We start from the raw sequence: 281,313 nt of genomic DNA on the forward strand, positions 1-281,313 counted from the left end.
TCCCAGAGGTGTCCCTTGAGGATGAAGAGCTAAGGCAATAAACTATCTAGGCATTTCCATTGTATTTATTCATATTGCAGTAATCCCTAAAGGCCCAGCCCCATCACATTAGGTGCTGGATAAACATGGGACATGCCTGTTCATGGCACTGGAATGCACACATGCCTCACAAATGCTTCTAGATTTACATGCTCAGCCCCCGGTGTGCTTCTGTAAAGCATTAGCCCCATTTTACTGACGAGCAGCCAAGACATAGACTGCAGGTCAGAGGGGAAGTTTAGGTTGGATATTAAGAAAAACTATTTCTCCAGGAGGAGGTGAAGCACTGGAATGCGTTCCCGAGAGAGGTGGTGGAATCTCCATCCCTAGAGGTTTTTAAGTCCTGGCTTGACAAGCTCCTGGCTGGGATGATTTAGTTGGGGTTGATCCTGTTTTGGGCAGGAGGCTGGACTAAATGACCTCCTGAGGTCCCTCCCAGCCCTGGGATTCCATGATTTGTTTAATGGTAGGTAGTTGAAGAGGTAGGGAGTTGACTAGTGAGATTCTGAACTGTTCTTAACTCCCACTGGACTTGGGGGGCCACTAGCTGTATCTGCTAGAAAAGGTGTTTATTTTGTTCTGCTGATAGAGGCAGCTGAAAACCCATTTCTAGTCCTGGCTCTGCGCATACATGTGGCAGAACAGTTGCTAGGCTTTTCAGGAGCACATTAAATTGTCTGACGTCTCTTGCAGCAGGCATGATCTAGAGATGGGCCATCTCCACTAGCGCAGTGCAATCACCTCTGCTCTCCGTTCAGGTTGGTGGCCTCAGCACCCTCTCCCTCACTGTCTAGGATGAGACATTTATGAGAACCAGACTCTCTGGGCACATCTTCTTCCTAAGCTTCTGGGCCAGAATTTTAAACAGAAGGTGTAGATTTTTCCCCAAGTTGGGGGGGTAACTTTGTGCACTCACTCAGAGTTGCTTTGGGAGACTCTGATTCCCGCTGCGTGCAGTGCTCAGCACTTTTTCCCAGAGGGGGTCCCTTTGAAACTGCCCGTGATGGGCCCTGGAAACACAAGCCCTCCCAGAACAACTACTCACCTGCCCGAGCAGCCCAATTGCCTGAGCTCCCCTGAAATCTTGGGCAGCCGAGGCTGTGCAGCACTTCACATGATTTCAGGACTGTAACTTTCCACAAAATGACGGGTTTTGACACCCTGGAGTCAGCTCTCCAATTTCTAGGGATGGAGATTCCACCACCTCTCTAGGTAACACATTCCAGTGCTTCACCACCCTCCTGGGGAAAGCGTTTTTCCTAATATCAAAACTAAACTTCCCCTCTGACTCCCGCGCTATGTCTTGGCTGCTAGTCAGTAAAACCAGGGTTATGTTTTATGGTGGCACACTGGGGGTTGAACATGTACATCTAGAAGCATTTGTAAGGCATGTGTACACTACAGTGCCATGAACAGGCATGTCCCACAGGGCTGGATTACCAATGCCCCCTCATCCTGCACTCCCATTGTGACCTGGCTACACTGTTGAATCTTCATATCTGTAGAATGGGCTGAGCTGTTATGAAAATCCAGCATATGTCTCGACAGCAGATGGGCTCTTTTTGCAAACCAGGCCCTACCTGGGAAGCTTCACTGATGGGTTGAAAAGTCAGATTGCGCTTCACCTTGTAACAGCTCACATGGTTGCCTCCCACCCTCTGCTCCTCTGGGCAGGGGGGTTTCCTCTCTGTGGCTGAAGTACAGGGAGTGTCAGTTGTGGAGCTTCAAGTCCCAACTCAATGGGAGCATAACCAGACTCAGAGCAACAAAACAAACCCCGGAGAGCTGAAAATCGCAGCTGCAAATAACAGAGAAACAATGAGAAGTCCTGCGGCACCTTGGAGACGAACAGATTTTTTGGAGCTTTCATGAGCAAAGAGTAAGATGCATCTGATGAAGCGGGTCTTTGCCCACGAAAGCTCATGCTCCAAAAAATCTGTTAGTCTATACAGCACCACAGGACTTCTCATTGTTTCTGCAGATATAGACTAACACGGCGACCTCTCTGATAAATAAAAGGGCCTCACTTTGTGCTTTAGAGGGACCATGGAGAGGGAATGTGCAGGCTCTGGGACAGTCAGGTCCCTCCCAACAGTGAAGCCTCTGGATCAAGGAATTTTACTGTGCTACCTCCAACTGGTCCCACTGTGGGAGGCTGCCATTTTCATCCTGACTGGTAGATAAAAATTAAGGGCTTCCAAAAGGTGGAGGAGTTTTATCTGGTTGAAAGTATGTCATTGCTCGGAGATAGTCAAGAAACAAAGTCAGCTGAACACTTATATGAGAAGGCAAATGGTACACAGAGCAGGGTGCCCAGAGCATGGGGTGAAGCCTGTTGATCACTTTACAGAACAAATCCATTGATAAATACACCTTATGCATTCTGCAGCTGCTTCGCCACCACTTCAGCCCATGAGCTACGAGATGGGGTGTGATGGCCAGTCCCTTGATTTAACGACTAACTGATGGCTCCCACAGTAGCACCCTCAGTTCCCACCAGACGTTTGAAACGTTGAAGCTGCTTGCAAGCTAGAACTCCTGAGCTTCAGCCAGAGCTAGGTGTGTGCGGGACTCTGATGGACACATCTTCCCCGTAAGTTTGAGCATCCTTCACTTTCTTCAACACTCTGCCTGTTTTTGTCCTGTTGTGCCACTGGTTGATATACTTGTAGGAAACTGACCATCCCCTGTTCTCACCCTCCTCCTCCCGCTACCAGTTTTCATGCCAGGGAAATCCATGTGTTTGCCACAGTAGGTCCATGGTGGGCTCTAATTGGTGCATCCTCATGGAGGTTTGTGGCCCTATGTTGATGTCCAGCAGCTGAAAATGGGGCCCTTTGTGTGTGTGTCCATCTCCCACCCTTTTTCCTCATGAGCCTGTTCAGGTCAAGGAAGGTGGGGTTCTTATGTATTTTGCATCCAGGCTTCTGCTGCAGTGCTAACTTAGCCAGGATGGCTCAGCTCAGCAGGAATGTTGGCATTCCAGCCAAGAGCTCATGAGAATAAACCTGCCTGGGTGTGGCTATCGCTCTGTAGCATCACACATCATGGAGTCATCACTTTGGGCAGCATTAAACAATCTAATCTGTTCTTCCTTGCCTTGGCTTTACCCCGCTGGCTGCTGGCCAGCTCAGCCCTGCGGGCAATCGCATCCACATCACTGCTGGGGAATCATCTCTTGGAAGATACAAACTGGCTTGTGATTGGCCTGACCTTCCTCCCAAAGCACAAATCAACTCTCCAGGGGACTCCTCCAAGAGGTTGGCTGGTGCGTTGCTGTGTCGCTCGGGAAACTTGGGTCCAATTTCTGGCTTTGCTGGTCCCCCTGCACAAGGGACTTCCCTGCCCTGCTGCTTTCCCGTGTGGGGCTAATTCTTTTCTCCACTGTGAGGTGTAGGCCTGGAAAGTGCTCTGTTGAGAGTCAGATAACCTTTAAATTTCTGGGTAATCATTGGCTTGCTGGTGTTATCTTCTGCTTGAGGCCAATAAGAAGCATTCCTGTCCCACAACAGAAGAACTTTGGGACAAGAGGGTTTCCCCAAAGAAGAAAGCAACAAGATATGCAAACCAAGAATGCGTCCAGCTGAGCTCCGCACAATGACACCCCAGGCTGGCCTGGGTTTTTGGGACGGAACTGCCGTCACTGGATCTCACAGCAGCAACCTCTGCTGAGGCACCATGTGACTTAGCCCAGGGGTACCGGCATGTTTTGAAAAGCTTTGAGCTCATTCGCAAAGGTCTAGCCCCGGTCCTCAGGGGCAGTGCAGGGGAAAGCAAAGATTGACACTCCATGGACACAGCCTGCAGTAGGTTTGGCTTTGCAAAAATTTGGGTGTAATTTTTTTTTCCCGCACCTTCCTTGTACTTTGGAGTCCTCCTGCACACTCAGTGCAGAGTGGGTGCAGCGTGCTGCTGTTCTGACCTGGCGGCGTTATAACTAGCTTTGCACAAGCGGAAGTGACTCCACAAGATGCAAAGGCAGTAGAGGAGTCAGGCCTCTCGATTTTTCCTGCTGAGACTCATTATCCATGTGCCAATGTTTTGTGGCAAAATAGGCCTGTTGAGCTGACTGATGAGCATGATATGCTGTGGTCTTCGCTGGGGAATGACAGTAAGCCATCTCCTGCCGGCTGCTGACAGAGGCTGGGGCTTGTCACCGCTTTCTCTGCTCCTGATGACTTCAGGCTGCTCTCATGCCTGAACTGCAGAGGGGGCTCCCCTTTTTTCAGCTGCTGTGTCACCAGCTATGGGGAGTGTTGTGATCTGTGACATCTGTCTTCAAGCCCTAGCTCCTGGGATCCTGTGAGTTCTGAGAAGCTCAGCTTTCAGTTCTTAAAAAATGCAGAGCAAAAGTTGACCCAAATTCACCCTTAGACGCTCAACCCTTCAGTGAAAAGAACCCCAAACTCACTGGGGTTTTCAAATAAAATCTCCTGACTTTTAAGCCAGGTGACAAGTCTCGGAGGGGGAGCCGAGTCAGTCTGTACCTTCAAAAACACCAAGTTCTGCGGCACCTTATAGACTAACAGATACTTTGGAGCATAAGCTTTCATGGGCAAAGACAGTCATGCCTGACAAAGTGGGTCTTTGCCCATGGAAGCTTTTGCTCCAAAATATCTGTTAGTCTACAAGGTGCCACGGGACTCTTGTTGTTTAAGCCAGATGAGTGTGTTGGTTTTCTTTGAACACGGGCAGGGGGAGGGATTTGATCACAAAATACAGTAGCAGAACCAGCTATAGAACCGTTTCCTGATCCAGCTTTATTTGCACAAGTTGCCTGTCCATAGAGTCCAGGAAATTCACACTAACGCAATACAGCCCAGTGGCAGTGGTAGGGATTGTAGCAATGTCTGATGTGTCAAGTGGGAGGGTGCCTGGGAATAATAATTGCAACTTTCACGCCACTGTGTGCTGGTCTGTTCTGTACAGACTGCAAAGCCAGATGTTCAGCTGGTGTAATTGACTTCAGGGTAGTAGCGCCCGGTTACACCTGCTGAGGGTCTGGTGGTTTGTATGGGGAGTCAGGTCAGGTTGAGGTGCTCTGGACCGGCACTCTCTCATCCAGCAACATCCATAATCTGGCATGATTTTAGTTGGATGGGTGCTGATTTATGGGTGTGGCCAAGTTTCCTGCGGTCCCATAAACTTAATTTCCAGCCACCAGTCCTGGCTCTGATGTTCTATTCAGTTATTTACCTGTAATTTACCCCTAAATGTCTTCGAAGAGCCCAGTAAACAGTGGAAGTGTTGGTGACACCACGAGGCAATATTGGTCCAGCAAATTCTCTCATTCTGCACTGGTCGGGTACCAGCCTGATGAGGTTCAACCTGTGTATGGATCCACATCCTTTGTGCACACCTTTTGTGTGAGCACACATGGTTAGTGTATGCACTGTGTGTTGGGGCTGGGGCGGGGGGGTGCAGATCGATATCTACCAAGTGTCCACAATCTGTATGCGCCAGGCTTGACTGCACCTGCAGTCTCGTGTGCACTGTGATTGGGTTTGTGTGTAAACACATGTTCTGCATTCTTCCCCTGCTTGGCTGCTTTGTCAAGCACTTAGGAAACTCATTTAAAGCTCAAGGAACTCTTGTCCAGATCAGAACTCCTTTCAATCTCGTCTGGTTTGGGGCTGGGAGTCTGATCTGTAACAGGTGCTCAAGAGGCTGTTTACCGCTAGCAAGGCTGCTAATAAGCCGCACGGCTAATCCAATTAGGCACCTCAATCGCTCTCACCTCCACTGCCCTGATGGCTTTCCCCTCACCTTCGCCAGTGACAGCTGACCATCATGACAGGGATGTGCTCTGCTGGGTGTTTAAGTCTCCCCCGTCAGTTTCCTAGTCCAGGTCGGCCTGCAGGAATTTGCCACTCTCACCTGGGCTCTCCCAAAGAAAGCTGACACATCTGCTAAGCCTAGCCAGATCTGTTGCCTAACATCTACATTTGTCAGCAAGTTTTCTTTTAAATGGCCGCACCATTCCTGCTCCCATTGCAAACAGGACTTCAGCCTGTAAGGGTAGAGCCCTGCAAATTCCCAGCTATCCGCTTTACATCCACAGGTCTCTGCATCTGCGGGCATGGACAGCCACGGCTCGTTTTCGTGCATACGAGTACCTAGCACCCTGCAAATTTGTGGATTTCCGTGGCCCATTTTTTGGGCCTACAGATGCAGACACAACATTTATAACCACACAGGGGTCTAATTTGGGAACCTGGTTAGTTCCCTGAGCCTTGGATCCCAAGAGCGATGATGGGTTCACGGCTCTAGCTAACTCTGGTGTCAAGTCCCAAAGGGCAGCACAGAAGACTCCAGCAACTGGGCTGAGTGAGCAGGTGCAGGTGGGGCTGCCAGACCCACATATTTCAGCCATCAGGAACGGTAATGTACAGAAGCCTGTGGGGGGCGGGGGGGGAGGGGTACTTCCATCTCCCTGGACCCTCAATAGCAGATTTAAGGGTGGCAGTCCTGAAACAAAGACATTTCAAAAATCAAATAGAGAGAGAAAAATCTCTGAGCTGCAATTTATTTGCAAATTTGACTCCATTAACCAAGGATTATACAGAGCCTGGGAGTGGCTCACAGCTTACAAAGGCAGCTTCTCTGCCCTGGGTGAACAACAAGAAGTCTTGTGGCACCTTATAGACTCACAGATATTTTGGAGCATCTGATGAAACGGGTCTTTGCCCATGAAAGCTCATGCTCCAAAATATCTGTGAGTCTATAAGGTGCCACAGGACTTCTTGCTGTTCTCGAAGATCCAGACAACCATGGCCACCTCTCTGATACTTGTCCCAGATAAGTTTTCCAAAAAAGCTGGCAATCCTAGCTGAGAGAGTCTTAAGCCTCGGTGCAGGGGGCATTTTGGGGTTTAAGCTGGGGGGCAGAGGGGTGCATTTTTCTCAGGGGAGCCCCTCCTCTCACCGCTGCATCCCTACCCTCCCCAGTTTTGAATTGCTTTGGGGCACAAGATCTTCCTGAATTGTCCAGTTGGGTCTCCCCCACTCTTGAAAAGGTTGGGAACGGCCGGGCTAGACCATTGCCGATAGGCAGTTGAGTGGGGCTCAGAATGGGGGTGCTAGACAAAGGATCTGCACCCCCAGGGCATGTCTGGAGACCCTCAGCAGGGGCAAGGCCTCAACTCAGTTCAAACCCTGGAGCCCTTTGGTGTCCGTGGAGCCCAGTGAGGTGGGCACCACAGACAGCAGGTGGGGGGGGCTGAGACAGAGGTGGGGGCTCTGTGTGTAGCTGTTTCCTTTGTGTATTAACTTACACCAATTTGCTTTCCTACTGGGGGTTCTGACCAATGGTCCCTCTAGTTGTTTCCATCCATGTGCGGAATAATGTATTCTCTGTGCGGATGTGTACTACCAAAACCGAGCTGTGGGCACTCTGCTAATCACTGGGACAGAATTTGATGCTCTCCTGAGTGGCTGCACAAGTGGGGTAACCACAGCTAGTTTGTACTTCCTGGGGCTAAAAGCAAAGCCTGAGGGGTTCACCCTGAGGTGCAGGGGGGTCAAGGATAAGGTTACAGGCTCCCTGCCCAGGGCTAAAGCTCTTGGGCTTCAGCTTTGGCTCCATGTCCCAAGAAGTGGGGCTGAAGCTTCAATGCCCCCGCCCAACTGGGGCCATACTATGGATTTTATTGTCAGAAGAGGCTTGCAATGCAGTGACATTGGAGACCTTGTATATGCAGGCAAATCCATCCCTACCCATATGCAGAGTATGCAGCTGCATAAGGTACCCAAAAATTTGGGCCACCTCTGGGTCTTAATGGCCGGCCAGCCTCCTCTTTTTCTCCCCATTCTGTGGTTCTGCTTCCATGGAAGAGGATCTAATGCGTCTGGTTTTATTGCATGCAAGGATACTGAGGGAATCAGCAGACGTCATTGCAGAGCCATTGGCTATCATCTTTGAAAACTTGCAGAGATCAGGAGAGGTCTCAGATAATCAGAAAGGCAAACGTAGTGCTCATCTTTAAAACCAGAAAGAAGGACAATCCAGGGAACTATAGACCAGTCCACCTCACCTCAGTCCCTGAAAAAAAAATCATGGAGGGGACCTCAAGGAATCCATTCTGAAGCACTTGGAAGAGGGGAAAGTGCTCAAGAGTAGTCAACATGGAGTCACCAAGGGCAAGTCGTGCCTGACCAATCTGATTAGCGTCTATGATGAGGTAGCAGGGTCTGTGGACATGGGGACGTCAATGGATGTGATATACCCTGGCTTTAGCAAACTTTTGATACAGTCCCACGGCTTTCTCGCCCAGAAGTTAAGGAAGGATGGATCAGCTAAGTGGACTATAAGCTAGATAGAAAGCTGTCTAGACAGTTGGGCCCAACAGTTAGCGGTCAATGACTCAATGTCTGGTTGGCAGTCGGTTTCAAGTGGAGTGCCCCCAAGGATCAGTTCTAGGGCCAGTACTTCTCAATGTTCTTACTAATGACCGGGCCGAGGGGATGGATTGCATCCTCAGCAAATTTGCAGATGACAAACTGCAGGGTAGGGATAGGGTCCAGAGTGGCCTAGATAAATTGGACAATTGGGCCCAAAGAAAGCTGTTGTGGTTCAACGAGGACAAGTGCAGAGTCCTGCACTTGGGAAGGAAGAATCCCAAGCATTGTTACAGGCTGGGAGTCTGACTGGCTAAGTAGCAGTGCAACAGAAAAGGACCTGGGGATTACAGTGGAGGAGGATGGAAACGAGTCAGCAGTGTGCCCTTGTAGACAAGAAGACTAGTGGCATATTCAGGTGCATTAGGAGGAGCATTTCGAGCAGCTCTCTTTTATTCAGCATTGGTGAGGCCAAATCTGGAGTATTGTGTCCCATTCTGCTCCCCCCAACCCCATACAGAAAGGATGTGGATGTATTGGAGCAGGTTCAGCAGATGGCATTGAAAATTATTCAGGGGCTGGTGCACTTGATTTATGAGGAGAGGCTGAGGGATTTGGGCTTATTTAGTTTGCAGATGATAAGGCTGAGGGGTGGTTTGATAGCAGCCTTCAATTTCCTGAAGGTGACTCTAAAGAGAGAGGCTGTTCTCAGTAGTGATGGATGGCAGAATAAGGAGCAATGGTCTGAAGTTACAGAGGGGGAGGTGCAGGTTGGTTATCAGACAAAACTATTTCCCCAGGAGGCTGGTGGATCACTGGAATGCGTTACCCAGAGAGGTGGTGGAATCTCCATCCCTAGAGGTTTTTAAGTCCCGGCTTGACACAGTCTTGGCTGGGATGATTTAGTGGGGGTTGACCCTGCTTTGGGCAGGTGACTGGACTAGATGACCTCCTGAGGTCCCTTCCAGCACTGGGATTCTAGGATTCTATGATTTAGCTATGGAAAAAAATGCCAGATCTGCTAGCAGAACATTGGACATGGGAAACAGCCATTTGAGCGGCCGCCATTCAACAGGCATGTGCCAATCCCAAGGCTAGGCTGTTGGGTTCTGAATTTATGATGCTAGTTGACAGGCCCTTACTTTAAAATTTGCTTTAAATATTTCATTAGTGTGTTGTTGAAACCTATAAAAATTGTCTCCTTCTCCCCACCCGCCTTCGGGCAGAAAGGCACCACTTTATAGTGCGTAGGGCCCCACAAATTCAAAGGACAGCCCTGCTGTGCACATACTTCCAGCACATACCTACATTCACCTCCTCGGTAACGCCTGCGAAAGGCCTGTAATTGACTGTTACAGTGGTAATTACATGGCTATCCTGCAAAGTACAGTTGCGCTGGTCCTGATGTAATAGTACCACATTCGGCTACATTGCTGTGACTCACCAGACCGGCTGAGCTGTGCTGGCCTAACTGTGTCGAAGCAGGTCACTGACCTGCAGGAAGTTTGCATTGGCTTAGCTTTGCGTTAACTGGTACAAACTTGCCAGCTCCTATCGCTTACAATGGGGGGTGAGAAAAGCGAAGCCCTGCAGCCCCGAACAAAACTGATTCGTGGTCAGTGCAAACAGCTCTAGGTCCAACTGTCACTGAAATACAGTGGGTAATGTGAACTTCTAAAGGGCAGCCCCCCTGCCACCTCCTCCACCCACGGCTCTTTGTGGTTTCCATGTGGTGCTGTCCCCACCTTCAGCCCAGCTTGCTTTTCATTCACCCTGCTGCTAAGGGTCACCTTTGTCTCCTTTGTTCTGGCACCATCTGGCACCCTTCCCAACAATGGCATCCTCGGTGCCTACTCAGGGCAACTGCATGGCCAGAGGCGTGGCTGAAAGGGGCTGCAAGCTGTCAGAGTAAGGTATGGTGCTCTCTGATGGTCTTATTCCTATGTAAATTTCACGCTCTGGGCAGCTGGAGGGCATCACTGAGTAAATTGTATTGGCCCAGGAGAGATCCGCTGGCCGCCTGTTAGCCATGCAGAGGCCTCGAACCAAGGCTGGAGCCGGCAGAGAGCAAAACGGCTGCGTTTCTAACTTGCGATGAGATCAGATGTCCTGCCCCACTCGTGGCGTTACGCTGCAGCAGACAGGTTCCCATGCTCCAGCCACCTCAGGCTAATTACCCTTCCGCTCCCTGCAGGACAGTCGTTGCTTTCACTAGGGCCCAACTGGCAATGAAGCCTCACCAGCTTTTACATCATCGGCTCTCACCTGAGCGTTCCTTTCAGGGGCTCAGGTCTGGACAAGCCGCTGGTGCGGCTGAGTCAGATGAGCGAGGCAGGAGCTCGTGCCGAAAGATGCCAACACTAACAATTTCTTATCATAACACATCAGCGCTTTCCTCATTCCTTCCTCAGCTCAGCGATTGAGACAGGTTTAATTTCCACAGGGGCCTGTTCCTAACAGCCGCACCAGAGCTGCCGAAACACAAAGACGTCCCGCTGTAGGAGTCTGTGGTGCAGCACACAGAGATAATAGCTTTTTCTGCAACTGTCTGACTCATGCACTGCCTTGATGAAACGATTAGCACAAGAACAAACAGTACATGGGGTGAGAACTGGCTGATCACAAGACAAAGCTTTCCCTGGGATATAGTCATGGTGTTGTGGGGGGCGGGGCGGGGGGGGTGCGTTCCCCAGGGATTGGACCTTTATCGTCTATTCACCGCCAATCAGGAAGTAAATATAACAGCACCGATCCTGGCGCTTTTCAGACAAAACTGCTTGTTAATGGAGTCAAATGCAAAGCTTTCTCCTGAGGGCATCTGGACCAAAAAATTAAAATGCTGCCAATTGTATTTCTCAAATAACTCTGGTGGTACCAGCATGGCAGTGACCACTCCCCAGGCCTACGACACAAACTCAGCAGTGAGGCTGCATCCAACCCTGGCCCAGCACAAGGACCGGGCCTGCCCCAGAGACACCCCAGGGCCCTGCCCCGCCATGCCAGGTGTGGACAGGCCAGCTCAGCAAGGCAGGATCCAAGTAAGAAAGGGAGTCAGAGAGTGTGTGTGTGTGTGTGTGTGTTTTGGGGGGGGGGGGAACCAGGTGTGGGTTGTGCAGGTTCCGTATGGAGCAATCTGGGTGTGGGTGGCTTAGTGGTGGGGTCTGGGTGTGGCTGGACTAGGGCTTGTTTGGGGGTTCAGGATGCAACTGTAATGGGACTGTGCAGAGGGTCCCAGTGAAGGTGGATGGGGCTAGTGGTTGGGTGGGGGGGGCAGATTCTTGTGTGCAGCTCGGCAGAGTGGGGATCCAGGTGTGGGTGGTGCATCAGGGTGGTACGGAGGAGTGGGGCTGTGTGGGGTGGGGAGGGAGGTAAGACCTGGTGGGAGGGTCTGGCTATGAGATAGTCTGGAGGCACAGCGGTTGGGTGGATGCATGATCCCTTCCCTTGAAGCTGAGGAACTGCTGGAGAGCCGGGGGGGGGGGGGGGCGCAGCGGGGAATTGGCGGAATCTGTAACAGTGGAAACACACGGTGGCCCCTGTGGGTGCTCTGCTACTCGGTTGGCGGCCCTGAATCCCTTCACCCCTGTGCTCAGCTTACAGAGAACACTGGTCCCAGCCAGGACTCGCAGATCCCTGTTCAAGAACAGCTGCATTTGCTGGTCATTGCTGGCGTAAACCTATTCGTTAGGAACAAGGCATGATGGGGCCTTCTGAAGGCAATAATTGCACCAAGAACGTGGTAGGAACCAACTCGCTGAAACTGAGCTCCAGGCTGGTCTTGTTTCAGAGCTCTGACTGCAGGGGGAGCTGCTGGTGCTCAGCAGGCCTGGAATTTTGGCCATTAAAACTAGATAAGGTACCACGTGCCCAAAGGGTGGGTGCAGCTTGCGCCTGGAACGGGAAAGGAGAGTTACCAGCAGTGTCTAGTTCGCCCCAGTTGGGGAAATGAGGCTTCCATAAAAGCTGTGCAAAAGCAGTTTCAGAAACTTCACCTTTGAGCTGTCATAGTGTTCGCCACTTACAGCCCACCACTCATGGAAGGTGGTATCTATCCCACAGCATGGACGTCCGTCCTATCCACCCTTCAAGGTGCACCAGCATGGCCCAGAGAAGGGCAAAGGATGGCACTGGGACTGCACTGCAACTGGTGTCGCTGGAGGCAAGCTCTTCCCCTACTAATCCCTATACAAACACTTGCATCTATGGCCCAAAAACGTGTTCAAGCAGGTCCACTGTGTCCTGTCCTATGTCTCTGCTGGTAACCCTCGCTGATGCTTCATGAAGGAGGATACAGATGAGCTGGGTGGATGGATTTAAATCAAGGCGCAATAAAGCATTCAATTTAAATGACATCACTAAAAAAGTTAAGACTGAGGGTGTGTCTGCACAGCAGCTTTCTTCTGAAATAAACTATTCCGGAAGAGCTGTTTCAAAATAAGGCTGCTACATGCAAAAAATGCATTTCAGAATACATCATCTAACCTCACAGCGCCTGTATCAAAATAGAGCCATAGGAAGCACTATGGCTTACTTCAAAATAGGTGCTGTGCCTTGTGAAATGAGGTTCACCCGTTTCGAAATAAGACAGCCGCTCTTTCAAATGTATTTTGAAATAGCAGTTGCATCGTGTAGATGCTAGATTAGTTATTTCAAAGTAACGGCTGTGTAGTCCTACCCTGACTGTGCTTGGAGTGCATTTTATTTTGGAGTAATCCCTATGGAACGCACTGGTACATCTGTTTTTGGGGGAAACAAGTAGAGAATGGGGTTCCCTGGGGAAAACTGAGTTATGCTGAAGTAAAATAGGGAACATACTTATGGCACCACCACTATGGTCCGTGGCAAGGATGTTCCAAAATAAGGAGCACGTGTAATGTAAGAGAAGCCAAGAAAATTGCACTCAGTAGAACCTGGCAACTTTAGAGTTCTCTTACTGCAGCATTCTGCATTGTACACTGGAGCAACGGACTGTAAGCCTAGTTAACTAATTAAACAAGCCATGAGGCTTAGCTAAGCGGAACTATTTCTCCTCCCAACGGCCAACACAGCAAACAGCTTGGGAACTTACTTGTTAAATCACACTCATATTAAAAGGCACAGAGAGCTTCTTGAAGTGTGATGCATTGCAGAGTGAATGATGTAAGTGACCAACCAGTTGATCCACTCAGCCATATCCACATCTTCATCCCCATCATTCTCTCCCTACAAGCCGTTTTCCGTAGGACGAGATCCTTGCAGCGAGGTCCTGTGTCTGCTTCGTGCACTGCTTACACTCGGCACCTTTTCCTTATTTTACCCAGGGAATGAATTTCTTCAAAATATTCCCAGTTAGGTTTTGTCTTACACCCAGAAGCCATGATGATTTTTCTGTGGTAAAAATGTGGGGAATAGAAAGCTGTGTATGTGCTGCCTAACGTCTTCTCTTTTGCTTTCTGGTTCATGCCACTGTCCCTTCCTATCCGTAGTCTGTCTTTAAGACAATGTTATAACTAACTCCTCTGCTGTGCTTGGCCAAGGTCCAGCACAGAACAAACCCAGTCCTATCCGGCTTGTTTTATTTTGCATATGTTACTTTTTAGTCTGCTGAGAAAGAAACTGAAAGCCCAGAACTTTCAAGAAGCAAGAGCTAGTAGCTAGGCTGGACGAGAGCCATTTTCATGAGCCTATAAATGCACGTGTAGAGGTTATTTTTAAATTAGAAATATATTTGTAGGAGGGTGAGAGGGAGGCCAGGCAGGGCAGGGGTTAAATAAGGCCTGTTGGCCCAATCAGCCCCACCGGGGTTCATCTGCAGCCAGTGTCAGGCCTGGAGGGCTATAAAGGGAAGGAAACCAGTCCAGTTTGGGGCTGACCAGCCAAGAGGCAGGAGGCCCCAAGCCAGAGATGCCACCCAGTTGGCTGCCGGAGGGCACAGCCCAGGGCCCTCCCCCAGGCACTGAGGGGAGTGAGGAGCTTCCCCCCAGGAACCCCTCTCCCACCAGAGGGGGAACTAGCTTCTTGGGGCCATGCCCCAAACTTACCCATAGACTCTTGGGTGGGGCTGAAGACCCACCCAACAGGCCCTGGCCAGGGGGCCTACCCACTAGGCCACCCGGTCCCAGGGCAAACCGCTCACAATATTGCTGATGAAAAATCCCCAAAAAAACCAAACTTAAATAAAAACTTCTTTTTTTAAATCCTCGCTGCAGAAGAGCACACACTGGGGCAGAAGAGTTCCTTCCCAACTGCTGCAGCATAAAATTTCAAAACATAAAATATAGGACCAGACAGGAGCTCTGGGAGTCACTGGGCACAGCCTATCACCATCTAGTGACCCTTATTGTAGCATCCTACTTGGAAATCTGTGGAGACCTTATCTTAAAACTAGTTAGCTTGGCTGCCTCCAGTATTCAGAGGGGGAGGTAGTTCTGGAGCCTCACTCCTCTGATGGCTAGAAGGTGCCTTCTCACCCCTAGCCTAATTCTGTGTCTGGCCTGTTGCCATCTTATGCCAGTTGTGTCCTTGATCTTAAATAGCTTTTCTCCCTTGCTGGGGTTTACCACGCCCCCCCATGCCTGGAGGGAAGAATCAGACCCTCTCTCAGTGCCCAGTTTGTTAGGCTAAACCAGCCACGCTGTCTCCAGGCCCCTCTCCTAAGGTCAATTCTCAATTCTCCTGATACCCAGCCAGCCTCTTCCTGCACCTGGCCCAGTGACTTCATCTTTCTTCACTGCAGGGACCCCACATTGTGGACAAGCATCCAGACAAGGAGGTCCAGCCTGTGTCAAACAGGTGTTTTACTCTTCAGTAGGTTCTTTGGCAGGGCCAGCCAAACCACCCCTCTCCGAACAGAACAGTCCAAAGCCCTTTCAACCATTTTTATTGGGTTTCAGATTTTTCCAGTGAAGCAAATACAGAGAGTGCAGCAAAAAACAACTGATATTAGCCTTGCACGTTTCTACAGCTAGACCAGAGAGCAAATGATGGGTCAGATACAGAGACAGATGATGATCTGACATGTCCCTTTACTATGGTTTCACAACACACCCAGCAAAGCACACTTTCACCGCCCCCCATTATCTCAGTTCAACCTAAATGATGGGATTTATTTACATGACTAACATCCTATGGAAATATCGAGCCCCAATAGCTTTGCCTCCTCCAGTCAGTGGCAGGGACAGGATTGGTGCTGGGCATATTCCTTCCCTGGTAACTTTATCCCTTTCCCACCCACCTGCAAAAAATGAGCACACGCTATGTACAGCAGGCCTGCGGGGAGGGGTGCGAAACCAATTCTGACATTGAAACACCAACAAATAAAAAAACCTTGGCTCAACATATACTTAGAAGAATGGGGGAGATTAGAGTGTCAGTGGACGGCACGGTTAAAGAGATGCCTTTAAGAATGAGTGTCTTTCTAAACTGCCCCTAGGGCAAGGGGAATTTGTTTCGTGTGTGTGTGTGTGTGTGTGTGTGTGTGTGTGTGTGTGTGTGTGTGTGTGTGTGTGTGTGTGTGTGTGTGTGTGTGTAACCAAGTAACAAGGGGGACATATCATCTCTGCATGTGACCCGCCATGCCATAGCAGATTAATGTGTGATTCAGTAACTATTCACACACTAAAGGGATATTGGCTCTGAAGTTATTTGTCGGCCGTAGATAAAACTTGCTTCTAAGACAAAGTATTTATTGCAGACCTGTCTCTGGCCCTTTGAGTTTACTAAGGGGATGTCTACATTTACTGGGTCAAAGGGTTGATCCCCTGGAGTTTGATTTCACGCATCTAGTAAAGACGCAGGAAATCGATCTCTCTGGGGTCGGCAGTCGAGCGAGCCCCTGTACTCCTGCTCTCACATGGGGTAAGGGAGGTCGACAGGAGAAATGCTCCCGTCGACCTCCCTCAGTGAGGCCCGACCTTACAGTTGACTGCAGAGACGTCAATTCTAGCCATGCAACCGCTGGTGCTAGAACTGCGTATCGGCAGTCGACTGTAAGGTCTAGTGTAGACCAAGCTAATTACTAGCACCATTGTAAAGCACCCAGTTACAGCAATTTATGCCTTAACTGAGGTTTTATACTAGATTCAGCCACTCTTCAATAGACACCAGTAGTGTCTGTCAAATAAAGACACAGCATGTCAATTAAAGGCCTCGGTAGGCCCTTGATACATTTAACAGGGCTGTTCCACTGAACTCTATAACTATGGACACTCAGCTCTGGATTTCAGAAGAGCGCTCACTGTCTCCAGGTGTCAGTCCATGCATAAACAACAAGCGCACAACTGCTCTGATAATGCTCCTACCCACAGTCGTAGCCTGCAAAAAGGCACACAATGCACCGCAAAACCAAATAACTCTCATGCACAAGCACAATCTTGATGTTCTCCTACGTGTATTTTGAACCACATAAAAGGAGCTGCTGCACATGTGAAAAGTAGGATGGCGTCATGTCCCTGAGCCAAGTTCCCTATGATTTTGTGCAGTGTGCAAAGCCCAGAAAACCACCTCAGGGAGGCTTTGGTCTCGGTCTGTTTTCCTTGGCTGACACCCTTGCAGAAACAGCTCAGAAACAAACGTGTGGGGGAAATAAAGAGATGGTGCTCTTCAAGGTGCAAAGGGTTACAAACACCTTGCGCGCAGGGCTCCCGCTAATCTTTTCCATCCGGGGTGGAATAAATTTTGTTATGTGCACCAAGGCATGTGTGGCTGGGCACCACCAACAGAAACACAGGCTGCCGGCTGTGGGCACTCTGCTCCTCATCTGGGATGCACAGGAATCTCTCCTGGGTGGCTGCCCATGTGCTCAGCTTATGGAGAACACTGGCTGTGCACCCCAAGTGAAAAAACCAGCTAACAGCTTCCACTCTCCCGTTGCTTTCTGCCTTTGTTCCCCAGCTGGAGTGGCCCCGCTCCACTCTACTCCAAAAGGGTGTAAATTCTGCCCCTTTGCTCATGCTCCAACAGTGAGTTAAACACCTAGGGACTCCGATGGCCATCACACCTGCAGTAGCAGCAGTGGTGGCCAGGAGCCCTGGCCCCTTTGGAATTGCTGGGTCCCACTGCCCCTCATGCCTCCCTCACTCTCCCCCAGTCGGTGGGCTTGATATATACGGTGGCCATAGCAGGACCAACCTAAACTCAATGAGCAAGACCTCAGCTGTCGTAAACTGACAAAACTCCATTGACGATAATGGGGCTATGCAGACTTACCCCAGCTGAGGAGCACACACTGTACTTTGGCCTCCAAACCAAACACTTGCATTAGTTTCCTTCTCTCACTCACTTCAGGATTTCTTCCCAGGACCTCCACCAAGCCTTAGAATTTGGAGAATGACTTGCTCGGGCTACACAATGGAGCAATGTGTAGGACAAATGGCACGGACAGGGCTTGCGCGAACGTGATCCGTTCACATCAGTGATCCCACCTCCCTCCCTTTTCCTCCCAAATTCATGTCTTCTCTCAAGGAGACAGGAGCTAGTTTGGACTTTTTTAAAAGAGCGAGACAGAGCCATCAGTTTCACCCTTGTTAATGTCACAGAAGAAACTGATAAGACATTCAGGGCTTTCCTACCACAAACAGGACGACTCAGATAGATAAAACGATTCCAGAATGTCCTTCTCTAAACAGCTCTCTTTATCTACTCAAATACTAATATTTTCTATTGGTTTCTACCAACAGTGATAAAACAGCTGGGTTTTTTTCTTTGCCTTTTACCCCCATTTAGTTTGCACAGTATCCCAGGAAAAAAAAGCCAACTCGTCAATCTGAGCCAGGCATTGCCACTTACAGAATTAGAAGGAAAGAAATGGCAGTATTTAGTAAGACACGCATCTTTTACGTTTGCTGTGGTGTCTCAAACAGTTTGGCTACATCTACACTACAGCGACCTTTCGAAAGAAGACCTTCTGGAAAATATCTTCCGGAAGATCTTTCGAAAGAGTGTGTCTACAGACAAAAGCCGATCAAAAGAGCAATCTGCTCTTTTGGAAGGACAGGTCAGGGACTGAAAAATCCAGCACATGAGGACTGCCTCTTTCAGAAAAAAAGGGCCCACGGAGCATCTACATGCATTTTCTTTCGAAAGAAGGGGCTCTTCCTGAAATGGGAGTGGACGAGCGCTTTCCAAAGGAGCACCACGTTACTTCGATTTAATTTCAAAAGAAGGCTTTTGGGCATGGATATTTCAGCAGAGCCCCTTCTTTCGAAACATATTTCAAAAAGAACGTGCTAGTGTAGATGTGGCCTTTGTGGCCCCAGCAACTTCTATTCTCTAAGCTATTTGCGACTAACGTACATTAACATACCACTTGTTAGACTATTTCCCGAGGCCCTGCTTACAGCAATAGGTTTTTGAGGTTTAGAAACTATGTAGCCTACAAGAGAAAATACCAAACACTTAATATGAAAGCTAATTGGGCAAGGTGTTGAAAACAGAAAGAAGCCCAAGCCCACCAAATTTAGCAATAACCCACCATATAAACCATTATCATTTCTATGTGTCTGCAGTGGCTATCTACAATGGAAGAAGCAGAGCGCATATAGTTAATGTTTGGTGCAGTTGTCGTTACTGCATATAAAACACACAAGTACGGTGAGCTTGTCAAAGGTGCCCAAAGGGGTTAAGGTACCCAACTCCCATAAGCTTTCAGTGAAAATTGGGGGATTAACAATTTTAGGCATCCCTGGAAAAATCCCACGCTCTCTGTGTGTGTGTAACAAACACTAGCTGAAAAAAGAGTTCTTGCTGTCAGGAAGCTTTAAACTCACAAAAAGCAGATGCTTTAAAATATCTGGATCAACCACAAAAAATTGCATACTAGGTTTGCTTTACAGTTGGAAATGAATCTATAAACACTGTATATCTGTAAAATGTCCGAACTAATCCCTGGTGGAGGATTAAGTCATTCCAGACGCGAACCAGCGACAAACTCTGCAAAGGAAATACAAACAAAGCACCCCAGTTAATCATTTCAAATGCTTTTTTTTTCATGTTCAGAAATGCCATTGCCATTTGACTCTGTTCTGGGGCCCATATTGTTATCAATGACCTGGATGAGGGGTTGGATTGCACCCTCAGCAAATCTGCAGATGACAGTAAGCTAAGGGGACGGGTAGATACACTGGAGGGTAGGGACAGGGTCCAGAGTGACCCAGACAAATCAGAGAATTGGGCCAAAAGAAATCTGATGAGGTTCAGTAATGACAAGTGCAGACTCCTGCACTAGGGACAGAAGAATCCCAAAGACTGTTACAGGCTGGGGACCAACTGCCTAAGCAGCAGTGCAGCAGAAAAGGACCTGGGGATTAGAGTGGATGAGAGGCTGGATATGAATCAACAGTGTGGCCTTCTAGCCAAGAAGGCTAATGGCATATTGGGGTGCATTACAAAGAGCATTTCCAGCAGGTCTAAAGAAGTTATTATTCCCCTCTATTTGGCACTGATGAGTCCACATCTGGAGTATTGTGTCCAGTTCTGGGACCCCCAGTATAGAAAGGGTATGGATACATAGGAGTGGGTTCAGCGGATGGTAACAAAAATGATTGGTGGGGTGGAGCACATGATCTACGAGGAGAAGCCGAGGTTTTTGAGCTTATTTAGTTTGCAGAAGAGAAGAGTGAGAGGCGATTTAGTAGCAGCCTTCAGCTTCCTTAATGGGGGCTCTAAAGAGGCTGGAGAGAGGCTGTTCTCAGTGGTGACAGATGGCAGAACAAGGAGCAATGGTCTCAACTTACAGTGGGGGAGGTGTAGATTAGATATTAGGAAAAACTGTTACATCAGGAGGGTGGTGAAGCACTGGAATGAGTTGCCGAGAGAGGTGGTGAAATCTCCATCCCTAGAGGTTTTTAAGTCCCAGCTTGACAAGGTCCTGGCTGGGATGACTTAGTGGGGTGTTGATCCTGCTTGAAGCAGGGGGCTGGACTAGATGACCTCCTGAGGTCCCTTCCAGCCCCAGGATTCTATGATTCTCTGACTTCACAATTCCCACATCCACGCCGTGAGCTCTTCTCCCCTCCCTGAATCTGTGCCAGAGTCACAACAATCTGTCAAGGATTCTAAGTGGTGATGGTTAAGCTGTTCATGACAGCTGAAACAATGAGAAATCCCATGGCATCTTATGGACTAAGATATTTTGGAGCTTAAGCTTTCATGGGCAAAGACCCACTTAGGCTCCAAAATATATTTTAGTGTGTAAGGTGCCACAGGTCTTCTCGTCTTTGCGGATCCCTCTGATACTCATCACAGATGAAAAATCTGGGGCTCACAGGTGTTTAACCATTTGAGGACTGAACAGAATAGTCTCAAAGGGCACAGCCGGTGGTGTGCACACAAACCATGCTTTGAGGGAAATGACCACCACACCACCGGGACACGCATGTCACAGCTCACCTGACCAAATACTGAAGCAATGAATTTCAGTGAGTCCATGAAAATACTGGTTGGCCTTGAAGTCTTAGCCTTGGCTTCCCTATCTGGGACATGCAGACCCTAGAACACCTCTTTGCTATCTCCCTGGGCTTTTCTGAGGACTAATGAGGCACATAAAGTGCCTAGAAAAGGAGTTGGCAACCAGAAGAGCAAGAAGAACCATTTTTTTCAAAGTCAGTAAAAACATCTCAATAATTCAAGAGCCGCAACGCATGTGAATACGAAACAGTCCTTAATAAACAATGTCAAATTGTACTTTGTGTAACCCCTGTACTAAGAACAGCACACGCACCATGATTTGTAATGCGATGCATGTTTGCTGAAGGACATTTCCAAACTTTTTACATACTCTGCTTCCTTACACTTTAGATTTTTGTGTTTGTGAGACTATCCGCCTGCCTTTCACTCCTATCTACTTCAGTTATGCCAATTTTACTCCATGTTTAATTTCAGTTTTCTTTTTTAAAATGTGAATACCACAACCTTCCTTTTTCTATCCAAAATCAAGACTTTAATAGCCACATGATCAAAACACAGATACAGTATTATATCCCACAATGCACCGCACATATTAAAGGACGAAGTTATCCAGCATCATGTGATCACATATTGTTTGTTATTTAGATAGGAGTTGTTCGTTGTTGGGCTTTTCGACATTCACTATTTATCAAAAATTATCAGGAGGGGTTTTTTTTTGTTTTTTTTTTGTTTTTTTTTTTTTTTAACTTGCAATTATAGCGTTGGGAGCCAGAAAGAAATCCTTAAAGAGCTGCATGCAGCTTCAGAACTGCACGTTGCAGACCCCTGGCCGAGAAGATGTTAAGTGCCATATTATGTTTGGGAATCATTTCATAATAATCACAAGGTCTGATTAATGTGAGTCGTGGTTCAAGAACTGACATGTTCTTGGAGACAGCTGAGTCAGGCCCTATGTGATGATAATCACACAACAGCTGAGGCTTAACAGCTGTTCATATTGGATCTTGGAAAAAAAATGGTCAAAACCACTAAAGGTCTGCCCTGGTTGTAGAGAGGAGGGTTCATGGCCACTTCACAGGCTCTGGTCAGTGGGGAGACCATGTACAAACACAGAGAAGGTACAGCCTCTGCCCTGCTAACTCATCTTTACAGCTGTTACACTGTGTAAGTCTAAAGGAAATGGCCTCCCTATATCTTAGGTCAATGGATTTCATTCGAAACAGCTAGCACTGATGAATGGAGTCTCTCCTTCCCCATGAAAACTTTTGACTGTTCATTGAAAAACTGGAAATTTTTAGTGGCCTAAAACAAAGGTTTTGGCCGACGAGTTTTTTTGCTGGATAGTCAAGTTTCTTTTAAAAGGCATTTTAGTGAAGAATTTCACTGACTATCCTCCTCCCCCAGCAAGTCCCTGGTGAAACAGAGTTTTTGCGGAAAATTTGCAATGGGCCTTCACAACAGCCTCATGTGCTTACCAAATTTAAGCCAGCAGGGCAGCACTAACATGACATCACACTGACATTGGCATCAAGGCACCACCTTGTTTGTCTTTGAACACCGTGTTTTTTCCACCAGTGACCATCCCCTTCTCACCTGCAGGATGAACTTGTGCTGACGGTCTTGTCTTAAAATCTGGATGACAGGGTCCTGAGAGCGTTCCCAGCGAAGTGTCCCAACATGTTCTTATCAAATCCTTGCTGCAGAATGAGAGGTGGAAATTTACTGGAATGCATTCAACGCGTGGAAGTTGCCAGTCAAAAATACCTGATGTCATCACTCATGAGACAAATTCGTCTGTCCTGTTTCAAAGATCAACATGCAGCATGTTGGCTGCATGCACTGAGTCCTTGGCAGAAGCATGTTAACATGTGGAATCTGAACAAAGTCATATTTATTGGCAAAACGAGTCTCTCCTGCATTGTCTCCCCTCTTTAGACAGCAGAGCCTCAACCCACCTAGCTGAGGAAATATCAATGCCTACATTGGAAAGACAGCGAGGACCGTGTACACACAATGCACATTCGTGCAAGGACCACGTGTAACTCAGTCTTGTCATACCAGAGGTGGTGTTAGTCTAAAGCAGGGCTGTGGAAAGGTTAAAAATGGGGGGAGAGGGAAACCTCCCACCATCAGACTTTGTGTGGTTCCAATTTTGAGACATTGTCCTTCTCCTCAGTCAATGTTTTACTCCCCATGGTTGCTCTTGGCCTTCCATGGTATGGGGAGAAGCCATGCTGGAGCACGGAAGCTAATTCTGACTCTGCAGGTTTGGGAGAGGAGAGGGACCTGACAAATGCTGGCCATTTCCCTGGCAGGTCTATTCCGTCTCTGAAGTATGAGAGGGAACCCCACGGCAGGTCTATGGCCAAAGGAGGAACCATTGTTGGGCGCTCTAGCAACCACATCTCTAGCCACAAGGAACAGGAACTCCATGGTGCTTTTCACCAGCGTATCTGCATCTACATGGGCCTCAGTGGACTTATTTACACCAGTTTAAAGGAGAAGCGTATGAAGCCCATATGTAGGTGGGCAGTTCTGAGGCAGACAGCTGCAACATTAACCTCAGTGGGGGTGAATCCAGCTGGCTGCTGCTCTCTAGTAACACTGAGCTTCCTCACCTGTTTGAGGACATTCTGGAGCTCCCTGTGTGACCACAGATCAGCCAGTAGGAGGCGAGCGGCTTCAGCTGCTCTTGGACAGGAGCTGGAAGAACCAAAGAAATCCAGTTAAGAGTCAGAACTAGCCGATAGCCAGCTACCCACGTTCCCCCCCAGCCGGCTGTGAATCAGCCCCTCCATTTGCAGAGCGCTGGCCAGCCACCAGAGATCATTCCGCTACACCCTTGAAAACGTCATCTGGTTATGTGAAGGGGCAAATGCCAAGGAGAGGGAGGGATTTCTGGGATGGTCCCGGGGTGTGTCGTTTGGAGGAATGCAATGAAGCTGAGCTAACAAGACACTGCAAACACTGCAGGGAAAAGGCTCAAGCCCCACTGTGGGTCTCATTTCGATCACTCAATAATGCAAAATAAAGAACAACCCTGCAGTGCTTAGCAGGCACAGCTGAAATGTGATTGAAAGGCAGTAACGATACTAATGCCACCCCCAAACTCCTTACTTAGCAAAAATTAATATGCATTTGCCCAAGTAACAACTTTGCAAAGGTGACTCCGACCTTCAGGAGTTTGCTGCTGATCTTCCTCTGATTTTGGGACACTTCAGACCCAGGACTGGAGCCGTAAATTGCGGCCGCTGATTGCTAAAATGGACTTCATATAAACCCTGCCCACTCCAGACTCTCAGAGCACTATGACCCAGGGCAGGCTGTGCAGAGGCTGGCTCCTCCCTAGCCAAAACCTGGACAATGAGGTTCTGGGAAGCAAAGTGCATAGGGCCTGGCCAGCTCTTGGTGTAATGCAGCAGGGTCATGTGCGATGGACATGTGGTCACGCAATCAGCAGCAGCAGAGGCTGGTCACACTATTAAGTTGACCGCCCCCTGGTAAAAACAAACTGACCCCTCCAAACACTTTAAAACAGGCATGAAAATGGATGCCTCATTCTGCTGAGAGAGGCAGTAAGTTAATACAAGGGCTGATGTACAAAGTAGGTGCATGGAGTTTGGACTCAAACTCATCTGGCCTCTGAAAAGCTAAAGGCTCTATGCAGTTAAATCTCCAGAGGAATGCTGCAAACTGGTAGCAAGATTCAGGGTGTGAGCCAATTCCCAGTGAGTCTTTCTATTAACTAATGGAAAGCTGCAGTGGTCCTTATTTCTCAGAGATCGCATGAGATGCAACATGCAGAACTCTGTGTAGGGCTGATAGCTGACCATTTCCAACGACCGCTTGATTTAGGCAAACTAGACAATTTGCAAACCTCTTCTCAGGTTGGGTCCCCCCCGCCCCACTACCACCATTTATGCAAAAACGTCCAGCAGGACGCGGGACTCATCAGGGAAATTCAGGACGGTTCCACCATTGTGGGATGCCTGGGAACCCTAATGCAAGGAAGTCAGCGATTTTTCAGTCCTAGTGGTTGTGATGCTTCTGCATTTTTATGTCTGATTTGGAGCGTAAGTCATTTTCCAGTGAGGGGAAACATGGGGGATGTGAGACAAACTAGCCCCTTGAAAGCGGGGCAGGTGTCAGGTGCTCTGTAATACAGTGGAAGGGGAAACCCCCTGGCATTGTAGAGCTCTCGGTTCACACCATCCCTGGCTTGCAAGAAGGGATCTGAACAGGCACAACCCTGAGGCTTTCATCTTGAGGATGTTCCACTTTAATTATCTGTTAATTGGGGCAAGGCCAGGCTCAGGTGCAGGAAGCTCTCTATAGGGTCACAGCATTTGCCTGGGATACTAGGAAGCTGGGTCGGAATCCCTGCTTGGCAGGCAAAGACAGTGCATTCGAACAGGGAGCTCTCACAGTCGTTCCCCTTTACTCAGCTATGAACTGGAGCCCCAAAACTTGGGATCATCAAGTCTAGCAGCTGGGCTGCTGCTTAGGCAGTGGGGGAGTTGTGGTTGTCCTGGTTCAAATCTCACCTCTGCCCCTTGAGAAGGGACTGGGCCAGGGACACCCCATCTTCCAGGTGACCTAAGGGCGGGGGAAACTTAAACTTCCTGTTTAAGTCCCCCCTCCTTCTCTTGAGCCGGACCTTCTGGGAAAGGGAGGGGGCTTACCTCTGGTAGGAGGGGGAAGGTCTGTCTCTTCCAGTCCCTTTGCAGATGGAGGTTGGAACTGGGGTCTCCTAGTCTGGGAGTTGCCAGAGTCAAGCTTGCCTGAGCTTGAGCGGCTAGCCCAGGCTGTGGACTGTGCCACAACCACAATGCTAGCTTTAGCAGCTCCAGCAGAGCTCGTCAGAGTCTGCCTAGCCATGTAGGAAACCCCACCTCCTCGACTCCTGTGCAACCCCTCCTGCCGCCCACACATATAGGGGTCCCCGAGGAGAAGGTAGCACTCTCTGTTGGTCACCACAAGAGGGTGCCTGAGATTCTGCAGTGATCTCCCGTTGCAAGTATCAAAGGCTTCAGATGAGCAACGCTCTCAAGCTGCGGTGGGGGAGGTCTAGGTTGGATACGTCACCAGGAGGGTGGTGAAGCACTGGAATGCGTTACTGAGAGAGGCGGTGGAAGCTCCATCCCTAGAGGTTTTTAAGTCCTGGTTTGACAAAGACTTGGCGGGGATGACTTAGTTGGGGTTGATCCTGCTTGAAGCAGGGGACTGGACTCAATGACCTCCTGAGGTCCCTTCCAGCCCAGGGTTCTAGGATTCTCAGCCCCTGCAGCATGTCAGTACCTGGTGACCACTGACTCTTTAATGGTGGTCACTGAACAGCACTGCATCAAGGATGCAGTTGGTCCCATCCCAATCGGCACACGCACGGCCAGCTGCGCAATCCCTTAAGGGGCTTGTACACGGCCCCTCCAGCCTCCTCCTCACTACCACTCACCCATTTCGGCACAGGTTCACTACATTACTGAGCATGCTGCTTGTCAAGTAGGGCTTGGCCATCTGCGGGTTGGACATGACTAGGTTCCGCATGGTGTAGCAAGCGGAGGACATGATCTCTCCTAAGTTGCTGCCGTTTGCAGACTGGAAGGCCAGGAGACGAGACACATCGGGAAGCACCTGAGGAGCTAATAAGGAGGAAGGTTCCAATTAGGACTGAAATAAAAGCAAAGGTAGATCAATGAGATGACCTGAGTAAGAACCGCTCACCATAAGGGCTGTAGAGTCAGGCCCTACGTGATGATAATCACACAACAGTTGCTACTACAGAGAGCTCAAAGGTCACGTCCAGCTCACTGGGAGTTTGCACCTAAATACATCTGAGGGAGAGATGCCGACTCCGAGGATGCCCCTTGGGGAAAACAAGTGGGTGGAGAGCACCCACGGGCACCAAGCTTGCTCCCTGCACCTCTTGTGCACCAGCGATCCCTCCTCCTCCCCTCCAGCACTTCTGGAGCACCACAAACAGCTGCTCTGCAGCATTCCAGCTCCAGGAAGGAAAGGGAGGCGCTCAGGAGAGGGAGCAGGAAAGAGGCAGGGAGGAGGTGATGGACTAGATGACCTCCCGAGGTCCCTTCCAGCCCTATGATTCTGTGAGGTCTGTGGGGAAAGAGAGAAGCTGGGGATGGGACCTGAAGCTTGGGAGGGCTTGAGAAGTTGGCACCTACGATTTCAGGATCTGATCCTACTTCCTCTAAAGAGTCACGTGAACATGTCTTGGTGTCACAGGCGGGGAGGTTTGGGGAAACCATTTACATCGCCCCAAGGAGCCAAGTCCAACCCAACCAGGAAGAACACTCCCTCGCAGCAAAAGGCCCAGGGAGACCAGCTCATCTGTCCTATCCGTGAAACAGGCCATGGATCAAGTGAGGGGCTCACAAATGGGGTGAGATAGCATCTGTTACCCAAACTGCACACGACTTCGCAAGGTGTCAGCTGAGGTTTCTGTATGGTGGCTGCGGCCCAGGACCAACAGCATCTCTTGGGCAGTATCCCAGCGGTTGGGTGGGATCATCAGCACTGTGGTGTAGAGAATCTATGCCCGGGGGCAATGCTTGGCGGAGGTCAGCTGATCGGTTTTCAACAGAAGATGGGCTTGTGGAAGCTGGGGAGATGCAAGACAGACCCTAGGAGACAGCCGTCGGGGAAGCTCCTTACCCATGGTTTTGTGGAGAATAGGATGCCGGGACATGTTGCTCAGCAAGGAAGCTCCAGAACGGACAACGTCACTGTTACTGGACTGGAGGAGCCGTGCTATACGAGGCAAACCCTTTTCCTTTAAGCCAATCAGCTGGCTCATTGCATTGGACATCTAGAGAACAAATCAGAGTTTGTCAATGAACAGTAACCCCTGCAGGACAGGTGTATTCTATAGGGTATTTCTGGGTATACACACTCGAGAGAGGTGGGTAAGTATAGCTAGGTAATAAAACAACCATCAGTATAATCTTTCTGTAGCCATGTGGGTTCAAATCCTCAAAAGGTCTGTAGGTGCCTAAATCCTATTTATTTCAACGAGAATTAGGGGCCTAAATACCTCTGAGGAGCTCGGTCTCTTCTATGCCTCCCTCTCCGTCCATGAACAGCTTGCACAATCAGGGCCTTAGCCCTTTATCTTGGGGGCTGGGGATTCAGTTCTTGCCTCAGCTTAACTCCTGTGAGCATGAATTGAAGGTCCTCTCCTGCCACCAATGTTCCCTTAAATATTTTCCATCCATGTGCGGAATAAATGTTATGTGCGCCAAACCACGTGCAGATGTGCACCACCAGCAGAACACATGTGGCCGGGGGAACTCACCAATCATCTGGATGGCATTTAACTCTCTCCTGGGCAGCCCCCCGCCCTCAAGCACACAGCTTACAGGGAACACTGGGCACCAAGCTTGCTCCCTGCACCTCTCATGCACCAGCGATCCCTGGGCTGGGGTTGGGGGGAACAGACCACTTCTTGTACAGCTCAATGATACTTTTAAAAAGCAACCGGCCGTGTTTACACAGGTGAATCCATTGGTTTGACATGCCCAGTAGCTCTGAAAATCAGAGCATTCAGCTAGGTGCTTACCCAGGAGCCTTATTTTTTGAATTTTTGGCCTGAGACACCAACACTGAACAAGTAGCTGTTTGCAGCTGCATTGTGCCTTCCAACAGGGGCATGCGGTCTCAGCAGAGGAGTTTTTCCCCTGCTGTACTGGTACCACTAGCACATTCTACTAGGCTGAGATGACGCACAGTTTGGTTGTCCTCATGGAGGGCAGAGCAGACAAGTGCTGCGTGACCCATTGGGCCTAACAGGATTGGTGTAAATGCCCCAGGACAAATGAGGAGAGAACAGACCCACTAATCTGCAATCAAAATGGCAAAAGCATTCCATTCTGCAAACTCCCCACATGCAGAGTTCTGTCGTCTTCAAGGGCAGTTCTGTCCGAGGAGAACTTGTAGGAAGGGCATTGCAAATTTGCTTTGTGAGTTCGTCCCTTGTAACACTCAACTCTTTGCAATCCACATTTGTTGCACAAAGATTTTCCCATGAAAAGAAAATGACATATTTCCATGTAATTTATGTGCTGCTTTTGTTTTGCACTGCACAATTCATCTCACGGCAAACCTGTAGTGCTATAGGAAATGGGGGCGAGAGGGGAACGGAGACCAATATAAAGAAAAAATGCTGGAAATCTGAGTCGAAAGGAATACAGCTCTAACACACATGGCATTGTAACAGAGACGGAGCCGTGCTAGTCTATACCCTATCAAAACAAAAAGCAGTCGAGTAGCACTTTAAAAAGACTAGCAAAATAATTTATTAGGTGATGAGCTTTCGTGGGACAGACCCAAGAAGTGGGCCTGTCCCACGAAAGCTCACATAATAAATTATTTTGCTAGTCTTTAAAGTGCTACTCGACTGCTTTTTGTTTTGACATGGCATTGTGTGTCCCAGATTTCAGGCAAAAGAATCAGCCTGATGAGGCGAAGTTGATTAATGTCATACAAATGCCACATGTTAACAAATCTCTAGAGACTTGAATCTTCATGAAAGAAAATCTACATAAGGTGATTGTTCTTGCAGTTATAAGAGAGGTGGCCATGTTAGTCTGTACCTTCGAGAACAGCAAGAAGTCCTGTGGCACCTTGTAGGCTGACAGATATTTTGGAGCATAAGCTTTCGTGGTCAAAGATCCGCTTCATCATGCATCTTCATGATGCTTCATGCTTCAGATGCATGATGAAGCGGGTCTTTGTCCACGAAAGCTTATGCTCCAAAATATCTGTTAGTCTCTAAGGTGCCACAGGACTTCTTGTTCTTGCAATAGAATGCCGAATGCATAACAAAGTTCAGCATTCCATTCCATCGCCCCCTTTAAGGTCTACATTCCCGCCATTTACAAAACGCCACCTTCCTGAGACAGTAACTCACTTCACTAATGTCCCTTTTCTTTGGCTGACAACTGTTTTTCCTAAACTACATAACCAAGCCCAGTGTGAGCCTGCGATTTTCAATGGTGTCTAAAGGAAGTTGGCACTCAGCTCTAAAGGAAGGTGGAAATTCATTTGGGGAAGGATTCTGAAAACTGGCTTTATTTCAAATCGGAACGGAACCTGAAAGCTTGGAAATTTTCAGTGAAGGAATATTCTGAGGAAAAAAAAAAAAGTTTCAAGGTGATGGGAATGTTCATTTCACCAAAATCATGTTTTCACTATGTTGACTTTTAAAAATAATTAGGACAAGGTAAGTGGTTTTTTAAACTAAAAAAGTAATTTCAAAATGAAAAATCAAAATGTTTTGTTTAAAAAAAAAAAAAAAAAAATCAAGCCCTGATGTTTCGACATCATGGAGGAAAACTACAAAAATACAGGTCTGCTGAAGTTCTGGTGAAATCAATCTGAAGTCATGAATCACTTTTGTTAAGGCAGACCTGCATATGCCAATGGCAAATGTTTCCATTCAAATTTCCTAAACCAGCTCTGCCCAACTCCCAGTGCGAGTCAAATTCCCTACATGTTTTTTTGAGGATCCACCTCACTGACAAGGGGATAATTTCCCATAATTGGAAAGAACTCATAGCTTTCCATGCCCAAAGACTGAACTAATCAAGGCTGGCAGTTTGGAGTCCCCCTTTCACCAGTGAGACATGCAGCAGAAGACCTCCCCTGTGTCATCATCAGGTGACTTTGAAGTGAGAAGCCATAACATCCTTGAAGGTGTACAGGGTGTTTCCCTTGCAATGGAAGTTGGGCAGAGCTAGAACACTCGGTGTGTAATATGTATTCATTGATCTACCTAGCCATCCCTCTTTCATTAGAATCAACCAAGTTTAGGCAAGAACAAGCCCAGATAGGGGATGGACATCATGATTATTTTGCACACACACAGACAGTGCCTTAGGCCCAGTCCTTCCTATCCTGCCACACAGACCTCAAAAAGGCAACACCGACAGGGTAGTTCTACTGGGTGGAGGCCATAAAAAGTGTTTGCCGTGCAACTGTGTCCATCCTTGCTAGTGTAGAGGAAGATCTGAGGTGCAACCCTAGCCAGGGGAGTGTTGAGGTTGGGTCCTCCTTGCACACACTGTGTCAGGTGTATGCAATGGCATTAGAGTTTTAATGCTGCAGTAGAAGCTGGCAAACATTTCTACTGGTGTTCTGCAGGTTGGAAGAGGAGTATTTCCCCTTGCAGAGGGCATGGGTGCATGTGTTACACACGTGTGCCAACCCCCAACGAGTTCTGCAAGAGGAAAGACACGCACACACACAGCATGCTCACCAGCCCTCTGCTCGCAGTGAGGTTCTGCAAAGCCCCAGCACAGGCCTCCAGGGTGGCATCTTTCTTGCTCTTGTCCATCAGGTTCAGATATGTGCGGATGGCATCCGAATGGTAGAGCCAGCTGGGTCCTCTGGGTTTGTACTCCTCCTCGGGAAGGGGCAAACCATACTCATCGTTCTAAGGGACAGTAAGAGAGCAACAGCTAAGAGGCTCGTGTTTTCTACATGAATCACGCTTCATTATCTCTTGGGTTGCTTGGGTGGTCACATACAAATGTCTGCATGCATCCATGCACCTTGCACGTACAGGAGACACATCTTGTGTGGCCTGGCATAGGATGCCAACCTCTCAGCTCTCCCAGGTGCACCAGATGGAGACTATGTGACTTTAAGGTAGCTCTTCCTACCATCTTTCTGGCCCTGATAAAGCAGGGCCAGCTCTTCACTCAAACCCAGTGACTGGCTGAGTCAATGGTGCGTTTGCAAGCACTCAGAAGGAGGAGCGTGTCTTACCTCCAGCTTCCCGCTCCTGCTGTTGAAGCAGCCCGTGAGGGTCTTGTCCGTATAGGCGTTCCTGGCCATGTGGTTGAGCTGGGTGTATTTATTGGGCACCTCGGCATCCAGGCGGTAGGACAGATTGTGCAGGATACAGATACAGTTCTCCACAGACTGCAATCACCCCCAAACAAAACACAACAGCTTTACACTCTGACAGGAACATGAGACAGTATACATATTGTAGCATCTTTAGTGACAGTGAATGATATGTTGCAATGTAAGGCAGATAAACCTGGTGCCTGAACATAAATAAAATACTATACACCAAACTCTGAGGTTCTTATTCTGATTTTACTTACGGCTTGTCTACATGGGGACAGTCCAGAAAGTTAATCTGAATTAATGTTTGAAGTGAATTAGTTAAACCACATTAAATTCCTGTGTGGACACGCTTATTTGGAATTAGAGTGGTGCTACTCTGACTTAGTCTAATTCACTTCCAATTCATTTCTAAATCAGGGCCAGGTTTTCAAACGCGCTCAGCACCCTGCATCTACCATTGTGACACCTGGGCCAGAATGTTCGAAGAACTCTGCACCCATTTGCGTACTAAAAACTAAATACCTGGACTTTCAGAGAAGCTGTGGACGTTAAGTGCTCAGTGTGTACCCACATGGCTGCATGGGTCACTCCCAATGGACAGTGATTTTGAATATACACCAGTCACTGCTCATTCGGCCATAGCTGCATTGTATTATAACCCAAGCTAGCTTTGATCTAGCTCAGCCAAAGCTAGCTACAACTGCTGCAACCACACCTCCTGACTGCAAAGCAGATGGGCCATTTCTCTGGAAGGAGGCTCCTGAGATATTTACAGAGTTAGTTTCGTATTTGCGTTATGGCTAAAACATTTAAATTATTACGACAAACAGAAATGGGGGCTAAGATTTTGGCTGTGGCTACTAAGGAGCAAGGCCTGATGAGCTGTGTACGTGCAGGAGGTTCATGTGTCTGGTACCTTATCATCAGGCCGGTTGGCAGCCACACAGTTCTGGGTGTAAGTCATGACAGCGTCAATGAGCCCAGGGTAGTTTCTCATGGTGTGACGTCCAGCATCTGCAGAACTCAGGTTTCTGAAAGAAGACAGTTTATAAAATGTAGGGCAATGAAGCAAGACAGACAAGCAGCTCCATCTGCTGGCTATTTTCCATCAGTCGTTGAGCTCCATGCAGAATTCTGTTTGAATTCAACCCTCTTGCGAGCATTGCCTTGAGATGGTGAAATTCACCCCTAAGCAGAGGGCCAGAATAAGGCCAATGCATCACTTAAGTCCCATTTAAACTCTGATGGCTAAAGTAGGACCTAGATGGTGGATAAGCCTTGAAGTGTTCCACTCCAGAGGAGTAAATTTCATCCATGCAGGTTTTCCTTTTAAGCTAAGTCCAGAAGGAAGTTCCCTTAGCAAGAACAACACTACTGGTTTGATATTTTTTGAGAGACAATGGATTTACAGTAGGGGACGCAGCATATCTGCTCAGAGTTCTTTCCAGAGGCAGGGATGAACGAATCTCTCGAGATGGCTGCAGCAAACCAGGCGCATACTTTCAACAGCTGTGGGTCAGTGTAGCAAAATGCACCCCTCCGGAGCTACTCCAGTGTACACAAGTGAGCATCTGACCCTGACATCTTGGCCGTTACACAGGTTCTTGTAGAAACATTTGCATGGAACATGGTGCCACAGTTCAGGGCAACTGGATCACGTTTCTCCAGGTAGTCCACCCAAAGGTCTCCACTCTAGGCTCACATCACCTTGGCCTTCACTGATCTTGGGTAGAAATGTGTGCCGCTCTCCCTCCTGGCTGGGATTTACCCAGACTGCACAGCTCCCTACCCACACTGCGAATTCCTTACCAAGTCAGAGTGTGCCTGAAGAACCTGTTATGCCTTTTCCCCAAAGGCTAGAAACAAATTTCCCAGTTACCACACAGCTCTTTCTAAGCAAGCACGTTTATTCTTAAGGTAAAAGCATTACAAAGAAAACATATTATAGACTGAACCTCTCTAGTCCGGCACCCTCAGGACCTGACTGGTGCTGAAAGAGAGACTTTGCCATACCATGAGGGGCCAATGCTGTCTGGCAGCATTACCAACACTCCCACTGCTTCTCGGCTCTTAGAAGACGTTTAGAGGTAAATTACAGCCAAACACCAGCACAGAACACTGAGAGCCAGGGCTGATAGCTATAAAAAGATGGCATGGAACCAGGGGGAAACTTGGCCATACCCATCATAAGGGGGCATCCAGCTAACTGAACTCATGCTGCACGACAGATGTTGCTGGACAAGAAAGTGCCCGACTAGAGAGGTTCAACCTCCCTCTCACCAGAGGAGGGATAGCTCAGTGATTTGAACACGGGCCTGCTAAACCCAGGATTGTAAGTTCCATCCTTGAGGGGGGCCAATTTAGGTATCTAGGGCAAATAGACTGGGCAAAAAAAGATTAAACGACTGTAGCAACATGACCTATGAGGGATTTGGGCTTATTTAGTTTACAGAAGAGAAGACTGAGGGGTGATTTAATAGCAGCCTTCAACTTCCTGAAGGGGAGCTCTGAAGAGGAGGGTGAGAAACTGTTCTCAGGGGTGTCAGCAGAACAGGGAGCAATGATCTGAAGCTAAAAAGGGAGAGGACTAGGTTGAATATTAGGAAAAACTACGTCCCCAGGAGGGTGGTGAAGCACTGGTGGTGGATTCTCCATCCCTAGAGGTTTTTAACTCCCAGCTTGACAAGGTCCTGGCTGGGATGATTTAGTTGGGGTTCATCCTGCTGGAAGCAGGGGGCTGGACTAGATGACCTGAGGTCCCTTCCAGCCCTAGGATTCGAACCTGTAACAAAATTCAACGCCCCCCACCCATCCCTCTAGTCCTCCTTTTTAAGTTTGGGCCTCTGATTTTGTCCTCATATGATAGGGGACCATCAACAGCAGCGGACAAAGGGCCTTTCTTCAAGGCAAAGCTTCAAGAGGTACATTGTTTAAGAGAGTCCTGAAGCTCCCAACCCTTCCCAGGGCAGCCAGGAGTCATAGAATCACAGAACACTAGAATTGGAAGGAACATCAAGAGGTCATGACGTCCAGTCCCCTGCCCTCATAGCAAGACAAAGCGCCATCTAGGTCATCCCTGACAGATGCCTATCCAATCTGCTCTTAACTATCTCCAGTGATGGAGATGCCACAGCTTCCCTCAGCAACATATTCTAGTGTTTTACCACCCATAGAGACACTGCAATTTATCTCAGAACAATACAAACTCTTAAAATACTTAAAACTGAATTCACTAAGGTTTAGTTTGACCCAATAAGGCTTGTCCAGAATACTGCAGGGATCTGCCATCTCTCTCAACAGGGACATCACGTTCTTTTTTAAACACGGAAAACTTAGATGCAGGTGATTTTCTCACTGCGCTATACTCTTGAATCTCCATATCAAGTGTCAGTTACGGCAGCAGAGTTTGAGCAGGAGCATGAAACGATCCTGTTTTAATGCACTGGAGGTGAAAAATAGCTCACAGACATCTGCCAGCCAGAAACTCTTAAGAAACCTTGGCAATTAGGTTTTTTTCAATGAACAGATTCCCCTGTCCTCATTATTCCAGACCCACTTTAGGCCCAAACTTGGCATTACCTCAATGGCATTGCTAGGCATTATGGTCACAAGAAATGGCAAACCACTGCTGAAGTCTGAGCCTGTCTTGGTTTAAGTTCATGAGATGGCTATTTTTGCCTATCTCCCAATTCTGACATTTCTCCATTCACATGTATCTGCGCATTTGAGCCCCAGTGAATTTAGAGGGACCGAAGAGATGAGAGCTATGTTTGCCGCACTGGGAAAAGTCTCCTCTGCAAGAGGGGTGGAGGCAGTAACGCGCTGTCCTTCAGAAGTGAGCCCCACCCCAGAGCGCTGAGACCCCAGGGGCTGATGATGACAGGAAGAGAATTGTGCAGTCCCCACTGCAGTCCACTTAGCCAGTTTCACAAGTGAAGGCAGTTTCCCTTAGCTAGCGCGTCTGGTGAGGGTGCGGCCCATTGCTACACTCCCTAAGGCAGAGACTCAATTCATTAAAGTGCCTAATTATACAGCTTTTTCATCTCCCCACTGAGTTGTTCCCAGCGCAGTGGGGGGCCTGGAGGCTGGCAGAAGAAATTGCAAGTCAGGACGAAGCTCTCCATGCTAAGGAGTTCTCTGGCTTTTCCAAGAAGGAAAACCCTTCCGTGCCTATGCACAAGTTTTCACTTCAGTACCGACACTGGGGCGAGCCAACACCCAGTGTCTAAGTGGAAGGAAAGGATTCAAAATAATGAAGAGAATCAGCTGGAATTTGTTAACAAGAGAGAGTTGTTCGTCCTGGGTTGAAAGATTAACTTTTCATCAACCAATCGAAAATGTAAAAAACCCAGCTGAAACCTGAAAAGTTTTGGCTCCAAAGCACCGTCTTCACCCCTCACCTCAAATTCCTTCTTCTGCCTGATTTTTTTCAGGTTTTGAAGGAGAAAAAAAATTTTCAAGGCTACCAGATGCTCTCTGAGGAAAAAAAAATTGTTTTATCATATCCCAAATTTTCTGCTGAAAGACTAATTCCAATTTCAGCAGAAAATGTTCATTTTGCTCAAGTCACCTTGAAACCTTTCTGAACAGACTGAAAGAATTTCACTTGTATTATTTTTAAATCATGAATTGTGTGGAGAAAGTGCATAGCCAAGTGTTATTTACCCATCCATATAATGCAAGAAGCAGGGTCACCCAATGAAATTAACAGACAGCACGTTTAAAACGAACAGAGACACAGTCAACCTGTGGAACTCACTGCCAGGGTTTGTTGTGAAGGACAAACAAACAGCAGGGTTCGAAAGAGAATTAGATAAAAGGATGGAGGATAGGCCAACCAATGGCTATTAGCCAAGATACTCTGGGAGGTAACTCTGTACTCTGGGAGCACCTAACCTGCCAGAAGCTGGGAATAAGCAATGGAGGGTGGATCATTTGATAATTGTCCTGTTCAGTTCATTCCCCATGAAACATCTGGCACTGACCACTGTCGGAAGGCAGTGATGCTGGGTGGGCTAGTGCACCTTTGGTCTGAGCCAGCGTGGGTACTCCTCTATCATTAAGAGCATCGGAACAGCCATACTGGGTCAGACCAAAGATCCATCCAGCCCACTAGCCTGTCTGCCGACAGTGGCCAGTGCCAGGTGCCCCAGAGGGAGTGAACTGAACAGGTAACGATCAAGTGATCTCTCTCCTGCCATCCATCTCCAGCTTCTGACAAACAGAGGCCAGGGACACTACTCCTTACCCATCCTGGCTAATTGCCATTAACAGACCTCACCTCCATGAATTTATCTAGAAAAAATATTATGGAACTGGAAGGAATCTTCAGAGGTCATTGAGTCCGGTCCCCTGAACTCACATCAAGACCTATCACCATCCTTGACAATTTTCTTAACCTGCCACCCAAATGGATTTGCCCCAGAGCTCTAAATGGCCCCCTCAAGGATTGAACTCACAACACTGGAGTTGGCAGGTCAATACTCTCTCCCCCAATAGCTATGGTTATGATGGATAATATCAATGTTTGTTTTTAAGAATTTTATCAGAGTTGCAATATATTTCGAGTGATCAGACAATTAACTACAGTAGATGTTGAGATTCAAAAAATTAAAGGGTTATAACTATTAAAACAAACTGTCAACATCACACGTCAAACTCCGCAAAGTACATACCCTGAAATCAAACTCTAGTAAGTTCTCAAGGAGGCATTTTTCTTATTTTGCCCTTCCATAAATTGAGATGATCATCAATTAAAATTTTTTCATCTGTTTGGGCACGTACGGTGAAATCAACATTTACTGACATCTGCCAGTACAAAGATAACCCTTCCAAGTCCATTCATGAAGGAATACTTGGAGGAGGGAGGTATTTTCAGGTAGCATCGCAAATCTCACTTTTGTATCTAACTGGCAGCTGTGCAGATACAGCACTGATGTCCCTGATCTCTTTTAGAAACATCAACACAAGGGGCCCATTTTAAGCATAGGAGGTTGTTGGTTGACCCACCTCAAACAGCCGGTTGCATTGAAGAATACCTCAGGGTCAATAATTTCTCTTGTCCTACTACTGACACCATCGGACCACCCCGAGAAAGGGATGATTACACAATCTGTCAAGACAGGGAGGGCTTCGTGTATCAAATCTTCTTTCAGTTCATCCGTGGAAGACAGGTTCCACAGCAGCCCTAGGAAGAAAATGCAGGACAAAGTTTAGCTTAAGGTCTTGATGCAGAAAAGGCCTGAATCTCCTGTCACTAGCAACGGGACTAGGGAGTAACTCCCAGAAAGTTACATCCATGCAAAACTGGTGTAAAGAGACAAGGATTTAAAACATTCAAGATAACCTTCTGGTTTGGAGCGAGATCTGGTCCAACCGCTCCATCCGATTCCAGCTCTAACTGAAAAGGGAGCTTCCTCTGAAACCAACCCCAATTTGCTACTCTCTGACCAATCTGTACAGTTCGAAGTGCACAGCTGAAGCCAAGCTTTCCAGTGGGGACTCAGAATGTCACCTCTTCTACCTAGTCAGAGTTATCTTGAGAAGGGTCTTTCCTGAGTCAAGTTCTTCCATAATGCATTGTGCTTGGTCTCCATCCTTTCCAGGTTCAAAAATGTTCCCTGCCTCCTATTTAACTGTGCGCGCTCCAACCACCATGGGACTTGGAGATATTCCCAACTCCAGTTTCAGAGTATTTACCATTAAATGGAGACAGCAAAGGTTCCACACAGGCCTGGGACTGAGGCCCTCTATCACAGTACAGAAGGGAGTCACACAGATCCTATTTCCGTATATTATTCAGTCTGGGGTAGGGAGGTGAGTAAACCATCTGTCCAATGCTCAAATACAATACAGTCAAATACAGCTCAGACTGACTGGCTGGCAACATGTGAACGTGAGTCCAGCAGAACCTAACTCTTCAGGAAAAGTCTAGGAAACTTGATGAGCTACACAATATTCCCCCAAATCTCAGCTCCTGCCAAACCAGAAGGGGGAACTAGTGCCCGAGGATGGGAACCCTCCCCTGAAGAATGTGTTGGACTCAGCTCTTAGATGATCACGTGTAAGCCTGGACAGCTCAAAAGCCCTCCATGGTCATAACTGTGGAGGTGGAATCATAGAGCGGGAAGGGACCTCAGGAGGTCATCTAGTCCAGCCCCCTGCTTCAAGCAGGATCAATCCCAACTAAATCATCCCACCCAGAACCTTGTCAAGCTGGGACTTAAAAATCTTGAGGGATGGAGATTCCACCACCTCTCTCAGTAATACATTCCAGGCTTCACCTCCCACCTGGTGAAGTAGTTTTTCCTAATATCCAACCTACTCCTCTCTCTCTGTAACTTCAGACCATTGCTCCTTGTTCTGCTATCTGACACCACTGAGAATAGCCTCTCTCCATCCTCTTTAGAGCTCCCCTTCAGGAAGTTGAAGCCTCTATTAAATCACCCCTCAGTCTTCTCTTCTGCAAACTAAACAAGCCCAAATCCCTCAGCCTCTCCTCATAGGTCTTGTGTTCCAGCCCCTTAATCATTTTTGTTGCCCTTTGCTGAACCTGCTCCAGCACATCCACATCCTTTTTGTACTGGGGGGCCCAAAACTGGACACAGTGTTCCAGATGTGGCCTCACCAGTGCCGAATAGAAGGGAACAACCACCTCTCTAGATCTGCTTGAAATGCTCCCCAATACGCCATTGGCCTTCTTGGCTACAAGGGCACAATTTTTACTTATATCCAGCATTTCATCCACAATAATCCCTAGATCCCTCTCTGCTGTACTGCTGCTGAGCCAGGTAACACTGGTGGATGGGTGTCCTCTCTAAATCTCAGACCCAAGAATCCCCGCTACAGGGCACAAGATCCATGAAGCCGATCAACTGGACAATCCGGGGGCCTGATCCTGGCCTGTCTCGCACTTTATGTTATTTGCTCCTGCGGAAAAGGAGTGTGAAGTGTGATCCCAGGCTGGTAGCGTTGGGCTTTGCACAGGTGTGTGTGGCAACACAAGGTATGAGGGAGATGAGACAGGCCCCAACGTCCAAAAGCCACTTCCCCGGGTGTTATGAGTCAGTGCGGCAGTCAGTGGAGCTAGCTTGTTACCCCAGCTTGGGATCTCTCGTTTCCTTGCACGTACCCGTCAGCTGTTTCTGTACTTCAGTGTTCTGGGTTGTCCTCAGCAGGCTCACGCACTCCCTGATCCCATTCTGCCGTCGGGTTTCTAACTTGTTGGCAGGATTTCTGAAGACCAGGTTTCTAAGGGCCCCAGCTGCAGCCTGCTGGACGTTTTGGTTTGGGCTGCGGAGGAGTCCAATGAGCTTGGCAATGCCATCCAGCCGGTGGACCTGTGAGAGGGGAAGTCCGACAAGGATCAGCATCCCTGCAAAGCTCAGCTACGTGCTCTGGGGTAGTACGAGCCCCGGGGACCAAACACAGGAAGACAGCACAGGGTGTACTCACTGGAACAGGAGATACCCAGAACACTTGTTCTGTTCGCTGCTTGTGGGGCACCTGGCATTGGCCACGGTCAGAAAACAGGATACTGGTCTAAATGGACTTTGGTTTGATCTAGTATGGCCGTTCTTATGAATGAATCTGTTGGCTTGGGGGGAAATGCCTTGGTAATTGGAATCTTCACTTGATGAACCTTGGGGCATATTTTCAGAAAGCGCTGAGCAGGCCTGCCGATGGGGAGAGGGGCAAAAAGGGGGCAGCTGCTCCTGGGCTTGGCAATTCAAAGGGGCCTTGGCTGCTGGTACTGCAGCAGTGGCTGCGGCCTGAGTGCCAGGCCCTTTAAATTGCCAGCAGAGGATGCTTCACGCGTCTGTGATGGTGGTGGGGGTGGGGGCAGTAATGTAGTCCAGGGGGTACTGAGGGCTGGCTGCCCCCAGCCCCTCCCTTTCTGCCCAAGGCCCTGCTCCTTCCAGGGGCATAGAGCCAGCCCCCTCGTGCCCCACTCAAACCTTTCCTAGGGGCTCATGGAAGCTACCAGCCCCTCTGCAGCCGAGCATCCCCAACTCCAGCTGAAGGCAAAGAAAGATAACGGCATCTGGAACTGCTTAAAATCAGGTCCCAGAAGTCTCAAGTGGACCATCTCAAATGCAGGCACCCAGAACCAGGGCCCACCCAGAACAATGCAGTCATGAAGCAGTTAGCTTACCTCTTGCTTGGCAGATTCATCCTGGAAGCAGGTGTGCTGGAGGTAGTATGCCCCCATGGCCTGAGATTTCTCATCCGAGGAGCACAGGAGCTGTACGGCCTTCTGGATGGACATTGACCCACCGTCCATCTCATCATTACATATTCTAAACCAAAGAGTGAAAAGAAACTGATCATTCACTAGGTGGTCACCGCAAGGCACTTTGGGGCCAGATGACTTCTCTGAAAGATGCCACTGGCCTCAAATAGGCAACAGCCCCTCAGCCTACTTTGGACAGATGTTATGAGGCTGTTTATTTAGACAGATCTATGACTATTGCGATATGGTCCATGCAAAGAAAGGGGCAACCACCAGGAATCCAAGAAACCTGATGGGCTAAGCATTTAGGTCATGACTCAGCTTTTACCCAATCCTTACTCCCCAGTGACATCCATAATAATGGGGATGATGTAGTTTGTTTTGTCGGTTTCAGAATCAGAAGGTAGCACACAAAAAAAATACCTATGGCCGTACACATCTACTTTAAGAAGCAGAGTGCTAAATCATGGGCTTGTTTGAAGGAAGGCAACTGTTTTTTCTGGCCGTTATTATCCGAAAAATAGCCCAGCGAGGGTTTTTTTTTAAACTGAGTGACAGACAGCAACAGCGGAATGATTGCAGATATCTGTAGAGTGAGTTATAAAAAAGTACAGACTGGGGGCATGTGTATGAGGGAAGACTGGAAAGCTCGGGGAATAAGCACACCTAGATCTTTGAAAATGCATCTCTTTGGTCTGGAAACAAAGGGCCTGATTAGCTGCTGCTTTGCACCTATGCAGAGTGGATACAAAGAGCTCCCAATTCACGGTGCTAATGACAACATGAGATGTAATGCAAGGGAAAAAAAAAAAATCAAGCACTATCAGTCCAATCTGGTACTGAGCGTCCAGGGAGATTGAAGTGTTTCCCCACGGGCTTCTGTACATTACCGTTCCTGATGTCTGATTTCTGTCCATTCATTCTTTTACGTAGAGAAATGGTCATAATCAAAAATAAATGGACAGAAATCAGACATCAGGAACGGTAATGTACAGAAGCCCATGGGGGAACACTTCAATCTCCCTGGACGCTCAGTGGCAGATTTAAGGCGACAGTCCTGAAACAAAGAAATTTCAAAAATCAGATGGAGAGAGAAATCTCTGAGCTGCAATTTATTTGCAAATTTGACTCCATTAACCAAGGATTAAACAGAGACTGGGAGTGGCTCACAGCTTACAAAGAGCTTCTCTGCCCTGGGTGTTAAGATCTCCCCATTAGACTCTGACAATGGCTCATATCCCCCTGTCTGATCTGACTTGTGTTTTCCTCTTTTGATACCTACTATTGATACTGGGCCATTTCCACCTTGCTGAATAGACCTTGTCAGATCTGGCCCTCCCTTTTTCTAGGACCCCATTCTTTAAATACCCCTCTGAAACCCGCCCCCCAACTCATGCATCTGACGAAGCAGGTCTTTGTCCATGAAAGCTTATGCTCCAAAATATCTGTTAGTTTATAAGGTGCCACAAGACTTCTTGTTGTTCTCGAAGCTATGGACTAACATGGCCACCTCTGATACTTGTCATCATAAAATATCCAGGTGATTTGGTGCAACAAAGCATCCAAGACTTCAGCTTCTGCCATATGTTTTCCCCTGCCTGGACTCCTCTTGAGACAAGTCGGGGTTTACTGTTGACTTTGATGAGGTCACAGTTAGACTCTCGGGTCTTTGGAAACTGGATGTTTTTTGGTTTCTCTCTGGTTAATGACAACAAGATTGAGTTGATTGAGTAGATTCCAAAAGAGAATTATATCTTTCCTATGGAATTTTTAAATTAACACATGAGATTCTATTTAGAACTATGGTCCTCTATTAAATTTGATTAAACAATTCACGGTCAGTCAGTCTCTATTACATCATGTAGGTGGTCAGGTATAACTCCTAAGGGAAAACCCAAGGGTTGCATTGCTCCTACGTCCTACAAGACTTCCCCAGTAAGGAGAGCCCCTCTTGCTGAGGTGTCGTTATTAAACCAGGTAGGAGGATGTGTAGAGTCATAAAATAGGGGAGGGGAAGGTTGAGTTGGAATCTTTGCAAACTCAGAAGACGTTTGGTTTGGGTCATGTGCTGATGGTGGGTCAGGATGGTATAGGTGCTCAGAGGAAAGAACAGTGGTTGCTGTCAGGCAAGAGGGCTTGGGGGCCCCTCAGATTAACTCCTCCTCTTCCCCCCCAGCCTGTGCCGGGGCCCCCACCAATCAGCTCCTCTCTCCCCTCCCAGCATCTCCTGCTCATTGCAATCAGCTGGTCAGCAGAGTGCAGGAGGTGCTGGAGGAGAGGGGCCAGTGGGAAGGTGGGATGTGCCCAAGGGAGGGGGCAGGGTTGGATCAGGAAGTGAGGTGGGGCCTTGGGGAAAGGAGGGGCAGGGGTGGAGCAGAGTGGGGTGTCAAGTACCCCCAGAAAAGAGAAAGTTGGTGCCTGCCCAAGTGTTGTTTTATTTGAACCTTTCTGGTCATCTCCACCAGGCTGACAATAAGAAGAGCTCTCTCCACACACAGACCAGGCCCACCATGAGCTGCAAAAGGGGACGTTTCTCCCGCCACCTTATCCGTGCTGACGGGTCAAGGGAAGTTCTATCTCCAGTGATCAGTCCCCCTGCAGCCGTTCAGCTGAGAACACCAGCCCATGACCGCCGGCTCGGAGGGTGGCACTCAGCACGGTGTCCAGTTCTCAAAGCAGGGGCCATTTTTACAGGAGCCAGAGCTCCTCACCTGGGTCAGTTTTTCCAAGGACAATGTCCCCACACAGGCATTTCCACAGAGGGACAAACCCATCCCCTACCAGATCCAGAGAGGAAAATCTCTGCAAGTAGGTCCCGTTACACCATGGAAAGGGGTCAGAAACCAGAACTGTCTCCTCAAATGGGGCAGCCCAGAGAATTCATCCAAGGGAATAATTCCACAGTCTGGTTAACTTCTACAACAAAAGCAACTAATGGAAACTTTCCTTCTTTGTCACGGAGGATGCCGGGGCCCAGGGGACAAAGGGGACAAAGCCATGGTCCGTCTATTACGAACATTAAAGGGAGAATAGCAGCCACAAGCCCATTTATTCCTAATGTGTGACCCAAACCCCCTTGCACTCAGCACCTTTCCACAACCACTAGCACTTCAACGCCCGCCCAGAAGAGATTCAGGTGTTGCTCAGCAGCTTAAGAGAGTGCATAGAGCCACCCGCACCAGGCAGCATGTTTTTCTATCGATGGTGTACACGCGCCTTGGTGCACACAATAAAATTTATTCCACCCCAGACGAAAACAATTAGAGGGAACCCTGACCACTAGGCACTGAAATATGGCTCAGTGTGTTGTAGCTCAGCTGACATCAGGGAAGAACAACTTAAGGCTTGGCTACACATCTGCAGGGTGACCACACCTCCCTATCACAAATACAGGACAGGGAGACATGGGGGCGGAGGGCGGCTCCTCCCAGTTCCACTGAGCCACAGGGAGCTGGGAAGCAGGTGGCAGCTGCCGGTGCTCCTCTCGGCTTCCCTGAGGCCTGGGGAGCTGGAAAGAGGACGGCACCCACTCCCAGGCCCCACCTAACCTTAATTTTGCAGGGCCCATGCTGGCTCCCACTGGTGTGCCTCTAGTCTGTCTCCCACGCATCCCCAGAAGTAGCTGCAGCAGGCGACACTCCACTGGCTTTATCGGCGCTCGCTCAACGAGGTGCGGAGCTCTTACTTGTAAGAATCACTTGTATTGCCGTGGTTACGGCTTGCAGCTCCTCCAGCCCTTCGGGCACAATTCCCACAGGCCAGGCTAGCGTGGCACAGCTCTGACCGTGTCACCAGGATGTCTTGTGTTAGCCACACAGACACAGTGATGAACTCATTGGCCTTTGCACGGCACTTTGGCAAGGCAACGAGTCCAGAGGATCCCAGGCAAGTCAATAGCTTTGCTGCCATTCCAAAGCCCCCAGTCTGATACTGCTGGCCCTTTTCTTTGGCTTCTCACAGATTTTTAGTTTGCCTCTGCCAGTTATTCCCTATCTAACTTCCGCTCGGGCCCCACCACCTGTCGCACCTGAGGTGACAGAGCACGTACGCTTTACCAACGGGGGAAAAACGCTCACCCCATGCCGCTGCCACCGAAAGCCCCCTTCACAGCCACACGTTTTAAGTTGCATGCAGCAGATGTATCTTAGCCTCTTACTATTCAGTTATAGGCAGAAGTGAGGGTAAAGCAAACTTGTCAACCACGTCTTGAAAGAAGATCTTAGCACACAGCTGGATTATGGCCGGCACTGTTCCAGCAGTCCTCATGCTAAGGAGGGTCCACAGGGACCAGAACTCACCTATTCCTCCTTGCAGAGAACACTCCACTGTGAAGGCTTGAATCAGGGACCACTGACCTAATTTGGTAGGGTCTGAATCTGGGACCTGAAGTGCTAAAAGCAGGAGAGCCTGCGCTTAAGGCGCAACTACCTTAGCTAGGGTTTGTAATGGTTTCTTGTTCTCTTGTGTACCGCCTAGAGAGGGACAAAAAGCCCACTCGCTCCTACATACAGCAAGCCCTTCTCTAATTGCTCGTGGCATTCAGTTTGGATCTGGCGGCCCTGGAGTGGGGGAAGTTTGCCCTTAACGTCGCAGAGTCACTCCAGACCATTTAGCCAAGGGGGTGGCAATGAGTGTGAGTGAATGCTGGCTCTGGATGACACACTGTATGGTGAACAAGAAGTCTTGTGGCACCTTATAGACTAACAGATATTTTGGAGCATCAGCTTTCGGGGGCAAAGACCCACTTCATCAGATTCCTGTTCTCAGCCCTGGGGCATGGTGGATCTCATTGAGTCTCAGGGCTCAGAGAATGCCTTTTATGCATCTGATGAAGTGGGTCTTTGCCCACGAAAGCTGATGCTCCAAAATATCTGTTAGTCTACGAGGTGCCACAAGACTTCTTGTTGTTCTCGAAGCTACAGACTAACACGGTCACCTCTCTGATACACTGTATGATATGACTGGAAGGGGAACTGACTGCGAAGAGCTCCAGGTTAGGGATATGCAAATGACACTACTTGGAAGCTAATCAGCTGCAGAAGGCATTAGAATAGCCGTAAAAGGCATTCTCTGAGCCCTGAGACTCAATGAGATCCACCATGCCCCAGGGCTGAGAACAGGAATATCACGCTTTACGCCCAGGTGAGGGAGAAAGGAGCTAAGCAAAGAGATGTCTGCAGTGAGTTAAATGGGCCGAAAGTGTCTGAGTCTGGCTGACAGCTGTTAGTAATAAACCGTCTGTCTAGGACCTGGTCAGTGGGCGTGGAGAGGGAGGGAAATCTGCACAGCTCTTCTCGGGGGATAATTCTCAACTCAAACCAGGTGCTACAAGCGGAACAACTTCACAATCTGAGTAAGTTCTGCAAGGGGTCAGCGCTCCACAGGGAACAAGTTCTAGGAGATGGGAGAAAACCTGCAACCAGGTTTTGTTTTACCAGAACAATTCCACAAACCAAACCTTCAGGGACAACACTCTGCCACTTAGCCAGAGAGGGAAGGGGAACGATTTCCAGCCAGGGCCAGTTTTATCTGAGCAGAGTCCTTCCCATACAGAATGTACTGCACAACAGAGAGGTTACTTCTAGAAGGGAAAGACTTGTCTCCTACAGAACTCATTCCACGAGGGGAGAAAACACACCAGCAAGAATAGTTCTAGAAGTACAATAATGCCTTGGCCAGATCCAGTTCTCCACAAGGCACTACTCAGTGCAACTAGCTTTACAATTCTAATGCACTTAGCCACGCCAAGGAGGTCAAGGGACAGTATCTTCCATCTTCTCTGGCCAAGAGACACTGGGCTTGTTGTTCTATTTTAATCCAACTCCCACCCCATTCTTCCTTTTACTTCCTATTATTTCTCCTCCTCCTCCTTTTCCTTCCTGTGTATCATCTGCCTGTCCCCACCGAGGTAGCTTTAGAATTACTGAGGAAAAGCCAAGGTGAAAGGATGGGTTTATACTTTCCAAGCTGGACCTATTACAGAGTAAGACCTCTCCAACCTCAGCCAGTTCTTCTGGGGGGTGATGCAACAGGTAGAAACAGAACCAGATGGACTATGGGGATCATTCAAAACAAGACCAGCTGTACAGTAGCAGCAATTCTCTGTCCAGGAATGATTTTATAGGAAGGATAGCACTTACATCAGGACCAGTTCTACAAGGGGGTCCGTTCCTGACTGTTCAGTTCTCCAAAAGAGAAAACAACCCAATAAAGGTCAATCTAGTAGTGATACAATGTCTGTATCACTAATGTGGATTGGTTCTCAACCGGGAAAAGTCAAACAAGGCCAGTATTGCAGTGTGGAAAACCCCCAAACCAGGACTATCTCCAGAGAGGACCATCAGTCCAGAGACTCTCCTAATAGAAAACCCAGTTACAAAAGAAGATAATTGCACAGAAGCTGTTCTCCAGAGGAGGCAATACCTCAAGCCCTCTCAGTTCTATAGTGAGGAATGGACTGATCCCCAACAGAACCACTTCTTCAATGGCATAACCACGTCCAGTTGCTCAAGGGAGACCACTTGACAAGCAAGACCAGAGTTTCATTGCAGACACCTTATTCTCTGACACCAAACTCTCCTAGTATGAGGAAAACACCCTACACAGTCCCTGTTCTGCAAGGTGGAAACTCCTTCTTAAGAACCATGAGTCCACGGGGGACAAAACCATAACCAGGGCAAGTTTTTCAACAATAGCCATTACCCAGCCAAATCTAGTTCCTCAAAGATAACAGCTCTCAATGATTGGGACAGATGCCCAAGAAACGTCTGTATTTACAAAAGAACAAAACACTGTCAATGTTGCTAAGGGACAAAATTTTCCCACTAAATTTCCTTCTAGAACCAACAGCACCCTACCCTGAAGCACCTCTGCAGAAATGGCATGTCCCTGGTGAGAACACATTCTGCAAAATGTATCAAGCACCTGGGTGACAACCAAACCTAAGTTAATAACAACCCCCATCAGAACTAGATTTCTGCCCAGCCTCCAGGCAGGACTAGCTTTTCAAAGGGAGCAACCCCCTAATTCGATTTACATGGAAGATGTGCCCCTCAAACTCAACTCTTGCTAGACAGAGCAACTTTTACAAGAGAGACCTAGTAAAAACTCCTAGAGACCCCAAACTAAACTACAGGTTGAACCTCTCTTGTCCGGCACCTTTGGGACCTGACTGATGCTGAACGAGAGAATTTGCTGGACCATGGAAGGTCAATATTGTCTAGACCAGTACCAATGCCGACTGGGTTCTTAGAAGACTTTTCGGGGTCAATTACAGCTAAATAGCAGCATAGAACATTGAGGGACAGGACTGGTGGCTATAAACAAACTTTACTGGCCCATGGGAAACTTGGCTACACCCATGGGGGGAGGTGTCCAGCTAACTAAAACCATGCTGGATTAGGGATGTTGCTGGCCAGTAGAGATCTGAATTAGAGGGGTTCAACCTGTAGCTTGACAGTGGAGGACAAACCGCCCCGGGCAAACATCAGTTCTAAACTGAATAAACCTCCATCCAGAACCAGTTCTACCAGGGTGACACCTTCCCAGCCAGGTCTAGTGCTTCTAGTGCTTCCCAGCTCAGAACCAGTTCTGCAGGGTGAGCCACACCCCAAGCTGGGAGGGTGATACTAAGGGGACCACTCCCTAACCAGGGGACGTTTGACACTGGAAAGCAACTCTGACTCAAGAGCAGTTCTCCCAGGAGTGTAAATCGTCAGAAAACCAAACATATTCTTCAAGGAATCAGATCATTTCATAACTACAAGTAACTCTACATATGGGAAAATGTCTTTTGTTAGAGAAACAGGGACCCTCCCGGGACCAGTTACTTAAAGACAACATCCCCCTTATGCAGAAAACATCTTCATTGTTGCAACTGTTGTATTTCTTCACTCTACAGCCACTCAGCTGTTGGCCTTAACTCCTTGATCAGAAATTCCTGGAGTGAATTGCTTCAGTTTTGTAAATATTAGACAGGCACCTGTGTTAAGTCTATCTACAAAAGTAACGAGGAGTCTTTTAGACCTTTAAACAGTGTTGAAATTTCCACTCCATGCATCTGACAAAGTGGGTTTTTGTCCATGAAAGCTTATGCCCAAATAAATCTGTCAGGCTGTCTAGACTATTGTTGCTATTTCAGGACACAAATGTGTCCCGGTATAACAACTGCGGGAGTTTTCACCCAATTTTGAGTGCGGTATTCTGTTTCTATTACCCCCTCGTCATGACAGGAGTAGAGAAAACCTCGAAATAGCTGTTTATTGTGAACCTCGGTGCCGTTTGGAGGGCACTAAGTTTGAAACAAAGTAACTCAAAATAATTTACACGATTTGCATTGAACAAATTGCATAAATTATTCTGAGTTCGAGCTACTGTCTAAACGTAGTCTTTAGGGTGCTGCAGGACGCCTCGTTATTTACGTAAATGTCAGCTTTCCATCCCAAAGCAATTACATCGTGTTCTGAGCAAGGGGCCATTCAGCCACAGGGAAAGCCACGGCTAAATCGAGTAAGGTTTTTGAACTGTAAATATAAGAACTAGAGGACACCAAATGAAATTAATGGGTAGCAGGTTCAAAACTAATAAAAGAAAGTTTTTCTTCACACAGCGCACAGTCAACCTGTGGAACTCCTTGCCAGAGGACGCTGTGAAGGCCAGGACTCTAACAGAGTTTAAAAAAGAGCTCGATAAATATTTGGAGGTTAGGTCGATAGATGGCTATTAGCAAGGGGTAAGGTATGGTGCCTTTTGTTGAAGGCGGGAGATGGATGGCAGGAGACAAATCGGTTGATCGTTGTCTTCGGTTCAGCTCCTCTGGGGCACCAGGCATTGGCTACTGTCGGCAGACAGGATACTGGGCTAGATGGACCTTTGGTCTGACCCAGTATGGCCGTTCTTATGTAAATATGGTGAAGGCTGTACATGCATAATACAGACTGATTATGAGCATTGATAAAATGAAGACAATGGTATTTGGAGACAAGGAAATAGGAAGGAAGATCATTAGGGAGGGGATTCAACTAGAAAACAGAGAAGGTTACGTATCTGGGGAGCAACATAACGTATGACTGAGAATGTAAGAAAGAAACAGCGACTAGAATAGTGAGAGCAAGAGCGAGTTTAAAAGTGATGGATAAGATCTGGAAAAGCAAAGTGATTAGCTGAGGAATGAAGCAGGGCGTCTTGAAAAACATGTGTGTTAGCAGCATGTTGTACAGATGTGAGACGGGTGATAATGAAAGATTCGAAGAGAAGGACATTGGGCTTTCGAGACGGAGTTGCTACAGAAAGATCCTGAGAATAGGATGGATGCAGAAGGTCACCAGCGAGGAATTACACAGGAAGATACAGCTGAAAGGGAACCTACTGCAGACAGTTACACAACAGAAGTTACAGCTATTTGGTCATATCTCCAGAATGAACAACGAATTAAAAGTCAGACCCTGGTATTTGGCATAATGGACGGTTCGAGGAGCAGAGCCCGAGCCCATGGAGAATGGATAGATGATATAGCAGATTGGTGCGGAGCTGGTCTACAGAAACTAAGCCACTCCGCACTGGGCAGGGGAAGATGGAAGGAAACAGCGACGGAGGCATCGGACGCCAACGGGCGCTGAGCCCATGGTTATTAATGGTGGTGATGATGATGATGAATGCATCAATGAGCCAGCCTCCATTTTCATGGCATCTCAGACCTTGCTAAACACCTGTGGACAATTTTCAACAAGGAAGTGTGTAAAGTCGTGTCAAAATTCAAAGGTGATCAAGGGGCGTGAACTGGCCCTACAAATGAGAAATGGACCTTTCACAACCTCTGCTCATGATCTCAGGCTGAGTTAGGCGATCGCTATTTTTATTGTAACGATGAGTTAATTGCATGCAGTGAGGCAGCACCGAGGAGCCGCTACTCATAAATCAGGACCCTATTGTGCTAGGGGCTGTACAAACAGAAATGTCTGGTAAGACGGGGCAGGTTTGAGCCATTGCTCAGAGCTTCACCTCCTGAGGCCAAGAGAGGCTCACCAATCTCTTCATGCCGATGCTTAGGACATGAAGGAGCTCTGCTTCTCTTTCTGTACTTTCTGCACTGTACTTCTGTGCTTTCTGCACTAGTAAGCGAGCACCTGCTGGGATTGCACCTGGTTACAGGGAGGGATTGAGCAGAGTAGAACATATCACGGCACACTTTGGGACCAGATTTTAAAAGTCTTTCACTCTGTCCTCTTTGCGGGGAGCTCCCAGAGGAACTAAATCCCAAAGCCCTTACTGAGTGTCTGACCATCCTTACTCAGGCGAGCCTGCTGCAGAAATCTGCCAGTGCTGTCTGAGCAAAGACTTGGGTCAGGGGTACAGCGAGAATTCTGCACCAGCGTTCTGCACTCGGGCAGCTGCTCAGGACAGTCAGCTGCCACCCAACTGATTGGCAGAGCACCCACAGTGGGTAGCCTGTGTGTCTATTGGCGGTGCACATCCACACAGGCCTGGGTGTATATAAAATTTATTCTGCCCATGGATGGAAAACATTAGCAGGAACATTGCCGACACCTGTCGGGCACAGACCCTCAGGAAGGACCCCAGAGTCCGGCTATTTGGACACTGGCCCCGCAGTATGCAAAATGGTACTTTTGTGGCAGGGAAATGAGCGCCAAGACCAAGTGGGCCAACGAGCAGGAGAGACACTAAGCCTCAGTCCTGGCCAGGGCTGCTGTTTCTGCAGAGTCTAATCTCTAGACTAATCCCAAGCTCACGGGCACACAGGAACTCACCTGGAGCTGGACATAGAGTGGACGTACAGCCCGTCTTGCCTGCCGCTTGCCACGGGCTGGGCGTACAATACATCCGGCTTGTTGCCCGAAGGGCAGGAGAGGTTGCGTGACGGGAGCGGTCTCCTCGTGGTCCCATGGTGGGTGCTGCAGCTGCTGTACATGCTCTGGCGGTTCAGGGTGGCCTTGTGCACTCCCCGGCTTCCCAGCTGGCTTCTCCGGAGCGTGTCCCGAGGAGCTTCGCAGCACAGGTCAGGCTCGCTCCGGCTGTTCTTGAGGCAGTAGTTGGTGCTGGGGCTGGTGGGGCTGCAGATAGGTTTGCTGTGGTGCCGGCTGCCCCAGCCCTCCATCTGACTGTAAGAGCTGAAGCGTCGGTTGTCTGTCTCTCTTTTAAGGGTCCCGTTGTACATCTGAAGGGGGGAGAGAGGAACAGGAAACAAAATAATTAAAAGAGGCTTGAAGGGACTCCCAGAAGCTCCCCAACCAGGGCCAAATTCTGATGGGCACCAGGCTGGGTTTTAATGAGTGCTCTGGCCACACCACCCACTGACTGCACCAGCAGCTGTTCATAGCACTTCGATGGCCCCCAGTGCCCCGTAGCTGAGCACCATAACCTCAGCCATCTAATTCCTGGCAAGTAGAGCAGTGCTAATATCCCAATTGTACAGCTAGAAAATGGAGGCCCGAGACTAAGCGACTCACCAGGGAGTCTGGGGCAAAGCAGGGCATTAAAGCCCCATCTCCTCGGCACCTGATGGATAGAAAGCTGGCTTGAAGGTCGGACCCAACGGGTAGTGGTCAATGGCTCAATATCTGGATGGTGGTCGGTTTCAAGCGGAGTGCCGCAAGGCTCGGTTCTGGGTCTGTTCAATATCTTTATTAATGACCTGGATGAGGGACTGGGTTGCACCCTCAACAAGTTTGCAGATGACACAAAACTAGGGGGAGAGGTAGATACTTTGGATGGTAGAGAGAGAATCCAGAGGGACCTGGATAAATTGGAGGACTGGGCCAAAAGAAAGCTGATGTGGTTCAATAAGGAGAAGTGTAGAGTCCTGCACCGTGGGCGGAAGAATCCCAAACATTGTTATAGGCTGGGGACCAACTGGCTCAGCAGCAGTATGATGGGAAGGGACGTAGGGGTTATGGCAGATGTAAGGCTGGATATGAGTAAACAGTGTGCCCTTGTAGCCAAGAACGCTAACGGCATAGTAAATGCACTAGGAGGAGCATTTCGAGCAGCTCTAGAAAAGTGGTTGTTCTCCTCTATTCAGCACTGGTGAGGCCACATCTGGAATAGTGTGTCCAGTTTTGGGCCCCCCAGTATGAAAAGGATGTGGATGTGCTGGAGCAGGTTTAGCAGAAAGCAACAAAAATGATTAAGGAGCTGGAGCACAAGACCTATGAGGATAAGCTGAGGAATTTGGGCTTGTTTAGTTTACAGAAGAGAAGACTTAGGGGTGATTTGATAGCAGCCTTCAACTTCCTGAGGGGAGCTCTAAAGAGGAGGTTGAGAAACTGTTCTCAGTGGTGTCAGATGGCAGAACAAGGAGCAGTGGTCTGAAGTTGAAGGAGGAGAGGTGTAGGTTAGAACTAGGAAAAATTAGGAAAAACTACTTCACCAAGAGGGTGGTGAAGCACTGGAATGTGTTACCTAGAGAGGTGGTGGATTCTCCATTCCTCAAGGTTTTTAAGTCCTGGTTTGACAAGGTCCTGGCTGGGATGACTTAGTGGGGGTTGATCCTGCTTGAAGCAGGGGGCTGGACTAGATGACCTCCTGAGGTCCCTTCCAGCCCTAGAACTCTGTGAATTTATTGGTCAGCCCCAGGGAGAGGACCTGGCGAATGATGGACCATTCTCGTGGGCCCCTGTGAGCTCCCCCTATGAATTCTGGGAAAGGATAAGACACAGCACCTTTCAAATGAGGGTTTCCTTGGAAGTCCAAGGCTCACATCCAATGTCCATGGCCACCTGTTAGCTCAGCTGCACATACTCACCTTATGACCTACATTTAGCTGCAGAGTGGATTTGTTAAGAGAATCATAGAATTAGAATCCCAGGGCTGGAAGGGACCTCAGGAGGTCATCTAGTCCAGACCCCTGCCCAAAGCAGGACCAACCCAACTAAATCATCCCAGCCAGGACCTTGTCAAGCCAGGACTTAAAAATCTCTAGGGATGGAGATTCCACCACCTCTCTGGGTAGAGATTCCTCTGCTTTGACCTGTGCTCTCCCTGAACATAAGGCCAGATCCATAGTCAGTGGGAATCTTTCCACTCACTTCCAAGGACTTTGCATCCATCCCATCCTGGACATTGTAACTCTCAGATAACAACAAGGGCTGTGCCCCTGGAAAGGGTCTCGAACGGGAGCAGCCAGGCCCCCAGCAGCATCTGCACTCATGGGCTGGCTTTGGTAATGAGCTTCTCACCACCCAGCAGCTGTTTTCCCCAGGAGTTTCCCAACTCTCCTGCCTCGCCCAGAGGGGATCTGCGCTGACTTGCCGATGAGGGCTCATTGTCTGCCAGAGAAGAGCATTCCCCAAAAAAGGCAATAATCTGGAATTGGCCCTTGCAAGAACGGCAGGCAGCAAAGAGCGGCGATAGCTCAACAGCGACCGCTCTAAAATGCGGGAGGGCACCACTCCCCCACAATCCACAGTGCACACACACGCACCCCCTCCCACGCTTCCCCTCCCCACATCTGTGCTCCTGGCAGACACCCGACGGGAGCACGCTGAAGAGGAAAACAGAAGCTTCACCTAAATAATACGCTGAGTCCTTTAATGGGAACATAATAGGTAGCTGAACAGCTGCAGTAAAAGCCCCGGAGGCTCAACACCCCTGCCAAACTGCTGACAACTCCTCAAAACAATCCTGTCAGAGTCAAGCCCCACGTTGACTCATAAAAGGAAGCCACAGCAGGGGGTGGGGCACTCTGTCTTAACAACCTCCTGCTTCTTTATTCCACCCAGTCCCATAGTACCCTTCGGATGATCACAGGTGGCTGAGAGAGACTCACCCCCGCCGCCGATTAGCTGTCAGAGCTCTGCCCCACTCTAACGACAGCCTCTTCCTTCCTAACAACGAGTAGCCATTGATGGTAACCAGGCTGCTGGAGAGGGTTCCACCTTAAAATATGATGCATGGGTTTCAAACAATACCGAGATGGCTCTGGTCAAAGGCCCCCCTCCGAGGTGCACTGGTGGCATTTGCCACTGGCCACAGCAAAGCGTGGACAGGGGTACTTTTGCCACTACTGCTTGATGGAAGGTGTCACATGGCGGTTGCTCAGCAAGGCTCTCTGGTGCAGTACTTCTGGCTGAAGCTGTTACCAGAGTCCATCTTTCAGGTCACCTGCCTCCCTGATGTGCACAGCACCTTCCTCCCTGCACAGAGCTCTCCTCTGGTGGCGAGCGTTGTGGGCTGGCCTTCAAGCCCACAGAAGGTTTGCTGTTTGTTTGAAGGCAAGGACAGAAGTAGCCCACCAGCAATTCACCAGCGTGAATTCAAGCTTCGGCTGATGCGCAGGTGCAAGAGGCGGGGACCACCTGTGCAAGCAGCTGGCTCAGACCCCCAGAGTAGCTCTAAATCTAGGCCAGGCCCATCAACAGCAATTCAGGGCTCCAGGGGTTACCCCAACTCCCTCAGCCAGAAGCCCCACTTCCTGCCCAGAAAGCCCAAATCACACCTCTCCCTCCTTGTCCCACAAGAGAAGCCCTGGGCCAGGCCAGGTTGGTCCCCCACCTGCTGGGATGAGCCCACGGCAGCCACACTGAGCCTCCTCTCCCTTCCCCAGACCCAACCTGCCTGCAGCAGCATCTCCTGGTTGCATCACCTGCCCAATGCAGGTTCTGCAGCCCAGTAACCGCCCCACCCCCCGAGAACCTGCCTGGCTCATGCAAAATCATCTTTCAATCAAGAGATGCTTTTTAGCAGAGTTACAGTGGCAATGGCTGGTGCCCCAGGGCCCTTTTTAATTGCCTGGGATCCAGGGCAATTGTCCTCTTTGCCTGCCATGTTGGTGGCCTGGTCTCAGCCCTGTAATCTGTCCCTGCTGAACTGGTAAGAGGCCTGTATGGAATCATACGATCATGTGCCTCCACCCTTCCCTAGCTCCTACCACTCCTGCTCCCTGGAAGGCCCCACTGCCAGTTGGCAGGCTCACTATACCCAGTATTCAAACACTGACTGAGGAATGAACACATCGGTCAGAAGAATCACAGTCCCCTCCTAACAGCTCTGGCTCCCCGAGAAGTTCCTGAGCTTGTCGATCCCGCCTTTGATCTGCTCTAACAACCAACGTGAGAAGGTTCTCTCGCCTGCGTGCCATCGGTCAACTCAGGCTGCAGGGACCGAGGATGCATTGCCCCAGCTTGGCCACACAGTGACATCCTACAAGGGTCTCTCCTCCTCCCCTCTCAGGATGAGCACAGAGGCTCCAGAATGCCTCCTTCTCTCTCAGAGTAGAGCTGGGAATTAGAGCTGATTGGCACTTCCTAACCATGTGAAACATCCTCTGCTATCACACTGAGCTGGGCCAGATAGCCCAAGATCGATCCCTGGGTCAGATCCCTCTCATTTCCACTGGCACATACAGAATGAACTCCGGACCTGCCATTGGTTGGGCTGAGCAAAGAATTTCTTGTTCGGTTTGGTCAGCATAGCCTAGAACCAGATAGGACATTCAGAGGCCATCGAGTCCAGCTCCAGCAAGACCTATCACCACCCCTGACCAATTTTTTTTTAAAGAAAACTAACCTACCCCAGATCCTTGAAAGGCCCCCTCAGGGATTGTATTCCCAACCTTGGGGTTACAAGGCCAATGCCTGAACCACTGAGCCAGCCCCCAAAAGCAACAGAACTGAAAAAAAAAAAAATCTAAAATCTGTTTGTTTCATTCAACACAAAAGTGTTTTCTCCCCTCTCCTCATTTTGCTTTTTGGTGGTTTGCTGTTGTTTTAGTCTTGGTTTGTTTCAGACCCAGCTAGCTAAACTTCTAAGTGAAATGTCCTTTAGCAAGGAAAAAGTTGAAAAAGAGTTCGTTTAAAAAAAGTCAACCCGAAACATTTTGACTTTTTCCATGTTCTCCCCAGACAAAACGATCCGCTGAAGTAATCCACAGTCATGAACAGTTTCAGGGGAACCAAAGCTAGATTTTTTTTTCCAAAATGTTCATCTGAAAATATTGGGCTGCTGTTTGAGTAGGCTTCAGAGCAGTCTGGATCTCGGTCTGCATTAAACAGTTGTTATAAATGCGTAGCTAAGCGCAGCATCACCACTTGCTTCACCACCTATACCAGTTTCCCAATCATAACTAAGAGAAGAGCAAAGAACATCTGTGAATGACAACAGGAGATATACAGCTTAATGAACATTAATGAACATGCAGGAAGTCCCCAAGGAATCCGACACAAGCAAGGCAAAGGTGTGGGCTGGGGGAACACACAGCAAGACACAGTGCTAATTAAAATTACCCTTGTTATCCTTTATCATGTGGTACTTCTTGGTTGGGAATTCCACTGGGTTGTATGGTAATGAAAGAACATGTGAACGCACACACGTTGAATCAGACAGAGGGCACAGGTCACCAAAGCATTTGTCTGAATCATTTTCCCCACTCCTCTGAAGTGTACCTAATTCGATCACTTAGTTAACTCCATGGGCTCATCTTCACTACACTTGGGATCGACCCACTGGCCATCGATCTACTGCATCTGCTTAGACGTGATAAAGTGACCTCTGAGCATTGTCTTGCGGAGGCCAGTACTCCACCAGGATGAGAAGAGCAGCCGCTTTGAAGGGAGAGCAGCCCCCAACCCCAACCTTACTGCACGCAAGGTGCCACGGTGAACGCGTCGACTTCAGCCACCCCACTTGCGTAGTTAAAGTCACATGGATTGGATAGATGGCAACGGGGAGGGGGGTTTAGAGAAGACAAGGACTCAGTGTGGACTTGGTGTCCTAGCTACAGTGCTCTCCACATAATCTCTCTCTTGCTCCATCCACCCAAGATGATTGTATCTCGTAAGCACCAAAGGGAGCTCTGAGTAATGGCGTTCCCCACTCTGCTCCACCTCGGGCAGTAACTGAAGGCTGCCCGTGGGATCTTGGGAGGAGAGAAGCAGCCTGCTGAAAGGGATTTAGGATGCTTGGTTGTCCATCTGGACGAAGAGGAGCCAACTCTGGAGCAAGAGGGAGATGTGGTAAAGCCATTCATGCACTCAAGTTCCCTTCTCCACTTTACAAAAAACTTGTCATTTTTCCTCTTCTCATTACCTGCATGGATGCGTATCACCTGGATGAAGCCAGAAGAGATAGCACTTATTATGAGGAACAAGCTCATGTGAGGATCAAGAAAGTGGAATAAGTCACTACTTCCTTCACACCTCCCCTAGACCCCCAACTCCATAATCCTAGGAACTGAACTTCTCCAAAGTTGGTGTGTGTTTATTCAGTGTTTTAGTTCCCCCATGGGTCTAGTTTACATTTAAGAGCAGAGAGCAGTGCTGGAAAAGCCCAGAAATTGCACCTGAAAATGAGAAATGAGGCAGGAAATCCTGCCTCATTCTGCACTGCAACTTTTGCAAAGTTCCATACAAAAGCACAACCAGAGACCTCCCACCGATTGTTCACTGGGAGACTTTCTGCTCTTCCTACAGTAGCTCCGCACGGCCCTGTCCTTCCCTGAGCAGCCTGGCTTCACCAGTGAGCCTCTAGCAGCCAAGCAGACAGCTTGTTTGCGTTACTACCTGAATGCACAGCTCTCAAAAGCTGAGGTCCTCCTAGTCTCACTCACTTGGTAGAAGCTATTCATACCCAGCTAGGGCCTTGAGTTTAAGTTTGCAATTTGCATCATCCCTGTAAAATGAGTGTGGAAATCTGTATCCATAGTGGCCACTGAGACATGCAAAAATACAACAAGGAAAGGGGCTGAGAAGCAATGGCAGAGTTGTGAAGGCAAGATGGCAAGAATCACAACTTCCCTGATCAGCCCAGGAGCCTAAATGCCTTTCCTTCAGGAACAGTAAAATCCACCTGTCTAAATTAACAAGCAGGTCTAGAGCATGCTCCTCAGCCCACAAATGCAAAGCTCTTTGGGACCATTAATTAAGCCACATAACACCCCCAGTGAATATGTACCATTATCCCCATTATTCAGATGGGGAAACTGAGTCACAGAGTGTCACACAGTCATTATTATTAAGATTAACAACACTTCATGGTGCTTTCATACATGGAGAACAAGACACAAAGCTAAGAGCGGAGGAGTTGTCGTTCTTTCGCCAACAGGGAACTGAGACACCGATCAGCAAGGCAACTTGTTCAGGGCTGCACAGCAGGCCAGCATCAGAAGCAGGCCCTGGTCTTCCAAATAGCTTTTTGGTTCCAAGACCCCACTGCACCCGGGGGACTGGGTGTTCTTGAGTTCTTCAATGAGGAACGCAATTGTTTTATTACCCAGATCGGGTTTTTATTTTTAACCCATCACCAGCTTGTTTATTTCTAGAGCTGCAGACAGCGAAAAGGAAACGATCCGTATAAACATGTCAAGACCGCGTCTCTCCCAGGCTGGAGGGAAAAGCTAAGGCAATGAAATATGACAGCGTCCCACCCTAAGTGATGGGTGGAGAACACCCTTGTGAAACGGAGTGGCTGCTGCCTGTTGAACAGCATAGCAAGAGCAACACTTGCAAAAGCAGCAAAGCTATATTGTTCCTCCAGAGACGCTCATCCCCTCCCATCCGCTGCTGGAAGCCGCTTCTCTTTCGCAAGCTGCGAGAAGCTAGATCTAGTTCTGCGTCAGTCCAGCTTACACCGAACAGAGAAGCAAATGCCACATGTGCGGCCGTGGCTCTGGACGGATGGGTCACAACCAAGAGGCTGTTTTCTTTAATAACTACGCCTCAAACATCTTTGTCCCCTCCACAGATGTTTCAGTAGCAACAAATCATGAGGCGGATCCTGAAATCCTAGTTCAGGCAAAACTCCTGTTGAAATTAGCAGGATTTTTGCCTGAGGAGAGAGTGCAGGATTGGAGATAAGAAGGTCATAGTCCATGGTCAGCTAAGGCCGTTCTGCACTGCAGCTGGAGAGAGCTGGTGGAGAACTCAGCCTGAGCAGGGGAACAAGGCTGGAAAAAAGCTGGTAGCCAGAGCTCTGCTACTCCTGCACTAGCTGCTCCCATCTAGCTAATGAGTTCGAGGTCTCAGTGGAACTTCTAGTGGAGACAGGTCACAAAAGTACACTTACTCATTAGCGTACCAGCAGGCACTAATTTACGTCTCCAGCAGACAGACCAAATAGTGTCAGTGGGCCATGGACACCGACTTACGGTTTGAAGGCCAGCTGACTGTCTCGTTGGCAGAGAAGGAGCACTTGGCTGCTGGGTATGCACCATTCAGCGATACACAGAGCACTCTCGTCTCTAGAGCTGCCAGACCACCACCTCGCTTTCCCTGCAACATTCCTTAAACCAGCTTGTACGTCAGGTGGAGCACAGGTCATCCTCAAGTCTCCTCCGCTTCACTCTGTCTCGAGACAAAAAACTTCTAGCTGAGCCCAGGAGCACCCCAGTTGTTGCCCTCCACTCTCAGTAGGTCTTCTCCACGTTGTCCAAGGTCTTCCTCTTCTGCGTTTTCCTTGAGGGTTCCATGTGAGAGCTTGGTGGACGCTGCTGGACGATGGTTTTCTGAGCGTGTGGCCCAGCCAGCCCCACTTCCTTCTCTTGATTTGAACGTCTCCCTGCAACATTAACCTTAAAGAAAAACTCAGGGGGCAGAGCAACACCGGCAGAGTGCAGAAACAACAGGGCTAAAAGAGACTTCTGCTCAGCTGGTTACATCAGGCTTCTATTCCTGGTGCGTCCTTCCCCTTTCAGAATCCTCCAGGTTAGATGCTGGTACACTGACCCAGTTCAGCGCTGTGGCTTCCATGTGGCTGAACCTCTTACTATCAATAGGTCCACGGTCACCAAGATGGGGCGATGGTGGCAACCTCAAGGTTCAGGATTGACATGCAAGCTCCGCGCAGGTGTGCTGAATGCCTGCAAGGGCCTCTCAAGGTTCTTGACGCATGACTCAGTCCCCCACCCGCCCCGGCGTGGCGCGCCTCTGTGGCGCCATCAGCAAAATGAGATGGCACCACTCACCACGCCCGTGGTGTGACGTGCAGATGGAGCCACATTCACCTGACCATGGGTCCTCAGTCCATCAGAAGAAATTGACATACGGCTATTGTACCACAGATCACCATCTGGGATGCAGCCCGGGACGCTAGCCTCTACCAAGGGCATCTCACAGGAGGACAAGGTTCTGATGCACTCTCTTGTGCTGCAGACCACCCTATTCCACACGTAGTCCAGCCAGTTTCAGCGGTGCTAAGTGCAGGTACTATGCAGCAGGTGTGAGGCTATCAAAATCTGCTCTTTACTAGTAAGTGATTGGCACCACTGCTGGGGCGGGGGGAGACCTGAGCTCCCACACTTAGCTGTGGTTCATCATGCAGTAAAATCAAATGCAAGGGAATATCAAGGAGCGACAACGTAGATTCTGCAGGTAAAGAAATCAATAACAAACCATGGGTGAACCAGCAGCTTCATGGACTTCCTAAATAACCAGTGAGAACACCAAGACCACCTTCCTACACGAACAATATTTTGAGTGCAAGTTTTTCAGGGAAGGGACCGTATTTTGCTGTACAGTAGGAGGAGGATTTCCTTTAGTACTTTTCACACACTGGTGACAGACAATTGAGGTTTGCATGGATTATAATGAGTCACTGTCCCAACAGTTTTTCTGGATTCGGTGCAAAACTGGAAGTGATGTCATGTCTTTCATCACTGCCCAGCCAGCTCAAAAGACCTTCAAGACATCATCCCAACTATCATTCCAATCAAGGCACCATGAAACGAGTTAAGCAAAGTGCTCCTCAAAAACAAAACTAGCTCCTTGATTGTCACTTTTTCCATTTCGTATTGAGTCTCAAACGAACTTGAAGACAGAGGCTGAAGTTAGCTGAAACCAGGGGGTATTGGTCGAGGTCCTTGACGAGGTCCTGGCTGGGATGACTTAGTGGGGGTTGATCCTGCTTGAAGCAGGGGGCTGGACTAGATGACCTCCTGAGGTCCCTTCCAGCCCTGGGATTCTATGAGGGATGGCAGTGTTTGCATTCCTTTACTACTTCTAGGGAACATGCAGTATGGGGAAAGGTGTTGCCCCAGCAGGATGCAGTGTGCAGCTTCATGGATCTGAGCAGGGTTAGACTTGAGGTTACATTTTCAAGGTCACCAGTATGACCACAGACTCAGCGCCATCTTCAGAAGTGACTGAGGTACTCAGGGCCCCTCACTGAAAGCCTGTTGGACTCCTGCAGTTTGGGAGCTTGTTTGGGAACTGGCTCATAACTGAAGAAGAGACCTTTAGGGAACAGGCCAGTGCACCCCAGGTCCAGAGCGAAGTCCTGCCCAGCTGCAAAACTAGGGGGTGCTGCACTGTTGCTGCCACTCTCTTTGGAGGAGATGTCTTCTCACCCATCCTTTTCCAAGAGGACATGCGTTAGCCTCCATGTCAGACATCACGGGTCATCTAACTCAGGATACAGCACGTTACCGATTGGACTACTGAAAGAGCTGTCGTAGCAGGACCGAAGCAGCAGGCTGATGATCTACTGCACCTGCTCCTAGGCCTGGTGGTTGATGTGATCGTATGCTCTAAGCTAGCGTGTTAGGACACAGCTACACTACAGATGTGGTGGGGCCACATCTGGAATGTTGCATCCAGTTTTGGGCCCCCGGTATAAAAAGGATGTGGATGTGCTGGAGCAGGTTCAGCAGAGGGCAACACAAATGATTAAGGGGCTGGAGCTCATGACCTATGAGGAGAGGCTGAGGGATTTGGGCTTGTTTAGTTTACAGAAGAGAAGACTGAGGGGTGATTTAATAGCAGCCTTCAACTTCCTGGAGGGGAGCTCTAAAGAGGATGGAGAGAGGCTGTGCTCAGTGGTGACCAACAGCAGAACAAGGAGCAATGGTCTGAAGTTACAGAGTGGGAGGTGCAGGTTGGCTATTAGGAAAAACTCTCCCCCAAGGAGGGTGGTGAAGCACTGGAATGCGTTACCGAGAGAGTTGGTGGAATCTCCATCCCTACAGGTTTTTAAGTCCCAGCTTGACAGAGTCCTGGCTGGATCACAAGCACAGCACATGCATAAGGTCTGGAGCTGGGAAGCTGCCTCTGTCTGTGACCGTTCTGGCTTGCACTGTCTGCCATAGCATGGTGCTTCTGCAGGCAGGACGCACGACAAAGCAGAGCCCCAGAATTACAGCCACTGCCATGGAACAACCAGGGCCTGGAAAGGCGTTCTGCAAACAGGCCTGTAAAAGAGCTCCACCCACAAAGCTCCTAGGAGCCTCATGTTCTGTAGGACCACAACTGGTTGCATTAGGCAGTGGCCAGAGACAGCTGTGTAACCCCCTTCTGAGCCTGTACTATGCGCTTTCCCCTTCTGCCTCATTCCTTGTCTGACTGCAGCATCACCTCCCTACTTTATACAACACGTTGCCGTGCGTAGCCTCCAATCCGCCTGTTCTAGCCTCCCCTTCATTACAAGAGACTGAACATGCCCCAATGATTATCTTCACCATGAGTAATAGATAAGATATTTCTAGTGTGTGTGTGTGAGTGAGTAATAGATGAGCTATTTCCAGTGTGTGTGTGTGTGTGTGCGCGCGTACACAAAAGGGAACAATTCCAGCTGAAATGCTGTGGAGGGAAGGAGGAGCTGGGCAGAGGGGAAAGGGAAGGTAAAAAAAAAATAAAAAAAAAAAATCAGGCAGTGAAGGAGGAGAGAGAAACAGCTTTGGATCAGGAGCTCCCTTGTGACTAGAGAGGAGGGTTGCAATACTTGGGCCTAATCCTGATGGTTGGGCTTGGTGTGGAGGTGGCTGGAGGTGGTTAGTGGCCTGTGAGGTTCAGAAGGTTGGATAAGACGACCAGGTGTTTCCTCCTGGGCCTTAGACTCCATGACCTCGATCCCTAAGTCCTAACTCTAATCCGCTCTGATTTGGGGGCAGGTTTGAGTTTGGATTTGAACTGGGAGCTGGTTGCTGGTTCCTGCTCATCCCCTTCCTTGGTGCATATAAGTCAGATACACACAGACTGCCCACAGCTCGTATGACCCCAGCAGTCATGATGGCCAGGGCTTTTGCTGCTCAGCTGGTGCTGGTTAAAGAATACGAAGAATGATTAACAAAGCAAACCACAGCAGATTCAAACTAGCATCTAAACTGTGATCAGCCTTCGGCTGTCACCCGCCACCAAGGACACAACATTGATAGCAAACATGGTGGAAGCTAAAGAAGGAGCAAGAACAAACCGAAATGAGGGAAGATCTAAGCCCACAGGCTGCCAACCACCACCCCAAGGTGTTTCCACACTATGGCCCATGGATGGGAATTCCACTGTGCTTTGTAGGGTACTGAATATATCACACTGGTTATGCTGCATTCAGTGCCATTGGCTTTGCTAACTAGATGCAACATTTCCTCCACAGACAGACAGGTGGGGCAACAGCCCAGGTGAGATTTTCCCATCTATTGGCTGCTCCACACTCCTGCCACTGAATCTTTCCCTTATGTGCAGAGACGAGCATGATGCAAAATAGTAGATCCAGTGTCAGAAGCAAGGTAGCTTGAATCTACCCAAATGAGCTGGATGCAGGGATGGACTGCACCCTCAGCAAGTTCACAGAGGACACTACACTAGGGGGAGAGGTAGACACATGGCAGAGGGAGGGGGTATGAATAGGGCCCAGAGTGACCTACACAAATTGGATTAATCCAAAAGAAATCTGATGCAGTTCAGCAAGGACAAGTGCAGATGGAAGAATCCCAAGCATTGTGACAGGCCAGGGACCGACTGCTTAAGCAGCAGTTCTGCAGAAAAGGATCTGGGGATTTCAGTGGATCAGAAGCTGGGTACAAGGAAATAGCGTCCCCTTGCAGCCAAGGCGGCTAAAGGTGTATTGGGGTGCCTTAGAAGGATCCTTGCCAGCTGATTGAGAGAAATGATTATTTGCTTTTATTCAGCACTGATGAGATCACACCTGGAGTACTGTGTTCTATTTTAGGGCCTCCATTTCAAAAAGGATGAGGACAACTTGGAGAGAGTCCTATGGAGGGCAATGAAAATGATTAGTGGTCTGGGGCACATGACCTATGGAGAGGCTGAGGAATTTGGGCTTATTTAGTTTGCAGAACAGAGGAGTGAGGGGCAATTTGATAGTAGCCTTCAACTTCCTGACAGGGGGTTCCAACAAGGATGGAGCCAGGCTATTCTCAGCGACGACAGAATGAGGAGCAATAGTCTCAAGTTGCAGCATGAGACGTCTAAGTTGGATATCAGGAAAACCTCTTTCACTAGGAGAACAGTGAACCACTGGGGGTAGTTTCCTAAGGAGACAGTAGAATCTCCATCCTTAGAGGTTTTTAAGTCCTGGCTTGACGAGGTCCTGGCTGGGACCGTGTGGTTGGGACTGGTCATGCTCTGAGCAGGGGACTGGACTAGATGACCTTCTGAGGCCTCTTCCAGACCTAATTGTTTATGATTCTGTGGCCTAAAACCATCCACATGGAAGCACGGAAAAGTTATGACCTAGGCCATGGATTGTAGAGATCCAAGCTTGTTCTGCTGCCCAAACAAATTTGCTGCTCCACTTTTGGGGAAAAGGAAAACCTCCTCCTCCCACCACCTAAGGAAATCTGGAGGTTGTCGATGTCCATTGTACTCTTGTCTCTGTAGGAAAATTAGCTTCTCCCATCGAGCAGCCCTCCATTCCTATGCACTCTCATGCTGACAGCTGCTCTCTGCACACCCCAACAGCACGGAACAGATAAAAGAAGACCTTACCGGATACCCCCAGCTGCTGTTTCCTGTCTGGGTTTTGGCATAATAACTGCCCCGGGAAGTCCCGTAGTTGAAGCCATCAGCCAAACTATCGTACATGGAGCCTGCAAGCAGAACAACAACAACATTAGGCATAGAAAGTCAAACCCCAAGCGGCTGACATGTGGGAGATGGAGTCCTTTGTTTTCTGATGGGTCAGAGTCTTCTCCATTGGCCACCAGAGAAGAGCGATCAGAAATGGGGTGGGGGAGAGGGGTACCCTCTCTTCATGGACCTGGCTGTATAAAGCTAAAAGCCCTTTTTGAGTAGTTACTGGGAAAGTAATAAGGGACAGCAGATCTGCAGTGGGAGGGATGGCTCAGTGGTTTGAGCATTGGCCTGCTAAACCCAGGGGTTGGGAGCACAATCCTTGAGGAGGCCATTTAGGGATTGGGGCAAGTAGATGTCAGGGGATGGTGCTTGGTCCTGCCAAGAGGGCAAGGGACTGGACTAGATGACCTCCCAAGGTCCCTTCCAGCTCTAGGAGGTGTGTGTTATCTCATGGGACCAGATTCTCTCACCTCTTCTTGTGTTGGATAGCACCTTGCTCCAGGACCAGTCCCACAAATTTCAGCTACTCATTGGGACTCAAAGTGACAGAGAGTCTAGCCCTTAGCTAATGGTGGTGGAAATGGAGTTTCAAGGTTCGGTTCTGTCCTCATCCAAATCTCACAGCTCATGAAGAAACCGTGCAGGTTTTCTAATCAGCAACCAGCGTAACCCAGCCTAGAACATGCACTTCTCAACAGCCTACAGCTGGCCAGCCCTGCTGTGTAAAACCTCTTCCCATCCACCTCCCGTTGGCACATTCTGGTAACGGAAGTGTTCCTTCACTTCTCCAATTACCCTGTTCTTCCACAAGCCCAAAACAGATTTACAGGAGGTCACACTGACCATTAAAAACAAAGATCTGAAGAAGTATTAACTATCCTCTAAGCTGGGCAGCCACAGACACCTTTGACAGCACAGTACGCCACTTAATAAGATCTATGTTTTTGAAAATGCCCATTAATTTTGGGTACCTAAGATGAGACTTTGGAAGCCTGGTTTAGGGAAACGTAAAGCACCAATGGGGTCAAGGTATGGAATTCCCCTGGAGTTCTAGGTACTCAACACCTCTGAAAAGTCAAGTCCAAAGCATCTTCTTCTGAGCACCCAAGTTATTGGGCACTTTTGAAAATTTAGCCTCTTACTCTGGGTACAGAAGGTCACAAATTTGGAACTTCCATTCAACAGCAACTCTGGAAATAATTTGTTCAGTTTCAGAAAGAAAAAGGCAGAATTTCAAAATCTCCTGCAGATGGGAAACCTGAAAAAAAATTTTTGAAATAATCGAACACACTTCATTTTGAAAATTCCAGAAGAAAAATGGACCCTGGAAGCCCAAGTTCTGCAGTCGCTAGCCCAGCCATGGCTGACAGTGCTTCTAGACTCTCCGCCAGCCTGACCCACAGGAAGCCAGAATCCAAAAATCCCTGAAGCAGGGAGCCTGGAAGCCCTGATGTCCCAGCCCAGGCCAGACTACACAGCTGGCTGCCCCAGAGTGGCAGACCCTGGATGGCTGTGGCCTAGCAAACCACCTGATGAGCCAGCAGGAAACCTGCCATATTTCTGATCAAAACCTGCCTCAACTTCTTCCAAAGTTCAGTGAGATCCACATATTTCCATGCAATATTTTAGGTTCTACAAAGAAATATTTTTGATGAAGCCCTGCTTCATTAGAAATTCCTCACCAGCTCTCTCGCTCTCATGTCTTTAACTGTTTGGTGTGCCAGCTCCGAGATGCTGATCTTAAACTCCGAGGCTGAGCCCTGCAGTCATTCACACTATGTACTGCCACTTAATATTGGCTCTTTACAATAGACCTCGTTTATTACTCCATCTTAGAAACCAGCACCTCTCATGCCAATCAGCCACTTGGCTTCAGCTCTTGCATTGTCTCCAAAAGGCTTTTTGCTAGAATTATGCATTAATTATGTATTAATAATAGAAATTGAGATTACACCCACCTGCTCATCTTCAAAGGGCCTTCCAGCCACTAACGCCAAGCTCTTCCAAGGCATTTAGGCTCCTATCTTCTAACTCATTAATAACGCCCACACAGGGTGATGAAAGAACACGGCACAGGTGAGCACTGCAGTCTAACCAGCATCTAGAGACTGGTACAGGCCAAGTGTCATGTAGGCCAGAGCACTAGCATGGATGATTTGGTCATCCTAGAATGGAGCAGCATGCCACGGGGGCAGAGATGCTGATTCAGCAGAGGCAGGAGAGATCACCCAGAATGGGCATTGGCAGGGGTACTTCCCCCCGACCTCTCTGTGCCAACATCCAGACAGAGGATTTTACTGTCCCTTCAACTCGGGAGGTTTGGAGAGTACTTTGCCGAGAACCAATTCTTAATTTGTTCATTAATTAATTAATCTGGTAATTGAGAGGGATTGACAGTTCTGTGCCCCGCCATCCCTGGGCCTGGCAGTTCAGAGCCCAACACCTCCGGACCTGGTGGTTCTGAGTCCTGGCACCTCTGGGCCTGGCGTTTCCAAGTCCCAGCATCTCTGGGCCTGGCAGTTCTGAGCCTCAGCACCTCTGGACTTACCATATCAGTCATGAACATAAAAAACCGCTCAAGCCCCAGCACCTAATTACTTGAGGCCTGGCACCTCTTTCACTATGAACCTGCTAACTTCTCTATAACCCTCCTCATTTCATCCTTCTTCAGTTTCTAACAATTTTCCCTTACAGGCTGTGCTGGCAAAGGGCGTGGACAGACATGAAGGCACAGGTGTATGGCAAACTCTCCTGGCTACAGTTCGGGTACCTCCCCACCCGATGAACTCCCAACACGATTCCCCATGTTGACTTCAATCAGGCAGGCGGATGCATTACTGCTGGGGTGGGGAAAGGAGTAGGGGGGAGCTGTTAAACCATCCGTTTAACCCATCTGATTCTCCAGCAAAGTCGGCCCTCAGGACAGATCCCTGGGCCCCAGTTGTATTTGTCTGCTTCTCACATGCAATACCATCCAGCGTGGGGCTTCTACGCCTTCCTCCCTCACCTGCCTCCCATAGAGTTCAACAACAGCAGCCCTTTAAGTAAAAGGACTGCACAGTGCAGCAAAAATAAGCCAACTTGCAGCATTGCAGGCTGGGAACTTGCTGTTTTACTCCACTTCAACACAAGGGCCAGAAGAAAACTCCATTAACTGCAAGTAAGGGAGAGGCAGAGCGTGGTTCCATTCCCTTATTGCTCTGTGCAACCATATCACAGCTATGTCACTGCACGCTCCTGACTACAGGAAGGGTTTGGTGCTCAGAACAGGTCACAGGCTTATCTGACCTTCGCTGTTTGGGGGGCAATTTTCTCCCCTCCTTTTTCATAAGGAAACTCCCGTTTGCAAGACCATTTCTTTCCCTTGCTGAGCATCACCCCCAAGCTATTTGTGACTGATGCTCGTCGACGCACCGAGTGCTAAATGCTCATGGAATCAGGCCACCAGCCAGCAGAGTTGCAAGGTCGCCGACCAATGGTCTTGGTGTTTCGTTGTACTGCCCCCGTCTGCCAGCGATACGGAGTTTGTGAGATCCTTGGGGCAGGGACTACACTTCTGTTCTCTGTTTGTACAGCACCTGCACAAGGAGGTCTTGGACTAGCCTCTGGTGGTACAAATGATAACCCCCGGATGTGTGTCGGTGCTTTCCTGCTGTTGCTTCATTACCAGGGGTTGAAGTCTCAAGGAATTTTGCAGCATGGACAGTTTGCTAGTGACACCCCACCCCCCCTCCGAGATTTCATGATTGGCTTTGCTGCTGAGAATTCCTGCTGCAAATACAGCCCCAAGCGTGCTGTGGGTTTTAATGCCTGGGGTGCAAAACTGGCACTCTCTACTGACCTGGACTTGTGGCCTTCGGCTGGTAGAAGTGGAGGGGAAATTCAGCCTTCATGCAAGATTCATTTTGGGGGAGAAAGGGAGGATCAGCGTAAAACATCAGCTTCATATCGTCCTGTCCTACTTAAGCAGCTGATGCTTTGGTTTAGCATGAGCAGTGACTTTGTACTGGCGATCAGCTGGCCGGAGAGAAGGAGAAAAGTGAGTCTCCCGTAATCTGCCCTTCCAAGAGGAAGCGGCTGGTGTGCCCACCAGGTCTGGAGCTGATGGCCAACATCTCCTGGCACGTGGCATGGCGAAGGGTAGAAAAAGGAGAAAGAGGAGCATTTGTGGCTTTCTAGCTGCTGGGAAAGATCCTGCACTGGTCACCAGAAGTATTACAACCAAATGGTTCAGTGTGTACCGAACACCATGTGCTTTAGTCCGGCCGTTTATTGGATCTTTTGAATGCACACCCTTGGACTACGGCAGAGTCTGTGGAAGTCAGAGGGTTCCTTGTGGCAGGGCAAGGCAAGACATGAAGGACCACAGCTTGAGTAAATGCACATGAGCAGAAAACATGGAACCATTTGTATGGGGCAGGGGCACCGGGAGCCACTAAACCAAACTGCAAGCCCAGCACTGATGGAAACACTTCTGCAGCGGGTCGACAATCTCTACCGTAAATAGTGGGGTTGCACCAGAGAGGAATTGGCCAGCCTGTTCAGACAGACAAGACTGGAATTTAGAAGGTTTCCCCAGCTGGTACTGTATGTCCAATTCGGGATTTCTCTGCAACTGATGCAAGTAACATTAAGGCTGTATAGCCTTGGTCTACGGTAGGCAGATAAGTCAGTTGTAGATATGCAGTTCTAGCTATGGCAACTACATAGCCAGAATTGACTTATCTGCAAGTGACTTACCTGGCCATCTTCACAGAGGGAGGTGGACAGGAGTGTTTCTCCCATCAACTTCTCTTACTCCTTGCAATAGCAGGAGTACAGGGTCAACTGCTGACCCCGATAGATCAATTTTGCACCTCCCTACCAATGGAGCAGGCTTGTCTTCTGGGTAATGCAGACATGGCCTTAGCTGCTGCACTGAAGTCAACAAGAACTACACTGATTTCTTTAGAAATAACTTCTATGTCATGAAGGAAGCATGTCTTTAGGGTCTGCTCCTGCAAGCCGTATGTCCTGCTGGCACGGCCATCTGTGAAACTCCCATGTAAGTAAGGGCAGTCGCAGTGAGGAAGAGTTGCAGGAATGCCCTCGTCAGCAGAAGTTAATCAGCTTCCTAACCGGCAGCCTCACTTTCAGCAGGGCTAAAAGGACTGATGTAGCGATAGAGAGGGAGATAAGCTATGTCCATGGAACAGGTTTGCCGTTCTCTTTGCATTTTTTTCCCCCGGAAAATCTCATCCATGCAGTAAAGATAAACTATTTAAAAAATGCAAAGGGATACCACAAGCATGAACCATGACTACCCAGTAAAGAGCTAACAACCCATACCGCAGCAAGGGAAGGAGTGCCCAGAATGGAGAAGATAGCAGCACAAGAAGCAGCGGCTGGAAATTCAGCCACTCAACCAGACAAATTCAAATGAGAAATCAGGAGGGTGATTAGCCGCTGGAACAAACTCCCAATGGGTAGCAATGCGTTTTCTACCTCTCAAAGTCCTGGTCTCTCTCTCCCTCTCTCGGCCAAACACAAGTCACTGGGCTAAGAGAAAAGCTAATGGGATGAAATGTTAGGGCCCAGATACAGCTTAAAAAAAAAAATCAACATATATTTATTCTAACAGCTCTGGAGCACACAAAGTTCTCTATCTGGCCGCAACAGACACAGGCCTGGGGAAGTGGCAGAATAAATGTCCCACACACACGACCCCAGCAGTGGCAGCTGTAGGGACTTGTCCCACAATGACAGGGCAGACCAGTCTCCGGGGCTTGCTCATTCACTGGCCTGTCCATACAGAAGGTCACTGAGTCACTCTTACGGCGCTCCTGACAAAGACAGCCGCTCACTCAGAATCAACCCGATCTGGGGTGACTCCACTGACTGACTGTGTGTTCCTGGGTCTTGAAAAATCCCACACGAATCCAATGCCTTTTAAGTGACTTTGCTTTGAGATTCCAGCCCGACCTCGTGCTCTGGGAAGACACCTGCAAAGATTTCTGCCTCTGGTTGAGATGTTGGTGCTTTGCATCAGTAACTGGCAAAGTTATCTCAGCCCCGGCTTCTGTCTCCAGATCTACCATCAGCCTGATTTGTCTGCTATTCCCTGAGGCCCCAAGACCACAAAGCCTTAATCAATGAAAGTGAGAAGCGCTCGGAACAGATTTACACATGGCCAAGTCTTCTAGTATCCTCCGTGATTAGCACCTGCGGTGCCCCTCTACCCCCCAAAGCTTGCGTCTGCTCTCTTCACAGATTCACACGCTACCCTCCTGGCAGAGGGGATTCTATACACAAACTCCTCCACGGAGCTGCTCCGGCTCCCATGTAGGCATGCAAAAGGAATAGTCTGATGGGGCTTAGGAAGCCAGATGGAGCCCTACAAACATCCAGGCCTCTGCCAGAAAGTCCACCGTGCTGCTCGGCTTTTTCCTGGAAGCCAGCCTTATGTTCAGCTAAGCACTGCTGTAAGGTAGCACGTTTGAGAGACATGCACCAATTTTACCCCTCTCCCATTTGAGTGCACCTTGGCAGATTAGCAATGAGGCTCTCAGGAGCTTGCAAAGCCAGTCCAGAACCTCAAGAGTTGAGCTGAGGCCACTGCATGTCTCATTCAGTGTCTGCCACTCATCCTGACGCACTCATCACAAGTGGGCATCTCCCCAGGACTTGTCCCAGCTTTGCCGCTGTTACAGCAGGAGTGCAATCCAGACAGCAAGGCTGCTGTCAATCACAAGCACAGCTGGGACCGGAGTAACACAGCTGATGACCGAGGTAGGCGGCCCAATCTCAGAGCCTTTCCTGGCATGCAGATGGGAAGCGGGGGGCGGGAGGGGGCTTTGCTCTGAAAGGCTGGCGGGGGGTTGTGTGTGTGTTGTTTTAACTCCACTACTGGAGAAATTTCTACAGTTCCCCAAAACAAGAACAATGAAGCAAAAGCTCTCCACAGAAAGGCCAGCCCTGGGGTTACAGCTCTGCCTCAGGCTCGAGAGCTCTTCAGTTCTTTTCTCATCTCTGCCACAGACTTTCTAGGTAACCATGGCCGAGTGACTTTGCCTCTCGACGCTCTCGCACCCCAGCTGTACCATGCAGGCAATGCTGCTGACCTGCTTTTCAACAAGGACCGGGGCAGGGGACAGGTTCATCAAGTGCTTTGATCTCAGGTGCGAGGTTAGAGCAACGAGCAGGGGGAGAAAGGGGATTCCTGCTCTCTTCCCTCGCCTCCGAAGTGCTAACAAAGGGACAGAGCAGCGCTCGCTAGAGCAAACGAGCCTTGTGCGCAGAATGTCCCCTGTGAGTCATGGGGGCTGGCTCTCTGCCAGTCTGAGCACCCCTCAGCCGCCATGCTGTGCCCTGCTCAAAGCCAGCACAGCTGGCTGGCTGCATGGAGTCTGCCATGGACGTCACGAAAAACCACGTTTGGGGCGGCTTCTGGGCGGGGTTCCTAAGCCTAGACTTGAGGGGGAGGGAGCCACCCAAAGGGCTCAAAGCTGTGAGCCCAGATAGTAGCCGGCTGCAAACGATCCAATCTGCAGGAAACGCACCAAGCAAAGCTGAGAAAATACATCCCCGGCTGGGAATCAATACTCTAGTTAGAGTCAGGAAAGAAAACAGTGACTAATACAGTACACCTTCCATCTGACTTTCTCAAAGCACATCACAAACAGGCATCCAATATGCCTCAAAGCATCCCTGCGCAAAGGGTATGATCCCTACTCTGCAGGTGGGGAAACTGAGGCCCGGAGGCGTCACTTGGTCAAAATCACACAGCAGCAGCAGAGGGAGGAACCGAACCCAGATGACCTGACTCCTAGTCCTGTGCTAGCCCTTCTAGAGACAGTAAGGCTTCCTGCCACTTCTGCCTGGGCAGAGAAATCCAAGCACGAGATTCCCAGGAAACCAGATGGCTTGTCTCTTACAGACAAAACCCAAGAGATCCAGGGAGTCTCACTTACAAAGACTGCAAATACACAACCCCCGTGGTTTCTGAGTTAGCCCAGGGAGGGGGAACGCGCTGGCTGGGATTTTACCTCGGTTGGAGTGACCGACGCTCGACTGTGAGGCTTTTTGCTTCTGCCGTTTCACCGTCATCATCACCTGCTCTTGGACTCGCTGGTTTCCCGTGCCCCTAGTTCTCAGCTTGTGATCCGAGGGCAAGGCCAGCGTCGAATTGGCCTGGTCTTGGAAACACTCATAAGCCAGGGCTGTTTTCAGCGGAGAGTGAAGCATGGTTGCAGAGAGAGTGAAGGGAGTGGAACTTTACTTGACAGCACTTCAGAAAACACAACAGTCAAAATTCTTGAGCTAGGCTTAAACTTCAAGGATCCCTCCTTGCCATACGTCCTTCTGCAGCTGGCTCCTCTGCGCTCCTTTTCCAGGCTCCTCCGGCTGGCGTGTGAGCAGGCACGCCCTCCGTCAGACTGGATATACAGCCCGCTGCCTGCACACACCCACTCGGAGAGCACAGCGCTCTCTGCTCAGGTGCTGCAGGGCAGCCAGGTTAATTGCTGATTTTGATGCGATGGTGCTTTTTAAACTCATTGCATACATGCACCAGGCAGCAGAGAAGCAAAAGCAGGTGTCCAGACAGAAAACTCTTCTCTCCTCTCCAGAGATCAGTGGTTGGGCCCTTCCTCACATGGCCTGCCCCCTCCCTTCTTTGCTTTGGGTTCTTTTCCTTTCCCTCCCATGAACTGGAGTTGCATTCAGGGCCAGCACCAACAGCCGAAGTGGCGGGTGGCTTCTCGTGGGCATGTCTACACTGCATTGTAAACCCAGGTCTGCTCAAGCAGCCGCACTGAAGGGTTTCAGTGGTTGGCCCTGGGTCTCACAGCTGTGCTCCTGTGTCTGAGCTCTGCAAAATGACCAGGCCTTGCAGCAGAGCCCCAGCAGGACTCAGGCACTCACCTGCCCCCACAGCAGGGTCCGGGGACTCAAGCCCAAAGGCGCTCCTGATCAGAGTCGGAAAGATTTCTGCAAGGACGGAAGCAGGGTCTGAGCTGCCTGGGCTGAGGGCACAGCACCGTCCTACCCGATAGGCCGAGAGAGAATTTCAGTCCTGGTGTATGCTCACAGGACATGGGGGTGGGGGGCGTGGGAGGGAAGAACTAGGACTCAAGGAGCTGGGCTCAGGTCCTGCGTGACCCTTGGCAAGTCACTTGCTCTCTGCCTCATCTCCCCTCTTGTAACAACTCCTCCATTGTCCACTTAGCCTGCACGCTTAGGAGGGCAGGGAACGCCTCTCTTGATGTGTGTGTACAGCCCCTAGCACAATGAGGCACTCTGCTCAGTTAGAACCTCTGGATTCGGTTCTGGTGCTGCTCATGTGATGCTCGTGAAGCTCAGCACGGCAGCAACGTGGGAACCCTTGCCAAAGAGAGACCCCTCGAGCATCAGAACTGGTCCTCATTTTGCTCTTTAGTCCATGCAGCTGAAAGGAAAATGGGACCCACGCCTGGATGGGGCCCTGGCATGGATCCTCAAAGGTCTGCAGAAGCCGAACTCCCACTAAAATCAATGTTAAACCCTTGAGGACGTGGGCTCCACATCCACTCGGACATGAGAAAGGCCTACACTCACTAAGAAAAACCACTGCAGGTACAAGTTGAACCTCTCTCCTCCAGCACCCTCGGGAGCTGGCTGGTACCAGATGAGAAAATTTGCTGGAGAACAGGTCAGTATTGTCTAAGCACATTACCAACACTTCCCCTGCTTACTGGGCTCTTAGAAGACGTTTGGCATAAATCACAGCTCAATAACAGCACAGAACACTGAGGGCCAGGACTGGTGGCTGGAAACAAACTTTATGGAACCGCGGGAAACTTGGCCACCCCCAGGATAAGTGGTTGTCCAGCTAAAATCCTGCCCATTTATGGAGTCTGCCGGACAAGAGAGTTCCGGATTAGAGAGGATCAACCCGTACCAGCGACATGTGCGCTACACGCCAAGAAGCTCAGCTGGTCAGAAAATTCCAGGAAAGTCCTGGGGGAGGGAGGACCTGACTTATTAAAAACATTAAAAAGTTCTCCCCCAAACTGCCAAAGCTGCTCCAAGCACAGAAGTTCTGCTAGCTAACTGAATCTTCCACTGTTTGGAAAACGCTATTTGCTGCCACTAACAACCTGAGTGGTACAGCACTCCCGCGAGTGATGCGAGCGTTGTGTTCCCACGCACCCTTGCATAACTCGAATTTCGCGTGAGTCGGGGGGAGCAGCTTTTTCCCAGAGGAACACACGTTCTGCAGCCGGGGAGGCAGCAGGAGCACCTGGAGCTCCTGTTGAAAGGTGAGTCCTGGGTTGGGGGGCAGTTGGGGAGGGTTAAGCCTGGCGGTAGGCTGCAGCTGTGGGAGGGGGTAAGGGGTTAAGTCTGGGGTGGGTTAGGGTTACAGGGGGCAGGGGGTGGAGTTAAGCTGGAGCTGCGTGTGGGGAGGGAGGGGTGAGCCAGAGCTGTGCGGTGGGGGTGTGAACCAGGGAGGCAGGGGTGGTGGGGGGGTGGCTTGAACCAGGATGGGGTGTGTTGAACTGGGGCCGTGGGGAGTGTTGGTGGGTCGAACGGGGGCCACGCAGGGCCAGGAGGTTGAGCCAGGACCAGGTGGAGCAGGAGTTTGAGTTGTACTTCGCTCACATCAATGCAACTGAAGCGCAACTCAAAATTGCACGTTCCCATACGCCTGGTTACAGACACGGTTACGTTTAGGGCCCTTTTTCTACAAATGTCTTTAAAAGCATGCGGAGTAGATAAGGCCTAGATTCTCTGTGCAAAAAATACCTTATTCTGGCATCGTGGGGGCAGACTTCATCCTACAATGAGTTTAAAACCTGGACGTTACTTAGCATGGACTGTCTCATAGTCACATGCACTGCAGCTCTTGAGGTTTTGATTTTGGAACCAAATTTGAAAAACCGGCTCTTCTCGCTATTTTGGTTGCAGACCCGAGCCAGACGGAGCGGCAGGGCCATGCATGGTCCCAGGGCCTGCAGAGAAAAGACAGCTGCATGATCAGAGCTGGGATAAAGGGAGACGAGAATTGGATCTGAATGGGGCAGAATGGGCTGAACTCTGCGGGGAGCTCAGGATGGACTTGCCAGGCACTGTGCATCAGAATTGCAGAGAATATTGGCAGAGCCGTAGGTGGAAAAGGGAACAGGACGTGGACATGCAGGCCTGGATCGGGGGACATTGCTTAACTAGATCAAGGAAGATTTCATGCCTACCCCATGACTTTCCCTCTAGTGCTACATCCATCTGGGAGCCTCCCCATCCAGCTGCAGAGTGGAAGTGAAACAGGCTGGGCCTGTGTTCCTGGGCTGCCCACTGAGAGGTGACAATCAGCGACAGGTAATGTTGCAATTACTGATGAAAAGCTGCCGCCGTCGGAGAGCTTCCCTAGAATACAACGCGCTGCCCTGGCAAACCCCCAGTCCTTGTGAAAGGCAGGCGTAGCACTGTCTGCACTCGTCACAGGGAGGAAACAATCAACGTTCCTCAGATCAGCCAGGTCTTACTCATTTGCTGCAGCGTAAGACAGACAGACCTCAGCCTTGTTTCGTAACCTCAGCAAAACCACGACCGGGGGCCGCTGAATGGAAACAGGGAAGATTGCAAAAAAACTCTGGACCTGACTCAGATGGGATCCCCTATGCTCAGGGAGCATCTAGTCAGAAGGTGGGTTTAAAGAATCTTACTAGCAAAAGGCCATCACAATCCCGTAGCATCTTAAACAAAGGTGCCTCCTGGGCAGGTCTGGCCAGCGGTAGAGGTCCCAGTGTCACTGTGACACGAGACACAACGGTGAAGGTGTGAAGGGTCTACCCGCTTCCGCGCAGCCCTGGCACAGTCAGGGTGTGAATCCATGCAGCTCTCGCCCTGGGTTGCCACTCATTTCTCAAAGGCAGTGAAAGGAGCAGACAGTGAACTAAGAGCTTAGGATGTGAGCAATGGAAGCCTGAAGAGTGAAAAGCCTCTGCTGGCCAGCTCCCAGCGAGGTGCCTGACACCCCTGGGTTTTGTCCGACACAGAGCCGAACGCGATGATGCCATGAGTCACCGCTCCACACCCCACAGGCTGAGGGAGACACACCTTGCGCATCTGGCCTCTTCAAAGCATTTTTGTGCCGAGGTCCTGGGACGCCTGCCAATAGCAATCAGCGGCTCGCTGGAGCGGGATTGCTCCCAGAACGCTGCAGACCTCGCTGTTGGGACTTGTCAAGCGCGCCCGCGCGGACAGCAGCCCCAGAGCTCACTCTCGGGTACCTCCCGGCAAAGGGACACGTGGCCAAGGGCCCAGCCCTCCGCCAGGTTCCCAGCCTCAACTCCTCAGCCCCCCCGCGAGTGACGCAATGTTTCACGAAGGGCCCTTTCCTCCCTGGCAGGATGGCGACAGGCTGCTGCCAGCCTGTGGCGCCTGGCGCAGCTGAAGCGCCTGGCTGGCCTTGCAGCAGAGCGCAGCTAAGGCGAGAGTTTGTTCTCACTGCGCCAAGCCAGCCATTCCCAAACAATGTGCCACAGGCCCTGCTTCCATCAGGGCAGATGGGCTCAGCCCTGCCTGCTGGCTGTGCTAGCCACAGACATACCAGAGCACACAAGCGCATAGCCTTCGAATAGCCCTGCGACACTGGGGGGCACAGGGAGCATCTGGGACAGCCTCCCCGACATGGCTTCTGCGTCCATTGAGCCTCCTCGAACCCCCAGCCTGTCCACAAGGCCAAAGGAGCCAGCTGCTGCATCCTCCCTTCCTGACGACTTCAGCAGGGCCGGGCCAGTTCCTCTGTCCTCTGAGCTGCCACTACCACAACTGGGAGGAGGCGCCGCAGGGTAAACCCTCCTTGGCCCTGCAGCCTGCTTGGGCAAATGTGACAGATGTTACATGGCACACCTGGAGCAGGGCCCAGCGTGAGGGATTCAGCAGAGAGACCCAGTCCCTGCCCAGGGAGCTCACATGCCAAACAGACAAGACAGGGAGAAACGTTTAATCCCCATTTTGCAGCTGGAGAGGCAGGGCCCAGGAAGGTTAAGCATCACGGCCGAGGTCACGTAAAAGGCAAGAGTATTGCCAGCAGAACTAGGGAAGTGATTATTCCCCTCTATTCAGCACTGGTGAGGCCGCATCTGAAGTACCGTGTCTAGTTCTGGATCCTCCAGTACAGAAAGAGGTTGGACGCACTGGAGAGGGGCCAGTGGAAGGTGACAAAAAATGAGTGGGGCTGGAGCACGTGATCTATGAGGAGAGGCTGAAGGATTTGGGCTGATTTAGTTTGTAGAAGAGAAGAGTGAGGGGCGATTTGATAGCAGCCTTCAACTTCCTGAAGGGGGGGCTCTAAAGAGGATGGAGAGAGGCTGCTCTCAGTGGTGACAGACGGCAGAACAAGGAACAATGGTCCCAAGATGCAGTGAGAGGAGTGTAGGTTGGATATTAGGAAAAACTCTTTCCCCAGGAGGGTGGTGAAGCACTGGAATGTGTTACCGAGAGAGGTGGTGGAATCTCCATCCCTAAAGGTTTTTAAGTCCCAGCTTGACAAAGTCCTGGGTGGGATGATTTAGGTTGGGGTTAGTCCGGCTTTGGGCAGGGAGCTGGACTTGATGACCTCCTGAGGTCCCTTCTAGCCCTAGGATTCTACGGTCTAATAGCAGACTAGGGAACTGAACCAAGGTCATCTGAGTCCCAGGTTAGCCACAAGGCAAGTCCCTCCATCTGACACTCTATTTACAAGCACAAGAAGAAATCGTGTGGCACCTTATAGACTAATGGGCATTTTGAAGCATAAGCTTTTGTGGGCAAAGACCCACGTCATCAGGACTTTCTGTTGTTCTTGAAGATACAGACTAACACAGCTACCTCTTTGATACTTGTATTCACCAGCTACACAAACCGGGGCCCCTTCCTGTGCTCCGAGGTTTTGCAAAGCTTACCTTAGTTTTCACAAAACTCCCATTGGGAACCAAATATAAATGTTCTGCCAGGAGTCCCTCTGCGAGCCTGAGACAAAAAGTGACCTTTAACGTCTGTCGAGCAGGGTGTCCTGCTGGCTACAAGCAGTCAACAAGCTACACCAGGTGTCTATTGCTCCTCTGAGCAATGGAGCAGCACCTCTGCTCTCTCCCTCCCCAGTCAGATGGGGAAAGGGGGTCCACTGCCTTCCCAAGGCCTGGGATGGGATGAAGGCTGAAGCAAAGAAATCGTTTAGTTTTTCTGCAATGGCATTATCTTCCTTGATTGCACCTTGTGTGTCTCTATCGTCCAAGGGCCCCACTGCTTTTTTAGCGGGCTTCCTGCTTCTAATGTACTTAAACATTTTACTATTGTTTTTTGAATTCATGGCTAACTGTTCCTCAAAATCTTCTTTGGCTTTTCTTATTACATTTTATTTGGCAGTGTTTATGTTCCTTTCTATTTTGATCAGTAGGATTTGACTTCCACTTTTTAAAAGATGCCTTTTTACCTCTCACTGCCTCTTTCACGTGGTTGTTAAGCCATGGTGGCTCTTTTTTAGGTCTCTCGCTGTGTTTTTTAATTTGGGGTATACATTTAAGTTGGGCCTCTAATATGGTATCTTTGAAAAGTTTCCATGCAGCTTGCACAGATTTTACTCTAGTTACTCTACCTTTTAATTTCTGCTTAACTAACCTCCTCATTTGTGTAATTCCCCTTTTTGAAATTAAGTCCCAGAGTGTTGGACTGTTGCGGTGTTCTTCCCAACACAGGAATATTAAATATTATTCTGTTATGGTCACTATTTCCAAGCGGTCCTGTAATAGTTACCTCTTGGACCAGACCCTGTGTTCCACTCAGTACTAAATCAAGAATTGCCTCTCCCCTTGTGGGTTCCTGTACCAGCTGCTCCAAGAAGCAGTCATTTAAGGCATCAAGAAGTTTTCTCTCTGAACCCCTTCCTGAGGTGACATGGGATAACTGAAATCCCCCGTTATTAGTGAGTTTTTTATTTTGATAGCCTCTCTAATCTCCCTTAGCATTTCAGCATCACTATACTGTCCTGGTCAGGTGGTCGATAATATATCCCTAGTGCTATATTCCCATCAGAGGAAGGAACTGCTATCCATAGTGATTCTTTGGAACATTTTGATTCATTTAGGATTTATTTCATTTGATTCTATATTATCTTTCACCTACAGTACCCCTCCCCCACCCATTCGACCCATTCTGTCCTTCTGATATATTTTATATCCCAGTATGATAGTGTCCCACTGATTGTCCTTATTCCACCAGGTTTCCGTGATGCCTATTATGTCAATCTCCTCCTTTGATATGAGGTTCTCTAATTCACCCATCTTATGAGACAGACTTCTAGGATTTGTGTAAAAGCAGTTTAAAAAATACCACTGTTCATATGCCTGCCCTTCCCTGACGTCTTGGATTCTTTTACATGTGTTTTTTTTCTCATCTGATCTGGCCCATACTCTATCATCTCCCTTCTTCTCTTTCTGACTGAATTCTAGAGAATTTCTATCAATGGAGTCTCGCCTAAGAGAAGTCTCCGTCCGATCCACGTGCTTCTCCGCACCAATTGGCTTTCCCCCATCTCTTAGTTTAAACACTGCTCTATGACCTTTTTAATGTTTCATGCCAGCAGCCTGGATCCACCTTGGTTTAGGTGGAGCCCATCATTCCTGTATAGGCTACCCCTACCCCAAAAGTGTCCCCAGCTCCTAATAAATCTAAACCCTTCTTCCCTGCACCATAGTCTCATCCACGCATTGAGACTCTGAAGTTCTGCCTGCCTATCTGGCCCTGCACGTGGAACTGGAAGCATTTCTGACAATGCCACCATAGAGGTCCTGGATTTCAGTCTCCTTCCTAGCAACCTAAATTTGGCCTCCAGGACATCTCTCCTACCCTTCCCTATGTCATTGGTACCTACATGTACCACGACCACCGGCTCCTCCCCAGCACTGCATATAAGTCTGTCTAGATGCCTCAAAAGATCCGCAACCTTCGCACCAGGCAGGCAAGTCACCATACGGTTTTCCCGGTCATCACAAACCCAACTATCTATATTTCTAATGATCGAATCACCCACTACTAACAGCTGCCTCTTCCTAACAACTGGCGTTCCCTCCCCCAGAGAGGTATCCTCGGCATGAGAGGATACCATAGCACCCTCTGGAAGGAGGGTCCCAACTATGGGATGGTTTCCCTCTGCCCCCTGCTCTCCTTCCCTGAGCCTTTCATCCTCCTTAACAGCATCGGGGCTGTCAGATTGGAGGTGGGACAGCCCTACTACGTCCTGGAAAGCCTCATCAACATAGCTCTCTGCCTCCCTTAGCTCCTCCAGTTCAGCCACCCTGGTCTCCAAAGCCCGCACTCGGTTTCTGAGGGCCAGGAGCTCCTTGCATCAAGCGCACACATAAGCCACCCGCCCACAGGGTAGGTAATCATACATATTACACTCGACGCAATAAACAGGATAGTCCCCGCTCTGCTGCTGGTCTTCTGCCTCCATTTCCTCCTCCGATTTAATTTAATTCTATATGGGGTTCTTAAGTAAAAGTTTCAGATGGGGATGTTATAAAAGATTTAAGGACATTAGAAGTAACTAGCTCCCTCTAAGCTCCGCCTCTAAACTCCCCTCTCAAAACTCCCACGTGTTAGCAGTCGGCCAGGTCGCTTGCCAGCAGGGTTTAAAAGGCTCTGGCCTTCCTGACAGCCCCGCCCTCTGGCTACAGCTCAGCCAATCAGCACAAAGGTTTAGATTTCAAACCTAATCAAGGCTCACAGCTTCCAACTGCCAGCCTGAGCACACAGCCTTTCAAACAGACAGCTCAGCACTTCAAACAAACAGACAAACACAAGCCCAGAACCCCCAAACACCCACACACTCTAGACAGCCACTTACCTGAATGTGCTGTAGTTTGCCCCCTCCTTCACCAGGAAAGCCCCTCTCAAAACTCCCGCCTGTTTGCAAGAGACCAAATATGCTAATGAGGTGCCTATGTAAATTCCTGGTGCCTCACTAGCATATGGTCATGTAATTTGGAGTCCAGAAGATTTTCGGGAAGAAGGGGCCTCCAGAATACCCGCATGGGGGCTGCGCTTCTAAACGCTGTTTTCCGGAAAACAGAACGCATAGAAACAGCCTCTCTCTTTTCTGTCTTCTGTTATATATATCTATAGCAACATTTTTTCATCTGTTTTGATAGAAAATTGAGTTTTGGCTTGACCAAAGTTTTAAGAACAGGGTCTGCCTTCCACAACACAGCTCCGCTTTTTGGCAAAAACAAAACAAAACCGACCACCCCATCTAGAACAGTTTGATTTAGAAATGCAGCCGCAGTGCTGCCTGGGAGGTGAAATTTGGAGTTTTGTATGCTGCGTGGTGGGACTTCCCCAGCCAGACTACAGGTACCACGATACAATATAATTGGAGATACACATCTCCTAGAACTGGAAGGGACCCTCAGGAGGTCATCTAGTCCAATCCCCTGCCCTCTTGGTAGGGCCAAGCACCCTCCCTGACATCTATTTTCCCCACTCCCTAAATGGCGGCCTGGAGGATTGAACTCACAACCCTGGGTTTAGTGGGCCAATGCTCATGCACCATCACTTCTCAGCAGGGATGAAGTATGGGACGTGCAGCTCCAGCAGACACCCCAGGCTCTGGAGGAGGAGGAGCGCATGAGCCACTTTAACCATAGCTCTCCTGAACCACTGTGGCAGCACTTCTAAACAAAAATTTCAGTCAGAAGTTCTCCGGTTTTAATTTTTTAGCCAAAAAAAATATATATATTTTCCAGGGGGAGATGATGTTTTCTGACCACAGCTTTTAGCCGACAAGTTTTTCGTGTCAGCAGCTGTCCGTGTACTGGACACATAATATCAACACCCGCTGCCTGTCTCCTGTTCTCCTTCTCTGGTTGTAACTAGAAATGCCAGTTTGCTTCTCAGTGCCAGTCCTGGGCAGCCCAGAGAGCGGACACAGGAGCTCAGCTGCAAGTCACAAAATGCTGCTATTTTATTGGTGTGCCTGCAGCACTGTGGCTAGACCTGAAGAAGATCCCACTGCACGTGCGGAGAGATACGGCACATCCCAGAGACGTTCCCGCAGAAAGTACATTTTGTTCTTGCACTCTGCAAGGCTGCCAGATGTAAACAGGCATGACAGAGTCAACGGGGCAGCTCCCAAGTAAACCAGGACTGCATTTGATTCTGTGGTTTTATGGAACCTCAGTATACTTGCAGCAACTCAGAAAGGGAGGGGAGAGATGTTATGTATGCTTTCGCAACACATATCCCATTAGGACACAATTTGGCAAAGGGATGCAACGGGGGTGCAATTTTTGAAGCAATAATCCAACAAGGGCTGATGCCCAGCATGTGCTTAGGTTAGGAGCTCCAGGCACACACTGCACTTAATGCACGTGGATGCAAATGCTTGTGGCTGAGCTCCAGGCCGCATGTGGGTCAGCTAGATACTGGTGACGTCTCAAAGGTACAGGCCCAGCTACTCCACTCCTGGGTGCAACTCAGTATACCATCATAGAATCCTAGGGCTGGAAGGGACCTCAGGAGGTGATCTAGTCCAGCCCCCTGCTTCAAGCAGGATCAACCCCCACTAAGTCATCCCAGCCAGGACCATGTCCAGCCGAGACTTAAAAACTTCTAGGGATGGAGAATCCACCACCTCTCTAGGCAACACATTCCAGTGCTTCACCTCCCTCCTGCGGAAGTAGTTTTTCCTAATATCTAACTTGCACCTCCCGCTCTGTAACTTCAGACCATGGCTCCTTGTTCTGCCATCTGACACCACTGAGAACAGTTTCTCTCCATCCTCTTTAGAGCTCCCCTTCAGGAAGTTGAAGGCTGCTATTAAATCACCCCTCAGTCTTCTCTTCTGTAAACCAAACAAGCCCAAATCCCTCAGCCTATCCTCATGGGTCAGGTGCTCCATCCCTTAATCATTTTTGTTGCCCTCTGCTGAGCCTGCTCCAGCACATCCACATCCTTTTTACACTGGGGGGCCCAAAACTGGACACAATATTCCAGATGTGGCCTCACCAGTGCCGAACAGTGCTACATAGTCTAAGCCAGTGTTTCTCAACCTTATTTTATAAAGTACTCCTTTTTCAGAAACAAAATTGTAAGAATCCCCAGACTTCTCTGGCCTACCCCTAAGGGTATGCCTATCACTGGCTGAGAAATACGGTCCTACGGTAAGCTCAGGTCTTGAAACAAGTGCCAGTCAACCTTTGCAGATTACCGTACCCTTTTCAGGAGTCAGATGTGTCTTGCATCCCACCAAGTTACACCTCACTTAAAAACTACTTACTGACAAAAATATCCCAGAAGACGACTACTGAAAACTTGCTTTCTACCATCTGACTATCGAACACACGAACTGGAAGAGAAATATTGTACTTGCATTTCAGTGTAAGGCATATAAAGCAGTAGAAGCAAGTCATTGTCTGAATGAACTGTGCAATTTCACTAACTTAACTAGTGCTTTTCATGCAGCCAGTTGTAAAACTAGGTAAATATCTAGATGTGCTGATGTAGCCCCGGAAGACCTCAGTGTACCCCCAAGGCTACACCTATCCCTGGTTCAGAAATGCAGGTCTAGGACAGGGGTGCACAAAGTGGGAGGCAGGCCCCCTTGGGGCTGGGGGGTGACATTTCATAAGGGGGGCACAGACTGATCGGAGGGCGGGTCTCAGACTCATCCATCTCATTAAAAATGTTGAAATATGTTACTATTTATATGTCTGTGTATTTACTAGGGTTTACTTTCTGCAGACTTATTATCTTACTCGTAACAAAAGGGTTGCTCCTTTTTCATAGGAACATAACCAAAGTTTCTGTTGGTTTGGATTACATTAGACAGATTTGGGGCGGGGGGGGTGACGGAGAGCTACTAATTGCAGGGACAAAAAGTGGGGCCCAGTGGAAAAAAAAAACACTTGGCTCACTTCTGGTTTAGGCAGCAGAAGGGGTCTCAGGGGTTAACCTCCCTTGCAGCAGTTTATCTTTGTTATTGTGAGTTCCATCTCCAAAATATCTTAAAATTTGATCAATTTAAAACATCAGCAAACACAATTATCACCTATGTGTTGTTGCTGGGTTTGATAACATACTTCTGTTTTGTGAGAACGCCATTGCAGTTAAATAGTATTTAGAATATTGTTGCTTTATCGTAAAAAAATGATGGATTTAGATGGGCTTTGCGTTTGACACTGATCAGCCCCTGCCTCTGCCACGTTACCTTTATCATTCGTATTTTCTTTCCAGGTGTGTTGTATTTATATTTTGTGATTAGGAACAAGAGAATATTTGCGAGCCACAGTTGGAGTGGGGGTTACAGCCACCAGTCCTGGCTCTCAGAGTTCGGTGCTGTTATTTAGCTGTAATTTACCTTCGTCGTTTGAATGCTAAAACCAAGACGCTTGAGAGGCTCATCCTTGAAGCCCTTTTTGCTGACGACTGTGCACTTATGGCACACAAGGAATCTGATCTCCAGCTCATTGTCAACAAGTTTACTGAAGACACTCACCTCTTTGGTTTGACCATCAGCCTAGGAAAGACCGAGGTACTGTTTCAACCTGCTCCAGGATCCGCTGCTCACCTTGCTTCAATCTCTGTTGAAGGAACAGAGTTAAAAACAAACAATAGAGGAGTTCAACTATCTTGGCAGTGTGATAGACAATGATGGCTCCCTTGACAAAGAAATCAACGCCAGGATCTGCCAGGCCAACCAGGCACTAGGACGTCTGAGAGCACGAGTGTTGAATCAGCACAATATCCGACAGTCGGGTAAACTGAAAGTATACAAGGCTGTAGTCCTGACCAGTCTCCTGTATGGCTGTGAAACCTGGACCTTGTGCAGAAAACATGTGGAACTGCTGGAGGCTTCCACACACACAGCCTGAGGTCACTATGGCACATTCGATGGCAGGACAGAGTTACGAACCTGCAAGTCCTGGCCAGAGCAGGAACCACGAGCACTGAAGTCATGATTCTGAAAGCCCAGCTTCGCTGGACAGGGCATGTCATACAAATGGAGGAGTCAAGAATCCCTATGCAACTCCTCTACGGTGAGCTCTCCCAGGGCAAAAGGAATCGAGGTAGGCCTCGCAAGAGGTATAAAGACTGCGTGAAGGCCAACATTGCTCATGCCAGATTAAGGCCAGAGCAGCATGCAGAAGACCAAACAGGCTGGCGTGCTCTCGTACGACACGCCTATGACAACTTCAAAGAGCAGCGACACATACGCCTCGTTGATGCTCGCGAGAGGAGGAAAACAACAGCAGCCACCGCACTGACAGAGCCAGGACAATTCCCTTGCCCCTGCTATGAACGCCCATGCTGCTCAAGGGTGGACTCCTCAGCTACATGCGAGTCCACAACCAATGAGCCTGTGCAAGCTCAAGACGTCATTGTCAGACACGACAGACCACCAAGACCCCCAAAATGTCTTCTGAAAGCCCAGGAAGCGGTGGAAGGGTTGGTAATGCTGCTAGACAATATTGACTTCCCATAGTCTGGCAAAGTCCCTTGTCTGACCCGTCAGCTCCAGAGTGTGTCAGATTAGAGAGCTTCCACAAGTATTAGCTTCACTTTTCCCCAAATGTCTCTGCAGTGCATGAGCCAGAGCTGTCAGGACAGAGGGCAGGGATGGTGAGAGTCCAGCCACAGGAATTAACCCAGCCCTTCTGAGGGATACAGCTGAGCAGGCTGGCCTACTGGCTTAGCCTGCACGGTGCTTCATGGGAAGCAGGGGTACCCTGAAAGGTGGCCAAAGCTGTACTACTGGGCTATTTTCTGAACGCCAGGCAATACCAGAATCCAGGGCGAGCGCCTGCTCTTGCGAGACTTCCTGGCCACAGCAGCACTGGCTAAATGGAACCTCCCTCCCACTGGTTGACCTTTCTGAAGGACTCCTACAGTGAGCCCTGAGCATGAGACACACAGTAACCCAAACCCACCCTCACGTGGTGGGTAAGTGGCTTCACAGACAGAGGCTCCAGCATGGGACACTCCTGCTAGTCTAAAGTAGCCCAAGCTCTGAACAACCCCAGGGGTCTGTGCTGGGACCAGCCCCAGTCAACATATTTATAAATGATCTGGAAAAAGGGATAAACAGTGAGGTGGCAAAATTTGCAGATGACACAAAACTACTCCAAATACTTAAGTCCCAAGCAGACTGCGAAGAGCTACAAAAGGGTCTTAATAAATTGGGTGATTGGGCAACAAAATGGCAGATGAAATTCAATGTTGGTAAATGCAAAGTAATGCACTTTGGAAAATATAATCCCAACTATATATGTAAAATGATGAGGTCTGACTTAGTCGTTACCATTCAAGAAAGATCTTGGAGTCATTGTGGATAGTTCTCTGAAGACATCCACTCTGTGCAGCAGAAGAAAAAGCTAACAAAATGTTGGGAATCCTTAAGAAAGGAATAGATAATAGGACAAAAATGTCATATTACCTTTATGTGAATCCATGGTACATCCACATCTGGAATACTGCGTACAGATGTGGGCGCCCCATCTCAAAGATCTATTGGAATTGGAAAAGGTTCAGAAAAGGGCAACAAAAATGATTTGGGGTATGGAGCATCTGCCATAGGAGGAGAGATTGATAAGACTGGGACTTTTTAGCTCAGAGAAAAAGACGATTAAGGGGGGATATGATGGAGGTCTATAAAATCATGACTGGTGTGGACAAAATAAATAAGGAATTGTTACTTACTCCTTCTCACAAGAAATAGGAGTTGCCAAATGAAATGAACAGGCAGCAGGTTTAAAACAAACAATAGGAATTTTTTTTTTCCACACGACACCCAGTTAACCTGTGGAACTCCTGGCTGGAGAATGCTGCAAAGGCCAGGACTTGAGTAGAGTTTAAAAAAGAACTAGATAAATTTCTGGGGGATAGGTCCACCAATGGCGGTCAGCCAGGATGGGTGTGGACGGCGTCCCTAGCCTGTTTGCAAGAAGCTGGAAATGGGCGACAGGGAATGGATCGCTTCATGATTCCCTGGTCTGTTCATTCCCTGTGGGGCACCTGGCATTGGCCACTGTTGGAAGACAGGACACTGGGCTTGATGGGCCTATGGGCGGACCCAGTGTGGCTGTTCTTATATTAACCCTGCGCTTCCATGCAGAAGAGTCCAACATTCTGCAAGAAACCTTCTTGCACCGGAACTGTGAGCACCTTCTTGTGGATTCAAGAGACAGGGACAACTCAGTTTCCCCTTGGAGCAGCAGGGGACAACCACAGCCTGACCTCCCTTCCCTGTACTCAGTGGGAAGAGAGCTTCTCCATGAACAATCATCCCTGCTCCTGTGTTGCTCACACCCTACAGATTATGCAAATCTCTCTGCATTACCCAGAGCTGAGCTCCCTTGGCAGGAGACAGCAGCGGAGCTGAGCTTGCGTGGTGCTTGCATCCTGTGGTTTGATCAGCACAGCTTGTCATGCTGAGCTTGCATTGTGCACGGAGTTGTGCAACCGGCCGTGCTACTTCCCAGGTGCCTGGCGTTTGCCAAGCAAGGGGTCTCCCCTACATGGGTAATTGTCAGAGCTGGGCTTCTCTGATGGCTGGAAGTTGCCGTGGGATCAGTCTCAGGCTACCCTGCACCTTAATCACAAAACTGAGCTGCTCACAGGTCAAGAGGTAACCGTACCACCACTGTGCAGCTGTCCCGAGCATCCGTCAGCTCCAACTCTCCCGGCTGCTGGAGGATTCGGTGCAATGCAACCTATGTTTTGCTGCACGTTAAGGGGGCTTTCAATGCAGAGCCTTTGTATCTCATGCATCACGTTCTCTCATGGCATTCTTAGACGGGGAACACCGCACCCTTCTCTCACAGGTGCCCGGGCCCAGGAACCTAACTATTCCCGGATCCATGCCCTTCCTGCTTTCTGAACCCAGGCGCCCAGCTGTGGGATTTGTTTTGTTGGATGCAGAATAGGAAAGCCACCCTCCCGGCTCCCACAAAGGTCCATCCTTCCATTACAGATGGCTTTGTCCCATGCTGATGCTAAGACAGTGAGTTGGTGCAGCTCTCAGGCGTTATTAGCTAAGCCGTGTGAAAGCAGCTCCGAGAGCATTGCCCTATCTGTGTCAACACGTTTTGTCCTGCTCTGAGCTGCCCATAAATTAGGCTGGGCTGTTGGCTTTGGTCTCCTGGCTGTGCCATCGGCAAGAACAAAGGCTGCCAGTCACCCTGTGGAAGCAGCCAGGAATGAAGCAGCAGCAGGTTCTCTGATGGGTGGCCACCTCAGCCCAAGCAAGGTAGCAAGTGCTACTGAGAGCCAGGACTGAAATCTGAGCAGCAGGATGGAAGGGATGATGAAGTAGGACCAGCCCTCTGAAGCAGGGCAGCTAGGGCAGGACAATGGCAATAGGATGGAAGCATTTGAATAGGAGAGTGCCTGAGATGGGAGGGACAGGCCAGGAGGTCCTTCATTGCCCAGGAGACACCAGTCTCCAGCTCTCGCCCCTTGGTGCCTCAGGCAAAGCCACCCGCGTGGTTTCGGATGGTACCAGGCCCTTCATGTTTTATAAAAGTCACGCCCTTTATTAAACAGGCCGAGGCAGCGACGCCCCACAGCTGGGAACCAGGCAGCCAGGCACGCAGCCCTGGGACTGGAATTCACACCCTCCATTTAGACAGGGCTTTGCGCAGAACATGACTATTTCTGGGGCCTTCAGGCAGAGCTCCTCTCTTCCCCAGGACACCCAGACCTGCGCTCAGAGCCACGCGTACCAGCGCTGTGCAGTGGCGGAGGGGGCCGGTAGAGCCTGATTTATAACACAGTGAGGTCTGGCAGCGAAAGAGGCTAGCCCAAATCCACCAAAATGGGGAGGCAACTCTTCTCCTTTGCCTGGGGGACAGGCATATAGCCAGCAGGAGCTACAGGAGGGGAGTTTGGGCTTCTTCGGGGTACACCGGTAACATCTAACTCTCCAAGCCCAGGTCCCACCAGCAAAATGCTAAGGCTTGTCTGTGCACCAGGCCCTTGCAAGGGGAAGGGGACTCTCAGCCTCTGAGGCCATGCTGCAACCACCTGGGCAAGGGGCAGGAGCTGGTGGCTAAGGAGATGGTGCTGGTTTATTCCCGCTTCTCCCAGGAAGAGACCAGACTGAGGAGCTGCAAGAACAGGTACAGCTCCTGTCCAGGAAGCGGTTCCAACAGTGTCTCTCACACAACCAGCATTAGACTCAGGAACTGGGGCTGTGGCTCATACATTGATCCATTACTGTGGTCGAGGAGAGGACACGCTTGGGCTACGAGCAGCTCCAACTTCACTAGCCAGGCACAGAAGAAAGTGAGGTCGTAACCCTCTGCTGAGACACCCCTCACTTGAACTATGGTCCCGTCCCTCACTTCTCACAGGGAGAAGAAAATCAGCCCCTCGAGTGCACCATTGCACAAACAAAAGTCCTTCAGCCAGATAGCTTGGTGAGCCTGCAGGTTGGGATGTCCTCCAATTTGACATGGACCCAAATGAATCAACACAGCACCAGAGGCCCTTTGCGAGTTCCACTTGACAGCTCTCATCCAGGCTCCCTTCTCTGCAGCCCAGTGCAGAGGCTGAGGGCCCGACGACAGATCTCGCTCCCAGCTCCACTGAAAAGCAGGCCCAGGGCCTGCTGGCGAGCGTGACTGTTTAACACTCATGGCAGAGGAGCGGCCTACATAGCTCCATCCACCAAGCAAATGCCAGTGAGGCAGCCATGGCCAAGCGCAAAGCCCTTCCAGAGGACAGGGGCAGCAGGAAGGTTGATTTGAGGAGGTGTCTCCTCCTTTTGGAAGGGGTGGGACAGTGCTTCCATTTCTCAAGGCAGCAGGGCTTATTCTGAAAAGCTAAAAGCGCACCTGCTGCCTCGGTCACAGCTGAGGGAAGGGGCCAAGTTTGCAAAATACAAATGCAGGCTAGCCTTGCTAGCTGGCAGTCAGCAGCCGGTGGCGTTCGGGAGCAGATGGAGCAATAGGAGTTGAAGAGGACAGAGCCCTGCAGAGCCACAGATGGCCAAGGACCATTTTCGTGGCTAGGATACAGATACAAATTTTGTACCTGTGTGGCGCTCTAAAAAAGTGGCTCAGGGTGGCGCCGCAGCTGGACAGTTATTTGAGAAGAGAAGCCGTTTGTTGGCTCTACGATGGGTGTTACAAACACTAAGCTCATCTTTGCACAACTGGTATATGTTGGTAGAACAGAAGCACAACTATGGGCTCAGTAAGGAAGCCACATGGAATCACAGAACACTAAACCTGGAAGGGACCTTGCAAGGTCATCAAGACCAGTCCCCTGTCCTCATGGCAGGACCAAGCACCATCTAGACCGTCCCCAACGGGTGTCATCTAACCTGCTCTTAAATATCTCCAATGATGGAGATTCCACAACCTCCCTAGGCAATTTATTCCAGTGTTTGACCACCCTGACAGTTAGGAACTTTTTCCTAATGTCCACGCCATTAAGAATCCTTCTGTGCTACAACTGCATGAGGCCTGAGTCAAGAGAGAAAGTTGCAAAGATTTAGTCCTTCAAGCAATACTTCCCTGTAAAAGCAGGACCACCTGCACTAAAGGCGACACCATTTCTGGTAGAGACGAAGCCAAGGGCAAGCCCAAACTAGAAGCTGGTTTAGAAAGAGAGGAATTGGATGTCCACAGAGCAGCAGTCCTAAGGCACAGGACGTTAATACAGACAAATGAACAGCCCCTCCATCAGCCCAAGTTACAGAGGAGAGTAACTTTTTTTTCTTGCATCTGTACCTGCCTTTTTATGTCCACACCAGTATATCTAATGAAGTGGGTTTTACCCACAAAAGCTCAGGCCCTAATAAACCCACTCGTCTCTAGGGTGCTACCCGACACCTCATCATTTTGTCCGTATTCAGTTAGTGATGTTCATTTGTTTGGAACGTAAAATGGAAACGGACCCACATCCACTAGCTATAGCAAACGCAGAGACATTTCACTTCTGAGTGAACCACTGCCTCTAAGCATCAAACTCTGCACCAAAACTAACAGCAGCTGCCCTGGTTAACGATGGAACTGAGGTTAAACTGCTGGGCTCGGCGGCAGCGTAAGCACTGGGATCAGATAAACCCTGGTGGAGAGGGTTTTGCTTGCACCTGTAAGTTAGTTTTTATTGACAGAGGCTAAATGGAAACGGGATGCGATCCAAAAATCGGCATCTCCACACCCAGGCTGGCACCAGAGCCACACCCGGTTAGTTACACGGGTGCAGCCCAGCCCTAGGAGAGCCAGGTTCGAAAGCCACACCAGGCTTAACGAACAAAAAGGCAGGAATGCCAAGAGTGGGGACCTGCTCAGAGCTTCAGCAAAGAGCTTCACCGGGCTCAACAGCACGAGAGAAACAAGGGCTCTGGTGAGACTTGGACACTGGAAGCAGAACCAGCTCACCCCCTCTGAGGGAATGTTAAGGTGGATTCCATGTTCCCTAGGAAGAGGGAAACTCCCTGTTAGACTCAAGCAGGCCATGGGAAGGAAGCCAAGGAGGGTGACCATAGCCCTGGAGGGCCCCAAGCAGAGGGGTGGTGCTCAGGGAAGGATGGAGGGTTTGAATACCGTCCTCCCTGCTCTGACGGTTTCCCCCACACCCATCCCACAGAGCAGCCAACATGGCCTCCAGTTCAGAGGGTGTCTCACTTCACACTGAGCCCCTGCAGCCCTCAGCCATTGCAGGGGGAGCCCTTCCGCTTTGCACGAAGCTAGGCGAGCCCACACCCGGGCAGAAAACCGGTTTAGAGTCATGCGTGCTGGGGCCCCAGCCAAACACTGCACTGCCAACAGAACCACCCTGCGGAGGTTTAGGTGCTTGCCCATGTGCAGGCCTGAACGAAGGAGAGCAGCTCCTTCGCCTGCGGAGAGTCAGACAGCAGCAGGTTCTGCCCGGACCGGGGAAAGGCCGGAGCTCTTTCAGGCACATGGAAGCAACCGAACCTCCCCCGTTGTTCCCCGCCCGACTCTGGAGCCATCATCTATTCTGCCCAGAATCCCACTCCCACCCCACTTCCTGAGGACCTCAGGCGCTGCCAATGCGCCCATCCGGGGAGGGCTGAACACCCGGTCAGCACAGCTCCCTGGGGCGGGACGCAGTAGCAGCCAGTGCTCTAGGGGGACACGGTTCCACAGGGCCCAGGCTCCCACATCCCCTTTCCAGAAGGCGATTCACTCTCAGCGGATGAGTCCGCTCCCCCAGAGCGGAACATGGCTCCCACGGTTCCTTTCGCTGCTCTCCACCAGCCTGAAGATCCGTTTTACCATTCTTCCCGTCCCTCCCCCTCAACCCACGCCATGCACCTTTCCGCGCACCAGCCCCTTTGCTGCCGCCAGCAAACTGGCCAGCCAGGGACGGTGGCAGCCTGTCACCGCAGTTCGGATGATGGGTTTAGAGTCCGACAGGCCACCTTAGGCATTATGGGATGGCACCTGCCACACGGCCCAGCTGGGGCACCAGGCTTTGGCGATGCTCAAAGAACTAGCCCTAGAGATGGTTGCTGGAAAATAAGCTCCCACACAGAAAGTTTTGATGTTTTTCCACCGAAAACAGGCCCAACGCCCAAAATATTTTGGCAGAAAAAAAATGCTGCCTCGTTCGCCCTCTCTCTTGTAAATTTCACGCCTGCAATTTACCAGTGTGCATCGTGGGAAACATACCCAAGCCGTCTATAGGCGAGAATGAGAACAGACACCTGAACTAAAGCTCCCATGAGGCAAGGCAGCACCATCTCCAATTCACAGCGTTCAGTCTGCAGGATCAACAAGAAGTCCTGTGGCACCTTACAGGCCACCAGATATTTTGGAGCATGAGCTTACGTGGGCAAAGACCTGCTTCATCAGATGCACAAGTGGGGGGTTCCAGAGGAGGTGTTAACTATAGGGGCTTATGAAAAGGAGGGAGTCCCAGTCAAGAGAAGGGCCAGAGTTGATACCCAAGTAGCATCAACTGCAGGTAGCCACCACACCAGTGCACAAAAAAATCTGACAAGTGGGACTATGGGGCGAGAGGGAATTGCACTATTTGAACACACCTGCCATCTCCTGGGTGGACCCACAACCTGCTTTGCAGACCCCTGAGCCTGCTCATTTGAAATCTCCCAAGCACCTGGCTGAAGGGTGGGGAGAGAAGGTGAGTACCTGCAGAGGTCAGCAGGCTGAACAAGCCATTAGTAGCCCCACAACCCCAGCCTTGCTTTGAGGGAGTTTCACACATTGAAATAAAACCAATCTCTTCTGCAGAATCCGACACGCAAGCCGGCACAGCTGGAGCAGCCCGAGGGCATGGGTGTTTCCCATGGTGACGACAGAGGCCAGCAGGCTTAGCCCACCTTGCAACACAACTGGAAAGCTTAGCATGACCAGCCAGCTCTTCTTATGCTCAGAATGGGACAAGCAACAGAACGAGCAGCCCACTCTGCCATCCAGGTAAGCTCGCACCGTGCCAAGAGAAACCGGCTCAGCCAAGACATTTCAACTGCCAGCACATGCACAAACACCTGAAAGGGAGTTCCACATCTTTGGTATTACGCCTGCATCCAGCAATTAGCACCTGCCTGGCATAAGTCTGAACACTTCTAAGATGCAAAACCCTGAGCAGAACCATGAACAGGCAGCAGGGAGAGCATGAGACCATTTCTCCTGCTGCTACTGGAAATAACAAAACCCCCAGAGACACGGCAGGCCCAGCTTTCCAGCCACAGGCTCGGCTTCAGCCTCTATTAGTCCTGTGGTAAACCGCTGTGCGTGTGTGTAAGCCGCACGTCTGCAGAGGCAGAGGGCCTGGATGTGCCCACGCAACAGCTGCACATCTCTGGTGGGTTCAGTCGAGGTGTTCTGAGATATTGCCAGTTGTGCTTCCCAGGCTCTTCTGCAAGGCCTGGGCCTGTTCAGCCTGTCCCTGCATGGGACACACAGCTCCCAAGAAAGGGGCTATTAACTGAGATCCCATCTACAAAGGCTCCTTGCAATTACTTTAAAGCAAACCAAAGCAAACCACGGTCGTGTCCGTGCAAAGCAGATGTCACCGACATCCAGTAACCCCAGTTCTCCCACCCCAGCTGCTTCTTCCAAGGGGTGCTCCACAGCTGGTCACCTAGGCACACAGCATCCAAGAGACCATCACGCTGGACAGGCTCTGGTTGCCCAAGCTGGCAATGTGTATTTTGAAGCCAGAGTCCGTGACGTCCACAGCTCTCACCGAGATGCCCACAGAACCGTGAGCGCTCAGCCCCACCAGCCCCAGCATAATCGCAGGCTGGGTTGGGACACGGTGCGGGAAGCTGACCTCATGCACGCGTGGCCACCTGCAGGCGTTCTCAGTCCCACAGTGGGTCTGTACTTCTCCTGAGAGACCTGGCAAGGAGAAAGAAAGGGAGCAAAAGGTTAAATTCCCTTCCCTTTCCGTGGAGGGCATCAAGTCGGTCATCCCACCGACCCAACAGGTTGTATCTCCTCCTCCATCACCACGAGAGGTAACCCCTAACTGCAGAGGCAGAGACGGATAGCTCAGGAACCCAGCTACTTATGCCACCATGGCTGTACAGAGTCCTGGGGGACGGCATAGCTGAGCTGTGTGGTCCTGTAGCTTTAAATTCCTGCCTTTCTGTGAAAGGAATTTCTACTAGTCAATGGAATTCCCCTGCAGGCGGGAGAGGAACAAACAGGACCGTACTGGGCGCGCTGCATGGGATGTAGGCGTTGCAAAGCTCAGGGCATCTTGTTCTCTAGGGACTGGTCAGAGCCCTCCAGAGTATCCCAGCAAGCCCAGAGCACCAAGACCCACATGGCAGAGATCTACCAGGCGACTGCAGAGGTGGAGGTTGTTTAGCCAGGAGAAGCACCACCAAGGGCCCAGTGGGGACAGCCCCGAGCAGAGATGCTGTGTCCCAGCCCCAGAGCAAGGCCACGCTTAGCACACCACAAGGCAAGGGACCTGCTAGCACTAGATATGAATGGCAGCTTCTCCAGGAAAAGCAATCAGTGCTGTGCTAATTAGAGAGGCTCCTAATTAATGTGAAGTGACACCTGGGCCCACTCTCACTGACCAATGTTCCATGGCACCAGGGAACCACACCTAGAGGGATGAGGGAGAGAGGCCAGGCCAGGCCAGGGGAAGAGAACCCAAAGAACCGACCCAGGGAACGGGAGAGAACTCTGAGGAGCCCACACCAATACAAATCTACAACCGGCAGGACTGGAGTCACAAGCTCTGGTGGGGTAGAAGGGAGCTCAACCCAGAGCCCCAGTCATAGGCACCACAGCCACCTTCCAGCCACTCTGGTGCAACGGGGAGTCCCCAGAGAGCCTGCGGTTAGGGTCTAATCTCCTTCCCTTGCTGGATGCCTGGGAAAGGAGCATTCAGCCCCATGGGGGGGGACAGGGGCAGGCAGATGAACCACGTCCAGCTCTCCTCAGGAGGTGAAAGGGCCCTTGAGGGCTCAGGAGGACAGAGACCACATTCTGCTCCCCTGACACACCCACCTTTGAACAGGAGAAAACACTTGCACAGAGCTGCCCAAAGGCTCTGGGCTACAGAGAGGGGCACTTCCCCTCTACAGAGCCCTCCTGCCACCAGGTACCTGGGGAAGCCCTGCAGGACTCAAAGGTCTCTCCTCCCGTCCCAGGGCTCCCAGCCACAGAGATCAGTTTGGCTTTTGTAAAGAACCCCCGGGCGGTCTTCCATGCAACGATTTGGCTCTCGCAGTCCCACAGCGCCTCCCAGTGGGTATCACCGGGTAACAAAATTCAGCACTACATTCATGGTGAAGCACTAGAATGCGTTGCCTAGAGAGGTGGTGGAATCTCCATCCCTAGAGGTTTTTAAGTCCCGGCTGGACATGGTCCTGGCTGGGATGACTTAGTGGGGGTTGATCCTGCTTGAAGCAGGGGGCTGGACTGGAAGACCTCCTGAGGTCCCTTCCAGCCCTGGGATTTGTATTGAGAAGATGGAACCATCAGAGACAGAGACCATCCCCTGCCTCACCCGAATACGCTGTCCCAGAGCCTGGAACATTGTTATCTCCATTATCTAGATGCAGCTGCTGCCCTACTGATATCAAGGCCTATCCCTCTGGAGTAAGCGCGCTCAGCCAGGGCTGCCCAGCAGCAGGGGGTTTGAAGAGTAGCTCCACAAACATTTCCTGTTAGCTGTTTGAACAGTGCACTGCTCTGAAATTCCCCGGGGAGCCCTTTGTTCTCTTATCAAGCTATCAGCTAACTAGGAGCCTGATGGACCTCCTAGCCCCATCATCACCTGTCACCAGTTCTCCTTCCCAAAGGATGGACGCCTCCCAGGATGACCCCACTGGCCACTGTGCCTCCACACCAGCTCAGGCTGCCTTCTGGCCTCCAGAAACACCAGACGTCTAGTTCCTTTCTTGCCCCTCAGGCCAGTCCTACCCAGGGGCCTCTCTCCCCAAGTCAGGCCAGAGGTATACTCGGCTTCCTCCCGCCACCACCACACTGAGTGTTCCCTGGAGTTCCCTGCTGAGGACTGAAGCAGCAGCAGTCGGCCCGTGCTCCCACTCGGGAGGGTGATAGGAGGACACAGAGAAGCCACTGCTGGATGGGCACGCAGGGAGGCAGCAGGAGGAACTGGACTGAACATCTCAGAGCCCCCATGCTAGCGAGGAGCCACTCCACACATGCGTTTTGAGGGTAGGGGGTGAGTTTCTGGTTAAACAGAGCCGGGGCAGGGACAGCCAGAGGGGCCTGCTGGGCTGGCCTCCAAACTCAAAGTCAACTAGAGCGCTGCAATAAGTGCGTTCAACAAGTGCCTCAGCCACTTAAGTCACTGAAGGCTGCACACAGTCAAGTCACCTAAGGCCGGACGAGAAGAGACCCGCCAGGCGGGTTCCACCTCAAGTCCCCAAGAAGCATGCGGGGGGGGGGGCGCATGGGCCCACCTGACAGGCAAGCAGTTCACGCGGGAGGGTGGCTCATTTCCCCTCCTGGAGCATGCGGGTGGGGTGGGACCCACCGGCTGAACTACTGGGTATGGGGCTGTTGCTCTCACATTGCTGCACACCGGCTCCCAGGCTGCTCTCCAAACTGGCCACACCAAGCTTCAGACCCTGCAGCTGCTGCTCCACAGCGGCCGAGAGCTGCGTGTTCAGATGGGCCGTGCCCCGCTCCACCTGAGGAGAGAGGAAATCCAGGGCGTGAGATGGACCCTCTGCTCTATAACTGTCTTCCTCAGAGAGCAGGGCGTGACCAAGAGTCACGTCACGCGCCGTGACCTCACTTTGGGGTGGGAGCTCCCACAGCTTCCCAACACCTGGCAGGGGGCTGCCACGCAGACAGCCACCACGTTTCTTGCAGGTTCCGGAGGGCGCCGGCTAGCCCCCGGCCAGGTGAAGGGCTGTGCGGTGAACGTCTGCTCCTGTGCACCTGGGGCGAGATGGAGCAATGCAGGCAAGAGGCCCTGGAGACTGAAATTCTCTGTGTTCGTTCCAGCAGCTCGCATCGGTGAAATTCCCGTGAGGACCCCTCTCTAATGTGGAGACCGACCATCCAGGCCTTCAACAGCTGCTTTGCTCCAGGGCCTCTCAGCAAGTGCCAATGGTGCTCACTGTTTCCACGCCCTCTTGGCACCCCAAGGGGGAAATCCCTCATTCCCCCATGCAGCTCACACCAGCCACCAGGTGGCAAAAGCTTTCCTGTGCCACTGTCTCAGGACAAGTTGCAGCCAAATTTTCCCTTGTTCCTGGCTCACAGGCCTGCACGTGCTTCTGCACTGCAAGAAGAAGCACTGCCCATATCCGCACTCTGTCCTCCTTACTGCTGCTCTTCGCTGCGATGGGTTTAGGCCCAACCCAGAACTAGCCAACCGCGCCCTTCTCAAGGGATAACCAGGCACTGAGCTGTAAAGTTCTCCTACTTCTCCACACCCACCAGCTGAGAAATTCTGCTGGGAAGTAAATACAGTGGGTTCTGCTACCCAAACAGTGTCACGTCCCATGAGCCCAGTCAACTCACTGCAAGTCAATAAAGCTCCTGGACCCAGCACCAATGAAGAGCTCCGATGCCCTCAAAACCAACATCTATGGATGCAGGCTGCCCTACACTGCTTGAAGCATTTCACAGGGATCATAGCACACCAGCTGCAGTTGGTTTCGATCTGCAGTTCCACGGCTGTCCCCCTCACCTGACATAAACAACCAGGCCCGGCCTGTTCTCATGGGTAGCTCTGTTTTCCCCCTCATGTGAAGCAAATCCCTCCTTTCTCCAACCGCTTAGCCAGCTCTGAATCTCTTCTCACAATCCCTCTGACACCTGCCCAGAATCTCCCCTGGCTTTAACAGACCAGCAGAACTTCATGGTTACAAACACCAGAGACATGAGCTGAGCAGTGTGCTACACACCTCATTTGGAGGCAGAAGAGCACACTCAGACAGCAAAAACAAAATCAAGGAGCAAATACTGTCACAGAACCACAGGGCTGGAAGGGACCTCAGGTGGTCATCTAGTCCAGCCCCCTGCTTCAAGCAGGATCAACCCCCGCTAAGTCATCCCAGCCAGGGCCTTGTCCAGCTGGGACTTAAAAACCTCAAGGGATGGACAATCCACCACCTCTCTAGGCAACGCATTCCAATGCTTCACCACCTGCCTGGTGAAGTAGTTTTTCCTAATATCTAACCTACGCCTCTTCCTCTTAAACTTCAGACCATGGCTCCTTGTTCTGCCATCTGACACCACTGAGAACAGTTTCTCACCCTCCTTTTTAGAGCTCCCCTTCAGGAAGTTGAAGGCTGCTATTAAATCACCTCTAAGTCTTCTCTTCTGTAAACTAAACAAGCCCAAATCCCTCAGCCTCTTCTCATAGGTCCTGTGCTCCAGCCCCTTAATCATTTTTGTTGCCCTCCACTGAACCTGCTCCAGCAAATCCACATCCTTTTTATACTTGGGGGACCCAAAACTGGACACAATATTCCAGATGTGGCCTCACCAGTGCCACATAAAGAGGAATAACTACTTCTCTAGATCTGCTTGAAATGCTCCTCCTAATGCACCCAGTATGCTGTTAGCTTTCTTGGCTACAAGGGCACAGTGTTTACTCATATCCAGCCTTTCATCCACCATAACCCACTAGGTCCCTTTCCATCGTACTGCTGCTGAGCCAGTCGGTCCCCAGCCTATAACAATGTTTGGGATTCTTCCGCCCACGGTGCAGGACTCTACACTTCTCCTTATTGAACCACATCAGATTTCTTTTGTCCCAGTCCTCCAATTTATCCAGGTCCCTCTGGATTCTCTCTCTACCCTCCAACGTATCTATCTCTCCCCCTAGCTTTGTGTCATCCGCAAACTTGCTGAGGGTGCAACCCAGTCCCTCATTCAGCGTAGTACTGTGTTAAATGGGAACTAAACTACTTACAGAAAGATTTAACAAGGTAAGGAAATTCTTTCTGGGCGTCATTTAAACAAGATGGTTAAAAGCAGCATTCTTCTGCTACACAATGCAGCTTCAAAGCTGTTTTAAGTCAATGCTCTGCTGTAAATTTTGGAAAGAACCATGATGTTTTGTTCAGAGATAAGAACAAACTCTATTCCCGAAGTGTCTGCAACTCTACTGCACCCCTTTGCTCCTCTCCACAGGCAAAAGGGGAGTCACCTGAGTCACATGGCCCTGGAGAGCCTTGACAGCCGTTTCCAGCTCCGAAATCCTGCCCTGCAGCTCTCTCCTCTGGTCAGCAATGCCGTGCAGTGCCTCGTTCACCTGCTCCTGCATGGCTGATCTCACCATCTCCAGCTCCTGGATCTGCACCCTGGAAGGCCCAGAGAGCAAAGTTAGGACACACAGGTCCCCGCGGAGCTGCGAACGGATGCTGCTGGCTGCTCGCCGGCCACACTGCAGTCAGATGCAACCTGCAGCGAGTGCAGAGCTGATGCCGGCCAGAGGAGGCAGCAGACTGCTTCCTCGCGGCCCGTCAAGAGGGCTCAGTTCACGCCCGTGCTTTAGTCAGCTGCCCAGGCTTCCGAGCGGGCTAGGAGACAGAGGACATACCCACAGCCCAAGCAGCTGGTAGTCAGCGTCCAAGCCTGCGCTGAAGCCCGTATCACTGCATTTTCTCTACCATTAAAGGCTGCAGGGGCACGTCTCCCCCACGCTGCCATCACTCCTTTCCCTGCAGGGTGGATGCACCCAAAGACGACGTTCCCTCCCCACTGGCTGGCAGTGAGTGACTACAATGGGAGGGGCTGGGAGACAGGTCGGGAAACACTGCTGTGCAGGCCAGCTCGAAGCTATGCTCCTCACCCACCAGGCTCTAGGATATGGGCAGTGGAGGCAGAAAACAGCCTGGCAGGGCTTCCTATCACAGCCGCCCTCGCCCTGCGTCCACACAGGTTTTGCCCATGTTACTCGCATGCGTCCCAAGCAATGGCGCTAATGCGTCCTCCTGCCAGACAAGTCTCACTTCCTCACAGTCAAGGCAAATGTCCCTGCTCTGAATTTCATGCCCTTGAATTCAGCCACATCCACTCAAGCAGCTGCATGCTGGGCTTGGTGTTAAACCATTCAGATGTAGCAGGGGGTTAGAACATAAGAACGGCCATACTGGGTCAGACCAAAGGTCCAGCCAGCCCAGTAGCCCGTCTGCCGGCAGTGACCAGTGCCAGGTGCCCCAGGGGGTGGGACCGAAGACAGTGATCAAGCGATTTGTCTCCTGCCATCCATCTCCAGCCCCTGACAATCAGAGGCCAGGGACACCATTCCTACCCTTGGCTAATAGCCTTTTATGGACCTAACCTCCACGAACTTATCTCGCTCTTTCTTAAATTCTGTTACAGTCCCAGAATTCACAGTCTCCTCTGGCAAGGAGTTCCACAGGTTAACTGTGCACTGAGTGAAGAAGAACTTTCTTTTATTAGTTTTAAACCTGCTACCCATTAATTTCATTTGGCGTCCTCTAGTTCTTGTATTATGGGCACAAGTAAATAACACCTCCTTGTTCGCCTTCTCCACACCTGTCAATTTTATGTACCTCTATCATGTTCCCACTCAGTGCCCTCTTTTCTAAATTGAAAAGTCCCAATCTTTTTAGCCTCTCCTCATACGGGATCAGTTCCAAGCCCCTAATCATTTTAGTTGCCCTTTTCTGAACCTTTTCCAGTGCCAGGAGATTTTTTTTTTTAGGTGAGGAGACCACATCTGTACACAGTATTCAAGAAGTGGGTGTACCATAGATTTATATAGGGGCAGTAAGATACTCCTTGTCTTATTTTCTATCCCTTTATTAATAATATCCAACATCCCATTTGCCTTTTTGACTGCCTCTGCACACTGCGTGGATGTCTTCAAGGAACTATCCATGATAACTCCAAGGTCTCTTTCCTGATGAGTTGCAGCTAAATCAGCCCCCATCATATTGTAAGTATAGTTGGGGTTATTTTTCCCAACGTGCATTACCTTACACTTATCCACATTAAATTTCGTTTGCCATTTTGTTGCCCAATCACTCAGTTTGATGAGATCTAAAGCTCTTCACCACCTGCCTTTGTCTTGACTATCTTGAACAGTTTAGTGTCATCTGCAAACTTTGCCACCTCACTGCTCACCCGCTTCTCCAGAGCATTTCTGAATAAATTGAACAGGACTGACCCTTGGGGGACACCACTAGTTACCCTCTCCATTCAGAGAGGTTCTGCTCTCTGTAACAAGAGTTCTGCGGGGCTCCACTTGGCTAGAGGCGTTCAGGGACCATTGGTGCTGTAAAATGGGATCCCGGCTTCTCCAGTGCTACCGCAATACCCATAATGAACATCAGCCGCAAGCAGCCGGCATACCACGTGCTCTCCAGCTGCCGAGGTTCAGAACTGTCACTCCCTCTCTGATTTGCTGCCGCCTCCTGCAGCGCAGCCAGATCCTTGCTGCTCTGCTCCAGCTGCAGTTGCAGGGCGTGCGCCAGCTGCCTGGTGTGGTTGAGGTTTCCCTCCAGGACAAAGGTCTGGGCTGACAGGGAGCCAACGTCCTCCTCCAGTCTCTCTCCAGCCACCTTCGCATGCTCCGCTTCCACTCGCAGGGCTTGCAGGCTGTGAGCATTCTCCTCCAGGCCCCTTTGGGCACTGAAGAGGGAGCTGGTCAGCGAGGACACGTTCTGCTGCAGCTTGGAGGCCGACGACAGGAGCCCGACCACATCTTGCCTCAGCATCTCCAGCTCGGTGCTTCTCAGCTGCTCCAGCTGGCTCTGCAGTATGGCTAGCTCAGCCCGGGCCGGGAGCTCTCCTCTCAGCTCACCAACGATCTGCTTCACTTCCGCCTGGAAGGCGGCAAGCTTGCCAATGGGATCGGAGGCCAAGGCTCGCTCAGCAGCAGCGGAGGCTTGCTCGAGTTTCTGCCTGGAGAGCATCTGGGCCAGCTCCATGTCAGAGAGTCGCCGCTCCAGCTCCACCACATGAGACAGCTGGGAAGGAAAGAGACAGTGTGAGAAGGTGTCTGGGGAGCAGGGGACTGCCAGAGAGATGAGACTGTGGCGGGGACACCTGCCAGGAGCCACTGAGAGGGAAGACATGGGGTTAAGCCTGACACATCCTCCTCAGGAAGCAGAAATGGTTTAGCACAGGGGTCAGCAACCTGCGGCTCTTTAAGGAGCCATTTGCAGCTCCAAGCGCTGCCGCCTGTCGGGTTTAACAGTGGGCAATTACATTTAGTTTGTTTAAGAGGCAGCAGCCTCCAGAGCCGCTGAGCGGTCAGCTGCGGCAGGGAGCCCTGAAGAGAAAGCAGCAGGGCAGGGAACCGCCCACGCTGCACATGGGGACGCGCTAAGCCTGCAGGAGAGCTGTGCGGAGGGCAGCTGTGCAGCTCCACCCCGGAAGAGCTGCATGCACTAAGGTGAGTTAATCCTGGGGATGGGGGGGCAGTTTGGGGCTGGGAGGGGTTAAGCCTGGGGGTGGGGGGTAAAGCTTGGGAATAGGGGTGGATTTGGGGGCTGAGACGGGTACATCCTGGAGATGGGGGTAAGTTAAACTTTCTAACCGGTACAAACCCTTGTGTGTGGCTGTTCCAAAAATAGGGGTGCTAAAAAGTACAGTGTGACGCTATTTATGAGGGACTGTCCCGTCTTCACGGGCACGACCCCTCTTGGAGTTTTGATTTTGTAACTGAATTTGAGAAAACGGCTCTCGCGCTATTTCAGCGGCAGAGCCCTGGGACGGCAAGCGCGCGGGGCTGGGAGGAGACCGCCCCCCTCCCAGCAGCAGCTAAATCCTGAGGGAAGGAGGAGTCATGGCAGATCCCACAGTACCCCAAGTCCATTGCCCTCAGTCCCCTCCAATCACAGCAGCTGCTCATGGACAATCTCTGTACGGCCTCGGCGAGGGCACTCAACCAGAACATGAGGCCCATGTTTAACTCGGTCCTAGTTACAAAGGATCATTGCAGGCCCTTGCATGGACCATCCATCAGGACAGTGTCTGAGCACCGCACAATCCATAAGGGGTTCCACTATCACCCACTCCCTGGCTGGGGGCCAGTGTGATGCATTACTGTTGTTTACAGATGGAGAAGAGAGACGCAGATGTTAAGGGCAGATCTACACAGGTGTTGGGTACCTAAAAGTGTCGAGAGACACCTCGAGGGATTCACAAACTCCAGCTGGTCACCTTGCCTGCTTCAGGCCCTTTCGAGAGTCCCACAAGGCATTTCTCAGCCCCTTTCAGCATCTGATCTGAATACCTTTGCTGATCAGCTCTGGGATTTGCCCAAATGAGAAGAGGTGGCAAAGGAACAAATTGAACCAGGTCACCCACAGCCCAGGTTCATGCCAGAACTACTGGCTGGACCAGCAGAGCAAACATCTTGGAGATCAACTTTGACTGCCCATCTCCACTGCAATGATCTGCTCCCGGTCCTCAGGCTCATGTCCCTGGTTCATGGAGCCCCTTAAAAGTTACCTGCAGTGATGATTTTGCAAGGGTGAGTATGCCTAGACAGCAAAGCACCAAGATGCAGAGAGGTCCGGTTCTAGGATCTTCATTGCTCCTGTCTGCTCTGCGCAGGGATGTACTCTGCACTCTTACCCCTGCAGCCAGCACTTTCGAAACAATGGTGATCAGTGTTCCTGCTTGTTATCTCCACTTGTGTGTGGAATAAATTTTGTTTGTGCACCAAGGCATCTGCAGATGTGCACCGCTATAGGAACATGCTGCTGGCTGGGGGAATTCTGCTGATCAGCTGGGCAACACCTGACTCTCTCCTGGTTGGCTGCCCAAGCGCTCAGCTTACAGGGAACACTGGTGGTGATGCCTTTGGAAAGCCAAATTCACATGCCACCGACCTCCTAAAACAGGTGTCTCAAGCTGGGCACACAAAACGAATGGGCCAATAGAATCGTAGAACCCTAGGGCTGGAAGGGACATCAGGAGGTCTAGTCCAGCCCCCTGCCCAAAGCAGGATCAACCCAACTAAATCATCCCAGCCAGGACCTTGTCAAGCCTCCAGGGATGAAGATTCCACCACCTCTTTTGGTAGCACATTCCAGTGCTTCACCACCCTCCTGGGGAAAGAGTTTTTCCCCCAATATCCAACCCACACCTCCCCCTCTGTAACTTCAGACCATTGCTCCTTGTTCTGCCATCTGTCACCACTGAGAATAGTTTCTCTCCATCCGCTTTAGAGCCCCCCTTCAGGAAGTTGAAGGCTGCTATCAAATCACCCCTCAGTCGTCTTCTGCAAACTAAGAGAGCCCAAATCCCTCAGCCTCTCCTCATAGGCCTTGTGCTCCAGCCCCCAAATCAATTCTCCTTGCCATTCTTTAAGATTTGGCCCAATCATCCCTCCACAACATGCATTAGACCAGCATAATACCCCAGAAGGATTCCCTGGGGCACTCCATCCTGAATCCCCGTCAGGAATCTGGAGGGGTGTCTGCAGAGCAAGCTCTCAATGGAGCTATCAGCTTCAAACTTGCTCATAAGCAAGTTCCTGCACCTCTGCGTTATCAGCTCCTTAGCTCAGGGAAAGTGACATTTAAAGTCCAGCACTGCTAAGGGTAAGTCAGTTTTGCTGCTATAGGCCTCTCCCTTAGGTTGTGTTTGATTCCTAACAAGCAGGGAATATTTACTAGCATTTAAAAAGGGATTTTCTTTTAAACTTGGAAAACATTTTTATGCAATTACAGACAGAAACTAAACATCAAGCCAGATTTCACTGTGTCTAGCCACACCAGGAAACCCTCCAGACTGCAGGTTGTAACCCATAATCCACGTGGGCCTCTTTCAGCGTGAAATTGATACCGAAACAAGCAACAGGCTTCCAAAAGCTGCAAGGAGAATCTCTGCTCAGTCAGGAGGTTGTAGCTGTTGGCACCAGCGCACCCAATTCAGTGCTAGGACTCGTTTACCGGCAAACCCCAGCAGGTAGCTACGGAAGATTTTAAGCAACCTGTCATCTCTCACTAGACAAGCTGTGGCTCTACAGGAAATTGTAACCTGTAAGGGCCTCACAGTTTTCTCAACATACCTTTGTCAAACCTTAGCAGACACATTACCATCTGGCAGGGTCTGATGTTATTAAAAGCAATGCTGGCAGGTTGGGAAACTGTTATCCCAAGCGAATATCAGCAGATTTGCAGAAAGCCCCATTGAGAGGCAGTTTCTGTGTGAGGTCAGCCAGGCCCTAGAACGCCTGCTGCTCTTTGCTTGCACAGCAGAACCCTGAAATGGAAGCAGGGGTTAATTCCCAGGGCAGGAGCGGCAAGAAACAGACACACCGGCTACGTCTACACTAGAATTCCTCTTCCAAAAGAGGCATGCAAAGGAGGGCCATCAAATACACAAACGAGGCACTGATTCACATGCCTGGCACCTCATTTGCCTGTGCTCCTTTTGGAAGGAGAAAAGCAGCGTAGACGCAGCTCTTTCGAAAATAAACCCCGTTTTCGAAAGAAGCCTTATTCCTAAAAAGAGGAGATAGGAATAAGGGGGGTTCCTTCGAAAACGGGGCTTATTTTCGAAAGAATATGTACATGAGGTGCTAGCTATGTAAATCCGCACCTCACTTGCACGCCTCTTTCGAAAAGGATTGCTAGTGTAGACGTAGCTTCAGTGTTACTGGTAGAAAACGGATGGGATCATTTAAAGCAAACACTTAAACTTCTTTGAACCTGCTATCTTTACAGACACTGAAGAGCCCCAGAACCTGGAGAACGACTTTAATCGCCTGTGTATTTGAGAGAGATTGTCTGAGTGTGACAGAGAGGTAGCTCTCTGTGTGTGTGTGTGTGTGTGTGTGTGTGTGTGTGTAAAAGGTTCCCAAATGGGTGACAAAAAGTGATTAGGGGTTTGGCATGGGCCCCGTATGAAGACAGATTAAAAGACTGGTACTTGTCAGCTTAGAAAAAAAGAGACAAAGTGGGGGCAGGGGGGGACATGATAAAGATCTATAAAATCATGATGGGGCAGAAAAAGTGAATAAGGAAAAGTTATTTACTTGTTTCTATAACATAAGAACTGGGGGGGGGGGTCACCAAATGACATTAACGGGCAGCAGGTCTAAAACTAACTAAAGGAAGTTTTTCTTCACCCAGCACAGTTGGCCTGTGGAACTCCTTGTCGGAGGAGGTTGTGAAAACCAAGATTTTAAACAGGGTTCAACAAAGAACTAGATACATTCATGGAGGTTCAGTCCATCAGCGGCTGTTAGCCAGGACAGGAAGGAAGGGTGTCCCTGGACTTTGTTTGTCAGAGGTTGGAAATGGATGTCAGGAGAGGGACCACTTTTGTGATTACCAGTTCTGTTCAATCCCTAGGTGGTGTTGGCCACTGGTGGAAGATAGGGCACTTGACTAGCTGGGCCCTTGGTCTGACCCACTATGGTTGTCCTTATTTTTTATGTCCTTATGTAATGCAAAAAAAACACGCACAGTCACGAACAGTTGCTTCACATGCCAGGGGTTTGCTGAAGCTGAACAACCAGATGTGTATTACTAGTCACCAAGAGCCACTAATGGCAGGAGGTAGGAAATACATTTCTCTCTTCCCCTTGTGAGCAGGGCTTGCCCACACACAATTCTAGCAAAAGGGTGGGGGAGAATTACATTCTGTGATCGCTGTGCTAACATCTGCAGTCTGTGGCTGGCAAATCCCATGGGCTTCTGAAGCAAGGAGGTCTCAGATTCAGCTGTGAAACATCTTCCCTCCTGCAGCTACAAGCACACATCTCAGTACGTTAAAGTAGATAAATCCCCTTCTCTAATTTACTGCACGTTGGGCTTTGAGTGGAGACCCAAGACCTGTCTCAGAGCAGGAGTTTGCCCCATGGATCACCGGCTAACATTCCTCCCACCTTCTCCGCTGTATGGTTGGCTGTCCACGAGTCAGTTCCTACCTTCTACCCAGGTGGTGCTGCATACCGGCAGTGTGAGATGTAGGAAGTTCACTTTGGATTAACAGAGACCTACAAATGCAAGATCACAGCCTGGTTACGATCACTGAAGCATCTACGTGGCCTCGAGCACAAACGACATTGGATTATTCAAAAGCTCAGCAGCGCCATCGAGAATCAACCCATAAATTCTCAGAGAGCTTTTTTGCCTTGTTAATGCTCAGCCCAGTCATTGATGCAGTTTTGTCTAGTGTGGTAACAATTTTCTTCCACGCTTTCATGTCGATGTCATCCTCTTTCACACCGAAGACACCATCACACAGAGGGGACGACCTGAAAGATGTGGAGCAGTTCACCTACTTGAAGTATTATGGGCAGAGACGGAGGAACAGACATGGATATCAGTGCCAGGATAGGGAAAGCAACAGATGCATTCAAGAGTCTTCTTCCCATATGGGGTTCATGAATTAGACATCAAACCTTTGAGTTACGCAGGGGTTGTGTTTCTGCAACCCTCGCGTAACTCGAATTTTCATGCAAGTCCAGGGGAGACAGAACCAGGCTGCAGAGACCAACTGCACATTCGGAAGCAGGATTTTTTAAAGGGATTAATTTTGCCTCAGCTGAAACTGATGTGTTTTTTTAAAGATGTGCTGTGATGGAGTGGGCGGGTCCATGTGAGAGAGTCAGGCTGGATGTGCATGAGACGCGCAGAGCAGCTCCCAGCGGCTAAGGATGATCCCCTGGGGCTGTAACCTTAGCTGGCAGGTAACACCTCTGCCCTGAAAAAAGAGCACGGAGGAGCCGAGTGGGGTTTGAGTTGGAAGGCAGCCAACCCGGCTAGGGGGGAAGCTAATCCCCTGAGGGGCACCCCTCGGGCTCCTCTCCCCAGGATGGGTTGGAATGACTTTCTCTGATGGCTGTACTGACTCTTCTGTGAGAAACTGGGCCTCTGTCACCTAATAAACTTCCTGTTCTACCTGCTGAGTGAGAGTCACTCCTGCCTGCGGATAGGGTGCAGTGCTTGGGGACCCCTGTGTGATGGAGTGGGGGATACCTGTGTGTGGCTCACAGAGGGTGTGGGGCTCCTGCTGAGGGTAACCCTGACAACCAGGTAACACCTTTGTACTGCAGACAAAGGAGGAGGTGGAGCCTGAGGGGTTTGAATTGGAACTGGGAGTTGGAAGCGGTTAGTCTGGGCTGAGGGAGAGAGAGACAAAGAAGGGGGCAAGGCCCCAGCTCTGGGGGCCCCTCGGGGCCTCCTCTCCTCAACATGGATTGGACTGGCTGTCTCTGCCGGCTGTACTGACTCCTCTGTACGATGCTGTGTCCTGTCGGCTAATAAACCCGCTGTTTTCCTGCTGAGTGAGAGACTCTCCTGCCTGCGGACGGGGTGCAGAGCTTGGGGGACCCCAGAACCCCATCACACCCTGAACCTCATCACATGTGCCAAGGGGGAACACAGGCCTAGGATAAAGCTCAAGGTGCGGCATTAAGAAAATAATGTGTCTTCTGCATGTGCTTTCTACATTAGCCAGCAACCTGCAAAGCTTTCATAGCCAGGAGCCAGAGAGTAGCATGGGCTGTTGTTCAGTTACTACTGGAGTCCTCCCATTACATCAAACAAGGTTTTAAAGAGACAAGACATCACTCCTCAGATAGAAATGGCCATTTGGGCTTCTTATCAGTATGTTATACTTGCAACCACAAAGCAGTTCCAAGCAGGAGGCTGAGACACCTTTGGGTCATTCTGGTAGCCCAACAAAGCTCATTTCAACATAAACACAACCAACAATGCAAGTCATGGGTTTCTCTAGCCCCATCCGTTGAAGCACAAGTCCTTAGACACTCTCAAAGGTAGGGAGAGGACTTGTCTTATTCAATCGCATCACTGACCAGTCAACAGCTACCAAGAGTGAAACCTCATCCCCTCTGCAGGGACCAGTACAACACCCAGGTACCACTTAGGAACTCAAAATAGGGCTTATCTCAAAGACCTTTGCATTCACTCTCCTAAACGAAGACTTAGGACACTGCGTAAGAATTTCTGGTGCATGTGAAATACATCTGAAGCTCATACTTGCAGGACAAGCACTTTGCAACCAACATTCTGCAGATTCTGCTGCCGTCAAACAGGTGTCTCTGTAACTTCAGTGAAGAAACGTAGGGGCAGACCATGAATGCACAGCCCAGACCTGCTGGGGAGGCACATTGCCCCAGAGAGAGAACCCAGGAACAGAATATGTCCCAGATGGGTCACAGATCTGCCCCAAGAGACATAATCCTTTAGCACCTCGTTACCATGCACACCGCAAAACCACTAACAGTGCAGGCACGTGCCAAGAAGCTTCCTTCACACAGTAATGCCAGCTCCCCTCAACCCACTGCTGTTTTCATCCTAGTCCCCAGTACATCCCATCTTGGACCTGGCAGCCCAGCCTAACAGAGACTGACCACCAGGACAGAATTACTTTGTTCATGTCACTGAAGGCAGGGTCTGTGATCATATCCACCTGATGTGGACGTAAGCTCTATTAATGCCCTGTGTGCGGCAGGCTGGTCAGAAGAACCATCCATCCTAACGTCTCAGCTCACGAATCAGGGGCTACAATTTGAGAAACCGGAGCTGAGAGCTTCTGGGATCGGGGTGGGGGAAGGAGAAGGTTTGAGGACCCTACCTGTGCCATGTTCATCATTCTCTCCAGTATGTTCTAACTGTGGACCCAAAAGAACAGACCCATGTTCTTCCTCTGGTTACCCTGAGCACAGCTGTGCCAGGGGAGCCTCCATCTCTGGAGAGGCTTTTCTTCCTTTCTGGGACCACAGGATGCAGCCAGGAGGCCCAGGGGTGGAGGAGGACAGCCCCAGAGGGAGGGGAGGGCATTTATGGGGCTCAGCCGGAAGTGAGGAATGCAAACTACAGCTGGGCACAGCAAACTGGGTGGAATCCATCCCGCCCCCCTATCACCCCAGCAGGGAGCTAGTGGATGTCTAAAGCCTGGAAAAATTGGAGAGTTTGCAGCCCCTGCTGCCCAACAAGCTTGTTCCCTTCTGCACATCTCCGCTCCTCAAAACCTGGCAGCCCTCAACCAGGCCAGTTCCAGTGCATCTACCCCCGGCACCTCCCCGAACCACCAATGCATGAGGACTGGAGCCTGCCCCCCAATATAGGCGCCCCCCCACACGAGGGACTTTAACACACCCCGCCAGCGTTAGTGCCCAATGCACGTAAGGACAGCAGCCCCTGCTCCCGAGTCAGCACCACCCCCCGGGAGTCGTTTCTCCCCTCCCGAGGCCGGAGGTGCCCCCCAACACCTGCTCTCTCGTGCTCCGCACTTGCTCCTTCAGCGCCTCCAGCTCCTCCAGGCGGCCCTGCAGCTTCTCCACTGTCTCCGCCAGGTTCTGCAGCCGGTGCACGAGCAGCCAGCCCATCACGGCTACCGCCAGCAGCAGCAGCAGCAGCCCCAGCATGAGGCGGGATCTCCAAGCCCAGGCTTCCCTGGTTCCAGGACCCCCGCCAGGCCTCTCTTCCCTCCGGCCCGGAGCAACGAGCGCCCCAGCGTTGGTCTCATTCCGCCCCTTGCCTCCTTTGCGCTGCTTGATAGTCATGCTGCCCCTGTGCAATTAATCCAACCGCAAAGCATGCGAGGGGTGAGGCGCGCGACCAATGCAATTAGTAGTTGCAAACCGTGCAAGTTTCGGAAGCAGTGCAATGCAAACGCCTCGTTAATGCAAACCCATGCACTGCCCCCGGCTCATGCAATCCCCGCCGCTGTGGGTGATCGTCCTTGCAATTAGTCCGATAGCAGCAATGCCTGCAAAATAATGCACTCGTGCACGGGGTGCATTGCCTCCAGCTATTGCAATAAGTGCAAACGGTGCAGCGCACACAGCTCACGCATTGCAATAAAGTCTCCTAGGGGCGTACAGCAGCCCCCAAACAGCCGCTTTATCCGCTCCGACCGCCTCCTTCAGCGGACTCAACTTGACACTGAACGCCAAACTTTTCTCCTGCTCCGCCGACCCGGGACGGGGAAAGGGATTGTGATTGGCTCCAAGGCAGACCGCTTAACCAATGAGAAGGCACGTAATCCGAGACCAGCCAATAGCAGGGGGCCGCAAGGCGGAAGGCGAAGTGCAGCGATCGCGGTGCGCGCGGAACACGTGTAGGCTGCGGTCAGGTGGACGGGCGAAATTGAGGGCGAGGGCGAGTGAGATCTGCGTCTCCTGGTCTTGCAGCGTATTTCCAGCGCAGCGCGCACCTGGCCGCCGCATGCGCTTGGTTTGCAATCCAGTGGAGAGGGTGCGTCTGCAGAGCACGGCCCTGCTCAACCCTCCTCTCCGCTCTGCACACAGCACTGACCCACGGATTGGCCCCCGGCTTCCAGCACCCCATGGGGGTGAAGGTCAAGCGGGACGCCTAGGTTCAAACCTGTTGCTTTACAGGGTAGCTGCTGCCCTATTGGGCCTGTGCTCTGGGAGCGAACCAGAGCCACCCACAATCTCGTGGGTCAAGGATCTGTGTCCTCTGGACAGCCTGGTTTGGTGAGTGCTGAAGTTTTCCTGTACTGCCCCATGCACTACCTAGAGTGAATGCAGTTTAGAAGGGCACTAGGAAGCCTGGGCTGTGGCTGGCTGGACTTTGGTCTCCATACTGCAGCATGGGTACTTCCTGGAGATCTGGCTTCAGGTTAGGGCTGTCAGAGCCCTTCTCATTGGTTAACCAGTTAAAAGGGGGCAGGTAGGCAGGATATCCCAGCCTGAGCACCTACCCAGCCGGGCCCCTGCTCGTGGTGCACCAGGTGCCAGGGCTGCTCTGGCCAGGCTGGAGTGCCTCCACCCACAGCAGCACCATTGGCTGAGAAGCTCCAGCTGGGCTGGAGCAGGCCTGGCCCACCACAGGCAGGGATGCTCCAGCCAGGCAGAACAGCCACATCCCACCCCAGCCGTTTTGGGTGAGGCTTAACAGTTAACAGCTTTCCATGTCTACCTCCGGTCCAGGTTTGAAAATTCTTTACCGAAGGCAGACAATGTAGATGGGTTCTCTAACCCATGAGCCACTGACTCAAGTTCCCCTAATCCTAGGTTTAGTGGCCATAATCTCACCGGTCTCCCAACTTCCAACCTGTGCCAGCTCAAAGGAGAGTATTGCAAATGTCTCCTTCCTACCTTTGAGTACTCAGAAAGGTGCTTACTGTGAGTTCTTGGCGCTTTAACTGAAGGGCGATGGGGATGGATTTAAGAAAGGTTCCCTTTATCCAAAATGTTAACTGGTCATTGAATGGAAGTGGGAAGTTAACAAAACAATTACCAAAAAGTTTTTAAAAGCCTGATTAATAATTCTCCCTCTTTCCTTAACAGCTCCTTTTTTCAAATTTCACCAGGTATGCATTTGATTACAGTCGGAGCCTTCCAGCCTGGGCAACTTGTGAATTGCTTACGTTAAAAAAACCCAAGAAATAAAACCCAACTCTTTTCAGCCTTCCTTGTGCATCATAAAGCACATGACTGATTTTCCCCTTTGCTGATCATCTTCCAAAGCTGTCTTAAAGTTAACCTGGACTATTACTTACCCCTTCTAGACGCCATGAGAATGCGAAGCCCTCAGGCTATTACACTCAGAATGGTCAGTACCATCATTAGCTGTGTTTTACAAACTTGTCCTGGATAATGACAGAAATAGCATGTTTATTATTATTACTTCTGTGCTTCTAAATATTACACTGTGGTTCCGAGAGATGGCTTAGAGGACTGGTCATCAGGATTCCTGGGTTCTCATTCAGTCTATGCTGGTGACTCAGTGTGTGGATTTGGGCCCTTTGTTTCTCCAGTTCAGCCTCTGTGAAAGGGGGATGATGTTATTAATACCCACCTCTCCAAAGTCCCAGTCAGATAAACAGGGCTGTCTAAGTGCAGCGTGTTAATGTTAAACAGTTCAGTATTCCTTCAGGAGTACGTTACGGCTTGTCTGGTAACTAAAGCCTGTTTTACAGTCCACTGATCCGGAAGGGTCATGCCCTGGCTTTCCTCCCATCTGGTCTGTTCATTTAAGAAATGAACTGAAGGTACTGCCCAAACTGAGGGAGGCGGGGAACAAGGGTTATTTCATAAAGCGTGTGCAAGTGAATGCTGCTGTATTTAGTGCATAGACCCAAGCCCTTGTACAAATGGGTAGCCCCTAAAAGCTTGAGGTGTTGGGATGGTAGTTTGGGAACCTCAGTTCTAAAAAGGAAGGATGGCCCAGCAACTAGGACTTAAGCAAGAGACCAGTATTCAAATCCCTACTCTGCCACAGGCTACATGTCTGACCATGGGCAAGTCACTTAGCTTCACTGTGCCTCTGTTGCCCATCTGTAGGATGGGTATAACAACACTGCCCTGCCTCAGTGGATGTTGTGTGGTAAGATACATGAAAGACTGTGTTAGAGGAGAGACCTTTCTCTCTCAGATCAGTACATATCAGTTGCGAGGATTAGGCCTTGTGGAAATCATCTTGTATAAGAAGCCATTTCACGTCCCTTACTTCTGCACGCACACAGGAGCCTGTACTTTCCTTGACCTGTTTGGGAATAGCAGGAAGGATGAGCTCTATGGAATGCGTTAATGAACTGTTTGGAGTTAAGGCTCCAGCTCCCCGGTACCTGTTTCTCTTTGCTGATAACGGTTATTCTTGGAGAAGTGATTTACGATTCTCTAACTAATTGCCTCTGACACTGGGCTTTGTTTGTAGAAGGGTATAAAATACTAGAGTGAGCTGCATCAAGCCGCCTTGCTGGACCTGGTTTTACTAGGGCCCAGTCTGGCTCATCGGTTGCCTTATTGAATTCAATAAAGCTGAATGTTCGCGGCCTAAACACAGAGAAGTCTTGTGCTTCAACAGCCTGAAGACAGAAGGGGAACTTCGTTGTGTTTATGTTAGGACTTTAAATGCATTTTCTGCTTTGATGTTAGTGGAGCTAAAAGGGACTTCCAGTGTCGTCTTTTTCATGCCGTGTAACAACTGCTGACCTGGTTTATTGTTTTGTTTTACTTTGATGTCCAACCTGCTAGAATCTCACAGGCTCTCCAGTAAGCCTGGCTTGTTTTCCCGCAATAACTCAACTATCAGTAGTTTTATAAGTGCAGTCCCCTAAGTTCTGTGGTTGTTTCACTCAGGTCTTTGTTCTGTGGCTGCACATAATGGCAGACACACACCAAGCCCAATCAGACTGTGTCCTTCCCATGGCAAAAAAGAAACCATGAAGGCAATTTGAATACTATTATAATGATCTCTAAGTTTTCCATCTATGAGAAGGACAAATACAGGAACGTTGGGTTTGGCAGACTGGATCAGACATTGAACCCTCCGAATCCAGTATTTTGTCTCTTACTGGCTGGCACCATTCTTACTTCAAAGAAAGACAGATGAATCGAAGAAATATGGTATAACAAGTCCATAAGGGACATTTCTTGCTGACTGCTTCAGATGGTGTCTGGTTTCCACCTTGAAGCATCATATTTTGTCTGTATCTAATTTGTATATATAAATCGGGCATTCCACTTCACAATTCTGCCCATGCCTGATAGGTGTTGAGATACTATAGTTATGGGCAACCTTACAGAATCCTAGAGGGATCTCTTATTCCATCCAGGTTTGGCAGGAATCTCAGCTGGTCTGATATAATGAAGAGGTAGCAATGCAGATACAAAGAAGATGACTGAAGAGTAACAGAGAGGTAGCTGTGTTAGTCTGTATTCCAACAAAACAAACCAGCAGTCATGTAGCACTTCAAAGACTAACAAAATGATTTATTAGGTGATGAGCTTTCATGGGACAGACCCACTTCTTCACATCTATAGAATTTCTAGTCCAGATGCAAAATGGTTGTATAGTATGTGAAATCCACATTCAGAAGCTAGCTGTTGTTTTTATTTTGAAGAGAGAATTCCACTCACGCCATGTGGGTTTTATTATCTCACCTTGACCCAAGGCTGCCATATCTTACATTGCTAATAAAACAAAACATTACCACGGAAATCTCTCATAGAGGGGAAACACTTCAATGACATCAGCCCCAGGCACTTTCCTGGGTGTCATTGGAGCCAGTGATCACCAGTCTCCAGTTCTTGGCTCAATCCTGTTTCCTGTGATCTATCACCTACCAGCAGCTTTATCACAGAGTCAATGATCTCTCTCTCTCACTCTGTGCTTTCATCAGAAACTGTTGTTTTCAGTCCTTCATCCTCCATTCAGTGACCAAATTAGCTAACGAGAGCAGTCTTAATGGAGTCTAATGCAAGATTTCAACCCTTCTAATGACACTGTATTGAAGGTAGTGTAGAGCTTGGGTGGATGTAAAACCCTGATCCTTGCTACTGCAATCTCAAACGACTGCTTACCTCTATCAGTGCTGCCGACTTTGGGGCTGCTTTGTTTTTCTGTAAATAAATATTGTTTTCAGCATGAAGTGTACAGAGAATAATACACAACTTCTATTGCCAACGAAATAAATGCAGAGCTGCTGTTAGCTGACAGATTGGAGCCTTTTGAAAGAAATCTGGGTGTAGCTTGTTATACACCAAAACTATACACCAAACACCAAACAAAAAATATCTGTCTACATCTTAAATGTTTGCCAGGAGAATTGCATTAACATCTCAATCTCAATAGTTCATCCTGGCTTAATGACTTCTTTTCCATGCTAAATGGGATGACTGGGGTTAATCTAATCTAAAATCTACCCTAGCCCTGCTGCTTTGCTTCAGAAGCACCTACTGTTTTCCTCTATCCTTCTTTCCTGCCCCCCTCAGCTCTCCAGATGTGGGATAATGTGCTCCCTTGATGAGGAACAGAACTCAAGGAGCAACTCACGTCCCTGGAAGTCCTCCCTTGGAGGGACAAGAAGCACACCCCTTTGTTACTTCCACTATGACGTTTACAGTCCAACTGCCCAGTTCCTTGGAGGTTTTAAAAAGAAGAGAACAGAACACTGCACAACCGTGTGAGACAGGAAGTCAGAAGTCCAGATTCCTGCAGGTCAGATTTAAGAAGCTTCTCCAGCAAGGTTTCTGCTTTCAAGAGATTTCTAAACCACAGTTCATGAGTAGGCAGACGTGGCCTCTTGTCATTGCAGGATGATATCTCATGCCACGTCCGTGAAAAGTTCACTATCGGCCAATTCTTTAACTACAGTTCTGCCTGCACATTCACCTTCTGCGTCTCTTTGCTTTGGAAGGCCAACTTTGGAAGGCTGCTACACAGAACCATCCAGCTATTCTGAAGATTTTCAAAAACAACAAGAAGTCCTGCGGCACCTTATAGACTAACATATTTTGCAGCATAAGCTTTCATGGGCAAAGACCACTTCATCAGATGCTTATGCTCCAAAATATCTGTTAGTCTATAAAGTGCCACAGGACTTCTTGGGCTGGGTCCACACTACAGAGTTTTGTCGACAGAACTCTGCATTCCCCCCCCCGACAGTATTATCCCTCAAAAATTTGAGGCATAACAATCTCTGGACATAATACTGTCGACAAAAGTGCATCCAGGCAGCCCTGTTTCCAGAGCTGCAATTCCGTTTTCTGGCACCAGAGGGCAGTGCAGACTGGTAGTTCTCTGTTGACAGAGCAAGTTGCGTAGAGATGCAATCCATCGACAGAATGCTGTCAAGCTTTCCCTGTCAACCATAATTTCTGTCGATAGACGCTTCTAGTGCAGACATAGCCTTGTTGTTTTTCAAGATACAGACTAACTCGGCTCCCCCCCTGAAGATTTTGCTGCTCTAAAAGCCTTTTTCTCCCCTACACATGCAGCACAATTCTCAAGACATAGCCAACAGATCAGAAAACGAGACAACCTGACACTGTTAGTTGGTTCTAAAAGTAGGTATGGAACTTTTCTAGGACGATGCCAGTTCTAACTAAAAGCTTTGTCCTTCGGATGGGTGCGCAGCTCTGTCCTCAGGCAGGGCACATTAAAAGGAGGGCTCTAAAAGCGAGAGAAAAAAGAGAGAGAGAACATCAGGCTCCTGAATATTAGAATGATGAAGGCAGGTTGGAAGGCATATGGAAAAGAGCAACTGAAATTGTTAAGGGGCTGGAAGGAATGACTGATGAGAAAAGGTTATCTTATGAAATGGGCCCAGTTCTTCCCTGGTGGAATCTCACTGAGGGAGCTGAATTGTACCAGGTGTTAATTTAACCCAATGTGTACAGATTCCCCTTAGTCATAGTTCAGCCAAACAGGATGACGAGACGGTACGAGCACCTCGGTGTACGTGTAGACTGCAAGCAGGAGGTGTAAGAGAGTCACGCCTAGGCATGCCCACGCTAGCTTTGCTCTTCACCAGCCTTTTTCATGGTGCCTCAACCATGACCACACCAGCTCACTGCAAATGGCAGTGTAGGTCCCCCATCATGGCTGATAGCACAGGCAAGTTGCTCAAGTACACAGCGGCCTGGGCTTGGGCAGCCAGCCTGTGCTGCTCTGAGCACTGCCATGATGTCACTGCTACTCACAGCAAGCCAGCTCCATCAAAGCTACACAGTGTAGTAGACCAAGAGCGGCTGGTATAAGAGGCAAAGGGCGGCAACGCCTCCTGAGTCTTAATGCTCAGTCTTTCCCCTGTTCTGTCCCTGTTCTGAGGGCTCCCCTAGCAGGCTGTTGCAGCAGCAGACTGGTGACTCTTCCCCCGAGTGAGTCTGTTAACTCAAAAGCAAAAAGCCTTCCAGCCTGCCAGGCCTACAGTCATAGCATTGAACCCCTAAAAGAGCCAGTGAGTGGGTAACAAAGCCATATAACAGGCTTGTGCCAACCCTATTTAGTGCCAGAAACAGTTGTGCATTACTGTGTCTGCAGAACCTTTGCTTACAGTTTGCTTTCTATATGTCATTAGTTTGTTGCTGAAGATAATAAAACCACAGCTTTAAAAAATTCCTTGCACAGATTTTTAGATGGACAATATGAATATATGGATTTAGTCTTAACAGTTTGGATTTTGGGACATACAGGCTATGTCTCCGCTAGCCCCAGGATTTTGAAGGGACGTGATAATGGACTTAATCAAAAGATGCTAATGAGGCGCTTCCATGAATATGCAGTTCCTCATTAGCATAATGACGCCCACAGTGCTTCAAAAGGGCCGCTTTCGATCGCCCGCACCTCATCTACATGGGGTCTTTTCGAAAAGGTTATAGGAATAAGGGGATTTCAAAGTGAGCGGGGTCCTTTCAAAAAGGTCCCTGTGTAGACGAGCCGCACGCAATCAAAAGCAGCGCATTCAAAGTGCCATGGCTGCAGTTATGCTAATGAGGCACTGCATATTCATGGCAGCGCCTCATTAGCATCTTTCGGTTAGGTTCATTATCATGCCCCTTTTGAAGTTCTGGGGCTAGTGCAGATATAGCCACAGATTTTAAAAGAAAATTTTTCAAATGACCACCCTTATCTAAAATATACATTTTAATTACGATAGTACAAAAGCTTGCTTCCAAAGTTTTCCTGTTCTTTCTATCCATGTCTCCTCTCCTTTCACCGCCCTGCTGAAGAGAGCCCTTAACAGGACAACATTCTTTTCTTCCAGATAGCTGGGGAAAATAATTGACCTTTCTTTACTTCCGACTATTTGATGAACTAGTTTTAAGGAACTCCTCCACCAAAATCAGTACCTTACTAAGTTGTAAAATCCTCTCTTATGCCTAAAATCTTTGGAAACATATTTTTATCGTAAACATATTATGAAATTTCATAAACACATCTATTGTTATGGGGATTTCACACAATAAATTATTGTTCTCTTTTTACCTAAAAGCAATGAACTTTGTCATAAACAAAATAAGCTGCTCTGACTGATTAATTTAAAATAACATCTTTGTTTCAGTATGTTAAATATCCAGTAATCTGGAATGGTTACTTCATGAAGGCTTAAGAGTACACTTAAAATATAAAGTCAGTTTAGAAATACAGATTAAGAAAATGTGAAACAGAGAAGAGCTACATCATGTATTCCATAATACTTAAAATTGTATTCAGCAGGACAACTGACTTGCTCTTATTAAAGACTTTGCAAATAAATCTGTGACAAACAAATGAAAAACCTGTGAGTGACATTTTTATCCCCAAAGACAGTGCTTTTCATTGGGTGCCTTCTGCACGTCAAGTTTTCACAATCTGGCATTCAGTGGAAAACATGTCCCATTTTCTTTAGAAAGAAATTTTAGAAGAGTGGGGTTTTGTTTTTCAAATATTTGCTACATCGGGTTCAGGAATTTGGCTGCAAGGGGTGAGCAGAGAGTGTGAGGGAAGAGAAGAGGGAGACCGTGGTGGGTGTGGAGGGTGGGTGGGGCAGAGTGGGGTTAGAGCCTGCACGTGGCAGGGCCACAGTATAGGGAGCTTGCCCCCCCCCAGGCAGCAGCTTCACACATGGTCCGTAACACAGACATACCCAAAAAGGAAGAGGCAGATGTGGGGTGGCACTGCGAGTTAGCAGAAGTAACAGGATGAAATCAACGAAGAGAACATTTAGGCTGAATATGAGTGAGCTCTGGTGGGCGTCGGCACAGTCTCCTAATTCCAGTGGTGTGAAATCAACGAGGGGCATTTACAGTTAACTGGAACATATACTGTAGAGAACAACCCTGTGTTGGAGCGTGGCCTAGTTGTTACCTAACTGATCGTGTCATCTCCAGTTCTTCAGTCCTATAATTTTTCTGTGACAAACTATGTCCAGGGAGTACAGGTAGGGTCTGAACAAAGGCTCACTTGATGTTCGATCTTCTTCATCTTCAATATACTAAATCTGTGGCAGAGTGAAAGGTAACAGAAGGTCTATTTAATCTCTACTCTAAATAGTGGAGTTGCACCAGAGAGGAATTGGTCAGCCTGTCCATATAGACAAGACTGGAATTTAGAAGGCTTTCCCAGTTGGTATTACGTGTCCAATTCAGGATTTCTCTGCGGCTAATTGCAAATAGCCTGAAGGCTGCATGAGTGTTAGAAGGTGGTAGAAGATCCAATGATCAACCTAGCCTCCAAATTTTCTTATTTATTTTGTGGAGTACTGCTATCGCAGCTGAGATGTTGAATATGTTTTGCAGAAGTAAAACAAAAGTGTCTCTCTAGAGATTTCTGGAAGTAAAGTTTCTCTTGAGATACTAATTTACCCTGCAACTGGGGCACATGGCCTGAATGTATCATGCTGCAAATATGCAATTATGACCTGAGATAATTTCATGCCTCGTATGAGTTGTAGAATCATGCTTTATTCCACATTCATGTTCTGTTTCATGTTCCATGAGCTATTATTCCCAGTGGGCCATACATATCCTGAGAACTTTTCATTCATTCATTCACCTCTGATTTCAGTAAGAACTCTGCCTGAGTTCACACTGAGTTAGAAACTGAGTTATGTGTGCTCCTTTTCCTACCCACATATAATCATGGCCACATCACACCCATTCTCAAACAACTCCATTGGCTTTCATTTCTGATTTGTATCCTCAATTATCCCTCTTGAGAAACTTTCTCCAGTCTACTCCATGTCCTGTCCTCTCTGTATTTGCCTTCTCATTTGCTTTGTTCATCTAATCCCAGCTTTCTCTCGATTGTATCTCCCAATGTCAATGTGGTCGTCACAAGAGTTTTCTCTCCTGCAGCTTCTGCCGTCTCACAGAGGTTCTATGTGATGCCACCTCATCAGATCAAAACTGGATGTGTTTTTCTAAAAGATCTGCTGTAGCCCAGCCAGAAGTTATGGGCTCAGTTCAGGGATTGGCGGCTCTGTAATGACCTGTGTTGTGAAGAAGATCAGATCAGATAATCATAATGGCCTCTTCTAGCCTTGAAATCTGTGAATCACCATCTATTCTCCAGTCTTAGCTGAAAGCCTGTCTCCTCTGCCTCTGCTTAATTTCTGTTGCCTTCTGTCACTCTTGGTGGTTGTAGATTTATTCTTATTCTCAGTAAAGCACTCTGGGTAAACTTTAACAGTATTAAGTTTGCAGATGATACCAAGCTGGGAGGGGTTGCAACTGCTTTGGAGGATAGGGTCAAAATTCAAAATGATCTGGATGAACTGGAGAAATGATCTGGGGTAAACAGGATGAAGTTTAATAAGGACAAATGCAAAGTGCTCTACTTAGGAAGGAATAATCAGTTTCACACATACAGAATGGGAAGCGACTGTCTAGGAAGGAGTATGGCAGAAAGGGATCTAGAGGTTATAGTGGACCACAAGTGAAATATGAGTCAACAGTGTGATGCTGTTTCAAAAAAAGCAAACATGATTCTGGGATGCATTAACAGGTGTGTTGTGAACAAGATACAAGAAGTCATTCTTCCGCTCTACTCTGCACTGGTTAGGCCCCAGTTGGAGTATTGTGTCCAGTTTTGGGCACTGCATTTCAAGAAAGACGTGGAGAAATTGGAAAGGGTCCAGAAAAGAGCAACAAGAACGATCAAAGCTGTAGAGAACATGACTTATGAAGAAAGGCTGAAAGAATTGGGCTTGTTTAGTTTGGAAAAAAGAAAATTGAGGGGGGACGTGATAGCAGTTTCCAGGTATCTAAAAGGGTGTCATAAGGAGGAGGGAGAAAACTTGTTCTTCTTGGCCTTTGAGGATAGAACAAGAAGCAATGGGCTTAAACTGCAGCAAGGTAGGTGTAGGTTGGACAGTAGGAAAAAGTTCCTAGCTGTCAGGTTGGTCAAACACTGGAATAAATTGCCAAGGGAGGTTCTGGAATCTCCATCTCTGGCGATATTTAAGAACAGGTTAGATAAGTGTAGCAGGGATGGTCTAGACTGTACTTGGTCCGGCCATGAGGGCAGGGGCTGGACATGATGACCTCTCAAGGTCCCTTCCAGTCCTAGCATTCTATGTTTCTATGATTAAATGAAGTTGTATTGAATTGATAAATCATGCCTTTTTGTTTTCCTAACCTCTGTGCAAAACAGTATCTCTAATTTGACATTATCTCTATTCTGAGACACAGAGAGACTAAGAGACTTGACAAATGTCACACTAACATCATTACCTTTTATGATGAGCATGGCTTTGCTGGCCACATGGCCCAATTCATTGGTGGCCTCCACCTTGTACTCTCCTTCGTCTCTTTTTGTGACAGCTGGGATCACTAGGCAGCAGACACCGAAGTCATTTGTGCTGAAGAAGGTGGGATCTTCGGAGAGATTCCTACCATCCTTGTACCAGGTGATCTTCGGTTTTGGGTAGCCACTTACTGCACAGCTCATGCAGCAATCAAATGCTGGGGTCACCACGTGGGGCTTCAATTGGACGAGGAATCTTGGGGGCACATTTTGATTCACCCTCCTGTATTTGGGCAATCTGACTTTAAATTTATCTATAAAAAACATAAATAGGCACTGAGGGATAGCACCACGGGGCTAAAAGCTGGAGCAAGACGCAGCCTTCTCCCATAGCACTTAATAATTGCATTTGTCGTTCAACATGCAAAATTGCCACGGCCTGGCTCCTGGGTTCCTGGCTCCTGTGACTTGCCATGCAGTCCCCTATGTGTAGGGCCCTGGCTTTTTCTGCTGCATAATGTCCCCAGTTACTGTTTGTTACTGGGAGTTCCTTTATCTAAGCATTGAGACTCAACAAAAGCTCTTTATCCAGTCTGTGTTACATGCAGTACCCAAAAGTCCTCTCCAAGAATGCAATGGGCTCAATGTAAAGCTTGACCTGTGTTCTGTAGGGGGAGTTTGCTCTTAGGTTTTCTAAAGTCAAAGCAGGAATCTGGAGGGGATCATCAGGTCCTTGCCATATGGACAAGGTCATGACTCCTTCAAGAGATTGTGAGAATTACATAAGTATGAGTCTAGCCCCTGCAGGTCACCTGGTCCTTCCCAACTCCCACAGGTTGGATTCTGTGGCTTCTTCTTAAAATTCCCAAGTCCTCAACATTCAGGTGAGAGTCCTTTGCCTCTGTAAAACTCATCTAACCTCAGAGTTTGCTAGGAATTAATTCTCTTGGCAGCTCTAATACATATGAGTAATATGAGCAAGTATATTGGCAGCAACAGAGAAGCCCAGCTTCACTGTTCCCGCTGATTTGTTAATAATCATATCCAGCAGGGGACATTCTTCCTTGCCTAACAGTATTTCTTGGGATATCTCAATGGGCCCTTATCTGGGAAGACAGCATACAGATGGTGAGTGGGACACACCCAATAACACAGGTAATAGATTTTTTTAAAAGCCTTTTTACCCTTTTCCTTTGGAATGATCCAGGGCTGCACAGTTTCTGATGGATCACTGGTTCCCATGTAATTTTTGGCCACAACCCTGAAGTAATACCCTTGGCCAGGGATAAGTTTGGTGATGGTAAACTTGTTGGTGTAGATCAGGTCGCCCACCACTTGCCATGAGCCCTTGCTGGAGTCACTTTTCATGACCACGTAGTACAGGTTACTTTCCCACTTCTCTGTCGGTGAAGGCCCCCACATCACAGTCACTGAGTTGAGGACTTTTTCTTGAAGATGAATAGGGCCGGGGGATTGTGGGATATCTGTAAAGTGAAGACAAATAACATGGAGGCAGTAGAGAAAGTCCTAAGTTTAGGAACATTATAACAATTCTGAAGCCTATTAACATCATGGTGGTCAGCTGTACTTGACCATCGTTGTTGTAATGAGAGGCTTCGTGTAAGGCTAACGGCCGAGGACAACAGTCGATGCTCTGTTAACACATAGCAAAGCTAAAGGCTGCAAGCCTGAACAACAGTAGGTTAAAGCAAAAACTGGAATAGGTAGATTCTGCCCACAGGAATGCAGCAAGAGACAGCGCTGATAAGTCACAGGGCTGAAAAGCACCCAGAGTCAGGCACTTAGTGATACACAAACACATCCTGCTTAGTACCACGCGCTCCCCATCCCCTCCTCCACAGATAACAGCTCAGCACCAGGTACATTCCCACCCACGTTCAGGAATAGGTCGTCACGACAGCACAATGGATAGTGTTATTTTGATGGTACCATCATTACCCCCCAAATTAATGGGTAGATCTAGTTACATTAGGGGGTGTCAATGTATTGCAATACCTGGATTCGTAACTTGTTTATACCTGTGTATAAAAGTGTGTGTAACGGGCTGTGTCGAGTGACCTAGGGGATGACGGAGCCCCCTTGCCATCAACTGAGCCGCATCCATTGTCACGGCGTATGCATGTACCAATGTAAACTGTTGAGTCATACTGGAGACTCATGACGGTGTTGGAGACCAGACGTCAACGACACTAAACCTGGCTCCAGCACCTTCATACCTCGCTTGATTTGTGGCTTTTGGGGGCTCTCCAAGGTCGGCAGTGCTGGCTAACTGCGGAGTCTGCACTGCTGTCCAAAGGGAGCAAACGCCCGCGGCTGAAGTGATTAACATCAAAGGGAGCAGACTGGACGTCTGAGCACCGGTAGTGAGAGATGAACTCTGATCTGATTGCTCCAAATGTACAGGCCCTTCCACTTAGATTAAGGGAAATTCCATGAACTGGACTGGGACTAGTGTCACAACTCTTTCCCCTCTTAATAAAGCAGGTGACAGGTTCTTACGACTGGATGCAGGTACTTTGTTCTGTTTGCTAACTGACATTCTCAGAGCCCTGTCACAGACTGGCACACCTGCCTGTCACAAAATAGAACATGGTATCCACGTCCACCAGAAGCCACCATGGACTATCCAAGGTGGCCCTCTGATAGCATATGGCTCACCCTCTGGCTGGGTGATGGATTGTAATTTAAATCAATGAGGGACAATATTCCATAGGCCTGCCCTAGACTTTACCCCCTGGCCTTTGGACGGCCATCTCATGAAAGACTGCATTCACTAGCCCCTTGTCCACGGTGCAAAACTCACAGCTCTCTACTCAGTCCTGGAGTGGCTCCTTCCCCTCAGTATTTTGTTCTCCACCAAATCTGCTGTGAATGTTACCTGCAACGTGGACTTGGAAGCTGAAAGATTCTTTTTTCCTCCAGTCGTTTTGGAGTATGATGGTGTAGAGCCCACTGTCAGAAAACTCAGCTGATGGAATCAGGAGTTGGCTGAGGCCATCTCTGGTGCTCACCATGGCCCTGCTGGGTAGAGGAAGCCCATCCTTTAGCCAAATCACCTCCGGAGTTGGGGTTCCCTACAACAGAGCAACACTAGTTACAAATCAATCTGCATTTCTTTAGTATTTGTATCTCGTGCACCCATAGCTCCTTCAGTTTGTCCTCAAATGTTTCCTTAGCTCTAATTTGTTTCTTTGCCTCAAATCTAAGGCCAGTGGTGTGTTCCCTGAGCTGTTTCAGTATAACTGAGTTGCACAATATATGTTAGCACCACAGTTGTATTTGACAGATGGCAAAAGTAATCCCATTAAAAGCGCCTGCTGCTTTTTGGAGGGAAGAAGCCTCCTGAAAGGACAATCATTCCATTTTTCCTTCTGATCTCCCTCCCTCTAATGTCACACTGCAGTGACTTTCTTTCGGTCTGAGCTGGATGTATCTCCCTGTAGAGGTTGTCAGTACCACCTTGAGATCATCCAAAAGCTTTGCTCCCTCCTCTTCACTAGGGACCAAACACCAGGCCTTCGTCCATAGTGCTCCCAGCTTCTGCCAACTTGCAAGAGTAAGAAGCTATATCTTAGAATTAAATCTGTGCCTCTTAAATGACATGACCAAGGGGCACCACTGCTCTTGCTGCTTATTTGGATGAACATACTCAGTAGGGCTTTTTCAAATCTACTTTCAGCCTTCACAAGGAAACCAAGAGATGGGTGGAAGGGAGTGATCAGTTGACACATCAAAGTGTGAGAACTTGGGTGTTAATGTTTTGCACATCTGAACTTTACAACTTCTCTGCCCCATGATGGGACTCATTGCTTTCCCAGTTGAACAGATGGGGAATGGATGCAAACCAATTAGAAAACTTGCCCAAGGTCACGTGAAAATTCGGCGTGAGACTCAAAAACAGAACCTCAGTTATTGTACTTATTTACGGCCACATGGAATTGCAGGAAAGGCATTTCACAAACAGGTCTCAGTGCTTACTTCAAAGGGAATGTGTACTCGGATGCAACCTCCCACTTTTATATTCATGAAGTTTTTCAGAGTGGCATCTCTTAGGAACTTGGGACTAACTGGAATGTAAAAAATAACACATATAATTAAAAGCCACATCTTGTGACAAGTTGCTACAGATTTTACCCCCATCATAGCATATCCAGGATATGAACATTCTTGCCTCCAACTGGCTGCTGACATATTATCCGAGTGACAAAGTGTCCAAGAACTCACTGAGCAGAACCTTTCTGTATTTACATAGTGCTGATAACTTGAGAGAGGGAAATACTGCAAAAAAAGGTATTCACCGCCATTTGAATAGAAACTTTGAACTCTTAATGGCATCTGCGACACCTCCCGCTTGCTTTTCACAATCATGTGAATAAGCTTTTGTTCACAGAGACGTTTGTGGAAAAGAAGCTAAAACACGCGTTGTTTTGTCTGTTCACAAGAGCATTGACTTCGGACCATCTGGACAGCTCTTTGAGGGCTTGGGACTTGGCCAGTTAGCCAAAATGGTATCATGCCATTTCAGCATCCAACACAGTGAAAATAGGGCATTAGAAATAGCAAATAGTCAAAGCAACAGCCACAAAAACTAAGTTTTGAGTGACCTGCTCCTCATGCTTGTTCACTATGTAATGCTGTTGTAAAATTTCAAACAGCCAACAAGTTCATACAAAATCAAAGCCAGGTTGCAGACAATTTGGTGGCAGTTACACTTGTGACTTTTGCCAGCAAAACCCTGGTTTTGTTGACAAAACCGGTGGAGCGTCCACACACAAAATGGGATTTGCTGGCAGTATCTTGACAAAACCCAACACGCTCGCTGACAACCTTCTGCCTCTCCCAGCTGAGGAACGCTGGGTCCACACAGAGCCGCTCTGCCAGAAGCTCCATGGTAAGGACTAGCCTTGCAATTGCAAATGGCTGCTCCTTAGCATGGTCCCACAGCTCATTAGCATAGCCACGCGATATCTCGCTCTTGGCAGAGGGGGGTGCTGGCAGTAAAGAGGCCGTGTGGATGTGCCCCTGCCGGCAAAAAGCCCCTCTGTCATCAGCCCCTTATGCCTGAAAAAATTATGCCACAGGTCCATGCTAATGAGCAGCCATTTGAAATTGTGCGGCTGCTCATTAGCATGGAGCTGCTGGGAGAGCACCTTTTGTCGACAGGTTCTGTCGATAAACCAGCTGTGTAGATGCTCTGGGGTTCCTTCTCTCGACAGACAGGGCATCCAGAACAATGGGCAGCCCTGTCCACTGTGCTTCCAGCTGCCTGTTTTGTCGAGAGAGCAGCAGGGCAGTCCGGCCACTCTATCGACAGAGCGGAGCACTCGTCTGATTGGCTTTTGTGTGCAGCTGCACTCTCTCGACAGAATTTTTGTGGGGAAATCTCTTGCAATGGTGACTTCTGTCGACAGAGCGCTGTACTGTAACCGTAGGCCTTATGAACAGAAAATAAGTGAGTGCCACTGATTATATCATCTGCAGCCCTCCTGAACGTGTAACCCCATAACTGTCTCTGCAGCATAGTAGCATCCTTCAGTGTACGTAGACTATGGATCGCACCCTTCGTAGTTCCATTTGGGATCATCATTTGCAGCATCGACTGTGACTGTGAAGGCCCACATGAGAGTGACAGTCCTTGTTGCATGTATAATGGGTGTTTGCCTGGTGCTCAAATTTCAGTCACTTGTCAGGTTTGGGAACCTTAAGCCTCACGCACCCAGTGAGGCAGGTGAACTGTGGCGGGACAGTACCCTACTGGCTGGGGGCTGCCCAGCTTGAGGCGGGCGGTGACTGTCCAGTGAGATGCGACGATCTCTCCCACTGTCGAAGACAACCCCCAGCACTCGTTCTCCATGCTAATCGAGCAAGAGGTTATAACCGGTATCTGTTACCTCCAGTGTTGGTTCAATGCTGTTAAGCGATACTGGAGTACCTCTCCAGGCGCGAGCCTCGGCAATTTTTTTTTTGGGACCCTGGGCTGCCCAGACGCCAGTGTCCCCCTCTCGGCTTTACTGATATAGTCCAAAGGAGAGGATCACCTCTACGTCTGGTACCAGCTCAGCTGCAGGAGTTGCCGAGTCAAAGCCAGAAGTTGGCACAGAACCACCTTAGGACTCCCCTCCGGATTTTCTGTCAGGGTTTACTCCCTGAGCCTTGCTCCTTCCCAGGATAACCCACAAGGCAGTGGGGCATGCAGCAGGAGGGAGGGAAGTTGCTACTCAAGTAAGTTCCCCTGTCTCCTAGTGTGGCAAAGGGGTCACTCTCAAACCACACGTGTTAGGGTATTAGACTAAGTCACAGAATCATTTTGAATTGCTCGAGTCCATTACCTCAGGAGTGAACACCTCCACTCCCCTTTCATCTGGGTCATTATTCTCCCATTTACTGTTCATATTGTGAGGGCACAGCTGAGAGCAGGGCTTGATTGCTCTAGGCGCTGCACATACACAGGCACCCTGTCCTGAGAGCTTTGCTGTCTAGACAAGTCAGGTGGTGGAGGGAGGGGAAAGAGGTGCAAAGAACCAAGATGATTTACAGCAACTTAACGGCAGAGATGGAAGAAGAGCCTAGGCCCCCTGACTTCTAGCCATGGTCCATCTGCTCTAATGTCCCAGCTTGGCGGAGGCCAGTGGTTGACAACTCAGATAACAGTGAAAAACCTCCATTATCTGACCAATGCTGAACACAAGGTGAAAAATGTCACACCCTGTGAGATGTAATTAAGCCAGCCTAAGTCTGGTGTAGACACCTGTTGCAGACACTGTTAAGTCAATGGAAGAATTCTTCTGACTGTCTCTCAGCAAGGTGTTCTTACTACAGCAAAGAAAAAACTCCTTCTGTCACTGCATTAAGTGTCTACACTACGGCAGCCCAGCTGTACGGCTCCATTTCGGCAGCTGTAGGATTTCTACTGGAGACACACCCTAAGTATCTGCCAAGGGACAATATGAGAGATGCTTGAATCACAGTGAGCCTCCTACACCAGCTGTGGTCATCTCAAATTGAATGCTCAATGTTCCTGACTCAGCAAGGAACATGGGCACTAAATGATCTGTGCCCCACCACCACCGCACACAGTCTGAGATAATCATCTACAACAGGTTCAGGTGCCCCAACAACCTATAGCAAGGTTCAGTTTGAGTCTCTAACAGCCGAGGCTGCCTGTGGAGGGACAGCCCGTGCTTTGTACCTGGAGGACTGTGTTACACTTTCAGGATCAGCCCATTTTGACTCACCAATGGGAGGCACAGCTTGGATGTAAGTGTTCAGTGCTACAGTTTCTCCTGCACCTCCCTCATTGGTGGCTGTCACGCGGAGGAGGTACATCTTTCTGGCTTGCAGGCCTTTAACTGTAAAAGTTGTCTTCTCTGTGGGGACTGTATTACACTGAGTCCACTTGAGACTGTCAGAGGATTGCTTCTCCACCATGTAGCCTTTGGCAGACCCTCCTTCCTCTGAACTGGGTTTCACCCATGCCAAAGTAATGCTGGTGTAGTCAGTGTGGGTCACCTTAACGTCCCTCACTCTACCGGGAGGCTCTGAAAATGGAACATTTATTTGGACTTTGATATTCCAGGATTTCTGCCCCCAGCACTCATTTGACATACTGGGTAATCCACCAGGATAGCACTGGGTATCCATTCAGTTATGCTCCCTGCTGCACACTGGGAGTCTGTCTCCATCCCTCCGAATTATACTGGGAGTTCTGTTCCCATCCCCTCTGCAACACACTGGGAATCCCATGCAACATAAGCAGATCTCATCCCAACCCCTGCCTCACATCATCCTCCCCAGCATATTGAGAACTCCCACCCCGTTCCCTGCAATGAATTCCTGATTTCTGAATATTCATCACGTACCCAATTTTCCCACCCCCATGTGCACTTTTTAAACACACTTTATACATGTTGCTACTTGGATTCACATATTCCCCCAGATTCACCTTCTTGGCTAGTTACCCCTCTGTCTCCACCCCCTATCCAAGGGGATAAGTGGCCAATCCACTTACTCATGGGATCTCGCACAAAGACAGCATCTGACGATGCACTGGCTTTGCCTGTCCCTGTGGCACTGACAGCAGCCACGCGGAATTCATACTGCAGTCCTTCCTTCAGATCTGTCACCACCCACTTCCTGTCTGTGGAAGAAAAAGATCAGGTTCCGGCTTAGATATGCAGTCCCCACAGTGGGATATATCAGGTAATGATCCTGAACATTAATTACAGCTCCTGGGACTGCACAGTCTACTGCCTTCCTGCCAAGTGGAGGGCATGTGGAGTAGCCGAATGCTGTCCCTTTTTCTCCAGTCCTTCCCCATCACTTGCACAACTCTCACGTTGTACTCCCCATCTCCCTTTCAAATCCAATGCCATTTGAGAGACACTGAGTGAGCCAGAGAGAGAGTAAATAATGCTTTCCTTGAGACTGCAGCAGTAACTCAAATACAGGAGATAAGAGCTCATGCTCATTGACATCTCTCGGTAAACGTGATTTTGATGCCTGCAGAGATCATAGAATCATAGGTCTGGAAGGGGCCTCAGGAGGTCATCTAGTCCAGCCCCCTGCTTCAAGCAGGATCAACCCCACTAAGTCATCCCAGCCAGGACCTTGTCAAGCTGGGACTTCAAAACCTCGAGGGATGGAGATTCCACCACCTCTCCAGGCAACGTATTCCAGTGCGTCACCACCCTCCTGGAGAAGTATTTTTTCATAATAGCCAACCTACTCCTCTCATTTTGTAACCTCAGACCATTGCTCCTTGTTCTGTTATCTGAACCACTGAAAACAGTTTCTCTCCATTCTCTCTAGAGCTCCCCTTCAGGAAGTCAAAAGCTGCTATTAGATCACCCCTCAGACTTCTCTTCTGTAGATTAAACAAGCCCAAATCCCTCAGCCTTTCCTCATAGGTCCTGTGCTCCAGCCCCTCAATCATTTTTGTTGCCCTGAACCTGCTTCAGCACATCCACGTGTTTTTTATACTGGGGGGCCCAAAATTGGACACAATATTCCAGATGTGGCCTCACCAGTACTGAACAGATACCAAGTTCCATCCCCTTATTTTCCTTGTCCCTAGAATATCCCTAGAACGTCTGTACAGTTTCCAGGTCCACAAGCTAAGAAAGCACTTCTACAACTGGGCAAGGTGCCAGATCACTAGCCCTCTGTTTATTTACAGAATGGGCACAACTAAGGGATGCCAACTTCACCATTTTTCTGCAGCAGGTGTTATTCACAACCTGGGAAGGACCCACCTCTGGAAGGGAGAGGAAAGTTTCACCTCAGTAGTTTATTTAATATTTCGGTGCTCTGCCGAGGTACCCCACAATAGGGCCCGTTGTGATTTTTTGTACTAGCAACTAGAAGCGGGACTGAAATCCCTGATTTGTGTCACTACACAGAGGTCATCAGCATCCCTCAGACAGGAAAAAGCCTTTGGTCTCCACCACTCTAACCCATATTTGAAGCAATGAACTAGAGGTGAGTCAGGGTCTCATTATCTTTAGTATCATCTAGTTTTCTTACCTTCTTAGAGCCTCCCAGCTTGTTCCAAGCTCTCAGTCGCTTACCTTTTATTGGCAGCTCAGTGATAGGTGTCCAGATGTTGCTGCCTTTCTTGCGTTTCTCAACAATATAACCCAGAATCCTGGAATTGCCTGGTTTGGAAGGTGTTGCCCAAGAGAGTTTGATGAACTCCTTGCTGGCACTGACAATCTTAGGAGGAGCAGGGGGGCCCAGGAGAGCTAGGAAAAGATTATTTCCCCTTCATTATTAACAGTCATTTCTGCTCCAGTGTGTGATATGAACCTGTTCTCGGAGGTTGTCCCTTCCAGGATTCCCCAAACGTGTATTCAGATGAGTCACCTTCTAAAGGGAGAAGGGGAATCTGCTACTCAGGCTTCCACTCTGCAGGACACCTGCATGCTGGGAGCATGGAGGGGAGGATATCCTGATTCCTAAGGGTCAAGACATTCTGTGTCTTCCATGAATGATCTCCTCTTGCCAATGCTGAAAATGGCATTGATGGTCTACAGGAAAATGTGCCCAGTTTGCATATGGGGAGGGAAAGCCATTGAGATATTATTGTACCTGAGGGAGAAAATGGGAATCTTGATGATGGGCTTCTACTTCCCTCTGCCCCATCTATTATTGGAGGATATAACAAGATGTCCTGAGTCAGGAGCTGACTCCACACCCTGTCACTCATTTTCCCCATCCCCAGTATGTTTGAAAGGCAGGTTGTTCACAGAGGGTGCCACTTAATTGAGTAAAGATACAACCAAAGGGTTAACTGGGTGGAAGTAACAACCTCAGAAGCTGGGCCTATGTAATCAGACATTAAGGAAGGGCTAGACAGAAGAGCTGCAGGCATGAATGAAGGCAGAACTGGCTGCTGCTAACATCCTATCTGACCCCCAGAAGCAGGAGAAGCTGGGTACTGACTCTACACTACGTAAATAACATTCCAGGCTCTGACTGGCTGAGGGATATAATAAAGCACAGTGGTGGTTAAGAACACCCGGAGTTATGGTGGTCAGCTTCTAATGATGGACAAAACTCACAGGAGGACCACCCCATGGCAGGAGGCAAAACAAATCAGCCATTAATACAAAAATGCTTTTAAAAGTGCCTTGACACAAAATGAGATTAAAGGGTTAGAAATAGGGAGGATGGAGAGAGGGCAACAGGAATGAATGTAAGAAGGAAGGCAACATGAACTAAATGTTTTCCCTGCTTCTACTTTCATGTTGGTGCCAAAAGCTCTCTCGATTTGGATCCTCCAGTGGAGTTATAGAATTGAAGGAATGCTCTGTACTGAAGGCAATTATGTGATCATATTGAAAAGACTCAGCCACAGAATGTGCCTTGAGATAGAAGCTTAGCAAATTCTCTTTGCAGTGGCCTGTGGGAATCTTTGCTTTGGCTCCAGTCCATGAATAGGTTCCACTGCAGATGTTGCTTCGAGGGTCAGTCTGGATTGAACCCTAAGCCCCTCAACAGAGATCTCACTCAGAATCACCAAAACTTACAAAAAATGTGTGATCTCAGTCTGAAACCTTAAACCGCCCCCAGATTCACATGACACCATGTTCACATTCAGTTGACAAGAACCAGGCTTGCAAACCTACTGTTTGCATTGGGAGAAAGTTCAGATTTGGAGCAAAACCCAAAATCTAGTAGTTTCACTTGATTTTGGTTTTCAGGATGGAAGTCTCAAATGGCTGTGAGATGTGTTCACGCTACTCCCTTCTCTTACCTTTGGCTGCAGCCATCACCTCGTCTGACTCCAATGCCTCACTAGTTCCTTCAGCATTCACCGCTCGCACCCTGAAGCAATAGCTTTTGTCTTGCTCCACGTTGTCAGTTGTGAAAGTACTGTTGTTCTTGTCAGTTTCTCCCAATGTCACCCAGGTTTTTCTGCCCACCTGCTGCCTCTCTATAATGTAGCTCTGCACTGGTTTGCCCCCATCATCCTTTGGAGGCTTCCATCGGATGGTTATGCCAGTTGTGGAACTATCCACCACCTCTATGGGTCCGATGGGCTTCTGTGGCTTGTCTGAAAGGAGGAGAAAAACAGGGAGCAAAAGGTCCCACGTGTTCTGGATATGAAGGGGTCCTGATTTTTGGCTACTCAAACCAGGTAACTCAGTCTCAGTTGGCAGAGTATTTACAAGGCACAGCAGCAGAATTAAGCCTAGTAAGATTGCTTGAGTAAACATCCATTCAGCTACTGAGCTATGAGAGTGGGGCAAGAAGGAAACACATGGCTCATCCAGTATACGCTTCCTGTAGCTGATCCTTCCCATGAATACTCTACCAACGTCAGACCTGGGTGCAACTCCCTTTGGCTGTGTCTACACTAGCCAAAAACTTCGAAATGGCCATGCAAATGGCCATTTCGAAGTTTACTAATGAAGCATTGAAATACATATCAGTGCCTCATTAGCATGCGGGCGGCCGCGGCACTTCGAAATTGACACAGCTCGCCGCCGCACAGCTTGTCCAGACGGGGCTCCTTTTCGAAAGGACCTGCCTACTTCGAAGTCCCCTTATTCCCATCTGCTCATAGGAATACGGGGACTTCGAAGTAGGCGGGGTCCGTTCGAAAAGGAGCCCTGTCTGGACAAGCCATGTCAATTTTGAAGTGCCGCGGCCGCCCGCATGCTAATGAGGCACTGAATAGGTATTTCAGCGCTTCATTAGTAAACTTCAAAGTGGCCATCTGCATGGCCATTTCGAAGTTTTTGGCTAGTGTAGACATAGCCATTATATATCTTAGGGGCTACGTCTACACTAGCCCCAAACTTCGAAATGGCCATGCAAATGGCCATTTCGAAGTTTACTAATGAAGCACTGAAATGCATATTCAGCGCTTCATTAGCATGCGGGCGGCCACGGCACTTTGAAATTGATGCGGCTCACCGCCACGCAGCTCGTCCCGACGGGGCTCCTTTTTGAAAGGACCCCGCCTACTTTGAAGTCCCCTTATTTCCATCTGCTCATAGGAATAAGGGGACTTTGAAGTAGCCGGGGTCGAAAAGGAGCCCCGTCTGGACGAGCTGTGCGGCGGCGACCCGCGTCAATTTCAAAGTGCCGCGGCTGCCCACATACTAATGAGGCGCTGATATGTATTTCACTGCTTCATTAGTAAACTTCGAAATGGCCATTTGCATGGCCATGTCGAAGTTTTTGGCTGGTGTAGACACGGCCAAAGGGAGTTACATCCAGGTCTGACGTTGGCAGAGTATCTTTTTCTGATTTATCAACCTTGATTACTGTTTTTGGTTCTCCGTGCCTTAAATATTGAGTCTGTTCTGGTATGGCTATGGTCTGAAGAAGTGGGTCTGTCCCACGAAAGCTCATCACTTAATACATTATTTTGTTAGTCTTTAAAGTGCTACTGGACTGCTTTTTTTTTTGATCGTATATAGACTAGCATGGCTTCGTCTCTGTTAGAAGTCAAGTGATGTAGCATCTTCCCCCCCCCACAGTCCACACTTCTGGTCTTGTCAAACCATTGTTGGGAACATATTCTGCCCCTCTTTCACAGCTGCAGACAATTCCAGGGGTAGCTAGCCCAGCACAAATCTGCTCTGCACAGTTTTCAGGTATCAGACCCCACACAGGTAAATCAGAAGACAATGTGGGGGGAGTCAATAAAGGAGCAAGGATAGGACTTGTAGATCTACAATCATGTGGGTCTTTTTGCCATTTGATCCTGGAAGGAACAACAAAGGAGGATCCCCGGTTTGAAAGGAGAAGGTCGGCCAATCAGCTAACTGTGTAAGATGTTAGTACACAAATGCCAGAAGCCTGGGAAATAAACAGGAAGAATTAGAAGCCCTGGCACAGTCAACGGGAGTATGAGGTGACTGGAAGAATGGGGACTTGGTGGGATGACTCACATAACTGGAGCACGGTCATGGAAGGGTATAAACTGTTCAGGAAGGACAGGCAGGGGAGAAAAGGAGTTGTGATGAATGTGAGGGAGCAGTGTGATTGCTCAGAGCTCCAGTTTGTAGTGGGAGAAAAGCCAGTTGAGAGTCTTTGGGTTAAGCTTAGAGGTGGAAGCAACAGAGGTGATGTGGTGGTTGGTGTCTGCTATAGACCATCAGGTCAGGTAGCTGAGGTAGATGGGGATTTCTTCAGACAACTAAGAGAAGCTTCCAGATCACAGGCCCTGGTTCTCATTGGAGACCTTAATCACCCAGACATTTGTTGGGAGACCAATACAGCAGCGCACTGACAATTCAGGAAGTTTTTGGAGAATGCTGGGGATAATTTCCTGGTACAAGTGCTGAAGGAACTGACCAGGGACCATGCACAGCTTGACCTGCTGCTCACAAACAGGGAAGAACTAGTGGGCAAAATACAAGTGGGTGGCAACCTGGGCTGCAGCGATCATGAGATGGTAGACTTCAGGGTTCTGACAAAAGGAAGAAAGGTGAGCAGTAACATACAGACCCCTGATTTCAAAAGAGCAGACTTCAACTCCTTGAGAGAACTAATGGGCAGGATCCTCTGGGAAACTAATACGAAGCAGAAAGGAGTTCAGAAGAACTGGCAGTGTTTTACAGAAGTCTTATTGAAGGCACAGGAACAAATCATCCCCATGTGCAGTAAGAAAAGCAAATGTGGAAGGCAACCAGCTTGGTTTACCAGGGAATCTTTAGTGAGCTTAAACTCAAAAGGGATGTGTATAAGAAGTGAAAACTTGGACAGGTGACTAAGGAGGAGTATAAATAAATGGCTGGAGAATGCCGAGGAGTAATCAGAAAAGTGAAAGCACAATTGGAACTGCAGCTGGCAAGGGATGTGAAGGGTAACAAGAAGGGTTTCTACAGGCATGTTAACAATAAGAGGGTGATCAGGGAGGGTGTGGGGCCGTTACTGGAAGAGGGAGGTAACCTGGTGACAGATGATGTGGGAAAGGCTGAAGTACTCAATGCTTTTTTTTCCTCTGTCTTCACGGACAAGGTCAGCTCCCAGATTACAGCGCAAGGCAATGCAGTATGGGAAGGAGGTGGGCAGCCCTCAGTTGGTAAAGAACAAGTTAAGAGCTATTTATAAAAGCTAGATGCACACATATCCATGGGTCTGGATTTAATGCATCCAAGGGTACTGAGGGAATTGGCAGATGTCATTGCAAAACTTTTGGTTATTATCTTTGAAAACTCGTGGAGACTGAGAGACATCCCAGATGACTGGAAAAAGGCAAACATAGTGCCCATCTTTAAAAAGGGAAAGGAGGACAATCCAGGGAACTATAGACCAGTCAGCTTTACCTCAGTCCCCAGAAAAAATCATGGAGGGGATTCTCAAGGAATCCATTTTGAAGCACTGGGAAGAGGGGAAAGTGATCAAGAGTAGTCAACATGGATTCATCAAGGGCAGTTCCTGCCTGACCAACCTGATTAACTTCTATGATGAGGTAACTGGCTCTGTGGACATGGGGAAGTGAGTGGATGTGATATATCTTGACTTTAGCAAAGCTTTTGATACAGACTCCCAAAATGTTCTTGCTCATAAGTTAAGGAAATATGGATTGGATACATGGACTGTAAGATGGACAGAAAGCTGTCTAGATGGTCATGCCCAATGGGTAGTGATCAATGGCTCAAATTTGCAGCTGATATTAAGCTAGGGGGACAGGTAGATATGTTGGAGGGTAGGGATGGAGTCCAAAGTGACCTAGATAAATTGGAGGACTGGGCCAAAAGAAATCTGCTGAGGTTCAACAAAAAGAAGTGCAGAGTCCTGCACTTCGCATGGAAGAATCCCAAGCATTGTTACAGGCTAGGCACCAACTGGCTAAGTGGCAGTGCAACAGAAAAGGACCTGGGGATTACAGTGGGTGAGAGGCTGGATATGAGTCAACAGTGTGCCCTTCTAGCCAAGAAGGCTAACAGCATATTGGGGTGGATTGGGAGAAACATTTCCAGCAGATCTAGAGAAGTTGCTGTTCCGCTCTGTTCGGCACTGGTGAGGCCACATCTGGAGTATTGTGTCCAGTTCTGGGTCCCCAAAAATAGAAAGGATGGGGATGCACTGGAATAGGTTCAGCGGAGGGCAAACAAAACGATTAGATGGCTGGCGCACAAGACCTATGAGAAGAGGCTGATGGATTTGGGCTTGTTTAGTTCACAGAAGAGGAGACTAAGGGGTGATTTGATAGTAGCCTTCAACTTCCTGAAGAGGGGCTTTAAAGAGGATGGAGAGAGGCTGTTCTCAGTGGTGTCAGATGGCAGAACAAGAAGCAGTGGTCTGAAGTTGCAGAGGGGAAGGTGTAGATTGAATATTTGCAAAAAATATTTCACCCAAAGGGTGGTGGAGACCTGGAATGCTTTACCTAGAGAGGTGGTGGAATCTTCATCTCTCAAGGTTTTTAAGTCCTGGATTGACATAGCCCTGGCTCAGATGATTTAGCTGGGACTGATCCTGCTTTAGGCAGGGGGCTGGACTACATGAGCCCCTGAGGTCCCTACCAGCCCTAGGATTCTGTGATTTTATGACTGAGCAATTACTCAATGTGCCAAGTGGCTCAAGTCTCATTTGAGTCAACAGGAGTGGCAGATATCAAACACTTACAGGAGTTGCTCAGAACCTTGTCTCCTTTTAGCTTATTGTGCATGAGATGAGGGAGAATGAGCCCAGACAGCTCTCAGATTTTCTTCCTTGCAGTGTTACATAAAAGGACTGATGAAAAGCTGTTTTGTGTGTGTCATGGCAGCAAACTAGGCTGTCTCTGGAGAAACAGGAAGAGAGATGCCAAAAACAACCTATAAGGACTTCCCTCTCTGCCCAAGGTGGGGGACTGACATCATGAGGTTCTCACCTATCACCTCCAGCTTTAGGCTGGCCTCCAGGGCTCCACTTTCATTTTTCAGCTTCACTTTGTAGTCCCCACAGTCCTTCCTGTTGGTGCTGAAGATTGAAAGCCGGGTGAAGTTGTCCGCCTTGTCGATATGGATCCTGGTATCATCCATGAGCTTGTCCCCATCTTTTAACCATGTTGCTCTGACTGGCTTCCGGCCCTTGAATGGGATTTTGACCATAGCATTCTGCCCTGCTTTGACTACCATGGGCTCCTTCATCAGCTTTTCCAGAAGAGCCTTGTCAACATTTGGAGGATCTAAACGTTAATTAATACAGAGAATTCAAGAAGAAAATTTACTTTGAGGGTGGTGCTGCCCTGGGTTAATTGTGGTGGAACATTTCCAACTTTGTTTAGCCTGGTACTCTTGGGCCAGGTAATACGCCCTGTGCAGAAAGTTAGCATCAAGCCCCTATTGTGCTTGCAAAATATAACATAAGTGATGCCTAGACTTTATTTGGATATCCTGCATGAGGCTGAATTTCATCCAATATGCATAAACTCATTGAGAATTCAGTAAGCACTATACCAGCTAAGAAACTGTTGTTGATTAAGTGTTAACAGCTGGTTAAAACCTTTAAGATACAGCACACTTAGAGCTGCGTATTTTACAAAGTTGTATTTGTGTATTTAGGAATGACATTTTGTTCACTTCTTCAGGTCTTTTGGATATTAAATTTTTCACTTTACAATGGCTATATCTGCCAGTGTCTGGCAACTGTTTTGTTTTTTACACCCCCATTTTTCTTTACATTTTCCCTCCTTTTTTCACCCACATCCTCATTTTTTTCCAAACTAAAACCAGGACTATTAAATGTGAGAAAGTTAGTTCAGGTAAGTTTGAGGCCACACTGTGCTTTTCCTGAGTAACTGCAAATTTAACAATTGCCTTTGCAAAAATTGGTGTTCAAGCCAATATATGAGCATACATATTGCTTTTTTTAAAATATCTAGGCAATAAAGTAATTTAAAGAAACTTGCCTTCAACAAAAATAGATTCTCCATTTTTCACTCCTTCATGGTCAAACTCGTATTTTCCAGCATAACTATCTTTCACCGTGTGTGTGATCAGTTTGCAGGTCAAACCATCTTTTTCAGAAGAGACTTCATCCAGGCCTATTATCTGCTGAGTAAACAGCAGCGAGACGTTATTTCTTTACAGGAACTATCAAACGTTTTGGCAGGAAAAACGTCCAGTGGGACTTTCTGGTTTATTAACATGGCTCTTCACAAGACAGAGTGGCAAACCAGGAAAATAACACGCTAGAACTGTTTGGAAAATGAGTGTTCAACTGAACAGAAATTTCACCAAAAAAAACCCAAATCCATTTTCATAAATTTTTTTTTTTTTTGGAGTTTCACTTTTTTTTTTTCCATTGTTGCTTAACTACTATGATATGCTTTATTTATCTGGTAACACTTCATGTAAACACTGATGGACCAATATATGCCCTTCCAAGGCCCAGTTCCCCTTGGGATGCTTGAGTCAAACAGGCTCAGGTGTAATCTCCTAACAGTCAGACGACAGGTATGTCTACACAGCAGTGTTATTTCAAAACAAGCTATTCCAGAAGAGATTTTCTGGACAAGGTTATTTTGAAATAATGCTGATACAGACAAAATGAATTTCAAAATAGCATTTAGCTATTTCGAAATAGAGTGTCCAAACACATAGGTCATGTTTACATGAGTGGCTTTTCCCAGCAAAACCAGGCTTTTGCTGGAAAAAACTGCATCATGTCTACACAGCAATTGTGCTATTTAACAGTTGTCACTAGTAGTAGCATCCTTCAGTCTACATAGACTATGGATCGCGCCCTTTGTAGTTCCATTTGGGATCATCATTTGCAGCATTGACTGTGAAGGCCCACACGAGAGTGACAGTCCTTGCTGCATCTGTTGCATGTGTCATGGGTGTCTGGCTGGTCCTTACTGTGCTTTCTGTGGGTTCGCTTCTCCTCTGCTAGCTGTCTGAGCCTCATCTCACCCTTCTGAAGGCCCTTGTGTAGTTCCTGCCTCCATCTGCTGCGATCGTCTGCCAGCTCCTCCCAGCTGTCCGGCTCGATATCTACCTCCCTGAGGTCCCTCTTGCAAACATCTTTGTAGCGCCACTGGGGGCGTCCAAAACCCGGCAATCTGCCAGCACTCACACCTCTGCCCATTCAGGTATAACAGCTCTGTTGAAAGCATTCTGTCAAGAAAACAGCCGTGTAGACACTCCAGGACCATTTTGTTGACCGACAGGGCTTCCAGTTCACCAGGAAGTCCTGTTTGCAGAGCTTCCATTAGCTGTTCTGTCGGGCAGTTCGGCTCCTCTCTGTTGACCGAGCAGATTGCTCTTTCAATCTGCTTTTGTGTGTAGGTGCGATCTGTCAACAGAGGTCCTGCCTGGAATGTCTGCACAGACCCCATTTCTTAATACCCAGGGAATAAAGTTTACCAATTTTGAAATCAGCCAATCACTGTTGCAAAATTATTTTGAAATAGCGGCTGTGTTGTGTAGACCCTAAGATAACTTCAAAATAGAGCGTCTACACACATCCTACTTCAAAGTTAAACTTCAAAGTAGGGCACTACTTCATTCCTGGGAATGGAATAAGGACTTCAAAGTAAGGGGAAAGACCCTGTGCTGGCTACTTTGATGTAGTGCCTAACTCTGAAGTTAACTTTGGCGTTAGTTCCTCGTGTAGACGCACCCTAGGATAGTTATTTTGAAACAACTTTGCTATGTCGACATACCCTACATGGCCAGGGAAGCTGGTCTGCTGCCTTCTCTTTTAGTGGTAAATATGACATCATTGCACTCCCAACCACATGCAAGTGAGACAGAGTGAGAAAACACTTTGCCATAATACCCCATGAAAGCTGCAGCCAGCACACAAAATAAGTACTTGGTGTCCCAAGAAAACAGTAAGCTGTTGCCCACAATACCTTGGATTCATCTTGAAACCAGATGGCCTCCACCTGATCATTACTGAGGCTGTAAGACAACACAGCGAGCTTCCTTTGCCGGGCACAGACTTCAGACAACCCTTTGTCAAAATGGCAATCTGCTTTTGAACATAGAGAGAGGAAAAGAGCCCACATTGGAAATGCACTGACCAGTTGTTACGCAAGGGAACGCAATGGGGGATACACACCTGAGCACAAAAATGCCTGTGCTGATGGAAGGAATAGGCGCCACTCTTATAAAAAGAAGTTCTGTAGTAAGAATTCCAAAACAAGGTTGGGCCTCAGATCATGTAAACTGACACTGACTTATCTGGGTTCTTTCTGATCTGCAGCAATTTAGGATCTGCCAATGTTCTGCACGCAAGTCCACAAAATGGACAATTAGATCCACTGTCAGATGGTTTCCAAGTGTGTGATATTTAAATGGGCATCTCACCATCCCAATCCCTCATCCCATCAGAAACGCAGCATTATACCCATAATCCATACTCAGTTAAGCGGTCTTCATTCACATGACCAGCTTCATTCACTTCAGCAGCGTTAATCAGACAAGTCCAATTTCAGGAATGGATTTTATGTTCATTTTCATCAAAGAGAGAGAATTTGGCACCGAATGTGTCTCAGGGCTCTTGAAAAACAGAGCTCTTACACTATTAGAAACAATAATGTAAAAGGGTCTCTTTTAAACTATTGGCAGGTGCTACAGAAATGTGGACAACTTACTTGAGAGTATATGGACCCTAGTTTGTGAACTGAAATATGCCTCTGTCTTGTGTACTTTGAGTCTGTTTATTCCATAGGAAGGAGTTAGAAGGATGGGGGAGGGGGGAGCTTCCATGGGAAGGCTCCAGGAAGATCTCATAATAATTCTAACAGATGTCATCAATATATACCAGTTCGACAGTGAAGATCTCAAGGCACTTTAATAGACAACCAGGAGTCTCTTCTGAGACTCGCAGGAAAGGTACTCTCTCCATTTAAACATGTGGAAGTGGAGAGAAACATTCTAAGAAATCTCCCCTTTCCAAGGTGTTGACCATATGCAGCTCCCATCGACTTCAGCTACAAGTTGGGAACATGAGCGCTTCTGTAAATCAGACTGCAAGTTAGGCACCCAAAACAGGAGAAACCCCAAATCAGTGGCCATTTTAAAAAAATCTGGGATTTGCTCAAGGTCACAAAGGAAATTTGTGGCAAAGAACAAACTTATAACCCAAAGCCTCCAAATTCTCAACCACAATATTGTCCTTCTCTCATATACTTGAGCAATAATACATAAATACCATCAATGAAAAGTAAATACCTCTTGTTTCATCTTGAAAGAAAGGTCCTTTTCTTTTCCTGTTCCTATTTTTCACGTTTTCTTCAGCACTCGGTCCGCTGGCATCCTGGCTTGGCATCTGTCCTCTTCTGGCATCAGCCTGAGCTTTACCGTGTTGGCCTGATACCTGATTATAACTCAGTGACCCTCCACTATGAATATGCGGCTCTCTCTCATCAGTAAAGTCATCACGTAATTTATCTTGTGCATCAACAGCTGCTCCACCAAGGGTAGGATCTCTGTCATGAGGGGAACCCAAGTCTCCTACACCACCTTCACGGCCACTGGTAACTGCTCCATCTGAGGGAGAATCTCTGCCACCAAGGGAACACATGCCCCAAGCTCCTATGTACTCACCACCAGTTCCAGGCCCTGCTCCACCTAACACTGAAGCTTTGCTATATATGGAATCCAACCCATCTGCCCTATCTACTCCAGCACCAGCACTGGTGCCCCCAACCTTACCATCACTACCGCAGAAAGACTCCACGCCCCCGGCACCTCTTAGACCAGCAGCACCTGCACCAGATTCTGCTTCACTTACAATATTGTCGAAACCATAGAGCGTCCCTATGCCTCCTGTATCTGCTGATCCAGCACCGGCTCCACTTGGATTACAATCCTTCCCATTAAGAGCACCCAATCCGCATGCAGCAGCACGGCCAGCATCAGCTAGCGTTCCATCTTTGCCGTCACGAGCGCATGCACCACCTAAGCCAATACGAGCCCCAGCACTACCTGTACCAGCTCCTCCTTGAATAACATCTCCCCCCCAAGCACCATATAGCCCACCTGACGCACCAGTTCTTCCTAGCTTAGCGTCCTCACCAGAGAGACAAAGCACGCCTCCTGCACCTGCTAATCCAGACCCAGCTCCACCAGCACCATGTTCACCTAAAACAGTATCCTCACCACAGAGAGGGCCCATCCTCCTGGTACTACCTGAATCAGTACCAGCTCCATGTAGCTTATCCCCCTTACCACAGAGATAGTCCTCACCCCTGGCACCACCTAGACTCGCATGTAGCCCACCACCCTTGCCATAGAGAGTACCCAGGCCCCCTGCTGCTCCTGATCCAGCACCAGCTACACCTAGTACAGTATCCTTGCTAGAAAGAGTGCCCATCCTCCATGGACTACTTTCACTAGCAACATAACCAGCTTTTGAGCCAGCTTCACCTACCATTCCATTCTTACCATAGAGAGACATCATGCCCCTTGTACCACCAAAACCACTATCGCTCCCAGCCCCGTCAGGATCAGCTCCACCTAGGATTCCCATGTTACCACAGAGAGGCCCCACGGCCCCTGTACTACTTCCTAAACCATCACCACTAACACCAGTACCAGCCCCAGTTCCATCCAGCATACCATCCTTACTACAGAAAGACCTCACTCCTCCTGCCCCACCTAAACCAGCATTAGCCCTGCCAATTACAGCCTCATCTCCACCAGCCACAGCCTCAACTGCACCTATCATACTGTCCTTGCCATGGAGAGACCCCATGCTGGATGCGCCAGCTGTACCAGCATCATGAGCACCAGCACCAGCAAACATACCAGCCTTATGGTAAAAAGAGCTTAGGCTTCCTACACCTGTTGATTCAGCACTGGCTCCACCTTTCATACCATCCTTACCAGAGAGGAAGAGCATGACCCCTGCTGTACTGAAGCCAGCGTCGCCAACAACAGATGCACCTAGTGTAGCACCTCTGTCGTCAAGAGCACGCATGCCTCCAGCACCATCTAGTCCAATACCAACACTGGCTCCACCTAACATAGCATCCTTTACATAGAGGGAGACTTTATCACCTTGGCCACTCCCAGAACCACCAGCTCTGCCTTGTATACCATCCTTTCTGTAGAGGTTTCCCAAGCCTCCTGCTCCTCCTAATCCAGCATGACCTGTGTCAGAACTACCTTCCATGCCATGGAGAGAACCCAACTCTCCTGAGCCGCCTAACCCAGCACCACCAAGCATGGAATCTCTCCCATGTAAAGAACCCAACCCTCTTCTTTCCTCTAATTGGACACCTGAATTAGTTACGCCCAGCACAGAACCCTTGACATGGAAATAATTCAGGTCCCCTTCTGCCACTGAGCTGCCAATACCAGCTCCACCTAACTTCAAATCCTGGCCATGAATCTTTCCCCTAAGTCCACCTTCATTACTAGCCACACCACCAAATTTAGTCCCATTTGTCGCTGAAATTCCACCTGTCCCTGTGTCAGAAAACTGCCCTTTTACCATCCTTCCATCCTTCCCCACCCTTGCAGGTAGCCCATCTTGTCCCACTGGGGAGCCATAATGTTCTCTATCATCTTGGTTACTTCCATACTGGCCATCTTTGCCCATGCTGGTGCTTTTAAGGTGATTTTGATCCCCAAGACCTTCTCCCTGGAGAAGTTCCTTAGCCCCTTCTTCATCTGGGAACAAGGACTTATCTGTCTGCCGTCCGGTTTGATCAGTTCCATCTCTTTCAGCCTGACTCCACTTTCCTCTGGCAGCTGCTTTGTAGACACAGTTTGTTGATTGGAGAAGATGCCATTCATGGGAAAGAAAAGACAAAACCAACAGGAAAACAGAGAATAAAAATCTCCCATAACACAGCAGCAACCAAATGAAATGTCATACCTTGTAATGAGACATGTATGACAGGGATGAAAATTAGAGCATTCAGTTTTGCATGATGAATTTTATGCTTTCATCCCAGGACATTTCACGAAGCAGAAATTTAATTGTTTGCATCAAGGATCTTTTCACATCAGGAATATATAAAACATAGAATCCTGCATGTTTCCAATGGATGTTTTAGTCAGAATTTTGTTCCAAAAGGAAATGATAGTTTTCAGAGGTTTGTTTCAATTATTTTGGCCATCCTGCATTTCTTATTCACTCACTTAACTGAATATGTAAAAAAGGCACTAGACATCCTTGACAAAATTTATAAATCTGATCTGTGTGCAGCAATTTAACATGCTCCATTATAAATCTCCCCTTCAAACATTCCCCTACACTCGTAATCACAGCTCCCTGTCATTTTCATATGTGCCCCAATGGGTCATCAGATTTAGGTGAGTTTACACCTCAGGAAAAGCTGAAGGACCCTGAGAAAGATCGTCTCTCAACATTTTACTTTTGAGGCGAAGCAGTGTGCAGCCTGAGGAGGGGCAGACCCAAAGCCCTATCTAGCTTTTCCTCAGTTGGTCTTTGGGTGCTGTGGTTTTCCAAGGCGCGGCCATAGGCACTGCCAAGAGGGAAAGGGTCTGTTGGAGGTAAACAAGAAAGTCCGTTATGGCAGTTGGAGCTGACCACTCCATGCTCCTCTCAGCACTTCAAGCCCAGCCCTTCCAGCTCACCTCAGCTGAGCATTAGAGGCTTCTTGAGCTGGTTTCAGGGAGGGCTGAGTAAAATATCTGAAATCACTAATCCAGGTAGCATGAGGGCAGCCCTAAACCCTTGAGACCTGGCTCTAACTGGGTAGTAACCCACCAGGTTAGGAAGGATCAGTCATCTTCATAGCTCCTGCCATGAGAGCCTGGGGAATTTCCATGGACTCAATGGCATTTTATCTCTTGTATCAGCCCTATCTCCTGCATATTCCAAAAAGAAAAAACACACCCCATGGCTAACAATCCCCACCACACTCCAACATACATGGTGTACTAGTTGACTCATAGAATCATAGAACACTAGAACTGGAAGGAACCTCGAGAGGTCACTGACTCTAGTCCCCCGTCCTCACAGCAGGAACTGCGAATTTAGGTCCCTGTACCTCAAAACCTCCTACCAAAAGAGTATAAAGACTCCAGTCATATATATAGGTTCTTATTTACCTATTCCTTAGGTGAGTTAAAGAAAGATGTACCCTACAAGGTGTACAAGTTAACAGGTCACAGATCTTGGGGATTAAGTTTCCTCATCTGGTCCCAATAGGGCTGAAGATCAGCAACTTAATGAAGACAAGAGATAGTTTGTTTGGATATCCTAATTAAGAGGACTGTACTTAAGAAATAGGAGCACTTGGATAGGATTCACAGATTTTCAAGAAAGGATGATTGTGATCCTCTTGTCAAATCATGTAACCCAAGCCAAAGATTTTCTTCATTGAGTTCACATTTTGCAAGAGAGTTGAGGTGTATTTTTAAGAGTGACCCAGTCTTGATTGAAAGCCTGCAAGTGATAGAGAATTCACTACACTGTTTCACGATTCTCGTAACAACAGGGGAAATGAGTGCTTGCAGGCTTTGCCAGTGCTCACAAGAAGGGGAGTTATCATCTGACTGCCATAGTCCTACCGAAGAGGAAGGTTGAGGTTACCTTCTACCCTGCTTCCCACTTTCCCAGATAGCAGTGCAGAGTCACCAGTCTAACAATCAATTCCTGACCACGGCCCATATCTAACACGTGGCCATCTGGTGACAACATTAGGGCCATGGTATGAAAGCAATCCCAACGCTACAGAAAGGATAGAGCACTACTCACGTTCTGCCTCAAGTCAAGCACTTGAGGAGCAGATTCTGATATCGAAAGTGTCAGTGAGTGGCGGGAGAGATCGAGATTTCACACTTGTCACTCTCCTCAGTGGGATGGCTTTTATACAGCCACACGGCATCAGGGCAGGGGCTGTATAGGCTGCAAGCAAAGACAGCATTTCCTTGCTCAATGCAGTGCACCTTGCTAGCGAGGTCTGGAATCCCACAGGAACGACTGCAATGGCAAATGAAGGGCTATTCGTCTTGTGACAGATTCTCAGTGACAGGCAGCTCTGGTCTTCCAGGAAGAACAGCTATGCTGAAGTATAGGGAAGTGTCTTTCCCTCTGGGAGATCATCGACATAGCGTGTAATATGACCCTCCCTACTATTTAATTTTATACAGGAGAGATACAGAAACATATCAGAAAGCAAAATAATGTTGTTTCCTTCCTATTGACAGCTGACACCACTAGTCACTCTGCAAGTTTTTGATGGGATGGGTCATTCCCCTTTCAAGGATTAAAGAAGGAATGACCCACCTGTATAGCCAATGACAGGGTGGGACAGTGCCCATTTCCTTATACGGGTTAGTCGAGACTCCCAAGTGGTGGTCTTTCCAAGTTAAGACTAAGGCCCATTTTCAGTAAAGCTTGGATGAAGGGGCTGCCTGACTCACTAGGTCTAAATGTGGATGGATGGATGGGTGGATGGAAGACTTTGAAGTCAATGAGATTTTTTTCAGGCAGAAAGAACAAGTACCTTGAGATGTGCAACTCAGTCTGAGTGATACAGGAATATGTTTATTTTTATTAGCTAACTAGGTACCTATACCTCATCATTGGGGTGTCTGAACAATTCACAATCATTCGTCACTTTTAGTCTCACAGTACCCCGTTGAGTAAGGGAATTAATATCCCCATTTTACGGAGGTAAACTGAGGCATGGGATAAAATAAGTAACAAGCCAAAAGTCATGCAAGAAGCCTGTTCCTCCTGAGACCCCATACAATGCCCTGTCCACTTGCGCATCTTTCCTATCTCTTTTTTCTTTGTCATAAGTGTATTATTAGAGAGCGAGAGTCTTTGCCTGTTTGTTTCCACTTATGAGTTTGGAATTTAAGCTCAGATTTAGTGGGGACAATAGCCTTGCCAGGCCCCTGGGCCTTAATGGGAAGGTGCAGAGCTGGGGCTAGGCAGTCCTCAGTGCTACCTTCCTGGACCGCAGTGCACTAAGTTCATCAGCAATTTAAAGGACTTGAGGGCCTGGCCACCACCACTGGTGCTATCACAGCAGGATGGTGGCTGGAAGCTCTGGACCCACCCTTGTGTATCGCTGAGTGCCAGGGCAACCGCCCCTTTTGTCCCCACTGACAGTGGATCTGCCCAGATCAGATATGGGTTCTTATCACATCGTGGCAAAGGGCATGTTTATAATGCTCAGGTCCCTACAGTCAGCTTCTAGCTCAGTTGTGAAGACATCCACATCTTCCACTTTGATCTGGTACACGCCGGCATCTTCCAACTGAAGCTGGTTGATGGTGAAGTTGTACTTGTTCCCGGCCCGCCTCAGACAGTGCTTTGCTTTGTCATCGTTGAATGCATAATTGATCATCTGGCCATCCTAAAGGGAGAAAAGAGGCAATTTCCTGAGCTAGAGCAATTGGAAAGACATTAATAGGTTCAAAATACCAACCTGAGACTAGCCAAATTCCTGAATGCAAGACGTTAAGCGAGCAACACTCCATTTCCAGCACACAGAAACTCTCGACGTCCAAATCCCTTCAAACACATGATATCAAATTCATCCCTGCTACAACTCTATGCCAGGAGTGGCTGAACAGCCATACTGGGTCGAAGCAATGGCCCATCTAGCCCAGGATCCTGTCTTCCAACAAAGGCCAGTGCTTCAAAGGAAATGCATAGAAGAGGGAAATCATCAGTTGATCCATCTCCTGTTCTCCACTTCCAGCATCTGGCAGTCAGAGGCTTATGGACATCCAGAGCCTAATGTTTCATCCATGATTATCTTCACTAAAAGCCATTGATGGACCTATCCTCCAAGAACTTCTCTCATTCTTTTCTGAATCCAGTTACACTTTAGGCCTTCTCAACACACTGGCAAAGAGTTCCAGAGTTGACTATGTATTATGTGAAGAAGTACTTCTTTTTGTTTGCTTTAAACCAGCTGCCTATTGATTTCACTGGGCCACTCCTGGCTCCTCCATTATGTGAAGGGGAAAATAACACTTCTCTAGTCACTTTCTCCACACCAGTTGTCTACTATATCCCTCCTAAATCATCTCTTTTCCAGACTGAACAATTCCAGGCTCTTTAATGTCTTCTCACATGAAAGCTGTTCCAAGCTTTTCTGACTGTTGCTGCACACTAGATGGATATTTTCAGAGACCGATCCAGAACGACTCTGAGATCTCTTTCTTGACTGGTAACAGCTAATTGGGACCCCATCATTTGCATGCATACTTGGGATTATATTTTCCAGTGTGCATTACTTTGCATTTATTACCATTGAATTTTATCTGCCATTTTGTTTCCCAGTCACCCTGTTAAGTGAGATCCCTTGGTAAGTCTGCAACAGTGACCCAGAGCCCTGGGCCTTTTTACATTGCCAGGCCCCAGGGCAACTGTTCCCTTTGCCTGCCCCATTGGTGGCCCTGCCTACAACTGCTTGGTTTGCTTAGGATGAGTCAAAGGCTTTGGTGAGCCAAATTTTCTCTGCAAGTCCAAGTGTATTATATCCACTGCATCACACTTGGCCATGTTTGCTGACCCCATGGTCTAATAGGCCCCTGCCACTCCTTGCTTACGAAAACTGACTTCACAATTAACCCTGTACAGAACTCTTAAATGAGGACAAATATTTATTTGCCAATTCACACAGGGTTTATGAAGCTTCACCATTCAGATTCTCCTTGTAGTGCTGAAGATATAAATGCTTGGCGTACTCATACTCACTCCTTATGTGGATGGAATAGCTTGTGATCCAAGTCTTACTCACCACCTCTGCTACCGTTTGTGTCTGCATGGACCCCTTCCTCACCCATTCACAGAGTGTAAAGGCTGAAAGGACCATTAGCTCATCTTGTTCAGTGGTCCTCGACTGTGGACATGAACCTCAAAGTGGGTCATGACCCCATTTTAATGGGGTTGCTAGGGATGGCTTAGATTTAGTGGGGCCCAGGGCCAAAACCAAAGCCCAAGTCTGATGGCCTCAACCCTGGGAAAGGGGCTAAGGTTATAGGCCTCCTTTGGCGCTGACCACACCCAAAGGTGATGGGACGTCGGTGGGCTTAGGTTTCAGTCCTCGTTCCTGGGGTCCTTTAGTAATTTCTGTTGTCAGAAGGAGATCCTGGTGCAATGAAGTTTGAGAACCCCTGATCTAGTCTGACCTCCTCTGAAACACAGGCCAGAGAATGTCCCCCAGTTATCCGTGTGAGGAGCCCAACAAATTGTGTTTGGCTAACTCATCTTCTCCAAAAGGACATGAATTCTTGATCTAAAGCCTTCAAAAAATGGAGACTCCGCCACTTTTTTTTTTTTTTTTTTTGGAAGTTTGTTGCAATTGTTAATCACGCTCAGTGTCAAAGACCTGCACAGTATATAGAGGTAAAATAACCTCGCTACTACAGCTCCTTGTTCATACACTCCTTGTTCGCACACCCAAAGATCCTATTAACTCTTTTTGATACACTGTTGCACTAAGCATTCATGTGGCAATCCACAAATGTCTCAAAAAGAGTTACAAAACCTGCTTATATAGGAAAGGTATATCAGGAAAATATGTAATGTATTTTTAGCTGTTTCTTAATGCACTGTAGCACCAGGAAACAAACAAGAGGACTCTGCACCCTGTGACCATCCAACTGTCCATAAAACACCTGCACCACCAGTGAGCTATGAACTACAGCTTGTGAACTACTGTAACTAGGTCTAATTTTTAATTTTCTTGAGAGCCCTCCTTGGAAAAAAACTAAGCTAGACCGACTTGCAATGCCCATCGAAATGAATGAGACTAGTCTGAACATGAGCCTGCAGCATCAATTTATTGCCTGATGGGTCTTTGAATTACCATAGAGAACTCTAATGGACTTGAATAGTCTGTCCTCAATGTAACTCTTCATCGCTTATGCCACATCCACCCACAGAGCAGGACTGGATGGAAGTCCCACCTCAATTATGCTCCATAGCCAACCAGAGGGGGCGCTCAGGCCTGATGATGCAGAGGGGCAAAGGGGGCAGTTGCCCCAGGACCCAGCTTTTGGCAGTGGCAGAGGCTGGAGCTCTGGGCACCTCTGAAGTGCCGGTAACGCCGCTTCGCCACTCTGCGCAGTGGCGGGGGGGGGCCCAAATGCAGCTGTTCCAATGGCGTTAACAGTGACTGCCGTTGGCCCTGCCCCTTCCGCCCTTGGCCCTGCCCCTTCCGCCCTTGGCCACGCCCCTTCCAGGGCGCGGAGACAGGCTCCTCTCCCACTTCACCCTGGGGCCCATGGCGGCTGTTGGCCCTGCTGGGGTTGCTATTTACACACACATTATAAAACAATTCTTGCACACTCTCGGTGGCCGCACAATGAATTAGGCATGTTCTGAGTAAGATCTAAGTGGCCATTATAATCTCGATGTGGCTAAATCTAGTCCCTCTATTCTCCCACCTTACCTTGTACAGATAAATTTTGCTCTCAGGATTTTTCAGGTCTAACTCTAGATGAAATGTAGCTTTCCCCTCCTTATTGATCTTGATGTGTTTCAGGTTTGTGACACTGTAGATGTACTGCAAGAAGGACAGACACAGGCACATGGTACACGAGAAGGAGGGGTTGGATAGATTTTCCATAAGGTTGTCAGAATGGTGTGGAATCTACTTTGCCCACAACTGTATCAGTGTTGCAAACAGAGCAGCACTACCCCTCTGCATCTTGGTGTTTTAGGGAAGCTAGACAGCACCCAGCACTCTGTTGGTAAATCATACTCGGAGCAAATACGATCAGTATTGTTTTCAAATATGGCTGTCTGTACTGGTTGACCTCATTCTACATCTGAGTGTGTAAATCAGCACATATGGGCACAAGTATCCCAAACGGACACTCAAACACAAAATTCAGCAGCCAGATTTTTCTGCACTGGTCCCAGATCCACCAACACCTTGCAAAGCGAAGTCCACCGAAACTGCAGGAGTTATGCCCAGGTCAGGCTGGCATTGGGCCTTTTTTGTTACATGGCCACTAATGTTTTGCTGCAGTTGTTCAAAAGCATCTAAGGATACAGCCACACAGCCAAGTTATTTCGAGATAACAGCTGTTAGTCTGCAATAATTCTGCTGCCATCTGCACTATGCACGCGCTGTTTTGAAATACATTTGGAATAGAAGATGCATCACTTCAGCATTGGACAATCTCATTGCAGGAGGTATAGCGCCTACTTCAAAAGAAACTTTTTCAAGCTAGGTGCCACTAAGCCTGTTTCCACACAGGCCACTTCCGAATACAGGGAGTGAAAGATGCTAATGAGGCACGGATGCAAATTCCCTGCGCTTCGTTAGCATAACGTCATGTGATTTGGAGTCCGAAAGACCGTTCTTCCGGACTCCAAAACGTCGTGTAGAAGCTTTCCGGAAGGAGGACTTCCTTCCGGAAGAACACATCCTCCCTCCCCATCCCTCTCCACGGCCGCGCTTCTACATGGCATTTTGAAGTCCGGAAGAACGGTCTTCCAGATTCCAAATTGCGTGATATTATGCTAATGAGGCGTGGGGAATTTGCATCCACACCTCATTAGCATCTTTCACTTCAAAGGAAGTGGCCTGTGTAGAAACAGCCTAAGACACGGGATAGCGCTTCTTTCAAAATAGCAATTTTGAAATAAGAGCTATTCCCTCTCTTAACAGCATCTGTGTTGAAACAAGCACTGTGGCCTTGTCTACACTGGCACAAAACTTCGAAATGGCCATGCAAATGGCCAAATTGCAGATTATTAATGAGGCGCTGAAATGCATATTCAGCACCTCATTAGCATGCAGCCGGCCACGGCTCTTTGAAATTGCCGCGTTTCGCTCCCATGCAGCTCGTCCAGACGGGGATCCCTTTCGAAAGGACCCCGCCAACTTCGAAATCCCCTTATTCCTATCAGCTCATAGGAATAAGGGGATTTCAAAGTTCCCAGGGTCCTTTTGAAAAGGAACCCCGTCTGGATGAGCCGCACGGGAGCAAAACGCGGCAATTTTGAAGAGCCACAGCCAGTAGCATGCTTATAAGTCATTAGTAATCGTTGATTTGACCATTTGCATGGCCATTTCGAAGCTTCGTGCCAGTGTAGACATAGCCTGTGTGTGTTAAGGGCTATTTTCACAATACATTTGTGTTTGTAGCAGCTCTATTTCTAAATAGCTGTTCTGGAATAGTTTATTTCAAAATAGTGCTGCTGTGTCGCTGCAGCCTAAGGCTATGTCTGCATGCCTGGCACTATCCCGGGATACGGCGGTGTCCTGAAATAACTGCCCACAACTAAGAAACAGGCCCGTTGTCTCAAAACAGTTTTTGAGATAATGAGCCCACTATTCCAGCAGGGGAGAGTGCAGGGATGCCTTGAAAGAGTGCTTTAGTTTGGCATGTGGAGCCATTCTGACAGCATCACATGCCAAAATAGCCAATTTCAAATTCGCTTTGAAATATTTTGAGGGTAGGCTGTGGTGTAGACACGCCCTAAGTGACCTAGGATTTTAAATCCCACTGTCTTAAAGTGGTTTAGGCCCACAGATGCCTGAATCTCACTGAAATCCAGCACTTTTCAAGATTTTGTCTTACCTGCAGTTGCCTGTCCTCTCTGGCCTTCTTCATCTGCTGAAGCTTCCTTAGCATCCCACGGAAGTCAACAATCCCATATTTTAAACAGATTTTCTCATAATCCTTCCGATCAGCATTTAGCAGCAAGTGCCAGACCTGTTCCATGTCAACTTCCTTCTTCTGCAGCGGAGTTCTAAGGAACAGTCACATGAAGAGAAGTTGGGAGTTTAGGTAGGCACCAATGAATTAACTCCTCTTTCCTCTTAATTAACTCCTCTTTCGTTCTTCATCCCCATCCTTTCATAGCTGCCAACAGATCAAGACTCAAAAAGATGTGACTCTTGGAAACACATAGATGCGCTCCTTAATTGGCCAGAGGTGTTACTGTTCCCGGAGCTTTTTGATAAATATGGATGGCAATTTGTTTAAGTATAAAGGGATTAAAAATAGTTGTGTAATGAGCGTGCATAAGGGAGTTCAATCATAGTTGAGTGGAAACGGTGATTGGTAAAATTATTTTGTTGTAACGTACAAAAAAATTATACTGAAATAAAGTTTTTTATAGAAATTACCTGTTAGGATCTTGCTGTAATGTTGTAAGTGAAAAACAATATTTGTCCTTCTCCTGCTCCTGTTGCTAGCAGCCAAGGGCATGCTGGGAAATGTAGTTCCTTCCCTGCTCCAGAGCCAGATCTCTAGGCAGGGAGCTGAAGGAACTACAGTTCCCAGGTTGCCTTGGGTTCCCCCATCATGCCCTGCAGGCTCCCCCTGCACAACACAGCAGGGAGGAAGGGAGGGAAGCTGAACATGGGAGGGGAGATTGCACCATTCAGATCCTCCCTGCATATAGGCCTGCTCTGTATCCTTTTTCAGCCATTTCCCCAATAAGTTCAGTGTGACCTAAAATGCAGGAGAAGAGATACAGATGCCACAAATGGCAAACTTTGTGATACAAGACAGCATCGGATGCACAACACTGTAGGTGCCTCCTACTAGGGAGAACTGACACCTCAGCCTCAGAGCCAGTAGCAGAGTACCTTCCACATAGTAGTTCCAAGCAAGAGCAATAAGTTAGTTTTGCCTGGAAGGTCCATGAAGGGTGGGAGTCGCCACACCACAAAGGCAAAACAAGAACCTTTCACGACAATGGTCCTTTCCACAGGCCACTCACCGCTTCCTTAACATTTTCCTGAAGTCCTGCAGCTCTTTCTTCAGGTCTGTAAGAAAAAAAAGTGGCAGGGTGTGAAAATGGAGTCATGGAACAGGACACAACAGAATTAAAAGGAGCTTTAGAAAAACTAAGGCCAGCGTGATGCAAAGTGGCCCTTGAGGTGGGGTGCCTCCATTGCTAGGTGCCCAAACTGAAACTTCTTAGGCCCCTTCTGAAAATCTGCCTGAAAACGCACTACGGCAGCTACAGGGTGGGCTGTGTCTTAGATGCCTTTTCGTCACTTGAGTGCACCGTTTAGGTGTCAGACCTGGCTTCCTCTCACCTGTTCCATGGTCCCACCGCTCTGGGACCAGACCTCTGGGTGGTTGCGGATGACACTAAGCTAGGGAGCGACATAGATATGTTGCAGGATAAAGATTGGATCCAGAGTGACCTGGATAAATTGGAGGATTGGGCCAAAAGAAATCTGATGTGGTTCAACAAGGAGAAATGTAGAGTCCTGCACTTGGGACATAAGAATCCCAAGCATTGTTATAGGCTGGGGACCAACTGGCTAAGCAGCAGTACAGCAGAAAGGGACCTAGGGATTATGGTGGATTAAAGGCTGGATATGAGTAAACACTGTGCCCTTATAGCCAAGAAGGCTAATGGCATATTAGGGTGCATTAGGAAGAGCATTTCGACCAGATCTAGAGAAGTGGTTTTTCCCCTCTATTCAACACTGGTGAGGCCACATCTGGAATACTGTGTCCAGTTTTGGGGCACCCAGTATATAAAGGATGTGGATGTGCTGGAGCAGGTTCAGTGGAGGGCAACACAAATGATTAAGGGGCTGGAGCACAAGACCTGTGAGGAGAGGCTGAGGGATCTGGGCTTGTTTAGCTTACAGAACAGAAGACTGAGGGGGGATTTGATAGCAGCCTTCAACTTCCTGAAGGGGGCTCTAAAAAGGAGGGTGAGAAACTGTTCTCAGTGGTGTCAGATAGCAGAACAAGGAGCAATGGTCTGAAGTTACAGAAGGAGAGGAATAGGTTGGATATTAGGAAAAACTACTTCACCAGGTGTGTGGTGAAGCACTGGAATGTGTTGCCTAGAGAGGTGGTGGCTTCTCCATCCCTAGAGGTTTTTAAGTCCTGGCTTGACAAGGTCCTGGCTGGGATGACTTAGTTGGGGTTGATCCTGCTTGAAGCAGGGGGCTGGACTAGATGACTTCCTGAGGTCCCTTCCAGCCCTAGGATTCTATGATTCTATTTCCCTACCATTAACAGAACAGGTCCAACTCAGCTTGGCACCTGTCAAGCATTTTTCTCCATGGGATTGTGACCTGCACCTAATTAAAGGGACTCAGAAACAGCTTTTTCAGAAACAAAGATTATCTATTCATCCAAAGGTACATAACAAGCAAAGAAAAGAGATACAAAACAAAAGGCCAATATACCCGAATCTTACTAAAACTTTGTTTTTTTCTTGCAAGTTTTAGGTAAGTTCCACCCATCTCAGACAGGTACCTCTTTCCCTAAGAGCAGATAGCTCCTGCAGCATTCTTGGTCTCTGTCAAAGATCCTCACCAGCTGCTCCTTCCTATTCAACTCCCCTTTCTTCTGAGAACAGGGACTTGAATTTTAATGGAGTGGGCCATTCTGTTAATGACTTAAGAGTTTGCGTCTTACTGAAGAGGAATTTTCACACCACTTTGGAAAAAGAGGCTGCTGAACTCTCTTTTATATTCAAATTCGACACATTAACACGTGGTTTGAACCAGGATGCGAATTATCTGGGTCATTATAGGGGCTCTTTTGCATACTTGACTCCACCCCCCCCACCCCTCTACTCTCTGATTTGCTCACCTTGATCTTTTTTTTTTCTGATTTGTCAACCTTGATTACTATTTTTGGTTCTCTGTGCCTTAAATATTGAGTCTGTTCTGATCTGGCTCTGGTCTGAAGAAGTGGGTCTGTCCCATGAAAGCTCATCACCTAATAAATTATTTTGTTAGTCTTTAAAGTGCCACTTTACGGCTTTTTGGTTTTGAGGGACCTGAACAGTTTACTATTCCTTTTGATCCTAGGCGTGGACCTGAGAAAAAGGAACCTTGCTGGCTGAGTTGGAGGCAGACAGGTGCATGAGAGCTTCCCACTGCTTCTCCTTATGGTACTTTTTCTTTGCCAGAGTTGTATTCCTTGTTTGCATCTGATGAAGCGGGTCTTTGCCCACAAAAGCTGATGCTCCAAACTATCTGTTAGTCTACAAGGTGCCACAGGACTTCTTGTTGTCTTTGTTTCCCCTCACACTCTCCTTTGAGTCTCCTTTTTGCAGACAGGCAGGAGGATATCAAGCAGGTTAACTGACATGCATACGATATTAGTAAAACTTACCCTCCTGAGGCTCAGTGGGGAATGGTTTTGCTTTTCTCTTGAAACTAGCTGATGAGTTGGGAGAGAAGGCAAAGAAAAGAAAGAAACAAAAAAACATAACTAGGTAATAGAGTCATCACAATATTAACACTACTACACTTTAATATTTATACAAGTGTCTTCCCATCCAGGGATCTCTAATCTGTGAAAGTCACCGGGAAATCCTAGCTTGGATTTGTGTCTTGCTGTCATGGATTCTCAGTTACTCCCCCTTATTATTAAGTATTTGTAAGATAGCAGCACCCAGAAGCTCCAGCCAGGATCAGAACCCCTTTGAGCTACCTGTACATACGCTTAGGAAGAGGCTGTCCCTGCCCCAAGGATCCTATAGTCTAAACTGATGCCCTGTGTCTACATGTGCCCCTTCCTTTCAATAGGGGCATGTTAATGAGCAGGTTCGAAATATGCTAATGAGGCGCTGTAATGAATATGCAGCGCCTCATTAGCATAATGGTGGCTGCGGCGATTCGAAAGTGTAGCTTTTCAAATCGCACGCCACCTGTGGAGACAGGACTTTCTGAAAGAACCTCCCCCTGTTTTCGAAAACCCTTCTTTTGATCACCAGATAGGAAGAAGGGCTTTCAAACACTGGGGCGGTCCTTTCGGAAGGTCCCGCCTCCACGGGCGGCACGCGATTCGACAAGGCGCACTGTCAAATCACTGCGGACATCATTATGCTAATGAGGTGCTGCATATTCATTGCAGCGCCTCATTAGCATCTTTCGAACCCACTCATTAACATGCCCCTTCCAAAAGGAAGGGGCACGTGTAGACCCAGCCACAAAGGAAATATTACCACCCATTTTAGAGACGGGGAACTAAGGCACAAGGAGACTACAAGACTTGCCCAGGGTCACAGGCCAAGATTGCAGCAGAGCAAGACCCTGAACTTGGAGCTTTTGAGTCACAGGCTGGTACGCAGGGCTGCCAACGGCTCAGTGTCAGAGCACTAGCCTTGTAAACCTGGGGTTGCGAATTCAATCCTTGTGGGGCCCCCAAACGTGTTTCATGTCAACAGCTGTCAAGTACCAAGACACAGATTAGAAAAACCACATGGCCAGCCTTTGCCCATCTGTTATTGCAGATGACTTCCAGTGTTCCCTCTAACTTTTTTCCATCCAAGTGTGGAATACATATTGTTCTGTGCGCTGAGGCATGTGCAGATGAGAACCACTAATAGAAACACATTCTGCCAGTTGTGTGTGGCTGTGGGTGCTCTGCTAGTCAGCTGGGTGACGCCTGAATCTCTCCTGGGCAGCCACCCACATGCTCAGCTTAGGGGGAACATTGGTGACTTCTATCCATCGCCAACACAGAAGGAATGACTGAAGAAGTCCAATCTTCTGTGTGTACAACACACCCTCTGCTGGGGGCGGGAAGCCTGGCCAATGCTCTGAGCAGCCAGCTGCATAGATAGTTCTCCGTAAAAGTCAAAGCAGTGGGTTTTCCCCCAGGACCAGCCAGTCCTACCTTGTATGACCTTGAGGCCAGCCGCGCATGCAGCTTCGCCGTACTCGTTCACAGCCAAGCAATGGTACAAGTCAGTATCTTCTGCCGTGAGTCTGTTTATCTTAAAAAGGAGAAGCCGGTTTGACCTGGTGGCACGCCACAGCAGTGAATGGAGAATCTCTCTCCTCTCCAGTTGCTCATCTCCTTATGAAGAAGCTACAAAGTATCACTCTTGATCCTCTTTCTGTTCCCAAGACATTGCTAAAAGCTTTGCTTGCTTCAGTGTTGCACGTTATTGCAGACTCCAGGCCACCCAGGCTCACTTGCATCCAGGACCCATCTAGACAGCTGAGCTCCTCTGGGACAATTACATTTGCAAAGCCTGTGGTGAAGTTCCTGCATCTTGACTCTACATAATTCATCCAATGCACCCCCATCTTGACCTCTTGCACCCCATCCTATTCCAGTCCCGAGTTCCTTGTACAGAAACCTGTAGATGCACTTCAATCCTGAACTGTCCCACCTTCTGCTATTCTGGCCCTGGGTTCTCCACACTGCTCTGCTGAGGTCCAGACACAGATTCCTTACTTCCCCAGTCTGGTCTCTCTTCCCATCTCTTCTCTCTGCGATACTGGGCCTGATATGCCATAGCTGACCCTTACCTGTAGCGTGTGCTCATCTGTCACGTCATTGAAGGACATTTGATATTTGTCAGGATTGTTCATTTCTTCTTTGCTGCGCTTCCATATCACCTCAGGCGCTGGTTCACCCTTAACCACAGCCCTGAACATGGCATTTTTGCCTTTCAAGAGAGGTAAGAAATTACACGCTTAGGAGAGGAGGCAGGAGCCTGAATAAACTAGGATCAAGCAACAGCTGAGCTGACTGCTTTTCAAAAGCTGACTCAAAAACCATCTTTCAAACTCAGCCTCTGACCAATAGGATTTCTTCCCTGAATTTTTATTTCCAGGCAGAAAATGCATTTTTCCTAGAACTTGAGGTTCATCCTAAAAATTCAGATCCAGAGCTGGATTTCAACCGCATCAACATTTGTAGGGGTGTGGGGTGAATCTGGCGTTCCACTTGAAGCCCAACCCAATTTTTCCACACGTTGGTAACATTTAAAGAATGTTAATGTTCTATTTAGAAGTTTTGGGGGGCTTGGTACCTAATCTATTAAAGATGTTGGATATGAATATTAAGGATCTCAGTTCAAACCGTGTAACATGCAAGTACACACATACTGAAACCAGCTACTGATGAGAGTGGTAGCTGTCGGGGGTGGTGTACTTCCAGAGGGCTATGGCAACCCACTTCTCCAGTCTCTAGAGGGCAGGGACAAGCTAGGAGCAGAGCTCCAGAAAGGTGTCCTTCCACATGCAGAAGTTCTGGAGTCACTGCCCCATGACCAGCTGTTCAACCCAGTCAGAACTGGTGCTGTACCTCCAGACCCTTCTGATCACCCAAGGAGGCAAGTGCAGGTGGGCCCATATGGCATCAAGGGCCTGCTCCTCAAAGCTGGTGACAGGCGCGTCCCCCCAAGAGGAGGTGGAGAATGGCCATGATGAAGTTCAGTAACAGCTGAAGCAACTGTAAGCAAGGCCAGTGCGAGGCCAGGGGCTGCTCTGGCACCATGTCTAACTGGAAAGCCTGAAGTCTCTCTCAGCCAGCATGGGTGCCCTGCACTAGCTATGCTGTCTCTTATGGAGGTAGGCAATCCCCAGGATGGGAGGGGAACAGGTCTCTGGCAGGGTCCCTAAAAGGACACACCTTGCCGGGACTCCCAGAAGGGATTGCCGGCCACGTGACCCTGTGTGATGGTGTTCTGGGGCCCATTCTGTCAAGAGGGTGGCTGGGCAGTCTGGCCACCCTCTGTCAAAAGAGTGGATCATTTTTTTGATCCACTTTCATGTGTGGCCACAATCTGCAACAGAAATTTTGTCAGAAAATATCTTCCAATGTTTACTTCTGTCGACAGATCGGTGCAGTGTAGACGTAGCCCAAAAGAGGGTTACAAGGAGGAGAGAGAAAAATTGTTCTTCTTGGCCTCTGAGGATAGGACAGAAGCAATGGGCCTAAACTGCAGCAAGGGAGGTTTAGGTTGGACATTAGGAAAAGGTTCCTAACTGTCAGGGTGGTCAAACATTGGAATAAATTGCCAAGGGAGGTTATGGAATCTCCATCGCTGGAGATATTTCAGACCAGGTTAGATAGTCATCTATCAGGGATGGTCTGGATGGTGCTTGGTCCTGCCATGACGACAGGGGACTGGACTTGGTGACCTCTCAAGATCTCTTCCAGTTCTAGCGTTCTATGATTCTATAACAGTTTTTCAGATGTTACTAGAAGATATTTAATTTAAAAATAATAATTGATTGTAACTTTGCAATTTATTTAAAACTTATTTTCCGTGATCATTTTTATTTATCTTTTATTTTTTTCACAGACCCCCTGCAACACCCTCACAGACTTGGACCCCAGGCTGGGGAACCACTGGTCTAGATGATAAAAAACTGGGACAGGAATACACCACTAGAGGGCATTGCACCCCGCTATTAAAAGCACAACAGTGCCATGGACCAGTGTCATAAATGCATGGGGGGAAAGGTGAAAACTGAAACCTGCTGGTGGTCTCCACCCTGTAGAGTTAGAGACTTTGCATGAGCTTTGCTGTGTTCTGCAGAGTCCATAAATACAACCTGAAACATTGCTGCAGGTGCTGACCCAAAGTCTGCTGAAGCCAATGGGAGTCTTTCCACTGATTTCACTCAGCTTTGGATCAGGTGCCAGCCATGCCCCTCCCTGGCATGAGGTGGATGCAGCAGGGCAGTGGAGATTGGGAAGGGGCTGGGATATTCCCAGAACCTTCAGCAGGTTCTCCATCCATCTGTGGCTCCCAGCGCCCCCTGGCATGCTGAGCCGCACAGGACCCTGTCCTCCACAGGAGAACTGTATGTATTAACTTTTAACCCACCTGTAGGCACCCTAGAACACGGCTGCACCTATTGTGCCTAAGTGGAAATCTGGCCCTGCCGCAACCACAATCATACTGCGCTTTCAAATGCGGGGCCAGCGTAGCACAAATGGGGGTGTCCAACCCTCTGTCACTCCTCACGTTAATTGGGGGTCAGTCATAATACTGAGCTTTCAAAATGCTTCAGCAGAAAATGGAAATAAACTAGCTCTAGGTGCTGAAGTTTCTATTGTAAAACATTTCACTCTTGATCACATGGAAGTAGCTCAGCCTACTGTACAGTCCAAAAGGCTCTGTTTATACCATGTGAGCCAGTATCTGATCTCACATTGATGGAAAGCAAGAATAAGTCTACAGCCATCAAGGGTACAAAGCAGCGGAAATGTAGCACTTTAAAGACTAACAAAATGATTTATCTGGCGATGAGCTTTCATGGGACAGATGCACACCTTCAGATCAACTTCCAATAAATATATAAGTACAAAGGACCAAAAAGAAAAAAATTGCAGTAAAAACGGACAAATCAAATCGGACTGAAGGAAGGGGTGAGAGGTAGGGGGATGTTAATTGTCCTGACTGAGATAATTACAAGCATCGGAGGAAGGGAAGCAGTCCTTGTAATGTGTGTGGTAGTTGATGGGTTTTTTTTTAGTTTTTGATCCTCTGTACTTATATATGTCAGTCTGTATTGGATATTAAATAGATTTGAAGAAGTGGGTCTGTCCCACAAAAGCTCATCACTGAATAAATCATGTTGTTTGTTTTTAAAGTGCTACATTTCTGCTGCTTTGTTTTGTTGGAGTAGAGACTAGCACGGCGACCTCTCTGTTACCATTCAGCCACCAGGGGAGTTACTCCAGCCTCACGCCACTGTGGCTGAGGCCTGGATACACCAGAAAATTGTCTTGAATGAACTGTTTCAAAACGAACAATTACATCAATCATTTTCTCAGGCAGGCAAGGACATGAGATCAGTGTGATTAACTGTGTCATAAGAGAATCTCACCTTCCTGTAGTGTTAAGGTGACAGGCTTTCGCTCAAAGTCAGGCATGCTACATCCTTTTGGAACAACACCAACAAACTGCTTGACAGTCACCCCTGGGATGGCAGATTTCTTACGGGGTTTCACTGGAGAAAAAAAAAAGAACATGAATTCAAGTTACGCTGTGAAATCTTCAGGGAAGGAAACACCTCTTACTATGTGCATATATGATGCCCCACACAATGGGACACCACTCGCAGTTGGTACTCCTAGAGATTACTGTAATACACCAGCCAGTCAGATCTCAGTCTAGACATTCCTTAAATTCTGGGTGTTCAGATCAGAGATTTTAATCTGAGCTGTTGTAAAGACAGTGATCAGGTTTAGCTTTCGTACAGGCACATGTCTCTTCAGAGACAAAGCAATCACGCCTACTCATCCTTTGGCTGGATGAGTCCAACAAGCGGTTGGACATTTGCCATCCTGGGGTGACTATGCAGAATTCCACATGCAGATCATTAGGAAAGGATTGTGGCAGAGATGTACAAAACCTTTTAGACCAGTGAGGCCACATCACATCTTAAACACAAGAAGGAATGACTGGCTCATTCCTGAGGAAGATCATAGGTTGAGTTCACAGTTCCTTGGTTAACAGCAACAAGCAGTCCTGTGGCGCCTTAGAGACTGTCAAAGGTAAAGTGTGTTCATGGGTAAAACCCACTTCCTCAGATGTTGGTTTGTTGTTCCTTCTCACCTGCCCTGCAGCTTTCCATGGTCATTCTCGAGGTCAGCACTACAACTTAGTGGTTTCTTCTGCAAAACAGAAGAGAGTTGCATTGCTTAAGGAGATTCATAACTCATGGGGTGTATGAAAGAAACCTGCTGCGGAGGCATCAAATCAAATTCCACCTTCACTCCCCTGGCTTGTTTCATTATTGTTCATAAATTATTTGTAGCTCATGACCAGGGCTCTTTCAGATGTCTTCCATCTATGATTGTTCCTGTCACCCGTGGATGTGACCTAGCTTTCCCTAGCTCCTAGTCACACTTCCTCACTAATGGACTTCTACCCAGTGTTAGAACTCAGCTGCCTTAACCAGCACATAGGCTGTGAGTTATATGAGCCTGTGGCCTGTGGTACCTGTGCTCCATCAATATTCAGGAACATGGGCCTGGATCTACCAAGATTTGGACTTAGATTTTCAGAGGCATCCCGTCCTTCGGATGGACTGGGGCAACTACCCCGGGCCCCCTGCTCTTAGGGCCCTGCATTCTGGGGAAGACACAGGATCCAGCATGGCCTGGAGAGAGAGTAGGGGGGCCCTCGCTCTATGCCCTCCCTCTGTGAACTACTGAAACACAGGGCCTGCCCAAAACACGGGCCAACCACAGTTGCCCTGGTCTGTCCTATGGATAGGACAGCTCTGCTTGGAGCTGTTCTGCGCACCTCCAAAATTGTACAAACCCGGCACCCATGAATCAGCAGGGTAGATGCTTTAAGGCCTAGTCTATGCTACTGCAGGCCATCAAACTAAGCTACATAGATGAAGTTCACGTTCTTAGAGCTACTTAACCATGGTGTCATCACCATGGTAAATCAACAGCTGATGCTCTCCCAGCCATTCCACCTGTGCATCTCATTTTGGTGGAGAATCAGAGTTGACAAGAGAGTTGACTTGTCACATCTATGATAAACATAATGAATCGACCTCCACTGGATCGATTGCTGCCCGGCAGTTCATCCGGTAGTGAAGACGTGCCCTTATTTAGCAGAGGCAGAATAAGTGGAGCTAAGAGGTTCACAATACCAAGACCTAACAGCTGTTTCTTTACCAATAAATGTCCCCCATAAACGGTATGAATCCAATTGAAAAGCATCCAGCTGCTGCTATTTATTCTGAACTCCCATTATGAGGTGTGATAAGGGCCAGCTGGCTCTTAGCCCAGACTGCAGAGACTCCTGCTTTAAGTTCAAGAGGTCTCAGGTTTGAGTCTGCCTCTGGGCTGTTCCTTTTACACAGACCTTGATTATAGTCTGATGAGGTTCAAAATGGACAAGTGCAGAGTCCTGCACTTGGGACGGAAGAATCTCAAGCATTGTTACAGGCTGGGGACCGACTGGCTAAGTAGCAGTGAAACAGGAAAGGACCTGGGGATTACAGTGGATGAGAGGCTGGATATGAGTCGACAGTGTGTCCTTGTAGTCAGAAGATGAACAGCATATTGCGGTGCGTTAGGAGGAGCATGTCCAGCAGATCTAAGCTGGGTCTACACTACAGAGTTCTGTCTTGACCATATGAGACACAGCTCCTCTGTGGACAGATTCTGTTGACAAAAAAACAGTGTAGACACATCAGGGGCCCTCTACCAACAGAGAGGGCTTTGTGTTCACTGGGATTCCCTGTCTGCAGAGCTTCCACTTGGCTGTTCTCGAAAGAGGGCTGGGCAGTCTGGCCACTCTCTGCCAACAGAGGGCATTGACAGTGGAGCCAGTATTAGGTGTGGACACGTTCTGCAAGCAGAGCTTCTGTCAGGAAATATCTGTCGATAGTGACTTCTGCCGACAGAGCTCTGTAGTGTCGATGCAGCTCTAGAGAAGTTATTCTTCCCTTTTATTCAGCACTAGTAAGGCCACATCTGGAGTACTGCGTCCATTTCTGGGCCCCTCAGTACAGAAAGGATGGAGATGCATTGCAGAGGGTCCAGTGAAGGGCAACAAAAATGATTTGGGGACTGGAGCACATGACCTATGAGGAGAGGCTGATAGGTTTGGGGTTATTTAGTTTGCAGAAGAGAAGAGTGATAGTCTTCAACTTCCTGAAGAGAGCTCTAAAGAGGATGGAGAGGGGCTGTTTTCAGTGGTGACAAATGGCAGAACAAGGGGTAATGGTCTGAATTTACAGAGGGGGAGGTTGGATATTAGGAAAAACTCTTTCCCCAGGAGGGTGGTGAAGCACTGGAATGAGTTACCGAGAGAGGTGGTGGAATCTCCATCCCTAGAGGTTTTTAAGTCCCAGCTTGACAAGGTCCTGGCTGGGATGATTTAGTGGGGGTTGATCCTGCTTTGGGCAGGGGGCTGGACTAGATGACCTCCTGAGGTCCCTTCCAGCCCTAGTGTTCTATCATTCTGCTTGAACTATCCAGAGACTCTTTCATTTAGTCAGTCATAACAGGCGCCAATTTTCAGCTTTTGTTTTACCAGATTTTTTGGGGGGGAAGGAACGGAGACAACATGTTCTGCAGATGGGCCGTTAATTTAAAACCCTCTGTGATGCAGCAAAAGCCTGCAAGTGACTGAAGTGACCTTCTTCCATTTCACAGATTGTTTTCCACCCCCCACCTCTTGTTAACCCTTGCAGGCCAGTGGCTGAGCTATTGGCATGCCACCGAAATGCCACAAAATGTCAGGGTGGTGTCTGGTGCATTCAGCAGCGGTCACGGGTTTAAATGAGGAGAGGATTCATTCTCCAGGGGACCAAATGCCCCCACCACACTGAGAAGTGAGTGAAAGGGGATAAGGGAAAACAACCGCCCCAAGAGAGCATTGCATCCCTGCATCATCTCCGAATAAAATGTCCGGGAAGATTTTAATTGGAGGTGAGATTCTTCGGGTTCCTCCATTAAGATTTTAACTCCTTTCCCTTTCAAGGGCACATCTTGAATCCATCTGCTCTGCCTGATGAAGGCCTCACATGATTTCTTACAGAATATTTCCATAGGACGCCTGGACTGCTCAGAGAGGGTTACCAGAAGGGATGCATAAAAGCTAGGAACTGATACTCCTGCAAGGTTCACCGCCCTGTTCATGGAACACAAGGCCAGTTGCCTGACCTGCTCTCATGCCCTCCTGCGTTGGCTGCGTGCGACCGCTCCATGGGGTTGTAGTTCTCTGGTGACACGCATGGCCAGAGTCAACTCTGGAATGTTGTACTAGAAGCCAAGGTTGTATCAAGGGGGCTGAAAAACATTAATGATGTGATTGCAAAGCCATCTAGGACATTTGGACAACTAATGGGAAATGTGTGTCCAGATCTCCCAATTCACTCTCAGTATCCCACCCTCAGAATCTGCCCAGTGATTAGAATCTCATAAATACAAGAGATGGAAAAGAATAAAGAAAACTTTGTTTATGGGCTAAAAGTGTGGGTGTTTGCTCAATGCTCCTATTTACCCTCCCTCATAAGAACGGTGATACTGGCTCAGACCAGTGGTCCTTTTAGCCCTGCACCCTAACTTTTGACAGCAGCCAATGCCAGGTGCATCAGAGGGAATGAGCAGAACAGGGCTCTTTCAACTATCTCCTGTCATACAGTCCCAGCTTGTGGCAATCAGAGGCTGAGGGAGACCCCAAGCATTGGGTTTCGTCCCTGCCAGGCTTGGCTAATGGCCACTGGCTAGTCTGGTGCCTTCCTCCCATAGAATCCTAGAGTAATAGAACGCTAGAACTAGAAGGGACCTCGAGAGGTCGTCGAGTCCAGTTCCCTGCCCTCACAACAGGACCAAGCACCATCTAGACCATCCCCCTTAATGTCTATCTAACCGGCTCTTAAATATCTCCAGTGATGGAGATTCCACAACCTTCCTAGGCAATTTATTCCAGTGTTTGACCACACTGACAGTTAGGAAGTTTTTCCTAATGTCCAACCTAAACCTCCCTTGCTGCAGTTTAAGCCCATTGCTCCTTGTCCTGTCCTCAGAGTCGAAGAAGAACAATTTTTCTCTCTCCTCCCTGTAGCCCTCTTTAAGGTACTTGAAAACCGCTATCATATCCCTTCTGTCTTCTCTTTTCTAAACTAAACAAGCCCAGTTGTTTCAGTCTTCCCTCATAGCTCGTGTTCTCTAGACCATTAATCATTTTAGTTGCTCTTCTCTTATCCAATTTCTCCACATTCTTCTTGAAATGTGGTGCCCAGAACTAGACACAATACTCCAACCGAGGCCTAATCAGTGCTGAGTAGAGCAGAAGAATGACACTCCTGTTAATGCATCCCAGAATCATATTTGCTTTTTTTGCAACATCACACTGTTGACTCATATTTAGCTTGCTGTCCACTATGACACCTAAATCACTTTCCACAGTACTCCTTCCTAGACAGTCGCTTCCCCCCATTCTGTATGCATGAAGCTGATTGTTCCTTCCTAAATGGAGCGCTTTGCATTTGTCCTTATTAAACTTCATCCTGTTTACCTCAGACCATTTCGAATTCTGACCCCGTCCTCCAAAGCACTTGCAACCCCTCCCAGCTTGGGACCATCTGCAATCTTAATAAGCGTACTCTCTACACCAGTATCGAAATTGTTGTTGAAGATATTGAATAGAAACAGACCCCTGCAGAACTCCACTTGTTATGCCTTTGTCCTCTTGGGAGCTTCACTAGAGGTTTGCTGGGATAGCCGTCTGCACCAGGCTGGGGCACCAACACACAAAGGAAACTTACAGTCAAACATCTGTCTGTCAGCCTGCGAGGGTTAGAATCAGGCCTCGCGAAGGCAGGGAGACCCAGTATCCAGGTCTCAGGATGTAAATTAACCCCCTGCCTTTCCCAGGACATATAGAATCTCTGCTATTCCCTTCCTCAACACTCTTTGGTTTTCATCCATGACTTATTAGGGATGTTTGTCAATCGGCTTCATCCGTGATTTAGAGCAGGCACTGGCTGCTTATAAACCAGGCACTCAGACCCAGCCCTGTGACTGTTGCCCTTTGACTAACGTCCAGACTCCCGACTACTCCTGGCAAGTGGAGCCAGCTGGCTAGCTTTGGGTCATGGTGACTCTTTCCTTCCTTAATTTGGTCTCATCAGCGTTGGAATTAATGAAACCCTGGCTCACTCGTCAGAGCTCCCCTCCCATCCTTCCAAGCATGGTGGTCCCCTCTTCACCATAATGGGCACGGTGAGAGTACCCAACACTGGTGGGCCTGTATGGCCCTATATGGTCCTTGCTCTTTGCCTGATGTCTTCACACTCTAGCTAAAATTAACATGAGGGAAATAGGATTTCCCAGCCCCTCTGCATGCCCTGCTGCCAGGCACCGATGACGTTAATACAACATGGCTGCTTGTATTGAAATAGCACAGCTTAAAATCCAGATACAGGTTGAAACTATCCTATCTGGCACTCTCTCGTCCAGCAGGGCAATGGATGTTGCTGGACCAGACAGCAGCCATCGGACTCCAGCTGGGGAACCCCAGCAGTCCTGCGGCGGGAAGCTGGCTGGGGTGCAGAGCCCTGCTGGCAGCCCCACAGCCGCAGGGAGCCCTGCCCCATGGAAGGGGGAGCCTGGCACCTTGGGGGGAAGGCCTGCAGGAGTGGAAGCCTGCACCCAGGACCACTCAGGTCCTGAGGGTGCCGGATGAGGGAGGTACAACCTGTTCAATAAGGAATTCCTTACATCAAGGACTTAGTTTGTGACCATAATTTTCAATGCATAAATGGAAACCCCTATAACTACCTCCTGCAGTTCCTTGACCCACCACCCCAAATAGCATATTAAAACAACTCTGGCCCAGGCTGTTCCCCCCATGACCAAAATGTGCAATGAAGTCCTCGCCTCAAAGACACCACTGTAAATCTCTGCACCTCACCATATGAAAAGTCCGTAACAAAGAAATGCTGCAGAAACTCACCCAGAACCCAGTTAATACACAACAAAGTCACACATATTTTCTTTCCCTGCAGTTTGGGTTGGATGTTATTTTCTGCACCTTTCTATGACTGCCTTGACTGGTCTTAGCATGGTCCAATCAGGGCTGGTATCAGCTGTGGACAGAAAAGCACCAGAAGAACGTAGCCCCTGGGATTTCAAGTCCTTCTCCTTCTACACTATTTCTTTCCCAGCCAAGTCTATCTTTAATCAACATCCTAATAAACAGAGGAATACAGCAGCCCCCAGTCAAAGCTGGAGCTCTGCCCCACACCCACCCAGAAATAACAGAGTAGGTTAGAAACACACAAACAACCAGGCAACATACAGCTTCCAAACACATGCCCATTACCCTGTGGAGATGGTGGCTTTACAAAGGGCAATTTAGGAGTCTATGAAGTCTCTCCCTTGAGAGAACAAGTGAACAAGTTAGCAGAAGCCACCACCTTTTGTGCAATGCTAAGGGAACCAAAAGTAACGCGTGGCAGCTGTGCCAAGCACATGTAAGTCTGCACCAGGTGCTTAGAACTCACCTGTGTATGTGTCTTCTTCTTACAGTTCTGTCTCCTTCTGGATTGCCTTTCACTCCAGGATGCTGAGAAAGATGCTGCTTGCAAGAGCTGCCTAGGCAGTCTGCGCTCAGTGACCCAAAGCAGAATTAGATTCGATCACTAGGATTCTTCGCTGCTGCTCTCTGGGTATCTCATTCTCTCATCTGTGACCTAATCTCTCTCTTGCCCTATTGCTTTGGTAGGTGATAGCCTGTGATAAATCCAAACAATTTTTACGGCAACCCGATGCGCCTGTGTGCTGTTTGTTATTGCTTCAGGACATACCAGCGACTGCACTGGACAAGTCTGAGATTAATTTAATTTTCCGACATATTGTAAGTCAGTTTGGAATGTTGGATTTTCTGCAGAATTTATTTCCTCTTGGAAGCATTTCCTTGAAAGCTTTTGTGCTCCTAAGCCTTTGAACAGCCCAAGTAAAATGTAGCATAATTGATCTCAAACCAGCAAGGGTATCTCGACACTTGGTAACAAAGTTGAATTTGTTAAAGTCAATTTTTTAAAACAGAATTTTATAAAGTCAAGGTTGAGTGTCCTGGCCAGCTCAGAAGGTCAATTTAGCATGTCCCCACAAGTCCGCCTAAGTCTGACTGGGGAAGCAGTGCATTCTGGGCACCTATCCCACAGTTCCTGCAGCACTGCTGCATTTTGGGATTCTGTGCTGGTATCTTGTGGGACAAAAACTCACTGCAAGTGGTTCTGGGTTTCTGGTGTCATCATCCAAGAACGCAGTTACCTCACTTCCCCCTTTCCGGCTGGAGAAAAACGGTATTTTCGCATGTTTTTTGTATTTTCTATTACCAGTAGAAAAAAGCACACGTACCAGAAAGGCCCTCCCAAGGATCCGTGTTTGCCTCCAAAAACGCCTCCTGAGTCACGGTTTACTCCTTACTCATAACTGGTACATACCTCAGTCCAGCTTGACAAACAGCTTCTGGCTTTCAGCACCTAGTTCAGCTCTGGAATGGACCCCGCTGTCGTCCACCCCTTCCATCCCAGGACACGCTTCATCATCTTCCCCGGAACGCTCTTCATGGAGAAGTCCAGTCTTCTTCCGGGGGTGGAGATGGTGTCTGCTCCCAGAATAGTGTGACGCTCATCGTAGTATTGGCGTTTCTGGGGAGATGCCCCCGACTGACTGCAGGCTTGCTTGTGTTTCTGGTAGCCCTGCCTCAGCTCCTTGATCTTCACGTGGCACTGCTGAGCATCCCTGCTGTAATCTTTCTGAATTGTGCCTTGCAAGATTTTAGCATAAATATCAGCATTCCTTTTGCTGGCTTTGAGCTATTGGAAAATAGCTTCTTCCCCCCACACTGAAATGAGGCCCAAGATCTCTCGATGGATCCATGCAGGGGCCCTTTTGTCATCCTAGGAACTCATGGCTACAAGGTGCTGTAGGGGAGCTGCAGAGATGTGCTCCAAGTTGCTCCAGGGGGAAGTCAGGATTACAAAAGTCAGCCTTAGACCCCCTTCAAATCAACCTGTTGAGCACTGGGGTGTAGACGGATAGTTTATAAAATTGAACTTAGACCCTTAAATTCGGCTTAATCTCCTAGCGTAGAGCAGGCCCAAGATTAATTCAGGCCAGGTTTTCAGAGCTGCTGAACACCTCACAATCACAGTTGAAATTAATGGCTGAGCACCTCTGAAAATCAGACACTTTGAAATGATAATCAAAATCCTAAAGTCCTTTGAAGATAAAAAGTGCAGTGTACTGTAAGTGGCAAAAGTTGTCAAAAAGGCAAATAGGATGTTAGGTGTTATTTAAAAAGGGATAGAAAATAAGGCAAGGAGTATCTTACTGCCCCTATATAAATCTATGGTACACCCACATCTTGAATACTGTGTACAGATGTGGTCTCCTCACCTAAAAAAAAATATCCTGGCACTGGAAAAGCTTCAGAAAAGGGCAACTAAAATGATCAGGGGCTTAGAATAGGTCCCGTATGACAAGAGGCCAAAAAGATTGGGACTTTTCAGCTTAGGAAAGAGGAGACTGAGGGGGGACATGATAGAGGTGTACAAAATTCTGAGAGGTGTGGAGAAGGTGAATAAGAAGTTATTTACTTGTGCCCATAATACAAGAACTAGAGGACGCCAAATGAAATTAGTGGATAACAGGTTTAAAACTAATAAAAGAAAGTTCTTCTTCACTCAGTGCACAGTTAACCTGTGGAACTCCTTGCCAGAGGAGACTGTGAAGGCTGGGATTATAACAGAATTTAAGAAAGAGGTAGGTAAATTCATGGAAGTTAGGTCCATAAAAGGCTATTAGCCAAGGGTAGGAATAGTGTCCCTGGACTCTGATTGTCAGAGGCTGGAGATGGATGGCAGGAGACAAATCACTTGATCATTGTTTTTGGTCCACCCCATCTGGGGCACCTGGCACTGGCCACTGTCGGCAGACAGCTACTGGGCTGGATGGACCTTTGGTCTGACCCCGTATGGCCGTTCTTATGTGTGAAGACACCGTGGTAAGCAGACGTACATAAGGCAAGCTTTCAAGTTGCACAGTGTTCTTCTTCAGGTGTGGGAAAGATAATCCCAGCATATCACAGCTAGATACCAGGTGGAACAGACTGTTGAGTGTAAGGAGTTAACAAAAGTTGCAAGAGACCCTTCAAAGCGAAGTGGGCAATGAACTCCACTGCAATCATACGACACGCTCTAAGGGGTTCAGAGAATGATGCATGTTTACAGAAAAAGATGAACTTGGATGGATGCTATGGTATTACAGGTGGACAAAAGGTCCATTCACCTACAAAGAGATTAGCAGAAGATTGTACGGAACTGGCGACCATGGCTGCAAATCCTCGCTACCTCTGCTAGAAGAAGAGCTACTTTTCCATAGAAAATTTAATTGCCAAATCTCACTGGCATTTGAATTTGTTATCTAAAATTAATCTCGGGTCTAGTTATTATAGAAATGACATTCATAGCTCCATAGCTGGGGCTGGGTTAAGCTTGGCACATAAAGCATGGGTTCGATCGCTTTGTTACATGTGAAGAAACCAATGGAAAGGGGGAGGTGGCAGTCATATTTTGAAAGAGGGCAGTTCTTTGTGAGCTTCTGATTTCACTGCACCAGCCTCTGTTACTGAAAACTTTCGGTTATGAAAAAGTGTGGCCAAAAATGACCATCGATTCTAAATCTTTCTCTTCAAAAGCTCGGCTTTGCAAAGATCTACTCAACAGAAGGGGTAGGACGAAAAGGGAAAGGATGTGTGTGTGTGTGCAGAGAAGTATGAGGTGATGGGGGAATCTGGATGGCAGAAGGCAATCTGAGCTATATACTCCACCTTCTTCGCTCTGTGCTGTGGTAGTACGAAGCGTTACTAAATTACCAGTTCTGGCTGTTCTGTGCTGCTCCAGAGCACATGCACCCCTGAACGTAACTGTAAACATTTCAAAATTGGAAAATAACATAAGGTTGATCCTTCTTATCTGTAATGTGGGCCAGGTTTTCAAGAGCACTCAGCACCCAGCTTTTCTGAAAAACTAACCCCAATATTGAAATGAGTTCTTTTGGAAAGACTGACCTTAACCGTGCTGCATCTCAGTTACCCATCTGTAAAACTGGGTTAATACCGAACCGTTTCACAGAGAAATTGCAAAGGCGAAGTTAATATCCATGCAGCATTTGCATGCATCTTGGAGGCCATACAAGCACCTAGACCACAGGTCAGCAACCCCCTGCATGGGTGCCAAGAGTGGCAGGCAATCTAATTTTCATCGGCGCACAAGGCAGGAGTTCAGCCCCAGCCCTCCTCCCCTATGCTGCTGGGAGCTTGCTCAAAGCTACCAGCTAATGCCACCAGCCACCACCCAACTGTAAAGCTCTGCATCTTTATTTATCAATGAAGCTGTTGTCAGTAGGACTATTAGTGACTTTAAAAAAATCACCAGCATTTGGCCCACACAAGAGGTCAAAAAGTCACATTTCAGCACTCCACCTCAGAAAAGTTGCTGACCCCAATCTAGACACGCAAACAGAACCGCGAATACTCAGACTATTTCATTAGAGGCCCAACGAAGCCTGAACATGGAAGCCTCAAACTAAACCTCTAAGTCGGATATTTCGACACAGACATTTTATATAGAAATGTTTCTAGGGCAGCTTTTAGCTGCAGAATAGAACTGCAGATACAACGGTCTGGAATGAAGCAGGTCCCCTGAGAATTCATATAAATGGCCCCTCTGTCTCACATTAATATACTTAGCACTTGCGCAGCCCGTTATAGCTACAAATTGCTGTGCTGATGTTCATTTATTAATCTTCAGCTGAAAGGCCTGATCCCATTTCCCAGCTGGCTGCCTGGCTGCTCACTATGTGGCTTTATGTGCTTCTTTCAGTGAAGACATATGTAAGAAACATTAGCAGAGGATTATCCACCATTCAGGTCAGACCTGGGCTGGGGAATGGATGCATTAAAATACAGACTATGAGGATCTGTTTATTGCCCGTGAATGATGAAGTTGTTCTCTGCTAGTGGATGATTTATCTGGAGTCACCGGCAACATGGATAAATCACAGCGTGGATACTGGGACCCAGCTGGAACAAACCGATGACAAATCCCCCAGCCTGACAGGCTACTCCTGTGACAGCTTCTTCAGCCTTCTGCAAGGGAGAGCCTTGTGCCCAAGCTGCTCCCCAGTCCCCATTTAAACATGCACTTTTGGCCGTTGAGTTGCAGATCAGCAATGGGATCGCTCCTTGACTCTGGGTGACCCCCCAGATGCTGTTGTGTGGCAGGGCAGATGTGAGCCCAGGGGGCCATGCTTCCATCAGGGTTGCTGGTAATGGAATCCACCAGCCTGGCACCTGTTTGGGAAAAGAAGTAGGGGGTGTAGGCCAGAAGTGGTGTAAAACTGCTGAAAGATGAGACAGTTCTGTAGCACTGGCATTGTGGATGCCCATGGAGAGAGCACGTTGCACAGCCCAGCCCTGCTGAACAAGGAGGAGAAAGAAGAATAAGATACACTCCAATAACAGCTTGTTTCTCACCGTTATCACCTTGCAAAAGGACTTTGGCTGGTGCCCAACAGCCCTACAAATGCCAGTCGGCCCTGTGCTCCGGGCACACGACTAGCTACACAACAGGTACAGCTGGAGATTCTGAAGACAAATCAACAGGGATGTTTATGGTCTGACTGGTGCTCTGTGCAGAGCTGACCTAGCGCCGCCGGGGAATTCTGTCTTTCACCAAGATCTAGCCATGGCCATCGGTCTGCAGCCCACCGCAGTTCAAATTCACCAGCTATGTAAGATAAGGCTTCTAGCTCTTCAGCACTGCACTGGTCAGCTGAAGTCTATCTCTGGGTTTCTGCCTTGCCCATCTCCGTAGTATAAGTGTCCTCCCAATATGGAAGAAGGCTGGGACAACCTCACCCTCCAGTAAGGCTAAATTCCATACAGACAACCACAATTTTCCATCATATGCTTCACAGAGTATCTTGGAGATGAGCTGTAGATAAGGCCAGACCCTCACCAGACATCAATCCTTTTAAATCACCAGGGTTAGGCTGATTTACACCATCAACAGGCCTGGTCCATGAAGTACAGGTGACAGATCACAAAAGGATAGTGAGGCCACAGTTCCAGAACAGGATAGCCATAGATGGCCGCTTAGGAGATGACAGAAAGGGGCCGCTGCAAGACACGGGCAGTGCTGACGCTGGCTGAAGGACTGCTGCTCATGGAGCCTCGCGGGGAAACGGCTGTTGTGTGGCCACACTGTGCTCCGGGTGACGGCAGCGCATCCACATTAGCAGCGTCTTGCAACGCCGCAGAGAGCAGCGCATGGCGGTAGCTATCCTCGGTGCAACTGGCCGCAGGGTGCTGTGCGGGGGGCTCGAAATGCCGCGAGGGGCAGGCAGCGCCACGCAACGCAGGTTTCCCGGTCCCATTGCTCCGTGGGCAGCCTGTGACATTGACGGCTGCTTTTCAACTGGAGGGTGAGGGAGCATGACGGGCAGTGGCAGCGGGGCGAGGGGCTGTGCTTTGGAGGCCAATGTGTCAGCAAGCTGTCTTGTGAGTTCAGACAGTGGCAGGCCTGCCCATGGGGGGGAGAGCGGCCGTTTCAAAGGGGCCTGGAGCTCCAGCCGCTGCCACGGCGTTGCACTGGCGGCTGGAGCTCTGGACTCCTGGGAAGGGCTGCTGCAGCACTCTGGGGCCGGAGCGGGAGGGCGGCACCACAGTCCTGGCAGCATTAAGGGATGACTGCCTAGGCCCCTCCTGGGGCGTGGAGCCGGGCCCCCTCACATCTTGCCTGTCAGCCGTGCTGGGCAGTGGCAGGAAACACCCTGTCTTGAGGCAAGGGGAGCAGGAAACCCCAACGTCAGACCCCTGTGTGCCCTGCAGTCCCCCTCACCCACACGGACACATGCTCTCCTATTGCTTCAGCAGGAAACCAGCCTCACTCCCAGCTGCTGCTCCCTTGCCAGAGCCCTTCCAACTTTCCTACATTCCTTCTCCTCACCCACCTCCCCAGGTCCAGGTCCCCTACTCCAGCTGGCCATGGTCGCTGCCTTTCCTTGTCATGCAGATCCCTCCCTGCCTTCCCCACACACCCCTCCTGTGCCCTGCTGATTGCTGGCTCAGGGAGTGGACAGGACACCGCGCTGGCAGGGGACAATAGGGCAACAGGAAAACAGGCCACTCTCGGGAACAAACAGGAGGTGGAATTGTCAAGATGCTCATTGTCTATCTAGCCGGCCTGAAAACTGGATCCTACTGGTTTACATCAGATATTCAGGGGCTCCGACACCAGGGGGATAGGGCAGACAGGCTGATACATTTTCTCCTTCCAGCAGACTGTGGTATTATTTAAAGCCCCGATTTTGGACCATAAATCCCATCGGTCTGGTTAATCTGTCCCTCCTCCCCAGAACACACACCACTGTCCCCATGGTTTCAGAGTCAACGTCTCAAGCTTCAGAGTGGAGATGAATGTGGTATCTCCTCAGGGAGCGTTTCAGGGCCCAGGTGTTTAATTTCACATCCTTTACCTCCTCTTCATAGAATCATAGAACACTAGGGCTGGAAGGGACCTCAAGAGGCCATCGAGTCCAGCCCCCTGCCCAATTGCAGGACCAAGTACTATCTAAACCATCCCTGATAGACATCTATCTAACCTGTTCTGAAATATCTCCAGCGATGGAGATTCCACAGCCTCCCTGGACAATTTAGTCCACTGTTTGACCGCCCTGACAGTTAGGAACTTTTTCCTAATGCCCAACCTAAACCTCCCTTGCTGCAGTTCAAGCCCATTGCCTCTTGTTCTATCCTCAGAGGCCAAGAAGAACAAATTGTCTCCTTCCTTCCTATGACTGCCTCAGGGTTTCTGGTCTCACCAGGTCATTCTGCATGCTGCAAATGGAAAAGGCCCCAGCAAAAATCCCACTACCTGAGTTTGGGTGTTCTCTCTCCCTCGGCTGCTGTCAGTGTCTGAGGCACAACAGCCTGGGATGTCTTCCCACAGACAACCAGGAGAAACACTGGCAAACCTGCTACAAAGACGCATTTATAGGGTCAAGGAAACACTCTGCTGTGAACCCACAATCGGATGACAAATATGGCTCTGCCTAGCCGGTTGGCAAGGCAACACCTGGGCAGCTGCCACAATGACTAGCTAATCACGACTGATGGAGATACAAACCATTCCAACGTCAGGCTACTAATCTGCCTAAATATTTATAGCGCAGCTTGGGTCTGGCAGGCCAGTATCACCCACACACCAGCGAGGGGTGTAACTGGGACTAACAAAGACATCCAGAGGCTTCTGGTGCCTGAGTCCTCAGGGGTTTAAAATGAAGGACCTATTGTCTCTCAAAGAGCTGGAGAAGGTGGCTGTTAGGTACGAGGCCTTCAGCTGACAGCCCTCCTTGAAACTGTTTCTGACCATCTCCATGGACACATCTTTTTACCACGTGAACTACATGACACATTTCCACTTGGACCAAACCTCTACATGTCACAAGGCATCACACACAAGCTCCCTCTGGTGACGGTCAGACGGACAGATATATTGTAGCAGGACAAAGGGCTGGAGGGGCACGAGGGACCCAATAATAGATGCTGCAGGCAGACAGAGTGGACGGATAGAGGGGTGCATTTGTGACTGGACAGATCCATGGAAGGAGGAGTAAGAGAGATAATATGGGTGGATGGGTGGCAGAGGTGGCTCCGTGAGCAAGAGAGAAGGGAAGGCTGGATGGGGTGGTGAGGTAAATTCTGTGGGTAGAAGCCATGGTCTGATTCACATGGAAAGGGATGGGGGCCACCAAGTAGGGGCTGAGGGTGAATATACAAATGAACAGGCTAATGAACAGAACCTGCAGTATAAACCCATCACTGACTGAGGCAGAGCAGTGGGAGGTTAGCCTGGTTTTCTCTTCTGTAACTTTGAGGCCAAAGATGACGGCCAGCAAATTGTTTTCCATCTGGGGCATTAATGAAGCCCAGCAGACTCCTGTCTATCTCTTTTATTGGCATATCAGGTGTCCGCAGACGGTCTGGGGCCATCTCCGTTACGGACATCTGTTGGCCTTCACGTCAGAATGGAGAATCCCTCTTCCCCTTAGGCCAGTCATGTGTCGTTTTCAGGCATGTCTGGTTTTGTGCTCCAAATCCTTTCCCTTCTCTCTTTTCACCCCCAACAGCTGTCTCTGCCTTGAAGGTAACTTAACCCATTTGTGCTCCAAAGGGACCCTTCTCCTAGAGACGCCTGTCCTGTGCAGGAAATCAGACAGCATCTCAGTGGGGGCAGCCAGTTATGCTTATCCACTGAGAAGGCCTGTCCTGAATCCAATGACTCCCCCAGGAACTTGGGCCTTACCTTTCACTCCCCAGTGTTCCTACAGGGTCATGGAAACAGTGTGGCTTACTGGCTTACGGGGACTGTGTGTCAGTAAAGAAAACCACACCTGGATGTTCTCATTGGCTCAGCAGTAGTTCTGCAGAGAAGGACCTGGGAGTTGTAGTGGACGAGAAGCTGGACATGAGGCAACAGTGTGCCAGTGTAGCCAAGAAAGCTAATGGCACATTAGGTTGCATCAAGAGGAGCGTTGCCAGTAGATCCAGAGAAGTGATTATTCCTCTTTATTTGGCTTTGGTGAGGCCACATCTGGAGTACTGTGTCCAGTTCTGGGCCCCCAGTTATAGGAAGGATATGGATACACTGGAGAGGGTCCAGTGGAGGGCAACCAAAATAATTAGGGGGCTGGAGCATATGACCTATGAAGAAAGGTTGAGGGAATTGGGACTGTTTAGTCTGCAGAAGAGAAGACTGAGGGGGGACTTGATAACAGCCTTCAACTTACTGAAAGGAGGCTGCCAAGAGGCTGGAGAGAGGCTGTTCACAGTGGTCACGGATGGCAGAACATGGAACGATGGTCTCAAGTTGCGGTTGGAAAGGTCCAGGTTGAACATTAGGAAAAACATTTTTCGCTAGGAGGCTGGTGAAGCATTGGAATGGTCTCCCCAGGGGAGTAGTGGAGTCTCCATCCCTGGAGGTGTTTAAGTCTCACCTCGACAAAGCCCTGGCTGGGCTGATCTGATGGGTTTGGTCCTGCTTAGAGCAGGGGGCCTGAACTCGATGGCTTTTTTAGGTCTCTTCCAGCTCTATTGTTCTATGATTAGCAGTGGGCTTGTACAAGGTGGGAGCAGCAAATTGGGAGCATTTAGGGAATGTCAATCCTATCTGTTTCTTATACAGTACTTTCCATCTGCAGATCTCTGACGCATCACATCATTAATGTGTTTATCCGCACAATGCCCAGCAGGCCGGGTAGGGTGGTTGGTCCCTGTGTGCAGATGGGAAGCTGAGGCCCAGAGAAGTTAAGTGATTTGCAAAAGGCCACAAAGAAAGTCTGTGATGGAGCTAAGAACTGAACCCAGCCTTGCAATTCCTGAGCGGGGAAGTGAGGCGGCTTGCTCAAAATGCCCAGAGCACAAAGAGCCAAGATAAAGAACTCCAAAGAGCCTGGGTCATGTAAATAAATCCCAGATGCCCCTCTTCAGCAGGAGACACAACAACAATGTTCTAGCCCCTCATGGTTATTAATGATCCCACTGTGACAATTCCAGAGTATCCCACTCTCCTGCCCAGTTTCCATTTCAGTTCCATATTCCTAAATCCCCCACTGGGATTTCCATGGCTACATCATCTTCTTTTTCTTTTCTTGTTTTCCTTTCCATGCTATTGACTTAATTTGGTGGCCTTTAAGAACAACTCAACCATTGCTGACATGAGACAACATCGCATACAAAGAAACCTAGACGGAACCGGCTTTGCCACACAACATGAAGGCCAACACTTCAAATAAGGGACGGGAGCGCCAGAGTCAAAGGTCCTCCACTAATATTGCTCTGTCCCCATTATGCAATCATGTTGGTCCAGGGACTGTCAACTTAACTGTCTCAGCTGATCTCAAGTGCTGGGCTGGAGCATGAAGACAGGAGGTGTGTCTGAAGAAACCAGGACGCTATTGATACGTCCATTAATGCGTGGGAGACACTCAGGCCTGCTGCTCCATGGATCTAAGCAGCTGAGCAACAAACAGGAAGCCAGTGCAGGGTTCCCTCTAATTTTTTCCATTCGTGGGCAGAATAAATTTTGTTATATGCAGTAAAGCATATGTGGATGTGCACCGCCAATAGAAACATGTGCCTGCTGTGGGTGCTCTGCTAATGAGCTGAGGAGCATCTGAATATCTCCTGGGCACCTGCCCCAGCACTCAGCTTCCAGGCAACACCGGGTGCGGACCACAGGCACTGGCATAACAGGCTCCCTGTAAGAAGGGCTGCTCACCAAACCTTCAGCTTCATTCTGCACCAGGCAAAGCTCCCAAACAATGTTCCAGGATGGCCTCAAGGAAATCCCATCAGATTAGAAAACAGACCAGGATTGCAGAGGTGGAGTTTGTAAGTGCAACTGACTATATTAACCATTGCTGTGACCTGGGGATCCAGGAGCAGCGAAGGATCCCAAAGGGCCCTTTGATTATTAACCTTATCAGTAAGAGGTAGGCAGAACCCTGCCTCAGAGACACTGGTTTCCCCGGCTCCATCACCTGCTCTAGGCCACAGCTCTGATCCTTGACTTGGTTCTGGCAATATTATGCGAGGCAGATGGAACAGAGCGGTAGGCCTGAGTGTCTCCCACATGCTGATAGAAGTTCAGCCCATGCTCTCCCCTCACATATGCACTGAGCAGGTAGGGGTGAGAAGAGAACCCTGCAGAGTCATACGCAAGCAAACAGAAGAGCAGTTGTCCTATCCCACTCCCCGACGCAGTGCAACTCCGTTTATCTCTGCCAGGGTCCTCAGCCTTCATGGCCTGTCCTAATCTATGGCGCAGTGTCATTGTGCCCAGAGACAGGTACTGCCTTCCACCCCAGCTGCAGCTGCATTTCTGTGGTGAAATAGGCAACTAATATTCGGTGACTCTACGACCTCGTTGCTGTAAGAACCCCCTGCCCAAATGATCCTGGTGGGTTGGAGTCAGGACTTGGTCAGAGTGCCAAACCACGAAATAAATTGGTCAATGGGAAATCATCTGGGCAGATGCTTCCCGTGTCCTAGATAGGTTTAGCTCTGTGGGCCAGCCCCACCTGTGTAAGGACATCCCACGGGACATGCGAACAAGCTCCCCTGTCTTCACGTTTCATGAACAACTGACAAGCCTGGGGCATAAGAGAGCAGCACAGGCAGGGAAGGGTTCTCAGCCATGAAGATGAAGAAGCAGATAGTGCTTCCGAGAAGCCGGAGTAAGAAACAGCAACTGAGCGTTGTGGTGATGTGAAAGCCAGGAGCAGGCCCAGAAGAACTCACCTCCAGAGGCAGCTCAGTAGGCCTAAATGCAACAGAGAGTCAAGCTGGTGAACGGAAAGGGACAGCTAGGTGAAAGCACGTGCTACCAAAGGCCAGCAGAGACCCTGGAATGCAGGCCTCCAATCCAGGGCAGCAGACACGTAAAGTCAGAAGCTGAAGCCAGCAGGCAGAAGAGCAGGACTGGCTCTGGCTGCAGAGCGTTGGAATGGAACCTGGGCCGCAGGCAGCTGGAGGCTTGGAGGAGGGGGAACTCGGGGAGGCAAAACTCAGGATCAGCATCTTCAAAAGAGGCCACTGAGTGCTGCAGGGGCCTTCTCCTTCACCCTCCCCTGGTTCCTGTCACACAGACAGAAAGCAGAAGGCTGGAAGTTGAGGCGCAGGCAATGCAATGTTTAATGCGGCTGGTTTCAAGCAAACATCTCCCGAGCTCTGACCCTGCAGGGCCTTTTCCAGAGCCAGTTCCCTCCCCTTGCACACCCTAAGCAGACACATCCTTGGTCCCATCTCTTCCAGTTTATGGCATGTTCTGTTTTGGAGGAGCCTTGGTCTGGGGGCTTCACAGCCTCCTCTTTTGTACCCCATGGGAAGAGGGAGGCTGTGTTTCAGCCAGGGAGAGGCATTACTTTGGCCTTTTAGTGTTTCTCGTATCTTCTCTGGCCACCCCCTCACCGCTCCTGACTGGGATCTTGCTTGACTTTGCCTTGAGACAGGAGTTGACACAGCATCAAACGTACTGTGCTGCCCAGCCACGTTTTCTAGTTCTGTCCCTTCTCTCTCCCCCAGCTCCTCCCAGCTGCCTGTGAGCAGAGGTAACACGCCCTGTCTTAGTTCTTCCCCACTCCTGTCAGTAAGAATATAAAGCTATCTAAAAGCAAACGTGCAAACAATCCCCCAAAAGCTATCTCAGGCAAATACGCAGGTCTGCATAGGCCCTTATCATCCCTGCTCCTCCCAATGCTTGTGGCTGCCTCTTACCTCAAACTGAGCACCTGAAAGGCAGCGGCTGCTTTTGAGAACACAGTTGTGATCCTTTTACAAGTCAGCCATTGAGAGACAGACCCAGCTCAGCTCTGCGATTCCCAGCGTTGCCCTTTATCCACACCCTCATGCTTTGGAGGTACACACACACCTCCTAGAACTTGGGAGGTCATCTACTCCAGTCCCCTGCCCCCTTGGCAGGACCAAGCACCATCCCTGACATCTATGTGCCCCAATCCCTAAATGGCCTCCTCAAGGATTGAGCTCACAACCCCGGGTTTAGCAGGCTTCCTGCCCTTTAAGTCACCCTGTGAAGCATTCAGCACCTACAAGTGAGAATCACTTGAGTCTAAGACACATCTCGGCCCCCCCTGCTGCTCTGACAGAGCTGAACTTAAAAGTAAATACACAAAAGCTTCAGCAACTCAGCTCTGCATATTCACGGCTTTTAAAACTACCAAGAGGATGTCTTTCAAATCTGGCTTATCGTGTAGATTTCAATGAGTCTGAAAGATCAAGCCAAGTCTGGAGATTACATGTATCATCATTCTATAGCTTCTTAAACCTGATTTGCACCTACGCTAGGGCTTCTTTACACCATTCTGGAAAGGTAAAGAGGCCTTAAAGTGTAAGTTACAGTCGCACCACCAATGTGGTGTGATGGGGCTCCAGTTTAAATGGAAATCAGACCTGGTGTCTATAAAATATGCCATGTTGCAGTGTGTCTCAACCTTTTGTAAGAACGTACCCCTTTTTCAAAAATGTATTAGTAACCCCAGATTTCTCTGGCCTTCCCCTAAAGGCATGCATCCCACCCATTGAGAAACGCAGTCCTCCAGTAATCTGAGGTCTTGAAGCAAGTGCCATTCAATCTTTCCAGATTACTGTACCCTTTCCAGAAGTCAGATTTATTTTGCCTACCACCAAGTTGCACCTCCCTTAAAAACTACTTAGAAAAACTTGCAAAAATATCACAGAAGATGACTATTGAAAACTTGCCGACTTTCTACCATCTCATTATCAAATAAAGGAACTGGAACAGAAATGTTGTACTTACGTTTCATCTTAAGACATATGAAAGAAGTCAATGAATGAACTTTTAGATTGTACTGACTTTACTAGTAACAGAGAGAAAGCCGTGTTAGTCTACATACTACCAAAACAAAAAAGCAGTCCAGTAGCACTTCAAAGGCTAACAAAATAATTTATTAGATGGTGAGCTTTCGTGGGACAGACCCACTTCTTCAGACCATCTGGTCCAGCTTTGGTCTGAAGGAGTGGGTCTATCCCATGAAAGCTCGCCCAATAAATTATTTTGTTAGTCTTTAAAGTGCTACTGGACTGCTTTTTTGTTTTCACTTTCCTAGTGTTTTTTATGTAGCCTTTTGTAAAACCAGGCAAATATCCAGATGAGTTGATGTAGGCCCTGGAAGACCTCAGACTACTCGTAAGGGTGATCGTACCACTGGTTGAGACATTGCTGTATTGTATACAAAACTTTAGACTGCATTTTATCACACATAGTGCTAACTGACAAGTAATTGATAATGGACTAAACAGAAACTGAATTTTAAAGTATAAGACAAGGGCCTAGAATTAAGGTTGAGATTGCACCCTTAACTCTGTATTTCCTGAACTGTAGCGGTGTCAATACACAATCTTAGCAGCGTATTATCGCTAATTTTCCATATCTGGATCCCTGTATCCCGTGGCTTTCTTGGCCTGGACACACTGTTAAGATGGAAGACCAAAGAATTACAAAGTGGGTTTTCCAAGAAATGTTGCTAAGCAGCCACCAACCACAAGGCTGCCTGAAAGCTTCAGCCGCCTGATGTCAAGTATGGGACGGGTAGCCATGTTAGTCTGGATCTGTAACAGCAACGAAGGGTCCTGTGGCACCTTATGGACTAACAGAAAACTTTTGAGCATGAGCTTTCGTGAGCGCAGACTCACTTCATCAGATGCTGGTCTTGGAAATCTGCAGGGCCAGGTACAAATAAGCCAGAGCAAGGGTGGGGATAGCAAGGTTAGCTCAGTCAGCAAGGGTGAGGCTTACTACCAGCAGTTGATCTGGAGGTGTGAACAACAAGGGAGGGGAAGCGGCTTTTGTATTTAGCCAGCCATTCGCAGTCTTTGTTTAAGCCTGAGCTGAGGGCGTCGAATTTGCAGATGAATTGTAGCTCAGAAATTTCTCTTTGGAGTCTGGTCCTGAAATTTCTTTGCTGTAGGATAGCTACTTTTAAGTCTGCTACTGTGTGGCCTGGGAGATTGAAGTGCTCTCCTACGGGTTTTTGTATATTGCCATTTCTGATATCTGATTTGTGTGCGCTTATTCTTTTACGTAGAGACTGTCCAGTTTGTCCGATGTATATAGCAGAGGGGCATTGCTGGCACATGATGGCATAAATTATATTGGTAGATGTACAGCGGAATGAACCCACGATGGTGTGGCTGATCTGGTTAGGTCCTGTAATGGTGCTGCCGGTGTAGATATGTGGGCAGAGCTGGCAATGAGGTTTGTTGCATGAATGGGTCCCTGAGTTAGAGTGACTGTGGTGCAGCGTATAGTTGCTGGTTAGGATTTGCTTCAGGTTGGCAGGTTGTCTGTGGGCAAGGACTGGTCTGCCTCCCAAGGCCTGTGAAAGTGGGGGATCATTGTCTACCAAGCATTCTTGAAACTGCAATACCCACCTGAGGAAGTGAAAAAACAGATCAACAGAGCCAGACGTGTGCCACAAAGCCTCTTACTACAGGACAAGCCCAAGAGAGAAACCAACAGAACACCACTAGCCATCACCTACAGTCCTCAGCTAAAACCTCTACAGCGCATCATCAGGGATTTACAACCCATCCTGGACAATGATCCCCCACTTTCACAGGCCTTGGGAGGCAGACCAGTCCTTGCCCACAGACAACCTGCCAACATGAAGCAAATCCTAACCAGCAACTATACACTGGACCACAGTCACTCTAACTCAGGGACCCATCCATGCAACAAACCTCATTGCCAGCTCTGCCCACATATCTACATCAGCAGCACCATTACAGGACCTAACCAGATCAGCCACACCATCGTGGGTTCTTTCAGCTGCACATCTACATATATAATTTATGCCATCATGCGCCAGCAATGCCCCTCTGCTATATACATCGGACAAACTGGACAGTCTCTACGTAAAAGAATAAACGCACACAAATCAGATATCAGAAATGGCAATATACAAAAACCCGTAGGAGAGCACTTCAATCTCCCAGGCCACACAGTAGCAGACTTGAAAGTAGCTATCCTACAGCAAAGAAATTTCAGGACCAGACTCCAAAGAGAAGTTTGAGCTACAATTCATCCGCAAATTCGACTCCCTCAGCTCAGGCTTAAACAAAGACGGCGAATGGCTGGCTAAATACAAAAGCAGCTTCCCCTCCCTTGGTGTTCACACCTCCAGAGCAACTGCTGGTAGTGAGCCTCGCCCTTGCTGACTGAGCTAACCTTGTTATCCCCACCCTTGCTCTGGCTTATTTCTACCTGGCCCTGCAGCTTTCCAAGACCAGCATGTGATGAAGTGAGTCTGTGCTCACGAAAGCTCATGCTCAAAACTTTTCTATTAGTCTATAAGGCGCCACAGGACCCTTCGTTGCTGTACCAGTCTGATGAGCTCTCCAGCGAATGTCCTCAATTGCACATCTGCCTGCACATGGTTAGAGGTCAGTCAGGGTGATGCTCAGTCTGCAAGCAGGGCCAGATCCCTTCGGGGCTTGCCAGGATGCTGCTGTGCTCCATCGCCATACAGCAATACATAAATGTGCCTAGAGCTAGACAATCTGCACGTTAACAAGTTTGCAGAGCATTGTGGGCACAACGCACTCAATAGGCACAGCTGGTTATAATGCCAAACGTTAAGGTCGCCCAATAACTTTTCACTATTGAACCTTATTTTCAGAGGTTTATCATTACAGGTTGAACCTCTCTAGTCTGGCGCTCTCGTCCGGCAACATCCATAATCCGGCCTGATTTTATTTAGCTGGGCGACCACTTATCATGCAGGTGGGCAAGTTTCTTATGGTCCCATACATTTTTTTTCCAGCCACCTGTCCTGGCTCTCAGTGTTCTGTGCTGTTATTTTGTTCTAATTTACCTCTAATTGTCTTCTAAGAGCCCAATCAGCCGTGGAAGGGTCAGTCTAGAAAAGAGGAGACTGAGGGGCGATATGATGGAGGTATATAAAATCATGAATGGTGTGGAGAAAGTGAATACAGGAGTTATTTACTTGTTCCCATAATATAAGAACTAGAGGACACCAAATGAAATTAATGGGTAGCAGGTTCAAAACTAATAAGAGAAAGTTTTTCTTCACACAGCGCACAGTCAACCTGTGGAACTCCTTACCAGAGGACGCTGTGAAGGCCAGGACTCTAACAGAGTGTAAAAAAGAGCTCGATAAATGTTTGGAGGTTAGGTCCATAGATGGCTATTAGCCAGGGGTAAGGTATGGTGCCTTTTGTTGAAGGCGGGAGATGGATGGCAGGAGACAAATTGCTTGATTATTGCCTTCGGTTCACCTCCTCTGGGGCACCAGGCATTGGCTACTGTCAGCAGACAGGATACTGGGCTAGATGGACCTTTGGTCTGACCCAGTATGGCCGTTCTTATGTTATGACGTCCCATGGTGTGGCAAATTCTCTCGTCTGGCACCGGTCAGGCCCTGAGGGTGCTGGAATACATGTTCAACCAGTACCAAATTTAACTAATTTATGTGAGCATTTCTGTGCTGGGTCTCCGGGCCAGCCTGTCATTTTTTGCCTGGAAAAATTTCAGAAAAGTGGTTCAGCCCTTTCCAAAAACGCAAATGAGGAAAAATCCATTGCAAAAAAAAATCAGCTGCCATTTCATTGAGAAGTTGTAAACCCTTTGTTCTTTGGAGCAGGGACTTGAAATTTCACAGGGAATTAGTTGGTACCAGGGATGTGCCTTCTGCAGACTTCTTGAAAATCTGTCCCAATTTGACCAAATAATAAGTCTCGAAAAATCTCTGTTTGCACATGCTCAGTAGAGACAGTTTGGCAGCTACATTTTTTGAGGTTTCCATCTGCACTGAACACGCGCTGTTTTGAGCTGAGCAGGATTTTGCCTGCTCATTCCAATGGCCAAAGAGCAAGTTTTTCCAGTAGCACCTGTATAGCCTGAAAAACAGCTGGGAGAAAAATTCCAAGTTTAAAGCACAAACACCTTGACCCAGGGCTTCAATAAGACAACACAGGTCGAGAAGGCAGAGCTGTACCTGACACTAGAGCTGTTCTTGCCTGAAAACAATTCCAGCTCTCTTCCCCCAACCCGCCTTGACATCCTGGCCCTTTCTACACCTACATCCATGTATGTATGTACAGTTCTTCTCTTTCTCCTCTGCTGGCCTTAGGAAAGATTCCTTTGCCACAAAACAAATGTCTGTGAGTATTCTGTGCGACACCACAGGGCCTGGTGTCTATCACGCTTGCCCTAAGGCTCCTGACTGCACAAGGGTCTGATCCGCAAGGGAGATGGGAATCCGGCCTCCCTCCCTATGTATTTGGAGAACCGCCAAGGTTAGGAGAGTCAGGGAGTGGGTGGCAAGTGTAAGTTACCCGGAGTGAGTTTTAACACCTCTTTATATAGTAACTTATCAAAGGCCCAGCACTCCCTCCACCCCCCGGCTTGTGTTTTCTAACAGTTCGGCTCGCTTGGCTGGCCAGAAGGCTGTGGGTAATAGAGACATAAACTAGACTGAGACAAGTATCAGAGAGGGAGCCGGGTTAGTCTGTAGCTTCGAGAACAACAAGAAGTCCTGTGGCAACTTATAGACTAACAGATATTTTGGAGCATCAGCTTTCGTGGGCAAAGACCCCCTTCATCAGATGCCTGAGTGGGGCAGGGGGGCGTTCAGAGGGGTATTTAAGGAGTGGGGTCCCAGTAAGAGGGAGGGCCAGAGCTGACAAGGTCTATTCAGCAATGTGGAAATGGCCCAATATCAACAGTACTTATCAAAGGAGGAAAAACCAAGTCAGATCAGACAGGGGGATGTGAGCCTTTGTCAGTTTCTAATGGGGAGATATTAACACCCAGAGCACAGAAGCTGCCTTTGTAAGCTGTGAGCACAGGCTCAAAGAAGAACCTCAAAGTTTCAGGCTCCAGTGCCTTCCCCCGATCTGAGGAAGAAATACTGTATGGCGCGACGGAGATTATTGGGGGAGCTTCATCAGCTTCACAGAGTCTGCAGCAGGCTCCTGTCATCAGATCTCCCCACTGAGGGAGTTGCTCGGTAGTGGAGGCAAGTCCAAGTCAATGTCCACAGACAATCACAGCCCCAGCCCGGTGCAGACGTGTCTCCTCCATAGCAGGCTGAGGCAGTACTGATAAAGACAACCCTAGCATCAGCCAGCTCCTGCCCAGCCTCTGGCACCCACCCAATGACCCACAGGCCAGGAAGAGCAGACCTGACAAGCACAGGTAAAACAGGGTCCAAGTGCTGTCCTAGCTCTGATCTCCTGGGGACTGACAGCAGCAGGTCAGTGACAAACCCTTTCCCCACTGCCTGCCTTGCAGCATTGCATGGCCAGCTACCTGGCATTGGCTGGCGGGTGCAATCGTCCCCTGGGGCACCAGTTACGAGCAACCTGAGGAACCAGCTCCCCAGAGCAGCAGGACGCCTGACTGTGTCTAGGTCCTGTTGTTATTAGGTGCTCGGTAGACGGCTCGGCTGGCTTGAGTCCTGGTGCCATCTGCTATGAGGGGACGTGGGAGGAAAGCACGCCATGTCCAGGGTTCTGCACCGCCTCGGTTTGCACGGTGGGAGCGCCAAGCAGAGCTAGGTGTGTGACCCCTTTTGAGTGTCAGCCTACCATGCAGTATTAAACCATGCAGATTGAACAGGGCTTGTCTGGAGGTAGCAGCATGTGGATGCTGTTGACTATAGACAAATCTCTGCTCCTCCCTCTCCTCTGCACCCAGTTCTCCACCACCTCTAGCACTTGTCTATTCAAGCTAGGGATCCCGCCCACTGCTGTGCAGCAGCTCTCCCCTGTCGGCTCAACAGTGACCTCTAGACTTCCACCTCCAACTCTCTCATGCTCCTTATTCTTGGAATAGTTTCCGTCCTCCAGAACCTCTCTTCTCTGCCCCGCAAGACTCTTTGTCAACAGGCCCAACTCCAAGCCCCAGGTCCACACAATGTTCCAAAGCCATCCCCCAAACCTCATTTTGTGCCCATCTCTACTCCAACCCATCCCTTCCCTTCCATCGTCCATGCCCATCCAAAGCTCCTTCCACCTGAGCGCCCCCCGCATGTATAACCCCACCCAATACAGGATGAGTCCTGAGACCCACACAAAGATAGAAAGGGGGCTGTTCTCCCACAAGCCGGGGAGCTCGAGAGAAGAAAGGATCATGCCCCTCTGACCCACCAGACAGCACAGGCCTCCTTAGCCTTTCCTGGCTCTGTTTTTGCCCTCATAAAAACTTACCAAAACATAGGCCACCTGCACTGAGCTCAGCCCCTGCAGCGACAGAAGCTCCTTTACCCCTGTGTAGTTAGCAGACGTCAGCCAAGGGCATTGTAACCACAGCCAGGCAGAGTATCAGCAATGGTGGGGATACAGACATCTCCTAGAACTAGAAGCGACCTTGGGAGGTCATCTAGTCTAGTCCCTGCCCTCTTGGCAGGACCAAGCACCATCCCTGATGTCTATTTGCTCCAACCCCTAAATGACCCTCTCAAGGATTGAGCTTGCAACCCTGGGTTTAGCAGGCCAATGCTCAAACCACTCCTCACCGGTGCTTCCTTCGCCATCTAGCTTGATTTCTGATTAAGAGAAGCAGCAAAGGACCAAAATAACATGTCCATGTCAGAGAAAAGACTGGCAACTCACTCTGGTATAATCTGCAGCTGGAGGAAACCAAGTCACAGCCTTGCAGAGTCACTGGCCCCTTGCAGAGATAGGAAGCAGCCATGTAAACATGCAACATACAGAAAAGAAAAGCCTACACCTCTGTTGGTGCCAGAGGCGTGGCATTGCCCGCTCACATGACATTAGGGTGTTCCAGGAAGCCCCAGCTCCTGAGGGCAAGCGATCGGTTGAGAATTACTGCTTTCATTTGCCATTTTAAAAGTACATTCCTAGCCCTAGGGAGAAAGCGTGGAAATGTGACTCCTGAGCACCCCAACGGGACAGAAAGCAGAGACAACAAGCATTCCCAAAACAGCAAAACCTTAATTTTCCAGGGACTGCCTTCTGGTTTTTGAGCTCTAGGTGTTGTCAGCCCCACAACTTCAAAATCACGAGCCAGACCCTTCCCAGAACCAGCAGAGTCCTCACTCCCCTCCCTGAACCTAACATCGTGAGAGGAGCTGTGTTCTGGATGTTGGACTCTTGCGAGGAGGATCTAGATGGTGTTTGGCCCTGCCCAGAGGTCAGGGGACTGGACTCAATGACCTCTCCAGGTCCCTTCCAGTACTAGTGTTCTAGGATTGACCAGCCAGGGTGCCCCACCTCTGCGCCCCAGGCCAGAGGCCTGTGTGCCCCAAATTTCCCTCCCCCCTGGCCAGGGTCTTTTAGTTTCACTCCCCATGCCGGGGCTCTGGGCGCCCTTGATTCTAGGCAACCAGCTCACAAACCCTGTGCAGTGACCGACCGCTGGTCCCACCCCACAGCTGTTCCACAGTCACACAGGGCCAGCAAGGTCCGTGGGAGTGGGGGGCTGGGTATGCATAGCAAAACAACACCCCTGCCCCAGTAGTGCCCTGGAGAATACAGGAGAGAGGCCAGGAGCAGAACAGGCTCCAGCGATGCTTACAAGACTTTCATTAGGATCAGGGCAGCAATTCCCTTGGACCTTTGAAACACCCAGCCCTCTCTCCCCCACCCTTCCCCGCCAGGTCTGATGTGGCTGGTGTGGTGGGCTCTGCTTGTCCCCATTCTGGGGCAAGTGGGGTGGGAGGTGTTAGTCTCCGCAGCTGTCAGCCAGCCCCTGTTCAAGCACTAAGACCCAGTGCCCTCAAGGTATTTAGACATCTAATTTCCATTCAATTCAGGCACCTAAATACCTTTGAGGAGCTCGGCTGCAAGTTCTCCTTTGCCACAAGAAGCAGCTCCCAGACCCAGTTAAAGCATGGTGCACAGATGGCTTCATGCACCGCTTCGTGGGAGTAGATTAGTCAGTAGCCCCTTGTGTGGATGTGGGGAAAGGAGGAAAGGGAGTGGCAGTGACTTGCCCAAGGTCATATGTAGAGTCTGTGGCAGAGTTGGGAGTAGAAGCCAGGAGTTCGAACAAGAATTAATCACGGGAAGTTCCCTGGCTTAAGTTACATGGAAGTACGATCCGGAGTCCATAGAAGTAGCCCCTGGCTGCGATTTGAGCATCTCTGCAGAGTTCCCAGGACCGTTACCTCAAAAGAAGCCTGAGCTGAGAAAACCTGGATAGGTGAGAAGCCTCGTCCTGACTCCCACCCTGGATAACTGTCTCGTCCGCCCACTCTCACTGTGCTTTTGTACTAGTGCTTCCCATTTTGCAACTGTTCCTTTTCTTTCCACACCAGGGTTGAGAAATGATCCCTGGTCCCTTGGCTCAGCCCTAGGCTGAGACTTCTGGCTGGTAGCAGGTGATGTCTGTTATGACTCAGACCGGAGAGCATCAGTGCAGGGAGCCAATCAGTGTTCAAGGAGTGTGGCTTCCATCAGTGCTTCGAGCTGCTTCTGCCGTGGGTACCACTTTGGCTGCAAGGTGAGTCTTATGATTCTATTTTTAAATGCACTTAGCATTTTTGCAATTCCCCATGTTAACTCCTGGTTGGTATAACTGCATGGCTGCAGCCTGGGCTCTGCTGAGCCATCTGCATCCTGTCAGCTGGGATGGTACAGAGATAGTGGACTGAAGCTGAATTTTAAGCTGCACATTAATGAGCAAGTAATTAGCTGCCTTTGTTACGCATGGTATTTCCGTGCCAGAAGGACAAGCCCAGTTCTTGCTCAGCAGGAAAATCCTCAGTCTAATGCACAGGAATTGATAGATCTTTCCCATCCGCCTAAGGACCACAGAACAGCTTTGCTGTGGATGTCGCTGGGGATCATTCTGTGCAGCGTGCTCTTTGCTCAGGTGAGTTTCTTGTTGGCTGGCCTGTGGAGCGGATTCTCGGGCATGTGGGCGTGCCCGCCTTCCTACCGGCTCCTGCAGCCTAGGTGGGCTTCGGAGCGGCTCTGCCATCATCCCACGTGGAGCTATTTCCCAAGCTCATCTGTGCATTTTAGGGTGAGAGGTCATAACTTCTGTAAGGTGAGTCCCCTTTAGTGATAATATTAAATGGGGGAGAAGGCGCATAACAGACCCACTGCAATCAGCAAGGGAGAGGTGACCTAGTCTGAAGAGAGGGCTCGGCTCTGGAGTCTGGCATTGGAACATGCTGTGTCTGTGCACAGATGGGCTCAGCTGCTTTAGGCCCTAGTATAGGGAAGGCTGGCCAGTCACTGCCAGCAGCGGGATTCCTGCAGGGGATGTTCTCTATGCAAGAGGTCAGACTGGGGGGTTGCGAGGGCCCCTTCTGGCCTTGGAAGCAATGGATCTGGGAACCCCAGCTTCTGCTGTCTGATGAGACACGGCAACTCCTCCCTCTGGAGACTGGTGAAAGGGGAAGGCCGCTTTCTTGTTGCTACCACGTTGCTGCTCACCCTTCTCCGTTGGCATCTCTTGCAGCATTTGAGCTGGATGCCATGTGCCAGAAGACTAAAGGCGTAATGGGCTAGAGATACAGAACCCTGCTCCAGCACAGGGGGGTTCCACTAACGGGTTTAGTGCAGGCCCATATGCAGTGGGTGTGAATACACCTCACACCAGGCATGGCACAGGAATAAGAGGCAATGGGAGGCAATGCCTCCCCTGGGTCTTAGCACTCAACCACTCGCTTCTTCCAGTCCTTATTCTGACTGTTCCTGAAAGCTCACACAACAGCAGCTTGCAGACTCGTGACTCTGCCCGTGTAAGTGGCTCAGTTAACAGAAAAGTTAACTTGTCAGACAGGCCCGCATGTACAAATGTGGTCCACATTTGCAAAATACTCCTGCTTACTGGCCTGTACCCTAACAGGTCTGACGTCTTGTCGGACCTATTAGCATACCATAGAGGAGGTAAAAGAGACATTAAGTGGTAATTAAAAGCATTTAAAAGGCATGTGCCAGCCATGAATTTACTGACAAAAACAGTTTTGCATGATGTCCACAGGACCTTAATTTAAAATACGTTCTAAACATTTCGTTAGTTTGCGGCTGAAGCTTTTAAAATCACATCTCTAAAAAATCCTTCCTTGGCTGTTTAGCTGCACAGTTTGAGTATTCAGCCTTATCCTTAAAGATGTGGATTTTCAGACTACCCTGATCGAAAATCAGTTGCCAGGTGAGATAACCTGGCCCAAGGGTTCTCTCCCCGTCCCCACACACACTGTACCCTAGGCCCACTCCCAGCACCCTGCCCTGCCTCCATACCCACCCCACCCCAACACCCTGCCCTGAGCATCTTCTGGTCCAAAGTCCAGCAGAAGGATTTTCCGTGGCTGCAGTAGGGTTGAAGCCGTCCAGTATCATACCGTTGCACTAAGCTGTGCCTTAGACATCGCTAGTAGCCACAGTGCCAAGGACGGCCACTGCAACAGAGTCACGAGAAACGAGGCTGCAGATTAACCAGATAGAGAATCAGGTCCCAACTCTGGGGTCTGAATTATTGCTGACCTTGCTCAGAGCAGAGCAAGTTCAGCTCTGGCTCCCATCAGCCACGTGATCAGTGCAGTAGGATAGTAGGTGTCACTCCTGCAACCAGCTCTGTGCTCCAGGAGCTGGGGGCCCGCCGGGGGCCATACCACACACTTCTGTTGCAGTAGCAGCTGCAGGCCAACCTGGCAGAGATTGGAAATAGCTTGTTTTGTTCTGAACTCTTGGTCCCCCAGCCAGTTCCCTTTCCTGTGGGGAAGCCTCATCACTGACTTGATAAAAGAACCAGCAGAGTTTCATTGCTTCCACAGCCCTAAACCAAACCCCACAGACAGCTCCTGTGCGGGACCTCTGGAGTCAGACTTTGAAACCAGACCCTTCCCCGCTGGGGTGAGGGAGCAGACACTTTGCACTGAGCCAAGCAAGCCTCTAGACAGACACATCCGTAGCCTTAGCCTAGTAGATGCTGGGCTTGGCCATAATTTACTAGCAAACAGGTCCCAATGGGCCTCCAGCCTGTGTCTGTTCTGCTGTAGGGCTTTGATGCTGAGCTGGTTCTAGGTTCCTGAATCCCACCTCCACCCACACCCCCCAGAGATGGGTGTGGCTCAAGGGAGGCAGTGCAGTCTAGTGGGTAGGGCACTGGGGGGCCATAGATATAGAAAAATAGAACTGGAATGGACCTCAACAGCCATCTAGTCCAGCCCACTGCCCTCATGGCAGGACCAAGTACTGTCTAGAGCATCCCTGATAGACATCTATCTAACCTGTTCTTAAATATCTCCAGCGATGGAGATTCCACAACCTCCCTTGGCAATTTATTCCACTGTTTGACCACCCTGACAGTTAGAAACTTTTTCCTCATGTCCAACCTAAACCTCCCTTGCTGCAGTTTAAGTCCATTGTCTCTTGTTCTATCCTCAGAGGCCAAAGAGAACAAGTTTTCTCCCTCCTCCTTATGACACCCTTTTAGATACCTGAAAACTGCTATCATGTCCCCCCTCAATCTTCTCTTATCCAAACTAAACAAGCCCAATTCTTCCAGCCTTTTGTCACAGGTCACATTCTCTAGACCTTTAATCGTTCTTGTTGCTCTTTTCTGGACTCTCTCTACTTTCTCTACATCTTTCTTGAACTGCAGTGCCCAGAACTGGACACAATACTCCAGCTGAGGCCTAACCAGCGCAGAGTAGAGTGGAAGAATGACCTCTCGTGTCTTGTTCACAACACACCTGTTAATGCAGCCCAGAATCATGTTTGATTTTTTTTGCAACAGCATCACACTGTTGACTCATATTTAGCTTGTGGTCCACTATAACCCCTAGATCCCTTTCTGCTGTACTCATTCCTAGACAGTCTCTCCCCATTCTGTATGTGTGAAACTGATTGTCCCTTCCCAAGTGGAGCACTTTGCATTTGTCCTTATTAAACTTCATCCTGTTTACCTCAGACCATTTCTCCAATTTATCCAGATCATTTTGAATTATGACTCTGTCTTCCAAAGCACTTGCAACCCCTCCCAGCTTGGTTCCATTCCTCCCCTGCCAGTGAACAGTAAGGCAGCCTGGGCTGGCACAGGCACTTCCAGTTCTACGAGTCACGCCGTGAATGATTCATCCATCCTCCTGGCAGAGAACCACCCCCTGGCAAGTGGGCACCCTAACACCAGGGCTACCATTCCCCTTCTCAAGCCCCCCAGGCTCTCTAACGCCAATAAATACCCCCACCTGGGACCAGTTTATCACTACACCACGGTGCAAATGATCCATAACTGAGTCCCTAAGCACAGTCCATTATCAGCTTTGGGGCACACAGCCCTTGGAAGCCCCACCCCATCTAGCTCGCCCCTCAGCATGGCACGTACATGCTCCAGGGTCTTTCTAAACTCACCTTTAGTCCTTCTGCTCCTCCCAGCTGGAGCGTACCTTGCTCTGCCCAGCAGGAACCCCAACCCCAGCCTCCCTGGGAGATTGTCCATCATCCCCCCCGTTCCATTAACCTCTCAGCTCCAGCAAGACATGCTTCCACTGTCCCTGAGCTGTTCAGCCAGCTCGGGCTCTCTTGCACAGAGATACCAGCCAGTGAGAAAATCCACCACTAGTCTGCCTTCAGCTCGGAGAGGTCCATCAGCAAATCTTCCCACCACTCAGCTCCTCCCGCCAGCTCCAAACTCCCCACTTCCTTCTTCTTTGTCTTTCCCTGAGCCTTGATAGGCCCAGGGGCTGCCCCCATCATCTTAACTGGCCCCATGGGGAGAACCTGTCCTGGGGCACTGGACGTGCTTCATTCACGGGCCAGCCAGCTCATGATACAAGTGTTCAGAAGTCCCAGGTCAGGTCCTTGGCCCCGACTGCTCCCACAGGCTGGCTTAAAACATGGGAAAATGGTCTTTTCTCTCTGTACGTTTGGAGACTTTAAGGGATCTGGGTTTCCTCCACAAGCACCAGAGCTAGGAGCTTTCCTTTATAATAAAAGCAACCAGACTGCCTCATCGCCCCAGGACACGAGGAGCTGGGACTGTAAGAAAAACACCACCTAGGCCAAGGCTTGCCCCGGGCTCACCAAAGCCGGAGACATCGCTCGTCTGACCTTCGTGCCTCAGCTTCCCCTCCCACCCTTCGCTCATCTTGTCGATGTGAATTTGCAGAAGTGCTTCGCAGAGGCTCCCATCTCTTGGAGCTGGGTGTGACTGATCAAAACGCTAATCGCCTGCAGTCTGGGATCTGGGGGAAGACGAGGCAGCCAAACCCAGTAGCTTGGCTGTCCCTTTCAGACAGGAGTCCCTCCCTCCTCCCGCTCCTTCGTTTCTTTGTTTCAGGCTCCTGAGGTATTGGCACGGCGCAGCTGGGAAAACATGAAGGTCTTGTGGCTGGCAGCAGCGGTGTGGTGCATCCTAGCACCTGCAGCACAGGCCAGCAAGGTGAGGAGTGCAGCTACGGATGGCGTCACCAGCCTCAGGGTGACAGAGAGAGGGACTTCATGGGGCTGGCGCAGGGAAATCCCTGCTTTTCTATGGCCGTTTGCAAAGGCGGCGGGTGTTGTAAGAAACTGGGTTTTGTGTGTGTTTGGGGGAGGGGCACATGGCACTGCCTTCTTCTGGGTGGAATTGGAACTGCTCAACTTTATGACATAGCTCCTATCCTGCAAACAGCTCATGGAGAGTCTCCTCCAGCTGGTGGGGCTGACAGATCTAAGTTCTAGCTCTGAACAGTCCCTAGAACCATCTGTTTGGAGAGCAGTGGCTGAGTGATGGCCCAGGGTGAGAGGTTATTGCAATGAAACATGCAGAGCAGGAAGAAGAGACACGAAGCAGAGTCCTCCCCCTTTGCCCTTCTCACGCCACGTGGGGCAACTTGCTCAGCGGCTGCTCACACGCAGCGACTGATGCCTGTTCCTCTCCCTGCATAGAGCTCAGAGGACATTCGCTGCAAGTGCATCTGCCCCCCGTACAGGAACATCAGCGGGCACATTTACAACAAGAACGTCTCGCAGAAAGACTGGTGAGTTGCACAGTCCTGGGAGGCTTGTGGGATTGCCCTGGGAAAGCAGTGACGGGCTTGAACCAGGAAGCTCAGGCCTGGATCTGACACCCCCGAGGTGCAAGGGTGTTGGGCTGGAGGCTGAGTTCTGTCCCTTCTGCAGGTGAGAGATTGCATGTAACAGCTCTCACTGGGGGGGTGGAGTTGCTTAGCTGAGCCCTGACTGGCTGTTTACACAGTACCTGTCTCTGCTCTGTCGGGCGATGGGCCCTCTGTGCACCTGGAGAGGGAAAAAGCTGGTAGATGGTCTTGCACCCTCTGGAGAGTCTAGTCTGCTGTCGCTCCTGTTCTTGCAGCTCTGCCTACTCCCTGCCGCGGATGACAGTGGGAAGGCTTTCGTACCATTTTAAGCCCCTCCCCTGGAACAGCTGAACCATTAGTGTAGTTCTCAACCTGCTTTACAATGTATCATTAGCCAAATATGGCAGGTGGGGAAACTGAGGCAGTCAGCTGGGAAGTGACTTGCCAATGTACATCGTGAGTCAGTGGCATGGAAATGGAGCCCAGGAGTCCTCAGTCCTAACCCCTGCCGTGACCACTAGGCCACCTTGCATAATACAGAACGAGCAAAGAACTGAGACGTGTGATGCCCACAATACCCACAAGGCACCGCTGCACTATGTATCTGTGCTGTACCCTAAAGCCCTGGGCCTTTTTCTTCTCTGGGCTGCTCTTTGGTTACAGAAATAGGCAGCCTGGCCCTCCCCCTGGCAGCTCCCTTGCACTGCTTCAGGGCTGTATCCTGTGCACTTGGTGCCCTCTGCAGGCAGGAGAAAAATCACCTCCTCCTTGAAGTCATCAGCTTCCTGCTGCAAACCAGAAGTAAAGTATGGAAGCAAAGAACCACCGTTGGCCTTTGCATGGTCTTATGGTTAAGGCACTACATTGTATACTGGCTGGGGCCTGTGAGGGCTGGGAACTGGCATATGGACAAAGCACAGCTCTTGCAACACTGAACATCCCAATGGGCTACTCAGGAGATCATGAGTCAAGTCCCGGCTTTGCCACAGATTCCACAGATGACCCTGAGCAAGTTACTTGTCTCTCTGGGCCTCAGTTCCCCACCTGTACAATGGCGATAATATTTCCTTACTCCCAAGTGACCCTGGGGTTACATCCACCAGTGCATGACAGACGTTGCCGGTGTGAGGATGACATAAGTAAATAGATGGATAAATTCAATGGCTTTGAGGAGCAATTGTCATTTTGCCAGAAGCCTGGCTCTCCACTTGGTAATAGAGGGATAACTCGACTTACTCCCCTCACCCTTCAGAAGAGAATCAGATCACTTATGTGAAGAGTTCATCACTTTCCCTGCAGTCCATTTGTTTGGCTTTTGCACATCAGTGCAATTAGAATCTTGCTCATGAACAGCATTGGAATGGGCTGTGGGCTGGTTCTGCAAGGCGCCAGCAGAGCTGGATGTAGAAAAGACAAAACCTGCTTTGGACCTGTCCATCCCAGACCTGCACTCTCAGAAAGCTGCCTTGGCTCATTCCTGAGCTCTAACACCCTGTGCCAGCTCCCAGGAGAAAACGCCCATGTGCTTTAGATGTATGCTCTGCAGGCATCTGCTGGGAGGTGATCATTTTGTACTTTGACACTATGACATGCATGGAACAAAGGGCTGTGAGCATCTGTTCCTTATCTCATGATCTCTTGTGTTTGTATTCAGGCTGTTCACACAGCAGCCCCATATGTTTGACACCCTCCCACCGGGCCTGAGATATTATTCTGTTAAGATACGGGCCGTTTTGCTGAATCACGTCCATTTCCTCTGCAGCCAGGCATTCCTACTCCCTTGACTTCCTTTGACAGTTGATCCTTTACAACACAGTTTGTGCCTGTTCAGAAGGTGGGACTTTAATCAGTTCTCAAGGACCACTTTTCTTACTTTGCTTATCTGTAAGTGTCACTTCTTATCAGCAATGGTAAGTAAACCTCCATTTTGCCAGACACACACAAACCAAGGACAACAGATTTCCACCTAGAGTAATGGAAATTTACAGACAGGCAAAGAGAGAGAAATGCTTGTGGAGAACTCAAACTATGTCTATACTATCAAAACAAAAAGCAGTCCAGTAGCACTTTAACACTAGCAAAATAATTTATTAGGTGAGCTTTTGTGGGACAGACCCACTTCTTCAGACCATAGCCAGACCAGAACAGACTCAATATTTAAGGCACAGAGAACCAAAAACAGTAATCAAGGAGGACAAATCAGAAAAAAAAAAAAATGATCTGGATTTCTACGTACAATGCTTCTGCAACCGTGCTCAGGCCACAAAAGCTCATCACCTAATAAATTATTTTGTTAGTCTTTAAAGTGCTACTTGACTGCTTTTTGTTTTGATAGTGTATAGACTAGCACGGCTCCTTCTCTGTTACTATGTCTATACTAGTAACAGAGGCAGCTGTGCTAGTCTATATACTATCAAAACAAAAAAGCAGTCCAGTAGCACGTTAGAGACTAACCAAATAATCTATTAGGTGGTGAGCTTTCATGGGACAGACCCACTTCTTCAGACCATAGCCAGACCAGAACAGACTCAATATTTAAGGCACAGAGAGCCAAAAATAGTAATCAAGGTGGACAAATCAGAAAAAAATTTATCAAGGTGAGCAAATCAGAGAGCAGAGGAGCAGATGGGGGGAGGGGGTTTGCTCACCTTGATCATTTTTTTTCCTGATTTGTCCACCTTGATTACTATTTTTGGCTCTCTGTGCCTTAAATATTGAGTCTGTTCTGGTATGGCTATGGTCTGAAGAAGTGGGCCTGTCCCACAAAAGCTCACCACCTAATAAATTATTTGGCTAGTCTTTAAAGTGCTACTTGACTGCTTTTTTGTTTTGGTATGTCTATACTAGGGAGTTTTGCTGACAAAACTTGCAGAGCGTCCACACTAAAAATGCTTTCTGGCAACAGAACTCGGCACTTTTGTCAATAGCTTTCTGCCTCTCCCCCACAAGGCAGAACACCTTTCTCAACAGAATCTGTCAACAAAAAGGCCAAGGCTCCAGGGAGCCCTCTGTCCACAGACAGAGCTTCTGGGTCATCAGGCAGTCCTGTCTGCTGTGCTTCCTGTTGGCTGTTCTGTCGAGAGAGCCGACAGAAGTTTTGTTGGCGGATATCTTCCAACAGTAACTTCTGTCGACAGATCGGTGGAGTGTAGATGTGGCCAGAGGGTCCTACCTAAAACGTGTTGCAAAGGTGGAGTTAGAGCACCTGGTAGCTATCTTTAATGCTTTGAATCTGAACATCTGTTGATATTAAATAATTATTGTCTGCCCTCCCCTGGGATTACCTGCACTGGTGAAAAAATGATTTGGAATAAACATCGATATTATCTGCCAAAATTATAAACCTATAGTCAAGTCGTGCCAAGCCCAGGCACGGCGGACCTGCTAGTTTATGTCAGGAGAGGCACAGGACAGAGAGGCTGAAAATTCAAATGATGGGCCATTAACTGGGTAAGTTTGAGCTACTTAGCCCCAGAATTTCTGCTCCTCAGTTCAGCAAAGCTGGTTCCTCCCACCTCCTTCTCTCTGTAACTGCTCTCTCTTGGAATAGGCCACACCCGCTGGGGTTTGTTTCGCAGTGATTTAACCATTTCCACCGGGGAAAGAGGATGATCTCTATTGAACTGGTTACCTCAGAGCAGTCCCTAGCATGGACCCAGCTTTACTGTCTTCCAAGGGCCTGTTACCTAGGTAACTTCTTCCTTTCCTCGTAGGGCGATAAGTACACCTCGATACTGAGCGAGCTGCGTCCACACCACATGCACTGAACAAAATAGGAAGAAGCCAAAGGACCAGAGCAAATGGTTCTGGGCCAGAGCTTCAACTGGTGAAAATCAACATCCATCTGGGTCGATCATCAGAGCTCTACTTGTACCCGCTAAGGGTCTGTTCTGCGTCTCTCTGCTCCCTGCAGTGGGATGCTACCTGTGCTATACTGTTCCACCACTAAGGGGCACAGGATGCCTCGTTTAAGCTCACCTCAGCCGTGCTGGTGTGGCAGAGAATTAAAAGGCCAGAACAAGCCTGAGAAGGGAACAACAAGAAGTCTCGTGTAACCTTATAGACTAACAGATATTTTGGAGCATAAGCTTTCATGGGCAAAGACCTGCTCCATCAGATGCCTGAGTGGGTGGGGGGGTTTCAGAGGGGTATTTAAAGAGTGGGGTCCTAGTAAGAGGGAGGGCCAGAGCTGACAAGGTCTATTCAACGAGGTGGAAATGGCCCAGTTTCAATAGTACTTATCAAAAGAGAAAAAAACAAGTCAGATCAGACAGGGGGATGTGAGCCTTTCTCAGAGTCTAATGGGGAGATATTAACACCCAGGGCAGAGAAGCTGGTTTTGTAAGCTGCGAGCCACTTTGCCTAAGAAAGCTTATGCTCCAAAATATCCGTTAGTCTATAGGGTGCCACAAGACTTATGAAAGCTCATGCTCAAAACTTTTCTGTTAGTCTTTAAGGTGCCACAGGACCCTTTGTTGCTGTTACAGATCCAGACTAACACGGCTCCCCCTCCGATACAAGACTTCTTGTTGTTCTCGAAGCTACAGACTAACACCGCTCCCTCTCTGATACCTGAGAAGGGAGCTCCCTAGCCAGCCAGTCCATAGCTGGTAGTAGCTCTCATGTGCAAGGAGTGCTTTCTCTGTGCGCTCCTGGGCCTTGCTGTGTGTTCTGTGGTGTGTGGGAATCAGCTGGCAGCGACCAGCCAGGCTGGGTCTCTGCTCTGTGCTGCTAACATGGTAACCCAGGACCACACTGAGTGTGCCACTGCCTCGGACGGAGCTGCAGACAGGCAGAGCTGGGCCGGTTCCAGCCGCTGACTAGGGCACTGGTTTGCTCTGTGCCTTAGCTCCACACCGGTCTGCCAGCATCTGTCAATCCTGACCTGTAGCCCTGCCGCTAGCCCAGGCCTGGAGCCCTCCATCTTCCTGCCACACACACAGCTCTGTCCGTCCCCATCAGCCCTCACATAAGCTCTTTGGCCAGGCCTTGTTTGCCCCGAAAGGGCTGTCCTGTCATGGTGCTGTCTCATGTTGCCATACATCATTCTCTGAGTAGGCTGAGGATAGAAAACTCATTGCATTTGTGACCAAACCAAGTGGCAGGAGCCTAGAAGCTGGAGCAGGCTCAGATCTCTGGGTAAGTGAAGGCAGCCACCTGGGTAGGTAAACGAAGTGGAGAGGGCCAGACTGGCTCATGCCTGAGACACAGAGCAGGGATGGCAGCGAGGCCAGATTCCCCCCAGGCTGGCCCTGCACCCCAGCCCTGCACGCTCCAGGCCCATTCAGGTCTAAGTCTGTGCTCAGAGGGCTAATCAGATTGGGACGATGGTTGTGGCACAGCCAAGGCAGCCACAGAGCGGCTGGGAGGCAGCCCACCCCCGTCCTCTTGTCCCAGCTCTGGGGCGAGCATCTGGGCTACCCAGAGCTTCAGGCAGCCCCTGGTCCTGGTGAGGGGATAGCTCAGTGGTTAGAGCACTGGCCTTGTCGACCTAGGGTTGTGAGCTCCATCCTTGAGGGGCCTTTCAGGGGCTTAGGGCAGATTGTTCTTCTAATCTGTCGGGGGTTGTGATGGGCCCTGCTGTGAGTGCAGGGACTGGACTCAGGGACCTCTCAAGGTCCCTTCCATTTCTGTGAAATACATTTCAAGCCTCTGATCTGAGCAGCTCCTAAACCCTCTCCTGGCTGCAGCGAGCGCAAAGAGAGCTCGATACCAAGGCGGCTGGACGCAAACAGACCAGCTGGTTCTCCACTCCGCCTTGCATCACCACTAGGGTCCTCCACGACCACTGACCGTGCTCTGGGCCCTGGAGACAGTCCCCTGCTGGGAGCTCGGCCGCCTGCCCACCCCACCACTGACACCGGCTCCTTTGGGTTTCAGCAACTGCCTGCATGTGGTGGAGCCGATGCCGGTGCCAGGGAACGACGTGGAAGCCTACTGCCTGCTGTGTGAGTGCAAGTACGAGGAACGCAGCACCACCACCATCAAGGTAAAGTCGGGCCGCTCCTGCCTGGGCCGCCTGCCCACAGGCAGGACCACAGGGGCTGGGCGTGGGCCTGAGGAGAGGCAGGGGACAGCTCGCCTAGTGGGGCTGGCCAGGAGGGGAACCCCAGCACTGCATTGGCTCTGGCGCTGCCCCAGCACATGGACAGCAGCTGCCCGCGGGCTGCCCCAGCACAGGGTTGCTCGGGTGGGAGGAAGCTGGGTGGCCCCCAGACACAGCCCTGCAGTCACCCCTGCCAGCCCAGAGCCCCTTTCGACAAGCTGCTGCCCCCTCTCCCCACAGTTCATCATCATCATCTACCTCTCGGTGGTGGGGGTGCTGCTCCTCTACATGGCCTTCCTCATGCTGGTCGACCCCTTGATCCGGAAGCCGGACGCCTACACTCAGCCCCTGCACAATGAAGAGGAGAATGAGGTGAGAACTCCCTGCGGGGCTGTGGCCGGTCGTGCGGAGAGTGGTGGGGACAGTAGGAAAACTGAGAGGAGGAGAGAGCAGGGTTAGCTCCCCGGAGCCGGGGAAGAGAGCCACCAGGGGCCCTTACAGCTGGTGTTTCTAACCGCCCATCCCGCCCACCTCCTGCAGTGGCTGGCCCTTTTTATGGGCCAACTAGAAATATCGCAGGGTTTGTTCTGATCTTTTGTCAATCCCCGATCTCGGTCCCCACGGAGCTCTGAAATGCGGCATGTGCAGGTTTCCCTGGGCCCAGAGCTCTCCTGCCTGGAGCAGGTAGCAGAGGACTTTCACAGCCTTGTCCTTTTTGCAGACCAGGCTGATTTTCAACAGACCCACACAAAATCCAACCTGCTCCCATCTGTGTGCAGCCCTGGCAGGGCCCAGGATGTGGGAGGATGCTCTTTTGATGAAGGGCCAATCAGCACAGGGAGGCAGGAGAGCTGCATATGGGAGCTGACTTAAAGCTATAGCTGGCTGCACCTCACCCCTCCTACCCATCTGGACCAGGAACTGCGCTAAGGTCTCATCCGCCTTGGACAAATTCCCCTTTGTTGCATGTGATCACTGCTCTGGCTTGGTTTTCCAACTGGCTTTGGCTGCTTCCCCCAGCAACATCCCTGCTTTTGCACGAGCCAGGAAGTGACATGGAGATAAAGGACCTGCCACTGCTGGCAGCTGTGGGAGCTCCCCTTTAGCACAGATGGATTTTAGAGAGCAGAGGAGAAGCACTGGTTGACCTGGTAACTTCTTTGCCGCAAGCAGACTTCTGCTATGCTCCCATGGCTACGCAGTGGGGCACCAGGGTTAGACCCTGTATAGTATGCCCAGCCTCCACCTCTCCCATCCCCACTCCTCTTGCTTGAGCAGGGGCCTGGGGCCACCCAGAGGCAAGGCTGGTGACAAGTGTGGTATTGGTAGCCCCAGGGGCAGGGAAAGCAAAGCTGATGCAAACACGGTGATTAGCTGTAATGAGCTGTGTAGGAATGTGAGAGGGAGGCCGGGGTTAAACAAGGCCTGTTGGCCCAATCAGCCCCACCCCAATTCACCTGCCACCCATGTGGCTCTGGGACACAGTGTTCCCTTTAGGGGTCAGCTCTTTGGAACTGCTCATGAGCTGGGACCGCCGGCTGGACAAGCTGGAGCTGCGGCTACTGGTAGATGCCTCCCCCTCAGTGGAGCTTTTGGGGGGAGGTTGTCATGGCCTTTATGAGCCACCCTGTCTGCAGTGAGGTAGCAGAGCAGTCTAGCTGCTAGTCGTTTGGCTGCCATGGGGCAGGGGCAGGTTCTCAGGTCAGGCCCTGACTCGCAGGAGACAGAGGAGGCAGAGAAAGGGGGTGAGGCCACCAGCTCAGACCTTTCTGGGTTCCTAGCAGCCACTGTCCTCCCCAAGTCACAGCTACTGCCAACAGGGGCACCAGCGGGCTGGGCAGGGGATGCAGAATGGGGAGACAGAGCAGCCGTTGAAGGGATGGTGCTGAGGCCTTGAGATGCAGCTGAGCTCACTGTGAAAGCTCCCAGCTGCCCTCAGCCAGACCCAAATCTCTGACCCCAGCTCGGTCAAAGGAGGGTCTGCCCGGCCCAGCTGAGCTCCGGGGCCAGACGCTGCAGGTCGGCAGCTGGCCGGGGCCTGCGGCATTCCCTGGTCCCAGCCCTGCGGTGGCGATGGATTGTGCGCAGCGTGCCTGTAGGGTCAGAGCCTCGGTGTCGCAGGCCCTGGAGGAGCCAGCCTAGGTCAGACGGGAGGTTTCCAGGTCGTGGGCAGAGAGCAGCTTCCATCTCTAGGGAAGAGAATTACTGGCCGCAGGCAGGACACAAGCTTAGCTCCCTTTGCTCTCAGCTGGGATCGTAGGGCACAGCCTGATCTTCAGCGGGGAACCTGAGGTGACCTTTGACAATAGCCCCCTTCCCAGTACCAGCCGGGGGAAGGGTGCGTCTGTGGGTGGCAGGATTCCCCCAGCAGTGCGTGCAGCTCCAGGCTGGCATCCCTGCCGCTGCTCGTGCTGAAGGAACCTGCCTTGCTGTGCTTGCCCTCGTGTGGCAGGAGGGCATCTCGCAGCAGCACTGGGATGCCCAGCGCCCACCCAGGAGCAGGATAAGACACCTGCCTTCCTTTCAGCCCTCTTGCAGGCCTGGCAGGGCCCCAGGCTGGCTGCCGAATGCACCACTGCTCTGGGTGATGGCTGCACGCCAGGTGCTGCGACACTTTGAAGGGAGGAAGCTCGTGTGTTTGCTGAGGCAGGCTGTGAGCAGGGGAGGCCTGAGCTCAGCCCGGACACACTCCATCCTCCCTGGGAGGGATCACCGGACACCCACGTGGGGACTGACAGACACCAGCGGGGCGAGTCGAGCTAGGCAAGATGGCCATGCAGCTCCGTAAATCTACTCAGGGCTTCAGTAGAACCACTGGGCCCCGTTCTCCTCAGCTACACGCTGGTGTAAATCAGGAGTAGCACCTCCTTTCCAGAGCATCCTCTAGCGGTGCTCCACAGGGCACCAGACCCTCCGCCTCAGAGACTCCGCATCTTCCACTGCTCAGCCTCCAAGGCCTTCTGGGCTGCAGAGGTTTGGTGCCCCAGTGGGCACGGGCCCTCGGAGGCCAAAACCAGTATGAAACGACGCGTACCCTGCCCTTTCCTCCAGGAGAGCTGCCAGGCAGCAGCCTACCCCAGTCCCACCCCCCGCACTGAGAGCCCCACATCCGCCTTGTCCCCTGCTTCCCTCCTCCTGGCCAGGGTTCTTCGGGTTCAGCCCCTCCCTGGACGCACGCCTCCTGCTCCAGGTGTCTCAGTGTGAGCATACTGGACAGACTGGTGCTCGTTAACTCCTCCTGCCTTGCGTGGAGGCTTGTGTCCCATTACAAGCTCTGTAGTGGGACCTCTCTTGCTGACTCCTTCGCCCAGTGTAATAAGGAGTAACTCTGCTGACCTCACCTAGGTGTGATACTGCTGGGAGAGGAGAATGAGGCCACTAGTCCCACAGACAACCTGTTAATCACCAGCTCCCAACCATAAAGAGCCAGGCTAGTGCCAGCCGGAGCTCTGAGGAGCTGGTCAAGGCGTTCTGCTTGGTGTTTCCCTTGGGGATCCCTAAGTCTGAACCTGTGACCTCCCCTCCCATCCCTGTCGTTTCTTAGTCGTCCCCTGTATCTAGCTGAGTCCTGGCCACAGGGCCAGGGAGGGGGCTTTGGAAGCAGTCGGGCTTGTGACCTCCCTCTTCTGGAATTTCAACCATAGGACATGGTCATCTCTCTGCCGGCCAGCACTGTCCCCTGACCGGGGTCTCTGAGGCCAGAGTTCTCCAGTACACGGCCTGTAGGCAAGACCCAACTTGTACTCTGTAGCTACCTGGGCGGCTGCACTAGAGCCCTGAATTTTAAAAACAGTGTCCAGGCCTCATGGCTGCAGTGAACCTGGGCTTGGGTCCCAGGTGTAACCCATGCAGTGATATCTACCTGAGGCTGCAGTCAAGTGGAACCAGTGACCCAGGTTCCCAACCCAGAGGGCTTCTCTCCCATCCCAGTCCCAGTCTAGTTCTGCTTTCTACCTGCCCTCTCCCAGCACTGTGCTTTTTGACCCTAAAGTCTGAAGCTGCCTTTCACCACAACAATCAGCCGCATGCTTCCCTCTAACTCGGAAATGACACAGTAAGAACCAGGTCTTTGAGGGCATGTCTAGAGGCAAAGTTATTTTGGAATAGCAGCTGCTATTTCAAAATAACTTTGCAAGCGTCCACACAATGCCACTGCTATTTCCAAAGAATTCCGAAATAGCGGTTGGCTTATTTTGAAATTGGTAAACTTCATTCCACGAGGCCCAGTGCCTATTTCAAAAGAGGCATTTTGGAGCAGGGGCTGTGTAGACAGCGAGCAGGGGAATAGCTTATTTTAAAATGAAGCTGCTGTGTAGATGTAATGTTACAGATTAGATTAGATAATCCGAAATAGGCTCTATTGTATGTGGACACACTATTTCAGAATAAATTTTGTTGATTTTGGGGCTTGCCTGTCGTGTAGACAGGTTATTCCGGAATAGTTTATTTTGGAATAATAACTCCAGAATAAGCTATTCCGGCATATCTCTCTAGTGTAGACACAGCCTGAGAGAGAGCGGCTTATCTCTCTAGTGTAGACACAGCCTGAGAGAGAGCTGCTTATCTCTCTAGTGTAGACATAGCCTGAGGGTGAGCCTGCAGCTGAGAGATCCCAGGGCTGCTTGTACTGCTTGGAGCAGGCCCAGAACTGCTTCACATAGGAGGAGCTTAGTCTAGCTCCTGTTGGCTAGGGAAGGGGAAAGCTTGGGTAGAAACCGCTGCAGAGCACGAGGGACTAGTTAGCGTGCCGGGCAGTGACACATGTTCAAAAGGCATCTGGAGCTGCTGAGGGACTAGCCTGGATTGGGGGTCCAGCCCTCCTTCCTGCTGAGACAACATCCTATCGGGTCATGGGCAAGGCACAGAACACACAGCAACACTTGGTCCCATGAGAGCGACCGAGAGCTGGGTCATTGACTCCACCGGGACCAAAGCTGTAATGGACAGCCACGCACTTCCACCCCCTGCCTGTGCTGGTCCTGCAGCTCCTGGAGCGCTGCTGTGAGATCCACGTCCCATCAGGCGGACCTGGCAGTGCAGCCAAGGACTTAGCCACTGGGCATTTTGCTTTCTTAATGCTCTCCTTTCTTTTCCACTGGTGCTCAGCAGCCTTAGGAGCCATGCCAGCTCAGGGCACTGCAAAGGAAGGTGCATTTCATGGGTGCCTCTCAGATCTGAGCACCCAACAAAAGAGGCAAGTTAATCCCTGAGGAAAAGATCCCTTAGTCTACAAAAGAAAAGAGTGAGGGGGGAATTTGATGGCAGCCTTGAACTATCTGAAGGGGCATTCCAAAGAGGATGGAGAGAGGCTGTTCTTAGTGGTGACAGGTGGCAGAACAAGGAGCAGTGGTCTGAAGTTACAGTGCAGGAGGTCTAGGTTGGATATTAGGAACAACTCTTTCCCCAGGAGGGAGGTGAAGCACTGGAATGCGTTACCGAGAGAGGTGGTGGGAGCTCCATCCCTAGAGGTTTTAAGTCCAGGCTTGACGAAGGCCTGGCTGAGATGATTTAGTTGAGGTTAATCCTGCTTTCAGGAAGAGGTTGGACTTGACGACCTCCTGAGGTCTCCTCCAACCCTGTGATTCCCTGATTCCCTGAGGGATGTGGCAGCAGGTGAGAGGGGCCAAGAGCCTTTCAGGAAACCCCTCCAGGACCTGGGGAGCCACACTGAGCTTCAGTCCTGGCACCGAGCCGGCTTCAGCGACTGGAAGCTGGCAAGCACCACACACCAGGAGCTGCACTGACAGGAGTGCCACGCTCCCTTTGGATGGAGAAGTTTTGTGCAAGTTCCCATGGCTGGGAAGGATTGAAATGCAGCAGCCCCAAGACTTAGAGGACTGGGAGCAAGATTAGTGGGATGGCTGGTAGGTAGCAGATAGCAAGGATTCAGAGGGGAGGGGAATCAGCTCCATCTTCCTCCTCTGCTCTCCCAGCTAACTCTCAGGCTGGTCCTTCTGGTGCTGGGGTGAGGGGCAGCTGGTCCCTGGGTTTCTCCTGACACTGCTCCCTCTGCCATGTCCAGCACCCAGAGCCCTTGAGGGGGGAGATGGGTGGGGCTCCAGTGGCAGGTAGCTTCAGAACAGCATTGCTCACTCTCCTTCACTCTGGCAGGCACTTTCTAGGCAGGTTCAGTGCAGTAGAACTGCGAGATACGCGCACTTGAGTTGCATGTATCTCAGGGTTCTACCGTATGGGAAACGAGCGGGGCTGAGGACCCCATTGGGAGTGTCGCTGGCTATACTAGAGTTACTCCTGATTTACACCCAGTGTGAGTGAGGGGGAATCAGAGTCTGTGCATCGACCACGCATACAGATTGCCATCCTTTTTAAGCCATGGGTGAGCGTGATATACAAAGGCCAGGGCATTCCCCCAGGTTCATACAGTGCCTACTGTAATGAGAGCTCTGGGCATTCTTCAGCAGGACCTCGAGGTCATCACAGCCAGTCCTCTGCCCTCATGGCAGGACCAAGCGCCGTCTAGATCCCTGCTCTTAAATATCTCCAATGATGGAGCTTCCACAACCTCCCTAAGCAATTTAGTCCTTAAATGTTAAATGACAGGAGCTCCTGGTCAGAACAACACCAACAGCTCTGCTGGGTACCAGTACAGGATAAATACCGAGAGCCAGATCCCTCTGGACCAATGTTCCCGTTAATCGTTTCCGTGTGTGGAATAATTTTAATGCACCAAATCAGGCGCGGATGTGCCCCTCCAGTAGAAACGCAGCACCTGGCTGTGGCCACTCTGCTAACTAGCTGGGCAGCACTGGAATCTCTGCCAAGCAGCTGCACAAGCCCCCGGCTTACAGGGAGCGCAGCTCTGGCCTACCCCAGTTTACACTTGCAAAGGATCTGAGCCTGTGCTTTGGCATGCGGCCATCTCGTTCCAGCCCCTTCTCATGCTCTCTCAGTGCGACCCAAATCCAATAACCGTTGCCTTTGGTTTGACATTCCGCCCCCGGCCCGCAAGAGGTATGTGTGGGTCTTCCACACACGCAAGGAGTAAGCATGGGCCAGAGTTTCAGCAGTGCTGATGCAATGAATATTGGCAGTGGATCGTTGTCTCTTGCCTACAGCAGCTACGTTCTAGGGAAGCTGCTCCTTCACTTCCCGTGGGGGAGGCTACCTGGCCCAGCTTCAAGCCCAGTGGCACTGAGGACCTGCTCCTCCGAAAATCAGGCCCTGTCTCTGCCAGAGAAGCTCAGTCCCTCAATAGCTCTTTGTCAAAGCATCTCCTAGGGCCAAACAGCCTTGTTCTGTATTAGCCCATTGCCCTCTCCAGCCCAACCATCCTGCTGACCTTCTCTTTGCATTGCAGGAGGCTCGCTCCTTGGCATCAGCTACCCCGCCCTCTGGCGCCAGAGCCAACACGGTGCTGGAGAGGGTGGAAGGAGCCCAGCAGCGGTGGAAGCGCCAGGTGCAGGAGCAGAGGAAGACGGTTTTCGACCGGCACAAGATGCTGAGCTAGAGCCAGCCGGGCACATGGTGACGGGCCGCTGGGGACAGGCAGCTGCAGCATAAATGGGCAGAGGCCCTTGTCTGTGTCCCCCAGTAGGACCCTTATAGTGTTTGGTTGAACCACCCCCCTCACTTCTCCTCCCCAGCGCGGTGGCTTTGATAGAGCAAACAAGGCCAAAGTGCCTGCCCATGACTGGGCACTCTGCCCCTTTGCAGCCAAAGCCAGAGGCACCCTGAGCTTTGCCCAGCTGCCGGTCCCATTGACACCTGTTCTCGAATGACGCCAAAGGTATCCCTGTGCAGCCCCCGCCACCTTTCAGGAGATGCCTCCTGCAGAGACCCAGCATGCACTGCTATACCTTGACTTCAGCAAAGCTTTTGATACAGTCTCCCACAACATTCTTACCCATAAGTTAGGGACATATGGATTGGATCCATGGACTGTAAGGTGGATAGAAAGCTGGCTAGACAGTTGGGCCCAATGTGTAGTGATCAATGGCTCAGTGTCTGGCTGGCGGTCGGTTTCAAGTGGAGTGCCCCACGGATCAGTTCTAGGGCTGATATTGTTCAATGTCTTTATTAATGACCTGGGTGAGGGGATGGATTGCACCCTCAGCAAATTTGCAGATGACACAAAGCTAGGGGGTCAGATGGATACATTGGAGGGTGGGGATAGAGTTCAGAGTGACCTAGACAAATTGGAGGACTGGGCCAAAAGAAATCTGATGAAGTTCAACAAGGACAAGTGCACAGTCCTGCACTTGGGATGGAAGAATCTCAAGCATTGTTACAGGCTGGGACCTGAGTCAATGGTGTGTCCTTGTATCCAAGTGGACTAATGGCATATTGGGGTGCATTAGGAGGAGCATTTCCAGCAGATCTAGAGAAGTGATTATTCCCCTCCATTCAGTATTGGTGAGGCCACGTCTGGAGTATTGCAACCAGTTCTGGGCCCCCCACTATAGAAAGGATGTGGATGCACTGAAGCGGGTTCAGCAGAGGGCAATGAAAATGATGGGGGGGCTGGAGCACATGACCCATGAGGAAAGGCTGAGGGGTTTGGGGTAATTTAGTTTGCAGACAAGAAGGCTGAGGGATGATTTAATAGGAGCCTTCAACTTCCTGAAGGGGGGCTTTAAAGAGGGTGGACAGAGGCTGTTAGTGGTGACAGATGGCAGAACAAGGAGCAATGGGCTGATGTTACAGGGGGGTGGGTGTAGGTTGGATATTAGCAAAAAGTTTTCACCCAAAGGGTGGTGGAGCTCTGGAATGCTTTACCTAGAGAGGTGGTGGAAGCTCCATCCCTAGAGGTTTTTAAGTCCTGGCTTGACAAAGCCCTGGCTGGGATGACTTAGTTGGGTCGATCTTGCTTGAAGCGGAGGGCTGGACTCAATGACCTCCTGAGGTCCTGTCCAGCCCTAGGATTCTAGGATTCCTCTCAGATCCTGCAGCCATTACACACAACCCTGCATGCTCAGGCCTGTCCTTTCTGAGGGCTGCATGTTGAAGATAGGTGGGAGCATTTGGGTCTTTCCAGGCCCCTCTGCTGCAGCATGTCCAATGGCATGAAACAGTCTTGAGCAAGAGTGTTGTAGTCATCAGGGAACCCTTACCCCTTCCTGTCCATTCGAGCTACTGCATAGCAACCTGTAGCCTGGAGAATCTTGGGACAGCTGTTTCATGAAACAAGGCTGAGTTCTGCCAAGCCATCTTGGCCTCTCTGCTTGTCAGAGCAGTGACACCACCAGCTAGCTATGTAGAGACACTGGCTGGCAGCCCTGGCCGTAGCCAGCCCCAGAGAACCAAACCAGGGAGAAAAGTTGTGTGTGAAATAAGCTGCTTATGTGAGGCGAGGACACACTTCTCCTCTCATAGAGCTCGTTTTCAACGGGAGGTGGCGATGGACATAATTAATGGATATTACTTTCATTGATATCAGATCATGAGCTGGCTCCAGAGCCTTCACTTGTAGGGATGCTGCTCTGGCCAGAAGAGGCCTGGTTCTCTCCTCGGGCACCAGTGTCAGGCTTTGCACTGTTGGGAACGAGAGACGAATTGGGGCCTTTGAACCAGCCGCTGCTGCTCTGGTGGGTTCTGATGTAAGCGCACAGTAAGGGCACTGCTGTTAGCAGGGTCTCTCCAGACACACACCAGTGCTACTGTGCCTTTTCTGGAACTGAGCGTCCTGACATTGACAAGTGTTGGGTACCCACAACCCGAGGACCCCTGGAGTGGGAGCAAAGGGTCTGGTTCTCATTTACACCAAGACAAATTTACTCCATTTTAGACCTGCAAAGTGGGAGTAAGTTAAATTTAGGCCCACTCTCAGGCCTCTTTACAATGGCAGAGCACAGCCCAAGGCCATTAGAGTCAAGGAAACTTCAGAACAAAGGATTTGCTGTGTCTAGCAGGTCTGGAGTTTCCACCATGCTCTGGATTGCAGAGCCCTGAACGTTTGCTAAAGACGCACTTCGATTGCTTTAACACCAGGCTACGGTGCATGTTCCTGCAGTGGGCGAGAAAGCAAAGTGATTAATTCGCGTATTTATTGATCTGTTGCTCCAGTTTGTTTTCTCGTCAAGAAAGTCTGCTCACTAGAGACCAGTGCTTCAGTTTTGTCGTCATTTAGCACCTCCTCTTTAAACAGAAACAAGGGAATGTGTCAGTTGGGCGGCTTGTGCTGGCTGGATACTTTTGCTGTGTACAAACTTCTGGAAAATAAAAATCAATAACATCTGACAGTGTTTTGAATGGGAAGGGTGGTTTTGCATCTCCGTTTCGGCACGAGTCACGCAATAACAACACAATTATGAAATGTGTTATAAATATTAACAGACTTACAATCTAAATACTATTCAAATACCTTAGTATTTTTGATATGCACATAATTTCCTATTTAATATTTTAGAAGGAAAACATCACTTGCATTGAAATGTTTTCAGGGAGCACCTATTCACCCACAGCAAGAGGATGATGCAGAAGAGGCTGCAGGTGCGAAGTACAAAAAAGAAAAGCTCGCTTTGGATTCCTCATCACTGATGCAGCCTGCTGGGAAGAAGAAGATCACAGCTGCAGGGCCAGCCAGGCTGCTGTCAGCTTCGGGAGCTGGGTCTGCTGAGAAGGTCCTGTGGATATTTGATGTACCTGATGGCAGCTTGCAAGGCGGTGGCTTCAGAGTCTGGTGTAGCCTTCACTAAGGCATGCGACCCTCCGCCTCTCCTTCTTGTTCTGCATGAAAAGGGGCCGTCACAGGCTGCAAGAGGCCCATGGAAAGGGACCCAGGAGAACATTCCAGCATAAGGCTGGGTCAGCGTTGGGCTGAAACCACCAGTTGGGAATGTTGGCTAAAGTGTCTGCGGGAGGGAGAGGGGACCGGGCTGAGAAAACGTAAACGGCCAGTCGCACACAGCTGTGAACAGCCATTGAGTGCCTTCGGACCAGTGCTCTGCAGTCATTCCTGTTCATGGCCGGCTAACCAATCCCGCTTCGCCGAGTGGTACTAAGCTGTAACCAGGTCCCTGAGGTTTGCACAGCTGGAGGGCGTCACCGCAGATCGCTGGGGTCAGCGTGGGGTTCAAGGCAGAAAAGCTGATTCCGCAAAAATGCTTTGGCGTCCTGCCCAGGACAAAGCTGTCCCTGGAGGGGCGTGAAAGCTTTTCTCAAAGGCCGGGTCTGTTTGGTTCAACAGGCCACATGCTGCCCGCAAGCCGCCCACCGCTGCTCTGTCCAGACCCCACAGAAATGAACAAAGTAACCAAAAGCCCCAAGCCCCTTCTCTGGTCCCAATCTGACCATTGTGCCCCCTCTGCAACAGGCAAGGGGGTGGTGCCTACGGGCCCGTGGTGTGTGGTGGGCGTGGGAGGCCCAGCTAATGGAAACGGGGGGCTGGGCACAGAAGGGGCACCCCGGCCCCACAGCCAGGGGTGGACAGACACTGCCCAGGGCTGCCTCTTGGGGCTCTGATCTCTGCCCCAGCCAAGCCTGGCCCAGCTGCTGGGCGGGCAGGGGAAGGAGCTGATGTGGCAAGGGAAGGGAGGCTCCGACTAGGACCCCAGCGCACACTGCCCCACCTGGGGCTCTCCCTGCCGGGGGGCCAGCTCAGCAATGAGCCTCCCAGCTGGGGGAGCCAGGCCCTGGGGGCGGGGCAGGGATCTGGGGCCTGGCCAGCAGTGCAGAGCCGGCCGGGGCACCCGGGGGCCCGGCGGGGGAGGAGGAAGCGCGTTTGGGAGGACGGGCAAGTAACTTGAGCCCCGGCTGGCGCCGCTCGCCGCCCCCGGTCGGCCCCAGGGCGTGGCCAGGCAGAGCGCGGCGGAGCGGAGCAGAGCCGAGCCGAGCACCATGGGGATCATCCTGGGGTACTGGGACATCCGCGGGGTGCGTACGGGCCGCCCCCCGGCTGGGCGCAAGGGTAGGGCGGGTGCGCGGGCGTGGGGCGGGCAGTCCTCAAGCTATGGGGCAGGAGTGGGGCGGGCTGCACCCTGTCTATGGGGCAGGGCTGGGTGCAGGAGTGGGGCGAGCAGCTCCTGTCTATGGGGCAGAGCTGGGTGCAGGGTTGGGACGGGGCTGGAGTGGGGCGGGCAGCAGCCTGTCTATAGGGCAGAGCTGGGTGCAGGAGTGGGGCGGGCAGTTCCTGTCTATGGGGCGGGGCGGGGCGGGGCGGGGCTGGAGTGGGGCGGGCAGCAGCCTGTCTGTGGGACGGGGCGGGGCTGGAGTGGGGCGGGCAGCAGCCTATGGGGCGGGGCGGGCAGCTCCTGTCTATGGGGCAGGGCTGGGTGCAGGAGTGGGGCGAGCAGCTCCTGTCTATGGGGCAGAGCTGGGTGCAGGGTTGGGACGGGGCTGGAGTGGGGCGGGCAGCAGCCTGTCTATAGGGCAGAGCTGGGTGCAGGAGTGGGGCGGGCAGTTCCTGTCTATGGGGCGGGGCGGGGCGGGGCTGGAGTGGGGCGGGCAGCAGCCTGTCTATGGGACGGGGTGGGGCTGGAGTGGGGCGGGCAGCAGCCTATGGGGCGGGGCGGGCAGCTCCTGTCTATGGGGCGGGGCTGGGTGCAGAAGTGGGGTGGGCAGCTCCTGTCTATGGGGTGGGGTGGGGCGAGGCGGGGCTGGAGTGGGGCGGGCAGCACCCTGTCTATGGGGCAGGGCTGGGTGCAGGAGTGGGGCGAGCAGCTCCTGTCTATGGGGCAGAGCTGGGTGCAGGGGTGGGACGGGGCTGGAGTGGGGCGGGCAGCAGCCTGTCTATGGGGCAGAGCTGGGTGCAGGAGTGGGGCGGGCAGTTCCTCTCTATGGGGCGGGGCGGGGCTGGAGTGGGGCGGGCAGCAGCCTGTCTATGGGGCGGGGCGGGGCGGGGCTGGAGTGGGGCGGGCAGCAGCCTGTCTATGGGGCGGGGCTGGGTGCAGAAGTGGGGCGGGCAGCAGCCTGTCTATGGGGTGGGGCGGGGCTGGAGTGGGGCGGGCAGTTCCTGTCTATGGGGTGGGGTGGGGCGAGGCGGGGCTGGAGTGGGGCGGGCAGCACCCTGTCTATGGGGCAGGGCTGGGTGCAGGAGTGGGGCAGGCAGCTGCTGTCTATGGGGTGTGGGGCTGGAGTGGGGTGGGCTGCACTCTGTCTATGGGGCAGGGCGGGGCAGGGCTGGGTGCAGGAGTGGGGTGGGCAGCAGCCTGTCTATGGGGCGGGGCAGGGCAGGGCGGGGCAGGCAGCACCTGTCTGTGGGGGAGGAGTAGGTAACACCAGCCCACTCTTGGGGAGAGAGAGGGTGGGGGATAGGGTGCGGAGTGGCAGCCCCCTAGCTCTCAGGGCAGGTGGGCTGGGAGGAGGGCAGGCTCCAGGGGAGGTCTCATAGGGAAGTGGGGGGCTTGGCTCTCCGGGGTTTGCGGGGTCATGTCATGACAGCCAAGACTCCCTGCCCCAACCTGTGCAACCTTTGGCTGCCTCCCTCCCGGTGCTGGGGAGCCGGGCTCCGGCAGGCAGGTGGCTCTGCGCCCCACGGTGTGGTGTGGACGGTCCCCCTCCCGCCTGCGCCCTGCCCCCGGGGTGGGACTGGGACAGCCTGCAGTAAACCCTGATCTGCACCCCACTCCGCAGCTGCATGCTGATTAACCCTTCCCACACCACGGCACTGGCCACTTTATCTGCAACCCTCCTTAAAAGTTCCGCATCCCAACAACAGGTGTGGGGGGGGCGGGGGGGGGGATTGATGGGTGTAATTGTCCATCTTTCCTCCACCCCACACCCCCACCAGTAGCTGGTGGCTTGGAGCCCAAGATCCCCATTGCAATTTTTTATTTCTTGCCCCCAGGCCTTACCAAGGATGCCTTCAGTGTCCATAGCAGCTGCAGGTCCATTCGGTGCAATGCGGGGTTCCCGGCTCTGCAGCGTATAACTCCTGAAACCCCGTTAGTTTTCAGCAGAGACAGGGCTGTGTTAGCACCACGACACAAGGCAGTGGCCAAACCTGGAAACCAGTGCTGGTCTCCCAAGTGTCAGAAAGATGAGTTCAGAACGGAACAAGCGCACAGGGGGTCACTGGGACGATCAGGGGGATGAAGGACCTACATAATGAGAAGAGATGTAATTAGCTTGGTGTGCTTAGCCTGAGGAAAGAGGGGCGCCCTGATTGCTTTCCAGAAATATCCTAGAGGGATAAATGCCAAAAGGGAGACAAGTATCAGAGAGGTAGCTGTGTTAGTCTGTATGTTTGAGAACAAGAAGTCTGGTGGCACCTTACAGACGAACAGATATTTCGATATTTTTTAAATAGGGGTGGACCCACATTCAATTTGGAAAAAGTAGATAGTAAGAAAAAATAACAACTTCTGCTCACGAAACACCCCTCCTCCCTCTTTTAAGTGAAATCTCACCCTTTACATTCAAAATGATGCTGAGACATAATGTGACATTTACCCATTTTCCATTCTTCCCTTGCAAGTAATTGTGCTGGAGGTTATCATTTATATTGAAGATCATCTTTGAGTTAGTTAATTGGGCCTCAAGCTCGAGAAAAATAATTCAAAGCTGGCAATCGTTAATAAATGTAAACCCCACAATTTGTTTCATCCTTGGAACAATTGAAGAGGTCGCTTGTCTTTATTTCTCATGTTATTAAAGAAGGAAACATCTGAGCCTGGCAGTATTAGGTTATCGCACTAATGGGCTTATGCTCCAAAATATCTGTTCATCTATAAGGAGCCACCGGACTTCTTGTTGTTCTCGAAGGGGAGAGAAGTTATTTCCCTCAAGCGTCAGTGTTGACATGAATAAAAGAATAAACGCACACAAATCAGATATCAGAAATGGCAATATACAAAAACCCATAGGAGAGCACTTCAATCTCCCAGGCCACACAGTAGCAGACTTAAAAGTAGCTATCCTACAGCAAAGAAATTTCAGGACCAGACTCCGAAGAGAAGTTTCTGAGCTACAATTCATCTGCAAATTCGACGCCCTCAGCTCAGGCTTAAACAAAGACGGCGAATGGCTGGCTAAATACAAAAGCAGCTTCCCCTCCCTTGGTGTTCACACCTCCAGATCAACTGCTGGTAGTGAGCCTCACCCTTGCTGACTGAGCTAACCTTGTTATCCCCACCCTTGCTCTGGCTTATTTATACCTGACCCTGCAGATTTCCAAGACCAGCATGTGATGAAGTGAGTCTGTGCTCACGAAAGCTCATGCTCAAAACTTTTCTGTTAGTCTATAAGGCGCCACAGGACCCTTCGTTGCTGTTACAGATCCAGACTAACACGGCTACCCCTCCGAGTGTTGACATGAGAACAAACGGCGATAGAGTGGCCAGCATCAAGCGGAGGCTTGAAACTAGATGGAGGTTTCTAACCAGTAGAGGAGGAACTTCTGAAACACCCTTCCCAAGGGAGCAGTGGCAGCAGAATTCCTAAGGGGCTTCGGGGTGGAGCTTGGTACGTTTATGGAGGGGTGGTCTGGTGAGATTGTTTTCAGTGGCACGTGGGCCATCGGATATGACAAGTAGCAAAACTCCTCATTGGCCAGAGATGGGACACCGGATGGAGGGGGCTCTGACATACCCCAGAGGATTCTTTCCGAGGGGTCTGGCTGGTGGGACGTGCCCACCTATTCCGGGTTCAACTGAAGGAATTTTCCTCCACATCACAGTAGGTCTCTGCAGCATGGGACCTGGGTCAGCCTGCAGGTTTACATGAGCGTAAGTGGTGGATTCTCGATCACTTGAGGGCTTTACAGCATTTGTTGTCCTCCAGTAACTCAGCCAGAGGTTCTGGATCTATTACAGGAGTGGGTCTGTGACGGCCTGCAACGTGCAAGGAGCAGGAGGTCAGAGTAGATCAGTGGTGTCCAAGAGTAATTCAAGGATTGCCACACCTGTGGTTCTTGTCCTTCCATTTTTGCCACAGCCCACCTCCCCCCTGCTGTAAATAAATGCCCTCCCCCACAGCCAGGCACACCCAGCTCGCCCCTGCCACTCTAACTGATGCCCTCCCCCTCCCCCAGAGCCAGGCAACACCCGCCACAGCACAGACTGAGCGCCGGCGATTCACTGGAGCCGTGCAAGCCAGAGCCATGGCAGCCGCCACCCACTCGTGTGCGCAGAGTGAGCAGAAGGCACTCCCTGCGTGCAGCTCTGAAGAGCTGCATTTAAAGGATGCAAGAACCACATGCACCTCCAGGGCCCAGAATCGCCCCACTGCAGTGTCCTGTTCGCCCCAGGTGGCGAGCGGCAAACATATGGGGTCCCCTTTGCCCTTAGCACCTGAGTGATGGAGGTCCCTGAGTCAATCCCCCGTGTGACGTCTTGGCTCAGACACAAGCTATCATGCTTGATTTGTATCCCGCTCTGGGCTCCAGCCGCTGGGACCAGTGGGCAGAGATTGGGAAGAAGGAATTGCTCTTGCTTTCTTTTGGTTCTTGCAGTGGGGCAAGCTCTGGGCCCACCCAATGGAACTGGGAGGGTCGGTCCTAAGATGTAAATGTTCTTCTGCTCCTCTCTGCAGCTTGCTCACGCCATCCGACTGCTGCTGGAATACACTGGCACACCCTACGAGGATAAGCAATACAGCCCCAGAGGGGAAGGTACGGTCCTGAGTGGAGATCACCCCTAGGGCTGCCTTGGCTTGTGGAGCATGAAGCAAGCACCTGCAACATGCGGAGCTCAGGACTGGTGTGTGGGAGGGTCACGGGAGTGGACTGAGTGAGTCCCAATGCCCTGGAGAGCACATTTTGACACAGGGGAGCGCTGTTATGCACAGGGCTAAGGAATGTTCTAAGATCCCTGCTCAAGGGTGTTAAATAATAATACGTGTCCAGGTCCTTTAACAGCACTGAATGCCGTTGCTCAGCCAGTGTGTTGGCTCCCTGTCTCCGTAGAGCAGGCCCTGCATTTAGAGCCTCAACTGTTGCAGGCACTAGAAAGGCAGCTGCTGGATCCCTGCAGGTCTTGGGGTAGAAACAAGTTCTGAGCAAGCTGTAACTTTAGACCAGCCATGGGCCAACTAGGCTAGTGAGCAGCATTCCCTGAGCTCTTGGGCGGCCACAGAGGAGAGATGCAGGTGCAGCTCGGCCAATTAGCAGCGCACTCAAAGCCAGCAGCGTGTTTCTGTCGTGGTGCACGTTTGCATGTGCCTCGGTGCATAGAACAAAATTTATTCCACTTGTGGAATACATTCGAGCGACCACACGTGGCCCTCCTCCATCTCCGTGCGCCACAAGACAGTCGTAATGAAGGTGGTCTCCTGGGACAGAGCAGCTGTGCTAACTGCGGTCAGGTACCTAGAATTTGCAGGGAGTGCCAACTGAACCCCAGCAGCGCTTTCATGGGATGCAGAGGGAGTACTCGGCTCTCCCAGCCAATTAGTTAGTTAGCCAGTTAATTAGTAAACTAGTTCAACATTAAAGATAACTCATTAAACGGGGGAGTGACTGGGGGAGGGGACCCTGCATAGCTCCTGGGACTGCCACAAACCAGGGCTTCTCTGGCCAGACTGGGGAGTCCCCACCCATGGCAGGTCCTGTGGGGCTGGAGCATCTGTCTGTCTGTGGTAGGCAGGAGGCTGCGCCAGCCCCCCTTCGTGGCTGAGAACCAGCAGAATCTGGCTTCCCTGCGTGCAGGCAGCAGCGACCCAGCATCTTGCAAGCCACACGCAGAACTCCAGCAGGCTGCCTGCAAGTTGTCCCCCGCCGGCCTTAGATTCCTTGTGAGCGGTGAACTGGGAGGTGGTGCTCAGACCTCCTCAGAAACTGCCTTCCACTCGGCAGCTGGGGATGGGCCAGGCGGGTTCAGCAGCTAGCAGCGAGGGCAGTTCTGGAGGGCTGTCCAGGCAGCCCCTCTGGGCTGACGCTGGCGGCTCTTGGGCTGTGAGCCGGGGAGGGAGAAAATTTCATGTCCACAGGCGGCAGTGAATGGGAGGGGGCAGGATGGCTGGAAGGGAGAAACAATAATGAGGAGGAAGGTCAGAACCTCTTCTCCCGCCTGCTCCCCTCCAAAGGCAGGTTCTGCCGGTCCTTGGGGCATGTCTCAGCTCCTGTTTGCTGGCTTACAGGGCCCGCTCTTGCTCCTGTGGCAGTTGGTACCGAACGCCCGTTGTTTCAGGGAGAGAGGGGCTTTGGCCTGTCTGAAGACAGCTTGCTCTGGCCTGTCTGCTGCTGTAAGGCTGGACCTGGGACTTCAAGGGACCTGCCCATGCGAGTTGCTCAATCCCAGGCTGTCTCCAGCCTGTTTCTTTATAACAGCCAGTTCCTGTCTCTGCTCTCCCCCAGCTCCCGGGCTCGGGTTCGCTCGTCGGTGGCTTCAGGGTTTTGGCAAGGAGTGATTTCCCGCCATGGCTTTTCGCCAAGTCACACAGCAGCCAGAGAGCTGGTTATGCAATTCTGAAGGCTGGGTGGCTTTTCTTTGTCACGGAAAGCGATAAGAAAACCCAGCCGCTAGGGTTGCATTGGCCCTGCGTAGAAAGCACAGCTGAATTCCGGCGTGGGCAGGGAGGCCCTGGGGGCAGTGCTGAGGTCAGCCTGGATCCTTTATTACAATCACACTGCACATTCCTGGCCCTGTAGAACCAGGATCAAATTACGCTTCTCAGCTTCCCAGGGCATCATGAAAGTAGACTTCCCCTTTCGCCTGAGGCTTCCCAAGAGGGAGCGACTGCGTGAAGGTCAGGCCAGCTTTGTCCTCACCACAAAATGGTGTGTTTTGCACAGTTATCCATAGCTCTGTAAACTCCTGGGGGAGACAAATGGAGTTTTTACCATGATGCAGTTAGGTGAGGGTTGCCTTGCCTTGCTTTCACCAGAATTTTACATCACCAGGCCTGTCGCAGTGTAAAAACGCACCCTTCCTTGGCAGGAAGGCTGTGGCACGGTGAGCGAGGGGCAGATGTGGGAGTGGAGTCCAGGTGTTTGCACGCCAGCTTGGTGCTCTAACCACTAGACTATGCTCTCGCTGGAAAAGAGCGAGCTGTACATTGGACAGGGTGGTTGAATTGCAGCAGATTGTCCTTACCCTGGAGACAATCACAGAGGCTGCGCCCGGGCTGGGCCGCCAGACCATGGCTGGAAGCTGTTCCAGGAGGCACTTGTCCAAAGCAATAGCATCATTTGTATTAATTCAAAATAGTAACAGTTACAATACCAGCCTTTCCTGGCTGGGGAGAGGGAAGGTGCCAGGCTCCGCCGGTAGCAACTGGGACGATCTTCCTAGCCCTGGTGGAAATCAAGAGAAATGCCACTGAAATCAAAGAGCCAGATTCTCAGCTGGTGTAAACGGGAAAAGCTCCACAGAGCTGCAGGGATTTCCGGAGGGTAAAACTGTATGTTTGTACAGTATACGCGAGTGTTCTCAAGGACATGTGCCCTGCTTCCCCCTCTGATTCTGCTCATTTCATACTCCGCTCTCCCAGGAAACCTTCCTGTGGTCTGTCTACACTGCAGCCGGAAGTGTGACTGCACTTAGCTTGCCTGCCAATAGCAGCACAGGCTACTCCAGCTCACCTGGGACTTACTGTAGACAGACTGTACCTCCCAGGTGCTGGAGCGTCCCTGTCTTACGTTCCCATCAAGGCTGTGCTAGTGGGGATGGATTTGCTACTTGTTTATTTCATGCAGACACTGAAAGCTGCGTGTAAACAGACCTTTGAGCGCTGACTGAGAGGGGAAGCCTGACTGCAGATGGCCACGGAGGCTTTGCTTATCACCCCATCAAACTGGAGTGGCCACAAGGTGATCTAGCTGGGACTTGCCTGAGCGTGAAAGAGACCTGAGCCAGCAGGGACCTGTCGTGGGCTGGGCTTGATGTTCATTACAAAGTCCTACAAGAAGTGCAGGTGTAAGGTGTGGCCGGCACCCAGTTACAGCCAAAGCTTTGGTAGGACCCGTAGAAAATCCCTGTTCATACCAGCTGCATGACCCCCATGAACATAGTGTCCGAGCAGGCACCACACAGGTTTTACTGCAAGGGAAGTGTCGGATCCCTGTTGTGCAGATGGGACCCTGGGCTCAAAGCAGCTCAGGAATGGGAGAGGGAATACAGGTGGTTTTCAAAGTGGGTGGGGCCACAGTATTAGAGCAGTTCAAAGGCTGCTCTAAGTTCCCACAGCTTCAAGTGGCTGCTCTGTGACAGAAGAGGCTGCCCCATGCTAGGAGCTGAGCAGAAGAGTGGGGTAGGGCTGTCCAAGGGGTTTCTTGGTGGGAAACTCTGAGTTCTGGCCCTTTTCCAGTGCTGGAGTGGTGTAAAGGGGCCAGTGTGGGGACCTCAGTCTTTTCCAACCTGGACTTGAAGCAGAGTGAGGGAGAGGTGAGTCATGGGCCAGGGCCCTCTCCTCTGTTCCTGGGCTGTGGAGAAAGAGAGAGAGCAGGGCAGCTCTGCGCCCGAAGACAGATTCAGTCTCGCACCAGTCACTGTCGGCTTTCTGGCTATATCTGCACCAGCAAGTGAACAGCCAAACTGTGTCGACACTGTTGTGTCGGGAGGTGGGGGGTGCGTCTGTGTGAGTGGCTCTAATGGCAGGGGGGAGTTGGAATTCCTGGTGGATAACCTTGGCCAACATTTGTAACTGTCAGAGTCAGACTCAGGACTCACCAATGTGTCAGACCACTCTGTTTATTAGCAAAGCGGCTCTGCTAATGCACCCAGGAAATGCAAGTCCCATCCAGGGCTCAAACCCCTTGATTTATACAGCCAAAAGAAAGCAAAATAAACAAGATGACAAGAGGGGCGAGACTCACATGATTCCTATGAGACTAGTCAAGTGTCTTCATTTCCATATCAAGCCTCAGCAATCTCCTGCCCCTGTCTCCCTGGTTATCTCACTTACTTTCTGTCTAACGCCTGATGTTCCTTTTCCTGTTATCCCAGACACACCTGGCTCCACTCTGATCCATCCTGCAGACCTACAAACAACATTAATATAATCTTCTCTTTTCTGTTCTTGAACTTTTACTATTATTATAGTTTAATTCATCTTTGTCTTATGGTATAATTCTGCTTTCACATAACCTAGCCAACCAGGTGACACCTCTGCTCCTCCCAGGCAAAGGGAGTGTGCAGCCTGACTGGGTCTTGGAGTCTGAAGCTCCGGCAGCTAGAAGAAGTTAGTCTAGGGACTGAAGAGGAGGGGAAGTGACTTAGCCTGGGCTGGGGAGAGAGACAAGGGCAGGGGGCAAGGCCCTGATGTGGGGCTGCCCTTGGACCTTCTCTCCCCAAAATGGCTTGGACCGACTGCTTCTGGCTGCTGTACTGATGCCTCTGTACCGTGCTGTGCCTGGTCAGCGAATAAACCTGCCCTTCTAGCTGCTGAGTGAGAGGCAGTCCTGACTGCAGACAGGGTGCAGGGCCTGGGGACCCCTGAACCCCATCACATAGTAAAAGATGCATAATACAGACAAAGCCTAGAAGTGCGGACTCTTGGCCTACAGGTGCGAGGGAGGGGGAAGAGGGGAAGGAAGGAGATGTGGGAAAAAGAAGACGCAGGGTGGGGCATGCAAAACCTGGGAGGGCTAGGGGTGCGGTGAGGGTGGCAGGGAAGAAAAGAAGCAGTGCGTGGATGTCTGTGGGGTGGCAAGGATGGTTGTAGATGCAGTGGCGGAATTGGGATGCAGTGGACGGGTGCAGGGAGTGGGGTGAGATACAGTGGTATGGGTGTTGAGGGTGCAGTGATGGTTGCAGATAGATGCAGTGGAGGGGTCGGGGTGCAGTGGAGGGGTGTGGGGAGTGGGACCAGATGCAGTGCTGTGGGAGCTGAGGGTGCAATGATGGCTGGAGATGCAGTGGATGGATGTAGGACTGAGGTGAGAGATGCAGTGGTGTGGGTGTTGAGGGTGCAATGACAGTTGGAGATGCAGTGGAGGGGTGTGGGGAGTGGGCTGGGAGATGCAGTGGCGGGGAAGCGACAGTGATTTGGGGAGGGCACTGAGTTGAGGGCAGGGCTCCATGCCATAGGACTTACCATCCTGTTCTTCACCTCCAGGTCCTGAGTATGACATAAGCCAATGGACTAATGAGAAAGAGCAGCTGGGCCTGGATTTCCCGAATGTACGTAGCCGCCTCCTTGGCTGCGACCTGTGTCGCTGGGGAGGACAGGGCCAGTGGGGGAAGGGGGAGGGGGAGACTCAACTTGCAGTGCTGGCTCGAAGGTGCAGCCAGGCTGTTGGCTGGAGAAGGGCTCCCAGCTTCCCAGTGGCCACGTGGCAGGCTCATGACTCTCAGGCATTGCAGACTTGCAGCAAGGAACATGCAGCCTTGGCTGTGCAGATTAAATGCCAGGCCCGGAACAGCATCTCCAACCATCGTTGTAACCTCCAACACCCACACCACTGCTCCTGAGACCCTTCGCACTGTGCTCCAGCCGACTCTGCCACAAGCGACGGGGTGGCTGCAGTGCCCCCGAGAGCAGGATAACCAAGTCCCTGACGTCCTCTCCTTGCCTTCCCAGCTCCCCTACCTCATTGACGGCCAGACCAAGCTCACGCAGAGCAACGCCATCCTTCGCTACATAGCGTGCAAGCACAAGATGGGTGAGTCGCGCTGCTTGTCTGCGCGGGGAAATGGAGGGGACTAACTCGGCTGGAACAGGTCCTGTGGGGATACTGCAGTCCAGGGTTCCCTGTAAGCTGGGAACATGGGCTGCCAGCCAGGAGAGAGTCAGGTGCCCCTCAGCTCTTAGCAGAGCACCCCCGGCCACCCACAGCCAGCAGAATGTTTCCACTGGGGGTAGATGTGCATCGGTGCACGTAGGAAAATTTATTCCACCCATGGATGGGAAAAATTAGCAGGAACCTGCTCTAGTCCCAAGTAAAAGTGATGGGCCATGATTCTAGAAGAGCTAGATGTGATGTACTGCAAAATATGGGGGGGGGGGGGCTCACAGAGGGACGGGGGCTTCTGCTGAGGGTAACCTAGGAGACCAGGTGACACCTCTGGGCTGCAGACAAACGGGGAGGTGGAGCCTGAGCGGTTTGACTTGGAACTGGGAGTTGGAAGCAGTTAGTCTGGGCTGGGAGAGAGAGAGACAAAGAAGGGGGCCAGGCCCCGGCTCTGGGGGGCCCCTCAGGGCCTCCTCTCCCCAACAGGGATTGGACTGGCTGTCTCTGCCTGCTGCACTGACTCCTCTGTACGACGCTGGGTCCTGTCGGCTAATAAACCCGCTGTTCTCCTGCTGAGAGAGAGTCACTCCTGCCTGTGGATGGGGTGTAGAGCCTGGGGACCCCTGAACCCCCTTACACTAGATCCTTCCAGAATAGCTGTGCTGGTCCATTTCCCCTGTAAAGATCAGCCCTGTGAGGCTAGCTGAGATTTAAACCCAGCCAGTACACGGGGTGGCTGAGCCTCTCTGCCCCGTTGTGTTCTGGCTCCCAGCTGGCGAGAGCGAGGAGGAGATGCAGAGAGTGGATATGATGGAGAACCAGGTGATGGATTTCCGCCTAAACTTTGCCAGGCTCTGCTACAACCCTGACTTTGTGAGTACAGCCCTGCTCTCCTGGGGGTGGGGGTCAGAGGTGGCTCAAGAAGGTCCCATGAAGATAACAGGTGTAGACCTCATCCAGAGCTTCACAAGGTTCCAGTCATTACCTGGGAAGAGGAGGTATTATCCCCATTTGATAGAGGTCAGAGAGCGTGAAGTGACTTTTCTGAGGTCCACCAGTCAACCAATAGCAGAGGTCGGGTTAGAATTTGAGACCTCCCATGTTCCCCTGACCCATGCTGCCACCAACAATGGGAAGACGAATTGCCGGTCTCAGGGATCATGTCACAGAGCAGACCAGTCTGGGGAGTCACGGCCTCTTCCTTCAAAGGACAGCAAGTCATTTCTGTGATGCCCTGGACTAGGCACCCGATGCTGGCGTAGGAAGGAGGACAGTGTCGGGGGCTGGGCAATCCCTTCAGATGAGCAGTTTATGCCCCAAAGGTTGGGACCGGATTACCCTCCTTGCTGTTTTGGGCCACGCTAGGAAAACCAAGCGCTACATTGCTCAGGGGTGCTGCGGAACGTGAGGATTTGACCCACAACACCCTTGATTCTATTTTTCTTTTTGCAGGAGAAACTGAAGCCAGAGTACCTAGAGCAGCTGCCAGGGAAGCTGAAACTGTTCTCCCAGTTCCTGGGAGACAGGAAGTGGTTTGCTGGGGAGAAGGTGGGTGGCTAAAGAGGGACCAAGAACGTCCTTGTTCCATGTTAGAGAGAGGTCAGAGGGGGGGATGTCCAGGTCTGGGCAGATCTGATCTGACACTGTTTTCATTCTAATTTCCCAGCTAACCTTCATTGACTTCCTCGCCTACGACATGCTGGACCAGCAGCGCATGTTCGAGCCCAAGTGCCTGGATCAGCTGAAGAACCTGAAGGATTTTCTTGATCGCTTTGAGGTACGCTTGGCTCTAAGTCCCCTGTGACATGCTGCTTTCTGGATCTCTGGGGCTGGCCAAGCTGATTCCAGTTCTGTAGTGTCACCAGCTTGTGACCCTGGGTCAAGTTACTCGTCCCAAATAAGGTTGATAGATTGTTTCCTTCTGCTGCCTTTCTCTCATCGAAACAACAACAACCCACCTTTTGGTCCTTTTCCCAGTGTTTGGAATTGGACAACCACACATTAAAGACACGCAAACAAGTTTCCACACAGCTCAAGTTCCAGCATTGTCTTCCTTGTAAAGAGCTGTAGACAGGGAACTGATGAACAGCACAAAGTAATCTAGTACCTGAGTAATACCTTGCATGCGCAGGCCATCACAGTCCTGAATTTCCCAAACTTGCTTCTTGTGCAGAGGAGAGCTGGAAGAGCAGAATGAGTTTGGAATTGGTCAAACTGTTTGGAAAGATGGAGCTTTCCGAAATTAAGGGCTCCTTGCTTTCAGAAAGTGCGTTTGATTGTTCCTAAACTTAGAACAGCTGAAGAACACAAGGAACTGACTTTCAGCAGTGCTGAGTGCAATCAATCAGAATGGCTAGCAGTCAGCAGCTCTGGAAAAATTGCATCCTTGGGGCCTGATCCAAAGCCTGTTGAAGTTCATTTCAAGGCTGCTGCTGATTCCAGCAAACTTTGGATCAGGCCCTTGGTCCTCCAGAAGGACTGGGCCATAGGACATGCCTGAAAAGACGCAGGTGCGTGTCCTTCTAGACCGTAACAGGGAGCGATTCCCTAGCAGCTGTTTGGCTGCAGCCCATGCTGCATTTCTGGCTGGGACAATGGGGTATGTGAGGGGTTGGTGATGTCTCTTTATGCTGATGGGTCTTTTTTTGCTTTCCCTGGAGGCCCTGGAGAAGATCGCTGCCTACATGCGTTCTGGACGCTACATGAAAACTCCCATTTTCTGGAGAGCTGCCCAGTGGAGCAATAAAAAGGAGTAGCTCAGTAACCTTCAAACAGCTCTCTCGGCATTGGCACCCACGCCACAACTGCAGCATCTAAGAAGACAGAGAGGCCTGGGACCCCCTTTAAAGAGCTAATCTCTATAGCTGTCATCTACAAGCCCCGTTCTGCTCCTTCCCTCTAAGCTTAGCTGTGCCATTTCCCGGGTACAGCCCAATGAAAATGTTTTCACAGCCGCAGTTGTCTCAGCTTATTGACTTTCCTGGTTTCTCTTTGTTTTAAAAACCAGATCTCACGGGGGCTCCGATTACCCGGTACTCACGGAGCCTTAGCTCAGCTTTGAAACTTCTCCACCTCGGAACATTTATCCCAACCCGCAGGCCTGTCCCTGCCCTGTTGGTGCTCTTCAGGTCCTCAAAGGGCTTTGATTTTCAGAGGGGCTGGGCACTCCCCACTCCTTCAGCCAGCCTGGCTTTGAAAATATAAACAGAAAAACAATTCTCCCGGCCCCTAAAGCCCACTCAGTCCTGGGCCACCCATATCCACCAGAACTTGCAGAAAGAACATGATGTTCCAAAGAGGAACATCTTCAGCCCCTCTTGTGAGTAGACTTGTAAGAAGTTGGCTGGTTCCTGGGGACCATGGTGTCCTGAGAAAACCCTGATGTCCAAGCCAATGCAGAATCAAGGTGCTAATTAAATCCCCCTCCTCCCCTGCAACAGGACAGCTCAGCCCAGTAGAGGGGAGACAAAGCTGGAAACGCCCAATGAGATTTCAATGAAAACAAAAAAGCAGTTCAGTAACACTTTAAAGACTAACAAAATAATTGGACTTTTATTTAATAATAATAATAATAATCAATAATAATAAATAAGTGGAATTTTTATTAATACAATATTTTAAAATAATAAAATATTTTATTATTTTAACATAATTGTTAATAATTAAAGTGCTACTGGACTTTTATTATTAACAAAATAATTATTTTATTATTTGCAAAATAATTGCTCATAATTAAAGTGCTCCTGGACTGCTTTTTTGTTTCCATAGTATATAGACGAGCACGGCTCGCTCGCCGTTCATATCCAACGTGCAAGGCAGGCGATTCCAGCATGCCTGTGCATACGTGCAGGGCAAGGTGCAGGGCTGTGAGAAAGGAGAGGCGAGTGAAGTCGGGTGCAGGATGCTGTTTGGGGCGCCCGAGGTGTTCCTGCCATCCGAGGCAAGTGCCTTACTTGCCTCACCTGTTTTGCTGCCTCAGGCTGCTCTGGGTCATGGGGTCTCCAGCAGGGAGAGGCCGGGCCAGAGACAGGCAAGGGACGTGGTGCGGCGCAAGCCCCATGTTCACTTGGGGCCTGTGCCAGGCAGCTGCTCGCCGCCCAGCTGTGCGCCGGCACCTACCCCTGTGCGCAGGAGAGCCGCCCCTCTGCACACACGCCCCACCACATGGGGGACAAGCACGCGGTGGCAGTGGCCTTGGTTGCCACCTTTCCCTGGCACTGCCCCGGGGCCCGATGCTGCCTCGGCGGCTGCGGCCCAGCACAGCTGCAGCCTGGGGTAGCACCTTTGTCCCTGGTGAGTTGCCAGAATATATAACTTGGGGGGTGAGCTGGGGGTGCCTGGCCCTGGGGCAGGGCAGGGAGCTGCGGTTAGAGCAGGGCCACTTACTCTCTCTATGCAGGGCCAGTACATCACGCAGCCATCATGCGAATGTGACTGTCTCTCCCCTGCTGAGCACCAGACTTTCTGGAGTCTGCCACCAGCCTCTAGCAAACTTGGAGTTTGCCCCCTTTGTTCCCCATGACAGTTGCACAATGTGGCTTTGCCTTAGGCCTACACACAGGGGCCAGCGACCCTGACACCAGCCTGCAGCCAAGGAGACGTGGGATCACCGGGGCAGAGGGGAGGTGTCAGGCTGGGGGGAGACTCGGCCTGAGACAATGGGAGAGTGACTGACAACAGCACAGGGGAAACCAGTGTAATGTGGCTAATGGCGGGGGGGGGGGGCAAAGGGCGAGTGGAGGTACAAAGGGGGAAAGGTGATATCAGAGCAAATACACAGAAGTTCTGCTGGCAGTAGTAGTAGAACAGCCAGCAGTCTGGGCCCCTTGGAAGTCCCTGCGTGTGGAGGGGAGGTATCGACTGCCCCTTCAGAGTATTGCATTGCATTGGTGCTGCAATAACTGTTACTGCAATGCAATGCTCCACGGCCTGGAGTATGCAGTGTTGTGATTGCAATGCAGCGCTCCACGGCCTGGAGTATGCAGTGTTGTGATTGCAATGCAGCGCTGCACGGCCTGGAGTATCACAGTGTTGTGATTGCAATGCAGTGCTGCACGGCCTGGAGTATCACAGTGTTGTGATTGCAATGCAGCGCTCCACGGCCTGGAGTATGCAGTGTTGTGATTGCAATGCAATGCTCCACGGCCTGGAGTATGCAGTGTTGTGATTGCAATGCAATGCTCCACAGCCTGGAGTATGCAGTGTTGTGATTGCAATGCAACGCTCCACGGCCTGGAGTATGCAGTGTTGTGATTGCAATGCAATGCTCCACGGCCTGGAGTATGCAGTGTTGTGATTGCAATGCAATGCTCCACGGCCTGGAGTATGCAGTGTTGTGATTGCAATGCAACGCTCCACAGCCTGGCGTATGCAGTGTTGTGATTGCAATGCAACGCTCCACGGCCTGGCGTATGCAGTGTTGTGATTGCAATGCAACGCTCCACGGCCTGGCGTATGCAGTGTTGTGATTGCAATGCAACGCTCCACGGCCTGGCGTATGAAGTGCTGTCATTGCAACGCAGTGCTCCACGGCCTGGAGTAGCACCGCTTGCCCAGGCCCAGCAGTCGTTGCCCAGGGCAGCAATGGCCGCTGGAAAACTCATTTTGCATTTGCAACACATGGGGTCGCCACCTGCCCCACGCTGGGAAAGCCGGGCCTGATTCTGGTCAGACCCTGGTGTAAATCCGGAGTACCCGGGCTCCCCCGATCCCTTTCTCACTCAGCCGGGTGCAAATCGGGAGCGGAGCTCGGCGCTGCACTGGTGTCCCGGACGGAAGCAAGAGGCGCCCACTAGTGCCTGGAGGCTGCGCGGGGGGTTGGTTGGATTCAACCCCCTGGCAGAGTCCCAGCCCATGCGCGACCCGGGCCCTTCCCAGCCGCCCCCTTCTCCCCCTGCGGCCCGGCCCGGCCCCGCTTTAACCTGAGCCGCTCTCACGTGCCTCGTGGCGCGCCAAAGCGCTTTACCCCCCCGGCCCCCCGCCAGGCCCCGGGGCAAGTCCCGTTTCCGGGGGGGAGCCGGTGCCAACTCAGCGGCCTGGCCCGGGGCGGAGCCGTTGCAGAGGCCGCGCCCCGGAGGAGCGGCTGCCGCTTCACCACGCCCCGGGCTGGGCCGGATATAACTGCGCGCCGCGCTCCCCGCCCCGCTAGAGCGGCAGCATGGCAGCGGTGCTGGGCTACTGGGACATCCGCGGGGTGAGGCCGCGGCGCGCGCGGGCTGGAGCTGCTGGAGCCCGGGGGGAGGGCGGTGTGTGGCTGCTGGGGGCGCGGGCGGGGGCCGGTGCGTGGCTGCTGGGGGCGCGGGCGCGGGGGCCGGTGCGCAGCCCGGGCTGGTGTGTGCTCGCTGGGGCAGAGGCGATCCCCTGGGTCTGGCGCTGCAGCCGAGTGGGCCCCGCTTGTCCTCCCCCCCCCCCCCACCAGCCGCTCTCCCACGCCGCGCGCGCGCCTCCCCCACCAGCTGCGCCCTCAACTTCTCCGCTCTCCTCGTGGGGAAGCTGGGGGCAAGGACGGTCCCAGCCCGCTCGAAGCCGGCCTAGCTCCGAGCACCCATCTCCTGCTCCCGTGCCCGCCCGCGGCACCCCGGCTGCAGCCCTCCTGCCTTGCACCACGTCCGCGTGGGAACGGCTGGGCTGCCAAACGGTGGCGCTTGCAAGCCCCGCGTGTAACTGCGTGGACAGGTCCTGAGCCCTGGCCGCTGAACTGCTGTGTCTGCACTCGTCTGAGCCTGCCAAGGGGGGAGTAACCCCAGTTAGTGGGACCGCCAGGAGGCGGGCAAGGCCTGCCTCTGGGAGCAGGGTGCTGGTGAGCTCTAATGCAGCCGCTCTCACTGGCGTAGGCCCGCAGGCTGTCTCCTGCAGGGCCTTCCACCCGGTTGCTTGGATACTCAGATTTAGTCTGCTCTTGACACTAATGTAATTGGTGCCTCAGTTTCCCTATCTGTAAAGAGGGATGCATGATGGAAGGGGTGGGGGCCAGGGGACAGACCTATACTTTGTATGGGCGAAGATGTAGCTAAGGTAGCCAAAGGTCTATCCAGCCCAGTGCCCTGGCCTGTCCTTGGCTAATGCCAGGTCTCCCAGAGGGAGTGAATAGAACTGGTAACCCTCAGGTGAGCTGTCACCTGTTACTCCTTCCTAGCCCCCACAAAGACTAGGGACACCAGCCAGGCTGATAGCCAGGGCCAGTGCTATAGTGACTCACTGGGGCGGCAGGTGAAGGAAATCCCTGGGGGTGCAGCGGAGCAGTGATCTGGCTTCTGAGAGACAAACCAAAGGGTGATACATGTGCTGCCCTGGGTGGCTCCCAGCATGAGCACCTCCCCTCCTGCAGGCTGCTAGCCGGGGCTGAACTCGCAGGCCCCACTCCCCGGGTGGAACTCCCTTAGCTGGGCTGTCTGCCCCTTGCATTCCAGCAAATCACTTGTTAGCTTACAACACCTCTGTCGGGGCTGGATTTCCGGGCTGTTTTTACAGGGAGGGATGCTGAATCTTGCCCAGTGAGCTCCCTGGGGGCTGAAGAATTAGGTTAGACCAGCCTGACTCTCGTAGTGGGCAACTGTCTCTTTAACATATCTCCTGCGGCTCTTTGCTGCTTGTTGTTAAACAGTCAGATTTAGCTGCTAACCTATCAGGAGGCTCAGGCTGTATTGTTAAGCAATTGTAGTAGGATGAATTAGTAGAGTATTTGGTCAGTATCTTGCTGTGAGAATAAGAGAGGCAATGAAATATTTCCCCTGTCGTGCTGTTTGTGTAAATGAAACCGTGAATTCCCACGCCTTGGGGTAACGCTGATGGCAAACCACGGAGATCAGCATATCCCTGCTTTAGAGCTGCTGCATGCAGGCTCTCACATCACCATGGTCTCCCCCCTGCAGCTTGCTCACGCCATCCGACTGCTTCTGGAGTACACGGGCACAGCCTATGAGGACAAGATGTACAGCTGTGGGGAAGGTGAGTACTGCAGGCAGGGAGCAAAGCTCTCCCTTTGCCCCGAAGTGCCGGGAGTTGCTGGTTTGGGTAGGAGTTCTGTTCCAGTGCTGCAGACGTGTCCTTTCCCCTGTGCTGGTGACAGGCTCTTGTTGGTGGATTTGAGGGCCTTTTGGCTGGTTGTCTTGAGAGCTCTGTGCATTCTGCATCTCCAGAGACCAAAGGGGGCTTCCTGTTCCTGCAGGAAACTCTTGACATGAATCTCCTTCAGTGGAAGGCCAGGCATTCCAGGGGGTAAGGTGCTGCAGCAGGCTGGGGCAGGCTTGCACTAGGGAAGGGATCCCACAGTTCTTGGCTGCTGAACTGCTGTCTGAGACATCATGCAGTCAGGGCTGGGGTAACAACATACCAGAGGGGCGTGAGCCAGCCTCTGGCTGCATTGTCCGATGGCTAGTCTGGTTGACTGGGCCATTAAGAAATTTAGAGTTCATGTTTAATTACTGCTTTTCAGGCTGCCTCTTGTCCTACCGTTCAGCTCAAACACTTGCCCCCAGTTCTCAGCAAATCCTGCTGCTCTGGAGGATTCCAATTTACTGCGCTAATGAAGCGTGTCTTTGGAGAGCGCTAGATAGTTCCCTGTTCCAAGAAATGTTTTCCTCCCAGGAACTCCCCAAAATGTGGCATGCCCATTAGCTTGGGTTTCTAACCCTCTGTTCTTGGCATGCAGCCTGTATCGGAGGAATCCTTGTCTTGGTGCCTGAGCACATTCAGCATAAAGGGTATTGCTCCAGCGGCTGCGGATGGCTTCCCCACTACCTTCACTGCTCTTGTGACGCTGGTCCACCTCCAAACACTTGTTAATAGTGGCTTTGGTTATTCCCCAGAGAAGCCACCACTTCCTCTCCTATCTTGAGGATAGGAGTAAACGTTCTGACAGCTTCCTTGCATGCAGCTAAAATAGCAATAGCAGCTGTGCCCCATGCTGCTGCATAGCATCTGTTGCATGCAGCCATACAGGCTTAGGTTGGGATCATGTAGGATTGGGAAGCAAGGTTGGGTTAGCTCAGCTCACTCTTCAGCAGTGGGGCAGAACTTAGTACCATACTTCTGATGGGGAGCAGGGAAGCTGTATTGGAGAGGCAGCCAAGTTAGCCTGCGTCTTCAGAAACAAGAAGTCTTGTGGCACCTTATAGACTAGCAGCTATTTTAGCATAAGCTTTTGTGGGCAAATGACCCGCTGTGGTCATTACCCCTAGTAGCCCACTGAGTAGCAGTAATAACTGTGGTATGTTGTCCCGCAAAGAGCATTAATTAGCCTGTGCTGGCGAACTCTAATTGCCTTCACCCCCCAGGTAAGGGGGCTGTAGTTCTAATGTAAGTTAGGAGGTAGATTTTTAAATGCTGATTCCCCTCTAGTCTTTAACGTTGGCCAATGAGTTGAATTAATCTGTCTTCACTGGGTGTAGAAGTGACCATATGTCCCTTTTTAATGGGGACAGCTGCTATTTGGGGCTCTGTGTTATAGACACCTGTTGACACCCCACCATGCCAGTTTTCCACATTTGTTGCCTCGTCACTCTAGTAGGAAAAAAATCTTCTTGGTGAAAAGGCACCTTTAGTGGCCAGGCCAGATCCTGACTCCTGTCCTCACATTCCTGCGAACTCAAACTGCAGCAGAACAGACCCACTAGCCAGAGATCATGGTGCATAGGCTTGCAGTCACACCGGTATAATAAGCATGCATAGATGAGGGCTCTTATCAGCCAAACAAAGCCCCTGTTGACTGTGAGGTTTTGTATGCAAGGTTGCTGTCTAGACACCAAGAAGGGTTATTTTCCCCTTACCTTGTACATGCTTGTTTAACTGGCATTTCCAGCAGGTGTTAGAGTTGATTACAGCTCTCTGGTGTTCTCCAAGCCAGACTTTAAATTGAGCTGGCTGAGGGTGTGGAATGAGGTTCACGGGGTCCCCAAGCTCTGCACCCCATCCTCCGCCAGGAGTGACTCAGCAGGTGGGACAGGTTTGTTCGGCAACAGGGACACAGCGTAGTACAGAATTCAGAAGCAGTCAGCCCCCTGCATATTGTGGGGAGGATACTCCGGCTTGAGTATCCAGCTTCCTTTGTTCCTCACTCACCCCCAGACTAACTTCCCCAAGCTCTGTGAGCTCCACGCACCCCACTTCACCGCCCCGTGAACTTTGAGCTTCATTTATAACCCTGTCGATAACAAGTCAGTTGGCTGCTAACTCAACAGCTTCTGAAACTATACTCCTGTGCTAGAGTCTCACCAGTTAACTCCAGATGAGATTTAAACTGGTTTTGCTAACCTGATGGGAAGGGCTGGGCCAGCAGTCTTGCCTCAGTTCAGTCTGAGCTTAGAGTTATGTTGAAATAGAGTTGTCAGGGCTGCCTCCCCACTCTGAGTGCAGAAAGGGGGGCCCATGACCCTCGAAATACCTTGCCTCTATGGGCTCTGCTCAAAAAAAAGCTTCTCAAGACCACATTTCCTGGCCCTGTGGGGTACCTACCCCAGTGAGGAAAAACCTCCTTTAGCCCAGGAAGACACTTGGAACGTCTCCCTGTGGGTTTACACCAAGCTCCCGGCCATCCCTTAGGGTTGAAAGAGCTCTGACCTGACAGCTGACCTTTCAGTCTAAGACAACAAGAAGTTCTGTGGAACCTTATAGGCTAACAGGCATTCTGGAGCATGAGCTTTCGTGGGCATCAAGCAGGTCTTTGCCCATGAAAGTATGTGCTCCAGAATATCTGTTAGTCTATAAGGTGCCACAGGATTTCTTGTTCTCGAAGATACAGACTAACATGGCTACCCCTCTGATACTTTCAAGCTAACACATGAATAGACACAGACCGTTCTCTAGGACACAGGAATCGGATCACTGCCTTCAAAGTTTATTCACAAAACAAGAGAACATGCTGGTTGCCGCACAGAGAACTAGTCCTCTGGGATTCAGCTTAGAAGTTAGGACAGGGGAAAGAATTAAATCATTAACTGGAGCAACTCCCTACCATGTCTCAAAATGAAAAGAATCTGTTCGTGTTTAATTGCTTCCTTTCCACTTCCATATCCACGTGCTGATTATGAGAAGGCCAGGAGATTGACTGGAGTAGGGAGAGCCCAAAACGTTTAATCAGAGAGGTAGCTGTGTTAGTCTGTAGCTTCAAGAACAAGAAGTCCTGTGGCACCTTATAGACTAACAGATATTTTGGAGCATAAGCTTTCATGGGCAGACCCACTTCATCAGATCTGATGAAACGGGTCTTTGCCGATGAAAGCTTATGCTCCAAAATATCTGTTAGTCTATAAGGTGCCACAAGACTACTTGTTCTCAAAATGACTGGATTCACTTAAGCAAAGACCCCTCAGACTGCAACTGTTCTCTGTTCAGAAGAATTTCTCTTCCTCCCATTCGCTTACCTTGTGTGATGTAGTAATGGACAGGCACCCATGCTAGTCTATGCTTTCGAAACAAAAAAAGCAGTCAAGTAGCACTTTAAAGACTAACAAAATAATTTTGTTAGGTAATGAGGTTTTGTGGGACAGACCCACTTCTTCAGACCAGAACAGACTCAGTATTTAAGGCACAGAGAGTCTGTTCCTAGTATTGAGTCTGTTCTGGTCTGGCTCTGGTCTGAAGAAGTGGGTCTGTCCCATGAAAGCTCACCACCTAATAGATTATTTGGTTAGTGTTTAAAGTGCTACTTGACTGCTTTTCTGTGTGGTGTAGTGGGGGATAGGTGTGTGTGTCTCAGAGGGTGTGGGGCTCCTGCTGAGGATAACTGAGGTGACCAGGTGATACCTCTGGGCTGCAGACAAAGGAGGAGGTGGAACCTGAGGGGTTTGAATTGGAACTGGGAGTTGGGAAGCAGTTAGGCTGGGCTGGGATAGAGAGAGAGAGAGACAAAGAAGGGGGCAAGGCCCTGGCTCCGGAGGGTGGGGGGGGGGGCCCTTGGCCTCCTCTCCCCAACAGGGATTGGACTGGCTGTCCCTGCCTGCTGCACTGACTCTTCTGTACGACACTGTGCCCTGTCAGCTAATAAACCCGCTGTTCTCCTGCTGAGTGAGAGTCACTCCTGCCTGCGGATGGGGTGAAGAGCCTGGGGACCCCTGAACCCCATCACAACCTGACTCCGCCCCTAGCAGAGTTGCCTGAGGGGGAACCTTTCCCTGCATTCAGTCATGACAAGAGTACACCTAACTTAAATCCTCATGAAAGAAAGACCCCGCTCTGGTGTCAGTTTTGCTACATCAGGTTAGGACTGGCACCTTCCTGCAGGTGACCACTCAAGGGCTGGGGGAGAGCTGGCCTGGAAGGACTCTGGCTCTGGGGCCTCTGACTTAGGACCTGACTTTCAGAAGTGCTGAGTCCCTGGAATGTTCTCCACCTTCAGTGAGTTGAGAGTGCTCAGCACCTTGGGGAGCTGGTCCCCCAGATGTGCTGGGAGTGGAATAAGGTTTAGAATCATGCTAGGACTGGAAGGGACCTCAAGGCCATCGCATCCAGCCCCCTGCCCTCATGGCAGGACCAAGCACTGTCTAGACCATCCCTGACAGACACTTATCTAACCTGTTCTTAAATATCTCCAGCAATGGAGATTCCACAACCTCCCTAGGCAATATATTCCACTGTTTGACCACCCTGACAGTTAGGAACTTTTTCCTAATGTCCAACCTAAACCTCCCTTACTGCAGTTTAAGCCCATTGCTCCTTGTTCTAGCCTCAGAGGCCAAGAAGAACAAGTTTTCTCCTGCCCTCCTTATGACTCCCTTTTAGATACCCGAAAACTGCTATCGTGTCCCCCCTCAATCTCTTTCCAAACTCAGCAAGCCCAATTCTTTCAGCCTTTCTTCACAGGTCGTGTTCTCTAGACCTTTGATTGTTGCTCTTTTCTGGCCCCTTTCCAATTTCTCCACATCTTTCTTTGAAATGCAGCGCCCTGGAGACAGTGCTCCAACTGAGGCCTAACCAGCGCAGAGTAGAGCGGAAGAATGACTTCTCGTGTCTTGCTCACAACACACCTGTTAATGCAGCCCAGAATCATGTTTGCTGCCTTTTTTTTTTTTTTGCAGCATCACACTGACTCATGTTTAGCTTATGGTCTACTATAACCCCTAGATCCCTTTCTGCCATACTCCTTCCTAGACAGTTGCTTCCTATTCTGTATGTGTGAAACTGATTGGTCCTTCCTCAATGGAGCACTTTGCATTTGTCTTAAACTTCATCCTGTTTATCTTCTGTTCTCCTTCCAGCGCCGGACTACGATAAAAGCCAGTGGCTTAACGAGAAGGAGAAGCTGGGGCTGGATTTCCCCAATGTATGTAGAAATGCTGGGGGTTGGAGGGAGGATGACAGGCAGTGCACTTTTGTTTGGTGGGCTTAGGGGGCTTACCTGACAGAGGTGGATTCTGGTGGGACCAATTCAGGGGTCCTGGTGTGGTCTTGTGCAGCTGTAGTAGGTGAGGGAGTCTCCAGAGGGACTAGCTGAGAAGGGTGGGTAAGCCCTGGGAAAGGGGAAGAATTTGCTTTCTAACCCTCCTCCGCCTGTCATTCCAGCTGCCTTACCTCATCGACGGCAAGACCAAGCTCACGCAGAGCAACGCCATCCTCCGCTACATTGCGCGCAAGCACAAGATGTGTGAGTACGGGCGGAGGCTGGGGTTTGGCCGGGCGGCTGCCCGGGAGCACACTGAGGCTAGTTCCCTCTTCCAGGTGGTGAGACGGAGGAGGAGATGCTGCGAGTGGACATGCTGGAGAACCAAGTCATGGACTTCCGTATGAGCCTTGTCATGGTCTGCTACAACCCTGAGTTTGTGAGTACACCCATACTGACCTGCAGGGGCTGTAGCAGGACCGTGCTGGCCCAGAGCCAGGCCCCATTCAGTACAGGGGCACTGGCACACACAGGGTGTCCTATACAGCCTAGCTCCATTAGCTGATGATTTTTCTTCTGGCCCAGTACCTCATCATTTGTCTGCAGGACGGGATTGTCCCATCACTAGGGCTGTCTGTGGGGAGGGGCTGGGACACACCATCTGCCCAACCCCCATTCTGTCTTTTCTCCCCAAGCTCCCTCTTGGTACCAGCAGCAGGGGGAGGTGGGTGCACCCTCCCCGCGTGACATGGCTGAGAGCTGGGGAAGCAGAGGGGGCTGTGGCCGGCTCGCTCCACTTCCTGGTGCTGTCAGCGAGTGCAAGGCAGGCTGGGCCCCTGCTGCTGGCATCAGGCGCCCCATTATTCCCCTTGGTCCTGCATGGACCCCAAAGCTTGAGGCCCAGGGTGGCTGCCCCAAATGTCCAATTGCAAGTCATCAGCAGAGCCATCCTAGCCTAATACTGCCTCCCTTTACAGGTGACCTGCCCTGAAGCATGTTGCTGCTCATCCTTCGTTTCCTAGGAGAACAGCGGCAAACTCCAGTGCCCTTCCCACTAGAAGAACTTGCTGTGTATTCGACCAAGGCGCAGGGGCTGCCTTGGTCTAGACCCTTGCGGTCTCTGAAAGCTCTCGCCCTCTTCTCCCTGCAGGAGAAACTCAAGCCTGGCTACTTGGAGCAGCTGCCTGGAAAGCTGAAGCTGTTTTCCCAGTTCCTGGGGAAGAGGAAGTGGTTTGCTGGGGAGAACGTAAGTGGCTGGGGTGTGATTGCAGGGAGACTGGGATGGGAAGGGACTGTTACCCCATCTCACATGTCTCTCTCCCCAGATCACATTTGTTGACTTTCTCGTGTATGACGTCCTGGACCAGAACCGCATGTTTGAGCCCAAGTGCCTGGATCAGTTCCAAAACCTAAAGGATTTTCTTGACCGCTTTGAGGTGAGGTTTGTGCTGACTCCTGGGACATGCTACTCTCTGATTATCCAAGGACAACCCAGCTTACCACAAGAGCATTGGGCCAGTGACTTTCACTGGGTGTAACCCATATTTACCCATTCCAGCTGCAGGCTTTGCAGAGAATGGGGCCTCCCAAGCTTTAGCAACAGGCAAAGGATCTGAGCTTCTAACTGCTCTAGCAGCCCCTTGAGGTATCAGATGTTCTTGGTTGCACTCCTGGTAGTAATGGAGATATCTGCCGTGTCGGTGCCAGAGAGGAGCCAGTCTAACTCTGGAGAATGACGTCCTCTTTGCCCTGGAGCTACATACGATTCTCATGTTGTGAGCATCACTGTGGCTTTCCTTGCCTGGGCAGTGTATCTTCAGGCCCCTGGGATCATGGTACCCTCTCTAATGGAGAGAGAGCCCCATCTTGGTGCCCTGCTTGCTTGGTGATCTTGTCAGATGCTTTTCCAGTGGCACTGGTATGCTAGGATGACACATTGCTGTCCCATGAGCTCTCCTTAGCTGTCTCCTGGGATTTGCAAGCCATGCTTGCTCCTGTCCTATGTCTGATGGCTGGAGGCTGAAGTGGCAAACACTGGCTCCAGGAAATAGGTGCTGGGGCCAAAAGGAGTCCAATTCTAGAATTGCTGGTAGTAGCTTGCTCTCTTATCCTTCCCTGACCTCTGCCTTTGGTTCAGTGAAGCCAGAGTCCTTGTATCTGAAGCCATGGGCCTGTCTGCCAAGGTACAAGGCAGTATTGGGAAGCTGGTGATGGATTCCCAATTTTGACACTTCCCAGAGCAGAGGGCAACACTGGGGCTGCTCTAATCTGTGCCGGGAGGCGACAGGCCCCATCTTACCGCTGTTTATGGGCTGTGGCCGCTCCTCCTCCCTGCACCCAGAGGCTCAACCCCCTGCAGTGGGGGCAGGGGAACCCTTGAGTAGCACAAAGGTCAGAGAATGGATCTGGTGGCAGGGGAGGCAACTGGTACCTCTGACTTGTCATACCACCAAGACTCCCGACTGGGGTGTTGTAGACCTGCCTTGGTGGGGCCCAGAAGAGGCTTCCTGTTTCAGTTCCAGGGTCCTGAGGACGTGTTCCCCTCCGCTCAGGCATCTCCTGTGTGCTCTCTCCTCCCCAGGCCCTGGAGAAGATCGCAGCCTACATGAGCTCCAGCCGCTACATGAAGACCCCTATCAACAACAAGATGGCCAAATGGGGCAACCAGAAGTAGATGGGGTAGGAGAGAAGTTGGCTGCAGCCCCCGTTGGCTTTGTACATGCAGACTCTCTCAGCTGAGAGCGTGTGCGGGGGAAGAGGTGAAGGGGAAGTGGCAGCTTTAGTGAATTGCTGTTGGTGAAACAGTCACCAACATGTGTAATGCTCCTGCTCAGAAATCACCAGCAATAAATGTTTAGTAATTGCACCACGGCTCCTTGTGCTGAATTGCCATCGCCTCCCTGGGAGGGAACCGGCCTCTTTGCAGAGCCTGTTAAAGCTGCAAACAGCCATGAGCCTGACGCCGCCTCCTCCCTTGGCTGTTACACCTCTGCGGTTCTCAGTGGAGTGATACAGGGAGACTGACCCTGCATTTCTCCCCACCCCTGCTCCTGCGCAGTCCATGCTGTTGATGGATTTCCCGTGTTAGCCAAGGTGCACGTCAGGCCAGTGTTGTCTGAACCAAACTGCATCAGCCTCAGAGCTCTTTGTGCTAGTTGCTGTGGCATGGTGGATTTAGAGGGCTGCTCTTGTGGAGCCTCTCCAAGGAGGCCTCTGGCCTCTTTCCTGCTACAGGCCTGTTTGGTACTTAAAGGCCCTGTCTCCTAGTGACTCTTGCCTTAGAGCTTGTGGGGGAGGCGAGATGCTCCAGACAGGGTTCCCCTGGCAACTCCAGGACCAGCATCATCTGACCTTGTAGGGGAGTGTTGCTTTGCTTCCAGGAGCTCCTCTGCAGGTACCTAACGCCCAGTAGCTGTAGAGAGGTGGAGGGGGTGTGGGCCAGCTGTTGGTGAAAGACTTAATGTTACAGCAGGATGGCAGAGCCCTGATGATGTTGGTCCACTCTAGTGCTCTGGCAGAAGAGCAGCTGCACCCAGCATGGATGTAACTGGACTGCGCTCTGGGAACCATCAAGGGGCCTGGTGACAAGGCTCCCCCCTAATTCTTCAGGAACCTGCAGCTGGCTTAGCAGCAACCAGAGGTTTTGCCATGAGGCAACTCATTGGCTGGATTCATGTCTCCCAGGCAAAGCAGCTGCTGGCTTGTCAGTTTGTAGGCTGAGATGGAGGGAGACCCTGTGTTTATAGGATGTCCTGCCAGTGGCTGACTGGGTCTCCTGGCCACCTTACATGCAGCTCAGTGGGGGAAGGAAGTGAGACCCACTAGACGTCACCATGACGGGACTCTCTGAATGGATAAGTGATTAAAATATTTAAATGAGTCCCTGAATAAGGGAGCAGACTCCCTGTGCGTTCGATGCCGGGACCCAGATCAAATCCCTGCTACGAAACCCAGCCTGGATAATGCCCACCCAGGTAAGCCTCTGGACTCCGTCCTGAGCCCCCTGGAAAGGAGTGGCTAGCAGGGACAATGAGACTAGGACAAGGGTGGAAAGTTTAAAACCGAAGTAACTAAAAATTTTATTAAGGAACACTACAAGATTAAAACTATAACAAGTAACAGTTTCTTAAACGCAAACTTTCTTATGCTCTATTGATACGTACATTTATTTTGATAACTGTATCCATTTGGTAACTTGTTCTCAGATCTTGAATTTATTTTATTTTACCGCAAGATAAAAGGATTTGGTTAGTGGAATAAGGGGGGAAGGAAAGAGGGATTTAGGGATGAGGGGTTGTCAGGTTTTTAGAAATCCCTGCTGTCTCCTTCCAGAGCCGGGGTGGGGGTGCTAAACCCCACCTCCGTGTGGGGTCAGGTTGCTAGCCCGACCCAGAAGGTTGGTACCCAAAGGCCAGTGGGACTGTCCCTTTATGTTGTGGGGGTCCCTGGTACCCTCTTAGTGGGCCCAACTAAGTGATCCTGGGAGGCTTATGCTCTTCCTCAGGTCACTGGGTAGGATTGACAGTTAGGGAGGCAGGGGAGCAACGCCTTCTCCTGCAGCTTATTAAGAGGAGGTGAGCAAGGATAAGGGGAGAGGGATAGAAGGGGAAAAGGCCAGTTGAAGCTTTTACTTTAACCTTAGAACACCGAGGGTAATATAACTATAGTAACTAAACTTTAACTTACACTTAACAATGAACATTAATTATTAATTATATGTGCTGATATTTGGCTACAATAATAAACCCTGCCTGGGATGTCCAGGCCCAGCCTCAGGGGGTCAGGCCCCCAGGCACTTCCCTCCCCTCATCAGGGAAGGGAACAACGAAGGAGCAACCCTCTGTTCCCTCGTAGAGGGTCCCAAGTTCCCAGGTGGGAGTGGATATAGATTAAAAAGTAAAGCAGGTTTACGTGTCCCGTCCGGTTATGCCAAGTCCAGTCCGGTGAAGCAACGACAAGATGGCGGGCGGCGGGAGCGTAGGTGCTGCAGTGGTGGCAGGCTCTGAGCTTCAACTGGTGAGCGCGCAGTACCTCACCCTAGGGGTGAGGCCAGTTCGCCGCTCACCAGATCCACCTTCGAGCCGCTTGTTGACAGCGGGGTCGAGGGTGCCGCAGTGGTGGCAGGCTCTGGGCTCTAACAGGCAAGTGCGCAGTACCTCACCCTAGGGGTGAGGCCAGTTCGCCTCTCGCCTGATTTACCTCAGAGCTGCCTTTGCTCTCTTAGTGCTGAGGTGCAGTTAGCACCACAGCAGGTGGGCCCTGCGGGGCGACGATGGTGTCGTCTTAAAGAATCTTCGCAAAGGCTTCTTAGCCAGAGCTCTTCACAAAGGCTTCGCCTTTGAGGCAGCTGGCCTAGGGGCTGGTGGACGCCTCAGGAGCCAGCACCTCCCCGTGCAGGTAGCGGAGTCGTATCCGCGCCAAGGGCCGCTGAGCGCTGTGGGGCGCCGCCTTATATTCTGTGATCTTATACATAATTCATGAGGCTATTTACATATGAGAGTTCTAAGCACATGCTTTCAAACAGGTCCTCTGGGCCAGGGAAGCCTCTAGAAGCCGCCTCACCTGTATCCAATGAGGAGCCTGGATTTCAAATTCATGATTCTGAGGTGTTTGTGAGTTCAGGTTACCAGGGAAACCAACTGACACAGTGACCGTTACAGGCGCTGCTAACTGGCAGCCTATGTACATTTTAGAGTCTACCTGCCCCTCTAATGATGTTGAATGGCCAAAGGCTTGTTTCCCCTGGCCCACGGGGACGATTATGCCCAAGGGCTGAAAAATCCCTGAGAAGATGGAGGGAGACCCTGTGCTTATAGGAGGTTCTGCCAGTGGCCGACTGGGTCTCCTGGCCACCTTACATGCAGCTCAGTGGGGGAAGGAAGTGAGACCCACTAGACAGAGCCCTTGTTTGCATCACGTGTAAGCTAGACTAGGTGATGACTTCTGGGCCTGTGCAGCTCCTGCCCCGGTTCTGTGGGGGCTAGCTAAGGGCAAAGGACTTCCCACCACCTGTTACTCCCCTGGCTGGATGCCAAACCACTTGACACCCCACACCCACTTCTCATCTTCAGCTCCAATTTATCCAAACCATTTTACAAGCCCTGGGAGCAGTGACAGCTGCTCCCCTCTCCTCCCAGAGGAGCCGGTCTCCATTTCCAGTCTGCTTCCCAAGTCAGCCCTACCAGGCGCTTGGGGAAGAGCTCACGAATCAATTGCTTTATTGGGAGAGTCAAGAACTTTACATACCATCCAAGCTCCAAGGAGAGTCAACCAACTTCACCCGATCACGGGTGATATTAAATGGCTCTTGGCTGGAAGAACCTCTGAAAATACCTGACAGCCATAGGCAACGTCTCAGCTCTGCCGGTTTGATCTTATTTCACCTAAAAGGAAGTCTTGAGCCATCCCCTACTTTGCAGAGCTGGATAACTGATGCAAGCAGGTCAGGGGGAGTATCACTGGGGGTTAGTCGTACAGCACCAGCCCTCCCAGCAGGGCGAGTTAGCAAAACCAGCTGGGGAGTTGAACTCATGTGTAAGGGGGCCCTTCCAGCCTTGGCCAGAATGCTCTCCCCAAGCTAAGTCGACATCAGCATGTAGTGCTAAATAAATAACGGGCTGTGGTGCTGAGTGCCTAATAGCCCTGGTCCCAGACCAGGACCCCACTGCGCTAGGAGCTGAACAAGACCAGTTTGTGTTAGTGGAGGTGGGGCAGGGAGGATCACTGCACCGTCTCTGCGCTAGCAGCAGGCAAAGAGAGAGAGATGCATGCAAGAAGAGTAGAAGGGCTGATGCTAGATGAGATCTCCTGCTCTGTTCAGTTGCCAGTCCCAGTGTTGCTGCTGCTGCCAGAGAGGAGCTGGGGCAGCCTGCTAGGGGTGAGGGTCTGCCTGTAAGAAGGAAGAGAGGGGATGTTACAAGAGCCTGCTGGGTATACGGACCTTGGTCCTAGGGTTGTGCAACTGATCCCAGGGTCCAGGCTCACCTAGAACAGCAGCCCTGCTTCACTCCTGTCTGTGCCTCTAAGCAGCCCCTAGAGCTGAGGCTGGCAGCAAGCACCCCTGGGATCTGGGCACAGCAGCCAGGGTTGGTAGCAGAGCTCCCAGGCAGCAGCAGACTCAGGGGCTAGGACACTGGGCAGTGGGAGCATGAGGCCAGGATGCCCAGAACCTGGGTGCTGCAGCACCCCGACTCCCCTTCCCATTTTGATGAGCAGTGCCGCAGCTGGGAGTGCAAGCAGGGGACTTACTTGGTCTGTGCCATTCACTGTAGATGCCTGACCCACTGGCCCCACGATGTTGTTGGGGATAAAGCCCCTCTGGCCGGCGTGGTTGCGAGCAAGCCACCACTTCCTCCGTGGATCTAGAATCTGAGCCAAGGGACACAGCGTCACTCCCATCGGCCCCCAGGAAAGAATGAGTGAAAGCCACGACCATAGCGGAGTCACCGCCATGGCCAGGCCAGACTCCCAGCACGACACTGGCATTAGCCATCAGTCCTATGTAGTAAGTCCAGCTGGTCACTCTGATCTGCAGAGCACAGGCTAGAGATGGAGGTGGTGGCCAGCCAGACCGGCCAGGCAACGTGGCCGGCCTCTGCCTGCCCCTGCAAAGTCTGTGGCAGGGGCGGATGTTGTTAGTGGGCTGAACTGTAGAGGACAGCTGCAGACCCTACGGGGCCTGGTGACCGCTGTCAGGACGCCCTCCCTGGTTCCCCACTGGGGCTGTGCTTTCAGCAGGGCACTGCCCTTGGGTGGGTGGCATCAGCCCCAGCCCGCACTTGGGAATTCTGTGCTTTATGCCACCTGGCCGTTTTCCAGCCCCTGTTCACCTCGATCTGTCCAGCTGTAGTTCCTGCCCTCCCTCTAACCGCAAGCAGCCTGCGAGTGAGGTGCTGTGCTTGGCAGGGAGAGTGAAGAGTCACTCCCCTCCCTCGGGCTCAGAGACAACCTCCCAGAGCAGCAGCAGCAGCACGGCCCAGGCAGTCCCTGCCTTACCTCCAGCACTTCCCCTTTTGTGACCGTCAGCTCCTTGGGGTTCCTGGCCTGGAAATTGTACGTGGCTTGCATGAGCTGGGGGGGACCAGGAGGAGCCCTGGAAGGAGACCAGGCATGGAGTCAGAGCCTGGGGGCAGGGAGAGCTGTGCCCAGCTCAGGCCTGGAGCCTCCCTCCCAAAACTGGGCCTGGCGCCTGCCGATTTCAGTTGCTCTGGTTAGACAGGGGGTCTGATCCGCAGGATTTTGTCTAGATGCAACTGGAGGCCCTGATCCTGAAGGGAGCAGAGTACTCCTGATCTCTCACTCCCTGGGGGCATTGCAGCTGCTGGCCCTGCCTGGCCTCCGGCGCGGCTCAGCATTTGGCAGGATTAGGCCCGCAGCCTGTTGCTGCCAGGAGAACAGCCATGTGCCTACTCTCACGTGCTTCAGAGCAACCAGCTGGGGCCGGGTGGTCTAAAGGTGAACGGCAGGGCCTCAGGAGGGGCTTGGGACTTTGCCCACAGAGATGGCACAGGCAGGATGGCAGGGAGACGGCCCTTGAACTGGGGGGGAGGGCAGGCCAGAGTGACCCACTTTCAGAGGCAATCATGCAGCGAGCAGCTGATACTTGAGCCGGGAGCCAAATGAGATACGTGTTTGCCGTCTCCAGCTGGTTTGGCCTTCCTGTCTCTCACAGACCTGCTTTTGTTCCAGCGACGCCTCCGCCCCCGCCGCGTCCGACCCAGCGGGAGCTGCTGAACCCAAGGGCAGACAAAGCCCCCGCCCTAGGTTCCCCTCCCAGGCCTCATCACAGCCTGTGCCCAGCAGAGCTGCCCTGCCCCCTCCTGCAGAGTCAGAGCTGCCCCAGGACGGGAGCCGGGCTCTACTGGCAGGCCGAGACCCAGCCACTGTGGGTGGACAGAAGCTGTGTGTGTGTGTGTGTGGCACCTAAGTGGGAGTGTGCGTAGGATTTAGGGAACAGGGAGTGGCTGGGAGGGGGTGTACATGTGCTCCCAAGAGGTGACCCCCAGCTGGGTTTGAGCAGGACTCCTCTGCCCCTCCTAGCCAGGGCCTAATCTGCCACTGTTCATTCATGCACACTGACATCTCTGGGGCCTTCCTGCAGGCTGGGCATTGGGTGCCATCCCCCAGAACTCAGCAGGAGGCCAGGCCAGCCTGGGGACACGTACCTGGGCTGCCTTCCATTGGGCTGCTGCAGGGAGAAACGACAGATGTTTTAATTACAGCCACAAAGGTGGAACAAGAACCCTTGTGGTGCCCATGGAACAGATGGGGCTAACCCCCAAGCCCCAGAGGAGCCTGCCGCCCACTTGGGGAGTGCAGGCGAGAGGGAAGGTCACCTCTGCTGTCCACCCTCACCCCTGGGAGCCCCTGTCCCTCTGGCTGACCCTAGCAGCAGCCCAGCTGACCCAAGCAGCTTCTGCTCTGGCTTCCCAAGCTGCTGAGGAATCGCCCTCTGCCTGTTAGCAACAGCAGGGCTTTTATTCCGGCTAGACCCGGCTGGGGAGTCGGCAGGTCGTACCCTTTCCCAGAGAGGACAGAGTGCCAAGCCATGGCCCGGTTAGAAACTATGCTTCTGTGTTCAAGGAGAAGGGACTGGGCTAATGCTCTAACCACTAGGCATCCCCCTCTTACAAGGACTCTGGGGCCAAACGGCCTCGTTAGTTTTGCTTCGGCGAGATGCATCCACTCTGCTAGCTCCCCCGTCCACCAGCCGTGGGCTGAGAGTGGCCGGGGGGGCGGGGTCTGTCGTGAGCTGGGCAGACCGCATGTAAAGTTGGACCCTCAGCAGCCCAGCTCCATCTCTCACTCATGCCACCACGAGCAGACTGGCTCAGCCATCGAGACTCACCTGCTGCATGGCATTGGCGTTCTCCCGGGCTGGCAAGGGGGGCACCCACCCGTCGGAGAAGGTGGGGCTGTAAGGAGGGATGAGCTGTCCGTTGGGGTAGTCCGCACTGCAGGTGGGGACGAGAGAGAGGCCTTCACGGTGCTGAGCTGCACAAAGAAGCAGTAACGCGGCCTCCCACCAGCAGCAGCTGCGCCCGGTGCATCGTGTGCGGGGCCCCTAGCCCTGCCAACAAGCCGCGGCTGCGCGAGCGGATGACAGGCCAAGGGGCTCAGCTGGGCTCCAGGCTGGGAAGGGAGGCACCGGGCCCAACCCGGGCACATGGTACTCAGGCCGGGGAGAGGTGTGACTTGGTAAGGGGAGAAGAGCCTCCCGCCCAGTGCTGTTCCCTCCTTCGGACAAAGTGGGGCAGCTGCCCCAGGCCTCACGTTCTGGGGGCCTCAGGGTGGCTGCCCCAAGCATGGCTGGGAGGGACGGGGGCTCCCGGGGGTGAGGGCGGGCAGCAGAGTCACCTTCCCTCCCACCTGCACTCCCCAGGCAGGTGGCAGGCTCTTCCGTCCTGCTGCGCCGCAGGGGCAAGGAAGCTGGCATGGCAGAGCAAATAATCCCTGGGCCCCATTGTCTTTGGGAAGCGGGGACAGGGCAGTGTGGAGCAGGGGGAGGGCAGAGCCTGTGGCAAGGCGGGGGGTGGCCTCAGGCCCCACTCCTTGGGCTCTGGGAGGGCGGGGGGGGTTGCCCCATGCCTCCCCCCTGATGGCCCTGCTTGTGCCCCACTGGAGGCTGCTGCAGGCAGTGAAAGGAACTTAAATTTCTTACAGGTTCTGTTCTATTGCAACCTGGGTCCCTGCTGGCTCGCTCCATAGCTCCCTGCTGGTGTTGGCTGCAGCTCCTGCCAGAGCTGCCCCTGCCGAGGTTCACCTCCAACCAGCTGGTCCGGCTCTGGCTCGGGCTGGGGCTGATGCCAGTTTGTGAGTTGCTGACTGTGCCCACCCTGCAGGCAGCCTGAGCACACCTGCCCTCCCGCCTCAAGAGCGGCAAAGGAGCTGCTCTCTCTGCCCTTGCTGGGGCTGGCAGCGTGGAGGAGCTGTTGTCTGTGACCGAAGGGTGGACTTCAGCCCAGCAGCTAAAAACCGGATTAACATGAAGGAGGAGGAGGTGGTGGCCTTGGAGCCCAGGTTGAGGCCTTCCTGCATTAACCGGCTTGAGAACCTCGCCAGGAACAGCAAGGAGGGGGCGCAGGTTCCCGGCGGCTGCTCCGCCCCGGCCGGCTTGGCCGAGGGTTTCTCCTCACCTCGTTGTGTTCCACGCCTTGCCCAGGCTCTTCCAGATGGCGCGCTCCTTCTTCTCCAAAGCCTCGTCCAGCAGGTCAAGGGCTGCCTCCGTCAGCAGCGGGGACACCACGGAGGAGGCCAGCATGGGCCAGGGGCAGTTGTCTAAAATCTGCGCGGCGGGAGATTGGCAGTGAGCAGTCAGGGCCGGGTGCTGTGCTCAGGGCTGCTTCGGCTGGGGCTGGAACAATTACTGTGGGGGGGGCACTGAGTGCTGCTGGGCCAAACTGGAAACCCCGAATACAATGGAAAACCCTCCAAGCCACTGCAGTATCACCAGTCCTGTGCTGATGGCTGCGGGTGACGAATCAGTGAGGGCTAGTGCTTTGCAGGGAGAGCTGTGAGCGTGAGGAGTTAGACAGGGGGTGCTGGGAGTGGTTCGAACGCCCAGTGTGCAGCACAGCTCTGAACCACCGTCCCATGCCGCCCTCGGGCAGTGGGCAGCTGCCTGTGTTACAGATCAGGCCATGGAGTGCCAGAGAGGGGGAGCGACCTGCCCATGGTCACAAGGCAAGCCAGTGGCAAAGCCAGAACGCCCAGGCCTGTGCTTTAACCGCTACTCCGCGCCTTCTCCTGGTCGCCACATGGCTACAGCCTGAGAATTTTCCTGCCAGGGGAAATCTGAGCGTCTCAGGTGAAGATGGTGGGGGAAAATCTGCATGCACCTCATTGGCCCCTGGGAGCTGGTCCCCTCCGTCCCAGCTGAGGACAAAGGCACCCAGCCCTGGAACGCCTGGCAGGAACCACAATGGCAGTTACTCCTGTGTGTGACACTGTAGGTCCCCTCACTGCTGGGCAGTAAAGGCTCCCCAGGGCCAGGTGTGTGGGGCTCTGGCTCACAAGGGTTCTTTTTGCAGCTGCAGTGAGGGTGTCGGATACAGTAAGCGACAGCACCTTGCATGCCCAGGAGGGAGGCTGGGGCCAGCGTGTTCCTTCCCTGCGTGGTTTTTCAGTGGCCGAAAGCACTTCACATACTCCTGTGCGCTCCTCATTTGGTGGGGCTCAGAGCCCTGGGCTTTGGGCTCAGTCAGTGCCCAGGTTTTTGGGAGGCCTCCATCCAGCTCCCCGGGGATGAGATTTTTGGGGGCAGTTCATCCCCTGGCATTAGCAGGCTGAGTTGCACGGAAGCCCCTGAGATGCGGCAGCTCCACTGGAGCGAGATCAGGCGACACCCGCTGACGCTCAGACCTGCTCCTGAGCCGTTCCCGAGGACAGCTGGAGCAATTTGCAATAACGGCGACATTGGGAGACCGTGACTTGCACGCTGGAATTTCCCAGCGGCCAGCCCACTGGGTGAACGGCTCGCAGGAGAGCCAACCTGCAGCCCGGTCAGTGAGGTGCACCCAAACCAGCTGGGCTACTCACCAGTGAGAGGGTGGAGAAGATGAGCACAACCAGTTCCGGGGCACTGGGCTGCTGCATCACAGCTTTCAGCTTTCCCTGTGGGGAGGCAAAGCACAGGGGCGGCTTTTCCCTTCTCTGCTCCACGGGCGCCTGCACGCGGGGCAGCGCTCGCAAGGCAGTCGTGTTGCGAGCGTGGCTGTAGTGTGTGCCCTGGAACAGGAGTTCCTGGCTGGGGTGCAGCGGGGGGGTTAGCGGCAGCACAGCAGCCCCCATCCAAGCGCAGGGACGTGTGCCTATGGCAGCGGGTGGGGATGAATCATTTCTGGTGGGTGGTATTAATGGAGGAGGTGCAGGCTCTGGGCTGAAGCTCGGATGAAGGATGCGGCTGTGACCTGGGCAGGGCTCTGGGGTGCAGAGTCCGGGAGGGGTTATCCATGCCGGAGGAGGGGCAGAGGGTTATGGTTATGTGTGAGGGGGGCAGATGGGGGAGCAGAGTTGTGGGGGCGGGAGGGCTGGGGTGCCAGAGGCAGGCTGTCGCTGGGAGCCTTACCTGGGGTGCTCGTGGCCAGCAGCCCGGCAGGGCCCTGAGACAGGCTCTCGGCCTGCTGCAGCCCCAGACAGCACAAAACTGCTCTCTGCTCCAGATGCCAAGGGGTGGAGGGGGCGGTTCACACTGCCCCACTCCCCAGCAAAAACCTCTCAGCTCCTCTTGGAAACTGAGATATTGTGTCCTCCCCCTTCCTGAAGCTTCCCCCTGCCCGGCCTCCAGAGCAGAGAGCCTTGTGGAGCAGGGAGTGGCTGGCTGCTCTGTGCCTGAAGCAGCCCACAGACCAGACCCACTGGCTTGGTGGGCTGGATCAGGCCCACGGGCTCTATTTTGCCCACCCCAGCCTCGGGCTTAGGCAGAGGTCTGGCCCTAGCCCTAACCCCAGCCAGAGTCACCCCTCAATTCACAGGGTCCTCCCCTTAACAACCAAACCATTAACAACAGCCAAAGGTATCGACAAAACCCATTATTGGGCTCAGGGACAATAGGAACGGAGCCCTGCCCAGCCTTGCCCCACAGCAGGGCAGCCAAGGGACGCACAGCTGGCTCAGCTCTGTGCGGGCTCTACGTTGGCGCTGAGCATCGCTGTATCTGTGCGCCTCACCCAGCCCTTCTGGCTTGTGCCAGGGCAGAGCAACGGCCCCGCTACGCCCACAGGCTCAAGCAGTAGGGCCGTCGCAGCGCCCTGGGTCCCTGGCTCTGGGACCTTGCCCAGTAGCCCTAGACTGGCCTTGGCACGAGCAACATCCCACAACCTTCGTCCTGCTTTGCCGTAGTACCTAAGGTGCTTGGCTGGCGCCACCGAGGGGGGCAGGATGCCGGGGGGTGGCTCCAGAGGGTCTCTGCACCCCAGCATTTACGCTCTGCTCCTCTCCCTGGTGCACCAGAGCTCAGCCTCTCAGGAAGGGGACAGGCTCCCCCTTTGGACTTATCCCACCCACGGCTGCAGACAATGCAATGGGCTGTGTGCAGCTGGGCTGCAACCCCTTGGACCCGCGGCCAGCTCTGGCCAGCTCAGCCCCGCCCCCACCCCCACCTACCAGCAGGTTTAAGGCGTATTTGTTCTTCTGGAAGCAGGCCTCAAACTCAGGCTGCGGGGGCAGCGCTGTGGGGAGAGAGAGATGGGAGGGAGCTGGCAGCCCTCCAGCGAGACAGCAACAGCCAGGCCGGCCTCCCTGCCAAGGCAGCTCTCAGGGCATGCAGCTTCGCTCCCAGGATTGGGCCCTGTCTGTCTGTCCGTCCGTCCATCATCGCCCTTCCTCCCTCCCCAGCCCCTCTCCTGGCGGCAGACAGCAGCAGGGAGCCCTAAGGGACGAGCACGAGTCCCAGCAATGGAGCCGGCTCGGGAACCACAGCACACCCCTGGGGCGCTTGAGAGCTGGGGCAGGGCCAGCCCAAGCCCCAGCGCCCCCCAGCCATGAGGGAGGGGCAGCAGCTGTGCCAATGGGCACAAAGTGCCACTCCCAGGCGAGCGCCTTCCCTGCCCCAGCACAACAAATGGCTGCATCCGCTCTGCCGCCACCGCAGCCTGATAGATACGCCCGCCGGGGCACAGACCCTGCCCACGGTAGGCACACCTTGCCCCCAGCATCCCACGGAGACCTGCCCCGGACCCACTGCTCCCCAGGGCCCCACGGAGACCTGACCCCGGACCCACCACTCCCCAGGGCCACACGGAGACCTGCCCCCAGACCCACTTCTCCCCAGGCCCCACATGGAGACCTGACCCCGGACCCACCGCTCCCCAGGCGCCACATGGAGACCTGACCCCAGACCCACCGCTCCCCAGGCCCCACACGGAGACCTGCCCCCGGACCCACCGCTCCCCAGGCCCCACACGGAGACCTGCCCCCGGACCCACTGCTCCCCAGGGCCACACAAAGACCTGACCCTGGATCCACCGCTCCCCAGGCCCCACACGGAGACCTGCCCCCGGACCCACCGCTCCCCAGGGCCACACAGAGACCTCCCCTCAGACCCACCGCTCCCCAGGGCCACACAAAGACCTGACCCTGGATCCACCGCTCCCCAGGCCCCACACGGAGACCAGCCCCCAGACCCACTGCTCCCCAGGGCCACATGGAGACCTGCCCCCGGACCCACTTCTCCCCAGGCCCCACATGGAGACCTGCCCCCACACTCTTCGGAAGGCGAGGCCCCCTCCCACCACAGAGCCCTGTCCCCTGCCTTCACCTTCTCGGCCCCTCTCCTTCTTCCTCGACTTCCTCCTGAGCATCAGCGACCCGCTCGCCTCCTTCAGCTTCCCCACAAAGAGCTCGATGTCACTCAGCACGTGGTTCAGGATCTCCTGCAGACGAGCAGCAGCCACCAGCTGAGCCGCCCCCAGCCGGGGCTGGGATGTACCTGAGGCACCGCGCCTCCCCCCATCTCCGGGAGAACGTGCCGGCCCCACTGCAGGCAGGGGACAGAGCCCATGGGGCTCTCCTGCACCACCGAGGCTGGAGAAGAGCTGCAACCGGCCCGGTGGCCATCACAAGGCGGTGGAGCTCCTGCCCTGCTGCACACCTGGGTCCCGCTGGCTCTGCCTCTGGCTGTGTCCCCGCTTCCACTCCCTGGGCCTGGCCAGCCGGCAGCTCCCTCTGGGCAAGCCTGGGACACAACCGCCTCTCCCCTAAGCCAGCCAGCCGTGCTTCAGAGGCTGGAAATCCCCCAGCCACCCCCAGAGCTGCTGCCCCCTCTGCCAGCAGCTCCTGAGGCCGTTCCAAGGCAACGAGGCCGTTTCCCTTGGGCCTGGCAGGACACCTGCAGAGTTCCTTCCACTCAGGTCCCAGCCCGATGCTGCAGCCCCCGAGACAGCCGGACACCTGCCAGTATTTTGGGGGACATCATGGGGCATCCACCAGGCGATGGGAGCTGCAGCAACCTCCAGAGAAGCGGGTATCAGGGCGGCAGCTGGAGCCTCGGAGCCGTCCTGGGGCACTTACAGTGTATCTGTCCACGTCCTGCATCCTCTGCGGTTTGGGGTCTGTGCTCCGGGGTTGCAGCTGGTCAGACACTGCAATGCCCAGAGGCTGGGGTCAGTCATGGCAGGCTGGGGCCGGGCTGGAGTTTCCGTTCCAGGCCGGCCTCCATCTGGGCTCAGCCTCACAGTTCCTGTGCCTCGCCCCACACCTCTCTCTCCCTTCCCCTTTGCACCACACTCTACCCTCCATGTGCCAGTGCCCTGCAGACATCTGTGAATGCAGCCCACCTAAGGAGTCACTCGCACCCACCCCCTGTGACAGGGAGTCAGTGGCAGAGCGGGAAAGGGAACCCAGGTGTCCTGAGCCCAAATCCTGCTCTGAACCCTTCCCCTGGGCTGCCTCTCTTCCGCACCAACACTAAACCACCCACTGCCCCTTCCTGCCTCCCCGCAGCCTATTTACCAAAATCCCTGGAGGCGGGGGGATCCCTGGAGGCAGGGAGGTTCTGGGGTTCTTGGCTCTGCCTCCTGTCCTGGGTGGTCCATAAAGGGGTGTCATGGAAGGACGCTTGCCTGGGTGGGCCCGGCATGGGCGCCATGTTGCTCCTGAGAAAGGGAACAAGGAGATCTGCTAATGCAGCACGAAGAGCTAACCCTGCAGAGGGGCGGGGAGAGCGAGTCGCGGGGGGCTGGCAGGAGGCTCCTTTCGCCACCATGAAGGGGCAGCACTGTAACCCCTGGGGACACAGGAGGAGAAACAGCTGGTGCCCCGAGGAAGGGTGTGGTGGGACACACATCACCCTGCCCCGGCCTCGGCATGAGTCAAGCTAGGAGTGCCCCATGTCTATGGAAGGACCATGGGCCCCTGCCTAGCATGGGTGTGTGAGCTGTAGCCCATGGGAGGTATTTGCTTTGTTTCTTTATGGCGGGGGTTCCCACACAGGAAATCCAGGGGCTCAGCCAGACCTCACTGGGAGAGCTGGAAGTCCCCCAGCAGGAGAGTGGGTGCGGAGTGCACCTGAGTTACCCAGCTGTCGACAGGCCTCTGCACACCATTACCTGGGCAGGTCCTCCCCCATCTGTTTCCCTTTCCACTCCTTGACGGCCTTCTCCAGGTTGGCTTTCATCAGCTCTGCCTGACAAAGGGAAGAGGAGCAGAACAGGCCCATGAATCCCACCCCCTCAGCTCCGCAGGGCAGAATAGCTGCCTCCGTGCTGCCAATAGCAGGGCCAGAGGCCAGCCAGCTCTGAAAGCAATTGCCACTGATGACATAGGAGGATCCCCCCCCAGCAGTATGGGGACTATGACACACAACCATGAAACACACACCCCAGGCTAGCGAGTCTTCCATGCCTGTGCTGGGCAGCAGGGGCCAACCCGCTAGCTGCAGCCAGCCCCCCCGGATTGAGACGACACTGGCTAGCCGGGCCTGCACGGCTCACCCCAAGCTGCTCGCACTGGAAGAGGATAATGCTGCTCTGGGACTGGCTGCTCCCCCTCACGGCGATGGCCAAGATGGAGTTGTAGGCGCAGCAGCTGAGGACGGCAGTGCATTCCTGGATGTGCTCCAGGGGGTAGCTCTCCAGCTCTTCCTGCAGCAGGGGAGGGGGGGCAGGTCAGCGGGACAAGGGGTGTCACTGCTGTGCTCTGGGTCCCAGTGCCTCACGCGGGGACATGGCACATGTGCGGGACCCAGTGGGCTGGGAGCAGCATTTCCTGCCGGGCTGAGGGAAAGGGATGGGGGTACGCCCCCAGTGCCCCACAGAGAGTGCGTGCTGCATGTGGCTGGGCCCCAGTGCAGGAGGGGAGGCCGCTGGGATGGGCTGGGAGACACCCATGCACCTTGGTCTCAATGTCACTCAAGAGCAGCTCATGGTCCCTCACTCGCAGGATCATGTCCTGTCCCCACACCCGGCCCTGCGCATCCATCATCTTCAGCTGCGCCACGCAATCGTCCATGCCGCAGATGTCCTTGAAGTCCACGTGGGCGGTGAGCAGGTGCTGGGGACACAACGCACAGAGTCCAGGCCCTCCCCGGGGCCTCCCGGCAGCGGAGCACGTGGGGCCGGGGAGGCAGGGCCACGTGACACCACAGAGAGGGCGCAGAGGCCAGTGCAGAGCATGAGGCTGGGACATCTTAGCTACAGGGGTGGGGAGCCCAGGCAGGACGCGAGCCCAGAGTGAACAGCCTCCAGGGCTTTGCCCATCCCGGCACTCCACGAGGCCCTGCCCTGCTGGGGCAGGAGGACAGTGTGGTGGCAGCTCAAGGGCTCCGATGAGCAGGGGTGCCCGGGACGTTTTGTCCGGGGAGCGGGGCATACACGCAGGGTTCCCTCTAATTTTTCCCACCCATATGCGGAATAAATTTTATGTGCATCCAGGCGTATGCGGATGCACACCACCAGTGGGACCACAAGCTGCCAGGTGCTGGGGCTCTGCTCATCAGCGGGGTGGCCCCTGCCTCTCTCCTGTGTGGCTGCCCAAGCGCCCTGCATAAGGAGAGCTCTGGGTAGGGGCCACGTGGGCGTCTCCTACCTCTACGCGGTGCTGGAAGTTGCTTTGCTGCTTCAGCATGGAGAGGGCGTAATCCTTGCGCTGGTCTGCGGGGGAGAAGGGCAAGAGGAATGGCAGGCGGGGGGCAGAAATCTGGGGGAGGAGGGGCTGAGGGGAGGCCAGAGGCATGAGGGAGGGAAGGGGACCCCACACTTACTGTAGATAGCTTTACTGCTGGGCCTGGATGTGCCATTGGCTTCGACCAGCTCTGGGCTGCCATGGTCAAGTTCACTGCAGAGAGGACAGACGCACACACCCGGCTCATGAGATCTCCTGGGCTCCCCGAAACACTCCTCCTCCCCGCAGGGTAGGGAGCTGCTGGCATGGGCCAGGTTGAGCAGCAGAGCTGGACGAATGGGGCTGGGGGTTGGCCATCTCCAGCCCCTTGGGGACTCTTGAGGGGTCTCTCCCCTCCCAGCTGGGGCGGTGCACAGAGAGCAAAGCCTGGGCCCTGCTTGGAAGTTGCTCCCTGCTGCTTCTGTTGGACGGAGCTTTGTGCTGGGGCAGTGGGAGCAAGCCCAGCCCCAGAGCTCAGCACCTCTGGAGCCCTCCAAGAAACAGACACTCACCTGTGCTGAGAGTCAGTCCTAGGGCCCACCTGCTCCATCATCAGTGTTCCAGTGCGCAGGCCCTGCAGAAGAGACAGGTCAAAGCCCACACCCCTGGGACGGGACCAGCCACTGGCACATACATCGGCCTGGAGAGGGAGCTGGAGGGAGGCCATAGCACGTCTGACCGGCCACAGGCCTGGGGGAATCGCCTGTCCCCTTTGCCAGGCCTGTGCCTTTCTGAAGCCCTGTCTTGGCCATCCTGACTTCCTTGGCCAAAGTGGGCGCTGGCCCCCACAGCTCTTGCAATCACTCCATTGACATGAGCCACTTTTGCCCAAAAGGGGGGTGCAAAAGCATCGGGCGGGCGGCGACCGGGGGAGGGGCCGGGCAGGGCTCAGGCAAGCAGTGACGCCCGCCCCAGCCTCGGAGGGTCGGGGGAGGCAGGGCTCAGGCACGCGTCAGCACCACGCTCTGTGCAAGCAGGTTCCAGCTCCATGCGGAGAGATTCTCAGCTCAGCGGCTTGGTCCAGCCCCACCTAGGGGAAGGGGCCTTGGCCTAGCCCCATGTGGTGTCACAGTCTCCCTACACAGCTCAGTGTCAGAGGGACCCTAACAGTGCAGCCACCCTCCCGGCCCTGCCCCGGCCCCGATGCACTCCCCAGCCCCTGGTGCCGCCCTGCCATCCTCCAGACAGCTGCACACCCCACCCTACCCCGGCACGCTGCCCCCCTGCAGGCAACAAGGAGCTTCCAAATAGTGAGGTGTGGCCTCCGGGGGAGTTCTCCCATGGAGGAGGCCACAGAGCTGAGTTAACTGTGCTCCGGTTAGACTCACTCCTTGTCTGCTTCCAGCCTCTGCTGCACAGGCCAGAGCTGCCCCGCAGGGATGTTTGGAACCTGTCCTGCCCCAGGGCACACCCTGCCCTTCAGGGAAGAGGGGCAGGAGGTAATTCCGGCTATGCTGCACTGCAGCAGGGAGGGTCTGAAGCAGCTGGTGCTGGGCAGAGCCAGAGCCGAGAGACTGGGCTGGATGGGCCCCGGCTCTGATCCACAGGGAATTCCTGTGCACGGCCGCTATTCAAGCCCGCAGTCTAGCCGGTGCCATCATCTCGCAGCCACCCACGCCTGTTATCAGCCAGCTGCAGCAATCAAGCCCTTGGAGGCTAATCACACCCGCCCCCCCCCGCCCCCGCCCCCCCCCCCCCCCGGCAGCCCTGGCTGAAGTGAACAGCACAAGGAAGTTCACAGCAGAACAGCCCCGCCAGCCATCTTATTCTCACGAAGCTGCAGATCAGGTGTTTTCCTGCAGGGTTTGAAAGGCAGGTGGCAAGGCCACTCGCCTGCTTTGAGGGGCAGAACCCCCTGTGGTTAACTCCAGCTCCGAGCTACCCCGCTTCCCGATCCGCCATCCCAGCACTGCAGGGTGACCAGAGTGGAATTCTCCAAAAAGAGGACACCCCTGCGAGGGAGTGAATCTGTATCAGTAACTGCCAACATATATCATAGACTCCTAGAACCCTAGGGCTGGAAGGGACCTCAAGAGGTCATCAAGTCCATCCCCCTGCCTAAAGCAGGATCAACCCCCACTAAATCATCCCAGCCAGGACCTTGTCAAGCCGGGACTTAAAAACGTCTAGGGATGGAGAGTCCACCACCTCTCTAGGCAACACATTCCAGTGCTCCACCACCCTCCTGGGGAAAGAGTTTTTCCTAATATCCAACCTACTCCTCCCGCTCTGTAACTTCAGACCATTGTCCTTGTTCTGCCACCTGTCACCACTGAGAACAGCCTCTCTCCATCCGCTTGAGAGCCCCCCTTCAGGAAGTTGAAGGCTGCTATTAAATCACCCCTCACCCTTCTCATCTGCAAACTAAATAACCCCAAATCCCTCAACCTCTCCTCATCGGTCATGTGCTCCAGCCCCTTAATCATTTTTGTTGCCCTCCGCTGAACCTGGTCCAGCACATCCACATCCTTTTTGTAATGGGAAGCCCAGAACTGGACACAATATTCCAGAGGCGACCTCACCCGTGCCATATAAAGGGGAACGCAAACTTTTTTATATTAACGTACTTGTTATACTGTAGCACACGACTTGGTACGGATACACTCCCTCTCAAGGGATCCTCCTTTTTGGAAGTTCCACTGCGGTAACCCTACGCACCACACACTGCCTGCCAAGCATGGGCTTTTCTCTGGGCCATTAGCTGCTCCTCACAGAGTTGCCTCCCTGGGGAGCTGTCATCAGCCTGGACCTGCCTGCTGCTTATTGCCCCCTCAGAAGGGCTTGGAGCAGCCCCTTGAGCCAGCCCCCCAGCATCCAGGGGACACTGCAAGTCAGTTACCTGGCAGGTTGCTGGGGCGATGGCTCCTACCAGCTCTCCAGTGGGCGATCACAGGGCATTCTCTCCTGGGGAAAGTGAGGGGAAGAGAGGGGAATCAGGAGCTGCTGCTTTGCCAACCTGTGGCGTCAAATGCAGACTTTAATCTCCTCGGCACGGGGCTCCCTCTCTTGGTGGCTGGCCCCAGCGGGAGTGAATCATAATTCTGTGTCTGGCCCATGACGCAGGGGCCACGCCTCTGCTCTTTGGTCCCTCGCATAGGGAAATCATCAACCCTGCAGCACGGTCACGACGCACAGCCATCCTGACCTGCAGCACTGCCAGAGCTGACCCTCGCCGGTTGCACCCACGCGCCTCCATCCTCATCGACCACACCCCCAGCTAAGAGACTCCTCAACAGCTCTGCACCAGGCACACCCTGAATTCCCCTCCCATGCTGCCAGGACCCTCACTCTCCACTCTGCTCCTGCTCCCCTCTCCCTACCTCCTGTGAGCATCCTGGCCTCAGACACACAGTGCTGGCCTCCAACACACACCGCTGGCCTCCTCTTGCAGCACTGGGCTCCCTGCACAGCTGTGCCAATGCCCCTGAGTCTGGTCCTGCTTTGCCAGGCCAGGGCTGGCTCTTTCCCCATCACATGCAGTCCTGCCAGGGATTCGTTCAGTAGGCCTCTTCCACGCGTGGTTCATTCTGAATTTGGGCTCACATCCCTCTCCTGAGGAAGCTGCTAAGCAGCTCATGCTGAGGGCAGGTCTCCAAACCAACCTCAGCGGCACAGCCAGCTGGTTATTCAGCACAGGTCACCCCTCAATCCGTCCTCCCCAGTCACCTCCCAGCAATCTGGTGTCTCCAGCGTTGTCCTCTCCAGTCCCAGATCAAACCTCTCCTCTTGGTTTGTCCTCGAGCTCCGGGTCTCTACCCATCATGGTGTCCAGGGCTCATCTGCTTACACTCTTCCACCCTTGCTGATAGCTTGGACCTTGGACACAGCTTCTGGGTTTGTGACAGAGACAGCACCTACCTTGTTTCCCTGACAACCAGCAACTCAGGAAGGGGCAAAACGTCACAGGAGCGCCTGGAGCTCCCACGGCAGCCTGGGCCTCGGCTTCTCCGTCAGGGGCATTACAGGACCGTGGAGTGGGGAAGAGCTGGCCTCAGACTGCAGACCACAGCCTGCACTGTCTCCGACTTCTCCCTCCCCTACCCCATCCCTGTCCCTTCCCATTCTTACTCTGCTCTTCCCCCTTCCCATGGCTAGAGGAGTCTGGAGGGGGTTAAACTGACAGCAAAAGGGCAAGCGAGAAGGCTCAGCACAAACATCAAGCTATCGAGAACAAAATTAATCAAGGAAGTGTAACCCGTCTGCAGGAAGGAGCCGGCAGCAGCCAGGGCCGGGTTCAGCACTGAGGCATTCCTTTTCATCCATCTCACACAGAATTGGCTCCAGCCCCGACCCAGTAGCCTGGGAAATTCACACCCGCTGTGTGCCTCGGAGAGGCAACGCTTCCCCACTCACAAAGCACATGGTCTGAGTGTAGAAAAGGCCATTTAATGAAAGAGGCAGAAAAGTCAAATGGCATAAGCATGGGAAAATACCACCCAGAGTTCATAACCAATCCTCAAGTCACTGTCCCAGCTCCAATGGACTGAGCAGTGTCCTATGCTTCTCGGGCTCACCAGTCCAATACTGTAACCACCAATCCACACACCCAAACTTTCTTCATACCCCTCTTTCAACTGCCGACTTACAACTCGGTCCAGTCCGGGCAGGTCCTGACACGTCACCCTGATGCATTCCCTCACTGAACCTGAGGCAATGCCCCCCTTACACTGGTCTGGCGTCCCGCTTGCTCCCTGCCAGCTGCCCCACCGTCCAGCCACCCACTGGTTGCTCCTGCCGTCTGACTACTGCTTCTCCTACCAGCCAACCACTGGTCGCGCCTGCTGGCTGCCCGCTGCTTCTCTTACTGGCCATCCGCCCGTCGCACCTACTGTCTGTCTGCTGCTCTTCCTACTGTCCATCTGCCGGTCGCCCACTGCTGTCTTGTGGGTTTTTGCTGTAGGCAAAACCCTGTGATTCCAGCTCTCAGTGATTTCAGCTCATAGTGGCTTTCAGCTCTATGCTTACCCACAGCATCTCAATATCCACCAAGGTGGATTCTCACAGAATAACTGTAGACCCATCTTCAGATCTACCTTTGAACAGTGGGGGGAAGAACTTGTCAAACCAGTCTTACAGCTACAAAAACAAAAAAGCAGTCCAGTAGCATTTTACAGACTAATTTATTAGGTGAATTTTCGTGGGACAGACCCACTTCTTCAGACCATAGCCAGACCAGAACAGACTCAATATTTAAGGCACAGAGAACCAAAAGTAGTAATCAAGGTTGACAAATCAGAAAAATATTATCAAAGTGAGCAAATCAGAGAGTAGAGGGGCAGAAGTTGGGGGGAGTCAAGAATTACATGAAGCCAAGTATGCAAACAAGCCCCTATAATGACCTAAAAAACTCCCGTCCAGGTTCAAACCACGTCATAATGTGTCAAATTTGAATATAAAAGAGAGTTCAGCAGCCTCTCTTTCCAAAGTGTGAAAATTCCTCTTCAGCAAGATGCAAACTTTCAGGTCATTAACAGAATGGCCCACTCCATTAAAGCGGTGAATCAGGAGTGTTTTTATGTCTGTTTTATGCCCATTAATTCTTTGTCTAAGAGAGTTTGAAGTCTGTCCAATATACAAAGCATCTGGGTGTTGTTGGCATATGATGACATATATGATGTTAGCTGAGGAACATGAGAATGTGCCCATGATTCCATGAATAACCTGGTTAGGCCCAGTGATGGTATATCGAGAATAGATATGTGGGCAAAGCTGGCAATGGGCTTTGTTGCAAGGAAAAGTTCCAGGACTGGTGTTTCTGCGGTATAGACTGTGGTTGCTGGTGAGAATCCTCATAAGGCTGGGAGGTTGTCTGTAGGAGAGAACAGGCCTGTCACCTCGGGCCTTCTGCAGTGTGGCATCCTGATTAAGGATAGGTTGTAGGTCTTTAATGATGCGCTGCAGTGGTTTGAGTTGGAGGCTGTAGGTAATGACCAGTGGTGTTCTGTTCTTGGCTTTTTTGGGCCTATCTTGGAGTAGCTGCTCTCTGGGTATTCGTCTGGCCCTGTCGATTTGTTTTTTTATTTCTCCTGGTGGGTAATTCAGGTTTATGAATATTTGGTCAAGATCTTGTAGTTTTCAGTCTCTATAGGTAGGATCAGAGCGAATGCAATTGTACCTAAGAGCTTGATTGTAAACAATGGATCTAGTTGTGCGTGCAGGATGGAAGCTAGAAGTGTGTAGGTAAGTATAGCGATCAGGGGGTTTCCGGTACAGTGTGGTACCAATCAGGCCATCCTTGATTTGTACTGTAGTGTCCAGGAAACGTATCTCTCACATGGAGTAGTTGAGGCATAAGTTGATGGTGGGGTGCAGATTGTTAAAGTCTTATAGCTGTATACCCAAAAGGCTTTCAGCCAGCTAGTTCAACCACTATACCCTCCCCCCCACTTCCACCCTCACAATGCTTTGACGGGGTGAGCCCTCTGCAATCCATATCTTACCCAGTAGCGATGACTGCCCTGTACCCCCACAAAACTTCAAGCATTGTGGAGGCTCCACAATTCTTACGCTGGGTGATAGCATAAATTGTGACTTTACAACAACGTCATGTTGTTCACAATAGACAAAACGTCCCTGCTTTGCCTGCACCATCAGGCTTTGTTTACAAGGCATTACAGATGCACACCTTTGCATTTTCATGCAAATGATCTGGGAAGGACACATTCCCCAGCTCCTTCAGCAGTATTGAGCTCCTGCTGGCACATTCCCTACAATACCGTATTCTCAATAAACGCAGCATTCTTGCCTTATCCTTCTAAAAAGATCCCCTGTGTGTCTTACTAGCATAACAAGCTGCAGCCCCCCACCCCCTGGGAAATCGTACCCTTGCAGAAGGGACAGGATCATCTGGGGGGAAGGGGGCTGAGACCAGAGTACAGTGCAGGGCCTGGGAAGAGGGTGATACTGGGGTGTAGCGGGGAGGGGAGGTGGGCAGTAAAAGAGGTGGGGTCACCAGGATGGAGTGCCTGGAAGGGGTTAGCAGAGAGAGTGGGAGGAGAGTGACATTAGGCGGTATTGGGATATTGACAGGTGACTGCAGTGTCTGGCACTGGGAGGTTGGCTGGACAGACAGGATGCAGTTGCGGGGTTGTCTCTCGGGGGACTGGGGCTGGAGTCTAACAGGAAATAACTGGGAGGTTGGGGAGGAGTGGCCAACAGGTTGCCTGACTTCAAACGTGTCTGTGGGAGTCCAAGGGACCTGCAGGGGCTCCAAGAGTGGGAAAGAGACAGCAGGACTCGTGAGTGGCTTGTGGGTGGCTGGAGACAGCCCTGAACCTCTCGGGCCTAAGCACCCATGGGCTGCCAGTGTGGAACTGAGCCGCTATTTGAAACCAGCCATGGAATTGAGAGCAACGTGTGTTTCACTGAACTGCTGCCTGGAGCTCCAGGTCCTGTGGGTGCAGGGCAGCTCTGCCACACAGACTGTTCTTGGGCCAGGAACCACAGGGCTTCCAGACTCCCAGTCCTTTTACCCTGAGCTGGCAGACCAGGGGTCAGAGAGCCCCAAAGCCTGTGGTTTCCTGGTGGTGGGACTTTCCCTGGTGCCAGGCCATGGAAACCAGGCCCCCAGCTCCACGGAAAGGGATCTGGAAGCACTGAGAGCCCCTGCTTGAGCCAGATCGCTCTGGGATTCTAGGCTACCCCTCTGCAGCAGGGAGTGTGGCAGAGCTGAGAAAAGAACCCTACCTCCAGCCTGTCTCTGGGGGTTGGCAGGCTTCCTGCTGCAGATCAGGGAATGTATCAGGTATGAGAACTCCTCCAGCCAGACTCTGCCGTGCAACTGTCCACATCAGAACACTGGCAGTTTTCCAGGGAAACCTGAATCCTACCTGTGTTTCAGTAGAAGTTTTGGCAACTCTGCAACAAGGTGAAATATTTTGCTCCAGCTGTTTGGAAGCCCTGTCAGTCCTGGACAAATTCATTACAGGTTGAACCTCTCTAATCTGGCATCCTTGGGGCCCGACCGGTGCCATGGAAGAGAGTTTTCTGGACTGGGGAGATCAATATTGTCTAGCACATTATCAACACTTCCCCTGCTTACTGGGCTCTTAGAAGACATTCAAGGATAAATTACAGCTAAATAACTGCAGAGAACACTGAGAGCCAGGACTGGTGGCTGTAAACAAACTTTATGGGACAAGGGGAAGCTTGGCCACACCCACGATAAGTGGTCATCCAGCTAATTAAAATCATGCTGGATTATGGATGTTGCTGGATGAGAAAGTGCTGGATTAGAGAGATTCAGCCTGCACTAGTGTAAGTAATGTGCCAGCAGGAGCTCAATACCACGGAAGGAGTTGGGGAATGTGTCCTGCAGAGATCATTTGCATGTAAATGCAAAAGTGTACATATGTGATGCCTTGTAAACAAAGCCTGAAGCCTGATGGGAGCAGGTAAAGGAAGGAGGTTTTGTCAATTGTAAACAACATGTTGTTGCAAAGTCACAATTTATGCTCTCACCCAGTGTGAGAATCGTGGAGTCTCACCAATGCTTGAAGATTTGTGGGGGCACAGGCAGTCATCACTAATGCGTAAGATATGGATTACAGAGGGCTCCCTCCCTCAAAGCATTGTGAGGGTGAAATGGGGGAGGTGACTTAGTAGCATCCTTCAGTCTACGTAGACTATGGATCGTGCCCTTCGTAGTTCCGTTTGGCATCCTCATTTGCAGTGTCAGCTGTGACTGTGAAGACGCACATGAGAGTGACAGTCCTTGCTGTATCTGTTGCATATGTAATGGGTGTCTGGCAGGTCCTTGCTGTGCTTTCTGTGGGCTCGCTTCTCCTTTGCTAGCTGTCTGATCCTCAACTCACCTTGTATAGGCCCTTGTATAGTTCCTGCCTCCATCTGCTGCGATCGTCTGCCAGCTCCTCCCAGCTGTCTGGCTTGATGTCTACTTCCCTGAGGTCTCTCTTGCAAACATCTTTGTAGCGCAGCTGGGGGCGTCCGGGAGGTCTTTTGCCAGAGGCTAGCTCGCCATACAGGATGTCTTTTGGGATCCTTCCATCATTCAGCCTGTGGACGCGGCCAAGCCAGAGGGGCCGCCGCTGCCTGAGGAGGGTGTGCATGGTTGGGATTCCAGCTTGCTCGAGGACGGCGGTGTTGGACACTCTGTGCTTCCACGATATTCCAAGGATGCGCCTGAGGCAGCTCAAGTGGAAGACGTTCAGCCTCTTTTCCTGGCGGGCATACAGGGTCCAAGTCTCGCTGCCGTAAAGGAGAGGGCTGACGATGCAGGCTCTGTACACTTGCATTTTGGTGTGAGTGTGCAGCTTGTTGTTATTCCACACTCTCTCGCTGAGTCTGGACAGAGTTGTGGCTGCTTTACCGATCCTCCTATTTAGCTCAGTCTCCAAGGACAGAGTGTCAGTGATGGTGGACCCGAGGTAAACGAACTCGTGGACGACCCCTAACGTATAGTTGTCAATGCTGATTGACGGAGAATCCGCAACGTCCTGAGCAAGTACATTTGTCTTCTTTAGGCTGATGGAGAACCCAAAGTCCTTGCGTGCTTTGGAGAACCGATCCAGCAGCTTCTGAAGCTGGTCTTCTGTGTGTGACATGACAGCAGCGTCATCTGCGAACAGCGTATCTCTGATGAGGACTTCCCACACCTTAGATTTAGCCTTCAGCCTTGCAAGATTAAACAGTTTCCCGTCAGATCTTGTGTGCAAAAAGATGCCCTCCGTTGAAGATCCAAAGGCGTGTTTAAGGAGGAGTGCGAAGAAGATCCCGAACAGTGTCGGAGCAAGGACGCATCCTTGTTTGATGCCGCTCTGGATGCTGAAAGCATCCGATAATGTGCCATCGTATCGGAAGGTTCCTCTCATGTCTTCGTGGAAAGACTGGATCATCTTGAGTAACCGTGGCGGACATCCTATCTTGTGGAGCAGTTTGAACAGTCCATCCCTACTGACCAAGTCGAAGGCCTTGGTTAGGTCGATGAAGGCAATATAGAGTGGCTTCCTCTGCTCCCTGCATTTCTCCTGCAACTGCCTCAGAGAGAAGAACATGTCAACGGTAGATCTCTCTGCACGGAATCCGCACTGTGATTCAGGACACACCCTCTCAGCAATCTTCTGGAGTCTGCCAAGGATGACGCAAGCGAACAGTTTACCAGTGATGCTTAGGAGGGAGATTCCACGGTAATTGTTACGGTCGCTTCTGTCTCCTTTGTTCTTATACAAGGTTATGATGTTAGTGTCGCGCATGTCCTGTGGAACCTCTCCCTCTCTCCACCACAGGCACAGTAGCTCATGTAGGGGTTCCAGGAAAGTGTCCGTGGCACACTTGATTACCTCTGGTGCTATACCATCCTGGCCCGGGGTCTTTCCTACTGCAATGCTGTCGATGGCTTTCTTCAGTTCATCCACAGTTGGTTCCTAGTCCAGTTCGTCCATTACTGGTAAGAGTTCGAAGGCATCGAGGGCTGAGTTGACCACAATGTTCTCGCGTGAGTACAGCTTGGAGTAGTGCTCGACCCAGCGCTCCATCTGTTTGGCTCTGTCAGTGATGACTTCACCAGATTTGGATTTCAGAGGTGCCATCTTGTTCTGGGTGGGTCCTAATGCCATGAATATGCAGTGCCTCATTAGCATAAAGATGGCCACACGCATTTCAAAAGTTGCTTTCGAAACACACGCTGCTCGCGTAGACGGGGGCCTTTCGCAAGGGCACCCCCCTGGGTTTCAAAAGCCCCTTCTTCCCCAAACCAAATGGGAAGAAGGGGCTTTCAAAGTCCAAAGGTCCTTTCAAAAGGCTCCTGTCTACACAAGCGGCGTGCGTGTCGAAAGCGGCACATGCGGCTGCCATTATGCTAATGAAAAGCTGCATATTCATGGCAGGGCCTCATTAGCATCTGCCAAAGTGGCTCATTAGCATCCCCCCTTGGAAAGGCAGGGGCTCGTGTAGCCATGGCCTGAGAGTGTGCTGAGTGTGACGCGGCGTGTGTGACAGGCATGCAGGCTGTGTGTGAGTGAGAGAGATGTGGCCTGTCCTGAAGGGAGGCAGCCTCTCCTCCCTCTTCACCAGCAGGCTGTTTCCATCCACATGTGGAGCGCTGGTCAGGCATCTCCTGGAGCCTCCTGCAGCCAAATCAGATCAGCCGCGAACAGTGCAGCAGCACAGCAGGGCTCAGACAGACTCTGCCCTGTGCTGGCCCTGCACCACTTCTTAAGTGGCTGGCACCTTCCCTGCAGCCCCTGGAGAAGGCAATGTGGGGGAGTCCCCACATGCTTCCCTTGACTGCAGGCTCTGCCCCTGCAGCTCCCATCACCCGGTATGGGGAACCACAGCCAATAGGAAGTGTGGGGGCGGTGCCTGCAGACAGCTGGCAGAGCTCTTAGCTACTTGCTCCTGTTCCCCAGGAGCTGCTGCTGGACATGCTGGCAGCTTGTGGGAGCGAGAAAGGGCCAGTGGGGAGGTGAACCTGAGTCAACCCCACTCCACCACCACCTGGGAGCGTCCGACGCAACGCCCAGCTGCAGCCCTCACCCTGAACCCCTGGCCCAGCTCTGAGCCTCTCCTGCTCTGAAACTCCCAGTCTCAAGCTCAGCCCCGAGCCCCTCCTGCACTCCCAAACCCCTCCGCCCCCGCCCAGAGCCTGCACCCCCTCCCGAACCCCAACCCCCTACCCCAGCCCAGAGAGTTAGTGAGGGGGAAGAAGGGGTGGAGGGAACAGGGGGAGGCCTCAGAGAAGGGGAGGGTAAGGAGTGGGGACAACGGTGTTTGGGTTTGAGGTAAGTCCTGGATTGCACTTAAATTCAAAAAGTGCACACACAGAATCAGCCCCTGGGCCTCCCTGCCGGGAGTCCTGTGATCTGAAGGCCAGATGTGTAGCTGGTTCAGACAGGAATGAGATGAGTTCCTGGAGCAATAGCCACCGATGCTCTTCGCCAAGACGGTCAGGGACACAGTCCCAGACTGCCAGTCTCCCTAAAGCTCTGACTGCTGGATGCTGGGACCAGACACCAAAGACTGGATCATTCAGGAACTGCCTTGTTCTGTGCATTCCCTCTGGGGTGCCTGGCACCGACCCTGGCCAGAGGACAGGAGACTGGGCTTCCTGGCCCTTTGGTCTGACCCAGGGCAGCTGTGCCGATGTTCTCAGGGATTGCTAAAAGTGAGGCATCAGGATGCTGAGCATCACAACAGCCAAGCCCCTTTGGGGGATTCAGGCCTGAGTCTCCTTCAGGCGCTTACGGCTGTTGGTGCTTTTGACAATTTGCTCCCGAGACTTGTAATTGCCCAGGGGGTGGTGCTGCAGGGCCACACTGAGGATTTAAAGGCAGCCAGGAGTGGGCACCCAGCCCGGGGAAAGAAGGACCGTGGACAGCGGTTCCACTGGAGAACGTGGGCATTGCAGGAGGGAGGCAAGAGGCCGCTGCTAAGAATGCCCCAGTCTGGGGACGCCTGCTGGCTCGCCCAGCCAGGTGACAGCACAGCTCCAACATGCCCAGGGAGTGGTGCAGGACCAGCCAGGCGGGAGGCAGGGGCTCTGGGCATCCCCAGGGACTTCCTGCCCCGCCGGCCCCGCAGGGCACAGTGCAGGGGCTGGGCTGCGGGGGTCATTGTGGTGCTTCATTGCCAGGCACAAGCGCAGGCACCGGGTGCAGGGGGAGGTGCAGGCAGGCACCAGGTGCAGGTGGCAGTGGCGGTGCAGGGACTGGGTGCAGGTGCAGGCACAGGGTGAAGGTTCAGGTGCAGGTGCACGTGGAGGTGGAGGTGCAGGTGCAGGGGGAGGCACTGGGTGCAGGTGGAGGTGCAGGTGGAGGTGCAGGCAGACACCGGGTGCGGGTGCAGGTGCACGTGGAGGTGGAGGTGCAGGGGGAGGCACCGGGTGCAGGGGGAGGTGCAGGTGCAGGTGCAGGCAGGCACCGGGTGCAGGTTCAGGTGGAGGTGCAGGGCGAGGCACTGGGTGCAGGTGGAGATGCAGGCACCGGGTACAGGTGAAGGTGGAGGTGCAGGTGTAGGCAATGGGTGCAGGTTCAGGTGCAGGGGGAGGTGCAGGTGCAGGTGCAGGGCGAGGCACCGGGTGCAGGTTCAGGTGGAGGTGCAGGCAGGCACCGGGTACAGGTGCACGTGGAGCTGCACACGCAGGCGGAGGCGGAGGCGGGCTGAGCGCTGGCGAAGGACCCACTCTGCACCGGGGAGCGGGTCTCCCAGGGCCCCACGCTGTTGGCTTGGCGCCGCTCGGCCTGCGACTTGCCGCGCCTGGTCGCTCGCTTTCTGCGCTCTGCTGCCTCTGCCTGGCGCTTCCGGTGTCGCGTTGGCCGCGGCGCATGCGCAGAGCGGACCGGGCCGTCCCGGTGGGTGAGTGACGGGGACGGAGCCGGACGGGACTCCAGAGCGGCTGCCCCTCCCCCTGCCCGCGCCGCCATGACCAACGGTGAGGGGCGCCCGCGCCTGGCCCGTCCTCCAGCTCGGACGCCTGGGTCCCGCGGGGCGGGGGCTGGATGGGGCAGCCGGGGGGGATATGGGGGCCTGGATGGGGCGGGCTGGAGGATATGGGGGCCTGGAGGTGCAGCTGGGGGGGATATGGGGGGGCTGAATGGGGCGGGCTGGAGGATATGGGGGGCTGGATGGGGCGGGCCGGGGGGCATCGGGGGGTGCTGGAGGTGCAGCCGGGGGGGATATGGGGGGGCTGGATGGGGCGGGCCGGGGGGCATCGGGGGGTGCTGGAGGTGCAGCCGGGGGGGATATGATGGGGTGGATGGGGTGGGCCGGGGTCCTGCAGCGAGTGACCCCAGCTCCGCTCGCCTTGCAGCCTACTCGCTGGATGGGGTGCTGGTGTTCGGCCTGCTCTTCATCTGCACCTGCGCCTACTTGCGGAAGGTGCCGCGGCTCAAGGCCTGGCTGCTGTCGGAGAAGCGCGGCGTCTGGGGCGTGTTCTACAAAGGTGAGGCTGGTGCCGGGGCCGGGCAGGACCGCCGAGGGGCTGCCTTCCCGGAGGGAGCACAAGGCTGGGCTGGCTGGAAGCAGGACACTTGGCGGCTCCCAAGTTTGCCCCAGACTCGCTGTAACTCTCTTCGTGGTTGAGGGCATTTGCTTCACCTTTTCCTCCCTTAACCCTCAGTAAAAATGAGTCTGACGCTTACCTGCAAAGTGTGGATGTTGTGAGCCTGAGTGAGTGGAGCCGTCCTGTGTGTGTGTGTGTGTGTGTGTGTGTGTGTGTGCGTGCGCGCGCGCTGGAGGGGCTACATATCTAAACTTTTATCTTTCAGCTGCAGTGATTGGCACCCGGCTTCATGCAGCAGTGGCTGTATCCTGCATCGTGATGGCCTTTTATATTCTGTTCATAAAGTGACTCCCCAGGCTTCGCACGCACAAACCTAGCTGGGAGAACCTGTGGAAAAGGAGGACTTACCTGACACACAGAGAGCGGTGAATAGTTAATCTCATCAAAGCAATGGACAGAGTGCAATCTGGCAATGCCGTGAGGAAATGCCGCCATTACCAAGCTTTTTCCATACTGGGAGAGGGACCCCTGCTCTTCACAGTGGCTCCAAGTTCTCTGTGCTGTTAGCACAGTGAGACAGTGTTTATCTTCCTATCTCTTTTTATAAAGTCATTAACAAAGGTTAAATAATGTTTGGCTGTATACAGATCAAATTCTCTTTCCTGTAACATCACACAGTCTGCTTCCTATTTTGTTTTATGGTTAATTGCGTGGATCTAACAAAAATGGATAAAATTTTCTGTTTGGGAGGACGTAGGAATGGGTTGCATTTAAGTTCTTTTAGAGAGAATTTCTTTAATTTTCAGTAAGTGTAGTAAAGAACAGCAGGGGAGCGGTACATAAGCTGATCGTAATGACATTCTTATGTTGGTGATATGTATTTTGGGGACTAAGACTAGGCAGCTGATATCCTAAAAAGCACAGGCCTCAGCTGAAACTTCTGAGTATGTAAAAAAAAAAAAATGAAATCCATCTCATGTGGTCCTGAAAACTACCTTCTATGTTCAGTGGAGAAGGTTTTGAAGCAGAAGGTAGATCTGGATTGCAAGGGGCAGCAAATCACTGTTCGGTGAGCGCAGTGTGTGTCATTGGTGTGAAGGTAGCACCAGACAGAAGCAGCTAGAGAAGTGCTTTCTCCTCTGAGACCTGACGTACTGTACCAATCATTCTTGTCTGTGAATGATGTCATGGATGGAAAGTGGATGGAAAGTGGTTTAGAGACCGGCACAAGCCTTGATGTTAATACTAAAGAGAGAGTAGGCAGAGATGGGGTGGGAGCACTATGTAACTAACTTAATAGTAAATAAAATGTCTCACATTTTAATATCACAGCTTGTAAACTTTGAAAGAGTTAAAAACAAAGGCCTCCTATCTTGATTTTATTCCTTGTTTTGTTTCCTTCTCTAACGGGACTGTCTTCTCTGTTTGTTTTTCACCTTTCTTGAGCTGTTCTCTCCAGCTTCTATGCACCCAGGGTGAATCTATACTTACTGGTGATTAGCACACCAAATTGATCTTCCGGAGTTCAATTTTGTTGCATGTGTTTAGTTGTGGCAAAATTGACTTCTCTGGGCTTGGCTGTTGACCCTGTACTCCAAGCTACCATGTGGAGTAAGGGACATCTGCATGAACCTGTAGAGCTCTGGATTACACTAGGGCCGAAAGCTGAGTGATACGTTGACTCTAGCTATACTAATGGGATAGCTAGAGTTGCGGATCTGAGATGAACTTTATTCCCCAGTGTAGATCTACCTCCAGATTGAAAGGTGAGAATCCAGTGCAGGAATTACTCAACTACTTTTGTTTGTAGCGTCGTTTTTTAAAATTCTCCATTGTTTATAAAGTCTTGAATTAAAAACTAGCCAATAAAATGTCTTTTCCCTACTGCTGTTGTCCATTTTCATTTGGCAAAAGCTGAGATATTTCTCTTTGCCTTTGCCTCTCTTTGCCTTTCAAAGGGCTAGCATCAATGATAAATCTTTCCATTAACTTGCATCGGCTTTGGATCAGGTCTCAGTAGAACATGGAGTTTATGTGCTATGTGATTGCGTGCCTGTTTGACTAGAGTAGGCAGGGATGTGAGTGGGTTGGTTAACCATGTGCTACCAAGATCTGGGAGGGCAGCTCAGGGATATGGTGTTGAAAACTGTGGCATGTTTAGAATCTCATTGCCTGAGCAGTGTAATTCTAGGACTGCTTAGAATGCAGTTGATATTTTTAGTTACGTTGTATCACTTTCTTTTGAGTCTAGTGACACCTTTTAAAAAGCAGCTATTCGATTAACTGGCATGTTGACGAGTATCAGAGAGGTGGCCGTGTTAGTCTGTAGCTTCGAGAACAACAAGAAGTCTTGTGGCACCTTATAGACTAACAGATATTTTGGAACATAAGCTTTCCTGGGCAAAGACCCACTTCATCAGCTGCATGAGTGCACATCCGATGAAGCAGGTCTTTGCCCACGAAAGCTCATGCTCCAAAATATCTGTTAGTCTGTAAGGGTGCCACAGGACTTCTTGCTCTCTATTCAGTTAACGTATGCTTCAGTTAATGGGACAACACTCCACCGTGAAACATCTCCAAGCATGTGATGATGGGGACGCTTACAAAGGCTTGTGTGGTTGAAATGCAGCATTTATGACCTCTTTTTCTCATACTATGAAAGCCCGGGGATAATTGTTGCAGATCAGGGCACAGCTTGGGATGCGCTGGGGGAGGGCATTGGCCATTTAAGATGTGCTGAGGGACTGGGTGAAAACTCAATGGCTATGTCTACACTAGCCAAAAACTTCGAAATGGCTATGCAAATGGCCATTTTGAAGTTTACTAATGAGGCGCTGAAATACATGTTCAGTGCCTCATTAGCATGCGGACGGCTGCGGCACTTCGAAGTAGGCGGGGTCCTTTCGAAAAGCAGCCCCGTCTGGACAAGCCGTGCGGCGGCGAGCCGTGTCAATTTCGAAGTGCCGCGGCCGCCCGCATGCTAATGAGGCACTGAATATGTATTTCAGTGCTTCATTAGTAAACTTTGAAATTGCCATTTCGAAGGTTTTGGCTAGTGTAGACACGGCCAATGGGTTGCATTTGAGGTCCTTTAGAAAGCTTAATGGTGGATCAAGGGAAGCCACTGGAGCCAAATCCATCCCATCGGCTACTCGGCCATCTTGAAACTATGTTGAATGAAATTCCTGCTTGTATTCAACTCCACTGTCAAAGTACCTCCAAATTCTATCCTGCAGACTCAAATATCTGGGCACCTCCTATTCTTTGTCCTCATTTCCACCTATGGGAGGGGGTAGTGTGACTCCTCTGCTACCAGAGGAGGGGTGGGCAAGGCACAGTGTGACTCAATCACTGGTCCAAGGCTGCACAAGAAGTCTGGTAGAGCGGGGGCTTGAACCTGAGTCATCCAAGTTGCATACCAGGGCCGTGGCTACTTGGTGCTTCTCTGATTTTGTCTGCTGGCTCATGAATGCGGTAGCTTCTTAATCCACGGCTTTGGTTTGCTAAAAGGAACTGCAGCCCTCAGTCTGAACTGATCGGCTCCAGGGAGCTCATACTCACCCTGCAGCGGTGGTCACTGCAGACAGACTTTGGGGGGACTTAGACAATGGAGTTGAATGCAAGGAGTACTTTCATGGGCAGGCTGTGGGCTGGATATGGCTCCAGCCACTGAGGGCTTCACCCCCCAGAACCCATTGCAGCTGCGGGGAGTTGTGCTAAACGTCAGGGTGGGGCAGGGCAGGAGGGATGAGGGGCTTTTCCTCTTAACTGGGGGCCGGGTCAGTGGGGGGGGGTGCCCTTGGGACCCCTGGTGGGAGTGTTTAACTCACCCCTCCCTCCCGCATTGCGAAGAGGCTCCCGGGGGCGGTGGCTCCCCCTGCCCCAGCCCTACTGCTTTCCCCTGGCGAGGCGTGCGGGACCTGCCCGACGTGGCGCAAAGCAGCCGCCGGGCCGGCAGGGGGCGCCCGAGGGCGGCGCGGCGCGGCCCGGCCGAGCTCTATGGCGGAAGCTGCTGCTCCCGTGATGCACTGCGTCCCCGGGGTATAAAAGGGGAGCTGGTGCGCGCGCGCTGGCCAGCAGGGGAGCGGATGGCGAGTGAGAGGGAGTGAGCGCGAGCGAGCGCGCGTGTGCGGGGCGGGGGGAGGGGGAGAGCGCGTGGGGCACGTGCGTGTGCGCGAGTGTGAGCGCGAGTGTGAGCGTGAGCGGCCCTGCCCGTGTCGCCTACACGTTGATCTTATTCGATCGGCCGGGCCGGGCGGCGCCCCGCCGAGATGAGAAGAGCCTCCCGCGAAGCCCGCGGGCGCTGTGCGGGGAACGCAGCTCAGGCCGCCGCCGCCGCCGCTCGGGCGTGATGAGTCGATCAGATAGACGAGGCCGCGGGGCGGGTCCGCGCTGGCCCGAGCCCCCCGGCCCGTGACTAGCGAGGCGATTCTGACCCGAGCCGGCCCCGCGCGTGGGGGGGAGGGGCCGATCCCCACGCTGGGTGCGCGCGTGGGAGGGGCTGGGCGTGTGTGCGCGTGCGCGTTTGGGGGCCGCACTAGGAGCCCCGCTGGGTTGTCGCGGTTGCGTGGGGAGGATGCAGTGGGAGTCCCTCCACGCTGTTGGCTTGTATGTTTGTGAGAGCCCCTCGCTGGGGAGAGGTGCCTCCTGTGAGCCCCCACTTCGTAGTTCCCCCCGAGCCTGGGCTGGTGGGTGGGTGACTCTCTGCTCAAAGCCCCTAAGAGTTCATGGCACTCAGAGCAGCGCCAGCCTTGGGCCCGTTCGGTTATTTCCCTGCCCTTGTGGCCCTTTCAGCGCAAATGCTGCAAGTACATTTTGTTCTTCCACCCAAGGGCATCCCGCTTGGCATGGGTGCCTGGGGTGAGGGTGCTGAGTGAACTCTGAGTAGGGGGAGGTCAGTGCCCTTGGAGCTGATGAGCAGCTGGGTTACTAGCTTTGCACAGCCAAATACAAGCAGCTTGAAGGCACGCGGTGTGGGAGTGGACAAAGGTGGGGAGCAGGGCTGAAATGGGTACGGGGCAAGCTGACTTCAGGTGCATGTGTGTGGGGGAACAGTGGTGCCCCTTCTCCAGGGATGCTCTCTGCCAAATATAATAGGTTCCCCTCAATCCTGTCTCTCGAAACTGACAACTCTGACTAATGAAAGTTGTCCTCAGGGAATGCCGAGGTCCAGTCCTTTTGCTCTGGCCAGATTTCATTATCCAAAGCAGACTGGCTAGAGAGAGAGGAGGTCCCCAGTGGAACACCAATGGTCCAGGCCTTTGGGCAAGCTGCCGAGGTGGGAGGCCTCTGCTCAGACCCTCCTCTTAGTTTGTCCAAGCAGGGAACTGAGCCAGGCCTGACTCCTGAAAGAGGGGTGCTGCCACAGATACACAAGGGAGTACACACCAACGCTGCCCCTGTGCTGCTCTCACCCCTGGGGTAGACAGCTTGGGGAATGGAAGAACATGTTTATTAGGCTAGCTGACCACTCACAAGGATGTAGTAGTCACGCACACCCCGTGATGGTGTTAGTCCTAGTAGCACGGACATGCCAGCCCTGACCAGAGTTGGAGGTTTAACTGCGCTGACATGAATTGGGCTCATGCTGCTGTAAGGTTTAGGTGGAACCATGTTTCTGGAAGGATCCACCCATCCCATCCCCATTCTCATAGTGCCAGAAGCAGAACTTTTTTCAATGGAAACTCCGGAGTTTGAAGAAACCTACAATTGTTCTTTCCCTGTTGTACAATTTAAGACAGCTGGCACCTCACAGGAGCTGAGGCATAGCTTCTCTTGTTCTTGAGACATACATGAGAGAGGAAGGGGGAATTGGCAGCTGCTGGTGTGAGCTAGGTGTAGTGCAAGCAGGAGTTACAGTAGCATCTTCTACAAAGGAAAAGTCACAGGTCCCTGCTTTCTTAGGAGCCTTTTCTGCGGAGTTCAAATATAGAGCAGGTGTAGAGTTGAGCTCATCAAATTCACTTCACCTATGGCCTGACCCTGGGGCTGGATGTGTGTTTACTATAGAAACACTCAGTCTGGGTTATTTTTTCCATGGTAATTTTAAGAACTGGTTTAAATCCATCTGTTAGGCATTGGCACTCATGTAACTAGTTCCATTTAGTCATGCTAGTTGAAGGCTTCTGAAAACAGACCAGCTGTGGCTGGGTATCTCCCAACCATCTTAGCTGGCAGATCCCCATAGTGGGAGCATCGAGTCGGTTTTCAAGATCCCAGGTGTGAACTCGGGCATGAAGAAACCAAACAAATTGCTTGAGTGTGGAAGTCAGATTTCTGTCCATGATGCTTTAACCCCCAAACAGCAGGCACAGGAATACCTAGCATGGCTCAGCCCTTGGCAAGCCCAAACTCCTGTTTCTGGAATTCTCAGCCCATTCTGTTTCGTAGGAAGGTGTAAGGCTCTTGTGATAACTGTCACAGTAGATCTTGTCCTGGTCTCTAATAAAGACGAGACTGAGCCCTGTAGCAGAAAGGTTAATAACTTTGCCAGACTTAAACATGCCTAGGATTTCCCATTTCCACAGAAAAGTTCCCAATCCCCTTTAAAGTTTTGCAAATTCTTGGCCTCAGCAATTTTCCTGCGGCATCGAATGCTGCTGGCTAAGTATCATGAAAAGAATTTGTTTAAATTTGCTGCCTTTTCAGTTTATTGAATGCCCCTTGTTCTTCAGTGAATAAACCACTATGCCCGCAGGCTAGCTCTGGAAAATG

At 50.9% G+C, this 281,313-nt stretch overlaps 8 protein-coding genes and 1 non-coding gene across 10 annotated transcripts; 5 read left to right on the plus strand and 4 right to left on the minus strand.

The window, feature by feature from the left end:
* Nucleotides 1-19,150: 19,150 nt before the first annotated feature.
* PKP1 (plakophilin 1) lies at nucleotides 19,151-73,835 on the minus strand. Its single transcript, XM_074977448.1, has 14 exons — nucleotides 73,637-73,835; nucleotides 65,526-65,626; nucleotides 51,627-52,033; nucleotides 40,783-40,927; nucleotides 39,760-39,967; nucleotides 37,638-37,815; nucleotides 32,545-32,659; nucleotides 31,542-31,697; nucleotides 31,030-31,206; nucleotides 27,429-27,582; nucleotides 26,212-26,398; nucleotides 23,378-23,462; nucleotides 22,353-22,456; nucleotides 19,151-19,283 (listed from the first exon to the last, which is right to left on the minus strand). Exons 1-13 carry the CDS (start codon nucleotides 73,833-73,835, stop codon nucleotides 22,385-22,387), a joined length of 2,184 nt encoding a protein of 727 aa, XP_074833549.1. The 3' UTR covers nucleotides 19,151-19,283; nucleotides 22,353-22,384.
* A 21,559-nt stretch (nucleotides 73,836-95,394) lies between these two features.
* Nucleotides 95,395-112,506, minus strand: LOC142002013 (uncharacterized). The gene is made up of 5 exons (XM_074977768.1): nucleotides 112,233-112,506; nucleotides 103,382-103,998; nucleotides 101,208-101,361; nucleotides 98,610-98,730; nucleotides 95,395-95,947 (listed from the first exon to the last, which is right to left on the minus strand). The coding sequence occupies exons 1-5, from the start codon at nucleotides 112,386-112,388 to the stop codon at nucleotides 95,688-95,690; spliced, it is 1,308 nt and encodes a 435-aa protein (XP_074833869.1). The 5' UTR covers nucleotides 112,389-112,506; the 3' UTR covers nucleotides 95,395-95,687.
* A 1,992-nt stretch (nucleotides 112,507-114,498) lies between these two features.
* On the minus strand, nucleotides 114,499-165,684 carry IGFN1 (immunoglobulin like and fibronectin type III domain containing 1). Its single transcript, XM_074977242.1, has 21 exons — nucleotides 165,625-165,684; nucleotides 164,894-165,016; nucleotides 161,576-161,715; nucleotides 160,935-161,034; nucleotides 159,426-159,473; nucleotides 157,051-157,096; nucleotides 155,901-156,072; nucleotides 153,758-153,871; nucleotides 150,535-150,706; nucleotides 146,878-147,116; nucleotides 146,247-146,394; nucleotides 140,297-140,593; nucleotides 135,218-135,517; nucleotides 133,530-133,703; nucleotides 131,972-132,100; nucleotides 131,199-131,501; nucleotides 127,942-128,030; nucleotides 126,842-127,037; nucleotides 125,127-125,426; nucleotides 123,930-124,256; nucleotides 114,499-114,580 (listed from the first exon to the last, which is right to left on the minus strand). The coding sequence occupies exons 1-21, from the start codon at nucleotides 165,647-165,649 to the stop codon at nucleotides 114,522-114,524; spliced, it is 3,501 nt and encodes a 1,166-aa protein (XP_074833343.1). The 5' UTR covers nucleotides 165,650-165,684; the 3' UTR covers nucleotides 114,499-114,521.
* Nucleotides 165,685-194,597: 28,913 nt separating this feature from the next.
* TMEM9 (transmembrane protein 9) lies at nucleotides 194,598-216,409 on the plus strand. Of its 2 annotated transcripts, XM_074977386.1 has the most exons (7): nucleotides 194,609-194,644; nucleotides 194,951-195,016; nucleotides 199,436-199,537; nucleotides 200,026-200,117; nucleotides 206,058-206,166; nucleotides 206,464-206,595; nucleotides 213,542-216,409. In XM_074977386.1, exons 2-7 carry the CDS (start codon nucleotides 194,975-194,977, stop codon nucleotides 213,689-213,691), a joined length of 627 nt encoding a protein of 208 aa, XP_074833487.1. In that variant the 5' UTR covers nucleotides 194,609-194,644; nucleotides 194,951-194,974; the 3' UTR covers nucleotides 213,692-216,409. The 2 variants fall into 2 exon arrangements, with proteins under 2 accessions (XP_074833488.1, XP_074833487.1); XM_074977387.1 differs by lacking the exon at nucleotides 194,951-195,016 and having other exon boundaries at nucleotides 194,598-194,644.
* Nucleotides 216,410-217,975: 1,566 nt separating this feature from the next.
* LOC142001900 (glutathione S-transferase 2-like) lies at nucleotides 217,976-231,684 on the plus strand. The gene is made up of 8 exons (XM_074977539.1): nucleotides 217,976-218,055; nucleotides 222,652-222,730; nucleotides 228,115-228,179; nucleotides 228,580-228,661; nucleotides 229,503-229,603; nucleotides 230,183-230,278; nucleotides 230,397-230,507; nucleotides 231,391-231,684. The coding sequence occupies exons 1-8, from the start codon at nucleotides 218,020-218,022 to the stop codon at nucleotides 231,484-231,486; spliced, it is 666 nt and encodes a 221-aa protein (XP_074833640.1). The 5' UTR covers nucleotides 217,976-218,019; the 3' UTR covers nucleotides 231,487-231,684.
* A 3,155-nt stretch (nucleotides 231,685-234,839) lies between these two features.
* Nucleotides 234,840-244,911, plus strand: LOC142001899 (glutathione S-transferase Mu 1-like). The gene is made up of 8 exons (XM_074977538.1): nucleotides 234,840-234,923; nucleotides 236,602-236,677; nucleotides 241,924-241,988; nucleotides 242,228-242,309; nucleotides 242,384-242,484; nucleotides 243,196-243,291; nucleotides 243,371-243,481; nucleotides 244,627-244,911. The coding sequence occupies exons 1-8, from the start codon at nucleotides 234,888-234,890 to the stop codon at nucleotides 244,717-244,719; spliced, it is 660 nt and encodes a 219-aa protein (XP_074833639.1). The 5' UTR covers nucleotides 234,840-234,887; the 3' UTR covers nucleotides 244,720-244,911.
* A 1,214-nt stretch (nucleotides 244,912-246,125) lies between these two features.
* EPS8L3 (EPS8 signaling adaptor L3) lies at nucleotides 246,126-263,566 on the minus strand. The gene is made up of 18 exons (XM_074977467.1): nucleotides 263,482-263,566; nucleotides 261,155-261,216; nucleotides 260,743-260,816; nucleotides 260,568-260,632; nucleotides 259,875-260,033; nucleotides 259,475-259,624; nucleotides 259,091-259,167; nucleotides 258,495-258,637; nucleotides 258,054-258,124; nucleotides 257,302-257,416; nucleotides 256,149-256,213; nucleotides 254,583-254,657; nucleotides 253,181-253,329; nucleotides 251,893-251,998; nucleotides 251,210-251,232; nucleotides 250,041-250,137; nucleotides 249,294-249,413; nucleotides 246,126-248,934 (listed from the first exon to the last, which is right to left on the minus strand). Exons 2-18 carry the CDS (start codon nucleotides 261,193-261,195, stop codon nucleotides 248,917-248,919), a joined length of 1,548 nt encoding a protein of 515 aa, XP_074833568.1. The 5' UTR covers nucleotides 261,196-261,216; nucleotides 263,482-263,566; the 3' UTR covers nucleotides 246,126-248,916.
* Nucleotides 263,567-273,909: 10,343 nt separating this feature from the next.
* Nucleotides 273,910-276,483, plus strand: TMEM167B (transmembrane protein 167B). Its single transcript, XM_074977527.1, has 3 exons — nucleotides 273,910-274,029; nucleotides 274,408-274,539; nucleotides 274,865-276,483. Exons 1-3 carry the CDS (start codon nucleotides 274,020-274,022, stop codon nucleotides 274,945-274,947), a joined length of 225 nt encoding a protein of 74 aa, XP_074833628.1. The 5' UTR covers nucleotides 273,910-274,019; the 3' UTR covers nucleotides 274,948-276,483.
* Nucleotides 276,484-278,694: 2,211 nt separating this feature from the next.
* On the plus strand, nucleotides 278,695-279,039 carry LOC142002077 (small Cajal body-specific RNA 2). Its single transcript, XR_012642615.1, has one exon.
* Nucleotides 279,040-281,313: the final 2,274 nt, after the last annotated feature.

This window comes from Carettochelys insculpta, chromosome 26, assembly GCF_033958435.1.
Source record: "Carettochelys insculpta isolate YL-2023 chromosome 26, ASM3395843v1, whole genome shotgun sequence".
Classification (NCBI taxonomy): Eukaryota; Metazoa; Chordata; order Testudines; family Carettochelyidae; genus Carettochelys; species Carettochelys insculpta.

What these genes read in the sequence shown, in the direction of transcription:
- PKP1 (XM_074977448.1), bottom strand. Translation starts at nt 73,835, where the DNA reads ATGCTTCACTCTCCGCTGAAAACAGCCCTGGCTTATGAGTGTTTCCAA. An exon ending in ACAGCAGCTGGGGGTATCCG is followed by an intron (nt 52,034 to 65,525) that starts GTAAGGTCTTCT and finishes TCCCCCCTTCAG; the next exon opens with ATGTACAACGGGACCCTTAA. An exon ending in TCCAGAATGTCCTCAAACAG is followed by an intron (nt 22,457 to 23,377) that starts GTGAGGAAGCTC and finishes CTCATTCTGCAG; the next exon opens with CAAGGATTTGATAAGAACAT.
- LOC142002013 (XM_074977768.1), bottom strand. Translation starts at nt 112,388, where the DNA reads ATGCTGGGGCTGCTGCTGCTGCTGCTGGCGGTAGCCGTGATGGGCTGG. An exon ending in CGGCAGCTGGAGAGCACGTG is followed by an intron (nt 101,362 to 103,381) that starts GTATGCCGGCTG and finishes TGGGCCTTCCAG; the next exon opens with GGTGCAGATCCAGGAGCTGG. An exon ending in TCCAGGGCCATGTGACTCAG is followed by an intron (nt 98,731 to 101,207) that starts GTGACTCCCCTT and finishes CTCTCTCCTCAG; the next exon opens with GTGGAGCGGGGCACGGCCCA.
- IGFN1 (XM_074977242.1), bottom strand. Translation starts at nt 165,649, where the DNA reads ATGACCATGGAAAGCTGCAGGGCAG. An exon ending in TGGCCTCAAGGTCATACAAG is followed by an intron (nt 159,474 to 160,934) that starts GTAGGACTGGCT and finishes CCAACTCATCAG; the next exon opens with CTAGTTTCAAGAGAAAAGCA. An exon ending in CTTTGTGCGAGATCCCATGA is followed by an intron (nt 131,502 to 131,971) that starts GTAAGTGGATTG and finishes TTCCATTTTCAG; the next exon opens with AGCCTCCCGGTAGAGTGAGG.
- TMEM9 (XM_074977386.1), top strand. Translation starts at nt 194,975, where the DNA reads ATGTCGCTGGGGATCATTCTGTGCAGCGTGCTCTTTGCTCAG. An exon ending in GCAGCACCACCACCATCAAG is followed by an intron (nt 206,167 to 206,463) that starts GTAAAGTCGGGC and finishes CTCTCCCCACAG; the next exon opens with TTCATCATCATCATCTACCT. An exon ending in ACAATGAAGAGGAGAATGAG is followed by an intron (nt 206,596 to 213,541) that starts GTGAGAACTCCC and finishes TTTGCATTGCAG; the next exon opens with GAGGCTCGCTCCTTGGCATC.
- LOC142001900 (XM_074977539.1), top strand. Translation starts at nt 218,020, where the DNA reads ATGGGGATCATCCTGGGGTACTGGGACATCCGCGGG. An exon ending in ATACAGCCCCAGAGGGGAAG is followed by an intron (nt 222,731 to 228,114) that starts GTACGGTCCTGA and finishes CTTCACCTCCAG; the next exon opens with GTCCTGAGTATGACATAAGC. An exon ending in TCTGCTACAACCCTGACTTT is followed by an intron (nt 229,604 to 230,182) that starts GTGAGTACAGCC and finishes TTCTTTTTGCAG; the next exon opens with GAGAAACTGAAGCCAGAGTA.
- LOC142001899 (XM_074977538.1), top strand. Translation starts at nt 234,888, where the DNA reads ATGGCAGCGGTGCTGGGCTACTGGGACATCCGCGGG. An exon ending in AGTGGTTTGCTGGGGAGAAC is followed by an intron (nt 243,292 to 243,370) that starts GTAAGTGGCTGG and finishes CTCTCTCCCCAG; the next exon opens with ATCACATTTGTTGACTTTCT. An exon ending in ATTTTCTTGACCGCTTTGAG is followed by an intron (nt 243,482 to 244,626) that starts GTGAGGTTTGTG and finishes TCTCCTCCCCAG; the next exon opens with GCCCTGGAGAAGATCGCAGC.
- EPS8L3 (XM_074977467.1), bottom strand. Translation starts at nt 261,195, where the DNA reads ATGATGGAGCAGGTGGGCCCTAGGACTGACTCTCAGCACAG. An exon ending in AGGACTGACTCTCAGCACAG is followed by an intron (nt 260,817 to 261,154) that starts GTGAGTGTCTGT and finishes TCCTCTCTGCAG; the next exon opens with TGAACTTGACCATGGCAGCC. An exon ending in AATACGCCTTAAACCTGCTG is followed by an intron (nt 254,658 to 256,148) that starts GTAGGTGGGGGT and finishes GCCTCCCCACAG; the next exon opens with GGAAAGCTGAAAGCTGTGAT.
- TMEM167B (XM_074977527.1), top strand. An exon ending in CTGGGGCGTGTTCTACAAAG is followed by an intron (nt 274,540 to 274,864) that starts GTGAGGCTGGTG and finishes TTTATCTTTCAG; the next exon opens with CTGCAGTGATTGGCACCCGG.